At 37.7% G+C, this 202,999-nt stretch overlaps 1 protein-coding gene and 2 long non-coding RNA genes across 8 annotated transcripts in view; 2 read left to right on the top strand and 1 right to left on the bottom strand.

Annotated features, from left to right (window-relative positions):
- LOC127566157 (uncharacterized) overlaps positions 1-1,372 on the top strand; it is a 10,264-nt gene extending 8,892 nt beyond the window's left edge. The window contains exons 1-3 of one of the 2 annotated variants that reach the window (XR_007955436.1): positions 59-146; positions 945-1,210; positions 1,291-1,372. This is a non-coding gene — a long non-coding RNA (uncharacterized LOC127566157). Of the gene's footprint in view, positions 1-58; positions 147-944; positions 1,211-1,290 lie in introns of those variants that run through there. The other variant, XR_007955437.1, reaches the window with a different exon arrangement.
- Positions 1,373-5,414: 4,042 nt separating this feature from the next.
- Positions 5,415-125,442, bottom strand: LOC117576893 (homeotic protein antennapedia). Of its 5 annotated transcripts, none has more exons than XM_052007863.1 (7): positions 124,342-125,442; positions 92,350-92,438; positions 18,782-19,019; positions 17,934-18,730; positions 17,771-17,809; positions 17,431-17,656; positions 5,415-5,874 (listed from the first exon to the last, which is right to left on the bottom strand). In XM_052007863.1, the coding sequence occupies exons 4-7, from the start codon at positions 18,588-18,590 to the stop codon at positions 5,624-5,626; spliced, it is 1,173 nt and encodes a 390-aa protein (XP_051863823.1). In that variant the 5' UTR covers positions 18,591-18,730; positions 18,782-19,019; positions 92,350-92,438; positions 124,342-125,442; the 3' UTR covers positions 5,415-5,623. The 5 variants fall into 5 exon arrangements, with proteins under 5 accessions (XP_051863823.1, XP_051863820.1, XP_034117925.1 ...); XM_052007860.1 differs by having other exon boundaries at positions 17,934-18,712; XM_034262034.2 differs by lacking the exon at positions 124,342-125,442 and adding an exon at positions 92,520-92,752 and having other exon boundaries at positions 17,934-18,712.
- A 43,288-nt stretch (positions 125,443-168,730) lies between these two features.
- On the top strand, positions 168,731-170,219 carry LOC117575321 (uncharacterized). The gene is made up of 4 exons (XR_004572858.2): positions 168,731-168,931; positions 169,013-169,180; positions 169,253-169,387; positions 170,156-170,219. It is a non-coding gene; the product is annotated as an uncharacterized LOC117575321 (long non-coding RNA).
- Positions 170,220-202,999: the final 32,780 nt, after the last annotated feature.

The raw sequence follows: 202,999 nt of genomic DNA, 5'->3' as shown, positions 1-202,999 counted from the left end.
GCAGCGTCGGCAGAAGAAGCAGCAGCGAAAGCAACACCAACAATACGCTGCAGCCATGGCGGCCATATTGAAAATCAGTCAAGTATTTCGAATGTGGTGGGCGGAGTCAGTGTCGCCAGCAAGTGCGCATGCGGGTGCGAGTGCGAGTGAGTAGGCGATAGTCGTCAATGACTTGCATGTCGTTCTCGCTTTTGAGTGGGATTTTGTGTAGCGCATGCGCTGTGCCCACGGCCACTGCTGACGATGGTCTGCAGTGGACCGAGTTCGAAAACTAACTGAATTTCGAAAGCGACCATCGTAGCTGCTATCGAAGAAGCAGAGCTCACGCTCTCTCTCTCTCGCAGTGTTGTCAATGTATTAGTGAGCGCATTACATTGGTATTGGTGCCGGCGAGATCTTCGAAATTCGATATCGACTGAACTAGCTGGACATGCAAGTGTGAGTGTGTTAGTGGCGGTATTCGAAGTACGGCTCAAACCGGATTTCGAGCATGCTCTCTGTTTTTTCGGTTTCGAACATTCAGAGAACTGGTTCTGGGCCAACTCAAAGTTGAGGTTTACCTGCTGCGGCTGCCATCGATGCTTTCTGGGAGTTAATATTCTATTAGAGGCTCATTTGTGTGATTGCCATCAAGGATATGCGAGTAGATGCGATAACCGTGTACTGCGACCAGAGTGACTAGTGCAATTTTCCAGCGATTGCCTTTTCACTTTTTTTTTTGGCATGGCAATTGAACTGCGTTTTGGCATTGACCATTAATGCCCATCGCTTGCTTTAAAGCACAAAACACTTTAATAGATTTGTATAATACAACTCAATTTGTGTATTGTTTTTTGTTCGTTGTTGTTTCTTTTTCAATTTTTATCGTTTGTTTTTCGTCTGCAACTGCTAATTATCGTATTCAATGATTTATCTCTTTGGCCATTTTTAAATTTATCATTTAGCCCTAGACGCGGGGCAGCGGGTGTGCAGTCTCAATATCGCCTTGATGGATCGTCGATCGATTGATGGATTGTGTGAAGCGGGCTCGGTGTTTGAGTTCGTCTTTGGACGAGGGCTTGAACTTGGTATCGTCGAAATGAACAACCTGCACTTGTCTCTGGTGTCTAGGCGCTCTCATCATCGTCATGACGAGTACCTCGGATGGATTTCTGACATCTTGCTTTGTTTCTCGTTGTAGTGGCGTTCATGTTTCTGCCTATTTCAATTTGTACGTAATTAATGATTTATTCAAGTCTCTCAGTTTGTTGTCTTCATTCCTTAGAACACATTATTGATGGTTTTTTTCAGCTGTTTGTGTCCAACTGTTGTGCATTCCCAGTTCACGCGTCTCTGCCACGGATTGGCCAATGGCAAACAGCGACGGATCTTTTTAAATATTTCTTAAAAATTCTTTTTTTCACAATCATTCATTTTCAAATTTTAGACTTCTTCCATCGTTATTATTTGTTGCAATCAGATAAGAATGTTGTATTGATGTAGTTCATTATAGCAATGATATCTTTAAACTTTCTTTTATACATTTTATATAATTCAAATAAAAACTTATAAAAACTGAAGTCAGACTTCTTCCCTCATTTATTTCTTAATCAGCGAAATATTAAAGCAAAAATAATTTTAATAATTTGCACTTCATTTTCTTAATAATTATAACGATCAATCATTAAATCTAAAATTTCAGTGTGCATTTCATTTCGTATGATTATTTGCCAGCGCAATTTAATGCAATCATAATTTATATAATTTGCACTTCATTAGCATAATTAGATAAAAAAAATATCTTAAAGATGCCTATATCAATATATGAGTAATATAGCATAGACAAATGATCATCACACCTAACGAAATGGGGCTTTTAGTTGGCCTAGGTAACGAATTTAATTAAAATTCTATTTGAGGTAGTTTATTTAAGCAAAGGCAAACAAGAACGTTTTTAATTAATTTCAACAGACCGAAAAACAAATAAGAAACTCAAAACTTGATGCGCTCTTGCAGAAAATCTTACAAACTCAATGTGGAATGGGGAATGGGAATGAGAATGACTCTGGGATCCGATTCAAAGATGGTGGATAAAACATGCTCCGGGCAAAAGAACGGAATGCGCATCCGCGTTGGCTGTCGAATGACTTGGATAGAAATTGGCAGCTGCTCAAGAACTATTTCGAGTGGATCTCTCTGATATTCAGAATACTCGTATGTACATAAAATGTACTTCAAGTGGCCATTGAGGCGCAACGGAAAGGCAAACGGGGAAGGGGAAAAGGGAATAGGAAAACGAAGACATTTCCAAGCATTTTTTCGCGCCTGTTTACAAGTGCCAGACGGTCAGATCAACAAGCATATTTTGTGTCTCAATTCAGAGAAAAATCTTGGCAAAAAAAATAAAAATTATTAATTTGATTTTGTGACATAAACGTGATCACATTTTGTGCACCGATTACAAATGGTCAGTGATTATGCGAACAATGCGAATTCAATTTGTTTAAGCTGCTGCCCCGAGATCAAGTACGCTCCACTCTTCACCATTCCTCTCTCCACTCTCCAAGTTGTATATGATGGTAATGGTAATGGTGTCATGTGCTCCTGCTGCTGCTGGAGAATGGTGAACTGAGAGTCGTGTCTGGGTCTGGCCTCAGTTTCAGGTGGTCATTGGTCAGTGTTTTGTTAATGCCACTTGATTAATGACTTATTATGATGTCAGATTAATAAGATCGTTTTCCAAATGGCTTGTTTGCTCACTCTTTCCCCCATGTCTTGGACATCTCTGCAAAATACAAAAAATAAGTCAGAAAGTCAAACATGTTATTCGCATGAATCCGACAAGAAATCATTTTTGCTTACCTCTGACATTGTGATCTTCTGCATGTGAATATCTGAAAAATAAATTTATATTAGTTGTTTGTATATAGGAAATAATAACATATAAACGCACCTTAAATAAACACGAACTGAAATCTGAAAATGTAGAACCCACCCAAGATATAGGAAACTCGGCAGCTGATTGAATTTTTAAATACTATATTTTATTATAAATATTACAAATAAAAACAAAATCTCATTTGTAATTTAATTATAATTTTTATGCTTTTCTGTTTGTTTTTTGCATTTTGCAGCTCTTCTATCTTCTATCTTCCATCCTCTTCATCTTCACCATCATCTTGTTTACACTAAAATTTAAGTTTTATTTACAACAAATTAATTAGCTTCCACATTTCATTTCATTTTAATTTTGCATTTCAATTTCGCCGTGAAATGTGTATGTGTGTGATTTCTATATATATATCGCGAATATATATATTTCTCTTTATCTGAATGCATTAAAATTTTTGTTTTCTGTGAATTTCTACAATAATATAATTTCTTCATTTTTTTTTTGGGGTTTTTTTCTTTTTTGTTAATTGAAACTTAAGTTTTTAGTTTCTTACAGAATGAGGCCGAAAGTTACGTATCTGGATTGAGTTAGGATTTATTTTTGCCAATCGATCCCAGTGAATACCACACTCGGCGCTTGGTCTGCCGTACATTTCCACGCGTTTTTTCCTACACAATTTTCACATGTTCTCTCTCTGTCTTTGCAATCACAAATGTTGTCTCTCTAGTATTTTTGGGGTTTTGTTTTTGTTCGGTTTTGCTTTTGCTATTGTTTTTGAATTCTGGGGGAATTTACAAAACGAAACGATCTCTACAAGTTACACGCATAATATTACGTAGGTTTTAAATACATATATAGTATCTACATATAAACATATGATGCTTTTTTCATTTCTTTTCTTTTTTCTTTCTTTATAACTTTGGTATATGGATTTCTACATTTCTCGCTTTTTTCGGTTTTCTGTTAAGTTGTCTGTGTTTGGTTTTTTTTTTGTGTTTTTTTTTTTTTTTGTTTTTGTGAAAAATGTAGAAATTGAGTTGAGTTACGTACATACATTCAATATAGTTGTTTATAGGCTTAAGAGTAGGCGGCCCATCGAGTCACCTGCATTCAGAAATGCATTTCGAATATACGAGTATGCATAGTATATTTTCTGTTTTATTTTTTATTTTTGTATTATTTTTCTACTTTACATGGATTATTTCATTTTCTTAAGTATTTTTTTTTTGTTTTTCATTTTCTTTTCAAAACAGCGTGTACATTTCATTAACAATATATAATTTTTGTGTTTTTTGTTTTTGTTTAACTCGTTAAATTTATTTCTTGTATAATGTTGCCAATTGGTTTTTGTCGGTATACTTTATATCCATTTACGACCTAATTCAAGTGTTTTGCAATTTTTCGTAATTTTACAAAATTGAGAAAATTAAAAAAAAAATATATATATTTATGTTGGAAACAAACGAAAATTGCACAAGAAATAATATATATGTATACGTATAAGTAATACGAAAAGCAACGAGAAGTTCTTTCTTTGATAGATCCCTTTTTATCATATATTCAAAGCCTGGGAAGAATCTTGTGAATTCGGCTAGCCGAAATGTATATAAAGAACTTCTCGAGTTCTCTTCTCTTTTTTCTTTTCGGTTATCCTTTTGGTTTATCTCATATATGTGTGTGTGTGTGTTTTATTTGTTTATCCACTTTCTTAGCGGTTTTGGTATCTCTTTTGTCTAATTCTGCGACATTTAGCACTTATTGTTTAGGTTTAGGTTTCTAGTATTCTGCTTCGATTTGTATTTTATGTAGTGTGGTCGTTACTTTTCCCCTCCTCCGTTTAATTCCATTTTGTATTTCTAGCAAACATAAAACACGCTAATCTGCATATTGCATGGGTCTAGCAATTGGTTTTTTTTCTTTTCTTTTCGCTACAAACATTCAATTTAGTTAGTAAACCATATTATATATACGTATATATTATATAGCATTGTATGTTAAGGTTTATGTAGTTATCGTTTTTCTTCTTCTTTTTGCTTTTGCCGTGTTGTTTGTTTTTGTATATACCGTATAAATTAATCGTACTCGTACATTAATCATTAAAGTATGCTTTACACTTAGGACGCATAGATCTAATGTTATCATGTATACATATATATTGTGTATATATATATCGTATATAGTATTTACTCGTATATATGTTTCATATATATAGTTATTATTATTATTTAATTGTATTATTATAGTTATTATTATGCATTAGTTTAATACACATATCTGTCTATATGCACATGTGTGTGTGTGTATGGACGCACACACTCACACACACACATGGATACACACACATATATATATGTACATATAGCTTATTTAATTCTGAGGTCACATGAGTTGGTTTTGTTGAGTTTTACGCTTTAATTGTATTTGTGTTTTTTCTTTTACGTTTATTTAACTTATTACGCTTTCTCCATTTGCATTTTGTAAAAATTAAATAATAATATGAAAATAATAACAATTAACTAAGTTGTAGTAGAGTGTAGTTTAGTGTATTGTGTGTGTACATCAACGTATTTAGTATTTAGTCCTCTTCGATAGTTCAAAACAAATTCATAAATTCAGAATATTTTTGTAAATTGTATTTAGTTTGAAATTGCATTTAGTTTTGTTTGCTGTGTTGTTTGCTGGATTTGGATTTGGACTTGGGACTCGGGACGTGGACTTGGACTACTCCTGCAGCGTTTAATCTTCCTGCTCCTACTGTGGACTATTCGGTGGCGTTATTTCATCGCCCTCGCCACCGGAGCCCGGCTCGCCCTTCGTCTTGTTCTCCTTCTTCCATTTCATGCGTCGATTCTGGAACCAGATCTTGATCTGGCGCTCGGTGAGGCAAAGCGCATGCGCGATCTCGATGCGTCGCCGACGAGTCAAATAGCGGTTGAAATGAAACTCCTTCTCCAGCTCCAGCGTCTGATAGCGTGTGTAAGTCTGGCGGCCACGTTTGCGCTCTGTTGGTTCCAAGATGATCAAAGGTTCCCCCCAAAAGAGCAAATGACATTAAAATTTGGAAAGAGAAGAGAAAAGTTCACAATTAAAATCAACGCACAATGTAAATAATATATACAATAACAAAAATTACCAAATGCCAAACAACAACTACTACTACAACAACAATAAATACGGTGCATACAACAAGAACAACAACAACATGAACAACAACAAAGTGAGATCTGAAATGCAGCTACAAATACAAAATGTATCTCAATAGCTGCGGGCTTTGTTCTAGACCCTATTCGAATCTCCAACTCCAGTCTGATTCAGAGTCTGGAAAGTCGAAAAAAAAACCACATGAAGCGAGACGCATGCAGCGTCCGAACCTGATTAAAAGACGACCTTACCGAATTCAGAGATTTGTACTTGTCAAGATCCCAACAGGCCTCCTCTCTCTCGATAGTGGCGCGGCATCTTTGGGATTAAGGTTGGGGAGATTTCACAAAATACAAAAAAAAAGAAGTAAAGAAAGAGTGTGGGACAGGTGAGGAAGAGGGACATTGACTTGCGAGGGGCTGGCTAACTAATTACCAAGATGCCTGGCCGTGACTGAGAGTATTATCGAGGCACTCGAATCAAGTTTTCTGTTGTTTTTTTTGTTCAGTAGCTGGAGTACTCGGTAACTGTAAAATAATTTGGCATAATTACTGCGCCTTGGAAATGAGTTCAGGGCGCCTAATGACACTTACTATAATTATAATTTTGGTAATGACAAAGAGAGAAAGAGAGAAAAAACCGAAAGCAAAACTCATGCCACACAAAATATGTCAAATATAATACGCGAGCTAATATAATTGTCAATGCGGTGTCCCTCAATGGTCAGCTAGCGTGAGAGAATGCTGGGTGGGGTTTTTTTTCTTTCGGTTTTTTGGCCATGAAGTTGCGCCACCCTCAACTCGGTAACGGGCAGCGGAAAGGGAAATGAAAATGGAGTTGGAAATCAACTGGAGAGCAGCCAAAAGTCGAAGCTATAGTAAAACGGGGGCGGCGTTCGACTTTGGTTCGCCTTAACTATTTTTTAATAACATCTTCAGCATTTGTCTTGCTCAACTCGCCTCGTGTGTTGTTTTTTCTTCGCTTCTCATCTTTAGCTGGAGGTCATTACATCATAAGCGCTTTTTGTGTGCGCCGCGGCCATTAATGCGCGCGAATCCGATTCATAGCACAGAGTGAGAGAGAGAGAGAGAGAGAGAGGGTCAGCCAAAGAGAGGGAGAGAGAAGACAGAGGCAGCAGCGTCAGCTACCTTCTTTTAAATGACACGACTGATGCCATGTCTATAACCCAAGGCGTTCGCATTTAATCATCATCAGTTAGACGAGCAGCAAAGAAAAAAAAACTTGAGAGATTTGTGGTAAAAAGCGTGCGTGTTTTTTTTTTTACCCTTCTGCCTGCGGTTGCCCCCAGCGTCAGTGGGTCGCGTATTAGATGGGGGATTAAGAGACTCTTTATGACTACGGCCTAGAAGCACTTTCTCCGCTACAGCAACTGGCTTTAAGAATGAACTACACTAATATTATTGCCAAATATTTGCCTGTCAACTTCCCTTTTTCAATGTCGTGCCTCACTCACATTCAGCATATTACATTTCCAACGGAAGCTATGCAAAAAAACAAAAAAAAAAGGAGAAGTAATTAGCAGCACACGGTCAGAAACTCAGCTTAGATGCCCAAGCTTAAGAACTGAACTCTCATGCAAGGCAAATAAATGCTTATTTTAATTGATAAAAACACCTTCATGGCTCAAAAGTTGATGAGAGGCAGACCAAGAGGGGGGAGGGAGGCCTATCGCTTGGTCTTTGGCAATTTAAGAGCGGGCGCGCCTCACTTCTTGGCGGCTGAAATTAGTTTTTAATGATGCCTTTGCACATTTCATGTGGCCATCACTCAAAAGGCCACAAAATGAAATTTTTCGTTGTATTCTTGTTTGCTTGATTTTCCTTTACTTTTTTTTATAGAGCGAGGCAACTAAAATTGTGTACTGAAAAATTATTATAAACGCATTAATGGCGCTTGGCAGGAAAGTCGACGAGGGAAAGGAGTTGGAGTTGAGTTGTGTTTTGGTCGGCGTATCAAGTACAAAAATATAATAAAGGTGAAACAATTAATATCAAAAAGGAGCAGCGATACAAATATTACGCACTCCATGTCTGAGTTTGGAGTCGGAGGCGCCGAATGTGGCGCAGTTCTCAAAATGCCACGCCCCAAACGCCTAACTACTGGCCAGCTGAACTACCGGTCTGTCGAATGGATGGATGGATGGATGGAATGGTTGAATGTTGGAATGGTTGAATGCTTGAATGGTTGGTTGGTTGGCTGAGTGGTTGGTTGGTTGGCTGTCTGGCATTAATGATTTTTGATATGAAAGCGTATTGTAATTAAATTGCGATTAGGCCACCATTTTAACCATTTTACTCGTATATTACTCTTCTTGCTCCATAATGGATTTTATTCCATTTTTTTTCTCTCCCGCTCCCGCTCTTTCGCTCTCCCTCCACCTCCAATTACATTACTATTATTGTGCAAGTGTGAGTGTGAGTGCGAGTCAGAGTTGGTATCGCGTTGAGGCAACGTTTAAAGGAAATCATTAAAATAATTACGGCTACATTTTATAAAAATTCATTCAAGTTGCAAACAACAAAATTATTAGCTCAAAAAAATTACGCAGAGAAATTAGAATTCGCTTTTGAGAAGAAAAGAGTACAAATGGTTGGACTTTAAACCTTTGATTGCAAACAAGGGAATCGAAATAAATAATTTGAATATGAAATTTTAGAATTGATAAAGTACATTTTTCCTGAAGTATCAAAATTAAATTCTCTAAATTCTTACATAACCCTAAGCTCTATTTTATTTAGGCCCTCAATCTTTCTTTGCAAACAATTCAAAAGACATTAATAACTTCGAATGTGAAATTTTATTCATTGGAAGTATTCTTGAAATGAAATTTGGTTGAAATTAGCTAAGAATTTGTTTTTAATTATTGAAATGAAATTCTCTAAATTTGTAGAGCATCTTAAACTTCTCTTTTATTGTAATTTAATAAAGAAATGAAGATAAAATTCTCCTTCGCTTATTTCTTGAATTTAGAAATAGTATGTAGTAAAGTCCTCCAACCAATTCCCTTGACCTACACCCGCAGTAACCTTAGAAGTAAAAACACTTGCAACAACTGCAACTTGGCAGTTGTAACTCTTCACTTGCAACTCTTCACTTTGCAACCTTTAACTCGTTGGCCAGGTTAAGGCTTCAAAGTCGCCAACGTCGCCGGTGGTCGGTTGCCTGTTTACTTGTCAAACTTGCATGTCATGGCAAAAGAATAAATAAAATACGCAAAACTGTGTAGATAAACAACAAAGTAAAATTGTAAAAAAACAGAAAAAAACCACCATATAAAGAAAAAGGTAAAAAGCACACATCAAATGCGAGTAAATGTTTTTTTAATTGCGGAAATTACAGACAAACGCGCGCCGCTGCAACAAATGCTGGCAAATTATTATTATTTATGCCCGCGAGTTGATAAATTTTTGCTCGACAGAGACAGCAAGTAAAAGAGCGAGAGAGAAATACTAAGAAGACAGCAACGTGTGTGGCATTCGAGAGGTGGTTGTGATGTCATTCGTTCTCCGTTCTGTGGCTGCGAAAAGCGTCAAGTCAGCCAATGACTTTGTGCTAAATAAACGGTAAACAGCGACAACACTTTGCTGACATACTTGCCAATTAGCACAGCCTCAATGTGACTTTTCATTCCTCAACATAGCTGAACAACATTTTTGGACATATTCCAGTTGCAGGAAAAACTTTCCATTTTTCGCACACACCCAAAAGTGGAAGTGGCGATTTGAATAGGTGGGTTTTTAATTTATTTTCAAGCTGCAATTTCTTCAATTTTAATTAAATAAAAAATTTAAAAGTAACAGCATCTAAAAGTGAACAATACCCTATAAATCTGACTTCAATTTTGTAGTTTGTGAAAATGGTTAAATATAATTTAACAAAATTTTAAAACTCACTCCTTTCAAAATGTTATTTTCTTTATTTAAAGTTTGCCAACCTTTTGCTCGCTTTTCACGTTTTACAGGGTATCGAAAGATGAAGCGAAACTGGTTGCACTGTCAGAGGTAGCGGCAACAATTAAAAATTACCATTGACCAGCAGCACATTTATAACATTTTTAATTTTGTTTTTCCCTTTTTTTCCGCTGTTACTCTTGCTGCTGCTGCTGACCAGAGAATCTCAGGAGATGCTGCGACTTTTTAATTTGGGACTTGTTAAGCACTTAAGAGGGTTAAAAATCGACAAAAGTTGACAGAAATAAAACATACAACAAAAATACACAGACACATCTAAAATGCGCATAAAGGACAGAAAAAGGAAACCAAACTGGGATATGGTATGGAACCTGACTTATGAATGCGTTCATTAGAGACGCATGCACATGTGCAGCGAGGGGAATAGTGAGCAGGGCTTGGATAACGGGGGGCTTTAAACTTTATTTAGTTATCGCTTAAACAAAGGCAAAGCCGAAAAAAAAACTATGCGGCTCAACTCAATTCTGAGTACGTCGATACCCAGCAAAGTGAAGTGGGGTATTTTGGTTTGAAATAAATAATAATTGTTGCAAAAGTTTGAGCTTTAAGTATGATCAACTCTAAATTATGGAATTACTTAATGCAAATTTGAAACTTGTTAATATCTCTTCTAGGGTATCTGCTAGTTGTGACCTTCTTCTTAGTGATTCTCACTTGCTTAGTTCGTGTGTTTTTTTCTATGTTCCCCATTTTGAATGTACGAGTATTGGAATTGAGATTCAGGCATTCGCTTGGCTGCTGGCTGCATGGCTGGCCATGGCTACCCATGTCAAAATATTTGACAGCTGACTAAAACATGCTATGCGAGACGGGAACGGACACCAAACCAGCTAGAGAACGAAGGAGAGAGAGAGAGAGGGAGAAAGAGAGCGAGAGAGAGAGAGACTGAAGCCGGGGGCGGACAAACATTCAGGCAGGCAGTCAGGCAGTCGGGTACATCATATATCCCTAGTCAGACCAAAAATTCAAAAAACTTCCATCTCTCTCTCTCCCTAGCACGCTGTCTCTGTCTGGCTGCTGGTCAAGTGAACTGAGACAGCTGAGCGCCTGTTCCAGCATGGCGGCCATTGAAACCAGCGAAATCATGAAACATGTGGCCTGACATTGATGAGAACCTCGCCGATCAAATCGCTACTCAGATTATATTCTCTGTCAAAGTCGCGGAAAAAGTATCTCAAAGTAAGCTAATGTGTAAGTAGATTTCAATACTAAACTGTAATTATAAATAATTCGATTTTAGAAATCTAATATTTTCAACAAATCAATTTGAGAAAGATTAATTTTCATATTTTTCTTTTTTCGGTAATAATTAGTTTAACTAAATTAAGCTAAAACCATTTTTTTGGATTTTCATATTTTCTCATGAACTTTTTTGGGCAATAATTAATTTGAATTTTAGTTGTAATAAAATTTTTTTAACTCTATAAATTTCATACTAATAACTAATCAATGTTATTTTTTTGCATTTAAATTTCTAATCAATCAGCATAGAAAAAAAACCTGATTAGATTTTAACTAACTGACACCTTGTTGATATAGTTATTAAAATGTCAATTAATTTGTGTAATTATCCAATTATAATCTGCTGCAGTTGGAATACTGTTTTGTTCTCAACAATTGCCCAAAACTATTTGTGGTCATGTTGTATTGTAATGCGAAACTTTTGATTAAAGAAACGAGGCATTGGGAATCCAGCTGGGGATCTGGACAGTTGTTGGAACAGAACCACGAGAGAGAGCTTCCTCACTTCATTGCTGCATGAATAATATTCGTAATTTGTCAAAAAGGTTGGCCAAATCCCAAAATAAAAACAAAACCAACAAACAGCAAAACCAAAAGAGAGAAAAAAAGAAATGGGAAGCGAAATCCAAAAACAGCGTTGCGATTGAGCGAAATGAATGGCAAAAGCAAAAGCAACAACAACAACGACAACAACAACATTCTTGCTACACCCACAATTTGAGGCAAGTTGTGTTGTGGATGCCTTAGGGCAATACCCGGAGGACCTTTGGCGAGCTGTTGCCATTATTTTTTGGACTTTTCTCTCTGCGCTATGCTGGCCACCAAAGTGACAGAAGGGAAAGGGAGGAGGAGGCGGAGGATGGCAAACAACGGAGAAAAATAAAAGCGAAATTTCCTTTTCGCATTTGCTGCGCTTTATTAAACTTTTTTTTTTTGGTCGCACATGGAAATCCCAAAAGTTCCTGTGTCATTTTTGTTGCTTCTGTTGTTGTTGTTGTCCACTCGACGCTCAGTTGTCGTTGTCGCTTTCATTTTGACAGCCCGTGTCACATTGGCCAGCAGCTGCCAGCGTTTGTTGATGGAGGTGGCACAGACTGTGTGTGTGTGTGTGTGTGTGTGGTTTCGGTTTTTGCTTTTCTCAGTTTCCGTTTTTCTATTTTTTTTTTTTCGTTTGATGCTTTTCAAAAAAATCTTCACGCATTTGGCAAATTATCTTTTGATCCGCACGCTTAAATTGCTTGCCACGGAAGGTGGCAGATACTGTTGGCACATCTTCCAAGCATTGAAGCATCTTCGTTGGCTGGCAAAACACACACTAAGCCATGGCAATCGCCTGCCTAAGTAGTTGTTGTCTCAAATGTCTCGAGCGCTGCTGCCATCGAAAAGTAGTTTGCGCGCAAATCCTCAAGTTAGCAAAACTCCAGCGCCAGGACTCGCCGCTGGAAGGCACATTAAGTGCAGTGCCAACAGACAAACAAAGTCGCAACCCGCGAGCATAGAAGAGAAGAAGGAGGGGGCGTGAAAAGTTTGCTAAAGCCAATGCCAAGTGGCAGCGAGGGGCGAACGACGAACGGACAGCGAGCTGCCAACGGATGATGGCCGGGGATCAACGTTTTACGGCGGAGCCAAGCCATGGAGCCGTAAAAAACTTTTGCACCCAGACAACGTTCAATGTGCAACTTTTTGGCTATAGAAGTTCTTTTCATTGTGTTGCGCCCTCTGACACTGAATGACGCGGGGTTGTATTTAAGGTTGATGTGGGGGATTTTCCGAGGGAGGGGATTTTGGGAAGCTGTCGCACATAATGCGCACAATGAAGTGCACTTTTCATACTCGAAAGAATTGAAAAGTTGTTTGCCACACAAACAAGCGAGAAGAGATGCGCAATACACAATAAAATTCATTTCGATTTGAGTGGAGTTTGTTGTAGTTTTTTACTGCATAAATATGCGATAAGTAGATGGGCAGTTATCGCTGATTCAATTGCAATTTATTCAAGCAATAAATGATGATGAGTTGTGAATGGAAAGCTTTGCAATGCGACAATTTATTTTAGAATATAAATTGATTATTTCTAACTACAACAAATCTGTTTTTGAATAACTTAATTTCACATACACATCACACGGACACGTCAGCTTAAAAGCTCAAAGCTTTGTCTATATTGAAACACAACGTATTAAAAGCTTTTATGTCAAACTTGCACTAATACAAGCACATTTATTCACACACATCAAAAATATTTACTTGACAGCTTGTTTAGCTCTTATTTAGCGACTTTATTTTCATTTATGTATAAAAAATAACCTCAAACACGGAAATACTTGGCTAGTGGAAATTTACCCACATTTAGATAAACATCGAGGCGCAACAAGGTCAAAAATAAAACTCTTTCACTGTAGTCTGCATATGTAGCGATAGACTAACTAAAGGATGCTAGCCAAGAGCAGCAACAGCAGACACTTGTTGCAAGAATTTGTTGACTGTCGCTTAAATTTATGACCCAACGCCGAGCGACAAAGGCAGAGGAGGCAGCAGGATAAAGGATGACGATGAGAACGGGAATGGGAATGGAAATGGGAATAAAGAGAAGGAGGAGGTAAATGGCAGCTAGGGGCTCGCAAGTTTTTGCTGCTTATGAGCAAATTATCAAAAACCAAAACTGAAAACTTTGCCAACACCAATACAGCATCAAAACAACATTAACACACAACCAACACTAGAAGGCGACTGCCAACAGGCAACTCTTGCCGCAAGGAGCTCTGCACTTGGACTTGGACTTGGACTTGAACTTGTGCTCGGTCTTGGGATTGGGCTTGGGCTTGGCATTGGGCTGCCCGCCCTATCTGGCTGCATGTTATTATGTCTTTTTTAGCTTTGCTTTTTTTCTCTCTCTGGTTTTTTTTGTTGTTGTTCGTGCTGCTCATGAGTAACAACTTAATTGAAAGTGCGCTTTGTGGCGGCGACAATGCGCCAGCCCCTTGCCACAGGACGCCAGTCACGATCGGCACTCTTTAGTCATTTGCCTAATGCCCGGGTGAAATATGACGAGGCGTTAAGTAGTTACAAAGCAATCCACAGTGAAGGCGAGTAAGGAAATTTGTTATTGCCTCCGAGAGAAGATATCTTGCAGATACATCACAAGTAGTGTGAGAGCATATTATAGAGAGTGGCGAAGTTGAAATTATAGATTTGGCTAAGTAGTCGCAATTTTGATGTTAGAACTGCAAATTGAAATTTCAATGAGAGAGCACAGAGTAGATCAGAAATAATCAGAGCTGCATGGTAACACCCATAAACCTTTATTCACCATCCCATTTCATGTAGCAGCTAGCGTTAAGTTATTATTTCCAATCGCAAATCGATCAATTTAAATCATTTTATGCACTAGATTGCTTAATTATTGCAAGCGAATAGTTTAACACTTCGTGCTGATTTTTCTAATAACAAAATTCGATTAAGTTGTCAATTGTTGGTCGCAGTTAAGTAATTTTTAATTTTCGACCCACTGTGTCAGCTATTTTTATTGGTTGCACAACAAGAGGCAAAGGCAAAAAAACGTTGAATGCAAAACCTAAGCAGAAATAAACTCGTATGCATTTAATCATGGTAACTTAAGCTCGAGATCATGTTGTGCCACAGACTTACAGACCAACAGAGTCTCTCGAAGTCCGAATCTATGGCCGCACCCTCCGCGGGAGACGCCAGAGTCGGACTCTTGACTCTGACTCTGACTCTGAGACTCGACTCTCTTGGGGTCTCAGATCTTGGCTCTGTTGTTGTCGCTCCTTCATTTCTTTAATACAAAAAAAGAACTTCGTGTCACCGCAACGTTGCTTGCCCAGGCAAGATTCTGTTTTTGTGTTTTTATACCCGCTACCCATAGGGTAGAAGGGTATTATAACTTTGTGCCGGCAGGAAATGTATGTAACAGGTAGAAGGAGGCATCTCCGACCCTATAAAGTATATATATTCTTGATCAGCGTCAACAGCCGAGACGATATAGCCATGTCCGTCTGTCTGTCTGTCCGTCTGTCCGTCTGTCCGTCTGTCCGTCCGTCCGTCCGTCCGTATGAACACCTAGATCTCAGAGACTATAAGAGATAGAGCTATAATTTTTTTTCGACAGCATTTGTTATGTTTGCACGCAGATCAAGTTTGTTTCAAATTTTTGCCACGCCCACTTCCGCCCCCGCAAATCAAAAAAATCGAATAACAAGTGTAATTTTAAAGCTAGAGCTACGAATTTTGGTATATATAATAATTACTGTAATAGTTATGATTCCTGAAAATTTGGTTGCGTTCAGATAAAAATTGTGGATGTTATTAAAGAAATACTTTTGTATGGGCAAAAACGCCTACTTACTAGGGGTCTGAGTTGCTTTGGCCGACAATCTGGCACATTGTGCCGTTTATGGTATATTTAGAATGGTGTACTACATCGATATACCAAACATACCATTTGGTATATTTTTTAGTATTTTTTAGTATTTTCGGTATATTTTGAAAATGATACCGCAATATTTTGCCTTTATTAAAAATGGGTAGCGGGTATCTCACAGTCGAGCACACTCGACTGTAACTTTCTCACTTGTTTTTTTTGTAGGCGCAGGAGTCGAAGCCGAAGCTGCGGGATTAAGACGACGCGACACAGTGGTTGGGCTTTGGCCAGCTTCAAGTCCGGCCAGGTCGGGCCCATGAATGGAGTGGAGCGGCCGCGGCGTGTTCTGGAGATTAATAAATTGATGGCATCCATTGCACATAACGTGTAACTAATGGCGCTCATCAATTCTGCTTTACATCTCAATCTGGCGTTGGCAAAAAATACAAAAAAAAAAACAGCACAAAGTGTAGAAGAAAAGCAGCAGGCAAAAGTAGCTACAGAAGTAGAGAGAAAAAAAAAAGCCCAGACTGCTAAGACTGTGCCTCGTTGTGGGCTAAACATTGAGCAGGCCATTTGGTAATGAGGCAGCTTAAAGGGAAACTGCGTGTGCTGGCTTCACTTTCTGTGCCGCATGCGAAAAACGAAAGTGATTTTGTATGTTGAAGAAAAACAAATTCAAATTCCACTTATGCAACTCGCACGCATCCTGCTGACCGCTTGACTCTTGTCTGCTGTCTCAAGCGATCCTAAATTCTCTGTGAATTAGTTACGCTCCGATTTTCCTTTCATTTTCGAACACAACACTCACACAAACACACACGTCTATTGTCAATTTGCATTATTTGCAAGACCGCCTTCTGTGACTCGGTCCCTCTACTGGGCACCTCTTTCGACCTCTTTCACACTGCGTGACATCTTGTCGCAGCCTTTCTATTCCCGTTGTCTATTCATCGATTTCGTTTTGGGAAATTTGCAAATTTGGCTAAAATGTCAGGTATACGTCGAACCGGTGTTTTTGTCCTCATTGCAGATGGATTACGACCGATTGGCCAAGGCAATAAAGTGAAATTACTCGGACGTGTCAAGGTCAGCAAATGTTTCGCATGCTGCCGAAATAGTCAATTTTGCAATGGCAAGTATTTGCAATGATAGAAATTGATTTTAGCATTTGTTTTGATTAAATTAAAGATTTCAGATATTCTATATTTCATTGGAACAAGAAGTTGCGCAACACAATTTAATATTATAATTCCATTTAACTGTAATATTTTTGTATTATTTATATTATTGAATATATTTAGTTTTATCAAAGGTGTTTTTTTTAGTGTTTTTAGTTACTTCAAACTTGCTTCATTTCAGTTCAACAGTTAATTCCTTTGAATTGCGCGCTTAACAATCGCAAGCAGTGCAACTGAACGAACGAACAAGCAGTTTCATATGTGCTGCTTCATGAAGCAGTTCAACACTGGTGTAGCTCGCAAGCAGTTCAAACGAGTTTTAACGAAAAGATCAATGCTGTGAGGAGCGCACTAAATATTTTCGATCGATTGAGAGAATATAAAAATTGTAAATAAAATTTTGTCAGTTATCCAATAATAATTTTTAGTTAATTGCATTGTTGTTGTTTTTCTTATTTTGTTTTGTAGTGTTCTTGTTTTTTGTTTTGTTGGTATGCAAGACTACGACTAGTTTAAGACTACGTTCAACGTTCTAACTACAGCAACCCACTACTATAAGAAGAAGAAAAATTCCACTTAATACGTTTCGTGGAATTGTCGATCACTTTCCTTGACACTTACCAAACTGACTTCGCATCCAGGGATACAGTGGTGACGGCATCCCTGAAGATTGCGAACTCGGATTTTGGGATGGAGGCGTATGTTGTCCTGGATGTCCCTGATGCATCTGCGGCGGTCCTTGCCCAGCACCCGGATGCATCATGCCCTGCGGTGGCGACACCACCACTGGCGGCACACCCGTCTGCTGTTGTCCATACATGCCCATGTTGTGATGGTTCTGATGCACCTAAAAAACGAGGAGTTTCCCGAATGAGTATTGAGATCTGTCTAATTTTAACCAACACCAAACTCAATGAAGAAATAATAAGCATGAGGATTTAGTGCCGAACTTTGTGCTTACCTCTGTTACATCGGGAACGCCAACGTCAGTGTAACCCAACTGCATTGTTTGATAGGGAGAAAGATGGAAGAATGAAGCGTTTTTAGAATGTTATTTGCGGGGCTCAAAGCTTGCAACCATTTTATTAGTAAGAAAGGTGGGGACAATTGAAGTTCGAGCTTACCTGCGCCTGCGGATGTCCCATGTGATGGGGCAGCGACATTTGTGCATTCATATGATGTCCACCCATTTGATCCACCAGCGGCGGTGAGCCACCTTCTTGCACCAGACCGAGGCCACCGACTGCCGCTTGCAGCTTGCAACTGGCATAGACGACGGGCTGCTGTTGTTGTTGCTGCTGCTGTTGCGGATGTGTCACCTGTTGTTGCGTCACCTGAGGATGTTGCTGCTGCTGCTGCTGCTGTTGATGTTGCTGCGCCGCCTGTTGCTGCTGCTGCTGTTGTGACTGTTGCTGCTGGGATTGTTGTTGCTGTTGCTGTTGGGCAACTGACACCAGTTGTCCGTTTGTCTGCGCCTGCGGCATCACACCGCCCACCTGACTGGAAGGACTATCGGGACGTGAATATCCTTGGTGTTGCTGCTGCTGCTGTTGCTGATCCATGCCCTGGCCGTTGTAGTAGGGCATGCGATCGTAGGGCGGGAAGCGCGGGTAGGGCATATTGCCCTGCTGATTTGGATTCTGGCTGTAGTGATGCATCTGCTGTGCATCGAGATCGGTGACGCCGTTGCCCGGATAGTGGCCATGGTGCATATCCGCTCCCATATACGAGTTGGTGAAATATGACGTCATGCTTTCGCAGTTATTTGTACTCATCGTCATTTTGTTATCCGTTTGTTTTCTTCCCCTTGTTGCCCCTTGACTGTAACTGTAACTCTGACCGTGAACGTGACTTAGTTGGTAGTGACTGTGACTCGACTCTGTGTGCTTTTAGCTACTTTCTCCTATATATAAAAAGTAAACTATCACATTAATTAAGTATTTATTTGTGAATTATTTATTGTTTTACTCACCTAAATATCCTTTGAACACTTAAGTACAATGTACAGTTGCGCCTTAAATTTAGTGTGTGTGTGTTTGGGGAGTTTGTTGTGTGTGTGTGTGAGGTATAAAATTAGTTTTTCTGTTTTTGTTTTTGCTGTTCCTCCGTTTTGGTAGAAAATCCGTTGCTTTCGCAGTTGCAGTTGTTCCTTATGATCCTTAAGTAGCCTTAACCTCTAGTTGGTATTTTTCAATTTTGATTTTGAAACTCTGCAAATAAATAAATGCAAATTTGTGCGTTTTAGTTAATAATTTCTCGTTTTGATTTGTTGTTCTTTGCGCTTTGAAGTTTCGTTTGAAAATGCGCCACAAAAGGCGAAGGCAACATGTGCTTTCAGTTGATAGCAACATGTGCTGCAACGATCTGTGGCAAGACTTTCGCTGATATATTGTTTATGTTACGCTTTGACAATTTCCCAAAATTATCGAAAATCATATTGGAGAATCAGAGATGAGAAGACAAAGAATTTAGAGGAGCGTAGTTCTTAATTAATATAATATAATACATATCCTTAGTATTTAAGTTTTCATTAGAATAGCAAATCAAATTTAATGAACAAAATTTAAAACATAACAATTATAAAGGTAAATTTCAATGTTCTGGAACTTTGAATTTCGCATACAAAACATATTTATAAAAATCTCTTATAGTGTTTTGAATTCCAGAATTAATATAAATATTTTCTTTGTGGTATTTCCTGAATACGCAGCATGTAGAATTTGATTGTGCTTTGCAGCGTAACAGAAATGTCATTCATTGGTTGGCTGACATGCTGACAACATTCGTTGAATTTATGAATATGAAATCAATTGTGTTATCCCCTTTTGACCTGACATCCTTCCGGTCAAAGTGATTTAATTTCCTGGCTCATTATCACGAGTCTCTGACCTCATAAATCAAAACTCGAACAATGTAGACAGACAGAGACAGGCACAAACACACACATTGAGACAGACAGAGACACACGTTACATGCCATGCATATAGTATGCAAGCATCTCTCATTCTCTTCCTCTTCCTCTATCTCCCTGTCTCTGTCTCTTTCTCGCTGTTTGTGCTGTGTTGGTGGTGACAACCCTGCCGAAAAACTAACTAACGGTAACTTGTTGTCGGAAATGAAACTTTTGCAACTTTGCAGAATGGCAAAAAGAGAGAGAAAATGTAAAACTTTAAAATATTTCAGCGACAAGCACTGCTTGCATATTTTTCCGCCTTTTTCCCTCGACTTTTCCCCATTGGCATTCGCCGTTGCATGTATTTGTATTGTCTGTATGTGTGTATGTGTGTGTGTGTGTGAGGCATTCTCGGTTATTTCGCTTTTGTTAACGAAATAATTTCTTGTGCCGCCAATGCCGCCGTTGCCAAAGCTTCCCTTTCAATTACACATTTCCCGCTGATGCTCGGCGCGAAAGGACAATGCCAGGCGGAAGGAAGCTGCGTCGGACGAAAAGGCCAAAACTCCCCAAACCTCGCATCCAACTCCAAACGGATGCGGGTAAAATCGGTGGCTCGCTCTGCCTATAGAGAGATGGCCATAAAACGAGTATACGATATGTAGGTGGTTATCAGACATGTGCTGGAGTGGGCAGCAAACACAGGGGGAGGGGATTGGGGAGGACAGGCGGAATTGCAGACGAGACAGCAGCCTTGGCCATGGCGGTTGGACCTTGCACGCAGCCGTGGAGGGGGCGGGGTGGTAAAGAAACTCACTCAAGCACAAGCGAGATGATAATAATGTCTGATGTGTGTTTTGTGCTGTTGTTCCCGTTATTGTTGTTGTTGTTGCTCTGCCATTCCACTTATTGTTGCGGCTACAGGCGAGTGTGAGTGTGTGTGTTTACTTTATGATTTATGTTTGTCTGATGTGATTTATTCAAGCGAACAAATGCTAAAATTTGATTTGCAATAAAAGATTTGCCACCCAAAGAAATATCATACACTAAGCTTTAATTGAATCTTGGTTGCATTAGGTTCAATTATGAGTACCTTATATTTATAAAAAAAAGGCTTGAATCATTATTGTCTGGCGTTTCTTAATTTAATTTTATTTGTTGATTTTGTGCTCCTTTGTCTTAGGCTATGGATTTTGAAGTCTTACATTCGTTTAATATTGCATACTTTTAGGCTTGTATGAACTGAGCCCTCTAGCGGTGGCGTTGTGAAACAACTCATATCAGTTTTGACAGATGTCGCTTTCGCTTTGAGTAGCACGCAGCGACCTCTGGCAGCTATATGGGAAACTACTTCATACTTGGCGAGGAAGACAATAGACGGAAACACTGGTCGCTTAACAACTTGTAATTGAATTTAAAAAATTGTTGTGGGTAAAAGAATTTAATTAAATATTTGTAGTTAATAAAATGAAATGCGAATCGAATTGCAATAGTGTTCAATAAATACTATTAATTTCTGAATAATTTTATCTAATATATGATGATTAAATATTGAATGAATTGAATGTCCAATCAATTTTATTAAAAATGTTTTAACAATTTTTGGTAGTATTATTTAAAAATTATTCATTATTATTTTTGAAGTTCATTTGTTACTTTATATGTGCATTAATGGCATACATTCTCATAAGCCTCAACCCACGGTGCAATTGCTCGTGCAATTAGCCAAGACAGCAACCATAGTTTCAAGCCCAGCCCACTTTCACACAAACGCACGCACACTCATGTACGGGAATGCGCATGGCATATGGGCAGTCCCGTTACCTGTTTAAGTCGTCAACGACAACGACGTTTGCCCGCCTTCGCCTTCGCCCCCGCACTCAACGTCGACAGCTAATTTGAGAGCAGCGCATGTAGAAGTAGTAGCAGCAACAACAACAACAACAGGAAGAACAGCAACTGCAATGAGAGCACTATGGAAATGGCAGCCAATCCATCAAAGGCGACAAACAGCAGCAGCAGCAGCAGTAGTAAGAAGAGCTCAGCAATGCAGTTAATCAGTACACACATCAACACACTTACACACACACACATATTAAGGAAGAGATACGTTTCACTCACACGCATGCGCTGTGTGGTGATGGAATGGAAACGAAAACGAAAATGAAAATGAATGATTTCATTCTTCAGGCATCAACTGCAGCCATTTTGATTTACGATTGCGTCGGTGTCGACGCTGCTCTGCTTCTTCTTCTGTCTCATAGTTTTGCATAGCGGCCATGAGAAGGCGTCTCCCATCAACCGTTCGTTGTTGTTGTTGTTGCTGTTGTCGGCATCATCTGAGAGCCAAGGCAACGGTAAACTTACAAAAGGCGAGTTATCTCTTAGTTCAGTTACCAAAAGAGGGATGGAGTGAGGGATGAGTGGGAAAGCGAAGAGAACAAACGGAGTTGAAAACGTTCTGCTCGGCTGCCTAAATTAATGTTTTGCATTTTATTTAAATAATAACTAATTGGGCTGACTAAGCCAAGACAGAGTGACTGCTGTGAAACTCAACTTTCCTACATGCGGATTATAACGAAAAAAAAAAACTAGAAATTCTGGAAGTGTACAAAAAGATGTTACTAATTAAAATTGCATAATAAATGAGTAACATTTTTTTGTAGTTAATAAATTAAACTATAAAAAACAGCATTGAATTAAAAATAATATTTAGGAAATGGCAGAATTTTTTTTATGAGTTTACCGAAATATGAAGCTGTCTTGAAATCTTTGAAAGTCATTTAAAATATTTTTATTAAAACTTTTTCTGATTTTATCAAAATACAAAGCTGTCTTGAAATTTTTTAAAATATTTAAAATATTTCTATTAAAACTAGACTCTATTGTATGTCGTTATATATAATTCAATAAATGAAATACAAAATAGTATTTGTTGACATTCATTATTATCCAGAAAAAATATTTTCAATAATATAGTTAAACTGTTTATATTCAACTATAAATAAGTTAACTAAATAAAAAAGGTTTGAACTATTTCCCGACATTTATCATTTATCAATCAAATAAACCTTTTCAATAATAACTCAGTAGAATAGTCAATATCTGAATACGTCTTCATTCAAATTAAACACATCTTTATGTTTATGATAATGCCCATTTTAACTCTTACAAACCGCTAAACAAATGACCTTGTAATATTACCCAAAAATACTCGGCGACAACATGTAACATAGTAAGCAGTAGTTAAATGAAAGACATAAAATAAAATAAAAAACTAAAAAAGACAAAAACAAAAACAGAAGGGAGAACAAAAACGGGAGAGAACATGAAATAAATAAGCTGGGCAAGTTGAAGCACGTGCTCAGGGCGAATGCCACAAGAGTTTATTGTGCCATCAGCTAAAGGAGCAAATAAAATTTTATTACCACTATAAATTTCAGCACTTGAAGCGGTCGAGCAAACGCAGGTTCTTCCTCCTGGACTGCTCTTGACTGTAGTCTGATGGTCTCTTGGCCTGGTGCTGAGGATAAGCCCACGCGATTTAGCGACGGTGTTGCATAAAGACGAATAACGTAAGAGGCAGAAGAAGCAGTAGAAGGAGAGGGAGAGACAAGGGGGAAACTGGACTCAGCGAGGCCTGCATTTTTCTCACATTTATCTTTTTTCGAGTGCTGCGTTTTATTGCGATTGGAAATTGAGCTTGTCAACGCGGCCCAAACGGCAACGCTTGGCTAGTCTGGCTATCAATGAAGGTGCAGAGCAGCAGCAGCAGCAGCAGCGGACGCAGAAAGGGAAACGTCTGCCAGTCAGTTAACGTGGCCAACAACAGCTGGCACGACTCTGTTCAGTTCTCGTTTTATATTTTTTTTTTTTGGGCGCGCGCGCTCTTCGCTGCTGATAATAAAAATGTCAGCCGCTTGACGATTGCCGGTTCATAAATAAAGTTTTGCATTTGAATTGGAAATTGGCTATTGACAGCATTGAGGGGAGCAAAAGACAGAGAAGCGAGCGAAAGAAAGAGAAAGAGCAGGCTTGAGGAAGTTGTGCACTTGGCTAAATTTAGAGGAAAACAAGAGACGCATTTCTTACATTTAATTGGTGCTATTTAGCATTCACTAATGGACATGGCACAGTATGCAGCACCTGCAACCACAGAACGAGAAAGAGAGAGAGAGAGAGAGAGAGAGAGAGCGGGAGACTGATAATAAATCTAATTGACACATTTGCGCCGGCAGAGACTGCATCAGCGGTATTCCCAGGACAATTGACATGACTCCAACTCCGACTTTGGCCAACTTTGGCCGAACAATAATATGTGAGTGCGTGCAATTAAAAGTGCACTGCATTGCTAATGATCATAATGATGATGATCGTAATGATTGTGCCACAGGGGCAGTCGCTCCATCGATCAGCCATTTGCTGTAATTATGCCTAAAGAGTTGACAATCAACACAGCGCAGAGAGAACACACAATACATAAATTTCATTTTGTGATCATATCGAATCATGCATCGCAACATGGCACTTGTCCATCGCATCGCATCGATCGATGCAACCAACGATCGATCGATCAATCTTTTTGGGCCCCATTGCCCCGTTGTGATAACGCGCCAGGGGCAAGATCAAGTTGGTTGTTGTATGTGATTGGCAGGCAAAAATGCGACGTTGCCTATTGGAAATTGATTGGCAACAACATGGCCAACGCACTGGTTCTGGCTTGTTGTTGATGTTGCTGCTGTTGATGTTGATGTTGCTGCTGTTGCACTGTCCTCCATCAGTGTTGTAATGAGCAATGCCTTCATTACAAGGCGCAATGCGTAAACTCAATGCACGCATGCGCATTGCCAGACACGGACACAAACGCAGTTGGAGTCAGAGTCGGAATCAGAGACTCTGTCTGTCTGTCTGTCTGTCTGTCTGCGAAACACGCACTCACGCACGCAGCTGCAACTCACGCACGCCACTAGAGAGAGGAGCGGAGGGGAAAGCAGATCTGTTGCAGACTTTATCGACGTTTTGTTGCAGCTCTTGTTAAGTGCAAATGCAATCGCGTTGTCGTCTGTGTTTCTCTTGTTTGTTGTTTTGTTTTTGCTGCTGCTTTTCTTTTCTTTTGTTTTTAATGAGAGCGCAACTTGAAGTACCCTTTACTCCTCCATTCCCCGCCACTTTCTTGCATTATTGTTCCGCAATTGAATTGTTAAGTGCGTTCGTTGCAACCATTCCAAAGTGCTTGCCCCCAAACGCTCCGCTTGCTTGTTGCCTCCACAATTTTCAAGACAGTTGCGCGATTGCGTGTGAAAATTATAATTTCGTGTGCACCACCGAACCACCGAGTGTCCACAGTGTCCACCGTTGACCACCGTGTCCAAAACGACAAAGAAACTTTACTTTAAATGTTGTCAACAATTTGCAAGTTTTTTTTTCATATTTTTCGTTGTGTCGAGCAACTTTTAAGTGTTAATTAAATTTCATTTTATTGCGCAAATGAAAGTGAAGATAATTTAAGTTTTTCGCTTCGCTTTTCTTGTTTTACTTGTCGCAAAAGCATAAATAACACATTTTTAATGGTTGCAATTAATGAGCTCTGCTTTGAAATCATGTTGAAATTTGTCAAGCTGAAGAAATTTGCTGCTAGACACACACAGTGTGCAAAAGGTTAAAGTTGAAACCATGTAGAAAAAAATGACATGCGAAAAGAATTTTCAACTTTCGCTTTATGTTTACGCTTTATTTTTGCTGCCTTTTTAAGGGTTTTCAACATGTTGAAATTTTGTTATACTTAAATATAATAATAATGAAAACTTTAAAGAAAAAATATAGATATATTATTCACAATTTTATGAGCAATGTATATAATAAGAACTGCTCTATAAATCGTTGTTAGCTTCCCTTAAATCTATTTCACCTTTAAGAATCGCCAGTTAAAATTGGACTAAACAAACAGTGAATAGCGATAGTAAAGCAAACACCGTTAGAAACCTGCTTAGGACTCCCCATAGAGTCGGGCAGAGAGAATCAGCGGGATATAAGGTGAAAGTTGGCATTGCATAAGAATCAAACCAAAGATATGCAATTCTACATAGTTTCATTCCCAACAAAAGAGACAAAAGAGAATTGCGTAAGACACAGTTCCACAGTGAAGTCAAGGCCTCGAACTCTGGATGACCTGCAGGTGCTCATAGAGAATACCTGAGATACTGACTTCGACCCGTGAAATTTCGGACAGACGACGTTCACCAAAATAGAGTAATTAACCTTGTCTACGTGATGGCGGCAAATGTCTTTTTAGGGCCTAACTAAGTGGACACGTTTGTCATTCTCATTCGCTTGCCTAATTGTCAGCCAGTGACTGCGATTATCGCCAGCGTGTGGAACTTAGATTCGACTTCAAGTCAAACACGTAATGCTGCAGTCAAAAGTCATATGTTTTTCATGAACTTTACACACAGCAATTAATTCATTATCGAAGAATCTGTAGTTTATGGTGCGCGTCTTTCAATTTAATTGCCCCGAAAAGTAGATCAATCAAAGACATAGAAAATAAAATTGAGTAGCGCATGGGAAGCTTTTAAGTAGCATTAATTGTGCTGATTGAAAGTAATTTGAGCTACTTCCTTTAAGATGAGCAACATTTTAGTTGTTTATTTCGGTTCTATTTTTAGTTTATTTATTATTGTATTTTATTATATAGAAATTAAGTTAAATAAACACTACATTATAAGGAAAGTATTAAACATACTTTAATTTTGCTTATTGATGGTAAAACTTCCTTTAAATCTAGACTTTAATTGCTATTTTTAGTTTATATTTGAATTGTTTTATGTTCTGTATACAAATTTATATAAGTATCGCAACAATATATGGAAGAATTAAGTAGTTTTAATCTTGCTGACTGATTATGAAATTTCATCCAACAGTTGACCTTGTTTTGTGATCGAATTTACTTTTAGTTTATTTTGTTTCCGCACTATTCAAAATATGGGAATTCATATAAAAATAATATAAGAATAAGAATATGATGAAGTGGTTTATTGAACAGAAAATTCTCTCTCAATTGTTGAGCATATTTTTATTGCATTTGAATATTTTTTATAAAGTATTCTCACTTTAAAAGCTGCGCGTCAACTTTTCTCCCTCGGCAAGTCTGCAGGGTATTTTATAATTCACACAACTTTCATGTCCATCTTTAGCCCTATTAACAATGTCATCGTCATCTGCAGCCATGTGCTTGCCTCTGCGTTGCTTTTGCTTTTGCCTTGCCTTGCTGCCACTTCCACAAAATGTCGCTGCTCCATATAGATGCTTATTTACTTATTCAAATCGTTGAGATTTCCCCCTCTTGCTCAACCTCCTCTCGGTTTCTCTTGTTTGGCCTCATCGACCATTTCATTTCCATTTCCCATCGCATGTCTCACTGACTCTGCGCGTCCCTCTCTCTTCTTCCTGTCTCTGTCTCTCTATCCCTGTCCTATTCAACTTGCCGCCTGACACTTCTCTGACAGCGACAGGCCATGAGCAAAACTTTTGTTCTATATACAATTTTTTTTTTTTGCCATGCTGCCTTTTTTTTTGTTTCTTTCGTTTTGCTTCTTTGCCAGTGTCGGTTTATTCAGAATATGAGCAAAGCCAAGTTGCAAAAATGCTAAAACAAAAACACAGAAAAAAAAACTGAAAGAATCGCCCAGCGCTAGAAGCTGAAGCTGAAGCTGGAAACTGGAGCTGGAGACAGAGCCAGTGAATGTCATGACAGGCTCAGTGACTTTGGGACCCGTGGCTAAACTCTGAATACTGAATACTGAATGTTGAATGCTGAATGTTGAGCACACACAGTGAATTGCTGACTAACAACGCTGTCGCGAAATATGAGTTCATTTTCAGCGTTAAGACACGAGTTTGGCGAAAAGGGATGTGCGATGTGTCTGTGTTTTGCCCCACTGTGCGCACGTGCTTAAATACTTTGGCAGCAGCAGAAATGAGAGAATACTTTTCAGGATGTGACACAAAATGCCGCCATCGTCGTCGCTGTCATCATTGTCTGCTTTAAAGATTACACAAAATATTTGTAAAAATACAAAACACAACAAGCTCACGAGGGGGCGGCGAATGTGTTCGTGTGTGTGTGTGTGGGCATGGCAATGGAGGAGAGTCAAGAGGGGAAACTGTAGAGAAAATAAACTCACAGCTTTACAGAAATAACAACTGCGGAGGCAGCAACGGAAAATCAAAGAAAAGCAAAAGGAAAGAAAGAACAACCCAAAAAAAAAAACACATGAAAATATTTACAAAATATTTTCCACTTCAACGAAATGGAAAACGCGACCGCCCCAGTCGCAGTTGTTCTGCCTCCCCCGTCTCCCGGTCCCCCCTGTTCTCTTCCTTTCCGTGACACGACTTGAGTTGACTTGGCTTTTGTCTGCTCGCTTCCTACCCCTCACTCTGCGGCACTTATCCCCGCCTGTCTGTCCGACTCGCTGTCAGTTTGTCTTTCCGTCTAGCAATGGCTCGTTGGCTCCGTCTCCCATCTCTCCGCCTTCGTCTTCGTCTCGTTGTCGGCGCCGTCGGCTGCCAAACGACAAAAAGAAAATGCAGCGCAGCGTGAAATGCCTCGGGAGCAAGACCAGCAACACTTGCCACACTTGCAACAACGGCAACACCAACAACAATGCAAATCAAATGCGCGCCAAAAAAAACAAATTGCAAACTGAACTTGACTGAGAAATCAGTTGCAGCAAAAGTATCTGCAAACTACATCTAAATGTATCTGTAGCTGCATCTTTAGCATCATGATGCGTTTCTCTTAAGTGAATTGTGTGAAAGAATAAAGACATCATAGCGAACTCAAATGTGCCTAGCTAATTCGCAATTTAACTGCACACTTCATAAATGTATCTTTATGCGTATACACATATCTGTATCTGTGTATCTGTATCTGTGCATTTCGTTGGCACTGCGGCTAAACAAGTTTTTAATTGATTTCTGCTGCATTGACCCACAAACAAATTTTCAAATTGCTCTGGCGCCAATTGAATTCACGCCTAAAAAGAAAATTTTGATATTCGAGCTGAAACCTGTTGAATGCATTGTGGAATTTTGTTTAATTGATAAAAATATGTTGGAGAGCGCTTTTCGAGGGAAGTTAAAGAAAACAGTTTAATTAATAAAAGTGAATTTTGTTGAAGCATACGATTTAGAAAAGTTCAAATAATGCTGGGTGAAGTTTAATAATTTGATGGTAAGATATTAAGAACTGCTTTTAAAGTCCATATTGTATAATTTGCCAAGAACACTTTTCAAGTTAAGTTAGTTCGGAGTTGTAGAAAATAGTTTGATATTTTAAGCATATAATTTAGAGAAGTTTAAGTGAAGCCAGTTGAAGTTGAAAAGTATATTTAAACACATAACTTGAGATTTTAGAGAAGCTCAAGTGAAGTTAGTTGAGGTTGCTAAATATTTTGAGATTTAAGAGATTTCTTTCTTTCTTAGTTAAAGTTTAAGAAAAAAGTCTCAAAATATGAACCTCATTTTTAGGGACTCAACAACTACATTTAAAAGAAAAAATTTGGCTATAAATTTCTTTAGAAATATTTGAAATTTGCTAATAAAAATATTCCAGAATGCAAATTCTTATTTACTGAACTGCAATATTTAGTTTTTTAATATATTTAGTGTGACATGAATTCAAAGACTAAAATAATGTTTAATGAGTGACAATAACCATAGGAATAACGTCTCGCTTTACTGTTATAACACTTTTGTAAGTGCAAAACTAAATTATAGTTAATTAACAATTATCATTTAGCTAACTAAATAGCATAGAACTCTTTGTCTTATCTTATCTTCACTCATAATACTACAGAGTGTCTCCTCTCTGTGTTTAACGAAGCTATTCACTCACTTCTATCTATGCTAATGTGGCAAAGCCACGACCTGGCCCCAAATCCCTTTTAGAGGACGCACTCATTGCTCTCCGGAGACTGATTCTCTTACCGCCAGCGCAGAGTTTTGTGCTGCATGATATGATAATTATATATATGTTGCCCACAAAAAGCACACACAAAATGCTAAATTCATATGCAAACGGCCGTAAAACTTCAACACACATACACACACAAGGCGAGGGGGGAAGGTGGGCGGGGAATGAGGAGTTAGGTTTGAAATGGAGCGACAACTACAAGTCAAAATATAAAATGGAAAATGTGTGAATATTTCATTTGGTTGGCTTTGTGGCAAAAGCCAACACAACCAAAAAGAGAAAAAAAGGAAAACCTAGCACCGAAATGCCACATGTGGCAACTTGCAGTGGCAGTGGCAGCGGCAGCGGCGGCAACAACAACGCACACGTCAATGTTAATTTAGTCAACGCCACAAAAACAGCACAAACAACATAACACAGAACACAACACGACAAAACGAACACAACAACAAATGAAACAATTCCATTGGGCATTGTTGTGGCCACCCGCCCCCCTTCAGAAAAATGAGCCCTCCCCTCCCCTTCGCTCCCCCCGCAGGCGTTCGCTCAGGTCTGCCTGATTTCACATGTGCTTCTATGTCAACTTTCATGAAATTAGTTGGCAACATGACGAGCTGCCAGCCAGCCAGCCAGCCAGCCAGCCAGCCAGCCAGGCAGAGTTGTGGCCCAAACACGCCCATTAACAGGCGTCGGGAATCAGGGAATTCGCATCAGCAGAGCTGAGGGGAAAGGGGCGAAGAGCTGTGCCTAATGCGCAGCTGACACCTTGCCAAAGTAGTTTTCGCTGTTTGCCGCGCGCGCGGTTAATTCACAGAACAGCAGCAAAAAGCTGAAGCCGAAATACACGCGTCCCATTGGGGATTTCACCAAACAGGCTTTGGCCTGCAGGGATGTGGAGGAGGAGAAGGAGGAGGAGGTGAAGGGGAGGCAGGCGCCATCGTCCTCGGGCCACGCCTCGTTTAGGATTTTTGGACTGTGCACGTGTTGCAACAATGCCACAATGCCGCAAAGCGACGCCTGGCAACGGTTGCCGTTGGCATTCGCTGCTAATTAAAAAAATTTCATTCACCTCACCTCGGCTCTGCCTCTGCCTTCCTTCCATCCCTTGACACCACTCCCCCGCTGCCCTTGTCGCTGTTTAGTTTAATTATTACAAATGGCCGAGAACTATGTGTGAACTGAAAGCCAACTGCAAATCTACACATTATAATATTTGCCTAAAACTGCAGCCACAAATTAATTAAACCTAATTAAATTGTCATTTAAATGCAACGCGCCAAATGCAGTTATCATTATGATTGCATAATTAAAAGCCATTTAATAGCGCATGTTTGAATGTGATAATAATGTTGAACGAATTTGGAAAACAGTGTGTGAAAATTGTGTACGAATATTGGAGATAAAACTTTGGACAACTCTAAATTAATGAAATTTTGTTAGGAATACCTTTTTAAAATGAAAATAATATTATGAAATTACAATTATTTTTTAAATAGTTATGAAATTTTTGCACTGACTGTGTCATAAATGTATTCACTACATTGAAAAAACTATCTTGCTGAATACATTTTGAATTTAAAATCCAATAAAATCTTAATGAAGAGCTATAGAAAAAATATAAAGGAATTTGTGCTGTTTTCCAGTAAGGAATAACATTCAAAATAATTCATAGATATTATCAGAACTGTGATTAATAAATATATTTGTCTAAAACTTCCATGTTTGTATATTTAGAAAATCGGAATCATGTACAAAATCATGATTAAGATATAGATATAAATCTTTGGGAATGGAAAGTATGAATTTTTCTTGTGATTTTTTTTTTAATTAAGCAAAATCAGATATATATGATAATAATAGTTCCTAAGATATTTATTTAAATCTTTGGAACTGAAAAGTATGAATTTTTCTTGTGATTTTTTTCAATTAAGCAAAATAAGTAATGATCTCCAAAGAGTCCATAAAATACATAAATAAAAATCTCAGATATTATGAGAACTGTTAATCATAGCTGTCTAAACTTTGCACCTAAGTTATTAATGACTTTGAAATATCTACAATTCAATTTCCCATAATTCTCGTACTCGTATCCAACTTAAATCTGAATGGTTTCACATTCCGCAATATTATTGCCAGCTACTGATTAGACTCATTTGCCAGTCACCTAGCCAACTTTATTCGAGCTCAAATCGAATACTGAAATCATAGCTGAAATCATAGTTGAAATCATAGCTGAATTCATAGCACCGCTTAACACTCCCCTTCCTCGGCATTTCTGGGCTGCCCCCATCAAATGCGAAACGCAGCTGTTTAATCGATAAAAACATTTCAACTGCAATTTGGCTATCGCTTTTCGGCAGTGGCAGCAACAACAACAACAGCAACAACGGCAACATTGACTACTTGTAGATACAATATGCTCGATGGCCATGGCCACACTGAGTTGTCCCCACATTAGATACAGATACTGAGATTTAGTTGTATGCCCACGGGAGTACTCAGCCATGTGTGTGTATGTAGGCTGCGATAAATGCGAAACGAACGCAACAAGCAGCCAAGAAGCTGTTGGCAACCCTGGCCAGTGGCCAGCAAGCGATAAGCTTTTCGTCCAGCTGGCCAAGCTCCTTTTCTCCTTTCTTTCCATCTGACCATATGGATGAAAAACTAAAAATGGCATTAAAACAAAAACGTAACGTAATCGCAGCCATAGCCATAGCCACAGCCACAGCACGGGTGGATTTTCATTTTCCCTTTTTATTTTCCATTCACAAGGCGCAAATCGGAAAAACAACCCCGACCATGTGGGGTAAGTTTTTCCTCATGCGTTTGCCTATCTATATCGATGTGTTTGTGTTTACCAATAGGGTGGTTTTTCTTTTCGTATTGAAGTTTTTCCCGCTTTCCTTGCAGTAGAATGCACACTTACTTTTAATTACTCTATTCAAAGCATGAAACTTTGCATTGCGGATTGCATTTTAATGGCATTGTTATTTTTATCGCTTACTTCAAGTGTTTCCAAATAATGTTGTGAAGATATTTACCTGAAAGGAGAGAAAAAGAATTGTTAATGAAATTCAATATTTTTAATGATTAAATATTATTTATTAGTTAACTCTAATTCATTAATAATTTGTCTTAAGTCAAGATGTAGTCGGAGTCTGTAATCAATTAAACATAATTGTCGCTTGCTCATGTTCGATGTCATTCACAGTTTCCCGTTGTACGCAATTTCAAGCTCGATTGCATTTCAATTGGCCCGGCTCTGAAGCACTTAATCGGCTGTAAGAAGCAATTAAGAAAAAGTCAACTGCAGAACCCAAGCACAACACAGCAACCAATTCCATTCAAGTTAGCTGGCAACCAACTTCAACTTCAACTTCACAACTTCACAGAGAGTGTTGATTAAACAGCCATAAAAGCCAAGGCGCAAAAAAACAGCAACACTAACAGCACAAATAACAAGACTTGGCAAATGGCGGAGCGAGTGGCGAGAGAAAAAAAAATTACTTAATTAGCTGAATCGGGAATCGACCAAAGTTGCCAAAGACAGGCGCAAAAAAAAAAAAATAAATAAAAAAAATCAAACAGAAAGAAGTCTGCTGACCAAGTGTAAATTGAATGAAATATTCATGCAGCCCCAAAATTGGCAACGTTCGCTGGTGATGTTTTATTGAATTGAAAAATCTCATTATCACCTCGACGCATTCTTTGAATGCATTTCAGGTCCGCTGTCGCTGTCCTCTTGTCGAGATTCTGCCAACGATTCTTTCGATTCAGGAACGTTGCTCGTTGCATCGTCATCGGAATCGTCAGATACTCGCAGCTAATTATCGTAATTATTGCAAATTTACAAATTGATATGAAATTGATTAGTGCCCCAGTGGAACGAACGCAACGTTCGCCCCAGCCCAAGAAGAACCCAAGACCAAGTTGTGCAGCTTCTCTGAGATGGGCAACAGTTGGTCAAACTTGTTTTTCTTCCACTCCACTCCATCTCCATCTCTGTTTGCCTTTTGCCTTTTAATAAATGCATTAAAAATCGATGGCAAAAATGCTAATTTGATGGTGAGAATTCAGCAAGTGGGCAAAAAAAAAGGTGTTAAACTCAAATGAAAGGAGCAGAGTTGCCATCCTTCGCTTTTAAATGATAAAAATGTTGATTTCCATGACAGCTCAACGAAAGCCAATTAAATTTTTTGTTGCATCTGTATATTTGATGCATTTGAGAAGGAAATGATTAAGTAATTTTTATAGAACATTTAGAACAAATAATAACGATGTAGTTAAGAATAGTTTAATTTGTATAGTAAAGTTTTTAGAAAGAAGCAGAGTTGTCACCTTTACTTTTACATGATTGAATAGTTGAAATACAGAAAGAAAACTAATTCAATTGGTTTCTTTGGTATATTTGATGTATTTAAGACGGAATATAATAAATTATTTCGATAGAGAACTGTAAATTTCACTAATTGCCATAGAGTTGCCACCAATATTTCACTTTATTTCTCTAGTAAAGGATGTAGAGTTGTCATCTTCCCTTTTGCATAATAAGAAAGTTGATTTTAAATACAGCTCAACGGAATCCACTTAAATAAAATAAATTCTACAGCGAACTTTAAATATAAATATTTGCAATAGAGTTGCCATCACTTCTTTGCAAGCTGCATGCAGGTCTATGAAAAGTCGCTCAATTTGTCGAGTAAAAATGTCGCAACGTTGGCGACGAGCACATAAAGAAACTCTCATGGTGAGAACAAATTTTTCAATTAAGCCATTAATTCACTCTGTGCCACACACACGCAAATTTACTCACACACACAGACACACAAACAGAAAGAGAAAGAGTAACAGATGCACACACACGATCGTCATCATTATTAGCATCATCATCATCATCATTATCATTGGCATTGTCGTTTGCCGTTTGCCGTTCCTTCTGTCGCATTATTTTATTAAGCATCCACAGTCACATTCACATTCACATTCGCATGCACATCTACATTTACAAGCATCCCAAAGTCCAAGCGCTGTCTCCAATTCAGATATAAGTATTTCCCTCTCGCTCTCACACTCTTCCTCTTGTTTGTATTACTCTCGCTCTATTCCGTTTCGCTTCCTCTTGTTGCTGTTTATTTGCTCGTTGTCCACTTTTACGCAAATTTTATTCATGTTTGTCCCTGTGTCCGTCTTTTCTGTCTGTTTTGTCAGTCCGTAGTTGTTGCTGTTGTTGTTGTTGTTGCTCGGCTCGTTTTGCTCACATTGTAAAGTTGTCGTCACAAAAAAGTTGCTCGTTTCCCAAGCTCTTAACAAAAATATTCTGCCTGGCATTCAAATGAAATGAAATTATTTCAGCGCTGAGTTCTTAGCTGATCTGCGAGCTGAGATGATGATTAAGTGAATTGTTGTTGGCATATTTAAGATTAGTTTTCGAAGCAAATGGAATTAAATTGGTACAGAACAGCATCGGAGAGACATAGTGTAAGAATTTACATATAGTGTGGGAGTTACAAATGAAGAAATAAAGATAACAGTTAAATGAGAGATCTTAAAAGTGTGTGAATTTTGGCTTGAACTAGATAAAGTGGGAACTAACAAAATTATAATAAACATTATAATTAATTATAACTGTTTAGAATTTTAAGGATCGAAATATTTAAATTTTCACCATTGAAAGAGAAATTTTTGTAACTTTTCGTTAGAAAACAATTTAAAATGTATTTTGAAATATATCTTCCCTTCAAACCACCCTAAAATTTCATAAAGTTAAAAACATATTAAGAAAGGCATTTTAATTCTCTACAAATTCCAGCAATATAAAAATATCTTTACATAACTTTGTTCTTTGTAATATATTCAAAATTCTAAACCAAACCAAATATATGTAATATTTAAAAAATTTCAGAAATATTTTAATCCAATAATAATTTAAGCTAAGAAAGTATTATTACATTAAAATATATGTAACATTCAACAACATTTTCAAAATATTAGACTCCAATAATAATTGAAGTTAACAATGTATTGTTACATAAATTTGAAAAAACTTTCAATCATAACAACTTAACTGAACTTGCTATTATATTGTACAATATGTAGAGTATGACTAATGAAATGTCAGCAGTTCTTGAGGCTTCTTTAAATCTCCCTCTTGAGTGGCAATCGATAACTCAACTTTCCCATCGACAGCTGTGGCTCTAGGTTCGTTGGTTGCTTGGTTTATTTGGTGGCTGGCACCGTCTGGGCAGCAGAGGATTGGGATTGGAATTGGGACTGCGGACTGGGGATTGGGGATTGGTATTAGGATTGGGGGCATGCAGACAGTTACTAATTTTCAACACCTTCGCCTCTGGTGGCACTGCGGGTTGCCAGAGTTGCGAGAGACGTCGCCGGTTGGTGGCAACTTGGTGGCGAGTTTTGTTGCAAGTTTCGCTTTGCCGCTTGCCGCTTGCTGCTTGCTGCTTTCTGCCTTTTGCCGTTGGTGTTCATGCAAATCGAATACTTTTCACCTGCTTCCTTTTTTGGCCTGTCGCTGGAAAAGCTCTCGGCACTCGACGTGCGTGTGTGTGGCATGCATGCGTGTTGTTGCTGGTGGAAATTGCATGTTATTAGCATTAGCCGCATACACGATCCCGACCAACTGATACCGAACCATATTTTATTTATAAGCGAGTATACTACTTGTGAGTGTGTGTTGTTTTTTTTTTTCTCTTGTTTCCCTCTGTTCACCTCAAACAAATTTTGCGCGCTTAGACGGTTTATTTACCAATAACCAACGAGCGTTCACCACCAACCATCGCCACCGCAGCTAACAGCACCCTAACCACCGCTAGATTTTGTTTTTTTTTTGCCGTATATAGTAAACCGCAACAGTGTCGCAGCATAATAAGAAGACATTACACCAACAACAGTGGCAACAACACCGCCATCAGCAGCAACAACAACAACAGCAACAACATCAACAGCAACTTAGTATAACAACAGCAGCAGCAACCTTTGCGTGCTAACATGCAATTTCAATGTAACCAAGCGGCTGGGCAGCAAGAGAAAGAGTGCGAAGGGAAAGGAACTCGTCTATAAAGAATTGTGAATAAATTTCCAAATAGCAACCGACCGAACGATGACTACGCACAGTGGGGCAAACTTATGGCAAAATAAAGGCAAAAATAAACAATACTGACATTAAAGACTACTTTGACTTTCTATTGGTCCACTAAACGTATGCGTAATATTTTATACTTTCTTAGTAAATTGTAATTTAAATTCAATTTTCAATAAATACAGTTTTGTTTATCATTTCTATATCCACAGTGCGCATTCTAGTAAATATTACTTATACGCCACGTGTGCAAAATCGAAGCGACGCATGGCATTCAAAACGTACGCTTCTCTGTGTTTTGCGCTCAGCTGCCACACATAGATATTTGGCCAGAGATTCACAACTTTAGCCAGCGCGAAACCTCCATCAATATGAATTTTCCTCCTTCTCTGCTTTTTTGAATCCTAACCAGTCACGGGGTGCCGCAAAACTTTCTGTTTGTTTATCATTAAGACATTTTACACTTTACACTTTGCACACGGGGTTGCCTTTCATAATCTGCCGTTGGCATATGTCCTCGTATGCGATTGCGATTGTGTCTGTGTGGAATATTGGCGCCGTTGGCTGTTTGCGTTGAGGATTAAGCGCCAGCCACGACCAACTGCGACCAACTTGTAACTCTCTCTGCATCTGCCACGCCTTCATTTGTAACTCCCTCATATGAATGTGGCTTACATGGCTAGTTGGCTTGTACTTTTGCCAAGCTAATTACAATAATTTTTCTAATGTCGCTTGCCATAAAATTTGTAACGTGACGTGGCGATAGGCATCTTGCCTGCAAACAACATGACAATTTACAGAGTACGACACGAACATGAAGTCCACCAAAACATTATTGAGGCCACAAAGGAGCCAGCCAGCCACAGAGAACGGACTGGAAACGTGTGCAGCGATTGCCATCGACAGCGAATCACTGTTGTCAATCACAAGCTTCACTTGGCCACAGCGAGGAGTTAGAGATGGGAGCATATTGATAACAAAAATAAGCAGAACATTGGAAACGTAATTGCAGCTTTTATAAATACATTATTAAACAAATTTCAAACGTAATTGCTGCTTTTATAAATACATTATTTTGGAAGAATACGTTAAGGATATTTATTGCAAAGGTTACTTTACTTTCGTGTCACGATATGGGACCATCTCTAATTGAAAGTAAGGAGCAAACTGAACTCAAAATAGTAAAAATAAGCAGAGAAATTTAAAGGTAAGATTAACGTAAAATTGCAAACCAATTATAGATACATTATTTTATAAGAATATGCAACTGACATTTATGGTAAAAGTTACGTCACTGTCGTGTCACGACACTCGACCATCTCTAGTTGAAAGTGCATGTGTAACGAGTAAACTCAACTAGAGATAGCAAAGATAAGCCGAGAATTTTAAAGGTAAGGTAAGCGTAAATACATTATTTTATAAGAATTGATATTTATCGCAAAAGTTACGTTGCTGTCGTGTCACGACATGCAACCATCTCTAGTTGAAAGTGCATGTGTAACGAGTAAACTCAACTAGAGATAGCAAAGATAAGTAGAGAATTTTAAAGGTAAATACATTATTTTATAAGAATTGATATTTATCGTAAAAGTTACATTGCTGTCGTGTCACGACATGCGACCATCTCTAGTTGAAAGTGCATGTGTAACGAGTAAGCTCCGCTCGCTTCATTTGCAATGCGCAATAGACGCCGCCTCATCCAAGTTTACGTCCACGTCCACGTTCAAGTCGACGCTCGACCGCCCGAAAGTGTTGGCAATGTGCGCCGCCGGTGGCATTTAACCGCTGTAAATGAGTTTATCTGGCGCAATCAGCAATTTTCGGTATCCGCTTTTGAGTCAGCAATCGCTGCTCGAGACACAAACTGAGACGGAGACAGAGACTGAAGCCGAAGTCGAAGCAAAAACCAAAGCCAAAGCTACCGATGACTTTGTTGCGCATGTGCAGCTGAATGTTAATTAATTGAAATGTACTCGAGCCACACGGCAGAGCGACACTGTGACAATGCGACAGCAGAAGACAACGCCAGCCAACAACAACAACAACAATGAACAATATGTATACGGCATGTGGTACCAAGTGAAGCTCTCCCCATTGGCAATTGCGATCGCTGGCGATAAGCAAATTGCAGGCGCTGCAGTTCAAAGGAAAACGACAATTATGCGACACTAAAAAGCTGATTCTGAATTAAAACAAAAGCCTTGAAACTGCGGCTGCCCCAAAGGGTTGGCAAAGGCAAAAGGGGGGAAATGTGGCTGTGGCTGCATAAAAAAGATGGCGCTGAAAATTGGGTTGAAACTGATATGAAAGTGGGTGAACAAAGCGTAGCAATTGACAGCGAGATATAAAAATAAATCTTAAGAAAACAGATCTGGATCTAGAAAAGCTTAAAGAAGAGTATGGATAAGATCAGCTAAAAACATTTAAGTTATAAACAAGATAAAGCTTTAAATGAAATCAAGATAAAGAATAAAATAATATAAAAATGATTGAAAAAAGTCTATTTTAAATGCAGTTAAAGTATTTCTAAAGAAGTGATTTATGTTTTAGCTGTATTACAACTTAAATTACTGCCGCAATAGTAATTGAAATCGAATCAGTTCAGTAACTTGCTGCTAATTGCATTGACTTGGGACAGTTCCTACGCCTAATCCTTGCCACTACCTCGACTCCAGTTCAGCTGTCTGCTGCCGAGTGGCTAATGGCCCATTAATAACACAACAACTACAACATTGACTGCAACTGCAACAGCCACAGCAACAACTTTCAAGTGGAACAGCAACAATAGCACTCTTGGCTAATTAAGTTATTTGCTGCTAGTTGGCAACTTGTTGCCGTCGGCAAAACTGAATGGTTGACATTCGAGTGCAATTGAGTTAATCCCCCCGGTAAGTCGCTGCCACAAGCTGAGCTGCAACAGCGACTCGCATTGTGTGCTCGCCTTATTTGTACCGACAACAACAGCAGCAACAACAGCAGCAACAACATTAAGTTGACTCTGCGTTGGCGGCTCAACGCTCGCCTTGTACTCTTACTTGTATGTTAATTTGTTGCCGTTGTGCATCTTTTAGCCATCTTCAGACTGGTCTAGCAGCAGCGCGTGTCATCATTAACGTTGCTTCTTTCCTGGCTATTGTTGGCCCTTTTGGCATTGTTCTTCAGAGTCCCTTAGCCCCTTCTTCCCTATTACTACCTTAATGTCCCCAATAGTTGTGTCCAAGCCCATTGACCATGTGTAGTTTCTTTCCAACAATAGCGACCACATTAATGTTAATGGCAACACCAAGCGGCAACAGCACAAAAATGCGACAGTTGTCGGTACAGAATTGACCCAAAAACTGACTTGAAAACAGGCAACAGGCCAGCTGAAGTGAAGGCTTAAAAAAAGGTCTAAGCCAGACTTAAAAATGTTAGCAGCATTTATCATTTAATTTTATATTTTTTCCATTATATTTCCACTCTTCAAAATGCACTTTAAATTAATCTATAAACTGCTCAGTTATATATTTCTAATGTTGATTTAGATTAATTTGGTACATGCAAAATAAAACTGAAAATAGGACGCATCAACTATAAAAGTCTAGTTGAATGTTTGTTTTCTGCAGATAATTAGTTTCATGCTTGACTTTTGCATAAATTTACAAGGTATGCAGAGACAGAGACATCTATTCGAGTTGTTCGAGATCCAGATTATTTATACCAATGTTAAATTTGACAAATCTATTGTGCCATCATTGGGTTAATCAGTCGCTAATTAATGGGTCTGCGACGAGTCGCCTAAAGACCCAGGTGACACAGTTCGCATTGAGACCAATTCATTGCCAATGGGAACTAGTTGACTCCCAAAAAAAAAAAAGTGGGTAAGAAAAAAACAAATCACAACTCAGCTGCAAAAAATCTTCCCAAGCTGCTTTGATTAAGCGCTGTGACATTTCTATTGCTTGCTCGCCGCAAAAGAAATTGAAATTAATGGCAGATTAATCGTAATCGAAATCGGCATCGCAATCGCAGAGACTGAAACCGAATCATTCCGTATTAATAGATTCATGAATGCTGCACGAGTTTTTACTTGTCTTGTCTGTCTGTCTGTCTGTCTGTCTGTTATTATCGGACTCTGCAATCGATCGTCGCCTTATGCAAATGTCGATGTCGATTTTGCCTTCAGTTTTGCATAAGTGATCGATAACATTGGAATTGTGCTTGCACTCCGATGAGTAAGTGACTTGAATTGAGCATCATTCCCGAATCTCTAAATACAATTCACATACTCTGTGTGTATGTCGGCATATTTTGTTAGAGATTATCGGCGACAGGTGACAATGACAGCTTCATTATAAAGCAATTAGTGTGATGCACATCAGAGTGTCTGTGTGTGTGCATTTACAGCTGAGCCCAAAGAGCACTGAGCACTGAGTGGCTGGCAAATTAATTTTTAATAAGACACACACAGTACTGCACTGCACTGCAACATAAACTGGCAGTGACAGGAGTCACATGGGAGCCAGGACACCTACACACAAACACAAACACTGTCTGACAGGCTGCAGTTCGGAAGCTCAGCTTGGGCCGAGTTTGCGTATGTTATTCAATATAACAGCATGTTGAACAACGCCAGCAACAAGCAACGGCAGCAGCAGCAACTATAACAGCAACTGCGTCTAACGAATATGTAAACGATATGCTAGAAAAATGTCAGTCAAACTGTCGCTTCCAACACACGCGCAACAACAACGTCGACGACAACAACAATTTTAGTCACTTGATGCTTGTGATATTGAAAATTGTTTTCTGCATTGCACATTTTGCATGGGCCGCGTTTTGTTGCATCGCATCCGTCCGTCGGTTAATAGTACTCAGAGCTCAGAGCGAGTGTGTGTGTTCAGTGTTTAGTTACGAGTTTTTACCTCTCAACCAGCTGCGACTGCGACGGCAGCAACAACAAAACAAAAAAAAAAAAATAAACACATTTATGGAAATTTATTCATAGAACTTATGAAACCGATAGACAACAATAACAGCAAAAGCAACAGCAACAAGAACAACTATATGACAGCAACAAAAGAGGCTGCCTGACTTGACTGGGTCGCCTGTCCACTCGTCGTCCATTTGCCCATGGGCTGCCTCCCCCCTTTTGTCCTGTCCCCTCCCCCCTGTTGACCACACGTCTGGAGGTTGTGAGCCTGGTTTAGTTTTGCCAAACAGTTGGCAGCGTTTTTGCTTTTCTGTTTTTTTTTTCCTCTTTTTTTTTTTGCTGCCTCTGACCAGCCTTGGTTGAGCTTCTGTACTCGGCGAAATGATTGCCGCTGCTTGTTATATTTACTATATAAATACAACGAAACCTTCTCCCAAGCCTGCTCGAAAATGTTTGCTCAATGAAAGTGCAAATAAAATGGAAAATTATATGAAAATGTTATGCAATGATTTCACTTTAATTTGTGGCAGCTAAAAAAATATTAAATAATACGTGCTTTACTTAAAACTGATCATTTCATCAGATTATTTTTCGAATTAACAAAATTATTCATTTAATGCATTTGTAAATACGTTAAATAAAAAATAATAAATATGCTCATGAAATTATCAGTTATATTTTATTAAAATAGTACTTATTTTATCTCTGAAATTTCTACTAATTTCCTTATCTATACTATACAATAACTGTATGTAGATTAGACCATTAATATCTTTAGATAAACGCTTTCATTAGTAAGCAATGTTAAACAAATAAATACGTGTAATTTTTCAAGTTTATTCGCAAATGCAGTTGGCGTTTAATGTAATTGTTATTGTTGCATAAATACTTGACGCCATGTCGTGGCACATCATTATTATTATGCACACTCACACACACATGTGAATACACTCATACTCGCTGGCATACTCATTGAGTTGGCTGTGGGTAAACATATTCATGTGCAACGGCACTCAATAGATTCAACAGCAGAAAAACTTAAAAATATGAGCGAGAAATGATTTATGGCATTCGGCAACAGTGAACGAAGCGTATGCTTGTATCTGTGTGAGTGTGAGTGTGAGTGCATGAATGTGAGTACTGAGTACTGAGTACTGAGTACTGAGTACTGAGTACTGAGTACTGAGTACTGAGTACTGTGTGAGTATTCACATTTATATGCAGCACTGTTGGCAGCCAGTTGATTCTCTTATCTGTTCAGCATTTGAATCGTTTCATCTCCATGCGCTAATTATTTCATATGCTTGTAAATTGTTGTCTCTCTCTTGCTATCTCTCTCTGTATTTGCAGTGTCTCTCTCTTTCTATCTCTCTTTCGCTTACAGTGGTCATCATTTTGTGTCACTTTGCTGCCATTTACTTAGAACAACTTGTTTGATTATTGAACCACACAAGCGTTTAACTCGCCGCATTACAATTTTTGCAATGCGAGATTCGTAAATCGCAAATAGTAAATCGCGTTTCGCGTTTTGCGATTCTACGATTTGCGATTACCGATTACAAGCTAATTTGTTTTGTAAAACGTGTCTGTGTCGCTTTGTTTGTCTGGCAACTTCGAAAAGATTTATGAACTGTTTTAATGATCTAATTAAATCGCAACTAGCCATGAATAACATCAGTCGGCTCACTACACTTCACTTCGCTTCACTTCTCTACTTTATTTTTTTTACTTTTTGCTTCCAATCTCGCTTTCCTTCTCATCAATTATGAGGCAAATCTGATAGCTTGCAAATATGGTTGGGGGGAGCGAGTTTTTGCTGTGATTATTTTGTATTATCGACACGCGTTTATGCAAATTTAATTAATTAATTGATACTAGAAAAACTCTCTTGATTAGAATGACGAGAAAAAATAGGTATTTGTGGTGTGAGAAACTCTGTTCAGCATGAGAAAATGCATTCCATTTGAATTACGGGATTAAGAAAATATCTATCGAAAAAGTTCATGATTCTCAACATGAATTTACAATTGCAAACCTATTGGAATATTATTATAATTTGTCAAAATATTTAACACAATTAAATAAATGGGGTATTGTTTTAGCTCTAACTATAAATATGATTTTTTCAGGTATATAAATAATTTATGTTCGTAATATATTTTAATAATTTTTGTAATTTGTTTTAATCACGTTATTAACATTATAAATGTATTTACTAATAATATTTATATTTTCATATTTATAACATCTTATAACACGAAAATATTTACCTTAGTTCTGTGATTGTTTTCGTGTCTTTTTCGATATAATTCGTGTCTTCCGCTTGTTGTTGTTGTTGTCTTGGTTGTGTAAAAATCGGTGCCCAAAATATATAAGTGTGTATATTTCTATATATTTATATTTATATATATATATATATGTATAGATATATATTTTTTTGTGTACTCTGCTCAGCTTAGTGAAGTGCGTAAATATTTATGTTCTTTGTTTTTTAGTTAAATATATATATACGCTCGGGCTATATATTCATATATACAAATCGACGTGATTTCTTAAGACTCTCGCGTATGTCTAATTACATATATTTAATATCACAATTTTCTTTTTAAAAACGTCGACGTTTTATTAGAGATTTACACTTAAATTAACCGATTCCGAATTACGTTTAGTGTTGATTACTTTATATATAATTTATATTTGATGTTGTTGTTGGTTTATTTACAAAATCGACAATCACAATTTTTTGGTGAATTTATAAACGATAACTAAGCACAATTTATATACTATACACACACATACACACAATCAATATGTACATATAGAAAAATCACCAAATGAAACGTTGCGAATGTTTTGATGTTGAGTTTTTGGATTGTGTTTCCGTTGCTGTTGCTGTTCTTGTTGTTATTGAATTGTTGTTGTTGTCGAATTGGGAGATGAACTTTTTGAATTTCTTGAAATTTTGCAAACGATACAAAAGCAAAATGAACAAAACTCGCGCCACAACGATGGCAATCAGAACGATAAACGAAAGGACGAGAAGACGCAAACGCAAATAATTTCGATGTTGACGGGTCGACTTGCGTTTTCTACCCATAAACAACAAATATATTGTATATTATGCACGGTCAAAATCAATTCGGCGAAGCTCTCTCTCTCTCTCTTTCGTGTCTCGTGTCTCCTTCTCTTTTCCTTGTGCCTCCTTCAGTCTGGCCTGCTTATCAGCATACGTTGCTTATCAGTTGCGTTCAGGGCTCAGTCTCACTCTCAGGTTTGCGTTTTTTTTTTGAGTTCGGTGTTTTGCTTTTGCTGAGCCAGCGCCAAAAATTGTCAAGAGTCGATGCTGTTGCTGAAGTTGATGCTGTTGATGTTGTTGATGTCGTTGTCCCACTGCCGGTGACATCTCAGCCCCCGCAGAACGAAGTGTAAGAGCGAGTTCAGTTTTCGGGCTGCTGATAAGGCAATTGGGCGCAATTGTTATTGCAACAATTGTTTCGAATTAAATAATACAACAACAAAACTACGAATACGAACACAATCAATTAAATTGAATTATTTGTATTATTCTCCTTTTTTTCTTTTTTTTGATTGCGGCTGCTTTTGTCAGTCCACATTCGATTTTCTACGTATTTTCCATGTCATTTTCGCGCACAGTTTTTACTCATTCGGTTCCACACGTTGCCCTCCATCATTTAGCGCCAAAAATACAGCGTTGTACAAATTCGACTTATTAGCGATTTCTTTTGCGATATTTAAAACGATTAAAATACACAATACACACAACCCGAAAAAGTTCTTTAAAATTGCGCAAATATAAATTGATTTTTTCTTTATTGGTATTTGATTTGAATTCTTTTGTTCGGTACGATAAAAAATTTTTACGTCAGTTTTTTGGAATGAAGTTCGCGAGAACGAGCAACCGAGTTGCGAGTAGCGGCGGCAACACGTCTATTTGGCACGTTCATTCATTCACAACTAACCGTAAAACGCTCGTAAACATGTATCTTTCGCATTCACGAAACAACACACAACTTATGGATGGATACACGGCAACATGTTGCACGCGAAACGTGTTGCCTGCTCTGTGTTGTTGTCGTTCCCTCGACAAACTCGACAGTCTGAGAGCGCGACTCTGGCCTCTGGCTGGCTGTTGACTGGCGAATGAGCGAGCCGGCAACACAGAAAATGATAAATGGCGGCATTGTTTTTGGGCAACGGAACTCGCAGCACACTGCGGTCCATCGAAATAGCAACAAACTGAAACTCTTTCGTTGAAAGAAAATATAAATTATACTGCAATAACTTTATCTTTCAAAACATAACTTAAAATAAAAATAAATTTATAAATATACTACTTTTGCATTACATTTAAACAAATTTACAATATAAATGGGACTCCAAAATAGTGTATATGATTAAATGAGAAAATGGGGTTAATAATATAGTAAACATAGAAAAGGATTATTAAAGTAAACATTATGGAATTAAAAATAAAATTGGACACAAATAAAATGAAGTAAATTGACTATGTTAATGGTCACGATTTATAATTTAATTGAACGAAATGATTTAATATTTATTAAGAATAAACATTTTATTTTATATTCATTAGTTTTAACTTTTATTCCGAAAAATCTCTGAATTAAAATTTTTTTAATTTATTTAAATTTTTCAAATTAGATTATACAGCAAACATTGCGAAAATGTTTAAGAAAAAAGAAATATTCATTTTTTAAATCATTGAAACTAAATTGACTATGTTAATCGAAAGAAATAATTTAATATTTATAAAAAATTAACGTTTTATTTTATATTCATTAGAATTGAAAAAGTATCAAGACTCTATCTTTATTTCTACGAGAAGTCGTAACTTCTTCATTATTGCATGGCGAGCATTGTAACCTCCGCAACATTTACCCAGCAGGCGTGTTGCTAGCGCGTTGGCAACATGTTGCCAGCATGTTGAGCGCGCGCTGCAAACTTGTTGGCTGCATGTTGTTAAGCACACAAATGAAGTAATAACGAAATAATTGCAGTTAAAGCATTTGACAGAAAAAAAAAAAAATGAAAATGAATCAAACTGCATAAATTAGGTGCACATTGAGGCAAATTAAAAGCTAATAAATACATATGCTATCCTCAACTTAGAGCGAATGCAATTGATAAGCGATAATCGTGCACACAGATAATAAAAAAGTTTTAAATTGAAATTGAGATTCAGATTCATATTCAGATTGAATCGGAATTGAAACAGTGAATAAATAATAGAAATTCAAAAAATGTCACAAAGTCACATAGTGGTATGAGCGTCTTTTGATATTATGCCGATAATTGTGGTCATGAATATATAATAATTCTAAAATATATTCAATTTCGGTGCTGGCCATTTGGTAAAAAGGGGGTTGCACAGGGCGGAGTTGGCGACCCAACTCTGAATTTGCTGCCGCAAAACCCTTTCGGATTCTCTTTTTGTGTTTTTGTGGGAAATAGGCTGAACTTGAATTTCAGTTGTGGCACAGCAGCAACAACACCAACAACAACATAATCACAAAAATTACCGCCATGCATATGAAATACAAATATGCCGACGCTGACGCCAACAACGACGACGTCGACGTCTCCAAAAGCGCACGCAACAAACACGAAATTTTTTGTTGTTTCTGTTTTTTTTTTGTTTTTGGGTTCAACAAGATTTATTGCTTTTGGCGGCGCAATTGTTAAGAGCGAGTGAAAGAGAGAGACACGGCGACAGTGTGGAAGCGAGAGAGCCAGCGATAAAGAGCTCATGAAATAGTAAAAAGTTGAGCTACAATTGAAAGTGAAAAGCGTGGAAACGTGGAAGTCATCGAGAGTGTCGTCGTCGTCGTCGCTCTCGATTCTCTCGATGTTTGCGGCTCGGTCAGCCGCCGGGCCACGTGAATGGCTTCATTATGCTAAAGGTCCTGTCTCGGTCTCAGCTCAACTCAGTTCTATTCCTGGGGCGATTTTACTCAACAAACTGCAGTTGTTGGTTTATTTTTTTATATTCATTTTTTTCTGATTTCAATATCCCTTTGCATACATTTTAGCGCTAATTGCGTGAAGCCATAAATCTTAAATTCTGCTTTTTATTTGACTAAGGCAGCAGCAAAACAACAACAGCACCAAAAAAACAACGTTGATAACTTTATTTAATTCATTCGCAACGCGACAAGAGCAACAGTTGTTGTTGTTTTTGTTGTAGTTGTTGCAGTTGTCAGTTTAATCGATTATGAGCAAGTCCTAAGACCAGCAGCTGCACACAAACAACTGATAAATATAAATTTATAATTTAATTCTAAAGATTTTAATAAGATAAAAAAAAGTTCAAAATAATTATAATCCATTTTAAAAAAATGTTTGAACAAAAATTTATTTTCAAGTTAAATTAATATTTAAGCAGATTGCTCATTTTTAAAAAAATGTTTAAAATGTTGTTCACTTCTCATAGAAAGAAATTGTCCATTCTTTTTGCTACGTACAATATTTATGCACGTTTGAAATTTATTTAAATAAGTAAATTCATATGCTTATGTTGTGGATTTTTGATATACAGGTTATATTTAATTTTATGAAATTTTTTTTTAAATAATGATAGTAAAATTCATGACTCTATAGCATTTTTGTTATTGAATTTAATAGTTTTCAAATATTAAAAGTTTTGTTAATAGTGTTTACCCTCATATCAAACCGAGCTAAATTATTTATTTGCTGCACTTTTCGCAATTGACAATCTGTGAAAAGTGCTGCCATTTTGTGCGAAACATCGCTGTTAATTTAATTTATTTGGGCATCTGTTTCAAGCACATTTAACATCCATTAGGCTAGACAATTCTCTTGATTGCATTCACTTCCCTTTTGATGCCACTCCCACTCTTATTCCCACTCCCTCGCTGATTGTGTTGCTGCTGCTTCTGTTACAGTTTCAGTTTAAGTGACATTGACGCGGGGCGTCATTAGCTCCCCTCCATGGAATGGAAAATCAAATCGCACACGGACAATGTCCAATATATGGAGAATGTATCAAAAACAATTGCCGGCCAAATCCGTTGAATTGAAATTTCAACTTACGCACCAAAAATGCCAGTCAAAAAACGAGGGCGGTTGCACTGTCCTCCGATACCCTTGTTCCCCCTTTTCTCCTCATGGTCGACCCGTGTCCCGTGTCCCGTGTCTCCTGGCCACACAAAGCTGACAAAGACGAAAATCAGAAATCGTAACGTGGCGCATGTCCTGGCAGCAACAACAGCAGCAGCAGCCACTAGACTCGAAATTAGAACCTCCCATGCACAGCTAATGGGCGCATTCGCTCTCTCCGTCCAAAAAGCCTGAGATGCGGGCAAGGGATGTGTGGCAGGCGGGAAGGGAGAAGGCAGCAGGCAGCAGGCTGAAAGATATTCCAAACTCCCATATCCGCACACATTCCACATTCCGCATATGAGTATTGAACGACGAAATGAAACGCACATAAATCAAAATGGCCGGACAGCGGGCCAGCGGACGTCGCTTCCCCTCTCTCTCTCTCTCACACACACACACACAGAGTAGTGCTCTCTCTTTCTTGCTTTTGGTTAGACTGACAGGCTGGCTGTGGCAGGCAGTCAGAGGCAGTCAGCAGGCAGGCACACGGGAAATGAAACTGAAAAGGGAAAGGAAACGGCGTTTTGCTCTGCCTCTGACTCTGACTCTGGAGCTCTCAGTTCTCTCAGCTAACGGGTGGTGCGGTGGTGCTGCCGCTGCTTCTGCGGTGGTGGTGGTGGTGGCTGGCTGGGTAGCGGGGCGAACATGGCTGAGTGCGCGCTGCTGAACAAATGAAATGACGACGGGTTGACTGCCTGTCAAAAGAACAAACATGGGCGCACTGCGTCGCTGTTGCTGCTGTTGTTGCTGCTGTTGTTGCTGCCACCGCCATAGGAAATCAAATGAAATGAAATGCACACATGACGAAACAAAAGCCAAGCGAAACCTAACAAACAACACATAGCACACTCAAAAAAATACCAAAAAAAAAAGAACAGCAAGAACAAAAAATTATCAACCAAAAAGCGAAAAGGCCGAGGCCGTTGTCGACGTTGACGCTGAGACTGAAGCTGAAGCTGAGGCTGACGCCGATGCCACTGCCACATTCAGAGCGAGAGAGTCTGTGGCAGATCCAGATCCACAAACAAAAGCTCACAACAAGAGCCGAAAATAAGCAAAAGGCAAAAAGGAAACCAACGGCCATCATTGTAATCATCACCAGGCAACAACAACATCGAGGGACTGAGGCAAAAGCAGCAGGCGGCAGGCATCATGCGGCTGCCACAGACTGCTGTGGGGCATACACTCGAGTACTGTAGCAGACACACATCAGGGCTTACCCCCGAAGAGAGTGTGTGTGTGTGGGTGTTGCCATTCCCAAAGAGTTGCCACTGACTATGGCTATGGCTATGTTCGAGGAGTATGTGGCAGCAACATCCTGGTCGCAACGTGGTTGCTGTTTTGTGGTTCCACTCATTGTTGTTGTTGTTGTTGCTGCTGCTGCTTCCACCGAGTGACTGAATATTAATTAACGCTAATAGAATTGTTGTGAGGCACAAAAAAACATCATTGAACTGCACTCGAGAGCAGAGGAGATGAATGATGGCTTTCAACAAGATTCCAACTGAATTGTGTTGCACGAAAAACATTTGGGATGTCAACTAACTCCCAAAAAATTATTTTCAAGTAATGAATATAACAAAGAAAACTAATATTTGGAATGCGTAGTAAACAAAAACATTTGATATGCCAATTACCACAAAAATAAATTTTCAAGTAATGAATATAACAAAAAAAAATAATATTATATTTAAAATACATAAGAGTAAATGGAAAATAGAATTGGATATAAAAAGGTTAAAATAAAAAGGGGAAATTTGTTTATTGTTGAAAGTGAAGTGCTGCGAAATTTGTTGCATTTTAAAAGCTTATAATATATTTTACTACATTTATTTGTTCTTAAAAGTGAAATGAAATTAAATTGGTAGAAGGTTTAATATTGAGAGAACATTTTACTAAACAGATTTATTTTTGATTATTTTTGTTGGATGGATAGTTTAATTGAAACCTTTTCTACTAAACTAATTTTCATAAACAAAATGCTTTTTACTTAGTGTTGTCTAGTAATAATTTTTATAAGGAAATAAATCCATTCACCCTTTAAATTCCTTAGTAAATTAAATACTCATTTTTAATCTCAATAATTAATACACCATATAATACTTAATATTTATCTATATTTATTCGTAAATGAATTCCCTTTCAAAAATATGTTATGCATTCATTTGCTGAGTTGTAAACTGAAAAATAAATGCAATTAATTGCTTGCAATTAAGTGTCATTATCGTGCACTATAAATCACACCTGTTGGCATTTAATGATCTAATTGTTCACAGCATATCAATAACAATTTCAATGGAAATGAAAATGCCAGACAACAACTGTAACAAAAAAAAAAAATAAAAATGGTTTCATTTTGTTCACGATGGGATGAGAGAACACGCCTTCAAGCCACTTGAAACGGCAAAGTGAAAATTGAAATGTTTTCTTTCTAACGAATATCAATTTCGACATTCTGTTCAAAGGGAGCAAGGAACGAGTAAAACCCAGAAAAGGACACGCAGCTCTAGGCTCGACACTGGCATCGACATTCAAGTTGGAGGGAGGAAGAGAGGGGAGTCAGAGGTGTAGGGGATGCCAGTCGGTTGTCGGTTGCACGGCAGGACAAGCGATGTTGTTGTCCTGCGCTTGTGCCTGGTGTTGGCAACGCACATGTTCCAATCTAAGCGAACACACAGCGAACGGATACAAAAACTGTACATGGCATGATTACACTTACACGTTGCCGTTGCCGTTGCTCGAGCTCTTGTTGTTGAGTGCCGAAAAAAGAATTTCAATTTTAGAAACGTGTTCCGGTTTTTTTTTGTCTTGTGTGTGTTTGTCGAATATGTTCTACGAGCGATTGGAGGGTGAAATAGCAAGAAAAAAAATAGCATTGGACGAACTGGACAGCAAGCAAAACACAGATGCAGATACAGCTACAGATACAGATACATTTTGGAGATACAGCAGATAGTGTTACAGATACATTTGCAAGGACTGCGTTGCCTTGAGCTGTCTTTGCACTGCGTTTTTGGACACTTTCGACTGCGTGTGCCGAGCAACACAACACACACACAAAAAAAAACACCCCTGGACAATGACGGATGAGTGTGCGTGTGTGTGTGTGAGACGGGGTGCTGTCATTATGCGCCGGCAAGGGCGGGAAAAAGTGTCTAAAATCATGCCGGAGCTAGAACCAAACTGACGAACTGTCACTCAGAGTGATTTTCTATTTTTTTCGTTTTCCAGCATGGCGCGTGTCCTGTGCAAGGACAGTGGCTGCCTTTCGGATTGATTGCTTTCAAAATGGGCTTCAAAATGGCTGCCACGACACCACGGCGTTAGAGGCTGCCCCAGAACTTGTAGTTTTCGGGGATGTTATGCAAATGCAAATGCTGTGTGAGGGGGCGAAAACTTTTGCGTTCATTTCCGCGACATGCACGCTGATTAATATTCATAAATATCCTGCCAGGCAGTAGACAAAGGTGCCAAGACACAGTAACAACAACAACAGCAGCAATGGAGCAACAACAACAACAACAAAAAACCTGGCAACCGGAAAATGGAAAATGTTAATTGTTGACTCGCGACGCACTCAAGTCGAAAGCGCACGCAGTGGAAATCGAAGTGGAAATGGAAATGAAAATGTAAAATGCGAATGCGTCTGTCTGTCTGCGTCTGTTAAAGTTTTCCATTTTTAAGTTAATTCCTTTGTTTCACATTTTTTTCTTCTCTCCACGTTGAAAATGTGTTGAAACGCAATTTGCAGGCGGATACCCAAAAAAATATTTCGAAAAATTATTCATGAATAATTTGTAGGCCTTTTTTTGGGTTGGGTTTGTTTCTTTCATTTTTTTGGGTTGTGTTTCGTTTGTCTTACAAAAGTTTAATTGGTTACGCTTGAGAACCATTGCGATGAGTTGAATAAGTATTAAGTTGCTTTATGTTTTTAAATAATAGACTAAGAATAGATCAGAAAATGGGCTTCAAAAGCAGCTACTAGATGAACTTTGAAATATTTACCACTTACATTAAATCGAATTCTCGAAACGTACCTGGAAAGAGAGAAAGAGATAAATATTTGATTAGAACAACATAGTATAAAGAAGAATTTATGTAATGAAGTAAAATGCACTTAAAAATTCGTCACACTAAACACGTGCGCCAAGGAAATTGAATTACGAGCACTTTCCTTTTTCGAGAGGGTTTCCTCTTTCCCTCTCAAATAAAGAGTCAGTCTCTTTAAGTAAAAACAATATTATAAATGAAAAGCTCATGGCAAAAGTTGCGAGCTAGCGAGATGACAACAATGTCGTTGCCCAGCAAAATCAAATCGAGTCTGAGACAGAGACTGGGAATTGTTTTGGCTGCTTGGCTTCCAGGATTTGTCTGCAGCTCGTCCTTTTCGGCTGGCCACTCTCCCATACATGAGTTACAATATTTTTCAATTAGAAATTATTCTGTTGAAAGTAATTCGATTATTTTCACTCCGGCCGGCAGCAACGCCAGCATCGCGTGGGTTGTTTCCGTTTGTTCCCGTAGAAAGCAGCAGAAAAAGCTGGGAGGAAATTCTGGGAAAACTGTTGAGGGGACAACACACAATGTCGCCGTCTCGCCGATTCGAAGTAAAATGCGAGTTGGCCAAACAAAAAAAAAAGAAGAAAAGTGCACACAAAAATGTTTGCTAACAGTTTCGATTTCGATTTTTAGCCATAAAGTTAATGGCAGCATTTTTGTTGATTTTTTCAGTTTATTTTGTTGTTGTTGCTGTGCATTTTCTAATGAATTGCTGGCAGCAATTGGAAATCTGTTGCTGACAAAGTTTCCACACACGTATGATGCATGTTTTGTTTGTGCGGCGAAGAATTTTGGATTAGGGAATTTAATTGGAAAGTTGATTTAAGAATTGGAGAAGAATATAAGGAAGTTAACAATATTAAGAATGTCAAATAGTAAGAGATATAAACATTATTATTAAAAAGTAAAAAAATAATAATCATTAAAAAAGGCAGAATTGTTTCCTTAAAACTTAGATTCAATAATTAACTTCTCACAGTGACATCTACAAGTCTTCAACCCAAAATCAAAAGGATTTGTTGATAACATACATCAGCATCAGCAAAACAGAACCGAACACAATGAATACAATTACGAATACAAAGCGAATACGTGTCTGTAATCGAGCATCGTTGAGCATTCGTTACAAATGTCGCTCGCACTTCATAAAACAAATTTATGAACTCGCCGCGATCATTGATCTCGACATCTTCATCAGGTGCCGCGGTCGCGCAATTGAAATTGAAGTCAAGACTTGCAATTGGATGTGGCTGCGGAATTGGTGCAACGTTGTGGCTGTGCTGATCTGATCTGTGTGCACTTACAACAATGTCGCATGTCCATGTGGCACGATCGGACAGTTTGGTCTCCGACTGGGTTATAACTCAATCGCTGATCCAAATGCCAGGCCACCGCAGCAATTGCTCCCAGGTTACCCATTGTTGTCAGTTTGCCTCTGCCCTCAGTTCTCTTTTGCCAGCCCAAGTGAGCTGAACGAGTGAACGAGTGAAGTTGATGCATGTTCGTGTGCCTCACATCAGTCGTCGTCGCTCAGTGGCGTTGTGAGTGCGAGTCGAGTACTCGCTGTGGACACTGGGACACCTTTTAGACTGCAACTTCAACTTCAACTTCAGCTTCAACTCCACATCTCAGTTTATGTCTGAGTCTCAGTCTCAGTCTGAGTCTCTGTGTCTCAGTCTCAGCTAATGAATTTAATGCAGCTTTTGGGCCCCGCGCATTGTTGCGTGGCATTTTTTTGCCTTATTCGTCTGACGTTTTTGCGCACGAGTTATGCGTATTTATGATATATGTTGTACCAGCAACAGAAGTAGTGGCCACCACCACCATCACCCCCTCATCTCATTCGTCTGAGGGGTCTCTGAGATGGGATTGTTTGGCTCGTTGGCTCTCGGTAACCTGTTGCGTTGTTGTCGGCTTTTTTGCTCGTCCGTTTTCGATGCTTTGTTAGCTGACCAGGAGACCGGTTCAGTACTCAGTACACACTCTATATAACATATATGGTATACTATATATATTATGACATTTTTCTTTGTAAGCTACGCACCTTCAAGTCAAATTTATATCGCTCATTGCGAATGAAGTTGTTACAGTTTTTCGCGATTTTCAATTTGATTTGATTGTGACACGACTGTGACATGAAGTGACGCAATTCTCAATCAAGGTTTTGCTGCTTTTGGCTTTCATATTTAGCTCCGTCTATGGCTATGGACAGCTTGAGTGACTCATGGGAATAATAAGGAGCGGTTACGAACAACAACACAACACAAAAAAGTACCTTTAACTGACAGTTTCACTTATGATTTAAATGCATAACATAACTATGTAAATAATTGGCTATTTCTCCAGTCGTTATCGAAGAACTATTTGAAGGGTTTCCTGCATGTTTATTGCATGTTCAAATTCCATTCCACAGTTAAACCAATCACCGAGGACAGAGAGGCAACATGGTAATCCAATTTAGTCGCTTCCCGGAACTTATGAGCACACACAGTTCAAATCGATTCATTAAAATCAAATCGAAAAGGCAAAACTGGAATGAGGGCGCAAAGCTGCCAAAATGCCAATAGAGGCCCAAAAAACGATTGGCAAAAATTCAACAAAAATAAAAGAGAGGCAAAGAAAGCTGGCTGACCGTCTGCTCCAAAGATGACCAACAAATATATGTGTGTGGACCATATGAAACCCATAATCAAGCAAAGGAGAAAAAAGTTCGCAGCTTGTGGTAATTTTGTGGGCGTTTTTACTTATATTAGGTCAGGAACGTGCTTTGAATAGGTCTCTCTGCATTTCAGCCTTTCTAAGGCTTCTCTAAGCCAAATCGGCATCGATGTTGTTATTGTCCTCTGTCCCGGAGATTTCATCCGAGGTCTTTCGGGTGCGTGCGAATCAGTTGAACTGGCGTTGGGCACCTTTCACATGCGAGAGCATAGAGAGTCAGTCGCCTGCTGCTGGCCCAACACCAAACAACAACAGCTTTGGCTCCATCTTCGTCGCCGTCGCCGTCGCCGTAGCCATCGCCATCGCCATCTTGTGGCCCAATATATGCATGAGGCGCACATAAATCAATGTCAACCATAATCATTTAAAATCAATCAAAATACGAACGCTTTGACTGCAGAATTGCCTGGAATTGGCAGAACGTGGCCAACCAGCCAGACGACCAAAGCAGCCGGATGGACATGAACATTTGCTCCCCCTCTTCTCTTCTCTGCCCTCCACTAGCTTCATCTCCATCACCATAGCTTGTCCTGCTATCTGCCGTCTATGATCTGTGCAGTTGGTCAGTTTTGCTCAGTCGTTCGACTGCCTCACTGTCTCTCCTTCTGTCTGTCTGTCTGTCCGTCCGTGTGCCCTGGGCTGCAGCTGAAGCGATTAGCGGCCTACAGCACCAACTCGAACTCCAACTCCAACTTCAGCTTTGACTGTGATTCGCTCTCTCTCACTCTCGCAGTTTCTGCGCCCCCGCTAAGCGATTGCCCCGTCAATTTGTGTAGTTTTTACGCGTGTGTCTCAACCTGTCTGAAGTGGCCAAAGTTAGATACTCACATTACCATATCCACACTCACACACACATTCGCACACTCAGGCACACGCACTTTGCACAGCTCTCTAACTCATTCGCAGTGCTTGTCAGTCAAATGCTCTGCATGTGCTTTGCGTGTTTCTATCTTCGCATGTGTGTGTGTGTGTGTATCTATGTGTGTGTACATGTGTGTGTGTGTGTCAGTTGTGTGTTGGTGTCTGGCCCGGCTTTAGCCAGTCTCCGTCATGCGTCATGCATCCATCTAATAGCGAGGACACACAGTGGAGCAACAAAGTCAAGTTGGCAAGCAAAATACAAAATACTATATGCTTAAAAAAAACTATATGAGTAACAAAATACTGTATGAGTAAAAAATACCATATAAGTATCAAAATACTCCATTAGTAAATGTTTTCTACAACAAACTATAATATTATTCATTTAAAATTTAAAAAATTACTTTAACCAATGAAACTACATTTTAAAAATCGTTTTCTCCAATATAAAATTAAATTTTAATCAAGTTAATTTCATTAGGTTATTTAGTAGAGTGTGAGAGGAAGAAAATGTATCCAATGAAATCCAAAACAAACTATTGAATAATATTTTCTACAAAAAAATTAATATATTTTAATTAATTATATATAATAAGGACAAAATGAATTCAATATCTATTAGGCATGCTCCGGTATTCACTTTCGTTTTGAAAATTAATGTATATATATATAATAAATATATATTTTCATTTTTAGATTTCAAGAAGCAATAATATTTCTATAATAAAATATGATTTTTTCGGAAATATCTCGTTTATTATATTTTCGAAACCAGCTCGCCATTTTTCAATTTTCTTAAACAATATCTGCTCTTTTTTCTTTTATTAATTTTACGATTGAAGTATAATTTATATAAAATACAAAACATAATGCTAGTTAACGAGTTTTTTCTCATTTTATTTTGTATCAATAGTTCTAAAATTTTACTATATTATCTTTATTGCAATATCAATTATTGTCCCATAGTGAATCGATGCCGTTTGGAGTTGTTTTTTTCGTTTGGCAGCACCACCGGCGTTGCAATTTGAAGTTGCCGTTGCCTGTCGCTGTCGGCGCACAGTGCGCACAGTGGGGCAAGCACCAAGATAGAGAGAGAGAGGGGAGAGCTTGACTTGAACTGGTCAGTTTTGATCGTTGGCCATGCAACTAAATTGGCTTATCGAGCCGACAACATTACTTATACACACAATATATGCAACGAGTTAGACGTGAGAGAGGGGGAGAAGGTGGCAAGGCGACGATGGCGATAACAACTGGCGCAAATTGTGGCTAAATTATCGATAGATTTGTGATAGGCACAGCAAATTACAGTTACTCAACTCGTTTCACGCTTAAACGCTTATTGATTAAATGAATGAAAGTGGGCAGATTCTTATCCTTATGAATAAGTACCAAAGTTCTTGCCAGTCAATGTTCAATGTCTTGGCACCTGTCAGTGTATGTGTGTGAGTGTGCGTGTGTGTGGGTGAATATATCGTGTGAACTGCTGCATATGTTAATGTTTTTGGCGCGCCATCTTCAGCCACTTCCACTTGGATTTTAATTTCCTTTTGTTTTTAGTGTGTTTCGTATGAAGACGAAGACCCTTCGTTCCCTAACCTGACTTGGTTTGGCTTCCAAGCAACGCTGCAATGTTTTTTTTTCCCCTGTTCTGTTCTACACAGCGCCGCGGGCCAAGTTTCCAGCCCCCAAAAACACAAAAATAGAGTGAGATGGCATTCGCTTAGAAAATTACAGACGTTGGCTACCTTATGATGTTGGCGATGGCGACCCACGTTCCTATTTCGTTTTTGAATAATTTAACGCTGTGAAATTCTTTGGTTCGGTTTGCTTTCGTTTCGAGCTCTCTTTGCGGCTTTCATAATAATAACGGCGATAAATCATAAAAATTGCACCTTTCATTCAAGTCGAGCGTTGGCTTTTTTCGGTACTTTGATTGGCTTTAAGACCTAGGGGAAGGGAGGGAGGACTAAACACAGATTTCAGTTGGACTGGCATTATTCCTGTGTCTCCCACTAATAACAATAATAACTAGTAATCACTTGCACACTGGGTATTGTATTTGGCAACGAGAGACGACTTTCAAAACGTTCAGACGGCGCTTAAATCCATGTACTTCATTTGTTTGTTTCGTTTCTATTTTGGCGTTTGGACCTTTTGTCTATAAGTATTACTTGTGTTTGTTATTTTTTTTTGTTTTTGGTCAGCTTGTGTTCAATTTTTGGTTCGGCTCGTGTTGATTTCTTTGTTGTTGGTTTTGCGTGTTCTGCATAAAATACAACAAACATCAAAACAACACACAAAAAAAAAAAATAAAAGAAAAACAAAATAAATAAAAATTTTATGCGTTTCTAGTTGACATGACATGTGCGTGCAAGCATTTCTCATTTCCATTTTGTATGCCATGTTAGCATTTAAAAATATATTCGTAATTAAAATAAACAACACCAACAACAACTTGTATGGGGTGTTCATTATATGTGTGTTTACTCCACGTTCAGTCTCAAATCGAGTTTTATTGTCGGCCAAATGCGATAAGCATCTTGTAGTGCTCCTTCTGCTAATTACAAGAGCCATTCATAATCCAGAAATGTGAAATTACTAACTAGATCATTACTCAAAATGTGTGTGTTGTGTGTGTGCTGTAATTCTGGGTAAAAGTACGCGAATATTTTCGTTTCCATATCCTGCATACTTTGAATGTGAAATGCGTGCCGGAATTCTTAGGCAATTCACAAATTGCATTCTTTATTTTTTGATGTGATTATGTGCGTGTATGAATAATGGAATTCAAGCGAAAAACTTAATACGTATTGTCATGAACAGTTTAAGATTGCTTCAATAAATCTCTAAAGTTGAGCAAATATAATTTTTAAATTCGTTTTAATTGGATTATATTATTTATCTCCGCATTACAATATTTACGGTTTCTACTTAATATTCAATAAGTGCTTTCAATTACCAAACACTCTAGTTATTTTAAGCAAGTTCTTTCTTTCTTTATTATACCTGCTTTGTTAACACATTTGCCTGTCAATTCGGATTTGAAGATTTTCAAAAAATAATATGCATAAAAAATAAGATGTTGGTGGTATTTAAAAAGGCTGCATAAATTAAACAAAGCTATTATTTGTCACACTGAGTTTTTTAATATTTTTTTTTCGATGGAAAATAGAAGAAGACAAGCTTTGAGGATTTATGTACTTTCGTGTGTCTGCCAAATCAGCCGTCAACGCCTTCTGCCAAATGGATTTCATTCGGTATCTTCTAACTAAACAAAGACGATTATTTATGGATACAAAATTTGTTTAAAAATTTTCCTTTTTAATTATGACAAGACAGGCGACTTGACAGTTTTAGCACTCGCAAGTGTCACACTCGGGGAAAACTCAAAAGCAAATGAAAACTGAAAAGTGATGCTGCTGTTTAACACAAAAAAAATATCTAAAAGACATTTCTAAATGTTTTGCAACATTTTTTGTGTGTTGTTTTTTTTTTTTGAGAAACTAAAACAACGAAAGCACACACACGCATTCTCACACCGTATTTTTTTTGTTTTTTTTTTGGGTTAAGTTTGGAACTTGGGCGACGCATCGATTGATTTATGGGCCCAAATTGAGGAGCTGGACCCGAATTCGTATCTGAATACGAATCCCAACGAAACCCGGATGCCGCTTGTGGCTTGGGGCGCTGTGCCTCTGATAAAGGTGCACTGTGTGATCGGCATCTGTTTTGCCTGCAACATGACTTTTCATTCATGAAGCTCTTGCCACATATTCCTCCCCTGCCTTTGTGGCATGTATTCCCTCCGCTCTCTTCCTTCCTCTCTATATAACATACGCAGCTGCAGCGATGGCGCCGAAACATATGTATCTAATTTTTAATAATTATCAAAATTGATTTCAGATGAAAGTATTGTTGTTGTAGTTGTTGCTGCTCTTAACCCATGTCTGCCCTTAGCTGGGCAACTTATGTGCACAGAACCTTGAAATGTTTTGGCTTTGACTGTGGCTCTGTGTTTATTACTTTATGAACTCATTAAATTTATTTTTACTGCGCATTTTTATTTCATGCACGTTCCCAGTGACCCCCCAAATTGAGACGACACTAGAGATGAGCGTGAATCGTGAGTGAAACACGCTTAAACTAATTTAAAGCAAAGTATTAAGAGGAAGAAATATAAAACAATATTCGGAGAATTGTTTAACGCAAATAAGTTTAATATTTGACATTTTAAAAAGACTTTTCTAATACTTAAAATACTCGTCGTGAGTCGTGCGTGCTTTTAAGACTATTGTCAAGAAGTAAACACGTTGCCATCTCCAATTTAAACGCAGTTGAACCGTCAAGTTTTGTGCTTCCTCCCCCGCTTTCGGAATGTTTTGTATTTGTTTTTCTTTTGTTTTTTTTTTTTGTGTGCTAATTAGTTGAAATTTTCATTGTAGCCAATTAATTATGTGACACGCTTATCTGCAGCACATTTTTGATCATTCGCCACTGACCTGCGGAAATGAAAAGCTGGCCACACTTCCGCCATTTGACCCCCGGACTCAACTCGACTCGACTCAACACTCGGCCATGGCAATCCAATGGCTGCCCCACCAAAAGCCCCACCCTCTCAAGCCCCGCTCCGACGTCTTCAGACGGCAATTAAAAGCCAATAAGCAGCCAATTCATGTAATTCACTTAACCAAGCTCAGGGCTCATAAAATCCATTTAACTGCCGCCGCATTAGAACCTTTTCAACAGCCAGAGATCTCTGCTCTGCTTCTGCTTCTGCGACTGTGACTCTGAACTGGGCTGGGCCACATTTTATGGGCATGGCAGCCAGCTGCGGTCTGGGTTTGAGTTTAGGTTTGGGGTCTGGTCTGTGGCAAATGGCGAAATGATTGCTTTTTATGACCTCATAAAATTAGATACAAATCGTTTTGTCGACATTTATCTCTCTTTCTCTCCGCTCTCTCTCGCTTTGCCAAGCTTTGTTCCTTTCAATCTCATTCTATCTATCTCTTTCAGTTCTTCATATGAGTGTTGCTTTTATGGCACATATTTATGAGATGTACGCGACCAAATACTCTCTCGAATCCTAACTTCCCAACTTCTGAAACACTTTCCACATGTGCTAAACGGAATACTATAAAAAAACATAAACATGAAGTGTGCCAAATGATTTTATGCTACCAACTGGCTAAGTAAATAATTATTTAACGCCTTTTTATATGTATTTTATGTGCTCTGGGGTTTCTGGTTTGGTTTTACGAGCTTGGGTTAGGTCAACGCCATAAGCAACTTATGCAAGGATGGGAAAACATGCATTAAATGAAGTTTTAATTGTGTTACGGCTAATTGAAAAGCAATAACAATTTGAAGTGGGGCATTACACTAGATTGGGGCATCATTAAAAAGTGTTTAAAAATAAGTGGATGGCTGTGTTCGAAATAAGTCGATGACAATGTAAGTTTGGTTGTCATCAGAAATGAGGAATGGGGAAGTTTAAAGTAGGATTTGATATAAATTAAGTAACTATTTGGATACATTATTTATAGCAGAAACTTAACAATACAATGTTATTTCCTCTTGTCTTTGTTTTTTGGTATATTTTTATTAAAATTTTATTTTAATACTTAAATTTTTAATTTTTAATTTCATTGAATATTTAAATACAGTTTTGAAAAAAGTATACCAAAGAAAAGAGTGAATATCATAGTGGAAAAATAATAATAAGATATACCAAAAAATTATTAAAAAAATATATATATAAAATAAAGTAGTTTTCTATATTGTTCCATACATGTTAAGATAAAGAAATTACTAATTTTTTTTTATTTCTCACTCTTAAACAGAATTTCCTTTTGAAAGAATATCTCAACTGAAATTAAACGCCAAAGAGTTGGAGTTTTGGGGGAGCATCAAAAAAAGTATTAATAATAAACCTATCGCCTGAATTGGATGCAGACACGGGCGGATATTTTTTGACATGACTGTTGCCGAAGGACACGGCATGCTGCGATGTCCAAAAGGCAAAGCCGTAGACGGAGTCAGAGACAGAGACTGAGATGTAGACGGAGCTGAGAGAGGCGTAAATGGTTTCGAGGCCAAATCAACTGGACAAAGGGCTTGGACAAAAGGAAGGAGGGGCTACAGTGAGTGGTGCAAGTATAGGGGCAGTGCCAAACGAATCAGTTGGTGTTGTTGGCGGCGGCGGCAACTGGCAAACGAGCAACTGGCAATTGGGCAACTGGCAACTGGCAACTGGCGGCTGGTTAAAAAGGGAATGCGAACGCAGCTGGAAGGCAGCAACAAATGTGCAGAGAAGCAGGACGAGCAGCCGCCGGTCGCATCCTTTGTGTGCGCTCGAGCGAAAGGTAGCAACAACACCAACAACAACAACAACAACAACAATGAATGGTGGTTGCAATTTCGTTGAGTGGAGCAACAAAAATGGGAAAACTTTAACACTTTGCATGCCAAGTGAGGGAAAAATTGAAGGAATTACCAAAAAAGCAAAAAAAAAAAACAAACAAAATATATGTGTGTGAGGCTCACACTCGAAGTAGCGCTTTGGTTAAACGTGTCACAACTTTAATTTCCGCCCTTTTTGGAGCTGGCCGCCGCAGGACTTCCTTCATGGCAGCCAGGCAGGACGAGCAGAAGAACCACCAGCAAAATGCACACACACACACACACAACCCAAAAACTGAAAGGCCATGCACATAGCGTCGCTTCAGGCTCTGGCCATGTTCACTTTGTATGTAAATCATTCCAGCCAGCAGCTTCCCCGGCAGGACCACAACAACAACAACAGCAGAGGAGCAGGAGACTGCCACAGGATGCGGATGCGCCGTAGGTGGTCAACGGTACGCGACCGCAGAGGGCGCCGTAAAAGCTTTTTGTGTCAACGCCATCAACGTTGAAATCAATTCAACCACCGAGGCTGCAACACAGTCCCAACCCCCACTCCTTCCCTCCGCCTTGTCTTTCCGTTCCTTTTCCTTCACTCCTTCACTCTCTACTTCCACATCGTCGTCTGCTGCTGGCATTGTTGATGGGTTTGCCTACTGAATTGAAGATGGGGGATCCGCGGGTGTTGTTTAAAGGTTGTTGCTGTTCCAGGGAGGCGAAGGGGGATGAACTTTCACCTACGCGTTTGCCGGCACAGCAGGAGAACGCAACGCGCAGGATACACGAAGGATGCCATCAGAAAGTGTCAATAGCAAAACTGCGCAGGAATTATGAAATATTTTATTAAAACTGAACTGAAGCAAACGACGGCAGCCATGAGACGGAGACACACACACAATATAATAGAGACGGAAGCACAGACAATAGAAAGAGAGAGAGAGAGAAAGAGATAGAGGTAAAACCAAAAGTGGGAGGAGCTTAAAGTCTTACATGTGAAGTTATTGCATTGTTGTGTGTGGAAATTGAATAAAATAAATAAAAGCATACCATGTGCTATGGTTATTTTTTGTTATTCAATGTATGAAATATATTTTAGAAAATTATTTGCAGAATTTCAACTGCAAAATATTTTTTAAGTGTGCAAATGTCAAATAAAATGTTTTTAAATAAAAGAATAATATTATGGGAAGCGAATATTTTTACAAATTCAATTTTGTATTATACATAAATTTATTCCTATAATTGCAAATTTGTACATAACATTTTAATATACAAATAAAAAATATTGAAATATTTCTAGTAATTATTTTCATATTTTTAACAACAGAATATTATTTTAAACAGGAGAATATTTCCTAATATATGAAGGATCCTTAGTCCTATATATTCCGTCCTTAGAAGTATCCTTATTCCCTATAGTAAAAATTACAAAATAACATACAAATTTCGCTGACAAACATTAAGTGATAATATTCAGAAAGTTTTTAAATTTTTCAAAGCAGTTTTTATGAGTGATATAAAATAATATTCAAATATTACCTTTACTTTACTAGGGGCTTAAAAATAAGTTGCTGTTAATTTGAATTATATCTGACCTTTTTAAATAAATAAGTTTGACAATGAATACATTATTTCAACAATAAAGTCATCAGATAAAATTGTATTGATTAATGTCATAGTTTCAACAACTGTAAAACTAAATATTTATAGGGATATATTTAATACTTATAGCAATAAAATCATCAGATAAAATGGTATTGATTAATTTCATAGTTTCATCAACCGTACACTAAATATTTATAGGGAATAAAATTGTCTTTTGTTTATTGCAATGCATTGAACGTTTAATAAATGCTACAAAAACATTGTGTTAAGCTTTCAAATTAATTTGAATGCATTTTGCAGCATTCAAAATGACAAAAGATCAAAATGTCAACGCATTCGAATATGCATATGAATACAAACACAAACACAAATACAAATACAAATGCGCAAGCAAATGCATTACAAATGCAATGCGACATTTGTGTTGTTGCTGTGGCAAGGAGTGTGAAGGGGGGAGTAAAGTGGATGCAGTAATAATTCATTGTGTGTCGCTGGCACGCCAATTTCAATTATTTAATCAATAATATTAATTTTCGTATCATATTTTGTCACTGGCAATAAATGCGAAATTTGTAAACGCCAGACAGGACAACGCACGGACACGCACACGCAGGACATTTCACTCACACACACACACACACACACATACATACACGCAGCAGGATGTTCACACATTCGCAATTGTCCCTTTAAACTGGGGGAGAGACAATTGCACATTTCATTTGCATTTTGTGCATTGCCTGCAATTTCATTTGTCACCCTCTCTCCCCCCTGTGGCAGTTAGCCCCCTCCCCACTCTTCGACTCGCATAGTGTGCATTCCTGTGCGCTGCGTTGACAATTGGCCCCAGCGAAATTAGCCACTTAAATGCGCCTCGCCTCGCCTCTCCTCGCTTCGCCCTCAAGCCTCGTCCTTCCAATCCTGACGCAAAGTCCTCGTTTTCATTAGCAACAATTACTCAGAGCGGATGGCTGCCAATTGGCATTGCTATTTGTTGGCATTAAATTGTGCAGAGAGCAAACTTTCACTTTAATGCGAAAACGCATCCTTGTCGTTATCCTTGTTTTATGCATTTCATTTACCATTTGCCCGTTCGACTCGCTTTTTTAATCAAATTGTCAATCGCCTGTCCTCAGTGTCCTCCGTCCGCTTCGACCATCTCTTATTTATGGCCAATAAACTTCAAACGTTGCACTGGAATTTTTTCATTTGTTTGCCTTTCAGCCAAAGGACTCTCGACGAGGACACTTTGAATTTAATTTTGTGTAAATTACAACAGCAAAATTGGCACAAGCAGGCGAACAACCCTTGTGAACTTTCTGCAAAACGCTTTAAATAGTTGATGCAACACAAACTTATGAAGGGATTTCAGCATATTTCTAAAGTGTTCCGGAATTTATAAAAAGGGGGGATTGCTTGTATTTCATAAAATGGAAACTAAATTTGTTTTGTGGCAGTCAAGAAGAAAATAAATTTATAAAGCATAAAAATACCTAAAAGATATGTCAAAGTAAAAGAATTAATAATGAAGCAAGCTATTTTTGAAGGTACTAAATAAAATATTAATAAATAATACTATATAAAATTTAATGCTTTGCACAAATTTATATCAATGTTTTAAGAAATGCTAAACCTCGAGGACTAAACCTTCAACTGAATGACTTAAATATTAATAGATGAAGGCTAATAAAATCTACATCATTATAACTTCTTATTTCAATACTGGTAAATTTCAAGGATGCTTAATATAACTCCTAATTTAAATATAATATTTATATTCAATATTGCTAAACTTCAAGGATGCTACAAATATCAGCATAGGAAATACATATTTCCAAACCCAAAAGAATGCAAAAATAAATGTGCTAATATTCAGTAACATATGCACAGCAAATGAGCAAAATGAACAGCATCGAAATTAGGTAATTTTTAAAAATTCCATTACCAAATTGATTACGCATAAAAATTGTCACAGCGCCGCGTCGAGTCATAAAACTAATGATTGGGCTAATAACTATTGCTCGAGGACCTGCAACTCTTGTAGGTAAATCGAACATTGACCTTGCTACACTTTGTCAACCGCATTGAAGGCGATTCGAAGGTCCTGCAAAATAACGCTTGCACTTTCCGTTGACCTTGGCTTGACTTAGGCACAAGGACACAAGCATTGCATAATGTTATGGGTGTCCTTTAGCAATGTTTCTCAGGCCAAATGCAAATGCACTGTGTGTGTGTGCTCCTATTTGTGTCCTTGTGTAGCTGTAACTAATCCCGATTGTTTGAATCGGTTGCATAAGTTCGCTGTTGACCTTTTTCTTTGGGTAGTAGTAGGATACTCGGGAGGTCCAATGTTTTGGCTATTCAAATGGATACGCGCACAACAATGCAACTTTCTCTTTCGACAGCAGCCGGTGCCAAGGAAGGACTAATCCACACGCTGCCGCCATTGTCCTGTTTTGCCATCCTGCTGCTTGACACTTTCGCTTGAGCTGCGTGCGCCGCAAAAAGGATTCGACTGGCTTGCCTTTGGCATGCAAACAGGTTTCACTTCCTATATATGTACTTGCATAAACAATTTTCCATTGCCCCGTTGCCTGCAGTGCACTGACAAATTTCTTGAGCCGCTGTTTTGGCATCTCCCAAGGCAGACAGCCAGTGAAGCTGTCGAGGCCAATGGAACGAAGATAGATTGTGTGTGAAAATCCTTTCAAATGATTTGTTTACCAACAGAGCATCGCTTCACGCTGCCTTTCTCCGCTCTCCTTTCAGTTCAGTTGTAGCTCAGCTCAGCTCAGTTCAGCGCCTGCTGTTATCCAGCTCTGGCAGCTGTTGCATTTTCCACGCATTTATCAGGCGGTGTCGGTGCCGGTGTCGATGTCGATGTCGAAGAGCTCTCGGTGTCGGTGTCTGCCAATGCGCCATGTCCATGTCCTCCTCATCAGCTGTGGACACATATTTCAATGTTCGTGACTCGATTTTATTTTTTCTCATTTCATTCGTCTTTTGCGTTTCTTTTTTTCAGCTTCAGCTTCAACAGCTCGCAGCTTCATCTTCATTTTTTTCCTGGTTTCGTGCCTTCCGACTCGCCACTTGAACATTTTTATTTTGTGCGATTTAATTTTTATTATATGCGCTTTGGTCAATCGCGCACGTTCGCCATTTACTCAGCTTCAACCTCAACCTCAAGCTGAAGCTCATCCTCATGCTTAGCTCTACGAAAAAACATCCCTCACATTTGCTATGGTTTATCGACAAACACTTTACTCAAAGGAAGCAATCACTATAGCTGTGAACTGAAGCGAAGGGGAACTATTGAATGGTTTTTAGCCAGAGGCGTATAGCAGAAAGGGGAGCGTATATTTGAAGCTCTAGAGTTAACTTTAGGTATATATTGAATTTACTTAAAGAGTATATTTAAGATACATATTAAATCAAAAATGTATTATTTTTTACTTCCCTATACTTTCACAATTTGTCTGCAACACGAATAGGTTTAAAAAGTATCTTTAGGATACATTTTAAATTAAAAACGAATTCATCATATATTTATCAATAATTTTAAAATTTTTCTGCAAGTGTTTGACCTGACAATGGATTGGTTTGAAAAGTATCTTTACGTTAAAATTTCAGTCCGAATTTTATTGAAATATTTTCAGCCATCATTTTACAATTTATCTGCAAATTTGGAAAAAATCTTTAAGTTCAAGTTTTAACCAGCATTAACTTATTATATATTTTTCTAATAATATTTCTTTTTCAAACTTTCCTTCACCCTTTTCTATCCCCTTCTCTGTCACTGTCTTTGCAGCAGGTCTTTTGCTTGTTTGTATTTTTGTTTTTTGGCTTTCGTATAGCTGGCTTGGACTTGCAACATGTTTGTGACCATCCACAAACAAAACAACAACAGACAACAACTTGGCCGTTAGCTTTCTCAGGCTGCTGCTAATATATATTGTCGATACGTGGAGTTTCAACTGAGTCTTCGACTTTGGCTTAGTTTGTCTGCCAGCTTGCTGCAGCAGCTCACTTGGTGCTAAACTTGTCTACACTTTATTACCACTGACTGGCACACACACACACCAAGAGACACACTCGGACATTTTGCCTTGCCATTGGCCAAAATGTTCAATCAACATTTGTGTTAAGCTGCATCTGAGCATCATCCAAAAGAGAGTCGAGAGAGTCTGCAACGTCAGAGCTTATTAAACGTTGTCGCACAGCCAGCCAGCCAGCAAGCACCTAATCTGGCTTGTCACTTGTCCAGGCAGTTTTGTAGGCACCTAAGTGGCCTCGGCTCGGCTCTGTTTAGCTCACGACCATAGCTCATAATGCCGGCAAACTTCATCGATGATGCCCCTGACACTGACTCCAACACTGACTCCGACTCCAACTCCGATGGCGGCGCAATCTTCAATTCATTTACATTTTTATTCACGCAGATTAACAGTATATCGGCATGTCATCTGGCTTTGTGCGCGGCTTATGCTAAGAGCTCTGGCATTGAGTGCGCCTGTGCTCCGATCTATGCGATGCGAAGCCATCGCCAGCTGGCAAAGCTCCATGCAGACTTCGACTTTTGTTGAAGTTGCAGAGTTGAAGCTAGTGGCAAACTCGCACCTCCACGTTCGCCAAACTGTTGCAATGTCGCAAATTTTTATCGCACGTCTACAAGAAATTCAACGCGTGCACATTCCACATTGCTGTGCTCACAGCCCAAGACAATGGGATTGAAGAGTGGAATTGGGGCATAAAAATTCAAGGTAGAAATGATTTGAAACGCAACACAATCTTTGTTACTTTTGGTACTCTAAGTTTGTCCATTTTATAGTTGAATAAGTAAGAGAAAATAATTTGAAAATATTCCTTAAACATTTCCAAAATTTATCTGATTTATTCCACTGTGCTATGCGTCGGTCGACATTGCGACGCATCGCCTGTTTGGCAGCTTGCAACTCGCGTACATCTGTCTGTCTATTTACTTGGGCTAGTTGGCTGCAGCATGAGGCATGAGGCATGCAGCATGCTGCAAGAGGCACACACAGCATCCAGCATAGTTGTGCAATTGACTTACGCTTGTTTGATTGCATTCGAACTCGCACCTTGGGCTTCAACTGCTGCTGTCGCTGCTGCTGGCAATGCCACAACCGATGCTGACTCTTGTGGTTGCCTCTGTCTCTGTCTTTGACTCTGCCACTCTGCCACTCTTGTGGCTGCATCTTTGTGCCGTCTGTGCCATTTCGCAGAAATAAAGATGTTAAACGTTTTGCTGATTCGTGTTTTATGAACTCAATTTCAATTTATAATCTCTGTTGCCACTCACTACGACTCTGTGTTGCATGCCTCCATCTCCTACTCTCCGCTTGGCCATTTTGTGGCGTTTTAGCCTTTTGTGTTATCGCCTGCGAATTCACTTTGAGCGATACATGCACTAACAAAACAACACAGAACACTGTTTATTCCCCCCCCCCCCTCGCTTTACAGTCTGTCTGTCAGTCAGTCTATGCGAGTATCTATAAGGTTACTTAGTTAGCTGCTGATGCTGATGCCTTTGCCTTTGGCTGTTGCTGTTGTTGTTGCTGTGCATTGTCAAGTCTGCAATTTTAATGTTGACAGAAATCAGATACAGGCGACTGCAGGAATGCTGCATGCGCATTTAAGGCATTTGAAATGCATCCAGAGCCAAGTGGCTCTTACCTTTAAATTGGCTCACTTGCAGGAATATTTTTGTATGCCAGAAGTGCTATTACAGGTGTGTGTGCGAGACTATTTTGCGTGCTTACCTGCAAAGATAGAGAGAAAAAACAAGAGAATCAGTAAATTAGTTTCATTTGCAAGGCATGTGCTTAACAAATTAGTTAAGACATTTCAATAAGACATATTTTATAAGCTTAAAATATGCAGATTTATAATTTTTGGCAATATGGGAAGACAATAGAAAGACAGCTTAAGAATAAATTCAAAACAAATGAGTAGATATTGTAGAGTAGATAATGATCATAAAGTATTGAAACCTTTTCAGCTTATTTAAAATTGATAAATTGTGAGAAGCTAAGAAATATAATCACTAGCCAAAGACCAAAGCAGCTAGCGCTAGTAAATCTAGGCTAGGTTATAAATTAATTTATAATAATAAGAAATAAGAAATATAATCATAATAATTTATAAAACTATTCAATTATTATGTCACGAAGAATGTGTCCATTTTTAAAAATAAAATTAACATATTAATAGTGTGGAAACTACTGAAGCTTCTTTATTTTCATATTTTGTTTATAAAGCCATTACATTTGAAAAAGTTTTCTAATCATTTTCACTTTTTATTTAAATAGTTTCCGTAATAACGAAAATCATTTAATAAAAATATAATTATATTTACATAGTTTTCTTATAATTATCGTTCTTCTATTAAAGTGTTCTTATATTTTCAAATATTTTCTTTTAATTTCATTATTTATTGAAACTGTTTTGAAATTTAAATTATTTTCTAATTATTTTCATTCTTGCTTGAGGCTCTTTCTAAATTATAAATAGTTTTTTCAGTATTTATATTTGTTTATAATTGTAAATCGAAATTAGTTGCACGCAATGAACCCTGAGGAATGCCCCGCATTAAATCATATTTACATTTAATTTCCCCGAGAATTTCAGCTTCTTACTGGCTAGTTCTCACACACTCTATATACCCCTCTATCGTTTTCTCACTCTCTCGTTCAGTGTCTTGGCTCTTTCTAAAGATGAAAACTGAAATCATATTTCACAGACGAAATCATTCCAATTAAGTGTTACATGTATTTGCTGGCGCCAAACGCCTCCGGGGACTTGAACTTCTGATTTTCCCACTTAACCAGCTAAGCAGTAAACTATGTGTGAGTGTATGCGTGTGTGATTGTGTGTGTGAGTGTGCAGATGCGTATGTGAGAGAGTTCTTTTAGAGAAGATTGAGTCTGGATGGTGGAGATGTTGTCGCATGTTTAAGACGCAGTTGGAAGATCTAATTTCCCTCGCAGCCAGCAAGTAATATCCTGTCCTGTCTGCATTCGAAGTGTAAGCAAGGAAATCATTTCAACGTATGAAAATATACACACACACTCATGAGTGTACCAGTGTGTGTGTATTAGTTGACAGTTTGAAACAATTTACTTATTCAATGTTTGGTGACGTCATCGTCATCGCTGGGGGAAAAGTGTTGCCTATGCAAAATGAAACTCCAACTAAAACATTTGCCTCGTTTTCTCTCATTCTGGGCGCATGAGTTAAGGGGCGTGGCCAGGCGAGAGCTCTGATTACTGCTGCATACTTCGGGGGTTGTTCATCGTCGTCGTCGTCGTCGTCGCTGCTGTTGCTAATATTGACGCTCTGCTGATGCCGATGACGTTGACAGTTACATTGATTTATGGCCCTCGCTTTCAGCTTGCTTGCCTGCCTTCCATGAAATCCTGCCATCGTGGTCCTGATCCTGTAGTTGTAGCTGTAGCTGTAGCTGCTCCTTTTTCTACCCATTTCATTTTGAGTTTTGCCAGTTTGCCTGAAATCTTATCCATCAAGCGACATGATGATGTCGAGCCCAACCCCTTTTTGCCTGCTCCGTTAACTGGCTACGCAATTAATGAATATTATTCACAAGTCCTTTGGGCTCTCTCTCTCTCTCTGTCTCACTGCTCGGGCTAAAACTTGATTGCAGTCCTTTGTGTACAATTAGTTAATTGAGCTCTAGCGAACCTGGCTTATCCCAACTCCACATATGGCTTTTTTTCTCCTAGGTGCGTGCCACGAACCAACAAAACTGTGACTGCGACTGCGACTGCGACCTTATCACAAACAGTTACTTGTGTTACCGTTAAAAGCTGCCAGTCTCATGTTACCGCTGATGAACACATCTCCCTCTGTTCCTGTCTCGTCGCTGCTCGCAACACGCAAGCTACAAGAAACAATCAACTGACCATTCCTGTTCCCATTCCCATTCCCGTTCCCATTTCACGTTCGCTATTACAACAAGCGAGTTAAGTGCACACACAAGGATAAGGGAAACAGGAACAAGCGACGGGTTTGGGTTTGGGGGGTTGGGGAGGCAGGGTCATGTCGAATGCGGTAAATGCAGCACATCCGATGCTGCTCTGTCCTCACATCGCTGCTGATGGTTTAAGGCGTAAAATACAAGCATATATAGAGAGAGAGAAAGAGAGTGATAGAGGGGAGTGCAGAGCAGAGAGGTGGTAAAAAAGTGTGTAATGAATTATTACTTTCTGATAAAAGTACATGTCGACTTTTTTCGCCCTTTTCTCCATCCGCTTCAACTGACCAACGATATTTGTTTCAATGTGCAAATATTTTGTGCGGCTATAGCTTTAAAATACCATATGAAGCAGAGAAGAATTTGGAAAGAAATAAGTTCTATGGCACTTTCTTTGGCGCTATATGTATATATATTTTTTTTCTAACAATTTTAAATATCTTTTTATATAAACACATAGTTATTTAAGAAATACTTTCCTAATTCAATTGGGTTTTAGCTGCTTTGACTGGCAATCTCTTATATTTTCACCTCTAGGTATATTTCGAATAATATACTAAATATGTTCTTCGGTATATTTGTAGTATTTTTAGGTATATTATTTGGTATATATTAAGAAATGCGGTATTATTCTTAATATATACCAAAAAATATACCTAAAAATACTACAAATATACCGAAGAACATATTTGGTATATTATTATGTTTTGTTTATTCCAAATGGGTAGCGATAATCTCAAATTCGAATACACTTAGCTTTCTTACTTGGTTTATTATTATTATTAATATTTATATAATATTAAAATATTATTTTATGATCAAATTATATTAATTTGAATAAGTTCTTTAATGTGCACAAATTCCTTAATTACCCTTTATATATAATGATTTAAATTTAAATTTAATTTTGAGATTTTTTAGATTTTTGTGTAAAAGTAATATTTTTTTATTCAATTTTTTTATCTGTTGCAAAATAGGCAGTATTGCAGTATGTAGATTATTTGTATTTTACTTATAAAATCTACAATACTGCAAATCAGTGTGCAGGTAATTCACAATCATTTCGCAATCAGTTGATATTAAATAATCCGGTGCTTACAAGTGTCGCTAAGGAATGCCATAAGTCTTGTGGCTGCAACGCTTTGGGGCCGGCATATTTTTAGCTGAAAATGCGAGAAATCAGAACTCGCCGATCCGCAAAATAACCGCTGGCCAAACACGCGCCGGTAATTGCGGCAATTGGCGCTCATTTCTCTGTCATAAATATCTAAGGTGCACAAAAAAAATGAAAAAAAAAAACAAAACACAATTGGAGGGGATCATGCGGGTTGTAGTGAAGTGTAGTGTAGTGTAGTGTGTGTGCAGCCAGAGCTAGTTTGGTAGTTGGCAAAGCCATTGTAAATCACCTTCACACCCAGACAGACACGCAGACAACAACAACGATGCCGATACCTAGGCCGACAATTTCTAACACGGCGGCATAATCGATGCCCATTTGGCCCCAAGGTCACATCGTTTGCGCTAGAAAACGCTGTTAATAAATTACGTGTAAAACAACGTGTGAACTAACATAAATAATTTCCTTAATCCTCCAACGTGGAAGAAGGGGTGTAAGAGAGAGGGGGGCGGGACGAAAGGGGGGACCTAGGCACATACGTGCACAACAATCGATTAAGCGTAGATAAAAATCAATTTGCGGCAATAATAAATTGCTCAACTACCAGGCGTGCGGAGCCCCAAATGATGATGATGCCCCCAAACATCCGCATATGCCACAGTCCACGTCCAGGACGTGCTGCAACTGCAACAGTCAGAGCAACAGCAACAGCTGCAGTGGCCAGGGCCAATTTAGCTTCATTTTGTGCGCTGTCGAGTCGCAGAGTCTGAACAGTTTCTCGTACAAATTGGCCGCAAGGTGAAAACAAAATGGCAGGAAGACAGCAGGCAGAAGGTTGGGGCAGTCGACAGAAGACGATGCTGCCTGAAAGGGAAAGACACACCGAAAATTTACAAACATTGTAATCATGGGTTAAATATCGCCTGCTCCCCGACAACGACGGCTACGACAACCATGAGGTCTCTCTGAAAGTCCAGGTGGAAGGCGCGTCTCTGTGTTGCATCTGTTGCGAAAAAGCTCTCTGGTGAGTATCTGGCTTTGAAAATCAGCTTGAGCGCAGAGTTCATGGATTAATCACCGCGGGCAGGCCAAAGCCAGACCAAGAACTAAAACCGCTTCACCAGCTTCAGCTTCAGCTTCAACTGGCAACTGCAACTTCAGCTTGTGGCTCATCCACTCGCAGTCGCCGGATCACGATTCACAACTTAATCCACAGCCGCAGTTTTCGAGAGGGCGCAGCATCGTTTGTCGATTTTGTTGGCGTTTTCTGCATTTCACATTTAGCTTAGCAGCCACAGCACGCCCCCTCAGTTCCTCAGCACCGCCTCCATCATAATAAAAAAAAAAAGAAAATACGTAAAATAAAAAGAATCATAAAGAAATATCCAATTGGCAAGTCGCAGCTGATTCATCGGACTGCGAAAATAAATGAATTCATTTGCCAAATGCATTGCGAAGACACCGCCAGAGGCTCAACTCGAAACAAGTCCATGGCTGAGTCTTCTAATTGAACTGTTTTCCTAGGCCTGGCAGCTGTAAACGGTTGTCATTAGCAATAACTATCGATAAAAGATGCACAAGAGTTAAGCAATGAAATATGTGTAAGAGACCATTTAAAAAGTCTAGAGAATTGACTAGCACAATATTTTTCATATTATTGCTGATCTAATTTTAGTAAATTTGATTTGAAAGTCGTTGAAGTTGGAAACCGTAAATATTGTATAAGAAGTTAGAAAAAGTTTGTAGATATTTTTTAATAAGAATATTTCAATCATCTTATAGTTGATCATTTATTAGAAGTTGAAGATCTACTTATAGTAAATTGGATTTGAAAGTCGTTGAAGTGGAGTTGGAAACCGTAAAAGAAGTTAGGAAAATTTTGTTGATATTTTTAACAAGATTATTTCAATCATCTTATAGTTAACCATTTATTAGAAGTTAAAAATCATAAATAAAAGATAGAAGACATTTTTCAAAATTGCTTAAGAAATTTTTATAATCGAATTAAAATTCAATTGTATATTATAAATATGATCATAGTAATAGAAGAAATTTTTAAATTTCATTAACAAATTTATACCAACAAATTAACTCTCCTCTTTTTCTACAAAATTTTCGTAAAGTGTTAGAGATCCCATCTCTGAAAGTTGGCAAGTTACAAAGCTGAAAGTTATTTTGTCTAAACTCATTGATCTTAACTAAAAGTAAATTGAATTTTCCTTTATTTCTATAATATAAATCTTGCAACAAATTGTCAGAAAGTTCTTTACTTTTCGCATGTAAGTCATGTGTATTGTGTAATCAATTCAATTGAATTGTGAGCTTATCAAATTCATATGCAGTCAGCTTAAAGTAAAGCCAGGTACAAATCGATGCATTACATGCCACATTTCGAACTACAATAAGCGACGTGCAACAAAAGCAGAATGCACAAAAAAGCGAACCGCAAAAAGCAGCCGCAAACATTTTTGCAGTTCGCAGTTCGAAGCGCGTATTTTATATATTAATTTGCGAACAATCGAAAATCGACATGTGACACGCGTTTTTTAAATTTATGCCCTACGAATTGCATTTACAATTTTTTTCGCTGTTGTATTGTTGTTGTTGTTGTAAATGCATGGCCGATGAATGCAAAATGAGGAACAACGTGGCCTATCAACTGCGTGTGTGTGTGTGTGAGTGAGTCACATATAATAATTGCAACTGTGTGTGTGTGAGAAGAAGGGCTGCCGACCTGCATGTGTGTGTGTGTGAGTGTGCGACATATCAAAAACAATTCCAGCTCATCAGCATCATCGTCATCAGGCTCGCTTCTCGAAGTACCTTTGCATTCCCGTTCCCTCTCTGCGTTGGCTGTCACCTCTTCCTCCACAAAGGGGCCACACTTTTTGCCTCGCCACACACACGCCATAAATCAATGTTCGATTTTTCACAACAACAGCAGCAGCAGAAGGGAAATTCGCAAGGCAATGCAAAAAAAAAAAAGAATACAACAGAACAGAACTGAAAGCAACAAAAAAAAAAAAAAACAGAAAGCTGAGGGCAGACTGAAGGGAAGAGCGGCAAGGACACAGGACATTATGTTCGCGCCATGTTTAAAATTTTTGCGTTGGTCGTTTTTGCTTCCTTCTGTTATTTCGCATTTCGCATTTCGCATTTCCATTTTTATTTTTATTTCCCTGCGCTGCTTTTCATCTCATGCGTTACACATTTTATTATTGTTGCGGCAATGAAATGCATTACATTTTGCGGGCATGCGGGGCGCCAGGACAGAACCCAGGGACGGAAGGACAGAAGAGAGTCTGTGGCATGGACATTTGGCAGGTAAAAATGTTAAAGAAATGCGACAAATGTTACAGATTCCAGATGCCAAACGCAATCTGAACATTTTAAATATTTGCGAGCATCATTGAAATTGAATTCTCAAAAGTACGTGGCTGGATTATAAATACATTCATAAATGAAATTTATCTAATACATCATAATTTTATACTTAATTAAATAACTGCTTTCATTTGAAATTCATTTATGTTAAAAATTATAATATATTTAAGTCATTTTAAAACGTTTCTTTCAAACAGAAAGTCATGTTCCATTTGATATACTTCTGTTTTTTCGTGCACATCATAAAAGTTGTAGTGCAAGTGCAAAACTGGTTTATATTTTGTTACAATGAGTCAACAAAACATTTCGACAGTTTGTCATTGGCCACGGACGGGGAAAAAGTTGTAAAGTAGTCCAAATATTTGTTGGTGAGCAGCTGCTGCTGCTGCAGCCAATACACACAACAAGCCAGTGGCAAAGTTCAAAGTTGGCCAACTTTAATGAAGTCGAAACATAACCGAACGAAACGTGGACAACTTCACCGCAAAAGCCTTTTCGCAAAACTTTTGTCAGAGAGATCTTTCTTTTTTTGTTTGTTATGATGGAGAGAGTATTACCTGCAGATTTGAAAGTTCCTCTTTCAAAATGTCGAGAGTTGAAACCGAAATGCACTCAAGGAAATGTGGAATATAATAATAATAATATTTTGTTACGTGTGAAACTTTTTGCGTTTGGTTCGAAGGCGCAGTTTGCGTTTTTCCAAAATGATTGTGCACAACAATTTCATTTGCTTTATGGGGCACATGTTCGCTTCGATGCTGTTCGATGTTGCCCTCCCAGTGGCTGTGGCAGTGGTGGCAGCAGCAGGGGCAGCATCAAAACCGATGTCAGCTCATTCAGCGATCAATGATCACACACTGAAGAGGGGCAAGTATTTTGCCGCCGGCAAATTACGAGCAAATACAATTTTCATGGCACAGGGGAAATTCAATGTTTTTTCTTTCTTTTAAGTGTTTCTTTATTGCGAAAATTGTTGAAACGGCAAACGAGAATCGCACTTGATACTGCCCCGCACGCAGTGCCGCCAAATTGCCAACTAGCTTGCCGCCAGAGGAGCCACAAAATGTATATAAGATGTATGTCCTTTTTTTTTCTTGTCGTGTTCAGTGAAAACGCTTCACGAGGAGCGAAAAACGCTCGAACCGAAATACTTAACAAAAGGCAAATGACAACAAAAGCGAAGCGTGAACAGGCCAAAAGCTGCAAGAGCACAGCACACAATAAATTATTGGGCAGCTTAAGAGCGAAGCGTTTTCATTGCTGAGAGCTCCTAGCATTTGCCTGCCAGTTGGCAACATAATAACGCAACATTATGGGGCAATAAGCATTTTCGTTGGCTGCCTTCCCCCCCAGACACAAAACAACAAAAGCAACGACTTAATTTCTAGGACGCTAAACTGTTACTTGATGGCTCTTCGATGGTTGCCCCATAAAGAATAAGTTTCTCTTAACTCTCAACTCCTCGCAACTTACGCAGCATGCGCAGTTGCCACCGGCGACTCTCAGCTGGCGGCCGCAGCCACAGGCTGTTGCAGGCAACACACACACAAAGACAGCCCCCAAAACAACAATAAATAAATCGCACAATGGGAGCCAATGGAATGTTGATATCATTTTGCACAAGATAAATAAATAGATTTTTCAATAATATGTTTTAAATAGAAAAAGTATATCTAAAATATTTCTATATTTCATATGTGAATCACAGTTAAGGTTTTCAATATTAGGAAGCGAATTTTTAAGATATAAAATAATTTTAAATTAAAAAAAAAACACTTTAATGCATTTTAAACATTTTTTATCAAATAAATACTTAATATTATATTTAATAAGTATGTTAAATTATTGTATAATTGAAGAAAATTCTTTGCAGTGTTGAATAAAATAAATAAAAAGTATAATGTAAGTAGAATCTTGAATAAAACACTTTATATATGAAGACTTTCAAAAAAATGTATTTAAGTATTGAATGCTAAATGATTCTATTTTTGATAAGGAAACAAAACCGTATCTTAAAGTGTTCCCAGAATATGAAAGAATTTATATTATTAAGCTTAAATCATTTAATGCAAGGCTCACTTTCATTTCTACTCTAAATTATTCAAGTTAAATAACTAATTTTGCTCCACTGTGCCAACGTTGTCAACGCCAATGCCATCAGCACATCGCATTGCGTTCTCTGTGCGAGTGTATTTGTATCTATGTGTGTTTGTGTGCGGCAGTAAGGCAGCTAATAAAATTAAAATGCCATATTTCAGGCGTTGATAACAACAATAAGTGCAGCAAAGTCGCCTCGCTTCTCTGCGAGTAGGAAATTATTTTTTGGCACGAACTCACGACGGCCTTGTGCCACAGAAAGAGCACAAAATCGAAGCGAGAGGGGAAAGAGAGGAAGAGAGAGTGTGTGTGTGGGGAGGAGGCAACTCCACCAGCCAGCCAAGTCTATTGATATGACAATGGCAAATAAAAGCGCCGGAAAATTACCTGTAAAAAAGTTTTTATTTTTAGAGCCTGCGGAGGAATTTCGTTTATTGATTTTAATGTCGTCGCCGTTTTGCCTGCAAGCCAAATTCTTTCAACTCAAAAATTATGAATATTGAAATTGCACAAGCGGGGAGGGGGGAGAAGTTTGGTGTTTTGTGCTGATTTTGGGGTGATAAGCACGCTGATTGGCGCAAAATGGGCAAATGATTTATGCCAAGGCTGACTTTATTGATTTCTTATCAATGTTTTTTCTTGGGGCCTGCGTTGCCGGCTAATCTATTAATGTGCATATTTATTTTAACGCTCAGAGGCTGCGCCTCAATCTCGATGTTGGCTCTTGCTTGTTTTTTGGGAAGGCAACTTCAGGCTGCCTGCAAAAGCGTAATTAAATTAAAATTCCTGTTACATGACATGCCTGGCAAAAGTGTCGACACACACACACACAAACACAGCATGGGAGTCAACAACTGGCGCCCGCTGTGTTTTCTTGTATCTGTGTGAGGCAGCATCCATGTCCTGCATTCTATGTATATGTGTATGTGTGTGTGTGCCTCGTTTTGTGCAAACTAAGACACGTTGTCAGCATTCATGTCACCGGTGCCACAAGCTACAGAGAGTAGAGGGAACCAGCCTAGAGATGGGAAGGGGAAGGGGAAAGGGGGAGTTGAAGCTGTCTCTGCCAGCCTTTTGAAGTGGCTGCTGGCTGGCAAAGATTTTTCATTAAAATTTACAAATTTTAATAGTTTTTCCTTCCTCCATACAAAATTCTGCTGTTGCAAGTGAAAAACTTCAGCTTTTCGGATATGTGTCAAATGCAGACCAAGGAATTCCAACTCCCCCCTCTAGAGGATGCAATTCAGGCTTAAATGCGACACATTACATTAAATTACTCTCTACTTAGAACAACACATATTTCAATCGCATTTTAAATGCAAAAAAAAACATTTTTCGCAAAATATGTATTTTTAAATTGCAGATAAAAACCTATTTCCGATATCAAAGTTGATGATAAGGCGCATTTGCAATTCATGGAATGGAATTGATTGCGTTTTAAAATGTGGTTTCAATTGCTGGCTAAATTATGCGGGCTTCTTATTCATACAAAATTATTTCACTCACTTGCAGGCTAATCTTTTAAACCATGTGCGATTCGTAATAACATTTAACACAACAATATTTTAAGTATGTTTCAGGGAATGCGAATAATTCCAGTAAGAAATAATTCCGGAAATGCAAAAATTATATTTAGCAGCAATTCTATTGATTTAGATTTCAATCAATATGATGTTATTGTAAAAAAACATTTTTAAATAAATAGTGTTGATATTAAGTGGAATACTTTGAAGAATTTGCTGATAAGTAAATTCCTTTTCATCTAAGCGGCATTGTTGCACGTTCAACGCTCATTTCAGTTGAATTCATTTCATTTATTTGGCTTTCGCTTTTCATTTAATTTGCACAACCTTCGACCAGGTATCGCAGCGAGTAAATAATATAAACAACCCATCGAATACACAGCCACACAGCGTTTAAAGATACATTTATTATTTGGCAAATGCGCAAACACTTCATGATGATTACCAAAAATAAAAGGGGAGCCTCTTCCCCCCTCATCCCCCATCCCCACCTTCCCCAGGACAGCAGACAGAAATCTTTTTACGTCAGTTCTGCCTGTCTTGTTGCCTGGCATTTTCTTGCGTTGTTACCTTCAGTCCAACGGGAGGAGGGAGGGGGGAAAGAGCTCCGGCGTGCAATGCTTGGCTGGCTGCGTTGCTCTCCCTTTTGCTCGCCCCCGTTCTCACATCTCATCCTGGAGAGTCAACGCTACTGACTCTTGTTTGCTGGCAATTTCCTTTAGAGACGAGAGTGCTGCGAAAACACACGAAACTGTGAAACTTTTGCGAAAAACGTTAAACGCAATGCTGTCCGTCCCACGTTTTCAGTTCCAGTTTGAGCATCAAGGCCTGTCCCTCACTTCTCAGTCCGCCCCCCCCTTGTGTCTGTTTGTCTCGCTGTCTGTCTGTCTGCCTGTTTGGTTCATCCTTCCGTTTGCCTGTCTCGGTCTCCGTCTCCGTCGCTGTCTCCGTCTCGGTTTAGTGTATATAACAAGTCAGCGTCAGCTGCTCCTGCTTCAGCTACAGCTTCAGCTTTAGCTCCTGCTCATGGTTTTGGTTTCGACTTCGGTGTTGGTCTGGTTTTGGGTCTGTTCGTCGTACGTACGCCACTTTGTCGGCTGCCTCGAATACTTCCATGTTCATTTTACAAGTAAAACGGAAATGACAGTTCCGCAGCCGAGCGCTGAACATCTTTGCCCGTTGTGCCATCGCATCCCCATGAAAGTGAAAGAAACCTTTTCCCGCATAATAGTCTGTCAAAGTAGCTGCCACCGACACCGTCAGTGGCACAACAACAGCAGCAGCAGTGTCAGTCAGGCTCCAAACTACAACTACAACTCCAACTGCAGCTCCTAGATACTTAGCACTTAGCGTTGCTTTTAACTTTAACCCACTTCAAGCTGCCCTCTTTTCTCTCTCTCTCTCTCTCTGCAATTTTTGAGCCGCATTCAGTTTCCAACTAATTTTCTAATTATGAGCACAAAGGCGCACAGAAATCATGTCACGCTTCCTGACTGATTTATGGCCTTTGGAGAAATGTCAAACATTTGCCGGGCAGTTGTCCCCCCATCCCCCCTCCTCCATCCACAATCCAAATCCTCATCCCCATCCGAAGACCAAGCAGCCTACGCTTTGGCTTTTAACTTATCCAAATCACTTGGCTACGTCGCCAGTTTTTGTTGTTGTTATTCAGCTTCTGCTGCTTCTTTTCTTTCCTACTCGTTGTTGATTTATTTGATTTATTTATTTATTGTTGGCTCTTGTCGTATTTGTACTTGAGGCGCCTGCCCAATAATCGCCAGCCGAGCGACTGATTAGTTTAATTTAACGGATGGCGACCCCAGCTCCCCACTCCACACTCTCCACTCCTCTCCCTCTGCTTCTACGCTATCAAAATCAAAGTTTAATAAGCACTCCAACTTCCAACTCAATCCTTGAACCTTAGCTATAATTAAATTTCGCTGGATAACGTTTAATCGCAACTCCATAGTTATAATTAATAATTATTATATTGTTTTGAATATATGTTGCGTTACAAATCGCTTGGGCTTATCTGCAACACGCAATTAATCCAATTGAACTGGGAAAACTCCTCGGTTAAGATATCTTTACAATAACAATATGTGTAATATTTTTTTGTATTTAGTAGCATTTATATTTGTGAATAATAAAATATATACATAGACTTCATTATCGCTCAATTCATTGGCACCCGTATTGTAATTAGCAATCTTCAGAGATTTATCGCACAAATTATAAATGGCAATTTGAATGGAATATCACGTCATAAGCCGGAACTGACCACGGCACAGAAATTGTGTTCTTAATAATATTAACAGTTTATTAATTGCAGAACTAAATAAAGAAATTGAACCAGAATTATTTGCAATGAATTTCGCCAGCAATTTTATTTTCACAATTTAAACTGTCACAATAATCTGATCAATAAACAAAAATATATTTTAAACGCATCGCATAATTAATATTTAGATTAATAAAATCACATCGAACTTTTTCAATTTTATATATCAGAAATCTTTTCTTTTTTCTTAATATCACCCAATTTATAAGAATTGCTTAATCAATTTGAAATATATTTAAAAAGCATTGTATTTAATGTTTACATTAATAAATTCATATCAAATTTTTACGTTTCATATATCCGAAATGATTTTTTGATGATTAATCAATTTTAAATAATCTAAATTAATGTTTAGATTAATAAATTCACATCAAATTTTTAAGTTTTATATATCAAAAATCTTCTCTTTTTTTCCTAATATCACCCTATTTATATGATTTTTAAATTAATCAATTTAAAATATATTTAAAAAGCATTCTAATTAATGTGTACCTTAATAAATTCATATCAAATTTTTACGTTTTATATATCCGAAATGATTTTTTGCATTGTAATTAATACAACTATTTTTCTCTCATTACATTAACAAATTCATAGTGATTTTTTTGGTTTTTAATCCCAGAGATCTTTTTTCGCAATAATTTTAAAGTGTAAACGATTAAATATCGCAGTTTTGTCGTGTCACGCGACCATCGCTATAGGAAAATAACACCCACATATGTTGATCCACTTTAGCTTAGCGTACTTGCATGTCAGCTGATGTCTACATGTGTGTGTGTGTGTGTGTGTGAGTGTGTGTGTGTGTGTCTGTGGTATGTATGTGTGTGTGGAGCGACTCCCAGGGGCCGCTGAGGGGCAATGACGATGGCCATGGGGCACACTTCCAAGTAATTTGCAAAACTCCGACATCCGACACTTTGCTGTAGTTTGGCGACTTTGATTTATTGCCGAGCGCCTCGCAGGGGACACAATCAAACGCAAATGCAGGCATAAGGAGCCAACGTCAAGGGCTTCAATGTCCTGCAAGTGATGTAGGCGCGGCACACACACACATATCCTGAGAAGGTCAGCGTTGTTAACGCGATTATGGCAGCTGTTAGTGAGTAAGCGAGAGAGTGAGGGGAAGCTACACAGAGAGAGAGAAAAACAATGGCCAACACAGAGCACTCGGGGTCTTTAGCAGTGACATGCAAACCCGGAGGTGACAGCTCTGCTCAGCTAGCAACAACAACTGAAGAGTAAAACACAACGAGCAATGAAAAGATGAAACAAAAGTCCATGTTATTCTACGAAAGAGTCAAAAAGTCAACCACACAACTTTTGGCGTCAACTTCAGCTTCAGCTTCAGTTTTAGCTTCAACTTCAACTTCAGTTTTAGCTTTAGATTTTTGCTTCACATGACCGAAAAGTCGCACAAAAATAATCCCAAAAACTTCTCTACTCAAAAAACATGAAAACGTTCAGGCACAATGACAGCCCAAAAGGGGGTGTGGCAAAAGCGAGGCGGAGAAGTGTGGAGGGACTCTGCGAATGCGGAGACGTTGATCACACAAAAAATACAAAAAAAAAGGGAAAATGTCAAAGTTCTTTGCGGTCTCCGAGGTTCTTTAAATGTTCTCGGTAACAAATAATTTTTTTTTTCCTTCGCTTATTTCTTTTTTTTTTGTATTCTTGGAACCTTCGCCAGGGAATTTAGCACACGAGAATTGTGCGCGATTTTTTTGTGTGTGTGTTGTATTTCTTTTGGGTCTTTGGTTTTGTTTTTTTGTTTCTTTTCATGATGTCGTCTTTAGTTTTTGAGCTTTGCTTTTGCGTTTTTTGTTTTTACGTAGCATACTATATGTATATTATTATCAAAGCATTTTGTTTTGATGTTTATGCCACAGAAACCGGGGCAGAGTGGCATCTGTAAAGGGCAGGTAAAGGGCAAGTTGTAGTGCTCGGGTTGTAGGCACAGGAAATGTCAATGAAAGTTGTGCGTGTGTGTAGCGAAACTTTACCAGATCTTTATACATGTTTACAAACTGTTATGAGAGCTGAAGAGAGAACAGTTATATCTACTACAACTGTCATAGTCGTGGGAAGTAAGGAAAGATTTAGTTCCTTTGGGAATATTTGCAAAGCCTAATTCTAAAACTTTCTATAAGAATTTAATGTCTTAAGGCTTTCGTGTATTTAAACTTTTATTCAGTATTCCTTTACCATAAAGTACTAAATTTTAATATGCTTTCACATAAAAAATAATTGAATAGTTAGCTGCGTACAAGAAATAATTTCAGGGCCAATTTAAGATTTTCATAATTAGGCATAATTTTCAAGATTCTCTTTACTTACTGTACTTTTAGCTGTAGTACATTTTTTAATGTTATTTTAAGTTTTTCTCTTTTTTTCGTATTTTTGCGTGCTTTTTATTTGTGTCACGGCTGCATGAACATGAAAAGGAAGTGCACGTCAAAGCTTAGACACAAACCACGAAGCGTAAAGGTGCAAGTGAGGCTAAAGTAACAACATTCATTGCAATTGCCACCGCTAACTACAATGGCTCAAATGGGTATTCATAGTACATACTCGTACGTTTTTTTTCTTTGTTGTATCTGGGTAGCTTGAAATACTTTGTGTATCTGCATGCAGCAATGCGTGCCAGCGAGAATTTGTTGAACAATTTCGCTAAACTCGAGGCGAAAACTCGAATAAATTGGCTTGGAAAATGAAAAGCGAAAACTCTGCAGAAAGCAAAATAAAATAATAGCAGCAGTAGTCGAGGCAGCAGCGGCAACAAACGCACAAATTACAACAATTAAATGGCGAACAAAGTAAGCCAAGCCGCAATTATCACATCACTAGCAAACGAAGTCGAAGTCGGAGGCGGCAGCGACGCGATGTCGGCTTTAGCTTTAATTTATGAACTGCGGCAAGTGGATGTGGAACTTGTGGGTAGCTTGCAACCGGGTGGCCACTGAGGCGCATAGCATCGGGGAATCTTTCGCAAAAGACGAAGAAGAAGTGTTTTCACTTTACTTGCAGCTCAAGGTGAGCAGCGATTTGTAGCGGCAAATGAGGCAGGTAAAAACACCAACAACAATAGCAACAACAAAAAAAGAAGAGTCGTAAAAAAAAGATATGCACAACAGGTGTCAGTAAATTTAGTAGAAGGCTGTCTGGCTATGTTTGCCGTCGTTGCTGCTAATAAAAATGCTAAAGCATCTAGAAGGCGGCGAGACCGAGGCACTCTCTCAACGCGTCTCTTAATATATTGACAACGATCCAATTTCATAATGAAATTTTTGCGGCTGTCAGCCTTCAATTGAATCGGAAAAACAAAACAGCGACCAAAAGTGATGCGTTGAATTTGGGTGGGGAGAAGCGGGAGGGGAATGCCATGAAGAATAACAGAAATAACGCACAGAGAGCGAGATCCAAGAATTCCCCCATGAAGAAATCCAGCTGACAGTCGTCCCCATTTCACTCCCCGCATCCCCCTCTCTGCTCCCTCTACTCTGCTCGCAACCCCAACGAAACTTGCACAGAATGTGGCATGATGTTTATACACATACATACATATAGACATACTTATGTATTTGTGTGCGTTGCGAGTTGTTGTTCCTTATATTTTTGTGTATGTAGTTATATCGAGTAAACGAAAAACAAAAACTTTTTTCCACTTGAGTAACTTAAGTGCCAATTCCTCCAAAAACAAAACAACAACAACAAACTGAAGACCAAAAAAAAAACAAGAGAAAGAATTGAAGGCAGTAGAAAAACCAAGTGGAAGAAGAAAAAAACAAAAACAACAAAATAACAGCAGAAGATGAGCACATGAACATTTTTTTAATAGGGGGACGCCAACAAAATTCTATTGGTTTCAATACAAAAATCGATAGCACATCAAGTTGGAAAACAAACAAAAAAAAGTAAGTCGAAGACAACTGCAAAAAGCTGATTACAAATTAAATACGATGGAATATATGAAATGGAGAACTTTAAGATGTTTACAATAAAATTGCAATTGAATATTTAAGTAAATAGTGTCATGAAAGTCGATTAGTTAAAAATTATATTTTTATACATTCTCATTTATATAAATGGAATTGCTTTAATTTAATTTTTAAAGGTAATATTAAAAGTTAAACCTGCTTGTTTAAAATGATATTTATTCAACAAACTAAATAAGAGCTAAGGTAAATTGTTTTCTAAATTCCTTTTTTCACTCTATTAAAAGATTTTCTTCTTCTAATTTAAATTATAATTTTGAAATATTAACAGCCGTCGGCAATTGCACGATATCTTAAAAAGTGAGAAGAAATTATTTATTAAATATATGTGCAATAAGACGTGTTCAAGGACATTTTGTGGCACTGGTTGCAGAAGGAGTAGTGAAACTTCAGCTGACGTCGTAGGGAAAGCTCAGCTGGTAGCCTATCACAGCTTTTGCTTGCGAATTTGAAGAGGGCATTATGAATAATGGCTGCACATCAAATCACATTGATCAACCCATAAACCGGCACACACTCACACACACACACACACGCACACACAACAATAGAAACGCGAAGAAGAGAGAGCAAATCAAAGAAAAGCGGCCATGATTTGCCGTCGGCAATTTGTGATGTGTGGCACTTCAGCCATTGAAGAGCGAGCGTTTGCGTCGGCCTGGCAACGGGCGGCCAGCCATGCGAAGGCTTTGAGTGGCGAATGCTAAATGTGCTCGTCATCATCCACCATGGAAATGTATCTTCAAGACACTTTCAGCAGCAGCAGCCATGCAGCCATTCGAACACATGGCACATCTTTCAGTTGCAACCCCGCGCCATAAGCGTGAGAGCGAGAGCGACAACGTGAAAGAGAGCGCACTCGCTCTCTCGCAACACAACAGCTGCGCGCTGTGGGTAAACAAGAGAGCGAATGCTGGCGAAGAGAGCGCTCTTTGTACTCTTATCCTGTTTTACCGTTCCAATGCGCTCTTCGCTGGCACGTTCGCTGTCTCACTCCCACGCAACAGCTGCATGGCTTCCCGCCAAATTTCTGTAGTTTTGCCATGCTGCTCTCTCACTGGAAGTGTTCGACGCTCTCTCTTACGCCACTGGAAAGCCAAAACAAAACAAGTTGCCGGCACTCGAAGAAGCACGAGCCTTGAGGACAGCAATAACAAGAATTGCGTATTACACTTAACATATAGTATTATCAATATGAAAACATATTCAGAAATGCTATTAAAATTCAAATTTTCGTATTTAATTTTGTTGTTTTATCAAATATTTGATGTCATTGCCAAATTGGCGGAATCGTTTTGCCTTCTCGCATATTGATCACAAGCTATTTGCAGTTCAATTACATTAACATAAATGTGGCGTCAGCATAAAACTTTCGATCGTCTAAGGCAACTGGGGAGGTGGATGAGCTTTTTTTTTTTTAGGTATGTTAACCATGGCCAAGAATCAAATGTGTCTCTGGCCATTTGCACGTCTGACCCTTTTGAAGCTAATGATTTTTTGCCAAAACACTTTGCGAGCTGCTTTGAACGTGCTATCGATCACGTAAGACCCAATTCTTTTGCAACACTGCGAGAAATATTTTGTAATAATACAGAGTTTTTAAATTTTCTCTTATTCTTAAATATTTAATATTAATAAAAATGTTTGTCATATCGAATCAGCGGTACGATCTAGAAGGCGGCAATTTTATACAACGAATAGATTTAAGTCATGGATAAACTAACTTTTTTGCAACGCTGATAGATATATTTATGAAGAAAAGAACATAAAACTATTTGTTGTGACTGAGAGTCTTAACTATGAGCTTATAGCCCAAACGGTAAGAGCGAGGAGGCTGAAGCTTTTTATAAAACATATTTTACACATAAATCTACAACTAATAAAAATAATTACACTTTAGTGTGGTATCTATATTTATAAAAAAAAATTTATCCTATATGGATTTCTAACGCACAACCAAGTGGTAAGAGTTAGGAGGCTGTAAATTTTTCACAACATAATTCAGTGGAGACAAATCTAAACTAAGATATAGTTTCCGATAGTAGTTGCAAATACTTAAAGAATATTAGTATTAAAATAACTTTGAAACCAATGCAATTGAATTAATAATTATAATGAGAGAACTTGCATCAATTAATTTCAATATTATACTCAGCTTTACTAAATCACATAAACCGTTTAAGGTGAGGGGTAAGAGAAGCGATACAACCTTCGCATTCCTTTGCATCGCCTCGAGGCGCGTACGCTGCTCCTGTCAGTTGATCAGTGTCTCAGTCTCAGTCTTAGTCTCGGTCTCCGTCTCAGTGTCTCACGTATCGCTGAGGTATCGATTCCAATTGGAAGTCGACAGTCGCACTTTTGCAACAACACAGACGAACAGAAAATAATTAAGTTCTCAAAAAGATAAAAATCATGTTAGCCGCTGATCAATTAGTAGATTTTTGCAGCCCAACGCATATTTCATCTTTCAGCCTGTTCGCCTCAAGCACTCCTCCCCACTCCGTCCCACTTCTCTTCCGCCCGCTGCAGATGCATAAATTTACATATGAGAATGTCTTGAAATGATATTGAAGGCTGTTGAAATGTAGCAACTGCAGCCTGCAGAGCCGAAGCAACCTGAGAACTGGGAACTGAAACCTTTAGTAATCGAGGCACCTGCCTGTGTTGTGTTGTGCTGTGCCCTGTAGCGATGGCTGGCATCGGATTTGGAGACTGGATACTGGAGACTGAACTGGACATGCACATGCACATGCACAGACACGTCAGTAACTCATTTATCGCTTAACTGGACTTCAATGTTGCATTGGGTATTTCGACGTTTTCAGTTTTGAGAGTTTGGGACTCGAGTCGCGACTTTGCTTCGATTTCGCGTTCTGTTTTTTTGTTGTTGTATGTATTTTGACAACGAATTTGCATGCACTCGAAACTGTGTTTTGAGCCTTGTTAATTTTGACTAAAGTCGCTGAGGCTAACGTGCACTGGATAAGCGCCAAACCCAAACCCAAACCCAATCCCCAATCCCAATCCCAGACACAGTCGCAGCTCCTATCCATGTTGCGTGACTGACCAAAATGCGAGTGCTACGCATGCGCGCGCTTTCAAACGCGAAGCTTGAGCAAAACGATCGGCAGCAACAACAGCAACAACAACAACTAAAATAACAACGACTTCCCAACAATAACAACAACTGAAAAAAAAGAAGTAAAATGTGAAACAAGAACCAAAACAAAGTGTTCGATGTTTCCGTTTCAAATTCTATGGAACAAGACATTTGCGCACCGCCAGCAACTTCGGCAAAAGACGCTGCGCACCGCAAGACACCAAAAAATATAAAAAAAAGAATGGCCCAAAGGCCTCAGCGTTAATGCGGCCAACAAACAGCTTCGCTACAGCTTTAGACCAAGAGCAGACCCTGGCCTCAGACTGAGACTGAGACTACAACTGAGGCTGAGAGGCATTGTGAATGGACAACTTGCCGACTGAGGCGGACGCGTTAACAATTGTTCTGGCCATTCGTTTTTTGGCCCAAAACAAGTTCGGCATTTTGCTTTAACAGACCGCCAGAAGTGCACCCAGACGTTGTTTGAAGGTGTACAATGGGTGTGAAGTTGAAAATGAGTAATCAAAATAAAATTGCTTGTAAAAAAGTCAATATTTAATAGCAAGATTTGCTCGTGCAAAACAATTTGTTAGTAAATATCAATCAGTTAAATAATGAGTTGATTTTAGAAACATTTCAAAGACTCATGTGAACTTCACGATTTAAGCAAAATAAAATAAATAATGAGTGGGCATTTTCTAATTTTAATGACAATGAAAACAAAATAAATGTGTTGTCCATACATAATGAACTAAATTATATAAGCAATTGTATTAATGACAGTAAATAACTGTTCTTTTACTTATTTATAAATTTAACATAAATGTACAGAAATAAATAAGTTTTAATTCTAAATATACTACCAATCTGGATGTATTATATAAGTAAAGACTTGTATAGTTAAATTTAATAAAGAATTGTGTGGTTTAACTTTTGCCATAACTTCTGATTTATACAAATTTCTCAGAGGTTATTATTATAATATTAGTTGTAAAAGATCATATTAAAAAATCATTGATTTGTAAGATAAAGTACTAAATTCTCTTGGTAATTTAAATTCAGTTATATGCGAAATTTTAAGCACAATGTTGCCAGCAACACCCACTGTGCAGCTGCCACAGTTGCTGCACTGTTTCTCAGTGCTTCAGCCGCGCAGCTGAGCGCGCGATTGTGCCACAGATAAAGGCACTTGCGCATTACAACTGCTTGCGCAGACCATCCACAAGCATGTCCACTCACCAGCCCCCAACCACAGCCCCAACAACAGCAACAACAACAACTAGAAGTTTGTGGAAAAAGTGCAAGAGAATTAACAATTCATTTTATTGTTAAATATGCCGGAGCTGAAGCAGGCGGGTTCTAAGAGTTGGCCAGGCTAACAAGACTCTGTCTGCATCTGCATCTGGCTGCCTCTCCCACTCTCCACCTTCACCTCCACCCACTGGTTGCCGCAGGGGCAGAGCAGACTGTTGGCTGTGGTTCATAGTTAATAATGCGATAATTTCATTTTCATTCAAAGCAAATCGAATGGACTCGAAACGCAGCACCGAACTGAGCTACCGGATTACGATGCGACTGTGTTTCTCTTGGCTGGCGTGTTGCAGCAACATGTTGCAACCGTAGCGAGGTTGCTCGTTGCTGCTTGTTGCTGTGGCTGTGCCTGATGCATGCGCAAAATTTAAATTATGTTGTTTTGTCGCATGTTTTTCGCTTCTCATTGCTTCCCATTTATTGTTGTTGTTGTTGTTGTTGTTTTTGTTGTTGCTGTTGTTCTGGTCGTTCGCAATGTTGTTGTTTAAGGGCCTTAAAACATTATCAATGAATAAATGAAAATGTCTTTTGTCGACGGAAAATTGTCGTGTTGTTCGCTTTTGTGGCATGCAACTGCTGCTTAACTTAACGTCTTCTTTTGGCCAAGCGCAGCAACAAGCGCTTTAAGCCGCTGTTTTATGTCACAGTCAACTGTCATTTGTACATTGAATGCGCGACCCCTTTGTCAGCATGGTCAGCGAGAGAGGAGCAGAGGGGAGAATGGGAGCCAAGCTGGTTGTGTGTTGCACGGCGATATGTTCAATTTGCATAAAATCACAGGAAGCACTTAGGATTAATAGGCCGCGCCAGAAGGATGCCAATGCCGATGTCAAGTGACTGCCAAAGTGCCACAGTGGGGCATGCAATGAACATATGTACGTGATGCTTGCACCACTGTGACTTGTAATCGCCTTAATCGAATTACGAGTGCTCGAGTGTGTCTAGTGTGTGTAGTATCTCAATTTGAGGCAATTTTCTGCTTACCTTATTTGTTATTGCCGCTTTGCTATCCATAAATCGTTGCTCACAATTCAGCTAATCCAATTTTTTATTGCAGCTATCCAAAATGAAATCTGCAAATGTAAAAAAGGAAATTGATTTAGTTTTCAGTTTGAAGCCAGCAACACGAATTTCCCTTAAACTAAGAAACGAACCGAAATAAAACATGCGCAACATGCAAATGCCGAAATCTCCCTCTAGCGGCAGTTCTTTGAAGTTCTGCTGAGATGCTCAACACGATAAGATGAACCATTTCATAAATTCGAGTGGCAGTATATGAGTAAAAATTGATATTTTAATAAATGAAGTAAGTTAAAGAATACGCAGTATTTAATGCCCTTTTATTGTGGTTTATTTTCCTTTATGATTTACGATTAATTTATGAAGTATTAATCGTGTGTTTCTAAGCTAAACAATTGTAACATAGTTTTCTTATTATTTGTTGTACATTAAATAACATATTCAGATCTAAATAACCATACATGAATTTATTCATTGTTCAGGGATTGCTTTTCATCAACAACTTGGAATTAATGATTTAAATCAAAATAAATGTATAAAGCTTATATCAATAATTTATATAATTCTGAAATTCTCTGTTTAGGCTTTTTCAATTTTGAATACATTTCTTTATCAATTTTCTTATGATAATATTATTGTTAGTTAGTCCCCGATTAGAGCTTGCCTGCTGCTTAAACTTTCTCATGAGCTTTTTCAGAAATTCCGCTATTATCTCCGCAATTATTTTGATATCGATTTAAGTCAGTTTTCCTGTTTACACCCGCTTCGATAAGCAAAAAGATTTATTTTTGGAAACTGTTGACATTTTCCCACCTTTTAATGTCAGCGCCCAGTTGGCATATGGACCCAGGCGGCAATGCAAACCCATGTTGCAACTCATGAGGCACATGAAATTGCACCCTGCTCCTTCCTGCCTCATGCCTCGGCTGCCAATGCCAATATCCGACTGCTTGCTGCCAATGGTACTGTCAGGTTGGCCGCTGTCATATCCTTTTGCGGCAGAGTCTGAGGCAGAGTGGCTGTGGTGGAAATTTGAGCGCGCTTCTCATTCATTTGCGCCAAATGTCATTATTGTTGCTCGTTTGTTGTTTGTTGCCATTGGCAGTGGACAGCAGAAGCAGAAGCAGAGGCTGTGGCAGAAGTGCTTGCTTGCTGGCGGCATCTTTCGCCACTTTGGTGTGTTGGTTGCATTGGGTCTTTTGTAAGACTCCCTCGTTAAACAGATTATTTTCACACCCGTCTTGGAGTCAACTCGACTCGACTCGACTTGCGAGTTGCTGCCAATTTGGTAAGGCGAACAGCCAGCCAGCCATCGAGCCGAGACTCTTTGCAAGGCGTTAATAATGCGATTTCAATGCATTTGCTGTGCAAAAATTCAAAGGTTTCCTCTTTTTATGTTGCAACAAAGTATACGAGGAATATGAAAGCGACAGCCGCTGCACAAAAGTCTGCTCGGAGTGACACATGTATGCACTTGGTTTAGACACAGAATTCGAACTTTAACTCGAAGTCGACCAGGCCATGGCCTAACAATGGCCACAGCCTGCCACAATCATTGGCATCGTTTTGGGGCCTGTTAATTGCAAACTGATCGTGAATGGTTCGCCCCGAATCGAGATGCGGATGCGGAAGGTAAAAACATGGTATGAGCTGCACATTTGTGAGAAGAACTTTCAAAGAGTTTAGTCTAGCATTAATTGTAGTAGAACTTTTATTTACTGTATTACATTTCTTTGAATGTAACTTTATTTTTATACCCGAGTTATTAAAGAATACTTTTGTTAGTTGATTTGACTGACAATCTGGTATACTATGCATATTATTGTATATTCTACAAGTACTACTATGTCAATATACCTAAAATACTATATTTTACAAGTAGTACTGTATAAATATACCTAAAATACTTTTCGGCATATTTTTTTTGTTAGTATTCTTGCGATATATTATTTTTTTATATTTTAAAATTAATACCAAACTATTTTGTTTCTATTCATATTCTCGACTGTTGCTTTCTTACGTGTTTTAATTTAAAAATTAAATTCTTTACTTTATTTTGCATTTGATTTATGTCCAAAAATTTGGAAATTAAATATAAATTTTGACAAATCTTCAGCTCTTGAACTTGTCGATCACAATCATCGATTTGTGAGTGGTCGAAAAAGAAAGTGATTTCAATCAGCACACGAATGCCAATAAATTCCCATTAGAAATCCACACGCGCTCAACATCGGACATGCTCCAGGGCACGTATACGTCGAATACGAATACGATAACGAGAATCCGAGTCCGAATATACCCTTGGAATGCCAGGCGTCAATCCATGGTGAGGTGGCCCACCTAGGCGCAAAATAGTATCCAAATTCATATGCATATTTGCCTATTTCACTTGACTGTTTGTCTCTTTGCCACTTTGTCGATTTGTTGATTTGTTGATGTGTTGTTTGTCTTTGTGCGCACAAATGATGGGAGAAGCGCGCGAAAATATTTGCAGCAAAGTTTGCTGCGTAATTTGATAAACGGAGACTCCATTGGCCTGATGGATTGGGATTGGGGGTTGCAGAAAGATTTCAAAGCAGCTCACGCTCACATCAAAACATCCATAAATATTTTTGTCGTATTCAGCTGGGCGGCCTGGCCAGAGGCAATTTATGGCCGCGAGTCGTAAAACCCGTAAAAAGCTTCAATCGTAAAATTAAAGGCGAAAATAGTTTTTGGGCGCTTAACTCGCACTGTGTGCCTAAAATACCTAATTAATTGGCACTCTTCAACTTCTGGGTGGCCGCCCGTTTCATTTGGCTCTGCGCTGTTTTGATTTATCGTATGCACAGCGTGAAACCGCTAATCAGTCGCATTTGCATGCGCAGTCGCAGCCCTCCACAGTATTTTTTGTTGCTTTTTTGCAATGTTTATAAATAGAGAATCGAGTCAAGTCAAATTGTGTTGGCTTTGTGTTGTTTCGTCTTTTATCGACGCGTATTTTGAGAGCCACTGGACTGTTGTTGCGGGCACTCAACGCTAGATGGCGTCGTCATAACGTGAAGCGCCATCTAGCGGCAGTTTTCGCAAGCGCTCTGTATTATCCTTTGCCAGCAACGAGTGAAATAGGACATTCACTTTGTGCTTCTTTCGAAAAGCTTTCACTTATGCGGTAGTACAATATTTGGCCGCCAGTGGCACTTGGCGTTTTGTGAAATATCCTTTTTCGGAGTCAGGAAATTTAAACGAAATAAGCCCAAGGATTTTGAATAAGTTAAGAGTCGATAGACCTTGTTACAGAGTACGTTTTTTAATAGTAAATTGATCGACGTGAAGATACCCACAAAAAATAATTCTCTTACATAGAGTTAATTGATAATTCATTTTCTTTTGGCTGCGTAATTTTATTCCGCATAATTATAAACACAATAAATCAACGAATTTAGATAATAAATTACTCAACTTCAATGCAATTTTTAATTCTTAACAAGAATAAGATAAATTCACAACGAAATTATGAATAAACAAATGCCGACTCAAAATCTTGCTCACAAAATATATCAGCATGCAAATGAATAATTTCCTAGATGCTAAAATAAATACATACTACAACTCGTAAGCGTTCAAAAATTTGTTGTAGCCGAGACCACACAAAGTCATCTGAGATAAATGATAAAAAATAAAAAAAAATATGTACAAAAATAAAATACAAGACAATGCAAACAGAAAAACAGAGACAACCAAAACCGAAACCGAAACAGAAACCGACGCAAAATGTAAGGCAATAAAAATGAACTTCCCTTTAATTTTATGGTCGCGCCGACACTTAATAAACAATAATCATCATCATCATCATCATCATCAGCAGCAGAAGCGGCAACAGCAAGTCAGGGCATTGACAATGGACTCAAGATGGGGCAATGGATAAAACGAAGCGGGAGGGGGGAGTTGGCTGACAATCCTCGAACCAAGTGCTACGCATCACGAGCCGGTTACTCGACGTACTTCAATTTTTTGGTCAAGTCGAGTGTGTCCCAAAGAGTTGTTGGCCAACGAGATTTGCATTTTGATGAATTGCAGGCGAGAAGCCGAAAGATGTTTTGGCCCGACATGGAGCTACTACTACTCTGTACTCTACCTGTAAGTCATTTTTAGTGACACTATCTGAAAGTGTGGTCTCTGTGGGCGGGGCTGCGCGCAGGGGCGGTGGGGTGTGGCACAACGCAGAGGCAGAGACAGAGAGACGCAACAAAACTCGTGTACTTTTGCTGTGACTGGTGTGACTTGAAATTTAAATTAACCTCTGCTCGCTTCGGTTCTGTTTTTACCCGACGTCGTCGTAATTATTTTTTGTCATTTTTTGCAAAAAAAAAAGAACCGAAAAAAAAAACCAAACAGAAATTTATATATATAAGTAATTTGTTATTTTTTTTTTTGTTTGTCTGTTGGTTTTCGCCTTTGGCTGAGTTATTGTACAAATTAAAATGAACGATGTGTCGGTAAGGTCGCAGCTTTTGTTGTCTAAGCGCCAATGCTCAGCCCCGACCCCGAAGCCAACTCCATGGCTTTGGCTTTGGCTTTGACTGTGGCAGACAGCAGCGAGCAGCACATCACACATCACACGTCAAACTTGACTTCAATTTTTTTTGTTGTTGTTGCTTTTCTAGCTTGTCGGACATGATGTGACTATGAGCGGAGAGACCCGAGAGTTTGCCCAGACTGTTTCCATGCCGAGCCATGCCATGCCATGAATCTCCATCGTGTCCAGTTCGTCGTCGTCGACGAGATCGCGATAAGAATTACCGCTCGCCATGCTCCATGCGAAGCGGGCGAGATGAAAAGCTTTTGTAGCTTTTGCCCCTGGCCAAAACGAAATATTGGCTAAACGCTGATGCCGTCTACAAGTATGTGTAACTGTAAGTGATTACTTTACATGGCCAACAACAACAGCAACAAGAAAAACAAACATTGTTCACAATGGAGCGCCGCCTGCTCATGGCCAGCAATACCAATAGCGAAAAATTGTGAACGACACGACGAGAGACGCGAACTTGACACTCGCAAAACGGATTCGTGGCTGTGTGTACTATACATAAGTACTATAGTGTTATATCTTGATGCCCACATCTAATCTAAATTCATAAGTCGACCTGAGCAACAATGGCAGCATTCACCGCGTGAAACGTGTGAGTGCGTGAGTGATTGCCGTTATGTGGCTAGCCGAAGCTGAAGTCGAACAGCGAACAACATTAACGTGGGATCATATCAAACTGACATATTCCCTATCATTGTGACCATCTTGATTTATGCCCTTCAAAGTGGCGAGCTTGTCGTGCCAATGGTTCTCTCTTCTCTCTTCGAAAAGGGATCATTAGTGCAGATAGTTTATCCGTCTCACTTATCAAGGTCAGCTTGTCCTAAATACCTTATACATATGTATATAGGAATCTATGCATAACATCTGATTTATATATTAAAGTTAAAAACAATAGTTAAACGTTAATATGTGAATAAAGCACTAGTATTCAATCAGTTATTAAAGGCATAAATACTAAACAGCGCTTTTTTATTGAATATAGTATAATAAAATACTGTAAAATGTTTTAATTTTATGGAACTGAAATATAATCAGTGTCATTAAACGATTGCTAATTGAAGCTTTAAACTTGTTTTACTTGATAAATGTATTCAATTTGTAAAAGTATATTTCATTTTCTACTACTAAATAAAATATTGCTGAGAGTATTTACCTTATGGAAAAATATTGAAAAATAATAAATTGTTCCTTACTGAAGCTTTAAGTTTGTTATATTTGATAAATTAATTAAATTCTTAAAAGCATATTTCATTTAAAAAAAAAAAAACCAAGTTAACCAGAAATAAAATACTTAAAAATGATTTTTAGAGCATTAACAAATCTTATTTAGTGATCTATTTATTTTTCAACTTCTCAACTTCTATAAGAAAATGCAGGCTATTCTTAGTTTAGAAAAAATCTTTTACAAAATAAAAAGATTCATGTTTATATCTTTGCACCCTTGAAGGCTTTTCTAGGCTTTTAAAAATAATTTGCTGACTTATATTATTATTTTATCTTTTTTTTTCGTGTCACATATTCAAAGTAAGAAAATAATGCGCATTTATTTAAAGTTCACAACTGCAAAAAGATTCTAACGAATCCGAAATTTATTTATAGGCTTCGCTTCGAGCATTTTCCATTTCTACGACGGCTTCAATTGAGTCTTGGAATTGCCATAAATTGCAAGTGCGACAGCTGTGCGAATGTCGCCTGTGCTCCCATCTGCGAGTGTGTGGGTGAAAATGTGTCTCTGTATGTGTGTGTGTGTGTTTGTGTGTAGGTGTTGGAATTGGACTTCAGTTGAAACTGGTGAATGAAGTTAGTTCATTTAACTTCAACTTATGACGCGCCAGAAATTTGCAGACAATGTCTGACAGACTTTCCAAATACTCCAGTTGAACTTAGGGGGCAACAATGGGGGCGCACACAAGTGTATGTATTAGTGTGTATGTGTGTAGATGTATGTGTGTGGGTGAATATTTTGAATGTGAATGTAAGCGCACTTGGTTTGAATTTTGAATGACCTTGGCATAGAGGAAATGGCAAAAAGCATTATTTAAACTTAACAAGCCGACAACTGGGAACCCCAAACACACACATACACTCACACACATAGACACACACACAGTTTAAGAGAAGTAGAAGGTGGGTTTGGCTCGTTGCATGAGCTGTAGACTGCCCTGCTCCCAATTTGCTGAACTCAATCAGTACACACGGCAGCCCATTAGAGACTCATCGCTCCAGGGGAGGCGAATGCCGCACTCAAAAAGGGGTGTGGCACAACCTGGTGTGTGAGTGCAAGAGTGTGTGTGTATGTGTGAGTGTCGCTTCTGCGTGTATTTTGCTAATTTACTAGACAGAAATACGCCTTTAACCCACCAAGCTCATTTATTATATAAAACAGCAACAACAACATCAACAACAACAGCTGGAACCGGGAGATGGAGCTGAAACTGGGAAAACTGCTTGCTGCACAGGAGTTACGAGCCATTGCAAGGACTAGCCACAGCCGCAGGAGGCTTCAAACTCCACTCTCCACTCCCTTCTCCAATCTGTTGGTTTGCCTGCAGCCAAGAGACAGTCCCCAGACCTGAAATTTGAACCCTTTTCAGCCTGCGACACGTGTGTGTCCTATGTGTATCCTTTTCCACACACACACAACTCAGCAGGGTGGAAAAATCGTGTTAATTTAAAGACAGCACAACACAGAGATTTTTGATGTAACCATTTATATGAGTTTATAATTACTGAAATTAGTTTTTTCCGCTTTCCCATTTACCACACATATGTAAATACATCTGCGACTGAAAAGAAACTTTTTCCTATATATGTACGTTTATCTCTGTTAAAAAATTATTGTTTGAATTACTGCAATGTGAATCATATGAAAATGAAAAATTTGGTAGATGAGAATGAAGACTTATTCGGAATATAATTAAGACAAATTGCGGCTTCCATTTTATAGTAGTTTTCTTTTAATTTGGAAAGAGATATGACATTAAATAGGTTACAAAATGTATTTAAAAAGTTGAAATATAGTAAAAATAGTATAGATTGGAACTTTATAAAATATTTAGATTTTAAAAACTCTATGGTGTAATATTGTAGCTGCTTTTGATGATAATATAACATTCAAAAGTTATACGAGTTGGAATAATATTATGATGTGTTTTACTTAATAATATTTTAAAATTTATTCCTTTTTTTGTGTTTTAAGTTAATTAAAATTTTTTATATTTGGGACGTTCTTCAACAAAATTTGGATACCTATAAATATTACAAAAAGTTATATAATATTGTCAGCTTTGTAACGTAATAAATTACCTAAATTTAAAAATTGTTTAGCTGCTGTTTTTTTAGCTGCTATTTACAACAAATTTGATAGTTGAATAAGTTACAAAAACTATTCAAAGATTAAGATATTATTATGAGGTGTTAGACTTAATAAATTGTCAACATTTTGAAATTTAATTTCTGCTATTTTTTCGGCAACTTTTCACAAATAAAACGTAATCCATAAATTATGTCTCATTGAGCAGGAGACCACTGCCAAAAACAACACATTCATCTTGCTACGCCCATTTCATATAACCAATTACAATGCCGTGCTGTCAAGCCATTTGCTCTCATTTTGGTTTTACGCAAATTTTATAAAATATTTAAATGCAATTAACATGGCCCGGGGCATAAAAATCAGAGTGGCCAGCGAGTAAAAATTACGACCAAAAAAAAAGTGAAACGAAACGCAAAAGCAACGCAACGAAAGAAAAAAAGTTTTGTCAAATCAAGTTCCTTCCGTTCTGGTTTGCGCAAAATGAAAAATTTCATATGAAATTAACCCTGCTGGCAGGATTTCCAGCCCACCCTCCTGGGGACTGTGTGTGTGCGAGTGTGTGTGTGTGTGTGTAAAAAAGAACCCCGACGAAAAGGGGTGGCATAACGGGAAGGACTCGGACTGCGCTCGAGGCAGACAATGTGGCAACAAATTTGTATGTAAATGTATGCAAAAGTAATTAATCATAGTCGCACATGCACGCACACACACACACACATACACAAGGCACTGCGGACTTTACACAGACAAGGATACAGGACAAATTCGCTCTCTCTTTCCTTCTCTTTCTCGGTCTCTTTTTGGATAGAGGTGCGAGTCAACTTGTTTTAAAGGTTAACTTCATTTTTCTGATATTACTCGAGTACAAGTCGCATTGGAGGTCCTTTGTTGCTGCCACCAATTGAGGCAGGACTCAAGTGTCTTGGCACATGTGTGTGTGTGCTGCAATCAGAGATATTGAAATGCGACACCGTCGCTAGACCCAAAAATCCAAATCAGCAACGGGCAACGTGCAACGGGGTTGGTGGCTACAGCGATAAGGTTTTTGGCGGCCATGATGCAAAACACCGCTTAGTGCCGCCACGTTGATAGCGTCCAACAGATGCTGATAGGTAAGAGGTAAGAGGCAAATAGGTTAGAGCACTGAGGGGACTAAAGCAGAGAAGAGTCAGACAATGGCAACGGCTGCAGTGACGACGATGACGACGACGGCGGCGGTGGTGGAAAATGAGAAGCAAACTCAGAGAACTCACACAAACACACATATGTATGAGTGTGGACTGAGAGAGCGAAAGCAAGACACAGAGAGATAGATAGAAAGAGAGAGCGAGAGAGCGAAAGAGTGAGAGACACAACGGAGTGTTTCAGCTTTTTGGTTCGTTCATAAATCATCGCTGAGACGACACCATGTTAAATTGGAACTTTTCCCATACATAAATAGAATGGATGAGAAAAAAATACTAAAGAAAATAATACAAAAATATATATAGAGATATATACACAACATTTTATATTGTATATAGAAATAGTAAATGTATTTCTTTCTATATTCACATATTAATATTTAAAAAGTGTAGATATCTTGTTCGAATGTTTTGTTTTGTTTATACATTAGTCAGTCAATTAAATACTACTAATACCTTATTTTAATAGTTTAAGGATATATAAATTTGTTTGTTGATTATAAAATAAATAACTGTCACTGTCAAATTATGGCCGCTTGTTAATATATATTTTGAAAATTAAGTATCACAAATTTATAAATCATTTTTGCATTGATCATAAAATAAAATGCTATCAAATCTTTTTATTTTTATCAGCTATTTAAATATACAAGTTTTCTTTGTCGAATATAAAATAAATGTGGTAAGATTGTTAAATTAAATATTAGTTGCAGCTTTCTTAAATTTGACAAATTTCTTTGTCATATATAAAATAATAATTTCATTTCATTTGAAATAAAGTGTCTTTTAAAATGTATAAATTTGCTTTGTCGAATATTAAATTGTTACGTATACACATATATTTTTTTGTAATTCAACCAAAATTTGCCGAAATGTAGCGAAATTCACTCATGCATTAATTAATCGGCAACATTGTTGTAATTTTTGACAGAATTTCGAATGCAATTAAAATGTGCGCAACATTTTGTATCTAAAAGTAGCAATGGCCAGCAAAAGTTCATTCAGCTACAAATGCAAATGCAATTATGTATGTGTTCGAGTATGTGATGCTCTCTCTACCTCTCTCTCTCTCTCTCTCTGTCTTGCTCTCGCTCTTTTAAGTATAGACTCTCTCTTTCGCTCAGAGTTGTTCGTGGCCAAAAAGCCATAATTTTCCAATTAAGCGAAAATGAGCGATTTATTTGCCATGAAATCAGTGAGAATCGCCGATAAAAATCTCTTCATTCTCTGCTTGCCACGGCAACAGGACACAACGTTGTTGTTGTTGCTGTTGCTGCTGTTGTTGCCGTTGTTTTTCGCTTTGCTTGCAGAAAGTGCAACGCCGCGCCGTTGCAATTATTTATTATGCGCATGGCAATGGCCAGCGAGTGTCTGGCAGAATCGAAGGCGGACCAAGGGGCAAGTGGCAACTGTGGCTGTGGCTGTGGCAGCAGCTGCTGTTGCTGTGGGTGGATGACTGCGAGACTGCTGCTATAGATGAGAGTACGTGTGCGTCTCTGTGTGTATGTGTGTGTGCCACTTAACCCCTCTCCACACACGTCCCACAAGGGGCAGTGTCAACAGCGGGAATTTCGACCGGTGTCTGCATCGCATTGTTGCATTGTTTTTGTACACATTTTTTTTTTTGCGTTGCGACTGCAACATCAAGTGGAAAATTGCTGAATATATATGCGGATGCTTGCCTGTTATTATGATTATTATACCCAGCACGTTGCGTACACTTAAGGGGTATGTTTTGTTGCTGTTGTTTCAAAACATCTCCGCAGCCTAAGTAAATTTAAATTCTAACTTTAATTGCGTGCTCTGGCAAATGAAGCGAAGGGCTGTAACTATTTAGCACCTGTTAGAGCAAAAGTGTTGCCATGTGCTAATTAAAAATGCAACCAGGCAGCCACAACACGCCAGTTGAGTGTTGTGTGGTTGCATGTTTTGTTTGCTGTGTGGCACAATGAAATCAGCGGCTGCATTTTGCAAACACTTTGTTTGATCCCAGGCAAGCTTTGCATACTTTTTAGACTGCCTAATTCAATTCCCATTCTCCGTTTACCTTCGCCTGTCTTGCCTCATTTATCAACACCTTTTCATTCGGTTGCCTCTGTTATTTTTTGTTTTTTTCGTGAGTGTATTTTAACTTCCGCTTTAGTGTAACTGTTGAGGGGAGAGAGAGGGGAAGAGGAAGAGGAAGAGAAAGAGGAACACAGGTGCCAAACACAATTTGTGTTGCATTTTTAATTTGTGGCGCCCAGAGCTGGGACTTGACTTCGACTCGTGTCTGGCTTCTGAATGTTGAATGTTCAATGGGAAAATATTTCGCCGTGAAGTTCAAGTTGGCCGTTAAGTGTTGAAATGTTTACGGTTTACAATCCCTGGCTGTGTTTACATTCACATTATTCTTTACAGTGATGCTGCACAGAATGACTAAATTTAAATTGGAAGTTGAATGGAGAAGAAAGTGGGAGAATAATTCTCAATTATTTAGGGAAATATTCAATGAGGCTAATTTGAAATTACGAGTACATTTTGAGCACTAATAAACAAAAATAAGAACACTTTCTTAAATGAAAAGAAAAAGAAATGTTATAAGTGAGAATGTTTGAAAAATGAGTCTCTATAACGGAAATGTTCAATGGATTTGAAATTTAAAATTATGAATTTTAGAGCTAATGAACAACATTTAAAGTTATGACTGCGTTTAAGAAATGATCAGAAAAAAATCACAGCGCATCGATTTAATTAATAAGAAACAATGTAAGGAACATATAATACGATTTGTAGTTCAAAAAGTATTATCAAAAACTCTATAAATAACTACTATAGAAAATGAAATATTTCATTCAATATTATGAATTTTAGTTCAAAAAGTATTAACAAAAACCCTATAAATAACGACTATAAAAAATTGAATATTTCATTGACAAAATCTAAAGTTGGTGAAACATTGTGATTTACAAAGAAAAAACATTTAAGAGTTAACATTTAATGAGTTATCAAGTATACGACTTTAGCTTTTTTAATATTAAGTATACGTTTCAAATATACTTTTTTTCGAATTGATAAATAGTTTGTACTAAAAAATCGTTGCAAAAATAGTAAAATCATTTGCAAAATGTACCCAATTTACACTTCAACCTATATGTAAATAATTCTTTATTCATTTGTTGAGCAAAGTGCATTTTGCAGTGGCGCCAGTTGCCTTGCTCTATGAACTCGAATTGTCGATGTTCCGTTCGCTCTCTCAAAAAAAAGAAGAGTTGGAGTAAAAAAAAGAAGAACCAGCAACAGCAGCAGCTGTAGAATCAGAGCCAGAATCCAAATGGAGTCCAGAGAAAGGACGAGAAGAGGGCAAAATGCGGGCCATGGCCATAAATTAAACGCATTTTCCATGTGCCTGGCTACAGACTGCAGAGGGAAATGGACGATGGGGAGATACACTCACACACACTCACACACACACACTCCCACTGACCTGGCCTGTAAAATTTTCCATTTATTTCATTTTATTTCTGTTAATTTGGCCAGGCAAAAGTGCAGAGCGAACGGTGATGGCGGAGGCGGAGGCGGGGTCAGGTTAAAAATATCGTGGTACATGAGGAAATGCACACGAATTTATGAAAAATTAATTTTGAAATCGTTAATTGAGTGTTTATTGCAACTGAGCTCAGTGAGTGCAACGCCGGCGCCCCGAATCTGAATCTGAATCAGAATCTGCATCTGAATATGCGAATGCGAATATGAATATGAAAATAATGTGAAAGCACATTAAATATGTGAGATTTATGTGCAGCGTAAACCAAATTGCATATACGCAAAAGTTGTGCAAATATATATGGAGTGTATATACCAATCTGGAAAATTAACCAAGCTGAAGCATAGCGAATTGAAGTGAAGCGAAGCGAGAAGAAGAAGGAGTAGGAGAAGGGGGAGAAGGAAGAGAAGGCAGCTCCAATTGCCATTCAAATGCAAACGCGGCAAATGTCAGTCAAAGTCGCTTCCAATTTGCATACGAACTTAAATCATTTTGTCGAGCCCTCTGAGTGTTTGACTGAGTATACACACGAGTACTCATGCGAGTGAGTGTGTGTGTCGATATGTATGTGAGCGCATAACAAGAGCAAACAATATTTCTCACATAAATTCACACTTTAACCAATTTGCATGCAATCTGCGGGGGTTGGAACAACCCTCAGCCCCTAAACCCCCAAACTACGCTGCGCTGCGCAGACAGCGATGCAGTGCAACGCCCCCGTCGCCATTGTCCGCCAGGGGGATGACAAAGGGAGCGTGGAAAGGGGAGGGGAGGGGAGTAAGGGTTGGGGATTGCAGTGAGTTGCTTTTTGTTTCTGCAGTGCAACGGCAACGGACTTTTGCATATTTAAACGATGCGAGTGACTGAATGAGTTTGAATGAACTCACCATGACCAAATACAAAAGCTGCCCAAGTGAGTCAACCCCCCTCGCTCCCCAAGTCCTCCCCTCGCTGTTCCCGCTGGCGATAAACGAATGCATTTCAACGCAGCGGTTAAAGAAAGGGCCAACGAAATGCGAAACAAATGAAAAATACGTATACGAATACATGTGAATGTGCGCTGACTATTTGCATACAGCCTACAGCCAGGCACAGTGGTACAAAAGCAATGTAACTTTATGTTATAAAAAAGAAATTTTATTTACTTTGCATATCAAAAAAATAAAAATACTGCAATATTATTTTAAGCTCATTTTAGTTAGTCAAGAGAAAGTGCATCTTTGCTTCACTGTGCAAAACGTATACGAATACATGTGAATATGCTCTGACTATTTCCATACAGCCTATAGCCAGACACAGTGGCACAAAAGTAATGTAACTTTGTGTAATAAAAGATAAATTTAATTAACTTTACATATCAAATGAATAAAAGTTCTGACACATTATTCTAAGCGCATTTTAGTTAGTCAAGAGAAAGTTCATCTTTGTTGCACTGTGCAAACGTATACGAATACATGTGAATGTGCACTGACTATTTGCATACAGCCTACAGCTAGACACAGTGGCACAAAATCAATGAAACTTTATGTAATAAAAATAAAATTTAATAACTTTGCTTTTTAAAATAAATAAAAGTTCTGTACTATTATTTTAAGCTCAGTTAGTCTGGAGAAAATGTAACTTTGCTCCACTGTGCATAACTGGCATTGTCGGTGCAACCTTTATGCCATTTCTATGCAGTCCAACTCCAACTAGCAACCTATTTAACCCTTTTGCAGTGTAACTACAAGCTACCCTTAGTGCTTAGTGCCAGAGCGAAGCGTCTGGCGTATGTTGTGGACTTAAATCAAAAGGTGACTAAACGAGAATTTCCTTTTTAAATTAATAAACTCAGCCAGTGGCGCGTTACCCGCTGTCCGCCGTTCGCTGTCCGCGGCTTGTGGCCTGTGTGTTGGACTTGCACTTTTGGTGGAGCTCGACTGTAGTCGCGACTTCTGCCCTCGGTGGGGCGCTCAAACTTACCCGTTAACTGCACTCATAAATTGTGCATAAAACTTTCTGACAAGCGGCAGTTTTTTTTTGGTTTGGTTTTTCAAATGGCTCGCGAAAAGTTCTCTTTAAAAAATGGTTTGGAATCAAAACCCAAATGAATTTAGAGCGGACTTTAGATTTAGCGCATTTTATTGTCCCAACTCGGCGAGTTTTCTATGCTTCATTAAATGCAGACAGTTTCGTAAGCACTTACCTGTAATTAGAGAGAGAAAATATATAAATTAGTTGAATAATTATATTTTAGAAGTTTATTATATTTATTATTTTTTTGAGAGTCAATTAAATTGATTTTGAATAAATAAAAGAGACAAAAGGAATTGAAAGGTATGTTTAATTTAATATGTACAAAAATTTTATATATGTATATACATATTTTTTAATACTTAATAAGTATAACTAACAAGTAATAAATTGAAGTGTGCTCGACTATGCCATTTTTAATGAAAAAAAAAACAGTGCGGTATAAAATTTAAAATATACCGATTTAATATACCGCAAAAATACTAAAAATATACCAAAGGCTATATATATTTATATTTCATATATTCATTCATATATAAATCATTCGAAATATACCACAGAGTGCAAAAAATACCAGATATTTATTAAGATAATACATAAGATGCAGTTTGAAGCCTCAGAACAAATATAAATAAAAACAAGTAAGAAAGTTACAGTCGAGTGTGATTGACTGTGAGATACCCGCTAGCCACATTTAATGAAAGCAAAACAGTGTGGTATTAATTTTAAAATATACCAAATTTATATACCACAAAAATACTAAAAATATACCAAAAACTATACTTGATATAAAGAGTTCAACCTATCATTTTATATGTAGTTCATTAAAAATATACCCTAAAGTGCAAAATATACCAGATTTGTATTTGCATTCTCTGTGTAGAGTGATAAATAATAAGGTGCAATTTGTAGCCTCACAACGAATATAAATAAATAATAAATAATATCTTATTGACAAGTATAATTCAACATTTTATTTCAAAATTTTGAGCAAAGTCTGCCACAATTTTGTTGAGTGCATAAGTATTAAACTTATTGCTGAGCAAATGATTCGTTAGCCTGGATTCACTTTGCAGCCCTTAGCACAGCGGCGTAGACAGTTCAACTACCCTGAAGGCAGTTGGTTAGATTGTTGGCCAGGATACGGATACGGGTTAGTATTGCGACAGCGCCGCAAGCGTCAGGGCCACACATTGCCACACACACAGCTGATAAACATCACCCTCAACCCCCTAAGCAGAAACAGAAGAAGAAGAAGACGAAGTGGAGTAGTGGACGACATGAGGGAATGATGGAATGGGGGAGATGAGGAATGGTTTGGTTGGACGCATTGCTGGTATGCCTGGTGGAATGCTGCCATGCAGCCACATGTCCTGCCAAGTGTTTTAATTATAAAAATGAGATATCGCAGACGTCCTCGGAGCAGGACACAAAAGTCGAAGGGCACTCGGCGAACTCCACGAACTCGACGAACTCTGCTGAGGTCCTGAAACCTCCCTTTTGTCGGTTTTGTAGTTTCAATGCAAAACTATGCGAAACGCGTGGCAGTTGCGCGTCTGCTGTTTGCCTCGCGGCAGGAAGCATGTGTTCTGAGCTTGTATGTATGCGTGTGCGTCGCTGTGTATCCTTGGCCTTATCAGCAAACGCGGCAGTTCTTATCAAATGCGAGGCAAAGACAACGACAGGCAATTTAAATGTGGCAAAGCCGCACCACAAACTAGAAACGAGCAAAGGATAACAGCGCTAGTTTGAGTCCTGTCGATATGCGAAGCGAAGAGAGAGAGAGAGAGAGTTTCATTTGGCATTTATTCATTCATGCGTTGCACATTCGCATTCGCTCAGATAAAATGGCCCAGATAAGTTCGACAGCCCCGAGGATGCGGCCCAATGTCGAATATCTGATTCAATGTGTCTTCCCCCCAAAAACACAAAACCCGCTGGCCGCATTGCTTATTTATTAGACTTGCGCTGTTCTCTCTTGTCTGTTGATGACGCTGACTTTGCCAAAGTTATGCCCAAACAAAAGATAGTGAAATCAGTCTGAGATCCTTGAGCAATTAATCGAGTTAGTTAAAGAATACAATGATAATTATTTAAGAACTTTCTTATATTCAAAGTTTGCTTTTCTATGCACTTTTATCTTAACTAGACATTGAACAAATTGATGTAAATAACATTCAAATGCTCTAAGGATGTCGGAATTATTTGCAAATTGAATCCAGCTTATAATATTAAGAAACAAAGACCCTTCCTTCCCTAGCTTAGAAGTGTATTAAGAACTAATCAAGTCAAATATGTTCATATTAAATATGCCCGTTAAACGCCCACATATCATTATCCTACCCCAAGCCAATCTCTGACGCAACGGTTCTTGATGAAATGAATTGAGTTCTCAAGTTATTTTCTTTCTTGGGCGCATTTGAATAAAATGCTCAAAATCACACAAAAGGCAAAAGCAGCATTTTTGGGGTTAGTGTTCTTGAGCCAAGAGTTTTCGCCCGAATTCGAGGCGAAGTTAAGTTAAGGGAAACGTTGGAAAAGTCACCAAATATGGGCAAAACGGAAGCCATAAATGAAATTAAAACAACTGCCGAGAGGCGAGAGGGGAGAGGGGAGTGTGGCAACGACATTTCTCAAAGGACCAAAATTAGGGTCACTGGGTGTGTTTTGGTATAATATTTGGGATTCAGGGTTCAGGAGGAAGTTCATTGCGTAACAGAAACCCGCTAACATAGAGAAAGAGCGCTGTGGAAATAGACAACGAAAATGTCGAAAATGTTTCCAAGTACAAAATTCTGTTCTATTCTTTTTTTTTGTTACACCATTTTTCGTTTTGAATGCGGCGCCCATTTTTTTCATTTGTTTTTTTCGTGTTTTTCTGCTGACCAGAAAAGTTGGAAAAATCAACTTTGCTTTTCTTTTTTTGTTTTTTTTTTTTTGTTCTCTCTCTTTCTGCTGTTGTTTCTGTTTTGGCTGCACAGCAAGCGACTTTGCTTGTTTGTTTTTGTTGCTGTTTTGTTTTCTGTTTTCAGTTATTTTTTTTTTAGCTGCCGCCCGCTGTTTTCCCCCATTTTTTATATTACCACGCCATTTATCATTTCCTTTGCCAAACACTCGCACATATTTGCCATCTCACTCGCACCTTGTTTGTTTTTTCGCCACATTTACTTGGACTATATATGTGTGTGTGTGTGTGTGTGTGTGTGTATCCATATAATACTTTCAGATACTTTTTGAGCATATTATTTACTCGTTGGCTTCAGGTATATAAGGCAATTTTCACGCAGCTTTAATTTAATTTATTAAAACTTTCGGCGTTAGCTGCGATTTTATTTGTATTTTTGTTTGGGGGGCAAGGTGCGTGCAAGGCCACACCCCCTGTTGAAATAAGCATTCGAGCTTTGCTCCTAACCCCGATTCTAACCCCTTAGCCGACATTTTTGTTGTTGTTGGAATGCCTTCAGTTGCCACTAAACATGAAACTGGCTCGTTTTGTTTTCGTGTTCGGTTAACTTCGTTCTTGACATTTCCTGGCCGGGAACCTTTTCGGAGCCGTCGCTACTTCTTCCCGTCTTAGAGTTGGGTTCGGGGTTTGAGGAGATGGGGAACTGTTGTTGTTGTTGTTGGGAGCTGCGTGTTTGCATTTGACACATTTAATTCCACCCTCCCCTGACGTCTGACGCTGACATGATTTATTAATTACGAGCGAAAACATGAAACGAACTTGAGTTCTTAATTTCGACCTTAAAGCCTAACTTGTATTTTTTTTTTTGCTCTTATCCAATCATGGAATTTGGCTGGTAATTGCTTAATAAGTTTATTAAATGAAGCTCTGCCAATCAAGGTATTTAATATTGAAGTTATTAAATCATATTTAGCTTGAATATTATTTGGCTTAAGTTCTTGTAATATTTTCTAATTTAACTAGAAATGGACAAAGAATTTGTGATTAAAAATGGTTAAATAAGTTTATTAAACCAACTACAAAGCAAGGTATTTTGTAGTGAAAAGTCTTAATTTTATTTTGTTAAATTAATCTTTATAAATCAAGGTATTTTGTTTTGAAAAATCTTATTTTCATTTTGTCGAAATAGTTACCATAATATTGTTTTTATCCCTAGGTATTAAGTTGAATTTAATTAGCAGCAAACTGATCTCTAATGAACATGATTATATTCCCTTGATTTTAATTAAAGCAGCGTGGTTAATGCTTTAAAATAAAATACACACGTGCCTGTTTACGTGTGGCTTTCTTTATAAAACAAAAACAGAAGACAACAGCCAACAGCGAACAGAGATAAAGGCCACAAACCAGACGAAGAAGAATGTTTTATTTTCGAAATTTTAATTTTTCTCTTTTGTAGAAAAACAACACACAAAATCTGTGGCAGGGGGTGGCTGCGTGGGGGAGAGGGGCAAGAGGAGGGGCATTGGGGGATGCTACAGCATAGACAACATAGAAAACAACTTTGGCGCTGAACGGAACGCGCCAAGCGAGATAGATGGATGGCTCGGGTGCCAAGATTTATGGTTGATCAAGAATTTCCCGTACGTTGCACGCGCTCTTTTTCTCAACTGCCTCAACTCACCGCTTGCCTCTCGCCTCTTGCCACGCCTTGCTTTGCCTTGCCTTGAATTGTTGTTGCTGTTTTTGTTTTGCTTATTTTTAGATTTCCTTTTCGTTTACAGGCGCCCAGTGCATTGCCCCAGCCTCAACCCCCGCCCGCCATTCAAACTAACAACAACAACAACAAAAATGTTTCGTCTTATTTCCAACTTGTCGTCTTGCAACTGCAACTGCAATGCTGCAACTGCAACGCGCGAGTGAGAAGAAGAAAAATGTCTCTTGGGTGTATTCATAACATGCCACAGCCATAAATATGCTTTCTACGAGACATCCGACATCTGCGACTGCGTCTTCGACTTCATCTCCTTTCCCTCCTCCTCCTTCCCTGCCACTATCACTCCTGTCTCTCTGTCTGCAACTCAATGACGCAGACGTCGCGCCGCAGCCAATCGCACGTCCAACGCCCCAAACTGGGCGTGCAACAACTGTTCCTTGACGAATTGGACGGATGCAGTGCGTCCGTGCTTGATGACTACACAACTCACAAACACACTGAAGCAATGAAGCATCTTTTAAGTGTGTGTGTGTGTGTGTGTGAGCCAATCTTCTGCGAGTTGCGCTGCTTAATTGAGAAACTAGTTTCAGTTCGCTGAAGATGTCTAAAAGACCCGACATATCCAAAACAGGCTGATGCTGCACAGTGGGTCAAATCAACAGTTAATAAAATTCGCAAAATTTATATTAAAAATAAACTATTTAAAATATTAAACAATTTCTAAGAAGAAATACTAAATTGTTACAATAAGAGAGCATTAGCAAATACTAAAAGGGGTCTGACTTATTTTCAACACTTTTCTAAGAACAAAATCTTTTAAAAATTGGAATTTTAAAAATAAATACTAAATAGTTAAAATAGAACAAGTCAATATGTCCAATTTATATGTATACATATTTTAAATAATTGGAAATAATTCTAAAGTTAAGATACTAAAAGTCTTTCAAATAATATCGTATTAGAAAAAATAGTATAAATAAAAAAAAATGTCTGAAACATTTTCAAAATCTTTTTAATAAAAAAGTTTCAATTTTTAAATAAAAATGCATAATTTTGAATAGGTTTTAACTACAATAAATTTGCTGACTAAAACATTAAGTTTGAAATATTACCATAAAATAATAATAATAAATAAAAAAAAAAAAAAAAAAATTTGACAAAGTTTAGTCAGCATTTGAACCATTGTGGCAAGCGTTTATAAGGTTTGTTCGCTCTTGTCGCAGGAAGTGTTAAGCGGAATGTTTTAATAGCTGGCATCAGAGGGCACTTTGGGTTCTCCTTTTTTTATGCAAATTACAAGAGTCTGCGCTAATAACATGTTCCCCGGCATATCCGAGAGATAAAACATTTTAATTTTCAAGTGCGACACTCGGCGCAAAAAAAAAAAAGAAAACGAGTTGGAGAACGAACCCAATTCACTGGCTGGAATCGAATGCGATTGGGGAACATTCTTGGCAATGTCTCAATTGCAATTGCATTAGCACCGTAGGGAGGGAAGGGGAAGGGGGAGATGAAGAGAGATGGCCACCTATTTGTGTAGTTGTGCATACCCCATGTGAAATGTAAATGCAAATAAATAAAATTGAAATTAAAAGTTGTTTGCGACGTACACCGAAAACACACACGAAAGGTGATAAATCAGGTGACAGAAATTAATTGAGTTATTCAGCATTGGATGCAACGAATATGTGAGTATGTATGTGTGTAGATACATATGTGTGCGCTTGTCATCGCTGTTGTTATTGGGTGTTGCAGGCGAGTCTCGATATCGATATCGAAACTCAAGTGTTGTCATCCGGCCTCACACTTGAGCTTCATCTCTGCCTCAGGCCGCGCCTCAAAGCAACGTCGACGACGACGACGACGACGACGACGACATTGTCTGTTGCCCCCACAACCGTTGCATGCCCCATGTTGTTGTCGTCGTCGCTTGCTTGCTTCATTTCTTGCTTGTCTCTTGCTGATTTTGGATTAATTTGTTCTGCAGTCAAGTAAATCCCCAATCTCCAATCCCAGCCCCTATGCGTTGCATTTCTGGCCCGTTGCGTCACACAAAAAGGTGCTTCGAAGTAAGTTGAAAAAAAAACACAACGGAAAACAAAAAGAGGAAGGAAAAAAACTAAAAAAAAAAGAAAGAAATTGAGGCACAAGTCACCTACCTACCTGGCAGGGCTAACATCAGGTTTTGCCAGTCGAATGCAACAGCCAAAGCAGCAACAGCAGCAGCAAGCGGAATGATATATGAAGTATCTCATGGTATGACATTAACAGCACACACGAACATGTAGTTTTGTTATTTATTGAGTTTTCAGATATTTTGAAGGCATTAACATTGAAACAAATTATTATGATTACAAGATTTATTGCCGCCTGGCCTGACCAGCGCGAAACATACGAATAATCGTATCAAAAAGAGAAAGATTAACACCGCAAACAGTGAAAGAGACCTGCAAAAAAAAGTAAAAAAAAACGCGAGACACCAGCCAAAATATCGCATATCTCATTTAAATGAAATGTCTCTGACGGCCTGCCCCAACCTGTAACTATCGACTGACCAATTCCCCTCCCTTCCCATTCGTCTACTCTCTTGACATTCAGTTTTTATTGTTGTCATCTCACTCACGCACAATTTACTGTTTTTTCAATTGATTGATTACGAAATCTTTAAACTTCATTTGAATAACTCAGCACGTAAAATGTTGTCACGTGTAATGTATTTGGAAAAAAATGCAGAGCCCTAAATACCTGACAACATGGTAAATAATTGCAAAATTATTGTTGATTACAATGGCTAGCAATGGCAAAGCAACAACAAGATTATAATAATAACGAAATTAAAATTAAATTAATTAACAAATTCAATAAATTAATAAAAAGTAAATTAGATTGGTAATCAATTATATTGTACTAAGTATACTTAAGATATTTATGTATTTTAGTGGAACAGTCTTTTTTAATTATAAATGTTGAGAAGAAAAAATCTGTTCTTTAAAAGTCACCCTTAACAATAAATATATTAATGCTTAAGAGTTAAAATAGTTTAATGGTATTTTATTTCACATTACAACCTGACTTCTTTTTATTGTAGTTTAGTTGTTTCTTCGACTAAATTTGAAAATTCTTATTTTTCAATTTTTGTAATTGTAAACGTTATTTTTAAATATGTAATACAAATTATTTACACTTCTGATTAAATTGTAAAAACAATTTAAAATTTTCAAAAAATTGTTTCATATGCATTAAACTCATTTTTTTAATTTTGTATTGAGAATTTTGTAACCTTTATTAGTTTATCCAACACTGTGGTAATTTGTTTCGCTCACGCATTGCGGACCCCAAGCAAACAAGTCGAGATAGAAACGTTTAGTTATCGCAGCATTTCATAGATGATTTAGATGATTGAAGATATGAGTTCCGAGTAGGCAGCCAAGCACAAAGTCAACACACACAGAGAACACAGATCACAGAGAGAGAGAGAAAGAACGGGCAATGCGACCAACATTTTATTGGCTTATTAGCATTGATAATCTCTGGATGTTGGCCAAGAGGTCTCTGGGCCCCGCAGTGTCCGGCTGAGTGACCCACGCAAAAAAAAAAAGAAAAGCAGTCGCCGCCAGTGGCTGCCTTGAAATCGTCGTCGTTGAATCAAAACGTGACGACAAATGCAGTTTGCCAATTGGCAATTGGCAATTGCATAATTGCAGTCGACGCTTTGGCTAGTTGGAATGCGCAGAAGCAAATGGCTACTACTTTATTTTGCTTCGTCTACTTTATTTTTTATTGCGGATGCATTGGCAGACGATTTGCAGCGGTCGATAACACTGGATAGACTGGGACGATGTCTAATCTGAGTTTATTGATTCAAACGACAGCCGAAGCAAACTGAATCGACAGCCACAGTGCAGACCGATCCCAGTTGCAGGCAACACAACACCTGCCACAAATGGTCTGGGGTCTCTCTTGTCTTGTCTCTCTAACTCTGATGTTTGGGTGCCAATGTCTGGTTGAGCGCCGGCGATGGCGGTGGCGGTGTTGCAAGTGCCTCACGTTGTGGACACGGACTTCATAATTGCCGCTAGTTGACGCACGTCGCACGTGAAGCTACGTGCCCGCTGTGGCAACTGCGGTTCATTCATCAGCCTCAGAGGCGGATCAACATCGAGTCAACGACGTCGTCGTCGTCGTCGCATTTCTTTTTACTTGGAAGCAAAAATTTTATCACACTTTTTTATTGCCGCGTTGGCTCCTCATAATTTTATAGCTTTTTTTTATTGGTTTTTGCAGCCAAAATGTCTTGTCTATGGGTGCATAGTTGTTGTTGTTTGTGTTGTAGCTGCTGTTATTCATACCTTGGGCCACTTTGACTAATTGCAGTGCACTTGCGACTTGAAGTGTCTGGCAGTTGCTGTTGTTGTTGTTGTTGTTGCCGTCGCGCCTGTCAGTCAGCGCAGTCCAACAATTTGTCATCTTCTCTGTCATGTCACAAAACTCTCGAGTGTGTTCTCTCTCTCTCTGTGTGTGTGTGTTTCTTGTTGTATCTGCATATCCATAAGAACGTAACGTAACTTAACGTATATTTTTTATTAGATTTTCATAGAAAAGGGGCAGACGACAGCAGTTTATTAAGTCCGCATTCAGTTGAGCTGAGTACGCTGACCATCGTTTATCACTTCCTAAGACAATTTACATGCAAATCAGTTTTGCAACTTGGCCATTGGGCTTTAGATTTCAGCAGTCTGTTAAAGCCTTCTAGCATTTTTAGTTGGAACTGACTTCGATAGGGGAGTTATAGGAATATATAAAGCTGATTGACAACAAATTTGATTACAAAAGGATGAAGTGGAACTGAGAATTAAATTCTACAACAATTGAGGTTGCATTTAAATAAATTATTTTATATTTTTATATATCATAAGCATTCAATTTATTATTCTAAATCGATTGCAATGTCTCTATTTCGTTTTTAAGTCTCTGATTATTATTTTCAATGTTTGTCAGCAAATAAAATAACTTGCTTTGTATCTTGCACACCTTTTTAGCACATCATGAGTCTGGCTGAATTGAACTGGGCCAACCCCTAAAGTGAACTTGCCACCCCCCCTGTGAGTCCAATCCGTTCGGATATCGTTTGTCTGGCGCATAAAGCTTTCGACTCGAAGGAAACCAATTTGTTCAGCCGTTTGATTTAAACGGTTTTATGGCCGTCCTGTTGTTTTCACTCTCTGTCTCTTTCTCAGGCTGACGCGCCCTTAAGTATGCCACTCGGCATTGCTAACCCCACTCACCCTCCCTCCCTCCTCTGCTTTTGGATAGTACTCGACTCAAGTAACCCCTGCTACTGCTGCCAGCCAGACAGTGGCAAATTTGCAGCATATGCACAAAGGGCAGAAGGCGAAATGAAAAGGACATGAGGACGACAGTTTCGCAAGACATTTGGTCAAATTCAAATTCAGTCTGCGGGGGCCGCAATGTCACTGCCCGACCATGTGTATGTCCCCTGTGTCCCTGCCCCTGCAACCCCTCCACACGCTTAAGTCTCTCCGCACACACTCAAAAAGGGGGCGTGTGTGTGTGCGTGGACGCAATGTGGTGCAAATGGCAGCCGTAACGGTTTAATCTGTTTTAAATTATTTTTGGGCATTTGCAGGAGACCAAACAATGGGCCAGAGACGTCGACATCGACGTGAATGCGGCACGCTAATCTGGAAGCACGCGCAACGCAACTGCGAAATGTGGATGGGGAATGGGGAAGGGGGAACAACGGGGTAGGCAGAGGCAAGTCGAATATATTTTTTGGTTGCGAAATTTCGAAGCCGATTCCCAGTTGGGTTGGCTTTATGCATCCGCATCTTTTTGGCTTTCATATTTTTGTTTTTCTTTGTGTGTTTTCTTTTTTTCTTCTGTTTTGTGTGTTTGTCAGTGCGCTGCCCTTATAATCCGTCCGTGCAACAACAACACCAACAGCACAAAATCCCTCCCTCTCTCGCTCGCTCCATCTTGCGACAACACTCGCTGTCTCGCTCACACAATGTCTCCCTCTCTCACTCTCTTCGGGCTGCCCGCGCGTTGCCTGGCAACGCTTGGCATCAAGATTAATTTTAGACGAAAAAAGGAAAGAAATAAGTCAAAATGATTAATGGGCTTTAATTTTTGTTCGTCGTCGATGTAGACATTGCCCTGTGCTGCTTCTTCTCTCACTCGCTATGAGTGTGTGTGTTCACATATGAGAGGATCTTAAATTTGTAGTGGTATTGGATTTCTGGGTCTCTCACCCGCTAGTTTCGATTTTACCAAATAGTTTTCAGCACTTTACTGCATTCATTTTTTTTCATCTGTTCAACCATGTTTCTAAACATCTCTACATCTCTTTCTTTCTCAAACACTCTCCCTCTCTTTGCCTGTCTCAATGACTCATCCTCCACCAAAATCAAGCAATGGCTTGCTAAGGGAAATGGCATTATGGTTGCCGATATTGATGCTGTTCGACATGGCGTTTGTCATGCAACTGCAACATAGTTTAGAGTAGTAATAAATCGAATTGATAAAATAATAAAATGTACTGTATTATAAAGGATTTATAAAGAAAGTTATCTTTGTGATTAATCCTTTAAAAACACAAGAGGAAACTCACTAAATGAAATCCTCTATTCACAGCTAATAAATACCGTTTTTGCTACAATCAAAAAACTCTTGTGAAACCGCTCTGAAGTCGATAAAATATTCTAGAACATCATCAAACACATCAGCTCATAAATGTTGTTACTCCAAATCAAAAGCGATTCATTTATCAACTGATTTAATGGCTAAATCTCTTTTGCCCTTTTCCCTTTTTTTTAGCTCGTTTCGTTTCGTTTTGCTTCTAGTTTCGGCAAAGAAAAATCAGATCAGCGACGGTTTTTGGTTTGTGGTTTTTTTTTTTTGCTTGGAGTTGTGGTTTGATGTTGGAGTTTGACGTTGACACGATTTCTCATATTCCGGTTAACTCTTTCCTAAGATTTTTGTGCCTTTTTAATTGTGAAATTTCCACGAAATGCGAGTCACTGGTTTTTCGGACTTGGTCTCTAAGTTCGTGTTTTGCGGCTGACACGATTCCGATTCCGCCAGACAGCAGACAGCAGACGAAGCGAAGCTGATGATGACGACAATGACGACGACGACGTGGGTCCAAGTGGGGTCCAAGCACTACGCTGAGAGCTCTCGAATGGTCCCCATGGAGGCCCAGGGAATGAGGGGCGGTCTTTGCTGGCTAGTGAACAATCCGAGCCACATTTGTGTCATTCTGCGACAACTTTGACATGTGTGACATTGTTTTTTTTTTTTGCTTTGCTGTTTTTTTTTTTTTTGTTCGTTTACTCGTTGTTTCTGCCTGAGTTTTGCTAGCGACATTTTCGTGTAGTTTGTTGGTCTGGCAACGGCAAACAAAACGAATTATTTCATGTTTTTTTTTTTTTTTTTTTTTTTTTTTTTTTTTTTTTTTTACGTTGCTTCGTATGCGAAACTCACACAAGCACGGCAACTGCCCAACTTGCCCATGGCTAGTAAGTTGAAGATAGAGATACATATGTATATACAAATGCAGATACAGATACAGATACTTAGATACCAGATATGTCGACATCTACATATATGTACATACACTCATACATATAAAAAACCTCGCTGCTTGGCCTTTGCTTAGTTTTAATACCCTGTATTTTGGAAGTTGAGTAGAGTCTTAGAAAATTCTCATCAATTTATAGCGTTCTTTTTCTCCAACTCTTTTTTGTATGAATATAATTTTTATTTTCACTTATATTTCCTACAGAAGTTTTGGATTTTCGAATTTCTTTATTTAAAGCAGGGTATCTTCTAGCCTTAACTATTTTCTCCGAAGTTCTTTCCTTTTATTTTTGCAAATTCGCCGCCCAACTTTGAACAACGTTTCGCAGTTTCATCTTTGCAAATTTGGTTCGCTTTTAGTCGGCAACTTTTCTCGATTCAGTTCAGTTTTGGGTTCTTTTTCTTTATTACGAGTATTATTTCTCGTGCTGTTTAAACAATGACTTTTTTCTTGATGTTTTGCTTTAGATGGACGCGGCGTGTGCGTTTGAAATTCATCGACATTTGAGACTAGCATAAGTTACTCATCTTGAAAACCCAAAAAAAAAGGCTCTCGAATATGGAGCGCAACTAATTGCGTAAAAAAAAGAAAGGAAGCAAAAAAATTCCAGAATATTTCCATATTGATATTCATATTTGTCATTGTTTGGACATCTTGCCGTCGGCTACCGTTGCGACAATGAATTGTTTTGTACGTTGTATGTTGTATGTTGATCGCCCGCGTTCTCGCACGCTGCTTCCTTGGAACTCCCGCAGTTGCAGTTGCAATATGCAAATGTTATGCAACATATGTCGTCATCAAGCTCATGTCAACCCATGAATCCCTCAACGGTTCCGCCCCTGAAAATTGAGACAATTGTGTGCAACAGCAGCAACAATAGTTGTTGTTGTTGTTATTGCTGCAGTCTGCAGTCTCTGCCACAATGTTGCTGCTCTTTGCCTCTTTGCCACGCCGTCGAATGCTAACAGAGATTTATGTTCAATTTTTTATGAGTTATTGACTTCTTCACACAGATAAATCACAAAATTCTCTCCATTCTGAAGTGTTTGTATTTGCTTTTTGTAATGTCATTTGATCGGTTTGCGGTAAAAGCGGAAAGCATCGTAAATTTTATATATAATCTTAAACGGATCTTCGGAATTGAAGTCACATACATTTTACAAGAGAAAGATGTTGTATTAATATATCACAATGTCATTAAAATAAATGATTTTATAATTACTTTAAATAAGAACTTATTTGTACAGCGAATTATTTGTATTGTTTTGATATATTCTTAGAAAGAATCTTTAATACTAAATTTATCATATTTTACCCTACGTTTACCTTAATCCTTTGCATAATGCAAACATCACATGGTTCTAAAGAGTCACAAATTGATTTATAGCCAAATGACACATTGAACTGCATACAAATGAATTGATTTATTGTAAAATTTCGTTTTCAGTTGAAAGTAAAAATGAACAAATGAACTCGGCTTATCTTCTTCAGCCAACTAACCGATGGACCGATCTGGACCTCTGCCTCTGTGATTCAGATCACTTTCAAAAACGGCGACAACAATGCGAACTCATAAATAATAATTTCAGGCTGCCTCGCGCTCAAAATCTACAACAAAAAATTGAAAAAAGAGAACAAGAAGTAGAAGTAGAAGACGAGCACCAGGGCCAACTGTAAAAACAGGTAACCTTCAACACACACACATAGACACAGACAATGGCAGCCGGCGGAGAGCGCGGAGACGAAGTCAAGCCAAAAGTCATGTCCGGTGCTCGGCAAGGGGCAAGAGCAGGGGCAGCGCATCGGTTCAAAGTCAAATGCTGTGGCAAGTTGAACAAAATAACAAAAAAGTTGCATTTGCTGAGATATGCGCCTCAAATTGCCACAGCGAAGGACGCATATTAATTTTTATGGCCGTAGAAAATGACTATTGCATAACCTGAGACGAGACAGAGAATCGAGAACTGAGAAGCGAAGGTGAGAAGACACGACGAACTCAGCGGCCTTCGCAAGGTGACTTCCTAAATGCCTAATGATAATTTGAAATCTGGAAATTCTTTATGACATGTGCACGAAGTAAAATTGCAAGTGACACAAAGATGAAAATTTTGAAAAACCACACAGCAGGTTTTCACTTTCCGCTGCGACTGAACTCTTGTTGTTGTTATTGTAGTTTCAAGGACATTTTGTGCATAAAAAAAGGAGAATTTTTGCCAATCTTAAAGGTGTGCCAGTGCAAACTATTAGATCAGGTACTTGGATTTTACGCCAGAAACTCAAAACTCACAACTGCAAATACTTTCTCCCTCTCTCTCTTTCTTTGGTGCTCTTTCTCGTGCTCCTATTCTCTGTCTGCATTTTTTTAGTTTTCGGACTTTTTGCGTTCGTTGTCGCGTATCTCTTTGCCATAAATCATTGTCACCCGCTCGGCGCAATGTCACTGCGAGAGCACCCCGCTGGGCTGAGAGGCTTCGGTGTCCCAAACTCAAACTCAAACTCAAACCCCAGCCCAAACCTCGACTCTGATTCTGATTCTGACTACGACTCCGATTGCAACTCCCAAACTGGTGCCACAAAAACAGTTCGAGTGCACTCGCTAGCTAGCTCCAAAAACGCAAAACCCACAGCACACACACATATTTGAGCGTACACAAATACCAATGCAGATCGAGAGAAAGAGAGAGCTGCTGAGAAATGCCAAACAAACTGCAGTCACAGCAAATTGCCACCCAATGCCGAGTCACTGCCACTGGGTGCTGTTTAGTCCTTTTTTACTGCAGCTACATCAAAATCCGCACAGAAATTAAATAGCACAGCAAAAAGACCACAACAAGTGGCATGCCACAAAAAAACACAAAAACACAAAAAATATATAAGGATGAAGAAAAGCAACTGTGGAAATCCGCTAGAAATTCGTTGGCTTAAATCGTTTTTGGTTGAATGCATAAAAAAGAACTTGAGAAACGTTGGCAAAGAATTTACCAAGAAAAGCAAAAAAAAAAATAAAATAAAATCATCTTCTGCTACATTGGCAAAAGAAGTCCTGTCAGCAGTTGCAAAATTTAAGAGCAAAGCAAAGCTTTTAAATTCAAATAAATGCAATCTGAGTGTTGAGAATTAGATACATTTTTTTTTGAATTTCTATGTGATAAACATAAGATAAAAGTAATCTCAAATAAAAATATGAAAGAAAAGTTTTTCATATACATAAATACACATTACAAATATCTAATTAATTTTGACAGTATTTCAGAAGAAAACTTATATCGTGATTTTATGCCACCATTTTGTTACTTAACAACAAAATAAACCTTTTGTTTTTGTTTTTGGGAAAATACCGTAACATTTTGTATTTGTATTTAATGTGTGTGAAATTTCATTTTTATTTTATTTCTGTTTTAGGTTTTTGCATTTGATTAATTAGCCGCTTCATGTCGCCATTTATCAATGATTTTGAAAATAATTTTAATTTCAAATGCACGGCATCTGCTTTAACTAAACAAGTTTTGTTTATTGTCTTCTCAGAGGCTCTTTGTTTCGAATCGTTTTGGGCTTTTGTGAATACATTTATCGGTTTCGTTAACATTTCGTTCGCTTTTGTAGCTTTAGATTTTTCGACTTAACTTTGGTTTTCTTCTCCCGCGCGAACGGCGTTGATTAATGTTTTTACAAAAGACTTTGTCGCCATTTTTATAGGGGATTATTTAACTTATAAATCATGTCTAAATGTGTGAATTTGATTAAAAATATAGACACAATATTGTGAGGTCTTCGGACTGACAAAGGGAAGTTCTAACTAATTCACTTTCGAATGAAATAAAGATATTCAATGTGTTAATAAAAAAGGTATTTGCTTTATTTGTGTTTTCATTGAAATGTGTCATTGTGATTATAAAGTAATTATTTTTCAATTAAATTGTAAATATTTCAATTCGAAAAGCCATTAAAATATTGTGAATCATTAAACAGAAATATCGATTTGTTAAATTTAAAAATATTCATATAATTTAAAAATCAGAAAGTCCATTCGAAATGTTTAATACTTTTAGTTATTTTCAAAGCTCATATTTAAGCATGAATCTGACCGAAGCTACTGACAATACGAAGTGCATCAATGTACAATTTTAGTTCGGTCTCTCTAGTGTCCTTCTGTCTTTGTGACTCATAAATCATGAACTTTTTGCAATGTAAACAGAAAGAGAAATAGCAAACAGAAATAGGCAGAGCGAAAGAGATAGAGACGAGCAGAGAGTTTATGATTTTGTCAGCAGTGAAACATTTCCAGCTGATTAAATCGATAAATTATGAGAAAATAATATGATCTGATGACAAAAATTGGTAGAATAAAATGGACTGACTCGTTATATAGTTGAGTACAAATGCGTTAACAGCAAATAAAGTAAAAGGCCGTTGAATGTGGACAATGTTCATTAAAGCTTATTGAACAAATCAACAACGAATCAAATAAATATTTATTAAAATTGTAAAAAATTGCATTTTAAATACGGAATGCAATAAATCTGAGCGCAACTGCATAACTAAAAGAGAGTGAGAGAGATGGTAACAGATTGAAAGAGAGACGCAGAGCGAAAGAGAGAGAGAGAGAGACAGAGAGCGACAACAGACAGAGAGTGCGACAAATATGCAGAAGCCAGACAACTAGGACAACAACAACAAGGACAATGCGCCGCAACAATGGCCGCATAAATTTTCTATGCAAAGGCAGTTCGTCTATGTGTGTGTATGTGTGAGTGAGTGCATACATGTTTGTGTGTGTGTGTGTGTTTGTGGAATGGCTGCCGCATGCGGAAGTGAAACTATGTTGCCCAGGATATGTGCAATAATTCAAAACGATTCCAAGTTCAAAGCGGCCATTACTCGTGGCCAGCTTCAGTTCACCAACTCCAACTCCCAACTCTGGATCCTAGTTCCAGTTCCAGGACTGGACTGAACTATGTTATGTGCTATGTGCTAGTAGTAGCTCCGAAATTTATGCAAATTTCTAATAAGCCTGTCAACAGTTTGCAGTTTTGACTGATGTCCAGGGCCCACACCCACCACCAGTTATGACTTATGAAGTGTTGAATATTGGGTGCCACAAAAAGAGCGGCAAACTTACCGCTTTAATCCAATTTGACTCGCCAAATCCTTGAGGTTTACGAATTCAACTTGCAGTTTTGCTGTGTGCAACGTGCGCAAAACTTTCTCACACAAAACTTTTATTTGAATTATTTTGCAACTTTTTCTATACTTTTATTTCTCTGATTTGCCTTCTTTGTTTGTTTTTTTTTTCTTTTCTTTTCTTGTATGCACTTTTGTTGTTGAATATTTGGCTGTTCGCTACGTTTTTGTGTAAATATTGCTTGCTTTTTCTTTTGAGACTAGAAATGTTATGAACTTGATATACACTCGTCAACTTGGCTTGAATTTGTAGTTGAGTGTAACGAGTGTAGTCATCACCAACTTCACTTATTGCACAATTTTTTGTTAACCGAGCTTAGCCGAGACACCTGCCAGACATAGACACGGGCTTTGATGGGCTCTTAAGTATCTACAACGTGGGTCAACATCATAAAAAAACGCTGGCCGAAAGAACAAGATAGCGAGAAGAAAACGAGAGAGAAGAGCGCGCGCGGTTTTCTTCCAACACAGTTCTGCGAATATTTTGTTGCGTTGCTTCTTTTATTATGAGTCTGTGTCTGGCTGTGGCCAATGTGCGACTGCCTGGCGGTTCTAATTTTTTACGATTATTGTTATGATTATTTTTATGATTTTTACGATTTTTACGAGCTGTCAATTGGCCGGTACGTGGCGAATTTGTTTTGCTTTTTTTTGGTTTCTATTTTATATTATTTTTTGTTTTGTTTCTTTTCTTTGGGGCGGGCGGGCGACGAGCTGACCACGACGACCGCAGGCGACCGAATAGTTTTGGGGCACAAACAGAACCAAAAGATGCCGCTGCGGCTACTGCTGCTGCTGCTGCTAATGATGATGATGATGATGCCCCCAAACGTCGCTAAGAACACCAACAACAACAACAACGACAGCTATGACGAGAACGTGAACAAGAGCGACTACTACGACTACGACTACTACGACAGCGACAGCGACGACGACGACGACAACGACAACGGGCAACGTGTGGCATACACGGTTTGCAGTGCACGGGTGCGTTTTGTATTGTGTGATGTTGATTTCTTTACGACTTCTATCAAACTAAACCCATAAAGCATTCAATTCAAAGCATATACATGTGAAAATCCAAGCGAGAACTCCTTATTAATCCAGAAGCGACGCGCCAGCTGACGCCAGCTGCGCAGCCAGTGCCAACGTCAGCGCTCTGGCAGCGCCCCCCCAAAAAAGCAGTATATAAATAATCTTATAAGAAACTCACGCGCCGACAGCGACTGCGGCAGAGACGGAGACCGAAACCGAATTCGAGAGAGAGCGAGACTAAAACCGCAACCGCGCAGTCGACGTTATTTACGAGTCTGCTGCTACTGCGCTGCTCTAGCGACGTCGACGCTAACGTCAGCGTCTGGCGTCGACGTTGCCCATAAAGTATCTGCAGTCAGTACGAAGCAACAAAAAAATGTATCTTCTGTGCTCGCATTTTACGCTCACAGCCGGGCGCTTGTTTGTGTGAGTTAGTGAGTGAGTGAGTGCGAAATTTACGTTTTGCGAGAGCTTGCCACAGCTTGTGGCACAGCCAGTTACCCATTGCTAGTTGCCAGTTGTGTTTGCTGCCGCAGATTCGCACAGCGGCCACTTGACCATTTTGCGACGGCTTCTGCAATTCTTGCAGCACTCTGGAAAATGCGCGATTTTTGAGTTGAATTTTGCTTTCGGTATGTTTATTATTTCTTCGGTTTTGAATATTTATATGTATACTTTTTATTTTGAACTCTAATTGTTATTGTCGACATTTTGAAAGCCTGATAAAGATAATACCTTAATAAAAATTAAATAACAAAAATGTTACCATAGTAAAATAGTCAACATTGTTAACCAGCATAAGATATTCGTATTAAAAAAATTAAATGTCTAATTCCCACACTTTTAAATGGTATTTTAAGCTTATCTGCTTTCTTTGTCTATGAAAAATTCTTCTGAAATAACTTATTTATTTCTTTAAACATATAAAACTCCTATTAACTAATATTTAGCAAAACAAATATAATGAAAAACTAAAAACTGGACATAAAAAAACCCTAAATAAAAATATTTAAATAAGTAGACAAAAATATATTTCTATTAACAGTTTAAATTTTAGAAAGTAAAATACCGAAAATTTACCAAACATTTTTAACACTTATTTGATTAGTCTCGCATAAAATAAACTTGAAGCGAGTAATAATAATTGTAGAAATGGCTGTGAAACATATTTCCCAAATTGAGCGATTTGCAAGGGAGAATTATGGCTGCCGTATATCTGGGCTTCATCATTTGCCGACGGCACAACAATCATGGCGTTCAATCTCAACCAAACACAAACAACACACACACACACACTCACACGCACTCCACTCACACAGGCACGCACACACTTAACGCAGAACCACCCTAAATGAGCGAATCCAGTTCAGCATCTCTCTCTCTTTCTTGCTCTCTGCTCGCTTCGTGCTCTCTTTTTTTTTGTTGGATGGCCACAGCTGTTGGCCGCATAGAGCGTGAGAGCATGAGATCAGCAGAGAACAGTGAAAGAAGAAGAAGATGATGATGATGATGGAGCAGAAGAAGAAGCAGAGAAGCAGCTGCTGGGACGCACCACGTGCAACATGCTGCTGGAAAAAAAAGGCCCCCAACTCGTCTCACTAACAGCTCCAAGCGAAAAGTTGGCCAACTTTGCACTGCCTTGGTCTGCTGCCGCTGCCTCTGCCTCTGTCGCAGTCGTAGTCGCTGCTGTAGCCGATGCTGCCGCTGTCGACGCCACCAATTGGCAATGCGTCGGCAAACAGGGAGGAGCCGCTGCGGCATGCAGCGCGCTCATAAACCATTCTCGGCTGTCGCTTGCTCGACCGCCTGCCGGAGAGCAACACCAACAACTTGCCTCCAAGATGGATGACGCCGTTGCTGTTGACGCTCACTGTGTGTGCGTGCAAGCGAGCGCACAACACACCATCGCATCGCATGCGCAAAAAGGACGGCAACATGCGGACCGCGTTAAGTGTGACGAATGTGCCATTATTTTGCTTTATTGTGTCGTGAGCGGCCGCGTTGCTCTTTTCAATGGGATTTCTCACATAAATTTACGCAGCACACACCGAGCAGACCTACAAACCGAGTCGACGTCGGCATCGACTGCGACTTCGGCTTCGGCTTCTGCGTTGGCTTCGACGTCGCAACGTTCGTTTGTCGGTCGTCCGACGGTTTCGCTCAGTGTGTTTGGAATCATTTGGCCATTTGCCGTCAGCTATGCATGAGGAGGAATGTAGCGGCTAAAACAGCGAATTATTTGAATGTTTTGATGTAGGGGGAAAGATGGCATATAAACTGCGTCATTCAATACTATTTAAATTAATTATAATAAATTTTTACTACCAAAAAATTATAAGTTAATAAATTATTTAAAGTTGAAGAAGATTTGCAATATTTGCAATGATCACCTATGGCAAAAGAAGTTGCAAGTTCAGCTGAAGAAAATGTGTGAACATGAACGATCAAGTAAATCAGAAGAAATTTATATGTTATTAGTTAAGCTAAAGTAGCTGTGAGAAATCAATAAATTAGAAGATATTTATGCTACCCGAATATGACCCGAAATCAAATAGTTAAGAAAAGTAAAAGAAGTTGAAATTAGTTAAGAAGATGCTCAAGATTGCACGGAGTCGTAACTTTGAAGCAAAAAAGATGCAAGTTGTGATTATGTAAAGTCATAGATATTAATAATAGGCTAGGTCAGTTGCTAAAGATCACCAATATTTAACTAGTATGGACATCATGATTACAAAATATTTATATGAAGCCTTTACGATTACTTTGGGTAGTATTTTAGAATATTTTTATTTATCATATTTAACAATAATATTTAAAATGGGATAATTTTTGAGAATAATTCGTATTATACAAATCAAAATCATATTATTAATGTTTTTATTCCAATCATATTTTTCTCTCTATTCTTATATTAAAACCTTTCATTGATGAAAATATTGTATAGTAAATTACATATATTTTTAGACTAATTTTATTTTTGTAATTTGCGGAGTTAATTTAATAATATTTGTTTCCCAATTTCATTGTGGGATTCCGAGTTTGGCAGCTGTTTTTAAGTTTCTTGCGAACAATTTTACACTCAATTATGTGAAGCAATAAATATCTGAAGAGCGGATGAATCGGTTTTAAAAGCACGCTTGGCGCCCCACCAACGTTGTAACCACGTGGATGCGGATATGAATGCGAATGTGAATGTGGATGTCCAGGCTTCTCTGGCAGGACCAAAAGCTGTGCCCCATGGTCCACAGTCCACAGTCCGCACAGTCCACGGCTGTAGACCCGTACGCATCGCTGCTCTTTGACAACTGTGCGCTCCTAAATCATTCAATTGGGTTGCAAGCACGGCAGGGAAAGGTGGCAAGGTGGGGGACACAGGGATGTGGGCGCAACGAAAAGGTGCTCTGGCAAAAAGGGGCTCAGCTGGAATCGTGTCGCTGTGGCTCTGACTGCGGCTCGTTTTGCGTTGGATTTTGTCCTTTTTGTGTGGCGTTCACCTTGGAAAATATTTTCACATGCCGCCAGCGGGCGCCCTCGGTCTCCATATCCATTTCCGCTTCAGCAAACTGCTGCAACAACAGCAATCACAACAACAACAACAACAACAAGAATAACAAGAATAACAGATATAGCGACATTCAGAAAAACAAGACGCGCGTGCCGTTCAGGCGGTGGACTCTGGGACTTCGTTCCGCCCCGCAGACCGTCTCATCCACGTTCTCGTTGTCGACTTTCGGCTCGGCAATCGGGCAAATAAGTCAACCTGCTGCAGCAAGAGCAACAGCAACACCCCAAAAGTGATCGATGAAGTCCGCCGCCAAATTTACGACGTGAAACTTTGAATTGTTTCGCATGTCGCTTCGATTTTGCCTTCGAGTGGAGTTGTCCCTGTTTCAGCTCCATCCTCTTGCTGTCCCCCCTCCCTCTACCCCTTAATCCCTTGCTCATCTCATGGCTCTGATCTCTGTATTCAGCTAAATATTAAAACAAAATTTACTTTTATTCTCTGCAGTAATCTTAATACCCAACATTGAATTTCATTTATAAGTGCTTTACTTTAAGCGAATACATTAAAAATAAATATTTCTGATATATATATAATTTAATTTAAATAAATACGATAAATAAATCACTAGTGTTCTTCCAATTACTGTTACTAATTGATTAGCTTCTATTATAAATAATATTGTAATAATATTTAGATCGTAATAGCCAAAAACTAATTTCCTTAATAAGAAGACATGTACCTTAGTTAAAAATAATACAATAATTTTTATTATTTCTAAAAAAATAAATAAAAAAAATTGAATTAAAGAAGACTATCATCAGTTTCTTGAATTAACTCATTGCTTGTTAAATATGGTTAAAAGTATTTCACAATTCCATGTTTTGCTGTTCACTTTTTTTTAGCAATTGTTCTGAATGAAGTTAAAGTTGTTATTGTTTGCAGTTGTTGGCGTTGTGCCTCCGACTTGTGCATGCATACGAATAATCAGTCAAGTTGATCAGGTGAGTCAATAAATAAAGCGGCAACTGACGGCGCACGGTAGCCGCCAACAACAATGAGAATAGGAGTACAGAGACAGACAAACAGACAGAGAGTCGACATATGTGAACATATGACAACATTTTAATGGTCGTTTATCATAATTTGTCTTTTGAGCCAAGCTAATGCTAACATCAATTGCTTTGTGTATGTGTGTGTGTGTGTGTGTAATTCATATAGTAGGCGTGGTTGTGGGCGTCGTTGCTTTTGCCTAGCGTCAACGTCAACAATTTTGATTAGGTTCGTTTTGGGCCGCATTACATTACCAACAATGCAGCCATCAAATTGGCAAAGTTGACAGGCGACAACAAATAGAAGTGAAGCGGATGTTTTTCGTCGTTTTGGCATAACACGAATCACACATTTCCATTCATAACAATTCAAATGGATCACTCGAACTCGAAACAAATCTCATATCACACAGGCGTGACAATTCATCTAACGACATTTGAAATTGGCACAAATTGAAATGAATTGACTGTGCGCTTTGCAAACTAATAAATCCTTGAGTTAAAAACTTTTGTTAGAAATCTTAACCCAATTCTGGAGCATTTCCCTAATATATATTAAATAAAATATATTGGCGAGGGCAGTAAATTATTATAAGAATATAATTAAAATAAATATTCATTTTTAAATTTGTCAAATAAATTACTTCTGACAATTTATATTATTTATATTTAATCTTTGAAAGCAATATGGCAATTCATAATCCAACATAAAAACGCATACCAAAAATTAGATTTACCTAACATTCACATAAATTCACATACATATAAAGAAAGTGGAAATTAAAAACCCCTTTTCATAATTTTGTATGTGAACACTGATGTGTAGCGAGCAATTATATTGTGTAAAAGCTCAGGAGTGTACACACTCGCTCAATTCGAGCTTACAAAGCTCAGACAAAAAGAGCTTTTTCATCATCTCAAATGAACATCACTTACCGTTGCTCAAGGTTCAAAGCTGTTCTTGCAACGAACAGAAAGACAATCGCAAAGAAGAAGACAATATAACGGTGAATGTGCAAAAATATGCAAGCGAGCCTTTTCATATTAATTATTCGACGAAAAACGCGCACAATGATTTTTATATGACTACCAAGGTTTTATATGCGTGTAATTACATCGCCGTATTGATATAAAGAGACGCAATACCTTTTGATATCACTTTACACTTCACTCAGCCATAAAAGGCTTTTTGAAAATTTATATGTGAGGTTATGTAGCACTTTCCACTTTACACACAAGGAAACAACAAGAAAAAAATATTTTTTGCTAACGAACGGATAATATAATTGATCTAATTAGAATTTTTAATAATTTATATGCCACTTTCATCACTTTTTAAACCGATTTACCGACTTAATACGCAGGTGTTGCATTCCGCATCTGCGTAGCTCTTTCGTTATGAGCAGACTGAGGAGAAAAGGATTTTTTCTTGGCAATTATGCTCTTTGTTTTCGGCCCCTTCACTTTGCAGCTTTCGCTCTTATAGATCTTTGTTGTTGTGAAGGGATCATTATGGGAAGTAAAAGGGATATTTTAAGCATGATGGGACTAAAAAAAACTATGAGAATAAAATAGTATTCTTTTTTGGTGCAGTTTTATAAAAGTGCTTAGGATATTAAGAGAAAATGTAATTAATTAATTAATTTATTTTGTTTTTATTCCTTGAGCTTTAATGTATTTTAAAGTCATGTGGTAACTGATTTTATAGGCGAACAGCACGAATGTACATTAGTTTTTTCATGTTATGTCTTACACAAGTAACATAATGTTATTAATTCAGTCTGCATTTTATAAATATTTATATAATACTTAGTAAATGAACTTAACACTCTGTTATGTTCATGTTCGTTATGATCCAGCATCGTATGCATCCTTGGTCACATAATTCATAGTCTTATCATGCTCATTATTACTAGCTTAAGCTGACATGGTAACTTCATGAACAAGTGTAAGGTGAAGGTGTCTCTTCGTTAGGTCGATAGGCTTAAATTGTGTAAAAATCTTGGACGCAGCCTTGTTCAAGTGTGCGTGTTAATATTTATTTGTGTTATTATTATCTTATCGGGGAAATAAATTCCCGAGTGGGTCAAAAACTATACCCATTGGGTGCATCTAATGATATGATTATGAAAAATATTAAAGCCACAGAAAGAGTGAAAATAAAATACGACTACGCCCATAGCGATGTGTGTGTATGTGAGTGTGTGTGAGTGTGTGTTCGTATCTATTGTATCGAAAGCAAATGCGTGTGCGCCATTAAAATGAAAGAAGCGGAACGCCTACAACTTGGATGGATGGGAGTGGGCAAAGACAGCGGGATAGAGAAGGGGATGTGGTGGGGAGGAACTGCTGTTGTGCTGGGTGGTGAAATACGATGTGGCAACACCCTAAGGCGCCACTGGCATGCACACCCACCAGACACACACACACATACACACACTGAGAGACTCCCTCTCGCTATGCCTCTCCCTGGACACGCACGCGAGCAACGCACGCACGCACTCGACACATGGCGCTATCGGCGCTTCCGGTGCGTGCCCGAGCCCGAACCGGGACACGAACCCAGCCCCCCTTGGTCCTCCCACATTGTGAGGATTCGCCAACTTCGAAGGCGGCCCAAGGCGGTAGGAAGCTCAGCAAAAGAAGAAAAAAAAATCTAAAACGCAATAACTTTGGGGTGAAAATAGCCGAAAATATCGATGGAGGAGGATACAAACAACAACAGCAGCAACAACTACAACTACAAAAACAAAAACAACAACAACAGTGACAGCAGAAGAGGAAAAAAAAATTACAAGCAAAATGAGAGACCGAAAAATGCCAAAATAGAAATAAATTCCTTTGTGTGCTCTTATCTATATGATTTGTGATTCTGGGTGTCGTCAATTGTTGTTGCTCTTGTTGCCGCCACTGACAATGAGTGGGCCCAAAAGAAGCTGGGTGGCTGAGTGGCTGCATCATCCCCAGCTGTCCCTGTAACCGCAGCGAGCCTCAAGACCCAGCGACAGAGGCTTTTCCAAAAAAAAAAAAAAGAAAAGAAGACAACATCAGTGAAGGTTTATGATAAAAGCACTTAACTGCGTGATACCCTGCAAAAATAGCTTAAGTTTAAGTTAAATGAGAAAACTTTCAGTAGAAATGTATTCTTATTTCTTTGTTTTGTAAACTTTTAAAATAGAAAATCTCATTCTTTTGAACGAAATAGAAATATTGAGATCATTTCAAATACTAAAATATAACTTATTCAGTTTTAGCTTATAAAATACTGTTCTGACAATAATGAGACTATTTACAAATGAAAATTATATTATATATTTGATTTTAACTAAGGAAAATTGTTGGTAAGACTAATAGTCAATATCATAAAATATAAAAATTTAAATTTCTTTTTTAGTATACACAATTATGCTAAAAAATGCGTCTCACTAAAAGATATCCCTTTCGTATGCAGCATAGTTGCAGGGTAAACTCCAAGCAACTTGGCTGCTTAATGGAATTTTTCGGCAGCCGTCTCAAGGATGCGCCGCCAAAGGAGTGGAAAGCTGAAAGAGGCAGATGAAGGCAGCAACTTGCCATGTGGCGCAGCATAAGGAGCTGTGCGCTGTATCAACGATATTTCGCACATAAATATGCAGCCGGGGCAATCTATCTTGTGGCACCCGCACGTGAAATGCCTTTTGTCCTGCAATCAAAATGAGAATTTCTCAGGCCAAAGCTTTCTTTGGCATGTCCTGGCCAGCCGGGTCCCATAATGAAATATACATAACTAAGTATTTAGAAAGGCCCAACACAAGAGTGAACAGTGAGGCGAATGCCAAAGAAAAAGTATATAAATAATATCTCATAATGTCGTGAAGTATCTGCAAATGTGCGCAGAACACAACAGAGCAGCAGGAGTAGAAGCAGGAGCAGGGGCAGGTGGGCCATGTGGGGCTCTGTTGGCCCTCTTGGCCCTGTTGTGCCAGAGAGCTGGGGGGGACATTTCGCAGGCGGGCGCGAAAGCATTCGCATCCGTATATTATAATAATGCGGATAAAGAGATACAATTTCATTGATATCGTCTAAAAGTCCAATATACACAAAGATTTATGGCCAGCGGTCGGTCGGTCAAAAACGAAAAAAAAATAAGAAAGAAAGACTTGAAGATGATCCCCTAGTTCCATGCCGCATACTCGACGTCTTTGACTTGGCTTTTTGTTCTTCTCTTTTCTTTTTTTTCCGTTTTGTTTTGGTTGGCTGACTGGCTTTTCTGCGAGCCAAAAAAAAAAGATTCATGTTCATGGCCAAGATACACCACAAAAATTATCAAATACTCGCACATACATATTCATTTTTTATTTATTTTGTTTTTTTTTCGGGGTTTTTTTTCTTATATGTGCCGCTGCAGATACAAAGATACAAGATACTCGGTATATGCTCTCGCACTCTCGCTCGCTATATCTCTTGTGCTCACACAAACGATTTTTGATAAATGCCCCTCATTACATTTTTCATTATGAGCCTCATATATCTTGGCATTGTGCGCAAAATCCTAAGCCTCAAATTCGGACATTAGCTGCTATTGTTGTATTCGAGTATTCAGGCATTATTGGGAATTTCATTAGAAGTAATAAGCTCATAATATTATGCAATTAAATTGTATTGTATACAATGATTGAGTATACAACAGGTGGAATGCAGTTGATTTTAGCAATAGATCAAGTTGCAGGCGCTTGTAATATGTGATTGTTGAAGTATATAGTATTTTTATATACCAAATAATTTTTAACGAGATAGAAAGCTAAAAGTCTAGACTATGAGCAAAAGCAAAACTTTGTGGTATTATTCTTATATTATATTAATACTACTACGTTAATATGCCACAAAAAAAAAATATATATATACTGATGGCAATACTTGGTATATTGGTATTGTATTGCATACAAAATATACTATAAATTACAAAAAAAAATACCAGATTGTCAGCCAAAGCAACTAAGGCCTTATCGCATTTGGCATTTTTTGTCATAACTTCCACAACTTTTATTTGAACGCAATACAATGTTTAAGAATCATAAATAATACTATATAGTATTTTTTGAATGATCAAAAAATCTTTAGCTTCAAAGTGACGCATGTTATTAGATTTTTATCGATATTTGGTGAAAGTGTCACAAATATTATTATATATTTTTAATATATTTTTCTAGTTTATTAAGAAACTTTATTTCTACAGATTTTTATTTATTATTAAAAATAGTTATTTTTAAAAATATTTTTTTGTGTTAATAAATAGTAAATCAATTAGTCAAATTTAAGTCAAAAGAAAGTAAAAACCTTCAAGCATTTAATGCATTATTTTTTTTCAACTTTGTGCGTAGCCTTGAGCTGCCGCCAGGTGAGCGTGAAAAGCGAAAGTAAACGATTTGTTGTGAGACACACCTGAAATGAGCATATGGCCGGGGAACAAAGGAGGCCAATGGCCTAGCAACTGCTGGCAGTGAAAATGCGGCAAGTGGAACGGTTGAGCATTAGGAATTTCAGCAGTCAAACTGCGGTGCAACATTATTATAAAAGGCAAGTGGTGATGGTGGTGGTGGCAGCGGTGGTCGATGGTCAGTAGATGGGTCACTAATTACCCAGCGCCGAGTGTGTGTTGTTGGCGTGTGTATGCAATAATGCATAAGAACTCGAAGCTGAAGTCGTAGTCGTAGTTGTAGAAGCAGGACTGCAGTTGGCATTTATAAAATGCAATAATTGTTGCAATTGCCTGTTGGGCAAGTGCTGTGCGATTGCGGCACGGCCTTGTGGCATGGCATTAGTGGTGCAAGGTCAGGAGCGAAGAACAACCGCAGTCAGGAATCAAGGTTAATTGTCCATTAAGCGTGCGGAGAGAAAGTGCAAGTGGCAAGTGTCTGGGAAATGCCATGCCACCAAAAGTGCCATGAAGTTGCATGCCCCGCCAATGCCATAAGCCGGCTGCATTGCATCTTAACTGTGTGTTAAACAATGTATTCGTGTGTGTGTGTGTGTGGGAAATTTATGAGGTCAACGCGCTCATTTGGCGCTGCCTTAAAGTTTAAGCCAAAGTCAACTGGCCTGGTCTGAAAGACTTATCAGCTGCTTGTGCGGTTACATATCAAATATGAGGTTAAAAGGTCATTAAAAAGGATGAGAAGAAAACCAACAAAAATGGCATAAAAAATCTTAAAACATTTATGGCTAAGTAGAAGTATAACTTTTCTTAAACATCATTCTAATGACAAAAATATATTCTTATAACATTCGCACATTATCAAATAATAATAAAGTAAAGCAATAGCTTAATTATAAATAGAAAATAAGTCACTAAAAGATATGATTCTAAATTCCGATTAATTTATTATCTAATAATAGTAATAATAATAAATATATAATGAAATCTTTTTTTGTTGTTTGAATATTATTATATATATTTGTTTTCAAATGTGCTAAACACGAAATTTATTTATTTCGATGCCACATATAATTCTGGATAATCTAAGGGCAGCACTTAATACAATATCTAATATTCAATTCCTGATTTCATTAACTTAAATAATCCGCATTTAAATAATAAAATGATAAATCAGTTTTACTTCTACGCCAATTCAAAATGTCGCCAATTGAGTTTCCTCGCATCTCAACCTTTAAGTAAGTCTCTGACAAAAAAGAAAAAAAGCAAAAAAAAAATAAAACTATGTAGCAAGGAAGGACAGTTGTGTGTCCACCCACTATAATGAATTCAAAATCACTTCCGATTTGTCGATTGAATAAAATGACTATAATAAATTTGCACACACACACACACGCAGAGAGAGAGAGAGCTAGAGTAATCCCCTCAAAGTTGGGCAAAACAAGTGAAAAAAGATTGGCACCACTTAAAAGAAATTGCCAATGATAATGATAAAATAAACAACAACAACAAGAAGCGGCAGCAACATCAGCAAATGAAAGCCAGAAAGCAGGAACCGCAATGAAAGAGGCCATCCAAATGGTAGTCAAGACAAAACTTCGTCCCACAAAACAGCAGAGAACAGAACAGAACACAGCACAACACAGCACAGCAGCCGCCACAGCAAACTCAAATAAACAAAATGCCTACGAAAACTTTTCGTGAATTTCCATAAAAAGAAAAACATCAACAACAACAACACAGCAGCAAAAACAAACGTTTGGCTTTTGTAGGGGGAGGAGTTTGACTAGCTGGGGAGTGAATGGGGAATGATTTTTGGGTGGCGTTTTTTGGGGGGTTTCGAGTGGGTAGAAAAACAGTGAAAAACCGTAACCGAAACCACATTTTCTTCATTTCGAGTATTGTGGGTTGGTCTTGGCCTGAGGTTTGTGAATCGAGAACAAGTTCGGAGACTGAATGCCAACTTGTTTTGCTCTGACTGACAGCAAAACTTTTCGCAGAGATACAAAACACACACGCGCAGATAGAGAAAGATTGGCATATATGAATCCCGTGGGAAATCGGTTTCACTCAATTCCGAAAATGTTTTTGAGCTACCAACCAAAAAAATATCAACAAATTCACAGCCCTCGCTACTATTTGCTTCCCCGGAGACCAACAAACCTAATCGCTTATGGCTGACAACTGAAGAGTATTCGGGGATTGTGTGAGAGAGAGGACATCGATGGCGAGATGTCCTGTTGGTAGCAACCCCAAGTCGTATTCGATAGATGCAAATCAGACAGATGTCAATCTGTAGTTCTATCTGATTGCCACTTTGATTTGTGCACCACTGACTATTCCCAATTTTCATTTACATTCGCAACATGCAGCCTCAATTAGTCCGCTTGGCATTTGCCATTGTGCCAAACATCAAATGCATTCTACCATTTTGCTGATTGCTCAATTGAAGCCAATAACATGCCTTTACAATGACACACAAATGCCCCCAAAGAACTAAAGAGAAAAGTGATGCGTAGAAGGGCAGCAAACATTAAGATTTATGAATATGTATTCTCTAGAAAAAAATGTGAAAATGTGCCAGGAAAAGAATATAATTTTATGTTATGATTTTTTTCTCGAATTGTTTCCTTATTTGTCGCTTGTTTCATTTTTGATATTCCAAACACAAGATGGTCATATTTGCAAAACAGCAAAGCGACTCAAGTGCATTTGTGTTGCGGCGCGTGTCAGGTATTCCAAATTACAAAATCTATTTCAAAATGTCTTCCTATATAATCCAATTATCTATTCCCCCTCTCTCACTCTCGTTCTCGTAAATGGCAACGGAACGCGTAACGCCCGCTAGATGATGAAATCTTTATTTATAATTCACAGACATAGAAGATCAAAGCTTACAGAATTCTAGCCGAGTGTGTGCGGTAGGTCTCTCAGACTCGAGTACTGGGCATCTGTAGCTGTATCTGTATATGTTGCCAAGTATCTCTATCTTTAGGTTGGGTAGGTAGATAGACTCTCGGCTGTGTCTTATATAAGCAAACAGCGTAGTACAATAAAAATTCCAAAGCATTTTTGCAATTTGGCAACAGAAGCAGCAGCAACAGCAACAAGCAAATTAGCATAAGCAATAGCAACAACAACAACGATAAATATGTGTTAACATTTTCCAAAAACTGAACGTTACGTGTCAACGGACACAAGTCACAAATCCAGTGAAAATCCATAAAAAGAAAACAATGCCAAAGGCTGCAACTGCAACTCGGAGACGCAACGACTGCAAATTGCATTCGTTTTGCATTTGGCGACACAGAGTAAAAGAGTGGAGAGGGGGAGGAGAGATGGAAGCAGGAGCACATTGCATTGTAATATGCCATCAACAATGATGAGCACACACATGCCCCAAGTCCATCCACATGCCTCGATTCCCGTTGTCGCCAGCTCTCTGACAACTGGCGACTGTCGACTGTCGATTCTCGACTCCGGCAACAGCAACAGCAACGACAACAGCCAACGACTTAATTAAAACGTGAGCTAAATGCAGCATGAAAATAATGAAAAACTGACCGAGTTGCCTGCAGGTGGAAACGCAACGCCCAAGTCAGGCACCCAGCCACAGCCCCAACGTTGAGAGCCACATGCAATTCCAGTTATAATTAGTGTCAACAACCACATTACCATGCCTCGCCATGCCCAGTCGCAATCCCATCGTCGATCTCGGACTCCATTTTTATGCGACAGCAATCAAAACCAAAACTGTCGAAACTGTCATTAGGCAGCGACCATAGAAAGCCTTTACAGGGAGGACGCTTTTGCTTGCCAAGAACTGCATGTTGTGTCCCTCTTCTCTTCCCCCTCCATCTTCTTCTTCTCTAATATATTTAGCCAATTCTCATCACGATTCGCGACGCTTTCGCTATATTTAAAAGACATATCCGATAAGTACAGGTTAAGCTACAAACAGGTAGCGACAACACAACGCAAACTTGACACTTTTTATTGCACCTACTGGGCAATGAGACTTACCACACCACTCAATTAGTTCCCGGTCTGACGTATAAGGGGCAGTAGTAAGCAAACATCGACAGTTTTTATCAGTAGTGTCGATTATCATAAACTCTTTTACAACTCTGAGACCTCGTGCTTTTAAGTAATCAATTTTCAGTTTTTCTACAATATGAAAAATAAGGAATTTCGTGTCCTCATTAAATACTGTTTCTCGATTGGAAAAAATACGGTAGAAGCCAAAACTTGGATTGATAAGCATTACCCGGATCCTATTCCAGGAAAACCAACCATTAAGGATTGGTGCAATGAATTTAAACGTGATCCTATGATCACCGAAGGCGCTGAGCGTTGCGGTCGCCCAAAAACAGCAGTTACGCTAGAAAATATCGCAAAAATCCGAAAAATGGTATTGGCCGACCGCAAATTGAAATTAAAGGAGATAGCTGATGCCTCAAAGATATCAGAAGGCAGTGTGTTTAGGATAATGCATGAACATTTAGATATGAGAAAGCTCTGCTCAAAGTGGGTGCCGCGATTACCAGAACCGAGCCAAAATCAACAATACATCGATGTTTCCGAGGCGAGCTTAAGCATGTTAAAGCGCAATAGGACCGATCGACTGGACCAAGGTATCAAGAAAAAACATCCACATATGACAAAGAAGAAACCGCTGTTTCATCAGGATAATGCACCGTGCGACACGTCTATGGCAACAATGCTAAAATTGAGCGAAGGTTCGAACTACTACGTATCTCAAAAAGAACCTCCAAGGCAAGGGATATTGATCAAATAAGGGGAGGTGATTGTCGATACTGAGGCCTATTTTGAGGTCAAGAGTTCATCCTTCTACAAAAATGGAAGGTTGGAGAAGCGCTGGACTGAGGGTATAGCCGTCGATGGAAACTATATAGATGAATAAAACTAAATTTAAAAAAAAAAATGTGATTTTCCTTCTTAAGCCGGGAACTTATTGAGCGGTGTGGTACATACCAAGTGCAGCTCCCCAAGTAGACAAACAGAGTGGGAATAACCTAAAGAGATCTATAACGGATAAGCAACTTCCTTTTATGCTTCTTTTTCGTTGGAATTACTTCAGGCACTAAGCAGCAAAGTATTTGCTATTAAAATACTATATTTAAAATAAATTTCTTAAAAGTCGTTTACAAAATTGCTATTATTTTTTTAATGAAAACTTGTCAAAAATTTAGAAATATATTCAGTATTTTGCAGAATTTAAAACAAGAACACAAAAATTCTAAAGTTGATTAAATGATGGAGCATTAGAAATATGTCTCAATATTTAATAAATTTAAAATTAAAAAAATTGATATATGGTAAATACAATAACTTAATAAAGATCTTAAATTTATAATTTTGCCCGAAAATTATTATAATTCTATTATTTTCGTAGTATGAATTTCTTGTCAAAGTTTTGAAAATACTTTCCGCTTTTTGTTGAATTTATAAGCAAAAAAAACATGCAATGGATCATCTTTGTCAGCTCTTGATAATCTCGAGCATTTTGGTCAGAGGAGTTCATCTAAGATATGGATACAGCACTGGAAATTGTCAATATGCCGCGGGTCTTGAGTTTAGGAAATTGTGTAGTGGTGAAATAACAAACGATTTGCTTTTACGTTGGATGGATCTTAGAGTTGCCAAATCAGTTTCATATACAGTGTGGCAGGAAGAAGGCAATGAAGACTCACCCATATTGGTGTCATTCTTTGACTCGCCAATCACTCGATATGAAGCTGTCACTGTTGTGCCCTTCGGTCGCTTTCTAAAGGGTAAAAAGAGAAACGAAGATAAATTCAGAAAAGTTCGATTTGATCATTCGGACTTGCACTGTTTTAACTATTCGCTACGTTATGTTGTCAATCTGAAAAGTGAATGCTTAAATCGTGATTACGACGAAAATGCAAATGTGCCACGCGGCATTTTGCATTATTCATTTTTGAGAAATCCAAAGGGCAAAGCAAGTATTATTGAGTGTCCAGCAATTAATATATTAATCGCTCTCTTTGTCGTGTATATCCAAAGTGTTTGTGAATAGTGAAATTTGTAGTAAAGTATGTGTAAGACACTCCAGAATTATGTTGTCAAAATATATGTTTTTTGATTGAACTCTTTGAACAATCAATTCTCTCCACCTCTTCGAAAATTATGTAGATTAAGTAAACTTTCAAAATAGTTTAAGAAATAGTTGCTCTGTATGTAATGCAAAAACAAATAAATAAGAAAAATATTTCAAAAATTTTATATGACAAATACTGTAATAATGCAGATATCTTATTGATTTAAAAAAAGATATTCATAACATTCAACATCAAGTCAAACACTAGTAATTAAATATTTTTTATAATTCAGATAAATTGTCTAATTAATTTAGTTTGAAAATGCATCAAATTAAAATGTTGCCGTTATAATTTTTATCCAATTTCTTAATTTCAGAAAGTTTCCTTAATTTCCTTGACATTGGACCATCGTCTGCTCATTTATTTTATAGTCAATTATGAAATTGTATTCTAAGCATAACTGGCTACTTGAAGCGAGCCAAATGAAGAGCGTGAGAATGAGTCAGAGTGAGGGGCGGAGGTGGAGTGTGTGAGTGCGTTCATTACTGGCAGCAGCCAATTACTTCCAGTCGTTTCCTACATTACTTTATCTACTTTCGTATTCAAGTGTGAAGTGCCCGGCAAATGTACACGCAATTTAAATGAGCAAAAGAACCCCAAATGCCCTTCTCTTCCTCCTCTTTTTTCTTGCTACCGGCAAATGAGTTTTCCCATTTCTTTTTTCTTTTTTTGTTCTCTGCAGCGCTCATCTATATGCGAGTGTCTTTGCCCAACCACCTAACCACCCACCACACACACACATACAACCCACTGCCCTGAACCGCACACCTTTAATCAGCATCTGCTGCTCACATCTTCAACTTGCCACAAAATGCTTTATTGCATTTTGTTGTGTTATATTACCCTCGTGTACCCCACCAGGAGCAGCAGTAGCAACAGCAGCAGCAACAGCAGCTGCCTGTCAGTCTGTGTTGGCTCCAGGACTTTGGCTCCACAACAACCCCCAAAGCAAAACCCAAACCCAAACCAAAACCAAGCCATTGCCTCCAACTCCTGCGTATCCGTGTGCCAAAGTAGCAAAGGCAAGCACAAATGTCCTTTTCTTGTTCATGCCGCCCTCAGCTCAGTTGTTGTTGTTGTGCTTTTTCTTTTATTTTCATTTTGCTGCGTTTTCTTTTGGCATTTTTCGAAATTAGTTTTTGCTCTGTACGAGTCGAGTCGAGTTGACTCCCAACTCCAAAGCTGAGTCGAGCTGAGCTGAGTTGAGTTGAGTCAAGTCGAGTCGGTTTTAATATATAGCATCCCATACATATTTATAGAGCTGCGGCACATTCATCTTCAGACCATCTCCGGCTCCCCACTTCCCACTTCCCACTTGCCACTCCACATCCCCTTCTGCTGCCACCTCCCCCTCCCCTTCAAGTTGTGAGCGTGCGCAAGCTGAGAGGCATCACCCACTTAACTTGGCATAAAGTTGCAAAAATTGTTATACCATTTTTTTCTTTTTATCCATCGTCAGTCAGGCTCTTTCTCTGTTATCTCATGTGAGCTCGCGTCAATCGAGAATTAACAAACAAAAAAATGCTCGACTAATTTCTAAACGCCCCATTTTGGGCCATTTATTTGTGCTTGTCTGTCCTGACCACTTAAGAATTTAACTTGGACACATCTGGTGCCATCTTCAGCTTTATTTCGCTCTGCTTCAATTCCTACGGCCAAATGCTGCCTACTTTCTCCTACCCAATGTGACACAATTGACGAATGAGAGAACAGTGGTAAAAATTGTAAATTATGCTAACAAAATTTCTGAAGTTATCTAGATTATTTTAATAAAAAAGAGTTGTTTATTATTTAATACAATTTTTATTTCATTTTGTAAGATTCTTATTCTATTAATATCAAACAATAATAGTTGTATTATATTTTCTTTAATTTGTATGCAAGAAATTGTAAAAAAGTAATGGTTATATACATGTAGTAGTATGTAGTAGAAGATTCTTTCTTAGTCTGATAATTTCAATTTCAATAAATAATACTTCGGTAGAAATTCATTGAATTCAGATTTAATTTTGTCGAATTGTTTTGTAATTCTAATTTTAAAATAAAACTTTGTAGAATTCTTGTTTTTATACTCTAAATCTGAAAATATAATAAAAAAAAACATATTTCACTTAATTTATTTTTAACTTACATGTTTTGGAAGAATTCTTTTTCCATCTTCCTTTTAAATTTATTTTTTCTTAAAATTATAAAATTTGAATTAACTTTTTTTTTTATAATTCTTAGATATACTTTTGATTACGATATTTTTTCTGTCCACTGTTTAAAACATAGCACATTGTCTTCAGTTGTTGTTGTTGTGCCAAATGCCTAAAACTTTCCATTTTTGCAATTTTCCCAAAACAACAACAACTTCAACGATTCCTAGAGATGGAGATGAAGAAGAAAAAGAAGAAGACGAAGCGCCCTGGAATTTAGATGAGGGTAAGAAATAATTCATTCGCTCGTTGCGACGCTCCTCCAACTAAATGTACATATACAATATATATGTATATGTATATAGATATACACCTAATATCCTTTTTTCGCACTTTCACATGGATCTTTCCCCCAACCTCCCACTTCCTCATTCTCTTGATGCGCACGCAATTTGCTTGGCAACAACAACAACAACTGTTGGAGGAAAAAGTAGCAACAAGAAGAACAAATAAAACATTTTATATAATCTTAGGAAATATATCACACTTAGCGCGCTCGCGAATCTCCCCTCCTTCCCTCCCTCCGGCACCCCATTTTCCCCTGCCTCCCCTCAGACAACATTTTCATCTACATTGCCAGCGTCTTGAACTAAGAATCCGAATCCAAATGCGATTCTCTTCTTTCTTGCTTTCACATTGTATTTTTTTCTTTTTGCTGCTGCTGTTGCTGTTGCTGCTGCCTCGGCCATTGTCTGCTCGTCCAGCTGCCGTGGTGCTCGTCCTTCGTCGTCCTGCGTGCTTCTTATGCCAGCAGGCACCATCTTGCGCTGCCCCCGCTCCTCCACCTCCTTCTGCTTTTCCTCATACCATCAACTGCCGCTCCTGATGCTGATGGTGGTGGTGGCGACGTCGTCGTCTTCGAAGAGGAATTGGTGGTGGTGGGTGTTGTTCATCTTCGCTACGTGCGAGAAAAATACCCTCGAACATATTAAATTGCGAATGCTGAAAATGCTTTATGGCTTTTCAGTTAGATTTATTTCCATTTTGTATGTTTTATTTATTTATATTCGACTTTGCCGCTCTCTGTTGATACTCCCACCACACACACACACACTCGCACACACATTCTCTCCTCTTCCTGTTACTTTTTTTTTTCTTTCTACCCTTAGCCTGAGGGGTGAGTTTCGAGTTTTGTGTTTTGGGTTTTCGTTCTAGGTTTCGGTTTTCAGATGCGCCAAATACATATTGTTCTTCCTACTGCTGCTGTTTGCTGTTGTTGTTTTTGAAGAATGATAGCGAAACTAATCGAAAAATAATTGGATGTTGCCATTGCCACTGACACTGCCCATCCACGTTGCGCCTTTCTTTTGGCTTTCCTTCTCGTTTCTCTCTTTGCGTTTTTCGTTTTTTTGGTAGTGAAAACTTTTTCGAGCCACTTGCATTGAATTCCCCAATGCATCGTAATGTTTAAACAATTTAAAGCCAACAGCATTTGGCTTTTATATCGACAGACAACAAACTGCCAAATGTGCTCCACACTTGGCCTTCGAACTGCTCTGGAGAACATGTTTATTTTGCATACAAATAGAAATGGAAGCAGTTGAAACTATTTTAAGTAAACAACTAAATTTGAGGAATTTTCAAGAAACTAACAAATAAATTATAAGTTCTTAACTTAAATTTTAAATAAATAGTTTAAAAACTATTTTTATTTCTTTCCAAAGTTTCAGAATTCCTTTTCAACCCTTTTGTCTTATGACATAATTTATTTTGCATAGAAACAGTTAAACGAAAAGTACGAATAAAAATATTTTATATGTACCAATCTTAGATTATAATCGATTTTAATTTATTTTCTCTTAAACTACTTTTATTCTTTATGAGTTTTGAATATATGTATGTAACTTACTTACTATCTCTATAATAATAATAAACAAAACTTTCTATTCTTTTAAAATATTTGTATTCTTACTTCGCTTCTATTAAACTCTTTCTATTCCTTTTTTTTGTAATGCATTATTTAGACACAAAATCCCATTAATCGTTATGTAAATATAACAGGTCCATTTCGTAATTAATCGCATGGCTCTGCAAACTGGAAATATTTGCATCGATTAAGTGCAGAAGAAACACGAAAATCGCCAACATTGCTGCAAATAATCAAATTTATCATGAGCGATGTCCAGCAGAGAATTTATGCATTAAGTGCAGCGGCGACATCATTCTCTCTGCCACTTCCCCTTTGGACCTCCTCTGTTGCACCTCTAACCCAATCCCAATTCAGACCCTGTCCACTGCCATTTCCATTCGTATTCGCATTCACATTCGCAATTTCGTTGGCATTCTGGTTCTTCTTTTAATTGAATCGAAGCAGCGCAGTGCGGACATGGACACTGACTCACAGATTCGCCTGCTGCCTGCCTGCCTGCTGACTGCATTGCAATGTTCAACATAATCATGTCCTGCTGCTGCTGCTGATGCTGGTCCTGTTCTTCTATCTGCTATCCCTTTTGCACTCGCTGGTGAGCAAAAGGACCACAGAGTAGGACTGGACACCAAATTAATTTGGAAGACAAAATGCTCCAGCGCAAGTAGCCAAAAGTGCGCGAGCGCCATTAGCGGTTGCCAAAGGCCTGTACACGAGGAGTGCAGAAGGGGACGGGAGGGATTGGGTAGAGAGAGGGTAAAGGGAGGCGAAACATGGCCTAAACACGCGCCAGCCACAAGCTGTGACTCTGAATCTGTCCCAGAACGTGACACGACACAAACTGCAAAACTGTTTGCAATGCGTGTTGCTCGATGCGATTTTTCAACGGATTTGTGGAATCTTTAAGCCAAAAGTCGAATGAAAACTAGTTGACCAAAGATATATTTATTTATTAAATTGGAAAATAGTTAAGGACTTTCGCGCGAAATAAAGAATTATTAATTCAAGTATATTTAAATGATTAATAAAAACAAAACACAAAACAAATAAGAAACTAAATTGAAATTTGCCGCAGAATCACGACAATACAAACTCTTTAATAAATTGAATTAAATGATAACAAAAGGATAAAATATATAATATTCTAAATTGATATTAGGAAACAGACAGACATACGATTATTAATACGTTTTAATTAAATATTAGCAAATATTACAAAGCAAAAACAATATTCAATATAGAATGAGAAATGATAAAATACAAGTTCAAAACTTAAATAGAAACCTGCCAATAGTAAAATATATAAAAAATAGATGACTTTATTTCAAAATTCTTTTCATTTGCCAAATCTTCAATTTCTTTTTTTAATTTTGTTATTGGCATAGCTTTAAAATAATTCGACCAATGGTTTTCAAATAGGATTGATTTTTGTGATGATACTTTGTTTGAGTTCGAGAAAATAATCAAAAAATAATATATTTTTTTAATTTAACACATTGTTATAATATAATAAACCAAAATTAATATAGAATAAAATAACATAGCAGAAATTCGTTTAATGAAATGATTCAATGACCTTAAGAATATCAATTATGTGCCTGCAAAATTAAAAAAAAAAAAATAAATTCAATAAATAAAAAGTTATTTTATATGAACATTTAACTCAGGCAAAGCTTATTTTTTCAATTAATTTTATCTGCATGTTCTTTGAATATTTGTTGAATGCATTCACAATTATTTAAAATAATCGTAATGCTGAAAAATTAAAACAATACGCCACATAAATGCTCACGGAGCCGCACTTCCAGTGGCCATTGTTGGCGCAGTTTCCTGGCGGTTCGCAAGCCGCAGCATTGTTGCTGCGCCAGCTGTCCTGCGATGGTCCCAGTTACAGTTTCCAGTTCATGTTCTCATTCCAGTTCGAAATAATATTCAGTGGTCTATTCAAATGTAAATTTTTCATGAGCCAATGAAATGCGCTTGCCGAATTTCGTCTGCAATTTGATTTGAGCAGGAACTGCAGCAGGAGCAGAAAACGAATTGCCTGCCATATCCTTCCGCGTATTAATTTTTAACCACACGGCCACACAAATATAAATACAAAAAATATATGAATGCACTCTACAGGCAATCAAAAGTCAACCAGACGCGCAGCTGACAGGATGTGGCAAAAGGGGCACAGGATGAGGACGACCAACAAGCCTGTTGCCAGACAGCAAATGTCCTCGCGCCGTAGCGCAAGTTTTTGAATTCGAGGCGTTTGTAATTGTCGACGAGCTCGCTTGGCAATCGTTTTAATAATTATTTAAATTATTCTTGTTGAAATGATTATGGCGGTTGTAAGTGTCGCGTCCCTCCCTCTGTTCCTCCCTCCTCCTTCTACTTGCCACCACTCGCAACGTCTGCTTGTCGCCTCCCTTCATTTCAGAATTATGTGGCGCATAAATCTTTTGGTGGTTTTCACAGTTGATGCGGATCCGTTGTCGTTGTCGTTGTCTTTGTCTTTTGTCACCCATTGATATGAAACTCTGCCTGTCTAGCAGTCTGGCGGTATGACGGTGGCATTTCGTGTCCGCAATGGGCTTAAAAATAGATACTTTATGGTATTTGTAATTGAATTAAGGTGGGTTCTATTTAAAGAACTATCCAATAACTGCAGACTGTGAAACACGTAATCTGTGTCTCTCTGTTGTTGAGTATGCCAGTCGGACTACGATTAGTATTTTTAAACGGAATGCAAAGCAAAGCTGAAAGCGATTAATAAAGTGCTAAGCTTAGAGAGGAAGAAACAAATTTTGAAATTAAACCAATACTTACGAGGTTATATATGGAATAACAATTATTGTATTATTTACTTTTTGTATATACATAATAGAATTATATCTAAGAAATGTCTGAGTGGGGTATTATTCTTAAAATATACCGAATAATATACTACACATATACTGCAAAGTATATCAAAGGTCATATTTGGTATATTGATTAATTCTTAAAATGTACCATACAATATATCGCAAAAATACTAAAATATACCAAGAACCATATATGGTATATCGATGAATGCTTACTGTGGAGGCTCCTTCCACTCAACGATGTTATTTAATATTATTTTAAAGAATTACAATATTTTAAAAACCTAAGAAAGTGGATGATAAGTTGGTAATACACATTTAAATGTAAAATATTAATATTTTGCAAAATTTAGGGTATTTAAAATAACTGCATTGCTTAGCTAACATTTTGAGCTCTTTAGTGAGTAGCGAGCACAGAGAGGGATTCATATTAAAGGCACTCAAATCATTCAAACACTCACAAAAACGAAGTACTCCCAACAACACACAACATCCACACACATACACAGATACTCACACACACATACAGTTGCATACGCAGAAGTAATGAAATCCTTCGCTTTATTACCATGCAATATTCATAAATTTCTGCACAACATCGCCGAGGACTGCAGCAACAGCAACAGCAGCAGCAACAACAGCAGCGGCAGCAACAACTGCAGCAACAGCAACCAGAAGACGGATGCAAGAGGAGATGCCGGAGGAGGAAGCGGAGCACTCTAACAACAATGCGAACAGAGCGCAACAATAGGAAAGTGCAGCTATTGCTGAGAACTGAGAGCTGAGAGCTGGGAAGCATCTCCTCGACGCCCCTTCGACGGCTCGTTACTTGTTGAGAGGTGTTGAAACTGTTGGAATATAATAAATAATAGCTCTAAGTACTACTTTAAGAATTTACATGCGGCAATTGCAGCAGTAGCAGCAGTAGGTGTAGCAGCAACAGCCAAAGCAGCAGCAGCCGCGGCAGCAAATCCTAAAGCTAAGGCAAAAAGAGGAGGCAAGGCGAGAGGAGCTTGTGCCACTGACGCCAACATGGCTGCGAGGATTTTCAAGCACACACACACACATTCAAACGTTAGCTTGAGCTTGTGACTTGCATTTTGAATAATCGTCGGACAACACGAGGAAGGGGTGCAGAGAGCGAGGGGAAGGAGTTGGATTTTGGAGCTGAAGCACAAAACCATGTCGAGCTGCTCTTTTTGCATTGTGCGGCGTCTGTGAATCTTTTTATTTTTTGGAGGGGCTGTGTGCCTTTGTGTTCGCTCTATGTGTGACTTAATCCTTTTGAGTTTTGCCGCATAAGTAGCGCGCGGCGGGGCAAGCACAGAAAGTCACATTAATGGAGAGCCCAAGGCTAGGCAAAGGCAAAGGGAGGTGGTGCGATAAATAAACCGCCATCAATAATGTCTAAAATAAATGTTGGCTTATTAAATCCCATTTCCCTGCATCAAGTTACAGTTAAATAAAATGAGAAATGTGCCCAGCAATTTGGCCAGTGCGGTTTTCCCTCCAACCCTGCTCCTTGCATGTCCTGTGAGTGTGTTGGTGTGTGTTTGTTTGTGTCCTCCGCCTGATGCCCCAAAAGACGCTGGCAACGTCATCATCAGCAGCGGCAGATAAAAAATCCATTAAAATAAAAATACGATAAGGTTTTGCCTTGTAGTGAAAGCGTGAAAAAAACGCGTCTAAATTTATGCGGCTTTGCCATAAATTTAGCAGGCTATAAGGATATCATTAAAGCGCACCAACACACACACATTCAAACATCTTGGCAGGCTTTCACTTTCATACAATCTATGTCCGTGTGTGTGGCTGGAGTTTGTCCTTCAAACCGCAAAAGCACAATGGGGGGAATTTTCAATTAGCTGAAATTTGAAATTAAATACGCAAATTCTTGGTAATTATTTAATGACATCTTAGGAGAAAAATGAGTGAATCCCAAAAAGTATATAAACTGATATTCTTAAAGTGATCATTATTATTAATTATTATTACTATTTTATTGAAATAACGAATTACAATAAGATAATCCAGAGCGGTTAAGTCCTAAGGCTAATTAATTATTATAATTGTTAAATGTCATTGGAAACATTCTTCGGAAAATTTCTTGATTTAATACCAAAAATTGTAAAATCAAATAAAATATTATTAACCTTTAAGTGATTCTAAAAGATTCCAACATTAAAAAGCTTGATGATAAGTTTACTTCACCTATATAGATAATGTTATAAAAATATCATATATTATTTAAAATTAATAAGTGAAGTTTTGAACAAGAAAAATGTTAAATTGGAATTTAAATTATATTCATAATGCCGACTAATGCCATATAGTTTATTAAACCAGCTATTATAACTTATCACTTGAAAGATTAAGATATAAGTTTAATAACCAAAAGGATTTAATTCACATATTATTTGGCAATTATTTGGTGAAATTTTTATACCAAAATATACTATTTTTCCATTAAGTTTGTTAAATTTTTTAAACAACATTTGAAAATGAAATAATTTAAATAGAAATTTAATGCAGACCGAGTTTACTTCGAAATAATAATTTTAAAAAATCTAAAAGTTGTAAAATTTATTACAATTCATTGGCAATTTTATGTTTGATGCCCATGGTGCGAATGCTGTAAATTTACAAAAGCTCAGTCAACGATGTCTCGACTTGCTGACTGGCTGCCTAAGCAACATCAGGGCACATTAATAATAATTTTCGATATTTATGACGGGAAACATCCCAGATACAATGTGGAAGTGGAACTGTGATTACAAATGCCACCCAATAACAACGCTCCGCCCACAAATTAATGGCCATTGATTATGTGCAGAACTTTTTGGGATCAACAGCAGCAGCAACGGCAGCAATGGCAACGACAGTATCGGGTTAGGGCATTAAAAGTTCGGCATTTGCATTGGCTAGTATAAGATGTATGTTAAGTGTGAGCGATTGTGTGTGTGTGTATTTTTCTTGCCAAATTGTTTGGGGGCCCCAGAAAGTTTTTATTTGTTCGGTTTGCTGGCCAAAAATAAGCAGCAGAAAAGGCGAAAAAAAACGAGAAGAATTTCATTTATATCGAAATAAACAACCACTGGAAACCCTCTGTTTGGGCGCACTCCAACGTTATTTATGATGTCATCCATCATTTTTATCGTGAAAAAACATTTTCCTGTCTCAGCCTGCGCCTGGCTTGGCTCCCGGTTCCCTGTTCCTTGCTCCTGGCTCCTGACTCTTGGATCTGCCACAGCTACGGCAGCGTCTGTCATTGGCCAAGGACTTTTTGTGTCGTTGTCGCTGATGCGAAAGAGAGCCGCCTTCCTCCCCGTGCTGCTCTAAGTCCTGAGTCAGCCACAGGACAGAGAGGCAAACATACATGCGGCTGGCAGCGGCTCCTTGAAGAAATTAGAGAAGGTCTTCGCCAAAAAAGGACGTAAATTTCAAGGCACGACTATGCTCAACGACTCTAATGATGCATCCCACCCCCTCACATCCAGTCGCTGCCTCTTGACAGCAGCCTGGTTAGCAGCCATTGAAGCGAAGTGAAACACAAACTCTTCTTCCTTGGAGCCAGCCAGTGAGCCAGCCAGCCAGGCCAGCCAACGTCAGGCTCTGAGGGGATGTTAATGAAGTGTATGCGAATGAAATACGGAAAATTACAAATTGCTTTAGCAAGGGGAAAAAGAACTACAACAACAACAATGGAAAAAACTGCAAATGTTGTTTACGATGTTCACGGTTTCCTTTCGATTTCTTTTGGCAATTTACGGTGGAAAGCAATTTTCGTCAGGGTAGCATTGGGTTCGGTTTACGGATTCGCACTCAAGTGGCTTGATATTGGTCAAAGATTCACATTCCCATTCACATTCACATTCAGTTTCCCATCATCTGGTTAAACTCAATGGCATTAATTAGCGCTTGTCAGAGTAAAGATTGATTCATAGCGTTATATATATTTTATCATAATGAATGTATCAAGTATTAGGCTGTATGACTAAAACGAATTTAGTAACTTTTTTGACTTCATTTCGAGATCTTGTTTTCCCACAGATTAAAATTCGTTTGTTTGATTTACGAATTTCATTTTGATCTTTAATATATATTTAAGATGAAAACTGCAGAGTTTTTATCCACGCAACTGATCAAAGAGAAAACTGCAATTCTACTGTCAAAGCTCCCCTCTTCGGGTTTTGCGTCAATATTCTTAATTCTCATTGTAATACAACATATCCTGGTGGAGTCTGCCAAGTGCTTGTAAAATACACGAGTTTATAATGTACGCAGAAGGCCCATAAATTAAAACGTATTTCACTTGGAAGAAAAAAGTCTACGGCATATAAAACAAATAGCATTCAAAATTGTAAGACGCACAAACACACACACACACACACATACACACGGAAAAGAAATCGCATGCATCGTACGTAATTCAAATCGGAGACAGAAATAAAGACAATTTTTCGTGTGTGTGCGTCTCGAGACACAAAACAGACGAGCGCCGCAAATGCATCATCTTGATTTTCAGTCAGCCAACAGAGAACAGAGACGATAGATAGTCGGTCAGGCAGTCTGCCAATATGTCACAGATGTTGGACTAAAGAGGCAGAGAACAGAGAACAATCAACTAGCCATAGTATTCATCCAATAAATTGTAATCAAAGTATACTATTAAAAGTACATTTATTTTTTGCTTTGATTTTAATTCTTAAATGTTTGCCTCTATATTTTATTATAGTTTTACATATTTTTAATTTTATTTAAATAAATTGTAATTAGGAAAAAGTATTTTATAACACTTTCAATTCATTTTTCTCTATTTAGTACTAAATAAATATTAATATTCTGTCATTTTTCGCACACTCTGTATAACAACTGGAATTCATTTCTACATTTGTCTTAAATTTCTCAAGCTTTAATCAAAAAGGATGCCTTTGTATTGCTGCTTGTTCTCTCTGTTTATTTGTCCTGTTCACATCTGCAGTTTATTTGCCAACAACCATCGATGTTGTTTCTCCAATCGCTTTGTCAGCCCGAGTATGTGAGTGTGTGTGTGCGAGTGTGAGTGGAAATGTTTGCTCGGCGCCATAACTCAAGTTGCGGCACAATGTGATCATTGGATCGCATGATTTGGATTTATTCCCGCCGCGCCATTGGACATATTGCCGGCATGTGTTCCACTCATGTGTCGCCCAAGCAATGGAAATTAAATTAACATAATCGAAAAACGATTCCATTCCCTGCACTCTTTTTTTTTTTTTTTTGTTGTGTTCTCCACTCACTCCTATACATATTTATATCCCGTCAATTTCTGTGTTCTGTTCTGTTCTGTTCGGTTGTTGCAGCAAATGCCGTTGACAGAATTAATTATTTCGCCACATAAATTCTTGTGTGAGAGATGCGCATTTCTTTCTACTCGGATGACACATTGTGCAGGAAATCGACTCCATTTTCAATTCAATTTCAATTGTCGCATAAAATACTTATAATTTGAAAAGCTTAAAGAGTTGCAATCAAATATATCGGATTATTTAACTATTCCGTATTTCATGAGGATTGCATTACGTATACGTAATATTTTGGTCACTAATTATACAGATCAAATATATCAATATAATAGAGTCTAAATTTACAGATATTAATATAACTATCAAGTTTATTAATTCATCGAACTGTTGACTAATGAACTAAATTCTTAACAAATATTTCACTCGATGTAAAGGTTAGTTAAATTTGTAGCACTGTCGAGAGTCAATAACAATTTGCTCCCAAGCCTCCCATGGCACAAAAGTTTATTGAGCTGTGCGGAGTAACTTATGAATTGTAAGCCCAAAGTGACCCACAGGATGCTCGAGAATCTATGGCAAGAAGGCCAAAAACAACAGCTCTAAAATGCAAAGCCAAATTAGAGCCAACCTTATTGAAACTTTAATGCCCTACACAAGCAAAAGCCAAGCTCTTCTGCAGTCGTGTGCCGACTCCAAGGAGCCAAATAGGAAGAACAAATCCAAAGAGAGAGAGAGAGAGAGGGAAAGAAAGGATGCGGGGCTAGTCATGCGGAACCACTTACAAATCCATAAATGTGAATATTATTACTAAAATTTGTTGTTGCACTTGCTGCTGTTGTTGTTGTTTTTGCAGCTCTTGTTGCTGTTGTTGGTTGTTGCTGTCGTTGGCATTGTGCAGAGTCGGCCGCATGCCCCTGGGATGCTTGTTGACTCGGGGGGCAATTTGTGTAGAGTATAGAGCGGGGGGAGGGGAGGAGGGGACCAAAGCACCGCAATGACTTTAGCAAATAGTCAAGCAGCATCGAGAGACAACAGCAACAGCAACAGCAACAACAACAAGAACAACCACAACAAGAACTACAACAGCAATGTTTGCACTTTGGTTTTGCGATTTGCAGTTGTTGTTTCTGTTTCTGTGTTTGTTGTTCGAAAACGAAAATAAATTCCAGTAGCTTTGATAGCCAGCAGCCGGAAACAAACGATTTTATTGCTACTACTACAGCAATTGTTGTTGTAATTGCAATTGCTGTTCTTCATGTTGTTGTTGTTGTCGTTGTTGTTGTTGCATACTGCAAGCTATTGTTTTTTGTTGTCGTATAACATGTCGTATTATTTGCGATTTTGGTTATTTGCCTTTTGTTTCAGCAATCAGCCCAGAAGCTGGCAGAGAAAGCGAGAGAACGAGAGAGTGAGAAAGCAAGCTATGAATGCGTTTATAGCCAAACAAAACTCCCCATTTCTTCTGCCCCATCGTCCGGCAATTGATTTTATTTTATTTATTGTTTTGCGTTAAACTATTAAAATATTGTCGTCTGTTTTTTGCAGTTGAACTCGCATGATCTCGCCCTCTCTCTCCCACTTTGGGGTTTTCGGTCTTTTTTCCGGCTTCTGTTTGGCCAAATGAATAATATTTGTGGCGTCGTTCTGCTGTTGACTCAAGTTTGGCAAATAATTTGATTTGCAAAACAATAAATTTCACAAATATATAAATTATACTTATTCGAGCTTAATAAAGGATTAAACATGAGCACATGCAATTTTTTGACAAAATTGTTTTTTTCGGTCTTTTTGGTTTCGCACAATAAATAAATATTAAATTCAAGAATTATGATTAACTGAATTAAAAGCCAATCTATTTTGCTATTAGTTAGATAGTTGTATTAAATTAGTATGAAATATTTTTGTTATTCTAAATCAGATTTATTTGGTATACTCTTTGGTCCAATGTTTTTCTATGCATTTATTTATTTTGTTTGCTGCCAGCATTAAAGGAAAGTAAATAAATTAAGTTGTGGTAGTTGGGAGGAAGAGCAAAGCTTGAAAGGCGGAACTTTCGCATAAATTAGCCGTTTGCATTTGAAAATTCGAAACTTCCTCAACTGAAATCAATTCGATACTTTCAACAAAAACAAAATTCAGTTCACTTTGCCCAAATGCTGAAAGCAAAGCAAAGTTTGTTTTGCCATTTTTCATTGCTTACAACAGAAAGTTTTAAGTAAAAAATAAATTTCAGCTAGCCTGGGACAAAAAGAACTAGCACAAATACGCCGAGTTGGCAGAAATAGAAAAAACCCCAGCGAACTAAAGAAAAGATTACTATGTTTTCCATATAATTTTTGCGCATATATTTTGCGCCTTTGATTTTTCTACCATTTCCGTCGTACTCTTTTATTTTTTCCTTTTTTTTTTTGCGGCTACTTGTGGGCACTTGTATTGACTGTGGATTGAGCTGAAGGGGCGAATTTCATGTCAAATAAGAGATTGAGAGAGGAAGACGACACTGAGACTGCCAAAAAGGGACAAACTAGAATTATTTTGTACTTGAGCCTGAGTTTCGTGGGTCTGCGTGCTAAAACTTTGTTTTTTTTTTTGTCGAGTATTCATTGGAACGCATCCAAATTACAAGTTTTGCCCTCATTTCAATGCAGCTGCATAGACAGCATGGCAATGTTGCTGTGTCTGGGATCAAGAGCTGTGTTTTGAACCGAAGTTAGAGCGTTTATTTGTGTAGTGCATAGTTTGAAGTCTTCTTTCAAGTAATAAAGTCGCCACTCTATTAGGCCACACTCAAAATAGAAGGACAAAGAATTATATTTAAGGTCTACCAGTTAATTAAAGTTTTGTTTATGAATATTGTTCTTTAAACAACTAAGCAGCGAAGTAGAATATACTCGAGGTGGAACTTGAGGAAAATAATTTTCTAATAATTATTAGAATATTAATATTTCCCATAGAGGAGAAGGGTATTATAACTTTGTGCCTGCAGGAAATGTGTGTAACATTCAGACCCCATAAAGTGTATATATTCTAGATCAGCGTCAAAAACCGAAACGATAAAGCCTTGCCCATATGTCTGTCTGGATTTCAGAGACATTAAGAGATAGAACTATCCTTCTTTATTGACTCCTTTTGTTATGTTTCCACGCAGATCAAGTTTGCTTAAAATTTTTGCCACGCCCACTTTCGCCCCCGCAAATCGAATAACAAGTTCGAATAACATGCGTAATTTTAAAGCTGGAGCCGATTTTTGGTAATTACAATATTTGATCGCGATTATATTAAAATTGTAGAAGTTCCTTAATAATTTTTTTTGTATAGGCTTTTGAATGTAGTACTATATCAATATACCCCATATACTGTTTGGTATACTTTAGTATTTTTGATATATTAATTCGGTATTTTTTAAGAATATTACTACACTGTTTTGCTTTTATTTAGGGGTATCTCACAGTAGAGCACACTTAACAATAGCTTTCTTACTTCTTTGAATATTGGTTTTTGTTTGAAATACTCGAGTGGAAAACTTGTAGCAAATACTTTTCTAATAATTCCTGAAACATACTTCTATTATAACTAATAAACACAATTGAATTTTGCAGTCTATATAGAAATGTTGTGCTAACTTGAAAATAAGTAATATTTATGTGGCAAATCCTTGCCAAATCCTGGACAGCGTGTTGTGCCGCAATGAAGCAATCAATCACGTCGCAAATCGCTTTGGTGTCGCAAAGCACCGCTGGGCGAAGACTTTTCGCCTTAGGAATAATATCCATCATTGCAGTCGCATCCCAGTCGCCGTCGTCGTCGCAGTCGCAGTTTCAGTAATCGTCTTCATTTCCAGCGTGCATGCCGCGTCGGAGACGCCTTTGATGCCCCAAAACCCAGGCCATGACTCAGAGTGTAGCCAGAGTGTAGGAAAGAGGAGCAGGGTCAGGGAATGGGCGCGATGTCTGCTTATGTGTGTGACGACTCGAGTGCGGAGCATAAAGTCTCGTCTCCATTTCCATTTCCATCTCGCAAGCAGCTAGCTTTGCTAGCCTGCTGCAATCTCTTGCTGCGTAATCACATTCAAGTGCCCCTTTTGCTCCACCAACAGCAACGAGAAGTAAAGCGATGCGCTCTCCACATGTGAGTCGCAACGACGCCGAAGCTGTGCCGCATATAAATGTTTGATTTATGAATCCAAATGCTTGAATCGCAGCCAAAAAGTCTTCGCCAGTGCCATTGCAGCTGCCGCTTGCCTTTGCCGTTGTTATTGCAGTTGTTGTTCTTAGAGTGAAGCAGAGTGGAGTGGAGTGAAGTGAAGTGAAGTAAAGTCCACTGCATAGAGTCGTATTCGATTGCAATGGCCCTTGCCTCTATAAGCATAATGGCGGCACTTTGAGCCACCGACGCTGGGCAGCTTATCCCATCGATGCATTCAGTGCATCGCCAATGACGCTGACACTGACGACGACCACGACGACGACGACGACGAGCACATTATCATTATCAGCGATACGAGAACCGACAGCACCTTTTACCTTCCTAAACCCAAAAGGGGTTTTGCCCCTGTTCGCACTCAGTTATAAATCCATTCATTGCCACACTAAGCTGCGAGGTGTGCTTTATGCCCATGCATTCTTTATGAATCTTTTCGTACTCGTATCTTATGGATGCATTTGCAATCTGCTGGCCACGTTCTCTGGGTAATTTTGTCAGTTGAATGCAACGACTATTGCGGCATTTATAGCTCGTTAAATGCTAAACAACTTATTTAGTTTTATCACAACTAGAAGCTAAGTACACAATAAGAATACGTAAGGTCTTTTAAGAAAGAAAGTTCGCAATAGAATTGAATTAAATTCGGTATAATATTCTTTCGCCTTTATCAAACTATATATTGCCGAAGCCTATCTTATCGCAAACTAATTTGTTAACATATATCTTGATTATCAGAGCAAACACAGCACATCTCAGCTTGGCAAATTCACAGTCCATGAAACACTTCATACATACAGAGCGTTCCAATTAAGTTCGAGTTCTCATCTCACAAAAGGACTCATGAATAATGCATAAAATAGTGGGACAACCGAGTCGAGTTCGAGTCAAGTCGAGTCGAGTCGAGAGTCGACTAGAGTTCACTTCATTGAATGAATACAATTACAAAACTTGCGTATGCATTGTCCAAACTCAAAGTTTTCCAAGTTTTTGCTTAATAAATTTACGAGCTGAACTTTACGCCAGGACGCCAGGACGAGCAAAAAGTAATCACTTAACTTTTCTATATTCGCGCGTAGAGTCGAAAAGTCTTTGGCTAGTTTACTGACTTAATCATCGTTCGCCAATAGCGAAGGCACAAAAAGGATTCATTACGAGACTGCTGTAACTAATTTGCCAACATATCGGCGGATCTTCTGGTAAGCAACAACAACATCACGAGCTTCCCATCATCAGCTCAGCCATTTGCCAGCTTTGCCATTTGGCAGTTGCCAGTTAGCCACCCGCGTGGAAAGCAATAAAGCAACAGAAGAAAAGCAAAAAAGAGGAATAACAAACTTAAATAAACAAAATGTACTCATTATTTATATTCGCGACGAAAAAGAATAAAAATCATGGAAACAATCTGTGAGACAAAAACTTCACAATATACAGGGTTATTATTTCCACATGGAAAGATTATTATAATCTTAGAGTTATTTTGTATAATAATGGATTCAATTTACAGTTGTTAATAACGTGATTTGAAGAGGCTCATTTTGAGTACTTAACGTTCTGAATAATATTTTGAATGAGCATTAGAAAAATGTTTGTTGATTAATCATTTCAGCTTTATTATAATTATTATTGAATATCTTACAAAATTAGATTATTCCCAAATTAACTGCTAATTACAAATCATAAATAAGTATTTATTTCTTTTTGTAGTTTGTAATTAAATTCAAGAGACTATGAATGTAATTTTTTCACTTTACCAAATAAATTAAATAAATGAGTCACATATTTATGCTTTACTTAAAAAAAAAATTATGTAAACTTAAAAATTATGAAATGAACTGATTGTATAAAATAATGTTTATATATATCTTTTTTTTAGCCTAAAACTAAAATCTGTGGATTATGAATATAATTTAGTTTTGGTAATCAATTATATTTTTCGTGTTTATATTCGAAATTTAAATTAGAAATTAGTAGTTTTAAAATTACCTCATACCACTATTTTTACTTATAATTCTTATTAATACAATTTACTAAGATTACCAAATAAAATTACATTCGTTCTATTTATGTTTTGATCACCCTGTAGCTCGGCACTGAAATATGCTTAAAGTTTTCTTTGCCACCAGACAATAGACGTAAGCAAGAAAAGCGCATTAATTTTTTGCTGTGCTGCTGCTTTGCTGCTTTGTTCGCTCGTCTTTGCATCGTCTTCTGCACGCACTTAAAAATTAATTTAATATTCTTGTGTATCCTTTCTCGCATGTTCCTGCGTCATGCTGCCAGGTTGCTGCCAGGCTGCCACCATTGCTGCTCCATTCTCCTCCTCCTCCTCCTCCCAATTTCAACGAGACCCAAGTACAAAACGCCGCTGTATATCATAAAATCCCCCTCAACACCCCGCTCTCAACACCGGCAAGCGATTGTTAAGCCCAAGCCAAGGATGAGAGCATCCTGTATTGTTCGTGCTGCTGCTGTTGCTACTGTGTTGTTGCTGCTTAGCTCGCATGGCGGCTGTAAATATAATTACGTCGGGAAAATCCGATCCTTGCAGGATTAATTAGCGCGCATTATGAGACGCACTGTCGACATCGAATGGGGACATGGCAAGCGAAAGGAAAGGAGCACGAAGCACGCAAAGGAGATGAAGCAGCCACTCGACTAATTTGCTGCCTGTGAACATGCTTCTCGGGTGAGGAGAGACAAATGGGGGGCACAGCAGCATTTTGGGGGGTGTTAACTAGCTCATAGACCGTAGTTTGGCTATACCTCTGTGTATACATGTGTACGTGAATCGCGTTGGCAAGCCAAGGTGTAAAAAACAAATGGGATACATTTGCTACTAATTAAGAATCCATGTTTAAAATATGCTCCTCGTTCGCTTTTCGAGTGCTTCGAGGTGAATGTCTGCCTTCAGAACGTGTGAATGTGAGTGTGTGCATTTCAATGTGAATGAGTGTGTGTGAGTGTATGCTGTGGTTGTGGTTTTGAGTTGCAAGAAGCGGCCATAAAAATATAAGTAGAACATGGCGCATAAATGTTCAGCTCAGCGGGTGGAAGAAGCAAGAAGATTGAATGACAGCCAAACCACCTCAATTTCACCTCGTTCGCAATCATCTAATGTGCAGGTTTTAAATTACCAGAAATTCAATCTTCCGACAGATACGAAAATGAAGCGTAACTTCAAAACAGATAAGCCGAAATTAAACAATACATTTTAATTAACAACAAACATAAATGTCTCAATTACGTTTTATGAATTCTATATTTATTTTTTGGATAAAATATAAATTAATTTATCGTAGAGCTTACGAATTCAAATATTAATTATAATTATTACTAATGGCATGAAAAATAAAATAAGACATATGAGTTTTATCTCAAATTTATAAAACTTAGTGATATTTATTTATTGTTTTTAATACTTTTAGAATACATTTAGGAAAATGAATCATTAATTTTGTTAATTTTTCATCCATTCACCCATTAAAAAAACCATTTATTATAAATCGAATTAATATTTATTATTTCTTTTAAATGATTTTGAGCTAAAAGTTATTTGTACGATTTTTATAGATTTCATAAAATGTATTCTAATAAGTTCATATTTCTTTTTGTACATATTGGTTTTCTATACTTTACTATTCGCATTAAAGCCTGAAAAATAAATACAGCATAACGTTGAATTTTATTTTGCATTAAGATTTACAGATTTTAATTCATTAATGTTTTCATTATATATACAAGTAAATACACATTAATATTTGGAAAGTTCTACTATATTAAACAATAATTTGCAGTATTCCCATTATAAATACCAATTAATGGTACAACAAGGTCATAAACTGACAGTTTTCACACCTACTACAAAAAAACTATAACCTTTTGTGGCTCTAATTCAAATGTCAACAAATAAGTATAAATGTAGAAGGACAGATTTGATTCATGCCCCTAGAATACTTGCAAAGTGACAAGTGAGCAAGGCAGCGTATAAAACAATGGACCCCAAATTAGAAGTGGAGCCGAAACCAAGCAAATTCTCGTAAAAGTCATAAATGGCGCAATAACAATAAAAATTCCGGTTGCAAATAAAGCTCACAACTTTTGCGAAGTCAGTCAGAGTCGACGATTGCCGAGATTCGCAAATTTCCAGTTCCAGACCCGCTTTCAGTTCAAGTCCCAGTCGCTGAGCTGTTGCTGTTGCTGTTGCTACTGAGCTCAACATGTTCATAAAACTGAAACTGAAACTGAAACTGGTAGCCTGTTGCTTCCTGGAGCAGAGCAACCAACTGTTGAGTGGATTTTACGAGGCGAGTAATGACGTCATAAAAATTAACAACTTCATGGATAGAGAGTATCTTCTCTTTTCTCCTTTACTTTTTTTTTATATTATTTGTGCTGCTTGCTGCCATTTGCATTGAAATTATTTGAATGTGTGCCAGCCACACTTTCGACTCAAGTCAAGGAAAATTTGTTAAGTAGGGAGGGAGAAGAGGAGAGGGAGCAGTAACCCGTAAGGGACATCAAAATGGAGGCGACAATCATTAGCTGGCAATCGCGAGGGTCGCACCAAGTTGTCGTGCCAAATTCAATATGAAAACGAACAACTGTAACTGTGTGAGCGAAATTAAAATGCAATCAGACGAGGGGCTTAAAAGTTTGCACAGTTTTTCCTGAAAATTTATTTGCGTGCCAAAAACAACAAACAGTGCAGAAGTAAAAGCAAAACTGCAACCAACTGCAAGGTGGAAGAAGAGGTGGAAGAGGAAAGGCGACTGCGACGCAGCCGGAACCGGAGTGTGGCAAAATTGCGTCGGAAAATTTACCGTCGAAACGAATGAGCCAACGGATACGGCCAACAATGCACACACACAAACACAAACACACACACAGTCTGCAGTCACAGGAGACACAAACACACACAGACACACAGTTGCTCTCTCGATGTGTGCGTGTGCGAAAAGCAGTGCGAGGGTCCAATAGCCAAGCGAATATAATTTATTCGATCTGTGATAGCAACGGCCTCTGTCCGACATGTCTCATAAAAATTGCAGTTTAATTACTCCATCGACAGTATCAATTTAGCGAAATCTTTTATTAGTGCCGCAGATGGATTGCCATCGCGTTAAAGCGCCATCTGTAGTCAGTTAAAGGTAAAGGATTGTCTTGTCCTGACATCGTCCTCGCGTTGTGTTGTTGAAAGGGCGTGTATTGCAGTTTTGCATAGCAAAATTTATGATCTCGTGGAATGGTTTTGAGTGGTTCCTTTGCTTAGCTATATTGGATTGGTTTTATAGAAGATTTATAAATATTCAAAGATATTTTGATATAAGATAAAAAAGGAAATTATTAGATATTAGAAAATATAATATAATTGATGGTATAAAAAACTTGGGATTGAAACCTCAAAAGTCATTAAGTATCATTTTAAAAAAATTTATAGGCAAAATAGAAAATTATATAAATTAGGAAACAAATTCAGAAATCTAATTCGCTTTTAAGAAAATTTGGTCAAAAAAGTTTGTTTTGAAAGTGTTAGAGAGAAAAAATACACTCAATGCGAAATATAAAAAAAAACAAAAAATAGGTAAAATAAAAGAGAAAATTATTAGATATTAGAGAAGAAAATATAATTGATGGGACAGAAAATAATAAATAATTAATAGAAAAGGTTCATAATAAATAGATAGATTCGAAAGTCTAATTTAATAGATATTACTGAAATTGATACTCGAAAGTTTGAGTAATGGGAAAAACTAATGCCACCTTCCATAATGAATTTTGTAAAATAGAAACTATGAATGACTGCATTGAAAAGAAAATATAAGTTTAATATTTTGAAATAAAATAAAAGCGATAATTAAGAGAACTTTAGAATAAATTGAATGATTTAGTTAGTTAAGTAATTTGAACTATTGGACTGTCCCTTAGCGAAAATTCAGCGCTTCGCTCCTCTATTGAAGGATCTTCCCGTTGTTATATGCCATAGCGGATTTCTCAATATTTTTGGGCCGCGCCAACTGTCGCACAGCTGCTGACCCCCAATCACAAGCCGAGTGGCAGAGGAGAAGTGTTGTATTGGACTAACCTCCACTTCGTGCCGCCCACTTGGCAGGCCAGGCGAGACCCAGGCCAGGAGCTGCGTTGCACGCCGCACGCTGCACGCTGCACGCTCATCCACAAGATTTATGTATCTCAAATATGTGTGTGCCAGTGCAAATGCGAATGCCTATGCAACTGCCAGCTGTAGCCAGCATGGCAGCAACATGGCATGAAGCGAGAAGAGGGGGACAGAGAGCAGAGCAGAGCAGAGGAGAGGAGAGAGTGTTTGCGACGCTGACTGCTTCAATTACTCCAACTCCAACGCCAAATGCAGTCACAGTCAGAGTCGCATCTGTAACTGTATTTGTATCTGTAAATAAGCGAGAGCGAGTTTTGCAAGCAAATACGAAAACGAATGCGAATGCGAATGTTTTGTTATTGTGCCGCGCTTTTTAAATTTACGTGCGGCAAATGCAACATACTTCACTTACGGAATTTGCGTTAATGTGAATTTGCAGACCACTTCAGTTTGGTCGCCTCTCTGACCCCCACCGCCAACCTCCAACCTCCGCCGTTGCCCTTGCCCTTGCAACTGCCCCATGGCGCACTGCTTTCAGTTTGCATTTGCATAGTCGCATAGTGGGTCAAATGTGAATGGATGAGAGTTTTAATTACATTAATCTTAAGTAACTTGCTTTTATAACATATTTCTAAAAAATTTTCTATTTTGCTTTTCGCTGGCGCGACTAACACTTACAAAACTATTCTTATATTTAAAATAAACTATAAACTTAATCTTTTTAATTTAGAGAATAAAAAATATATATTAAAAAATATATATACTAAAGTTGGTAATTTTTAAAGTAATGTAAATAAACAACAAAATAAAGTAAGTTTCTTTTTTAAATAAACAATGTTAGAAATCAATTAATTTAATGTACAAAAAGGAATCGAAGATCTAAAATAGAACTCGTTAACTTGTTTTATGTTTATACATTTAAAAGAACAGCATCGTTTTTTCAAATACAATAAATTACTGACAATATAATAATGCAATTTTTTTTTAAGTAGCTAAAGCTGTTAAGTTTTTACAGAATCGAGTTTCTGCGCTTTTATTAGAGAGAAACATCTACAAGAATTTGAAAGCTATTAACAACTTTTCTGAAGTCTAAATTAAAGTAAAGTTAGCCTCTTGACTTAACAAAATTTTAAATATTTATTCATTTTTTTAATGGTAATTATAAAAAAAAAATATGTCATCAAGATGCTAACCAATAATAATATGAAAAACTTAATATCTAATTCTTTTCATTCAATGCCAAATAAAAAGAGAATACAGTTTTTGATCTAATAAAAACTTTGTATTTAATATTTGATTTATAACTATATAAAAAGCTTAATATATAACACTTTTCAACTCATGCCAAATTTGGTATTATTCCTGTATATAAATGTATTCAAATTTGTGGCAACTACAGAAAATGTTCAATAACTTCGACCTTAAATTGTTTAAATTTTGTGGTTGTCTCAGTGTACGTTGTTCGAGGGTCGCTGGCTTAGGGAGACTGAGTCTGAGGTGTGTGAGCCTCTCGATGTGATGCAGATGCGAATGTGGATGTGAATGTGAATGCAATGGGCACAAGTGCAGCGGCATTGACTTTAACAAATGCACTATGAGTGCATGTTGCTATTGTTGTTGTTCCAGTTGTTATTGTTTTTGTTGCTGTTGCTGGCCTTTTGGTCGTTTTTTGCGCTGCATCTGCAACCCAATGTCAGATACAAGGTACATTTTGTCGGTGTCTGTGTCTCTGCGTCTGTCTCTGTCTGTGGCAATGCAGATGCAGACGCAGGCTGCGTCGGAGTTCCCAAACTCCTCCACCTCGAATGCAGCTCATGTGTGCACACTCACATTTCTCTGTATGTGTTTGTGTGCGTACAAGTGTGCGAGTGTGTGTGTGTTTGAAATGTACGTCCGTACGCAAATGCAGCCATGATTTATGATCTGAAACAATATTGAGCGCCCGAAAATTTATGGAGTGCTCCGCTTTGCAAATAAAACGAAATAAAATTTTGTCAGTTGTATTTTTCGTTTCAATATTTCTTGCTAGTTTGTTGTTGTTGCCGTATCTGTTGTTGTTGCTGTTGTTGTTAGTGTTGTTGTCGTATTGTTTTTTATGCCTTGCCTTCAAAAACTGACCATTCATCCTTCTGAGGCCATTCATTTCGCTCTCGATTTATTTCGTTTCCGTGTGTGACTATGACGGTAAAAGCGTTTCGCAGAAGTCTGCATATTGCACATCCCTCACAAGTAGATCCCACATATTCTACATCAAGTCACTTTAGTTGATTTAAAATTGTAAAGGCATTTCTACCTACTCACGAAAGTTAAAGATAAACTTTACAATGAGGGTCGTCACCAGTATAAACTAGATAACTGAAATTTCGACGATAAAAGAAATGTTTACAATATTAGAGGCAACAAAAAATTGGCAATCATATATTCACATTTAAAGACACTAATACAAAATAGAATAAGTAAATAATACGATAATATCGTTCAATAATTGCTTAAGAGTGTAGACACTTACAAAAATGGGGAAATTTAATTATTTCGTTCATTTTAACATCGTTTCGAATTCCTAAATTATTTAAAAAATGTAAGTTCACAAATTCAATAAATATTTATTGAATATTTACTTCATATTGCCTAACAAACCAGCATTAATGTGATGTCTAACTGCTTCCTTAGGAAATCCTCACTGTCATAGAGGAGTCTAATGATAAGACTGCCCTTAAGATCGGTTCTTTTAACATACTCGAAGAAGCTCAGGAAGAATAGAACAATAAAGCGTAAATCGAATGTTTGAATCTTGATTAGATGCTTATACTTTTTTACAATAATTTTATGACTTTCACACCAATAATGAATAATCGAAAGTACTTTTCTTTCCGATTTTTGTATGATCAGTTAAAAATTTTAGGCCAACGCATTATATTTTGATTCGGATCATTTCACTCAATGGAAAGATGAATGAGATAGAAAGCGGGGAATATTAATCGGAAGAATAGAAGCTTAAGCATCAGCGCCTTGGCAGCCATCAAGGTCAAGGTTACCTGTTTAATTGGTTACCGCATTCACTATCAACTCTTCTTCAACAATGAGCAACTGCCAGACAACTATGAAGTCATCAAGCAACGTCATACCGCAGACACGCCCATGATGCGTGTTTCCTACACCAAGATGATGGATTTGCTGAATTGAGCAGAAGATGAATGAGACCTTGGGGGCAGAAACGAAGCGCAATACACTCGATAAGATGAACGGACATTTTAGTTATGTCATCTAGTTAGTAGTTGTGTAGTAGCTGAGATACTTTTTTTTTTTTTTAATTTTCTTATAATTTATAGTTATTTGCTGCATAACATTTAATGTATTCATGTTATCGTTAAGTATTGACTTTGTTGTTCTTTCAAATTAGATAAGACGAGACATGCAGTTGGTTTATCTGTAAATAGCTTCGTTCCAATTGAGTTGAAAGTGGGACTAAGACTGATATTAACGAGACGAGGATGGAAAACTGTTGGTATTCATTTGCAACTGACAACTGCTATAAAGGAGCATAACACATACTCATTTATCATCTTGCACACGCAGTGCGTTCTCTGGCAATCGATTTGTGCTCAATTTTCGAGTCTTATCAACAGCAGCTGGAGGTTGGGGGGAAATGCTTCGCAGCATGCACAATTGAATGCCGTTACGCCTACTGCTCAAAATGGCTGCAGCGAAGCGAACGCTGGTTTAGGCAAACACTTCCTCCTGCCAAAAGGACACGCTGGAGCATCGTGCGAGAAATTGGGTTGCCAGCATATCTATCAACAGCAGCACTCCGAATTGGATTTGGATTGTGAATTTAGGCAGAGGAGAGTTGTCGACTGTTGAGTGCTTAGTACCGGCTGCAGCCAAAAACGCGGATGTTCCGCAGCGGATAGACGCCATTTTGTTTTGATTGTCGACATATGGCCGCACATGGCAATGGATCTTGAAATGGGGGAGTCAAAGACGAAAAAAAAATAGAGCCAAGCCTGGCAGTTTCTATTTCCATATGACAAATGCATTCAACTTGCCACTCCAAACGTGACTTTATTCAAATTCTTCAGAATGTAGGCTAAAATAAGATTGAGCTCAGTTTAAGTGTCACAATTCTAAAAGAGGAATGACACCGTTTTAATATTATATAATTTATTTTAAAACATTATATATATTTCGATTTTAAAATTTACTTATTCAAACCAAGTATGTTTAAATACCAATATTTTAGATGTTTTAGTATATGCAAAACTCTTTATTCTCAAATCCATTTCATAATGAGAATGAAATTTATGGAACTTTGGGAATAACTAGAAAATACACTAAAATACATTTTTGAGTAACAATTCAAAATGTTTAATATGATCTCAAGTAAAAAGTAAAAAATCAAGTTTTATCTCTAAGTCAATGAAATACATATTGCTGGTATTATTAATTACTTTTTGATATATTTATTTCTCACCTTTATTCATTCCTAGAAACCCCTGAAGAGTCCATCACTAATGTAAAATAAATATGAAGATACACTTTTAAAATACATAATTGGAGATTCATTGACAAAAATAAAATTATTCAAAACAATTTAAAGTTAAACTAAATTTTTTGACTTCATTAAAAAACGAATATTTTGTGCAAATTTATTTAATTTTTTTTCTCAAACTCATGTGTAAACCCGTAGAGTTTGACATTGGCAACACATGTCTTGCTGTATCGATCTGAATATTCATTTCTCCTACGGCATGTGAGTGGTTCATATGCTGAGTTTGTGTTGCATGCCACACTTGCCGCTGTCTAAGCATCCTGTGCCGAATGTCATAAATCATAAAAGCAGACAAAATATTCGCCAGGCATAAGGTAAGGAAAGAACAACAACACACATACAAAACAAAAAAGAAAAAAGGAATATAGAACCGAAATTATGTTTTTTTGCTCCAGATATGTCGCCGCACTAAGGACAAGCAGCCGAGCAACTCGAATTCGAGAGGCAGGCAGAGCCCTGAGGCTGTGTGGCAGAGTCTTGCGAAAATGCACGTGGAGTGCGTAGTTTTGCATATGCAACGGACGCAGGACGAACGCATCATAAAACAACAAGGACAACACACAGTGAAAATATTTACAAAAAAATTAAAAGCAAATGCAGTTTTGCATTTTTGTATTTTTTGTGTCGCTGTGCAGGCGGCGCATAGTTATGATTTATGATGATGCAAACGGAACACAACACAACTCAAGTCGCAAGTCTCAAGTCGTGTAACAGCAGGACGAAGTGAGCTTAGGATACTTGAGAGGCTGATGCCTAGCATGCGGTCGATGGTAAGTGCCACATGCATTCGCATCCGCATCCGGCACCGCGGTGGGCAATTAAAAGTCGATGCGATAATGCCACCAAAATGCAATTCATACATCGTTAAATGGGGAAATATTCATTGAGATTTCTCCACACACATACACACACACACGCCATCAAAGCCACTTGCAGCTAATTTATTATTAATTGAATGGAAAACGAAACTCCTCCAACTGGCAGCTGGCAACTGTGATGCGAGTTTTATGTTCTATTTATGTTGTGCAAACGATTCCCCATAATCGTAAAAATATCAAAACAAATCGTTAAAATCGATCGTCGTCGATTGTCGTCAATGCGAGCAGCGAGCAGCATCCACGATTCACATTCTCATTCACATTCAGATTCACATTCACTTGGGGGGAACGAACGGCTTCATTTGCGGAGTTTGGAGCCCGAAGCGAATGTTTCAGAGGACGCGTGTCAATTGAGTTGTGTGTTCGCTCCCGCGCATATTTGTATTCGATATTGGAAGTATCTGTGTGCGTGAATGTGCGTGTGTGAGTGTGCGTGTGTCCATAATCATTGGCAGCCAGAAGGAGCTCATAAATTTAGTGACTTAATTAAGTTGGCATCACTTGAAAATTGTTTGAATTCTCTATCTCTGCTGCTCGTTTGTGAATGTGCTTTCCCATTTGTTGGTGCTTGAGTGTGTGTTTAGTTTACATTTATAGATAATAATTGTGTGCGCCCATTATTGAATTCATATTGATTTATAATTATTGAATTGCTTCAAGAGTTGCCCTTTGACAGGGAAGACATTCACCATAACAAATTAGCGAAGAAGAAAAGAGAGAGAGAATATTATGAATAGAAATAATATATCATGTTTTCAGTTCTGCAAAAAAAAATACTTTAAATTTACTACTGTAAGCCTACTTTATTTTGCAAAACAAAAATTGATTAGATCAAGTAAATAAAAAATATATAATATATGTAACACTTTAATCAAGTGTTGTTAGCCACATTTTTTGTGTAAACATATTTCCAAGAACTGCCTACAATTAACAATAATACAATCGATTTTAGATTCTCCATATGCTAAATGGTTTTTTGCTTTCGGACTGCATGCGATTTAAAAAATTCAGCCGCTATTTTCAAAATAAATAATTAAACAATGTGAAAAGCATCAAATTTTATACATTGAACGATTTGTTTATTTGTTTAGCGTTTGAAAATCTTGAAAAACAAAAACAACATTTAGAAATATTCGCAGCAGGCGTGATCTGGGAGATTAGGAGACCGAATGGCTGCCAGTTTATGTTTTTACTTCATTCGTTTTTGTGTTTTGTTGGTTTGCTTGAGGTGCCACACGATATATGTTGAGGGGGCGCTCGAAGGCGGCGTTTGTTTATCCAAAGGGGGTCGACACTTGGCTGCCACATGCCCCACTATTTGTTTTTATAGACTCATTTTATGTGCTCAACACGAAGTGGCGTTTGTTTATTTGCTGCTCATCTTCGATTGCTCAACACTTGTTACGTTACGTTCAGTTAAGTTAAGGACGGGCCATGTTTACGACTAGTACAAATACGAATGTGAGTGAGTGAGTGAGTGTAAGTGTAACTCAGAGTCATGCTGCACACATAATAACCATAATAATAAGAATTAACTTGCTCATTACCCAGCAACAACACACAAAGGATTGCCACAGGGATAGCTGTAGAGGATATTCAGAGTGAGACTGAGACTGAGACCGAGAGTGTGACTGTAACTGTGTGAGTCTAACACTAACAACATTGTTGGTTTGGCCAGACAAAAGCGTCATAAAGACATCATAATTCACAGGCTGCTGAAAGGATAAAACGGACACGAACACGGACTCGCAACCGACTTTGGGCTTGGGCGCAATAATTAAGTAGTTTTCTATGCAAAATTGGAACGGAGTTCTCTCTCTCTCTCTCTTACTCTTCCTCTCTCTATTCAACTTTTGTTGTTGTCAGGTAAATCCTGGCTAAATTAAAATCTCCCTCTGTGCGCGGCAAGTGCCCAAGACATTGTCACACATTATCCAAGAAGATGAAGCAGGTGGCGGCAACGCGAACTTGAGAAACAAAGACGACTCAAAGGGGTGTGTGTGTGTGGGTTTGTGTGGCAAGATTGAAGCAGCCTGCGAACTCAAAGACAAACTTTTCTCAGTGGCAGGCAGCTATGTTATTTGGTTGTACGTTGGGCGTTGTCGCAGCTGCCGCCCCTCGGCTCGATTGCAATTACGGAAAATTACTTTATTACGTCCGTAATTGTGTGACCATCGAGCGTGCCATTTTTAGGGCAGTGAAATTAGTAAAGCGCCACAAGTGGTTGTATGCTGCCTTCCTCCTCCCTACCTCCCCATTTCCCCACCTCTCCATTTCCCCACCTCCCTTACATCTCACAGCATCGACGGCCATGTCTCAGCCTACGAATTGGTTAATATTCTGCCCCATAATGTTGCACGCACAAACGCCGCCGGGTGCAACCCCGACGGCAACTGGCAAGCAAATTCGCAGCAGTATCTCAATGAATCCTTTGAATATTTTAGTGTAAGAATCGAGATTTGCGGAAATGCTATATTTATGTGCAATTTGAATCCTATTTAGAAGTTTATCATATCTTTAGCTACTTTATAATTGCATTATAATTTCTTGAATATTCTTAATTTGTCATATACAGAACTTATAATTATTCTTATCACTGAAAACTTCATAAGAGGTGTAATTGTTTTGTGTGTATACAATTCTCAATTTCTCAATTGAGAAATATATCATTTTCTATAAATACTTTGAAAATATTTCAATTATTATTTGCTCAACTCATTATTATTTTTGCTCAACTCATTACATTTTTATTGGTAAAAGTATATTTGATATCATCATCTCTTACATTTCATATTCATATATTTCAAACTGTAAACAATATTCAATAATAGCTATATTCAATAGCAATATTATATATTGTATTAACTAAATAATTCATCCTGATCATCTCAGTTCTTTCAGCTTTACACCCTAGAATTTAATGGTCAACTTTTATTATTATGATTATTATTAGATAAACTTATATTTTTGTCTCAAATGTTAAAAAGAAATAAATTCAAATTATAAAATTTAACTTTTGTTTTATCCAGATTAAAGAATTTTTGAAGCAAAATTTTATTCTGAAAATAAGATTATTTTAAGATTATATTTAAAATTTAAGAATCTTGTTACAAGAATATTTCATTCTGGAATTCTTGTTTCAAGATTTTTTAGGGAAATCGAAATGTTCTCAAACTTTACATATTTATATGAGTTCGAAGAACATAATTTTTCTCTCTGTGGAAATTATGTTAATTAGGACTTTTTCTAAAAAAAATCTCTACTAATTAATTGATAAATTAATTTCCAATTATTCCAATTTGTTCCCACTATTATTTACTTCTATATCTTACTAATCTACAAATTATTGAATTGAGATATTCTTGTCGTAAGAAACCAGGTGTTTATTATCAATTATCGTTGTCAATATCAATTGTAATTACCTGTTAACGATGATCATTTTGCTTTAAACTCGACTTCGGCTCAATGGTAGTTGACGCTGACGTCACAGCTGCTGCAAAATTTGGTAACCACAAGACAACATCAACCTGGCTGAGAACGCGCGCCAAAACGCAGCGATGCTCCCAACACGCAGACTCGGCTCTCGCAGCACAGCCATATTTATTTATGATGTAAACAAACCATTAAGCGGGAGAATTACGAGCGCAGTCGCAGTCTGCGCTCTGCCCGGCCATGATGGCTGCGACGCGACAGCAACTGCGGCAGAGCAGTGCAGCGCTGCAGCAGAGCAGCAGCAGCACGATATAAATCACGCACACGCGCACAAATTTACGATGTCGCTGGCTCTCTCAGCTGCCGTTTTGCATCTCGTTTGTGCACACACTCCGCCATAGCGCCGTCTCGCTTGCAATGCTTTATAGCTGCCGGGAATGGTTTATTGCTGGCAACTTCATCTTCTGCCTGCACACACACACGCATACACACATGCAGGGTGGCACTGCGCACTCTCTCAGAGAGCGAGCGTGCGAGAGCGAAAGAGAGAGAGCAGCTGTTTCTGTGTCAAGCATATGCTTGAGTTGTGTTGTTGGCGGCAGAAAGAAAGGGAAGTAATTAAACGCGGGCGACCTCACACTGCAGTGTGAGCGAGGCGGCCAATCAGTCTCCGCCCATTTCACGTGTTGGAAAATGCCACAAAGCCGCTAACAATTCAAAAGCTGCCAAAATACAAGCAAATATTTTTGCATTTTCCTTCGCACCTCGCTGGCTTTACCCAGCACTGGCATAATGAGAAACCTGTTAGAGGAGAGCGCGCTGTATTGCGAACTGGTTCAGAGCACTGTCAAATTTATGGCTACACGTGGCTTTTCATTCAGAAACTGATTCTGCGGCACTGGGCAAATTGCTTTGTTTATGGGCGTTTACTTTTCCAGCGCTTACGAAATTTACGAGCTCTTGCTCTTGAGTTTACACTCGAGTTGATTTTTTTGAGCACATCGTTTTCGCTGCTCTGAGTGAGAGTTTTGCATTGTGCAGTTCACAGAGTACGCAATGAGTGGAGGTGTTGCCATGGGCTCTTTACATGCGCTTGATGTTGTATTTGAACTTGAAAATTGCTTTATTAATCATTAAGGAATAAGCGCGACTATTAGAACTCATTTATCATTTACGCAGTCGAAAGGGAGAATGAGTTTGGAATTTGCTGCAGAGTACTAATAAACTAGATGTGACACATTTCAGTCGCTGAAAAGCAAATACATATTATTTGTAAATGTTCATTAAATACATTATTTAACTTGTAGTTTATTTGATGTTGAAATGAAGCAATTTATTTTATTTTTTTATAAATATTACTTTGGTTTATAGCACTCAAACGTTGGAGTATAGCGAAAAATACATACAACAATAATATATTTTTTATTTTATACTAATGACTAAATAATTTTCTTTTGATATAATTTTTATTTGATCTAATTGTTTATTTTTCAATTTTATTTTTTTTAATACTTAAATAGGATAGCTCAGTATTTCGTTATAAATTAATTTAATTTAATTTGTTTATAGCTTTGAACATAGGGTAAGAAAATATACATTTGTTGACATAATCAATTTTGTATTTATATTTTATTTTATAGTATACCCCAGAAAAAAAATGGGAAAAGTACATAATAAATGGAGCTGAAAATATATTATTGTTTTATGTATTTTTTGCTATACTGCAATGTAAAATAATCTGATGTTATATATCGTAAATATTTATTTTTTTGTACAGAAAGTTGACAATGGCCATTTGTAAAATTGCAGCAGCATCCAACACCTTGGATGGGCTCAGTTTACCGAGTTGTCTCTGTAGCAATTGCTGGGGCTACTGCTGCTTTTGCTCTTGCTCGCCTTCATGTGGAGTCTGCGTGTGCTCCTTGGGCCAATTAATCAAAATCGTCGCCGTGTGCAGTCGAAGGAGTCAGTCAAAGAAGCGAGCAAAGAAATGTCGTTAACTTAAGTGTCCAATTAATTAAATTCGCATTTAACAGCCGCCAAGCTGCGAAAAGCCATTAAGATAGTTTGTCACACGCCAAGGGCAACAGGGAGAGCGAGAAAGAGAGAGAAGAGAGGGCAACACATGAAAAACAACCCTACTCCCCACATCTTCACATCCTTCACTCTCCGAGTGCCCACAACATTTGCTTGGACCAAAAATGAAAACTTTACTTCTTGTGGTTAGACTGGCTTTTTGGGTTTCTCCGTTGACTACATCACTCTGAGCCAAGAAACTCCATCTTGCATGTAGTTTTTATTTTACTTTTGTTTTTCAGTGGCTTTTGTGTTCCTCATTTGGCCATGTTTTAAGTTTTATGGCCAAGTTGTTCATGTGGTTGTCTGTTATGTAGAATATCAACTACGGACTTTATTGGCAAACAGCAAAATTAACTCGTAACTTAAATAATTGCATATATTCGATTTGTGCTTAACAATAGTCAAATGAGATTTTGCCAAAAAGGCAGAAGAAAAGTTTAAGAACTTTCTCTCACAGTCTCGCAGGACTTAACGAGTGAAGCAGCCAAGTCGGTTGCTGCCGCAGACGCACATTCATTAATTTGGTGCTGCAACATTTTTTGAATTGTTTTGTAGTTTTGTGAATGCGAACAGAACAGAACAGAGCCGAGAGAGAGAGAGAGAGAGAGTTAAATTTATGTACTCAAAATGCCGAGTTTCCTTTAGGCTGTCCTTGTGGGAGACCCCAAAAGTGCACTGGCTGCAACAAAACTTACCCAGGACAGAGGCCAAAGTTAAACATTTGCCAGTTTTCTTTGAATTTATTTTGCGGCAAGACAATTTATTTGCCTCTGTTCAAATGTGAGGCGCTTATCAAATAATTGCCGGCCAGCAAATGTTGCACAATTAAGCGGTAAAAGGTCAGGCAAACATCCACTTGGGGCTTGACCGCACAACCGGCCATCGGCCAACGTCCGCTAACCAAAGACTCACCCACCACACACCCCACTAAACCCACTCAGATGAATATGAGTTAGTTTTTTTTTTTGGTTGTCTGTGTATTTCCTTTTTAGACAGCACATTTTACTCAGACATATGTGAACGCTTGTTGCGCTCTCACCTCGCGTACACTTTTTTTTAATATGCTCCATTTTGGACTTATCTTTATTGTCTCGTTTAGTGTTTGTGCCATGAATGATGGCAGGTTGCCTTCGTTTTTTTACTGTTGGTATAATAACCAAATAATAATACACATGTCTTTTTAAAATCCCAAAAGCGCAAATAATATATTATTCTCTACTAATTGAGCATAATACATTTTAAGGGTTTAAATTAATATTTAAATTTGAAGTGTTTATTAAAGGATGTTCTTATAAATTTTCTATTTAATATATTTCAGTGTTTGCACTTAGAGGTATGTTGCTTATATCTTTTTTTTAGTAGTGGCTTATTTTAAAAACGTTTTAATTTTAGTTTCTTGCTTTTTTATTTTTACGAGGAAAGTGCTTCCCAAATGTAAATTATTAGTTCAATACTTAGCTAGGAAAATGTCCTTTATAAACTTGTGTTTACATATTAAGAATTTTTTAAATTTAAAGTATATATGATTGTTATTTGAGTTATGTGAGTTCTCTTGTAGTTCGACCCAATTAGTTCGCTAGAAAAATGTCGGAAATATTCTATTCACATTCTAATTTATTCGACAAATTTCCGTTTACTATTTTTACCATTATTTTAAATGTGGCTTACTAACATATAATATAAATAATTTTTGTAATTTACATTTTCGAGTTCTTGATTTATGTGAGAGAATTTTAAATTGAATTAAATTAGAATTTAGCAAGTGATGAAAGTCTAAAATATTTTAATTAAACGTATCTATATTTTGTTTTTTTAATTTTAATATCTTTTTCTTAATAGTTTTGTAAAATATTTCTTATTAACTTTTTAAATAGTATAAAATACATTAGAAGAGTTTTCATCTTGATTTTATTTTATTTTTTGACCAATCTTTTTACGTCATTTCTTGTTTCCTTTACAAACTGGCATTGAAGTTGTTGTTTTATTATATTTGTTTTGGGCTGCGACAGATCAGTTTGCTTTGCTCGAAATAAAAAATGCGTACGAATTAGTGCGAAAGTTGTGTCTAGTTGATAAGGGAATGATATATGTAAGTATACTGGTTAAACCTTCGCCGCAGGTCTCGGGTTCCCTTCTCTTGTCGCTCGCTCTCTCTCATTTAGACTCTGACTCTGACTCCAACTCTGACTCCGACTGTGACTCTGACTGTGGCACTGTTGGGGCAGCTGCAATCGATCATTTCGAAGCGCGTGTGCAGTCTGTGTGAGGCAACCTGATGCCAGAGGCAAGGTTCAAGTCACTCGCTCGATGGAGACGCAACGGATACCAGTTTGTCACACACAGAGAAAGAGAGAGAGAGAGGCACAAGCAACTCGGTTGTGTGGTTCGTAGAAGTGATCAAAATGCCGGGAAGAGTTGCAGCTTGTGGTGGCCACAGTGCAGCCATCTTGTGGTCCAACCGCGAGGTGTGTCACATCTCTTTTGTGTCGCACATTTGTCAGAAATTAATCATGTGCTTGTTCCTACAGACATACAAGAGTTGGTTGTTGGCCGGGGGTTTTGGGTTTAGCGTACATTCTTAGCATTTTGATAAATTAGCCGTCGAGTTAAGGAAGGTGCGAGCTGCTGTCTGGCATCGTCTTAACTCGTTGCGTTGCGTTGCGAGTGTAAAATGCAATTAAATGCGACCAAAACACACGACTTTGGTGGCGCAATTAATTTTCATTAAAATCGCAAAGCTGTAAAAAGAACTTGCAGCACACGATCTGTGATCTGAGATTGCGAGATCAACAATCTGGTTGGGTTGATCGGAACATGCGTTTGATCGGGTGTTTAGTGTGCGGCCACAGGACACACAGGGCACACAAAAAGTCAGTTAGCGATTGACATTAATTGATATTCTTATCGGCAATCGATAAGAGATTACGATTACTCAGCGAACACAACGTGGTTCAATCCACTTTCAATTTGACAGCCCCCGACAGACAGGTGACAACCCATAACTCACGATCGTACAATACTGAGATATATGTTCAGCGATCCTTAGCATGTCCGCTTCTTTATTTATGCATAGCTGGCTCCCTTTTTGCGTTGCGTTGTGTGCAATATGCAAGACACGAATTACACACTGTGAATTATGCCAAAGTCGGCGAATTTTACTTTTAGTTTAGGCCTTTTGCGAATTCTTCAGAGTTCTGCAATGCCAAAGAATTCGCAACGACGGCGACAACAGGTGAACAGACCTTGCCAGGCAAATGCCTTTTCATGGTAATAACATAATTGATGATATTGTCTTTTAATTCGTTGCATTCAACGTGAGCTGCTTGTTAATTAATTCACTCTGCCAACATTCATATTTAAATTCACTTTTCAAGTGCCACAATAAAGATATTCTTTATTGCAATACATAGTTGGAAAAAAAGTTGAACTTGTTTTTTATTGATTAGTTTTCTTTGGATCAAAACAAAATTCCATTTGGCTTTAATCTTACATTCGCCGCGCTTCGAAATCAACAACAAAAGCGACAAGTAAAAAGTCAGTAAAAGGGATTTTGAGAAAGGATTTCACCTTTCGGAGCAAAACAAATTAGAGATTTCCAAATGTAATTTACGACCAAAATGGTTGATCTATGATGGGTATTAAGGGTTTCCATGGCGTCGTTTGTCGAGTGCCCTTATTCTTCTTCTTCTTGTTACCGCCATTGCCTACGCTCTATTCCATAGAGGGTGGAACACACACACACAAACTCACACTCACACTTACATTTACACGTACACTCACTCCATCGATTTCATATAATAAGCCAACACATTTTTATAGTCTAACTCTATAATCTGAGGCTGCATCAATTGAAATTCAGTGAATATAATTAAAATGCTTTAGAAGCTGAAGCGTAAATTTAAATTGTTTCAAATTTGTTTATTAATTTTATAATAATAAAATAAAAATGCAATCAAAATTGATTTTTAATTTAAATTTTTAATTTCTGCTATAAAAAATTTTTTAAATTATTTTATTTCTACACTTTTCTCATATGTTTTTTATTGCAGCTTAATCTAAATTTTTAAACATTTTGGTATATCTTTTAACACTTTAAAACAATTATATAAAATTTGATTTTATTTCAACCTAACATTATTATTATTCTAATTTTATTTTTAATTTTTTAGGTTTATTTTTTTCAGGACAAGCAGTATACACTAATAGTATAATTTTTGTATTACATCTTTTAATGTTTCTATTACCATTTTTATTTTATTTTTATGTTTCCAAAAATATATTTAACCTTTTTTTTTGGTACTTTTCACATTTGTATCAGAAAAATCAGCATATAATTATAACTATAATATATGTATCTTATTTTATTTTATTTTGTATTTTAAAAATATTTTAAAACATTCGTTTCTGTGCTTTCTACAGAAGTTTTGCCTTTCAGCATAAGCAAACTACAACTATTATTTATATATTTTACCTATTTATTTAATTAATTATTTGTGTAATGCTTCAATAAAAAAAATGTTGTAGATTCAGGTTTAATATATCGCTAGAGAGATTGTATTTGTATCACTATGTGAACTGTGCTCATTACGACTGTGTGCAATTGAAGCGCGAACATTGTTGGAATCTAGTTTTATTTTGTGTGTGTGTGTGTGAGTGTATTTCGTTGTATTTTTTTGGGTATCCAAAGGCTATGCCAATGGCCAAGAGTCGCCTGGTCGCCATTCATCGCATTCATCTTGTTTGCCGCCTGCCGTCTGCTTACGAGTTTACGAATACTGCATCAAGAAATCTGCTGCAAAACGGGAAAATAAATCAGCGCACTCTTGTGTGTACATGTGTGTGTGTGTGTGTGTGTGTGTGTCACATACGCGTACACAACACGATACTCGTGTATGTCAAGTGTATTTTTGGACCTCGTCGCTGACCCCGCCAAGCTTCTTCCCCAAAGCAGTCGAAGCACCTAAGCGACGCGAGCCAACAGCGACAACTCTTTCACTTGGCATCTCTTCTTGTTTCTGTGCTTTCTTCTGATTTTTCTTTCCTCGCTGCGTTTTAACAGGCATCCTTAGCGCCGAGATTTATGACATTTTAGTTGGCAACGTCCACTTATCTTATCGAAATGTTGGCATCGCCTTCTTCTCGTTCAAAGCGCAGTCCTGCAGTCGCTCTCTCTCTCTCTCTCTCATTCTGTCTTTCTCACTCTCTTTCTCTCCCTTTCCATGGCAGTCTGTAATGCATATTTTCGGCGTGACCTTACCGCACGGTCAGCTCAGCTCAGCAGCAAGGAAAATCTCAGTTTTATTGCCTCCTCAATGAGTCTCGAGCATTCAAAATGTTGCGCGACACTTTCCGGTCGACAGTTGCCTTTGGGTTGGAGAATTGTACATTGTTTTATGACCGAATTAATGGAACTACCTGTGAGAGCAGACGGAAAGTAAAAGTAAAAGTGTGTGTGTTTGTTGGCTGTGACCCAATAACGCGTAATGTCTATAATTTCTATCGGACCGTGGACAATGGTCAGATAATGGCAAACGCGACTTACTTTCCCATTAAGGTCAAGGTCACTGATTGTTTTCAATGCTTTTTCAAATCATTTTCACCTGTCAATTTGTTGTGGATAAGTATTGCCAACAATGTCCTTCGACTTTGTTCTCTTACAATAGATGGCCAGCTGAGAAAATGCTTTTCAAATCATAGATTTATACGGCAAGACATTTTGTAAACAAAATAATAAATTGTTATTTTACTATTTAAAAACATAATATCAGTAATACTAAATAATAGTACATTTTTCTATTTCAATATTTGCATTTGAATTTTATTGCAATTAACTTGGTAATGAACAATGAACACAGATCCCATTATCATTTTTGAAGTAAATTCAAAAATGTTCTTCAAAAATTTTAAATGATTAAAAAAAGTTGTTTAGTATTATTATCTTTATTTTTTTTTAAGTATAAATTAAATTTTGAAATTAGTTTTAAAAAATATAAAGTAATTTATAAAATGTGTAATAATATTAATATTAATATTAATTATCTAGTCTTATCTATAATGATGACTATTGAAACCAAAAGTTTCTTTAATATTTTATAAACTCGAGTTCTAGCAAAATTTGCGTAACTTTAACAAACATAAAATACTTCAAGTAATTCATATAATTCTTGTTTTCAAATCCTTTTTGCATCCTTGAGGAATTGCCGCAATTTTGTTTTTTAAATATTCCCTCAAAAAAAAAAGAGTATAATATATCTTGTGTGCGTAAAAATACATTTTAATGGCACTGATAATTTCGAGCAGAACAGTAGCACATTTAAATCTGAATTCAGCACATGTATTGATATTGATTTATCTGTGTTGAACACATACATCTTCCAATTTTACGTATGCCACACATTCCTGCCCGCCCACAATGAATAAACTTTTGCAATTTCAAATAATCGCAGGCTCCATAATGAGGCCTTGGAGCACACGCACACAAATACACACACACATACCCAAAGCAACCCTCAGTTGAAGAGACGAAGTGAGACCCACTCACAGTGCCAACTTCATGGAGGAGGCACGGGACCTAAACAAAGCCAATGCAGAGGAAGAGAGAGAGAGAGAGTGAAAGACCCAACCATACCAAAAGAAAAGAAAAACTTTCTTATTGCCAAAACTGCCAAACTCAGACCCGAACCCAAAGAGCTTCCCCCTGACTTTTTCCCCCGCACAGCAGCAGCATCACTCGGACTGAGTCGCAGTCGCAGAAGACCCGCAGACCCGTCTCTGGCTGGTGCTGTAGCAAAGTCGACAGCGGCAGCAGCCAAAGACGACGCGGCGATAGCATGAGGGATTACAGCGCGTGATTTATATGGGATTCCGAAGAAATATGGGCGAAATGTGTCGGCAATTTTTATTGGACATTTTAAAAAGCGAGTAAGATGTTCTACGCGCGCTCTCAACACACACACTTACACACAACCTCCACTTTCCCCCCTCTTGCCGTTGTCGCTGATGCTGCCACCCTGCTCCTAATGTTGTGCTGTTTGCTCGTGTTGTTGTTGTTGTTGGTGGTGGGGCATGCGGCTCCTGGGAATAAGAAATAAGGAACTGCGGCAAGAAAGTTGCCGCCTGGCCCTGGCCACATATTTTCCGCTGGTGCGCTAGCAGCTGCTGCCGCAGCATTTTCCCCACTTGATTTTCCTGCGGTGCGTAGTTAGTAAGGAAGTCGCGTTCGCTTTCGCGTCCATTCTAACGAGCGCCAGCGAATATTTATGATCGCCGTCCCTTCACACTGCCACCGCCACCGCCACACAGAAAGCAGTAGCCAACAGGCAACTGCGGCAAGTGGCAAGTGGCGAGCAGCAAGCAGCGGCATCCAGCGGTCGGTAGCAAAAGTTTTGCCCAACTTTGCCATTTTCAGCGGTTTTGCATTAATTTAAATTTCGAATGCAAATGAGCCAATTTTACTGAGTGCCACGTTTTGGTCTAAAGAAGAAGCTGCCATTGCCACGTTGTTGTTGTTCTTCTTCTTCTTGTTGTTGCTGCATCAACCCCCATCAACCCTTCAAAGTGCGGCCAATTGCCAACTTGACAAATTGGCCCAAAAAAAAAAAAAAAGCAGCCTGCAACTTTTCACTACACGAATTTTTGTGTGAATTGTGACGCGACGCGAGTGGCGTCAAAATGATTTAGTTTAACTCCCTGCCACTGCAATTGTTAATGCGCCACTTAATTTAATCGCCATGCTCTCAACCACACCCCACCTTGCTCTCAAGCTTCCCTCCTCACTCTTCCCACACACCCACATATGTTTTTTTGGATTTTTGTCGCGAGTTTTTCATTTGTAATTCGGTATTTTCTTTTTTTTTGCTGCTTTGTTGTGTGTCTCCAGCGTGCGTTGCAAATTTGCAACTCGTGGCACGTTGTAATGGAAATTAATTAGGCATCTTCAACTGCCTTCAGAGAGACCGACGCCACGGCACTTTTATTTGCCACCCGCGGCATCGTTATATCATTTTTAATTTAGTGGGTGTCCCGCCCCGGGGCATATTATATAATTTATACCCTCAACGCGTGAATTAACGAGCCCAATTGCAGCTCGACTGACTCGATGAAACACAAGAATGTTCTCTGTGTCGTCTACTACACATTTTTCAAGGTTCTTCTCTAGATATTTATAGATTCATTTTATTTATTTATTTGTATTTGTGTGGTTCTTCTTCTAATTATTGGTGAGCATACAAATGTATTATATGTAAGTCGCCTTCTTATTTTATTAAGAAGTAAAGAATAGCACTGCTATAACAAGCACAAATGATGTCAGTCTGGAGATTAAGCGGAGAATAACGCTTGCCAACAGGTGTTACTTTGGGCTCAGTAGGCAGTTTAATAGTAGAGCTCTCTCTCGACGCACAAAAACCACACTCTACAAGATGCTCATTCTTCCAGTACTCTTATATGGTGCGGAGTGCTGGACTGTGACGCAGTCAGATGCAGCTGCTCTTGGAGTGTTCGAGAGGAAAATTCTTCGCAAAATTTTTGGTCCAATCTGCGTGGACGATGTTTATCGCATCAGATACAACCACGAGCTGTATGAGCTATACGGTGATGTTGACGTGGCCAGTCGAGTGAAATCTCAAAGACTTCGCTGGCTGGGCCACGTTGCCCGTATGGATGAAGATGCTCCGGCTCGTAAGGTGTTTGATGCGATGATTGTTGGGACACGAAGGAGAGGACGACCCCGAACGCGTTGGCAGGACCAGGTGATGGAAACCCTGTCCACACTTGGTGTTACCAACTGGCGAAGGCGCGCTCAGGACAGAGCCGCGTGGAGGCACATCGCGCTTCAGGCTGAGACCCGATAAAAGGGTTGTAATGGCCACATAATAATAAAGAATAGTCAAATATCGTATTATTCTTCTGATCCATTTTTAAAAATGTATTATTTTTTATTTGCTCTTTTATGATTTTGTGCAATAAAATACATTTTTGAAACGTAAAAGCAATAATTATGTTAAATCTACTCTTAATTCCACATCAATTTTGTAATTTACAAAATTATTCGTAAATTTAAATCATGATAAATAATAAGTTTTAATCCTAAATGATTGCTTTTAAACATTATCATTCTTATACTCTCTTTCTATGGCTTTGAGCAATAATATGAAGTAATATATTATTCTTTGCATGCATTTTTGATACATTAAAACAATAATCCATTTCATATTATTCCTTTTTTTATAACAATTTTGTAATGTTATGAAAATACTAGTTTAATTTCTCTAACAATAATCTAATTTACGAATATTTGTATTTACATTTTTAATCAATTAATTCTTTGAAGCATCATACTTCTTAAATACATAAAACACTATTTGTAATTTCTCTTCCTTTGGCTTTGCGCAATAATATAATATATGATAAATTAGTGTATTACTCTTTGCATACAATTTCGATGCCCAAAAACAATCATCATTTTAATATTTTTTCCCCAACAACATTATAATTCTTCAGAACCGTCTATAATTTCAATTTGAAAATCTAATAGAAAATGCTACACGTATTTCCACAACTATAAACTAATTTACAAATATTTTAATACGGATTTTCAATTCTTAATGAATTCCTTTAAGTGTTATCCTTCCAAACTCCTAATTGAAAATAAACTATACAGTTTTGTAAGGAGCATTTCTCTCACTTTGTAAGAAGCTGCTGCTGCTGCTTAATTATGAAAATGCGGCAAGCTCAATTAATCATATTTATGAGGAAAGAGGCAGCAGGTCTTATATGACGCCCTTCTTCCCCCGACTTCAGCGCGAAACGCAATGCGACGGCGCATTTTATGAACTGTGTTCACAGTGTGTGCGTGTGTGTGTGAGTGTGTGTGCCATGTGTGTAGCTCTCAACAGCAAATAAATGTTGGAAACACGCGAGAATAATGCGCGCATATTGTCCAAATTTGTTCTCTATAAATTTTATAAACAAAACACAAAAAACAATAACAAGAACAGCAAACAACAAAAAATTATACGTAAAATGAAATTTGCGCTGCTTGTTTACCGGAGAAATAGCATGGAAAAGCGGAAGCGTATCCTGGATATGCAGGATATGGACTTGAAAGTGGCAAGGTTTTTTCGGGAAACAGGACTCAATGCATGGGGTTTCGTTTTTTGGGTTTCGTATGGGTTTTTGGATGGATATTTTTTGGATGTATGTTGGCGACTGTTGTTGGTGGTGTTTGCTGTTGCTGATGCGGTGGCTGTTGCTGTTGCTGCCACTGCTGCTGCTGCCGAGAGGCAAAAGAACTATGTTTGGCGAGAGATAAAGCAATAAATTGTGTCAGAAATTTAATTTGATAATAAATCTTTGGTTCTAGCGCTACGGAATTTATTTGGCTCGCACTCACGCACACTCTCACACACTCACAGACATAGTGTTGTGTGTGTGCGTGTGTGTGTATATACATATATAGAGCATATATAGAAATTCGTGCACATAATAAAACAAAAAGGGCGCAAAAAACGTGCGTGCACGCCAAGGATGAATGAGGATACCGAACATGACACTTATGGATGTTCCAACTCACACACAAACTCACACCCATACAGACACCAACAAACGCACACACACACACACACACACACATACACAATGTGTTAGATGGTGACGCTTGTCGGGTGTGTCGGACTTGTTGTCTCCTTATCCCATTTCAAAATATCACCTACACCTAAACAGGACAGTAATATGCTAGTGTCTGTGAGTGTGTGATTGTGTGTTACAGACGGTACAGAAAATGGATTCTAATCCGTGAAAGGGCCAAAACCACTCACGCTTTCTACAGCCATTTGGCCTTATCACACAGCAATTGCCGCAAGCATTGATAAGTTTTTTTTGTTGAAGAAAAATTATGCTTCATTTCTACACGCACACACACACATTTACATATGCACTCCACATATAGCGAACTTTTATTTTGTTTTAGCAAATTGTAAATTATTATTTACATACATATTTATTTTTTCGTACGTCTACAAAACAATTACAAAAATCATTGCATACTTCCCGGCATCTTTTAAAACATTTGCGCTTCTCATAAAAGTATGCAACAAATTTTGTTTATGAGCTGATTTCATACAGAACTTGATATTTCCACACAAGACTAGTCATAATGCTTATATTATATTATCAAAATCATTAAAATAAATTAGTATTTGATAAGAACTTCGTAAAATGTTCAAGTTTGATACTCCTTGCATTATTGTAGTATATCCGCAAAATGTCTTGAATGACAATTGGCTTAATGAATGAGGCAATTTTAAAATCGAAGCTATAAGCAAATAAATAATTTAATTTTATTTAAACAGTTTGAAAACAGAATACTCACGACTTTGGTATTAAATGCGTCAGCTTTGCTCTAGTTATCCATGTTCCATAATAAGGGCAAATCGCATATTTATTATAATCGAAGTTTGCATAAAATTTTAAATATTCCTTTAAGATGTATTTAGTATTTTTGGTGTTGGCTACAAGTCTTTTTATTTTCAATTTATCTAAAAGAATAAATTTAACAAAAATTGTTAAACGATGTTAAAGAATATACTGGATAGCCTTGGAACTTACTTTCCACATTTATCTCATAGTCTTCACCCATTGTCACAACTTGCGGAAGGAGGTTTTTGATTTGTAGAAAATAGACAACCATCAAAGAGTGATGATGACTACGAAGATGCTGCTGAAGTTCAAGACTTCTTGTTCTACGACGCAAATAGTGAATCATATAACGAGCTGTATAACATAAATATTTAGTTATTTATTTTTTTAAAACTTTCCAAATGCGTATCTTACCAATGGGCTGCAAATCAAAGAAATAATTGAGCAAATCATCATGCGGTGATGAAAATCGATCTGAGAAATTAACATCGACTTCAATGTTTGTGGGTTTGTGAATTAAGCATATAATTGGAATAAGTTTATTAGTAATTGTGCCTACAGAGACCCAAGTTTCACTAAAATTTCTGTAAAGCACATCGGCTGCCTTATAAATATGTTCGACTGCTATATTGTGTGATGTTCTCCATGGACTCTTATCTGTTTAAATGTGAATTTGAACTATTAGAGAATCACCAGTTAATAATAGTTATTAATCTCACCAAGTTCCACATGAATATCTATATCAGAATTTTCATTCCCAACTCCAGTCATACGTGATCCAAATAAATCTATACCAATTGTATTATTTGGGAATGCCGATTTAAGAGCCAATAGCAGATCATTTTTAATTTCCTCCAAATCTGGAGACACTCTCAGCTGCTTGGATATCTCAACTTCTTTTACCAACTGTGGCCAATATTCATTTAATGCATCTAGTGAACACATTTAATATTATTACTGTATGTGCAGCGTTTGACAGTACAAACCTGAATCATTTTTCGAAATCAATTTTTCGGTGTTGTTCTTAAAATGTGAAGTGCAGATCTAGAATATTAAAAGAGTACTTAATAGTTTGTGTATGAAATAGTATTATATTTTGTTCAAATTATTTTATTTACCGCGGTATCTGCACATATAGTAATGGTTACAAATGCCGTTATTAATATGAAACACCAAACAAACTTGTTATTAGTTAAGCACATTTTACAAAATGTCAAACACGCGCTTTGACTAGTCAACTCACTCTGAAAGTCAAAATCAAACTATGTATACTTTATACTTTGAATATGCCAATCTTATAAAATGAATATAAAACGAAACGAGTCTGACAGTAGGGCAGACAGATCTGGCCTTTATGAATATATTAATTAAATTTGATCTTAGTATTTATTCTACTTCGAAGAGTTTCTTGAATAAGAACAAATAAAACTTCGTGCGTGTGCTACCTAAGTTGTAAAATGTCTATTTAAAAAGTCACTTTTAAATTGAAATTATAGATAACATGCGGCTCAAATTAACATAAAAATCATAAAACTCTAAGCAAAAAAAATTGTAAAATACTGGTCAAAGTCATAAAACTCCGATCTTCAAACTCTTATTTCAATATACAAAATAAGGGAATCAATTAAAATAGTCTTAAATGTATATTTTAACTTACAAGTTCAAATTAAAACATTAATTGAATATTTTTCTCATTTCAGAAACCAAATTTGTTTTTAATTATTTTATAAGTTGAAAGAAAATTTATCGATCTATATCTACAATCTTCAATATAAAAAATAGGTTCTTTGCCAAGAATTTGAAAAACAAGATGCTGTTTTTCTATTTTATTTTTAGTTTGGGTTTCTTTTTTGTTTCGCTGAATCAACAAACTCTGAGAGAGCGAAAGCTGAAAAACTATTGGCGTCATCGTGTTGTCGGTGGCACAACATTCATCTTCCTCGCGCCGGAAGCGCCATTGGAAAACTCAGCAGTGGCTCTGGACTTTTCGACTCTGGTTGTGTTGGGTTCCTGACTCCGTGCTGCCCCTGAATTTAAATAAAAAGAGAATTTTTCATTTCGTTTGCTGCAGCTGCAGTTGGAGCTCGCACAGTCTGGAGTACCGAAGTCGAAGCAGGAGCTGAAGCTGAAGCTGGGAGATGGAGGTGGAGTTAGTGACTGATGGTTGCTGCTTGTTCGTAGATTGAATGGAGTACTTCCGACATCCGGTTTGGGGTTCAAATGCGAGCGCTGCACTTTCGTCTGGAAAACTGCAATGCACCACAAAAACTTGACAACATTTGCTGTACACCACATGCCACCACAGGCATCACAGCACCATAGCGAAGCACAGCATAACATTCCACACCCACAACTCTCGTTGCAGCAAGTTGTAGGATTGACTTTGACTTAGCCAAGTTTCTCATCTCGGACGGCATCCTGGCAACTTTTTGCTGTTTCTCGCGCCAAAAACTTTCAACTTAACACACACACACACACACTTACACAGTAGTTGTGTGAAGCCTTAAGACTGACCGAACCGCAGACACTTTGTCTGCCATCCAGCCATAAATCTTAATACGCGCATCGTGCGTCCTGCATTTTAAAATAAATATATAAAATAAATGAAATTCTTTGTCTTGATTAACTATCATCGAGAAGTTTTAAAGGTAAGGGATAAAGAAATAACATTTTTATAAATTTTTGTAATAATATCAATAGTAATGTTCTTTATAAAATACAATCATTTAAATTGTTTGTTTTCTGCACTTCGGAATAAATATAAAATATTTACGAAATTCCTTGTCTTCATTAACTGTCAACGAGAAGTTTTGAAAGTAAGGGATAGAGGAATATTAATTTGAAAATATGTTTTAATAGCTAATACATTTTTTTTTTGTAGTTATTTAAATTGTTTGTTTTATGCACTATAAAATAAATATAAAATATTTACGTAATTTCTTTATCTTGATTTACTATCATCGGAAAATCTTAAAAAAAAAGAAAAAGAGATATAATTTTAAAACAATTTTCAGATAATTTTAATACTTAATACAATAATTAATATTATTTGTTTCGTACACTTCAAATTAAATATATAATATTTATGAAATACTTTGACTTGTTAAACTATCAACGATAACTTTGAAAGGTAAGGGATAGGGGAAAATATTTTTGACAAATTTTAAAATAATATTAATACTTGTGTTCTTTATTAAATATAAACTATTAAATTGTTTGTCTTCTGAACTTTAACATAAATATAAAACATATATAAAATTCCTTGTATTAATTAACTATCAAATTAAGTTTGGTAAAGTAAGAGATAGAAGAATATAGTTTTATTAATATTTGTAATACTAAATACAATCATTTAAATTGCTTTCAAAATCAGCTGACAACGGAAGCTAAACAGGATGTGTATTAGATGGCAACGCGGAAACGTATTTACTGATCGCATATCTCTCGTTTGCTGTCCCCAATCTCCTCTCTGTTTCCTCTCTCCAAAACGACTCGGACACGGAATACGGAATACGGACAGCATGACAGCAGGCGCCACTGCAGCAGGAAACGCAGCATTGGCTGCCCGCCCGTCTGGGTCCGAACGCTTGACGCAGGTCCGCAGATGGTAAACCTAAAGCTTCATTGCCATCGTATTTGCCATCTCCCCTGGCCTGGCAAGGATGCGCTTAATTTATGGCATTGAACTTTTATTGGGCGAATTTCTGTTCATTTCCATGCGTGTATTAAGAATAATGGCCGCAGCTGCCGGAAGTGCTTCATTTTAAAAGGGTAACATCTACAGCCCATTTCAACAAGACACATATGAACTGCCCTTAGCATGTACAATATAAATCTAGCTATCGATATTGTTTTATTTATTTACTAAGTAAAATTCTGACCGGTTTACAATGAGCTAAGTAAGTGGTAAAATTATTTTCTAATTAAATTAACATTTGAGTGCAAAGTTCATTATCAAAGTTCATGATTTAAATATGATATTGAAGTTCACTAGCTTTAGCAATTTTTATTATTAAAGTATATGCGTATTTTAATTAATTACAAAATACTTTCGCCATATATTTTATCAATTCTGCGACTTCATTAAATTCACGCATATATCATGAGTGCATTTTTCGAAGCCCAAACAAATGTGCAAACAATGCAATGCTGTGGTCAACAAGGGGTTAAAGCCATACCCAACCATTAAGAAAATAGGCATTTATTGAAAAAATCAAAAAATAAAAAACAAATTTAATCGTACATAGATAGCAATTACAGCAAATTAGCGTTGACTTTCGGGACTTTAAGAAATTGTTGCACGACCATTAGATAATAATATATTGTAGAGAATAGAAGTCAGAAAGCAACCATATAGTCGAGTGTGATCGACTGTGAAATACGCGCTACCCATTTTGAATAATAGTAAAACAGATGCGATATTATTTTAAAAATATACCAACAATTATGTACTGCAATGCTAACTATTTTGAATAATAGTAAAACAGTGCGGTATTATTCTTAAGCATACCAAATTGATCTACTAAATATACTAAAATATACCGATATAAATGTTTGGTATTTTGATACAGTACCACATTTAAACAAGTAAGAAAGCTACAGTCGAGTGTACTCGTGTATGTCATACACGTCATGTATGTAATACACGTCATACACATGTATGTCATACACGTCATGTATGTAATACACGTCATACACATGTATGTCATACATTTCACACACGTCATACATGTCATACACGTCATGTATGTCATACATGTAATACACGTCATACACGTCATACATGTCTTACACATGGCTAACATGGCTAGAAGTGACCTAGGCCAGAAGCTTATATAGCAACCCTCGTAGACTATAAGAGATAGAGCTATAATTTTTTTCGACCGCATTTGTTATGTTCGCACGCAGATCAAGTTTGTATCAAAATTTTGCCACGCCCACTTCCGCCCCCGCAAATCAAAAAAATCGAAAAACAAGCCTAATTTTAAAGCTAGGTATATACAATAATTACTATAGTAGTTATGATTCCTGAAATTTTGGTTGCGATCAGATAAAAATTGTCGAAGTTATTAAAGAAATACTTTTGTATGGGCAGAAACGCCTACTTACTGGGGGTCTTAGTTGCTTTGGCTGACAATATGGTATATTGTGCCGTCTATGATATATTTTCAATGCGGTACTATATCGATATAACAAATATACCATTTGGTATATTTTGAGCATTTTTGCAGTATATTCGGTATTTTTTCCAGAAAAATATCGCAAAATATATTTATTTTATTCAAAATGCGGTAGCGGGTATCTCACAGTCGAGTACACTCGACTGTAGCTTTCTTACTTGTTTAAATGTGGTACTGTATCAAAATACCAAACATTTATATCGGTATATTTTAGTATATTTAGTAGATCAATTTGGTATGCTTAAGAATAATACCGCACTGTTTTACTATTATTCAAAATAGTTAGCATTGCAGTACATAATTGTTGGTATATTTTTAAAATAATACCGCATCTGTTTTACTATTATTCAAAATGGGTAGCGCGTATTTCACAGTCGATCACACTCGACTATATGGTTGCTTTCTGACTTCTATTCTCTACAATATATTATTATCTAATGGTCGTGCAACAATTTCTTAAAGTCCCGAAAGTCAACGCTAATTTGCTGTAATTGCTATCTATGTACGATTAAATTTGTTTTTTATTTTTTGATTTTTTCAATAAATGCCTATTTTCTTAATGGTTGGGTATGGCTTTAACCCCTTGTTGACCACAGCATTGCATTGTTTGCACATTTGTTTGGGCTTCGAAAAATGCACTCATGATATATGCGTGAATTTAATGAAGTCGCAGAATTGATAAAATATATGGCGAAAGTATTTTTTTATACACGTCGTGTATGTCATACACGTCATGTATGTAATACACGTCATACACATGTATGTCATACACGTCATGTATGTCATACACGTCATGTATGTCATACACGTTATGTATGTCATACACGTTATGTATGTCATACACGTCATACACATGTATGTCATACACGTTATGTATGCCATACACGTCATACACATGTATGTCATACATGTCATACACATGTATGTCATACACGTCAACGTATGACATACATGTGTATGACATGTATGACATACATGTGTATGACGTGTATGGCATACATAACGTGTATGACATACATGTGTATGACGTGTATGACATACATAACGTGTATGACATACATAACGTGTATGACATACATGACGTGTATGACATACATGACATACATGTGTATGACATGTATGACATACATGACATGTATGACATACATGACGTGTATGACATAAATGTTTGGTATTTTGATACAGTACCACATTTAAACAAGTAAGAAAGCTACAGTCGAGTGTACTCGACTGTGAGATACCCGCTACCGCATTTTGAATAAAATAAATATATTTTGCGATATTTTTCTGGAAAAAATACCGAATATACTGCAAAAATGCTCAAAATATACCAAATGGTATATTTGTTATATCGATATAGTACCGCATTGAAAATATATCATAGACGGCACAATATACCATATTGTCAGCCAAAGCAACTAAGACCCCCAGTAAGTAGGCGTTTCTGCCCATACAAAAGTATTTCTTTAATAACTTCGACAACCAAAATTTCAGGAATCATAACTACTATAGTAATTATTGTATATACCTAGCTTTAAAATTAGGCTTGTTTTTCGATATTTTTGATTTGCGGGGGCGGAAGTGGGCGTGGCAAAATTTTGATACAAACTTGATCTGCGTGCGAACATAACAAATGCGGTCGAAAAAAATTATAGCTCTATCTCTTATAGTCTACGAGGGTTGCTATATAAGCTTCTGGCCTAGGTCACTTCTAGCCATGTTAGCCATGTGTAAGACATGTATGACGTGTATGACGTGTATTACATGTATGACATACATGACGTGTATGACATGTATGACGTGTGTGACATGTATGACATACATGTGAATGACGTGTATTACATACATGACGTGTATTACATACATGACGTGTATGACATACATGACATGTATGACATACATGTGTATGACGTGTATTACATACATGACTTGTATGACATACACGACGTGTATTACATGTCATGTATGTCAAACATGTCATACACATGTATGTCATACATGTCATGTATGTCATACACGTCATGTATGTAATACACGTCATGTATGTAATACACGTCATACACATGTATGTCATACATGTCACACACGTCATACATGTCATACACGTCATGTATGTCATACATGTAATACACGTCATACACGTCATACATGTCTTACACATGGCTAACATGGCTAGAAGTGACCTAGGCCAGAAGCTTATATAGCAACCCTCGTAGACTATAAGAGATAGAGCTATAATTTTTTTCGACCGCATTTGTTATGTTCGCACGCAGATCAAGTTTGTATCAAAATTTTGCCACGCCCACTTCCGCCCCCGCAAATCAAAAAAATCGAAAAACAAGCCTAATTTTAAAGCTAGGTATATACAATAATTACTATAGTAGTTATGATTCCTGAAATTTTGGTTGCGATCAGATAAAAATTGTCGAAGTTATTAAAGAAATACTTTTGTATGGGCAGAAACGCCTACTTACTGGGGGTCTTAGTTGCTTTGGCTGACAATATGGTATATTGTGCCGTCTATGATATATTTTCAATGCGGTACTATATCGATATAACAAATATACCATTTGGTATATTTTGAGCATTTTTGCAGTATATTCGGTATTTTTTCCAGAAAAATATCGCAAAATATATTTATTTTATTCAAAATGCGGTAGCGGGTATCTCACAGTCGAGTACACTCGACTGTAGCTTTCTTACTTGTTTAAATGTGGTACTGTATCAAAATACCAAACATTTATATCGGTATATTTTAGTATATTTAGTAGATCAATTTGGTATGCTTAAGAATAATACCGCACTGTTTTACTATTATTCAAAATAGTTAGCATTGCAGTACATAATTGTTGGTATATTTTTAAAATAATATCGCATCTGTTTTACTATTATTCAAAATGGGTAGCGCGTATTTCACAGTCGATCACAACCGACTATATGCATTGCATTGTATGTATGTAATACACGTCATACACATGTATGTCATACACGTCATGTATGTCATACACGTCATGTATGTCATACACGTTATGTATGTCATACACGTTATGTATGTCATACACGTCATACACATGTATGTCATACACGTTATGTATGCCATACACGTCATACACATGTATGTCATACATGTCATACACATGTATGTCATACATGTCATACACATGTATGTCATACGTTGACGTGTATGACATACATGTGTATGACATGTATGACATACATGACATGTATGACATACATGACGTGTATGACATACATAACGTGTATGACATACATAACGTGTATGACATACATAACGTGTATGACATACATGACGTGTATGACATACACGACGTGTATTACATGTCATGTATGTCATACATGTCATACACATGTATGTCATACATGTCATGTATGTCATACACGTCATGTATGTAATACACGTCATGTATGTAATACACGTCATACACATGTATGTCATACATGTCACACACGTCATACATGTCATACACGTCATGTATGTCATACATGTAATACACGTCATACACGTCATACATGTCTTACACATGGCTAACATGGCTAGAAGTGACCTAGGCCAGAAGCTTATATAGCAACCCTCGTAGACTATAAGAGATAGAGCTATAATTTTTTTCGACCGCATTTGTTATGTTCGCACGCAGATCAAGTTTGTATCAAAATTTTGCCACGCCCACTTCCGCCCCCGCAAATCAAAAAAATCGAAAAACAAGCCTAATTTTAAAGCTAGGTATATACAATAATTACTATAGTAGTTATGATTCCTGAAATTTTGGTTGTCGAAGTTATTAAAGAAATACTTTTGTATGGGCAGAAACGCCTACTTACTGGGGGTCTTAGTTGCTTTGGCTGACAATATGGTATATTGTGCCGTCTATGATATATTTTCAATGCGGTACTATATCGATATAACAAATATACCATTTGGTATATTTTGAGCATTTTTGCAGTATATTCGGTATTTTTTCCAGAAAAATATCGCAAAATATATTTATTTTATTCAAAATGCGGTAGCGGGTATCTCACAGTCGAGTACACTCGACTGTAGCTTTCTTACTTGTTTAAATGTGGTACTGTTTCAAAATACCAAACATTTATATCGGTATATTTTAGTATATTTAGTAGATCAATTTGGTATGCTTAAGAATAATACCGCACTGTTTTACTATTATTCAAAATAGTTAGCATTGCAGTACATAATTGTTGGTATATTTTTAAAATAATATCGCATCTGTTTTACTATTATTCAAAATGGGTAGCGCGTATTTCACAGTCGATCACACTCGACTATATGGTTGCTTTCTGACTTCTATTCTCTACAATATATTATTATCTAATGGTCGTGCAACAATTTCTTAAAGTCTCGAAAGTCAACGCTAATTTGCTGTAATTGCTATCTATGTACGATTAAATTTGTTTTTTATTTTTTGATTTTTTCAATAAATGCCTATTTTCTTAATGGTTGGGTATGGCTTTAACCCCTTGTTGACCACAGCATTGCATTGTTTGCACATTTGTTTGGGCTTCGAAAAATGCACTCATGATATATGCGTGAATTTAATGAAGTCGCAGAATTGATAAAATAAGTAAGTAGGCGTTTCTGCCCATACAAAAGTATTTCTTTAATAACTTCGACAATTTTTATCTGATCGCAACCAAAATTTCAGGAATCATAACTACTATAGTAATTATTGTATATACCTAGCTTTAAAATTAGGCTTGTTTTTCGATTTTTTTGATTTGCGGGGGCGGAAGTGGGCGTGGCAAAATTTTGATACAAACTTGATCTGCGTGCGAACATAACAAATGCGGTCGAAAAAAAATATAGCTCTATCTCTTATAGTCTACGAGGGTTGCTATATAAGCTTCTGGCCTAGGTCACTTCTAGCCATGTTAGCCATGTGTAAGACATGTATGACGTGTATGACGTGTATTACATGTATGACATACATGACGTGTATGACATGTATGACGTGTGTGACATGTATGACATACATGTGTATGACGTGTATTACATACATGACGTGTATTACATACATGACGTGTATGACATACATGACATGTATGACATACATGTGTATGACATGTATGACATACATGACATGTAATACACGTCGTGTATGTCATACACGTCATGTATGTAATACACGTCATACACATGTATGTCATACACGTCATGTATGTCATACATGTTATGTATATCATACACGTTATGTATGTCATACACGTCATGTATGTCATACATGTCATGTATGTCATACATGGCATACACATGTATGTCATACACGTCAACGTATGACATACATGTGTATGACATGTATGACATACATGTGTATGACGTGTATTACATACATGACGTCATACACGTCATACATGTCTTACACATGGCTAACATGGCTAGAAGTGACCTAGGCCAGAAGCTTATATAGCAACCCTCGTAGACTATAAGAGATAGAGCTATAATTTTTTTCGACCGCATTTGTTATGTTCGCACGCAGATCAAGTTTGTATCAAAATTTTGCCACGCCCACTTCCGCCCCCGCAAATCAAAAAAATCGAAAAACAAGCCTAATTTTAAAGCTAGGTATATACAATAATTACTATAGTAGTTATGATTCCTGAAATTTTGGTTGCGATCAGATAAAAATTGTCGAAGTTATTAAAGAAATACTTTTGTATGGGCAGAAACGCCTACTTACTGGGGGTCTTAGTTGCTTTGGCTGACAATATGGTATATTGTGCCGTCTATGATATATTTTCAATGCGGTACTATATCGATATAACAAATATACCATTTGGTATATTTTGAGCATTTTTGCAGTATATTCGGTATTTTTTCCAGAAAAATATCGCAAAATATATTTATTTTATTCAAAATGCGGTAGCGGGTATCTCACAGTCGAGTACACTCGACTGTAGCTTTCTTACTTGTTTAAATGTGGTACTGTATCAAAATACCAAACATTTATATCGGTATATTTTAGTATATTTAGTAGATCAATTTGGTATGCTTAAGAATAATACCGCACTGTTTTACTATTATTCAAAATAGTTAGCATTGCAGTACATAATTGTTGGTATATTTTTAAAATAATATCGCATCTGTTTTACTATTATTCAAAATGGGTAGCGCGTATTTCACAGTCGATCACACTCGACTATATGGTTGCTTTCTGACTTCTATTCTCTACAATATATTATTATCTAATGGTCGTGCAACAATTTCTTAAAGTCCCGAAAGTCAACGCTAATTTGCTGTAATTGCTATCTATGTACGATTAAATTTGTTTTTTATTTATGGATTTTTTCAATAAATGCCTATTTTCTTAATGGTTGGGTATGGCTTTAACCCCTTGTTGACCACAGCATTGCATTGTTTGCACATTTGTTTGGGCTTCGAAAAATGCACTCATGATATATGCGTGAATTTAATGAAGTCGCAGAATTGATAAAATATATGGCGAAAGTATTTTTTTATACACGTCGTGTATGTCATACACGTCATGTATGTAATACACGTCATACACATGTATGTCATACACGTCATGTATGTCATACACGTCATGTATGTCATACACGTTATGTATGTCATACACGTTATGTATGTCATACACGTCATACACATGTATGTCATACACGTTATGTATGCCATACACGTCATACACATGTATGTCATACATGTCATACACATGTATGTCATACATGTCATACACATGTATGTCATACGTTGACGTGTATGACATACATGTGTATGACATGTATGACATACATGACATGTATGACATACATAACGTGTATGACATACATAACGTGTATGACATACATGACGTGTATGACATACACGACGTGTATTACATGTCATGTATGTCATACATGTCATACACATGTATGTCATACATGTCATGTATGTCATACACGTCATGTATGTAATACACGTCATGTATGTAATACACGTCATACACATGTATGTCATACATGTCACACACGTCATACATGTCATACACGTCATGTATGTCATACATGTAATACACGTCATACACGTCATACATGTCTTACACATGGCTAACATGGCTAGAAGTGACCTAGGCCAGAAGCTTATATAGCAACCCTCGTAGACTATAAGAGATAGAGCTATAATTTTTTTCGACCGCATTTGTTATGTTCGCACGCAGATCAAGTTTGTATCAAAATTTTGCCACGCCCACTTCCGCCCCCGCAAATCAAAAAAATCGAAAAACAAGCCTAATTTTAAAGCTAGGTATATACAATAATTACTATAGTAGTTATGATTCCTGAAATTTTGGTTGTCGAAGTTATTAAAGAAATACTTTTGTATGGGCAGAAACGCCTACTTACTGGGGGTCTTAGTTGCTTTGGCTGACAATATGGTATATTGTGCCGTCTATGATATATTTTCAATGCGGTACTATATCGATATAACAAATATACCATTTGGTATATTTTGAGCATTTTTGCAGTATATTCGGTATTTTTTCCAGAAAAATATCGCAAAATATATTTATTTTATTCAAAATGCGGTAGCGGGTATCTCACAGTCGAGTACACTCGACTGTAGCTTTCTTACTTGTTTAAATGTGGTACTGTTTCAAAATACCAAACATTTATATCGGTATATTTTAGTATATTTAGTAGATCAATTTGGTATGCTTAAGAATAATACCGCACTGTTTTACTATTATTCAAAATAGTTAGCATTGCAGTACATAATTGTTGGTATATTTTTAAAATAATATCGCATCTGTTTTACTATTATTCAAAATGGGTAGCGCGTATTTCACAGTCGATCACACTCGACTATATGGTTGCTTTCTGACTTCTATTCTCTACAATATATTATTATCTAATGGTCGTGCAACAATTTCTTAAAGTCTCGAAAGTCAACGCTAATTTGCTGTAATTGCTATCTATGTACGATTAAATTTGTTTTTTATTTTTTGATTTTTTCAATAAATGCCTATTTTCTTAATGGTTGGGTATGGCTTTAACCCCTTGTTGACCACAGCATTGCATTGTTTGCACATTTGTTTGGGCTTCGAAAAATGCACTCATGATATATGCGTGAATTTAATGAAGTCGCAGAATTGATAAAATATATGGCGAAAGTATTTTTTTATACACGTCGTGTATGTCATACACGTCATGTATGTAATACACGTCATACACATGTATGTCATACACGTCATGTATGTCATACACGTTATGTTTGTCATACACGTTATGTATGTCATACACGTCATACACATGTATGTCATACACGTTATGTATGCCATACACGTCATACACGTTATGTATGCCATACATATATTTTATCAATTCTGCGACTTCATTAAATTCACGCATATATCATGAGTGCATTTTTCGAAGCCCAAACAAATGTGCAAACAATGCAATGCTGTGGTCAACAAGGGGTTAAAGCCATACCCAACCATTAAGAAAATAGGCATTTATTGAAAAAATCAAAAAATAAAAAACAAATTTAATCGTACATAGATAGCAATTACAGCAAATTAGCGTTGACTTTCGGGACTTTAAGAAATTGTTGCACGACCATTAGATAATAATATATTGTAGAGAATAGAAGTCAGAAAGCAACCATATAGTCGAGTGTGATCGACTGTGAAATACGCGCTACCCATTTTGAATAATAGTAAAACAGATGCGATATTATTTTAAAAATATACCAACAATTATGTACTGCAATGCTAACTATTTTGAATAATAGTAAAACAGTGCGGTATTATTCTTAAGCATACCAAATTGATCTACTAAATATATTAAAATATACCGATATAAATGTTTGGTATTTTGATACAGTACCACATTTAAACAAGTAAGAAAGCTACAGTCGAGTGTACTCGACTGTGAGATACCCGCTACCGCATTTTGAATAAAATAAATATATTTTGCGATATTTTTCTGGAAAAAATACCGAATATACTGCAAAAATGCTCAAAATATACCAAATGGTATATTTGTTATATCGATATAGTACCGCATTGAAAATATATCATAGACGGCACAATATACCATATTGTCAGCCAAAGCAACTAAGACCCCCAGTAAGTAGGCGTTTCTGCCCATACAAAAGTATTTCTTTAATAACTTCGACAATTTTTATCTGATCGCAACCAAAAATTTCAGGAATCATAACTACTATAGTAATTATTGTATATACCTAGCTTTAAAATTAGGCTTGTTTTTCGATTTTTTTGATTTGCGGGGCGGAAGTGGGCGTGGCAAAATTTTGATACAAACTTGATCTGCGTGCGAACATAACAAATGCGGTCGAAAAAAAATATAGCTCTATCTCTTATAGTCTACGAGGGTTGCTATATAAGCTTCTGGCCTAGGTCACTTCTAGCCATGTTAGCCATGTGTAAGACATGTATGACGTGTATGACGTGTATTACATGTATGACATACATGACGTGTATGACATGTATGACGTGTGTGACATGTATGACATACATGTGTATGACGTGTATTACATACATGACGTGTATTACATACATGACGTGTATGACATACATGACATGTATGACATACATGTGTATGACATGTATGACATACATGACATGTAATACACGTCGTGTATGTCATACACGTCATGTATGTAATACACGTCATACACATGTATGTCATACACGTCATGTATGTCATACATGTTATGTATGTCATACACGTTATGTATGTCATACACGTCATGTATGTCATACATGTCATGTATGTCATACATGGCATACACATGTATGTCATACACGTCAACGTATGACATACATGTGTATGACATGTATGACATACATGTGTATGACGTGTACGGCATACATAACGTGTATGACATACAGGTGTATGACGTGTATGACATACATAACGTGTATGACATACATAACGTGTATGACATACATGACGTGTATGACATACATGACGTGTATGACATACATGTGTATGACGTGTATTACATACATGACGTGTATGACATACACGACGTGTATAAAAAAATACTTTCGCCATATATTTTATCAATTCTGCGACTTCATTAAATTCACGCATATATCATGAGTGCATTTTTCGAAGCCCAAACAAATGTGCAAACAATGCAATGCTGTGGTCAACAAGGGGTTAAAGCCATACCCAACCATTAAGAAAATAGGCATTTATTGAAAAAATCAAAAAATAAAAAACAAATTTAATCGTACATAGATAGCAATTACAGCAAATTAGCGTTGACTTTCGGGACTTTAAGAAATTGTTGCACGACCATTAGATAATAATATATTGTAGAGAATAGAAGTCAGAAAGCAACCATATAGTCGAGTGTGATCGACTGTGAAATACGCGCTACCCATTTTGAATAATAGTAAAACAGATGCGATATTATTTTAAAAATATACCAACAATTATGTACTGCAATGCTAACTATTTTGAATAATAGTAAAACAGTGCGGTATTATTCTTAAGCATACCAAATTGATCTACTAAATATACTAAAATATACCGATATAAATGTTTGGTATTTTGATACAGTACCACATTTAAACAAGTAAGAAAGCTACAGTCGAGTGTACTCGACTGTGAGATACCCGCTACCGCATTTTGAATAAAATAAATATATTTTGCGATATTTTTCTGGAAAAAATACCGAATATACTGCAAAAATGCTCAAAATATACCAAATGGTATATTTGTTATATCGATATAGTACCGCATTGAAAATATATCATAGACGGCACAATATACCATATTGTCAGCCAAAGCAACTAAGACCCCAGTAAGTAGGCGTTTCTGCCCATACAAAAGTATTTCTTTAATAACTTCGACAATTTTTATCTGATCGCAACCAAAATTTCAGGAATCATAACTACTATAGTAATTATTGTATATACCTAGCTTTAAAATTAGGCTTGTTTTTCGATTTTTTTGATTTGCGGGGGCGGAAGTGGGCGTGGCAAAATTTTGATACAAACTTGATCTGCGTGCGAACATAACAAATGCGGTCGAAAAAAATTATAGCTCTATCTCTTATAGTCTACGAGGGTTGCTATATAAGCTTCTGGCCTAGGTCACTTCTAGCCATGTTAGCCATGTGTAAGACATGTATGACGTGTATGACGTGTATTACATGTATGACATACATGACGTGTATGACATGTATGACGTGTGTGACATGTATGACATACATGTGTATGACGTGTATTACATACATGACGTGTATTACATACATGACGTGTATGACATACATGACATGTATGACATACATGTGTATGACATGTATGACATACATGACATGTAATACACGTCGTGTATGTCATACACGTCATGTATGTAATACACGTCATACACATGTATGTCATACATGTCATAC

The sequence above is a fragment of the Drosophila albomicans genome, chromosome 2R (assembly GCF_009650485.2).
Source record: "Drosophila albomicans strain 15112-1751.03 chromosome 2R, ASM965048v2, whole genome shotgun sequence".
Lineage (NCBI taxonomy): Eukaryota > Metazoa > Arthropoda > Insecta > Diptera > Drosophilidae > Drosophila > Drosophila albomicans.
The sequence above is the reverse complement of the archived record's forward strand: the minus strand, read 5'-3'. Positions and strand labels throughout refer to the sequence as shown.

Bases quoted from the DNA above. Each gene is read 5' to 3' on its own strand.
- LOC117576893 (XM_052007863.1), bottom strand. From the start codon at position 18,590: ATGACGATGAGTACAAATAACTGCGAAAGCATGACGTCATATTTCACC. The intron at 17,810-17,933 runs GTAAGCTCGAAC...CAAACAATGCAG, and splicing joins TGGGACATCCGCAGGCGCAG to TTGGGTTACACTGACGTTGG. The intron at 17,657-17,770 runs GTAAGCACAAAG...CTCGTTTTTTAG, and splicing joins GCGTTCCCGATGTAACAGAG to GTGCATCAGAACCATCACAA.